The sequence below is a fragment of the Peromyscus maniculatus genome, chromosome 10 (genome assembly GCF_049852395.1).
Source record: "Peromyscus maniculatus bairdii isolate BWxNUB_F1_BW_parent chromosome 10, HU_Pman_BW_mat_3.1, whole genome shotgun sequence".
In the NCBI taxonomy this organism is placed as follows: domain Eukaryota; kingdom Metazoa; phylum Chordata; class Mammalia; order Rodentia; family Cricetidae; genus Peromyscus; species Peromyscus maniculatus.
The window spans coordinates 32,717,718-33,006,075 of NC_134861.1; the positions used below are offsets into that span (position 1 = coordinate 32,717,718).

The 288,358-nt window shown below is 39.9% G+C and overlaps 2 protein-coding genes and 2 pseudogenes across 2 annotated transcripts; 3 read left to right on the forward strand and 1 right to left on the reverse strand.

The window, feature by feature from the left end:
* Window positions 1–41,409: 41,409 nt before the first annotated feature.
* Window positions 41,410–218,440, reverse strand: Acyp2 (acylphosphatase 2). The gene is made up of 4 exons (XM_076546162.1): window positions 218,260–218,440; window positions 191,957–191,973; window positions 190,433–190,542; window positions 41,410–41,754 (listed from the first exon to the last, which is right to left on the reverse strand). Exons 1-4 carry the CDS (start codon window positions 218,309–218,311, stop codon window positions 41,640–41,642), a joined length of 294 nt encoding a protein of 97 aa, XP_076402277.1. The 5' UTR covers window positions 218,312–218,440; the 3' UTR covers window positions 41,410–41,639.
* Tspyl6 (TSPY like 6) lies at window positions 93,661–94,461 on the forward strand. Its single transcript, XM_015986680.3, is given in 3 exon segments — window positions 93,661–93,919; window positions 93,922–94,028; window positions 94,030–94,461. Coding segments are annotated over 3 exon segments (684 nt in total). The 5' UTR covers window positions 93,661–93,774.
* LOC102903662 (astrocytic phosphoprotein PEA-15 pseudogene) lies at window positions 94,890–124,704 on the forward strand (annotated as a pseudogene).
* LOC102928872 (succinate dehydrogenase [ubiquinone] iron-sulfur subunit, mitochondrial pseudogene) lies at window positions 139,003–139,863 on the forward strand (annotated as a pseudogene).
* Window positions 218,441–288,358: the final 69,918 nt, after the last annotated feature.

A 288,358-nucleotide genomic window follows, 5' to 3' on the forward strand; every position in this document is an offset into this window, starting at 1 on the left:
ATTGTAAAATAAAATAAAAAAGAGAGAGAGAGAGAAAAAAAAAAAAAAAACACTAGCACCAAATGAAATGTGTTCCTGGAATGCAAGAATGGTTCAACACTCAAGAATGAGCCAAGGAAATATTAACGGCCTAAATGCAGAAGTAAAATTTAATCACTTTTGATAAATTCCATTCATTGGAAGAAAGTTATTGGATCTAATCTCATTCAAAGGGGGAAAATTACATAATGTCACAAAGACTTGGAGACAGAGGTCATTGGGGACTATTATAAAAGCCAACCGCCTCTATCTGTTGCTTTTGCACTACTATAAACAAATACTTGACAATAAAAATAAGGAAATAAAAAAAAAGAAGTTGTGATATTTCAACACTTTTTAGTCATTCAAGAAATAGCCATGGGGAGCATCGCAGACAGTGTGTCCTTGCTCCTTCTGTGTCAGGGATGGAGGAAGCTTTGTCAGCAGCCACAGTGAGAAACAGTAATTCAGACTGTTAACATTCTGATCCATCCAGTGAAATTCTGACCCTTGGCGCCGCCCTTCCTGTAAAAGGAAAAATTCGGCCCCTTCTTCTCGCTCTTCTGCTTTCCTCCCATGAGGTGGTGCACCCCTTCCCCCTCCTCCTTCTTTCTCTCTCCCCTCTCCCCCCGCTCCCACCAAATAAAACTCTTCACCGAGCACTGTCTGCATGGCATTTCTGTCTCTCACCCGCCATGGGGCACCTTGGCTCTACTTGCCAGGATCTCCCTCATACAATATCATAACATTGGCACCCAGCATTGCCAGGCAATCCCACTGCTTTTGTTGTGCTCAGATCGTGACCCCCAGAGAGACCACTGAGGACGAGCATGCCGGAATGCAAAGCAAGGTTTAATTTGGGATATCCAAAAGCAATACAAGCCTAGGCAGGGACTTCGTCCAACACATCCAACACAGTGGAGGATGGAGGAAGTGCCCACCTCTCTGCAAGCTCAGTTTTTAAAGGCAAAAATCACAAGGTTACATCATTTAGGGGTGCTAGTACGGGTACAATTCTGATTGGCTTGTGTCTAGGAATTCCAGAAATCACAATTCAATTTTCCTTCTAAGGAGGTGGTTGCCTGTCACCATTTCTCATTGACTGCCCCCAGATGGGGGCATCTGGTGATTACACAGTCACTATGGAAACTAGGGTTGGGACATTCTATGGTCAAGCAGTTACCTAGGGAACCAGGGAGAGGACATTCCATAGTCCGGCAGGCATTACCTCCTGACTACCTTGTGACTCTGTACTTTTACACTTCCTGGTTTCTGGAATCTGGACTGACTGGTTTCAGTAACTCCTGGCCTATTCCAGTAACTCATGGCCTGTTTCAGTAACTCATGTACCTAAAAGGAGAAATCTTAGGCCCTAGTTTTAGAGTGAAAGCATTTTGGTCTTATTTTGGTTCCACACTTTCTTCTTTCTGTGGCACTCTGAGGAGCTTTGGGACCCTGTACCACCCACCATTTTTATGGCCAGAGGACCATGGGGAAACTCTTCACCCTATTGGATCTGTAAGATTCTTCCCTTCCCTTTTGGTCATTTTCCCACAACTGAGGATTCTATGATGATGCTGGTATCACTTCTCTTCCGGGCTCTAAGCCCCTCAGGCCTATGCCCTCTATGGCTCATGCCATTGTGGTGATGGTCTGTTAGTTATCTTTTGCTGTTATACCTTGTTGTGCCCGGATTGTGACCCCCAGAGAGACCACCAAAGATGAGCATGCCAGAATGCAAAAGCAAGGTTTAATTTGGTATATCCAAAAGCAATACAAGCTTAGGCAGGGACTTCGTCCAATACATCCAACACAGTGGAGGCTGGAGGAAGTGCCTGCCTGTCTGCAAGCTCAATTTTTAAAGGGAAAAATCACAAGGTTGCATCATTTAGGGGTGCTAGTATGGGTACAATTCTGATTGGCTTGCTTCTAGGGGCTTTCTAGAAATCATGGCTTTATCTTACTTCTAAGGGGGTGGTTGCCCACCACCATTTCTCATTGGCTGCCCTCAGGGACATTTTTATGGTCAGTTACCCTGGAAACCAGGGTTGGAACATTCTATAGTCCGGCAGTCATTACCTCCTGACTACCTTGTGACTCTGTACTTTTATACTTCCTGGCTTCTGGAATCTGGACTGACTTGTTTCGGAAACTATTGGCCTATTCCTAGAAGGAGAAATCTTAGGCCTTAGTTTTTGGGTGAAAGCATTTTGGTCTTATTTCTAACATGGCTCATTTTGGTCTCAAAACCTCATTGTGGAAAAATGCGTCTACAGCCCCCAGCCCTCTCCCTGTCACCCCACCCCATGCTCCTTCAGCCTCTGCTAAGCAATTACATCATTACCCGTAGCCGTGTTCCTTTCTGCAACATGTAAAATTGCCCATCAGGCAAAGCTCGCTGTCTTGGCCTGTCCTTTGCTCCTAATTCCTCTCCTTGTCTGTAATTGTATCACTTAAATCTTTTCTCTCTGTCGCTTCGCCTCTGTCACCTCCTGTTCCACCCACTGGAGTTTGATGTGAGTCCCCCTCCACCATGGCTTGGAGCCCTGCCCCTCCCTCTTCTAGCAGCCTGCCTTCTTGCTGCCCTGAAATGGGGCTCCACTGGCTGCTCCATCACCACGTGGTCATGTGGTCAGGTGCCATATTTGATAGGGACAATCATGTGATCAGGTGGCACCATCCTAAATAAGGGCAACAACATGGTCTAGCCACCATCTGGGCTAAGGCCGAAACAGGCAGGTCATATTACTAAGGGCAGTGTGGGTGGGGGCGCCCAGCACTTGAACCATCTGGGTGGGGTGGAGAGAGGTCCATCCAGTCTTAGTCTGCTCTCTGTTCCTCCATAACCACTTGTGTGGGCAGGGCCTGGAGACATATACACTTCCCTCAGGGGCATCAGCGGAACTACATGTTGGCAATATAGCCAACTTTCCAGCTTACTGGTCTGGTGGTCCTCAGCTGCCCCTCCTATGGGGGGTGGGGACAACATGCTCCTATGCTCCTGTGGGATAGGGTAGCAGCACTAATACATAAGTGCTGTAAGCCACAGGAAAACATAATGGAATTCAGCTACTATCACAAAAGCTACTACTTGGAAAAGTCAAGGACTTCTCCAAAGGTGAAGTCATGGCTTAAGAAGTCTTGGTGATATTTTAGCTTTTAGGAATAATTTGGTTCCTATAATGATTTTCTTGCGTGCTTCCAAGAACTAACAGTATATTTATCTAAAATGCCTATCAAGCATCCAAGACCAAATGAAACAACACCTGTCTCCTAGGTCAGGTGGATAGCTTTATTTCTTGTGCAATTTAGGGTGAGACCCTCCTTTCTTATACAACCTTACTAATAGACCCCTAACTTCTTACCTAACCACTTCTAGGAATGTAGACTGAGCACATAGTTCCCCTTTTTGATATACCAACCGGTCATTTGAACTCAGTTGACCTCCTCTTTTGCCACTCCCATTTTGGATTATAAAAGAAATCCTGGCGGTCACTGCCTGAGGAAAATTCTTACCTGCCTTTATGACCTTGTAAAATTCAAGCCTGGTGACCTTGCTCGACCAGGGGATTGATATTGCTTGAGTATATAACTGGATTCCTGGGAGACTTAGGATGAACGTGGAGAACTTAGAGAGAACAGAGAAGGATAAGGAGGATTTGGACCAGAGAGAATGTGTGGATGAGATGGAAGATGAGGAAGAGTCAGATGGGGAAGTACTAGCTGGGTAAGAACAAGATGAAAAGGATCTAGAGGCAGAATTAAGATGAGAGAATTAAGATAGAACTTAGAGGGAGCAGTAGATAAATATAGAGAGAAACCAGGCAAGAAAGGAGCTAGGCACGAGAGCAGAACTGAAGCTGTGTAAATAGGATGTTATGCCAGAGGAATTAAAGCAAGTGGACTATAGAGCTCGGTGTGCTGAGATTCTATTTCCCAAAAATAGTCCTCACCATTTGTAGTTCTCTATTGATGTAACCAACCGTCTTATTAAATAAGAAACACAGAAACAATGTAAAAGAGAAAGCCGAGAGGTCAGAGCTCAGAGCTAAAATCTCACCCTTCCTCCTGCTGTCCCAGCTTTGTGAAAGAGACCTACTTCCTGTCTGTTCATTTTTTTTATAGTATGTTGTTCTGCCTTCTCATTGGTTGTAAACCCAAACACATGACTGCCTTGTCACTGTCTGAATGTACAGCCCCCTAGGTCTTAAAGGCATATGTCTCCAATGCTGGCTATATCCCTGAACACACAGATATCTATGGGATTAAAGGCGTGTGCCACCACCGCCACACTCTTGCTATGGCTCTAATAGCTCTGACCCCCAGACAACTTTATTTATTAACATACAATCAAAATCATATTTCAGTACAATTAGATTACCACCACAGTTCTCTCTCCTGAGCCTCTGGGATGTGTAATATTAAGGCTGCTCCCGCTAATATATACAAGACATAAGATTTTAAATTTTGGATTTTAACATTAAATTTGGATACTATTTGGGTCACAAGCTCAGAATTTTAAACCTACAGGCATGAGTCTACTGCTGCTTTTCAGATGTCCCATCCCTGCTCCAGTTGAGAAGTCTTTCTCATATGTCTATTCCTGAAGATGGCATTTTTTTTTTCTCTCCTGGTCTCCAATTACCAAAACTATAGGTCTGAAAGCTTCAAATAAATTCATAAAATTTTAACTCTCGTCTCTAGTCTGTATTCCAGCAGGGTGGCAGAAACATTGAAGCAGCAGTTACAGAACATGTAGTGCTTTCTCTGCCATGGATGCCAACAGAGATTTTTGTCTATGTGATGTGGACCATCCCCAGCCAAATGTAATTATTTTCTTCCTCTACTGCTAGATCAGATTATAAATACCCATTGCCTGGGTCCTGAACAGCTGTGCCCCAGTTCAGCTTGTAGCAGCTATGGAGAATATATCATCCTGTGCTCCCTGTTGATATTTATTAATTAAAATGGTTCTGCAATAAGATTCTGCACTTGACCTTCTTTATGTAGAACTTAGGTGACATTTTATGACCTTTAGGAATTATTATGTCTATATAAATCATTCAGAGTTAGGCTTCACCCTGACTCACAAGCCCCTTTTCTCCTCTTCTCATTTGGCCTTGGGATCTTTCCCTGTCACTTGTCTTTGTCTTCTCAGGAGACAACTTAAGAAATAATTATTTCTATATAAGTCATTGAAGATTATAATATGGCTGTACTCAAAGATCAGAACTACAGCTACAGGTTCTGAAAAATGGTAATAGATTCAGATATCACAGCCAACAGCTTAAAGAATGTCTCTCCTCACTCAAGGTTTATTTAGACTTAAGGTTAGCCCCCACCCTGCCCTTGCTAACTTCATTATGCCATAACTAACTGGGAAACCTGTATATTCAGGTTTAAAATATATATATGCACATATGCTCTCAAAGTCATAAATACATCTAACAGATTTTGTTCCCCCAGTCCTCAAACACCTGTAGAGATCTGAGAATATAAAAGCTTTTTAAGGTAAAGAGACATGTCAGCTCCTGGCAGTAGCATCCTGTATCATCTCCAAGAAGATAGATGGCCACTGAACCTTCACCTGAAAGCTTATGGCAAGGCAGCCATGCAGCAAAATGCTGAGATCCTGTCCAGACCATGAATAAAGAGGAGTAACAGATAGATAGTCCTCTTTCCTAAGACAGGTAGGACAACCTCCCCAAATTCCTTCTCCACAAAAAAAAATCTGTCAGATCTTCTGGGCCTATCAGCTGAACAAATGCTTCCTTTGGGGCTTCTGTTCTGCCCCCCCCCAGCAACCACAGAGAGACTTGGGACTGCTGCCTAGGTAGCTGGAAAGCTGTCTCACTTCTTAAATTTATCCTTCTCAGATCTGATGATGTTTGATGACCAGGGTGTATCAGTTTGACAGCTCCAATCCCAAGATCACTGACAGTTCATTAATAACTTTCCTATTAAAATTACAGACAGGTATATCTCATTCACAGACTTCATGGTACAGGATAGATGGTTTTCAGATGTAACTCCAGAGGTTCAAAATTTTAATATTGATAAATGCAGCTTTGATAAATTGATACAACGTTGACTACAGACAGTTCTTAAGAATCCTTAAATTTCTATGGATTTTGAATCCTTTTGCTATGATGTAAATCTTTTCCAGCTGTCTTACAGATATCTACAGGTCCCTGGGAAAAGTTCTGCTACTGTATCAAGAAATCTGGTCTGATGAAACCTAGCAATCTCCAGAGCCCATTTTAACCTCACCCATTTTCGAGCATATCTTGCAGTTTTCCTTCCTTCCCTGGGCCAAGGGGCTCCCCAGATACAGTAGCCCCTGCACCAGCTGGCACCAGCTCTGAGGTTGCCAACCCTCAACCAAAGACACCAACTGAGATGGATGCACCTCTACCTCCAGAGAAATGGCAGATATGATGGCTCCTACAATCCTGAAGAACACATCCTCAGTTCACTGCTGGTACCACCTCTCTGGGCTCGGGTGGGCACCTCCCCAGCAACTGGAATCTGGCTTTCCAAGATGTCCCAATGAAAGACATACATGCTATCATGTCTCACTCATTCATGATAAAATCTATTTTTTTCTCCTAGTACCTGCCCTCTCAGCACATTCAAATGAACAGAGGCCTGAGATTTTTCACAGTGACACAGCTCACTCAGGGAACAGATGCCTGAAATCTCCATGATGACAGCTAACTGGATGCTTCTTTATTCATGCCTCCCACCATGCATGACTGCTGGTTCCCCCCCCTCCACTTCATCCCTTTCCAGCTTGAAGTAGCCTTGAGAATTCAGCAACCCTGTTCCCCTACTTGCTCCCATAACTCACCTCTTTTTTATAGTAATCAAAATGGAGAAATGTTAATATTCTGATCTGCCCCTTGAAATCTTGACCCTTGGTGCCACCCTGCTTGTAAAAGGTAAAACTCCACCCCTTCTTTCTTTTCTGCTTTCCTCTCATGAAGTGTACACCCCTTGCCCTTCTCTCTCTCTGTCTCTCTCTCTCTCCCTCTCTCTCTCTTCCCTCTTTCTCTCTCCCCTTCCACCACCCCCCACCAAATAAAACTCTTCACTGAGCACTGTCTGTATGGCATCTGTCTCTCACCCATCATGGGCACCTTGGTTCTACCCACTAGTACCTCCCCCATACAAAATCGTAACACAGACTGCTTTTCTTGTTTGTTACTCCTGAGACCCCTGGCAAATCTGACTCCTCTGAGCCTCTTTGGCTTTACTGTTCACTGGGTCCATCATTTATCCTGCCTATCTGAGCAGAGTTCAGGAAATAGTTCCATGGGAAAGAGCTTTGTGAAATTGTTGCTAAAATTCCTTTCCTGGAGGAGATGTAAGCAACATCTCCTTCTCCCCAAGGTCCCGAGGACAGACAAACTGAGGTATAATTCTGCCAAATTTCATCCTGGGGGAAACAATGAGTTTATTATACTTACAGATCATGGGTGAGGGGACAGGCTGGAGGAGCTATGCGGAAGGTACCGAGCACAGATGATGATTTCCACATGGCCACCTAATGGAACCATCCTTCCTAGTTCTTTCCAGCCTATGTACTTTGGCCTCTTCCCCAGACCATGTGCAATTAGGGCAGAATTGCATATGTAACTAGTTGGGAAGAGAGAGGCTGAATGTTTCAATTCAGTCCCATGACTCTCTGCACTCCTCATTCTACAACAGAATGTTGATATTCATCAATAGATACTGTGATGACCTTTTATGAACAGGCCCAGCTGAACTCCTAAAGATGGATGCACTTTGCCTAGGAAGATAACACTGCTGAACAGCACCTGTCTTTGCTTAAGTCCATGGTATCATTTTTTTCAGTCTGATGTAGGGTGTGCTGGTGTTCTAACCTCATGCTCCTGGGAAGAGTTTCACAGGGAAGACTCCCCATGGGTGAAATACCATGCTTGTCAATGTGCATTTTGACAGGCAATTGCCTGCAAAATTAGCATTTGCTTATTGTTCTGTATGTTTGCTGAGCTTGCCATTATTTCTCATCCTAAACTAGATATCATCTCTGCAAGAATCTTAGGCTGAGGATAGTCTCCTCCCAATATAATCTACTCCAGACTCATACTTATCTCTTTAAACATGAGCCTCAGTTGTATAGAAGATAGGACAAAATAGCTCATTTTTTTTGTAGCTTGTATCCTAATAGCTCCTTCAGAGGAGGGGGTGAGAAAGTGTGGTATCAATGGTACAGACACTAGGAGTCTGTTGAAGGCAAATAATGAACTCATTTATTCAATAACAGGGAAGGCCTTATATACCTTTCTCCCAGCACCCAGTCTGTGTGGTCATCCCTCATTGGCTGGGCATGATCAGGAACTCTGACAGCGATTGTTGCTAGGCCCTCAAGCAGACTCTAGGTTGGCCCTTAAGGAATATGTTATGTGCATGCCTTGGCCAACTTGGTGCAACTGGTCTAAGCCAATTTCCTTGACCCTATGGACCTGGCCTACTACATATCCACCCTTTTATTTTATTACATGGGTACTTGCCAAGGATAGTTTTAAGAGTCATGCCATATTGCCTGCCTGAGTTAAGTTTCTGTTGTCCAGTATTGAGCCACTAACCAGAAACTTTTGACATGCCTGGACAAGTCCTGAGTTACTAGAAAATAACTTAACATTTCCTTATCTTTCTGCTACAGTGACCATTAGTAACAATGTTTTGTGGTTAGGTTGCTCGGTTGGGTTGCTTGGCAACTCAACAGTCCCTTGATCTTTTCTCAAAGAAAGTTTCCTGGTCTGTTTCTATAAAACCCACCCGAGAAAAATAAAATTTTGCAGCTTGATCAGAATACTGTCTTGCTGTTAATTCTTTGTGTCTCTTGTCCCTTTCATTCACCATTCCCCCTTCTAGGGTCTCTGCTGAAGATCCCACTGGCCGAGACAGGTACTCAGCTGGAGTCGGAGTTCTTTGCTCTGGTCTTATTGAACCCACCTCAGGAGCTCAGCAACTGGACTGTGCCTGTCTTAGGTTGGTTTGACAAACAAGGTCTTACCTGTCTTTGACTACCAGCCCTCAAGAGTGTCCATCCCTGGTGAGTCACCCTGGGTGGGGAGTTTCAGTCTTTTTGAATTTCAGAAAGCCGGGCATGTGTAACCTCCTATGGAGGGCTATGAGTTGGATGTCTAAGAGCCATTAACACCTATAGAGTCACCTTAGTGGCTGCCTGTTGTTGTTGGATGTGCTGTAGGAGACACTTAAAAAGGAGAAATATCAAAAGTACCACCCAGTTAATTAAAATGTAAGTGAAGTCCAGGAAGGATCAAACAGCCTCTTTATATCATGCCAAACCTTTTAAAAAAATAAAGAGTCAAAGGCCAAAACCTGTGATATTGTCTGATTTAATTGGAAAATTTCATGTGTTAGCTGTAATGGATAATATAGAAACTTAGCTGACCATGGGCCCTTAAAATATTTAACTAGCTCCTGGCCTGATAAGGTAATGTTCCTCATCTCAAAAGGTATCATACAAAATGAAGAAAAGCAAGGCTCCACAAGTCTTCAGCCTTTAGAGGGGCAATGAGTGCAAGAAAGTGGAGTATATCCATTACCCATCCTGGGTGATTTTCTCCTTGGTGGAAGCAGGCTGACCTATGACCAAGTGCACATCTCTTGCTGAGACCCATATTGGCATGGTGGCACTTTGAGGAAAAAACACACGCATGCCCTCTCCCACAGGTTAACAGGGGGGCTGGTGGAGGGAGATAGGATCTTTCCATCTCACCAGGGTCAGAGGCATGTTTCTTGGCAGAGATGCCCAGTGCTTGCAGCCTAGGCTGAGCCCCTTGTAGGATGTTGAGGGCCAGGTCTGAGACCTGTTGAAAATAGGCATTCAAACCAATCTGTGCCTGTTGCACAGGATGAACATATTCCCCATGCCCTGTGAGTGTATTATAGGTCACTGGGATGTTAAGCAAGATGTTTGTCCAGGCCTGAGATTTTGCTTGATCATCATAGGCTAATCTCCAACTGAGAAAGAGTGTAGGCTCCAACACAGCTTTAAGCAAATGGTACCAATGGAAATATGTTTGTAACTGCATTGACCAATGGGCCCATATTGAGTGGGAAGGTTTCTATGGGCCTACGGACTAACAGTGGTACAGGGTGTGAGTGTTGTAAGACATCTGGCATTGCAGAAGAGTAGCCACCTCCTGAGGCAGGCTGGTATTAGGGTAGATTGTTCCAAGAATACTGTAGCAGAGGATTAGCTGCCAGGGGTGGTGGTGGAACAGAGTGGGTAGCAGCACATGATTTACTGACAGTTGCCTTCTCTTTGACAGATTTGGCATGACCCAAACTGACAGCTACATTTTCCTTGATAGATTTTGTGGGGCCCAAACTGACAGTTACATTCTTCTTGACAGATTTTGGGGGGCCCACACTAACAACTATGTTTACCTTGTCAGATTTCATGAGACCCAAACTGACAGCTACGTTCTCCATGATAGATTTCACCAGGCACAAACTGACAGATTTCTCAGGGCCCAATCTGAAAGCTGCATTCTCCTCATCCTTGGATATCATAAAGATATCTGACAGGGAAGTGGTGGGGGTGATGAAAAGATTACCCATCTTTTCAACAGGATGAAAATTTGTATCAGACCCTTATGTCCTATGCTTAGTGGGGGACTTTCGTGGTCTTTTAGGACATGACTGTATGCCCACATGGTCTCTGCAGATGAGGGATGGCGATTAGGAGCTGAGACTTGGTTCCACCACTTGAAGGGGTGAACCCTATGTTGAGGTGCTGAGAGAACCGAAACAAAAAAAAATGTGCCTTCCTAATGGGATGGGCAGACAAACATGACAGAGAACACAAAGAAGGAAGGAAGTGGGGGTCCCAATGCTTACCTGCCAAAGGGGTCAAAAGAATGCAACACTGAGGGGCCTTTTCACCGAAATACACCATCTTGGGGGCCCTGTCAGGCACCGTGAGTGAAGAGACAGAGAATATCAGAACCTGTACTGGGAGAAACAAACTAACAGAAGCCCCATGTTCAAGCACCACATGTTGCTGGATCCTAACGGCTTCCTGGGGAAGGGGTTGAGAAGGTGCTGCGTCAATGACACAGATATTAGGAATCTGTTGAAGGCAAATAATGAACAATTATTCAATAACAGGGAAGGCCTTTAATACCCTCTTTCCAACACCCAGTCTGTGTTGTCATCCCTCATTGGCTGGGCACGATCAGGAACTCTGACAGCGACTGTTGCTAGGCCTGAAGGCAGACTCCGGGTTGGCCTTTAAGGAGTGTTTTGTACATCCTTTGGCAGCTGGTCTGAGCTAATTTCCTTGACCCTATGGGCCTATTCTACTACAATTTTAACTTTTGTTTTAACTTCAATATAAGTTTCATTAGTTTGTAGAACCACAGAATAGAGAAATATGATTCTAAGTATACTACTTCTTTAATGAATGCTTGAAGTTACTTGAAATACGGGGAGGGCATATAATTTCATTTTAGGCATAATTCACAGAGTTGTAGTACAAACTTTTTTCTATCACTTTTGTTCATATTTGGTAATTTGAGATTTGTGCTACAATCCATGATTACTGCTCTTTTCAAACATTTTATCTTTACTTTCTCAGAAAAAGTTTATGCTTGTTTTGCTTCAATGCAGTACATTTTTTTTCCTGAACTGAGTACAGACAGAACCCAAACCTTCATCTGTATTTTTAATACTCTTCCTTCCTTCTCATTCAGCATAGTGGTTATAGGCTGGATGATGCTTTGAACAATGTCTTTTAGGTATTTCCTTATCTGCCAATGGATACCAACTGTAGACCTTTCCCAATGGAGTTTTCAGGAGGCCTGGTGGCCCGTGTGCACTACCCAGAAAATAGTAAGGGCTCATTCATCTTTTTCCATGAGCTGCTATCATCCAAATTGGACAGAGAGGAAGGCGGAAGCCATATGTAGCAAATGTAGCAGTGATTCTTTGGAACCAAGATCTGTTACAACAGTGGAATACCCAGATTAAAATATCTACACTCTTAGAAAAGTAATACAGACCAATGCATATTCCTAGGAATAATATCATAACATGCTATAAAAAAAACAGTCACCAACCATTCAGGTGATACAAAACAGAGCACAACTGTTGTTAAACTCTCAGAAGTACCAACAGCCTTACTTTTAAAATGGCTAACTAATAAACCTGTCTGGGTTGAACAATGGCCTTTCACAAAAGAGAAGCTACAAGTTTCAGAACAGCTGGTTCAAGAACAGTTAAATGCTCAACACATTGAAGAATCTACCAGCCCTTGGAATTCTCCTGTATTTGTTATTAAAAAAGTCTGGTAATTGGAGAATGCTGATAGATCTGAGAGCTATTAATAAAGTAACTCAGCCTATGGGCTCCCTACAGACTAGGATGCCCTTGTCCTCTCTGCTACCCAAAGAATGACCTATGATAGTTATTGACTTAAAAGTCTGTTTCTTTACCATACACTTACAAGAAAATGGTAGAGAAAAATTTGCCTTCACAGTACCTACTTATAACAATTCCCAGTCAGTCAAGAGATATCAATGGAAGGTCCTCCCACAGGGAATGTTAAACAGCCCTACCCTGTGCCAATATTTTGTGCAAAAACCATTGGAGATAATTCATGTGAAGTTTCCATAATTCATAATTTATCATTGTATGGAGGACATCTTATTAGCTGATCCAGTTAGGCACATTAGAGAGCATGTTTGAAGTAAAAAAAAGTTTTACCTCACTGGGGACTACAAATTGATCCTGAAAAAATACAAAGAGGAGATTCTATTAATTACTTAGGATATAAGGTAGAGCTATAAATAATTAGACCCCAAAAGGTGCAACTAAGGAGAGATCAACTGCAGACTATTAATGATTTTCAAAAATTGTTAGGAAGCATTTCCAACTTACTAGGTATCATGGGAATACCCAAAGATGGACTAAAAAAATTGCCTAATCCTCTAAAAGGGGACAAAGAATTAAATAGTCCAAGAGAATTATTAGCTGAAGCTGAGAAGGAATTGGCTCTAGTAGAAAAGACAATTTGAGAAGCACATATGGATTGTGTAAACCCAGAAATGCATTCTGGTCACATTCTCCTCCAGACATTCCCCCACAGATATTTTGATGCAGAGGGAAGATATTATATTGGAATGGATATTTCTACCATGTAAACCAAGTAAGAAATTAAAGACATATAGAAAAGATCTCTAATTTGATTCAAAAAGGAAAATTAAGACTTAGCCAGCTGACAGGAATGGACCCAGCAGAAATTGTAGTACCTTTAACTAATGAGGAAATTTCCTCACTATGGAAAGATAATGAATACTGGAAGAGAGCCTGCAGTAACTTTTTGGGAGAGATTAACAACTGTTATCCCAGAAACAAGAGAATAGAATTCGTAAAGATAAGTGAATTGATCCTTCCTCATGTTGTATGACAAAAGCCAATTTCTGGAGTCCTCACATTGTATACTGAAGCAAATAAATCAGGAAAAGCAGGATACAAATCAGGAGACTTAAGTAAAGTGGTTCAGAGTCCAAACAACTTTGTACAAAAAGTAGAACTGTATGTCATTCTTATGGTACAGATGGACTCCATAGAACCCTTCAATATAGTCACTGACTTGCAATATGCAGAGAAAGTTGTTTTACATATTGAAACTACTTAATTTATTCCTGACAATACAGAATTAACTTCATTATTCATATGATTGTAGGAAATCATCAGAAATAGGGAACATCATATATATATATATATATATTCATATACATATATACATATAGATATATCTCAGATAACATATGGGTCTGCCAGGACCTCTAGCACAAAGTAATGATGAGATTGGTCAGTTGCTAATAGGTAACATTCTAGTAGAATTTCATAAGAAACACCATGTAAATAGCAAAGGATTTCTCCATCACTTGGCAACAAGCCAAGGATATTATTTAAAAAAATGTCCTACTTGATGCTTCTGTAACCAAACTCCATTACCTGCAGGGAGTAATCCAAAAGGTACACAAAGAAATAAAATTTGGCAGATGGATATGTTTCATTTTGTGGAATTTGGAAGATTAAAGTATGTACACCATACCATTAACACCTATTCAGGATTTCACTGGACAACTCCTATGAGTTCTGAAAAGGCTGATTCTGTGATTACACACCTATTAGAAGTTGTAGCCATCATGGGAATACTTGTACAAATTAATACTTACTGACAATGCTCCAGCATACGTCTCAAATAAAATGAGACAGTTTTTTGCTTATTACAATATAAAGCATGTTACAGGTGTACCACACAATCCCTCAGACCAAACAGTCATAGAAATATCCAATCAAACTTTAAAGGATATGCTAAATAAACAGCAACAGGTAACAATCACCCTAGAAATGGGCATAATGCTTTATTAACCTAATTTTCTCAATGATCATGAGAAAGGAACAACAGCTGAGGAGAGACATTGGACAACAGACAAAACTTCTGAACTAAATCAACCAGTTTATTTCAAAGATGTGTTGACCTCAGAATGGAAACCAGGATATGTCCTATGTTGGGGTAGGAGTTTTGCTTTTGTTTCTGGAGGAGAAGAAAAGCTACGGATACCAACAAAATTAATAAAAATTCAATTTGAACAGGAGAAACCCCTTGATGAGGAGAAGTAATAGGTCATCATCAATGTGACATCTCTACAAATTGTTAAGAAAAATTTTAACAAACAAGGGTTGGGGTAGGGTTCTGTTGTCTTTACAGGACAGTAGAAATACCCATCTTCCAGAAATCATAAGGCCTTGGATATCCAGATGTCTACAGCAGAAAGAAAGAATCTGTTGGTACCAATCTACACAGGGTAATATCAAACTGCCTACCTTCTATATCTCTTTAAATCTAGAAAAGTTGTGGTTCCGATTCAATTATATACCAAGCTGACTTTGGATTTGGAATTGGCTCACTCTTCCTCTAAACTCAAGCATATTGCTAAAAGAAAAGGTTGAGAGATTCCGTCTTATATTAGAAGAGCTGTCTGGTGTGGGACAGAAGAAAACCAATAAAAAGGGACCATTGTCTTCAAGATTTCAATTCTCTCCATGCTTATTCTTGATTTCTCGGAGTCCTTTTTTACATGTCATGTTATTTTTAAATCCAAACTGCCCATTTTGATATTAATAATGTTCAAGTTTTTCACAGTAAAAAATAAGTTTTCCAACAGCAATCTCTGAAGTCTCCAGAAGGAAGATGGGGTCCCACAACAATGACTCTTCCCAGTCCAGAATGATGCCATGGTATTTACAAAAATTACTCAATGATCAACTTTGGACTGAAAACTCTCCAAGATAATTCCATTTTATGGTGGTTCATCATACTACACATCTAGCCAGAATCTCAGACAACCTTACCCATTACTCTGAGACTGGCTGCAGAATCTATAGTTAGTCCAACTGTGACTTAACTATCTGATCTTTCTTATAGAACCCCACAGAGATACCATCGCCCCCTGAACAGCAGGAAGCAATTTTAAGAAAACAACTCCCCCTTTTCCCAAAGGTTTCATGTTTCTGAGGGTTATGGTTAATGGTTATAGGGTTGGGGGTGGAAGAAAACATTGGATTTCTGTATTTCCCTTAAGAAAAGAAAAAAGGGGAATGGATAGGCATAGGCTATTAAGGTAGATTATTGTATATACTAGTAAACTAATTTAGTAAAATATCAGCCTTAGATAAATTCCACTGTTGTGGACTCTTGTATATTGATACAAATGTAAACTATTTTTATATTTTTATTCCAGGTAATTTATATATTGATACAAATACAGAACCACATTTGTTGTAATGTACCTATATTTCTACTCTTATTTGAAATGTTTGTATATTGATACAAATGTAAAATTATATTTGTCATACTGTATGTATGGTCTACCTCTGTTTAGGATATTTGGTATATTGATACATATTTAGAATTATTGTCATATAGCAAATTGTACTATACATTCCTACCTCTGCTTTAGCTATTTCGTGTATTGGCGCAATTTTGAGGTCATTGTCCTTTTATGGTGCCTTTGTTTATTGACTGTGTACCCTGTTTACATGAAGCCTTAGTCCTTAGGTTATCTATGTAGATAAGAATTACAGATTTATAGTTACCTATGCTTGTCATTTCTATAGTTATGTAAGTTAGGTTCTCCAGACTTACAAAAACATATGTCAGATGGGTAGGTAGTCTTCAAGCACTTCATAGACCTAGGGAATATAACATTTAAATGTTTTGATAACTTGGAATTCTGTTGACATGAGACACAATTGTTCCTGGCAGCACTGATCTGATCCTGAGAGAATGTTGGGCATCTGAGACATTTTTGTTTGGAAGTTTGTCTTCACCTTGGCACAAAATGGCCTACTGGGCAAAGAACTGTCCTTGCCTCGACTGCTGACAGTAAAATGGTCTGACAGATACTTTAGGCCTGTAGCCAATTTGAATGCACTAATGATGCTGAGAAACTTTACGTGACTGTCCAGGCTGCCCACTGTTTCTATATACTTTTCAAGACTCCCAAAAGTTGCTTGCATCCCTCTCCCATTTCTCTGGTACTATTATATTCCTTCTCAGGTCTTTGATGGTATTGAAGACTAACAGTATCATATCTAGAACATATTAAGAATTAGATTTAGGTTCTTTAGGATAATCTCTGGAATGATCTCTGTAACGTGCCATTTACTTATGCTCCAGACATCTTTTAGTATTTTAGTATGTGTCTCTTGTTTGATATTGTTTGTGTTGGTGGTAGTTCCATCTTGTCTAGGTCATTATCTTTTATTCCTCCTGGACAATATTTGATAATCATTCTTATTGTATATAGTTTTGTATTAGGTTAGAACTTTCTTATTTAGATAAAAGGGGGAGATGTAATGGGCAGCTGTTCTAGCTTTGACCTGGAAATACTGCCCCTATTGAAGCTTCTGGTAACTGCCATGCCTACCTGTGACCTGCCCCTGGGGTGGGGCTGAGATGGGATCCCTTAAGACCTGAGATCGGATGTGTTGGCCCTCTTGGTTCCTCATGATCCTGGATGCTGGATGGTAGACCAAGCAGAGTTCTCCAGAGAACCTCTCCCAGATCCTGTAACCAACCCCTTTACTGGCTATAAGTTACCCCAAAATAATACTCCTTTTTAACTACATGGAGTTGCCTTGATAATCACCACAATACTCCTCCTGTATTCAGGCTGGGCAAGGCAATCCAGAATGAGGAATAGGTTCCCAAGAGCCAGTCAATGCACCAGGGACAGCCCTTGCTCCCATTGCCAGGAGTCCTACAAATAGACCAAGCTACACAAATGTCACATATATGCAGAGGGCCTAGGTTGGTCCCATGCAGACTCCCTGGTTGTTGGTTGGTTTAGTTCTCATGAACCAGGAAAACTTGTTTCTGTAGGTTTTCTTGTGATGTCCCTCCCCACCGCCCCCCAGCTTCTACAATCCCTTCTCCCTCTCCTTAGCATAACTTCCCAAGCTTGGACCAATATTTGGCCTTGAGTCTCTGAATCTGCTTCAAACAGTCACCTCCACTTGGATGAAGGCTCTCTGACGACAACCAGGGAAGTCACCAATTGGATCACAGGGGATGACCAGTTCAGGCTATGCATCCACTGCTGCCAGGAGTCTTAGTTGGGGCCATTCTTATAGACTTATGGGAGTTTCCTTTGTATCAGGCTTCTACAGAGCTCCATAAAGCCTCCCTTTCCAGTCAACTCTCAGCACTCTCCCCCCTCCATCCACCTCACAACCCAACTCTCAAGTTCCAATACCCACCTGCCCCCATTCTACTCAGGAGATCTACTTCCCCTTTCCAGGGAGATCCATGTCTCCCCTCTTGGGCCCTTCTTGTTACTTAGCCTCTCTGGGTCTGTGGATTATAGCATGGCTATCCTTTACTTTACAGCTAATATCCACTTATGAGTGAGTATATACAACGTTTATCTTTCTGAGTTTGGGTTACCTCACTCAGGATTTTTTTTTCTAGTTCCATCCATTTGCCTTCAAATTTCCTGATGTCATTGTTTTTAACAGCTGAATAATACTCCATTGTGTAAATGTACTACATTTTCTTTATCCATTCTTGGGTTGACAGACATCTAGGTTGTTCCCAGTTTCTGGTTATCATGAACAAAGCTTCTATAAATATATTGGAGCAAGTTTCCTTGGTATGATTGAACATACTTTGATTATATATGCCCCAGAATGGTATAGCTGGGTCTTGAGGTAGATTGATTCCCCATTTTCTGAGAAACTGACATTGATTTCCAAAGAGGCTGTACAAGTTGGCACTCCCACCAGCAATGGAAGAATGTTCCCTTTGCTCCACATTCTCTCCAGGATAAGCAGTCATTAGTGTTTTTGATCTTAGCCATTCTGACAGGTGTAAGATGGATTTACATTTCCCTGATGGCTAAGGATGATGATGTAACTGGATATTGGTATGTAGAGAATTGAAAATAGATCCATATCTATCACCCTGCACAAACTCAATTCCAAGTGAATCAAAGAACTCAACATAATTCCATGTACATTGAACCTGATAGAAGAGAAAGTAGGAAGTAGCCTTGAATGCTTTGGCACAGGAGACAACTTTGTGACTAGAACTCCAGAGCATAAACACTGAAAGCAACAATTAATAAATGGGACCTCTTGTTACTGAAAAGCTTTTGTAAGGCAAAGGACACTGTCAATAGGACAAAACAACAGCCTACAGAATGGGAAACGATCTTCACCAACCCCACATCTGACAGAGGGCTGATTTCTAAGTGTATAAAGAACTCAGGAAGCAACAACAAACCAAGTAATCCAATTAAAAAATGGGGTAGAAACCTATACCCTGTACTTTCTTAAGGGGCTGTCCCAGCTGGCCTCAAGATCTCAAGTTTTGTCTACTGGTGCCATAGGGAGCTTTATTCAAGCAATTAGAGATCTGGAGGGAGAGGACAGATTCTGTCATCTCCTTTTCATCTGAATCTTTATCCTTGAGCTGACTTCTTGCACAGCTAAAGGAACCAGAGTTTTGTTTGCTATTTGACTGTAATTTCTAGTTTACATAATCCTTTGGCAAAGAATTCTAGAAACAAGACAGAATCCATATGCAAATCCAAATCCCTAGTGCCATTCTCCATTTAGACTAGGCTACCTTGTAACACTTTTTAAGCAGCCTCTATGAATCTTTTCCTTAAACTTCTTACAATATGAAGAAATAAACCCTGATTATAATGGCCTATGTTTCCCTGTTGATGAGTGTGAGATTTCTGCTGTGTAGTTATGCAGATGGCCAAAAATGTCATGTAGGCACTGGGTAGATGAAATTACAGCCACATACACTAGTAGTGGTATGGAAAGGACACTACTTGAGGGTTATGTGTGAGAACCAGATGATCAACCAGAGGCTGTGGAAAGCAGGATTGGGTGTGACTCTAGGTTTCTAATAGAAGGTGTGGTTAGCTTGTTTGAGTGACTCTGCAAGTTGGCAAGGAGCTGAAACCTGCTACTCAGTAAGAAGCAGGAAGCATATCCAGTCCTTTGATAAGGAGGACTGTTTGGCTAGGGGACCTTTTCCATGGGGACAGAATTAGAGGGAAGAGCACTTCAGACCATTCCCCCAGATAGTAAGATTTATGCCACACTTATAGCAGTCTATAGCATCATCTATTTATTGCCTTAGAGTTTTACATGAGATGTGCCTATCAATGTCTTATTTTCTAAACTGTTGGCTACTTAGGGATAGCCAGTATTTAAGTCCCCCAATTAAAAACAATGATCTCTGTGGTTTGCAAAAACACAATTAGCAACAAAATGATCCATTTTGACATTTTCAAGAGATGTTTCAAAAATTATTCATATGAATATCATTTCACATACTGAAGTTTTTTCTTTGCACATGGGTACAAAATGTAGTGACATTGTTAGTTCCAAAGCATGTGTGAGGCAGAATTTAACTTACATTCATAGACTCTTCATGCTTGGATGGCAGTGATGCCCATGAATACCCATACTGAGTTAAGTTCCTATGATGTGCTGTGGATTGACAGCTCAAAACAGAAAGTGTTGCCCAGGTCTGCTCTGCTTACATTTGAGAACAGCACAAATTTCCCCCACTCTGCTTCTAAACTACTGGCGAAACAATAAAATGATGGGAGTGTTGACATTCCTTTTTTAATCAGAGTTAAGCTACAGCCTAAACAGAGTGTGCTGATACCTCAGATGCATTGTGCACACTGAATACTGTAAAGCCCTAATGGGGCACATGAAGAGACTCCTTACTGTTGCTAAACTCAAACAAATTGGTGTGGGGAGAGCTAGTAAGACAGAGGTCAGACAAACCAGAAGTACTATTTGGCCTCTCTGTTTCCTAAAAATCTAATGGTAAATCTTTCATTTTTCAACTTAAATTCATCTGATTATATTTTCTGCTTTAGTGATATATCGAAACTGTATAAAACCACAAAACCAGATCTCTCCTCTTAAAATTAATATAGACAATGAATTGGAAGTTTCAACATTTTTACTTTCTTTTTTCTTCAGAATAATCCATTGTGTCCTTGAGATGAAAGATCATTTCTGATTTATAATTCCATCAGATTAAAATATTATTATGAAGAAACTAATGGACATATGAGATGGCTCAGCAGATAAGGGTGCTTGCCACTAAGCCTGGTGACCTGAGTTTGAAGCCCATGACCCATGATAGAGAGAGCCCTTCACAATGTTGTACTCTGACCTCTACATGTGCACTGTGACACACCTGCACACAGACAGAAACACACACACACACACACACACACACACACACACACACACACACCACATTAAATGTTAAAAAGAACACTTAAAAAAGAAATGACTGATTTCAATAGAACATAACAAAGTCAATTTACTAATTTAAATGAAATGATTGTAAAGGTTTTTGTTAAAGAAACATCTAGAGATAAACACAGCTTTGAAAGATTAAGTCCTAATTGGGTTTATCTTCTGGTAGAGTTTAATTTTTAAAAATTTAGTGAAATCAGCTGGGTAGTGGTGGTGCACGCCTTTAATCCCAGCACTCAGGAGGCAGAGCAGGTGAAGCTTAATGAATTCGAGGCCAGCCTGGTCTGGTCTATAGAGCGAGTTCCAGGACAGGCTCCAAAGCTAAACAGAAAAACTCTGTCTCGAAAAACAAAACAAAACAATGATTTCTAGTGAAATCATTGCTTTCAAATTTGGCGTTAGGGATTTAGTATGCTATAGTGGTATTTTATTTGTACTGAAATGTGATTTGTATGTTAATAAATAAAGTTGCCAAGAGGTCAGAGCAATGGCTCAGAGCTAAAAACCTTACCCTTCACTGTCGCTGTTGTCCTACCTCTCCGAAAGAGACCTACTTCCTGTGTGTCTGTCTTTTTGTAGTGTTTCTGCTCTGCCTTCTCATTAGTTATAAACCCAACCATATGATCTCCTTGTCACTGCCTGTCTGTACAGACTTCCAAGTCTTCAATGGTTGGTATTGAGATTAAAGGCATGTGTCTCCATGCTGGCTGTATCCTTGAACACACAGAGATCCACTTAGTTCTGCCTCCCAAGAGCTGGGATTAAAGGCATGCACCACTACCTCCCAGCTTCTACTATGGCTTGCTATTAGCTCTGACCCCCAGGCAACTTTATTTATTAACATACAAATCACATTTCAGTACAAATAAAATATCACTATAGTATGCAGTTTTCAATAAGTTATTTTATATTCTAAAGGCATAAATGCTTTCCTACAAAACAATCTGGAAGCATTAATGTAAGCAAAGCAAGTATCCTAGTTGGAGGTTATGGTTTAGTGGTTTTTTTCTAAAACTTTCTCATCGACCCATGCTGTATTGTCCAACATGACAACACTAACCATAACTGACTACTTATGTTTACATGAATTAAAATAAAAATTAAGTGCATATTTCAGGGCTCAGTAATCATGCATAGCTAGTAGCTGCACTAGTCCAAACAGAGCACATTTTATCATCACAGACAGTTCATTTGCAGTTCTAGCCACAGGGAACCCCACCCTCTGTGTGCGCGCGCGCGTGCGTGTGCGCGTGTGCATGCGAGCGAGCGCGCACACGTGCGCATGCACGCGTGCATGTGTGTGTGCCTACTTTTATATCAATGACACAAGCTAGAGCCATCTGAGAGAGGGGAACTTCAGTTGAGAAAATGCCTCCATAACATCAGGCTGTGGGTCTATGGAGCATTTTTTAAATTAGTGATTGATGGAGGGAGGGTCTAGGCCATTGTGGGTGGTTTCCCCTGGCTGGTGGTCCTGGGTTCTATAAGAAAGCAGGCTGAGCAACCCATGGGGAGCAAGCCAGTAAACAGCACCCCTCCATGGTCTCTGCATCAGTTCCTGCCCTGCTTGAGTTCCTGTCCTGGTTTCCTTCAGTCATAGACTATGATGTGGAAATGTAAGCCAAATAAACTCTTTCCTCCCCAACTTGCTTTTTGGTCATGGTATTCATTGCAGCAATAGAAACCCTAACTAAGACAAAATATATATACATATGTTGTGTATACACACAACAGTGTATATACAAAAAATATTTATGTACACACAAAAATTTATACAGAGTAAATCTGCTGTGGATATCGCTCTGTATAAATAAAATGCTGATTGGCCAGTAGCCAGGCAGAAAGAATAGGCAGGACAAGGAGAAAGGAGAATTCTCGGAAGTGAAAAAGCTGAGACAGAGTGACGCTGCCAGCCGCCACCATGAAAAGCGAGATGTAAGGTACTGGTAAGCCATGAGCCATGTGGCAACTTATAGACTAATAGATATGGGTTAATTTAAGATGTAAAAACTAGATAACAAGAAGCCTGCTATGGTCATATAGTTTGTAAGCAATATAAGTCTCTGTGTGTTTACTTGGTTGGGTCTAAAGCAGCTGTAGGACTGGCAGGTGAGAGAGATTTGTCCTGACTGTGGGCCAGGCAGGACTGGAGAAAACTCCAGCTACAAAAACCCAAAATACAAAAACATGTATAGTTTTGATGAAAACATTTGTACACAGCTTTGCTTTCTGAATTTTTACCTATAAGTGGATTCATAGTACCAGAATAACTTTTCTGAGACTGTCATTATCCTTTGTCCTCTCACACTTAAAAATTTCTGGTTGATGGTGGTCTCTTCTCTAAAGACTTAAAAACAGCCCCATCACCCTCTGGCTTCCACACTTGCTCCAGCGGTGGCCTATATCTGAGTCACTGTGGAAGATTTTCTGTTTTTTATGCCATCACACCATGTTCACCTGCAAGTGTTTAAAATGCTATTCTGCTTTCTGAGTAGGTCAGAATTGGGGGTTCAGTTTCACAGAATTACCTACCACTGTGACCATTCCTCTTTCATCTTTTTCTTTTTGAGAGATTAATGATAGAATTTAAAGGCTTTGCATTCCATTGATGGTGTTTCTAATCTCATCCAGTCTTTCAACAATTTCCCCAAATCCATTTCTAGCTTACTAGTGTTCTCTTCAATGGCATCTAATCTGTTGTTTGATGTGACACCTACATTTATAACTTTAGCAATTATAATTTTCTTTTTTAATTTTTACTGGGTTCTTTAAAAAAATTCCCAAATGTTAAACCAAGCCAACCAAACCTCATCCAGGCATGCCTCTGATCCGGTGCTAGGAAGCAGAAAGGAGGAGGGCTGGGAGTTCCAGGCCAGCTGGATCTGCATCGTGAGACATTGTCTCTAGTACACTGGATGTGAGATGTATATAAAGTGCACCTGAGGCTATAATTCCTTGAATTTTGACAAATATCCACACACATGCAATTTCTGGCTAAGTTAAGAAATATGCCTGGGTAGTGGTTGTGCACATTTTTAATCCCAGCACTCAGGAGGCAGAGGCAGGTGGATCCCTGAATTCAAGGCTGGCCTGGTCTATGGAGTGAGTTCCAGGACAACAAGGGTACACAAGACAGAGCAATCCTGTCTCATAAAAAAAACAAAATAAAACAAAACAAAAAGCCAAACAAAACCCAAACCAAAAAAAAAAAAAAAATCCCCACAAAACAAAAAAAGAAATGTGACATATAACTAAAAATTTAAATTTGTAAGTGTTTAAAAGTCTAGCATTAGCAAAGCACAAATTTATCATAATCCGAGTTCACATTATATGGTTGTCAGCTTTCCTCTGCTATGACCCTTTAATCTAATTCCTCATGTTACGGTGACCCCCAACCATAAAATTATTTGTTGCTACTTCATAACTGTGATTTTACTACTTTACGAATCATAATGTAAATATCTGATATGCAGGATATTTGACATGGGATCCCCGTGAAAGGGCCGTTTGGGCTCGTGGCCCATAGGTTGAGAACCACTGCTAGTACAGCATGTGCAGCTGGGCGGCGGCTCAGCCCCAGCAGGAGCTCTACTTACTGCATATTGTGTAGCGCTCCAGCGTGCCAGGAGCCCATGGCCGACGGTGCTTTCTTTACCTTTGCTGTCTTCAACGCTTTTTTTTTTTTTTTTTTTTTTTTTAGTTTAATGAGAAAAACACTCATTGACTTACCATTTTTAATGCTTTTCTGGGGGGGGGTTAAAGAGTTTATATTTAGTGTCGTTTGGGGGCTGATAGTTTTCTTACAGCATAGATCTGTTGGAAACTATTTTTCTTTCCAGATTTGGTACATCTGGAAAAATGCTGTTTTTGTCTGTTTGTTTGTTTTTAAATTTTCACTAGATGTAGAATACTAGGCTGACAGTTTCCAGTTTTCACTCCAAATTTCAACGGTGGGTATTCTAAAAGCTAAGGACTGAGAACCTGGCATTTCTTTCCTTCCTTCAGGGTTAGGCTATGTTTGGCAATATGAGTTATCTGTAGATTAGTCGGCTTCTTCCAGTGCTGTTTTTTTGGGGGGGTTTCTTGTAATAGGTCTAGAACAATCCCGGAGCATGATCTACTTCTGGTTTCTTCTTTCTCAGCTCCGTGCCAACATTAGCATTTTCTTCTTCTTACAGTTCCCCCTGTGTCTTTGTGGAAATTCATTCTGCACATGCGTGGCTCAGAGGCATCGAAAACTCCAGGGAATACCTGTGAATATTTCTGAAGCTCCTCCCGCCCCCCCCCCCCCCCGTTCAGCTTTTTTTTTTTTTCCAGGGCTCTGCCCTGCTAGTTCTACCAATCTGAGACTCCCTAGACTCCTTTCTGTCTCTTGCCCTCCGCACAGTTCCAAGTCCCCCTTCCATGATTGGCCGTCTGGAAGTTACCTCTAAGCAGAAACTCCTATTCCCCTTTTCAGGGGATACAAGTGTTTTGTCTATTTTTGTTCAGTTGTTCAGCAAAGGCGAGCTACCCTGGGGTTTGTCATGTTGTGGTTGATAGAGATGTCGTCACTTTATGTCTCTTGTCATCATTGATACAAAAACACAGTTCTCTGCTGAAAAGGGATTTAGAGACAGTTTATTCTGGTGACCAGAGCCCAAGAACATGGACTCATGCTGCCCCAAATAAAATGTTAGCAACCAAAAGTTAGAAATCATACTATTTTTAAAAGATATTTTTGGGAACATCAGGTTGGGCAGTTACACAAAGAAGGGAAATCTCTGCTATAGGCCTCAGAATTCATCTGATGACATTCTTAACTTTTGGTTTGTTGGAAGCTAAGAGGTATTGTTTGTACATTCCAAAAAGAATTTTTACTTAGTAGTCACAAAGATATTAGGTCAAATACAGATCTGGGGGCCAAATGTAAAGCTGGGCAATGAATAGCTACTAAGCAGGCCAAAAATAACCAAAGATAATGTGCCTCAGTGCCCGCAACATTTCAACTGTCCACAATCATGGAAGCACTGTTACGTTAACAAGCCTGTGGAGTTTTTCACACAGGTGAGGTTTTCTCATGGGGACTTCAGCTCACAGTCATCAGTTTAGTCATGTCTTATTGATAGTGATGAGTACATGGTCTCACTTCTATCACCTATGCTAAGTCCTTGGTCTTATATTTAATATTTACTGCTGGGCATTGACAATGGCTACATGCTGTCATAGGTGTTACTGACCCCCAGGGCATAGGCGTGGCCCCTTCATCTTTCTTTGGGCAGGTGAATGGCAATAGATAAGCTCCATGTGGAAAATGAAGGTGTTGATGGGAGACTGAAGAGTGAGTATTTTACAGTCAAATGTGGTGACAGGTAAGGCATATAGATAGAGTGACAGAAGGAAGTAGCTGAGCCATGCCTGTGCTTACTGAAAGCATTTACATGAGAGTGAGTGGTAAGCAGAAAAGCCTGGGATAACTCATTACTAGGAGCCTTCTATGGCCAGAGTGGCACAAACAAGCTGGGGCAGAGCAAACAATGAGTGGAAAGCTAGAAGGGCAGGCTGGATGGTACAGGCCTGCTGAGCACTTGGAATGATTCTTGCATTTACAGAGGGTAAGAAGATGACACCAAGAACGTTCTGAGCTAAGGTATGGCATGATATGGCTTCCGTCCAATCCTGTTCCCCTACCCCACTGTCCCCAAACTTCTGATGATCAGCTGGTTTGGCAGGCACAGCTCCATGTTGGTAACATATTTTGCTGTTGGCTGTAATAATTCCATTATGGACTTTGACTCAAAAGTGTGTATGTTGCCTGTTCCTCAGGTATAATCCTTACATCCCACCTATCTGCCTCTGCAGTGCTGTCACTAAAGGGGAGTGTACCACAGTGCCCCGCCTTCAGCTACTTTTCTTTTTAAATTAATTTTTTAATTTATTTTATATCCCTACCACAGTTTCCTCTCCCTCCTCTCCTCTCATCCCCTCCCCCCATTCCACTCTTCTTCTGTTTCTGTTCAGAAAGGGACAGGTCTCCCATGGGTATCAAAAAGCATGGCATATCAAGTTGCAGTAAGACTAAGCACCTCTACCTCCTCTTATATTCAGCTGGGCAAGACAATCCAATATGAGGAATAGGTTCCCAAGAGCCAGCCAAGGCACCAAGGAATAGGCCCTGCTCCCATTGTTAGGAGTCCCACAAGTAGACCAAGCTACACAACTGTCACATATATGTATTGGGCCTAGGCTGGTCTCATGCAGGCTCTGTTGGTTTAGACTGTGAGTTCCTATGAGCCAGGGTAGTTGTTCCTGTGGGTTTTCTTGTGGAGTCCTTGACCCCTCTGGCTCCTACAATCCTTCCTCTGTCTCTTCCACAGGGTTCAATGAGTTCCACATAACGTTTGGCTGTGGGTCTCTGCATCTGTTTCTATCAGTTACTGGATGAAGGCTCTCTGATGACAAATGGGGTAGTCACCAATAGGAGATGGCTGGTTCAGTCTTCCTATCCACTATTGCTGGGAGTCTTAGTTTGGGTCATCCTTTTAGATTTGTGGGCATTTCCCTTGGATCAGGTTTCTACCTGACCCCCCAATGCACCCCCTTTTCAGTCATCTCTTTCAATACTCTCCCCTTATCCACTCCACAATCCAATTCCTCAAGTTCCCATTCCCATCCACCCCCATTCTACCCAGGAGATGTCTTTTATGTCCCCTTCCCAGGGGGATCCATGTATCCCCTTTGGGCCCTCCTGGTTACCTAGCCTCTCTGGGTTTGTGGATTGTAGCATAATTACCCTTTGCTTTACAGATAATATCCACTTATGAGTGAGTACATACCATGCTTGTCTTTCTGGGTCTGGGTTACCTTACTCAGGATTTTTTCTAGTTCTATCCATTTTGCCTTCAAATTTCCTGATGTCATTGTTTTTAATAGCTGAGTAGTACTCCAAGTAATACTCCATTATGTAAATGTACTACATTTTCTTTATTCATTCTTGGGTTGATGGACATCTAGGTTGTTTCCAGTTTCTGGTTATTATGAATAAAGCTGCTATGAACATAGTTGAGCAAGTGTCCTTGTGATAGGATGGAGCATCCTTTGGGTATATGTGCCCAAGAGTGGTATAGCTGTGTCTTCAGGTAGATCAATTCCCCATTTTCTGAGAAACCACCATATTGATTTCTAAAGTGGCTGTACAAGTTTGCATTCCCATCAGGAGTGGAGGAGTGTTCCCCTTGCTCCACACCCTCTCCAGCATAAGCTGTCATTTGTGCTTTTGATCTCTTACCCATTCTGACAGGTGTAAGGTAGAATCTCAGAGTTGGTTTTGATATGCATTTCCCTGATGGCTAAGGATGTTGAACATTTCTTTAAACATTTCTTGGACATTTGAGATTCCTCTGTTGAGAATTCTGTTTAGATTTGTATCCAATGTTTTAACTGGATTATTTACTTTGTTGCTGTCTAGTTTCTTGAGTTCTTTATATATTTTGGAAATCAGCCCTCTGTCAGATGGGGTGTTGGTGAAGATTTTTTCCCATTCTGCAGGCTGCTGTTTTGTCCTGTTGACAGTGTCCTTTGCCTTATGGAAACTTTTCAGTTTCATGAAGTCCTATTTAATAATTGTCAATCTTAGTGTCTGTGCTATTAGTGTTATATTCAGAAAGTTGTCTCCTGTACCAGTGCTTTCAAGACTATTCCCCACTTTCTCTTCTGTCAGGTTCATTGTAACTGGATGTTGAGTTCTTTGATCTACTTGGACTTGAGTTCTGTGCAGGGCGATAGGTATGGATCTGTTTGCATTCTTCTACATGCCAACATCCAGTTATGCCATTTATTGAAGATGCTTTCTTTTTTCCATTGTATAATTTTGGCTTTTTTTTTTTGTCGAAAATCAGGTGTCCATTGGTGTGTAGATTTACAACTCAGTCTTCAATTTGATTCCATTGACCCACTTGTCTGTTTTTATGCCCATACACAAACTGTTTTTATCACTATAGCTCTGTAGTAGAACTTGAAATCAAGGATAACGATACTTCCAGAAGTTCTTTAATTGTACAGGATTGTTTTGGCTATCCTGGGTTTTTTGTTTTTCTATATGAAGGTCTGTAAAGATTTGTGTTGGAATTTTGATGAGGATTGTGTTGAATCTGTAGATTGCTTTTGGTAGGATGGCCATTTTTACTATGTTAATCCTACTGATCCATGAGAATGAGAGATCTTTCCATCTTCTGATATCTTCTCCAATTTCTTCCTTCATAGACTTGAAGCTCTTATTATATGGGTCTTTCAGTTGCTTTGTTAGTGTTACCCCAAGATGTTATATATTGTTTGTGGTTATTGTGAAGGATGTTGTTCCCCTGATTTCTTTCTCAGCCCATTTATCATTTGTATATAGGGGGACTACTGATTTTTTTCAGTTAATCTTATAGTTAGCCACTTCACTAAAAGTATTTATCAGCTGTTGGAGTTCCCTGGCAGAATTTTTGGGGTCCCTTATGTGTACTTATATACATATATTATGTCATCTGTAAATAGTGATACTTTGACTTTTTTTCCAATCTGTATCTCCTTGATCTCCTTTTGTTGTCTTATTGCTCTAGCTAAAACTTCAAGTACTATATTGAGTAAATATGGAGAGAGTTACAGCCTTGTCTTGTCCTTGATTTTAGTGGAATTGCTTTGAGTTTCTCTCCATTTAATTTGATGTTGGCTATTAGCTTGCTGTATGTTGCTTTTATTATATTTAGGTATGTTCCTTGTATTCCTAATCTCCCCAAGACTTTTATCATGAAAAGGTGTTGGATTTTGTCAAAGGCTTTTTCAGCATCTAATGAGATGATCATGTGTTTTCCTTTCTTTCAGTTTGTTTGTATGGTGGATTACATTGACAGATTTTCATATGTTGAACCATCCCTGTATTTCTGAGATTAAGCCTATTTGATCATGGTGGATGATCTTTTTGATGTGTTCTTGGATTTGGTTTGCCAGTAATTTATTGAGTATTTTGCATCAATGTTCATGAGTGAAATTGGTCTGTAATTTTCTTTATTTGTTGGGTTTTGTGTGTTTGGGGTATCAGGGTGACTGAGACCTCATAAAGAATTTGGCAACATTCCTTCTGTTTCTATTTTGTGGAATAGTTTGAGGAATACAGGTATTAGCTCTTTGAAAGTCTTTTAGAATTCTGCACTAAAATCATCTGGCCCTGGGCTTTTTTTTTTGTGGGGAGATTTTTAATGACTGTTTCTGTTTCCTAAGGGGTTATAGGTCTATTAATATTGTTTATCTGGTCTTGATTTAATTTTGGTATGTGGCACTTATCAAGAAATTTGTCTATTTCTTTTAGATCTTCCAATTTTGTAGAGTACAGGTTTTTGAAGTATGACCTAATGATTCTCTGGATTTCTTCAGAATCTGTTTTTATGGCCCCCTTTTCATTTCTGATTTTTAAAATTTGGATATTCTCTTTCTGCCTTTTGGTTAGTTTGCATAAGAGTTTGTCTATCTATCATTGGTTTTCTCAAAGAACCAACTCTTTGTTTCATTGGTTCTTTGTATTGTTCTCTTTGTGTCTATTTTATTGATTTCAGCTCTCAGTTTGATTATTTTCCACTGTCTACTCTTCTTAGGTGTGTTTGCTTCTTTTTTTCTTAGAGCTTTCAGGTGTGCTGTTAACTTTCTGGTATGAGATTTCTCTAAATTCTTTATGCAGGCATTTAATGCTATAAACTTTCCTCTTAGTACTGCTTTCATTGTGTCCCATAAACTTGGGTATGCTGTGCTTTCATTTTCATTGAATTATAAGAAGTCCTTAATTATCTTCTTTATTTCTTCCTTGATGCAGTGATAATTCAGTTGAGAATTGTTCAGTTTCCATGACTTTGTAGTCTTCCTGTAGTTTGTGTTGTTGTTGAACTCCAGCTTTAAGCCATGGTGATCTGATAAGATACAGGAGATTATTCCAATTTTTTTGTATCTATTAAGACTTGCTTTGTGACTGAGTATGTGGTCAATTTGAAGAAGGTTCCATGAGGTCCTGAGAAGAAGGTATATTTTTCATTGTATGCGTGAAATGTTTTGTAGCTATCTGTTGGGTCAATTTTAGTCATAACATCTGTTAATTTTGTTATTTCTCCACCTAGTTTTTGTCTGGATGACCTGTCTATTAGTGAGAATTGGGTGTTGAAGTCTCCCACTATTCATATGTGGTGTTCTATATGTGATTTAAGTTTTTGTATGTTTTTTTGTTTTGTTTTGTTTTACAAATGTAGGTGCCCTTGTATTTGGGATATAGATGTTCAAAATTGAGACTTCATCTTGATGGATTTTTCCTGTGATGAATATGAAATGTCCTTCTCCATTTCTTTCAACTGATTTTAGCTTGAAGTCTATTTTGTTAGATATTAGGATAGCTACACCAGCTTGCTTCTTAGGTCTGTTTGATTGGAAAATCTTTTTAAAATCCTTTATGCTGAGGTAATGTCTGTCTTTGATATTGTCTTTGATATTTCTTTGACACAGCAGAAGGATGACCCTGTTTTCATATGCATTTTGTTAGCCTATGTCTTTTTATTGGAAAATCGAGTCCATTGATGTTGAGAGATATTAATGACCAGTGATTGTCAATTCCTGTTATTTTGTTGTTGGTGGTGTATGTGTTTCTCTCTTTGGGGTTTTGCTGGTGTGGGATTATCTATGCCTGTGTTTTTGTGGGTATAGCTAACTTCCTTGGGTTGCAGTTTTCCTTCTAATACCTTCTGTAGGGCTGGATCTGTGGATAGATACTGATTGAATTTGATTTTGTCATTGAATATCTTGTTTTCTCCATCTATGGTGATTTAAAGCTCTACTGGGTATATAGTAGTCTGTACTGGCATCCATGGTCTCTTAGAGTTTGCAAGACATCTGTCCAGGATCTTCTGGTTTTTAGTCTCCATTGAGAAGTCAGATGTAATTCTGATAGGTCTGCCTTTATATGTTACCTGGCCTTTTTCCTTTGCAGCTTTTAATATTCTTTCTTTATCCTTTATGCTTAGTGTTTTGATTATTATGTGATGACAGGACCTTTTTTTCTGGTCTAGTCTAGTTGGTGTTCTGTTAGCTTCTTTTTACCTTTATAGGCATGTCTTTCTTTAGATTAGGGAAGTTTTCTTCTATGATTTTGTTGAATATATTTTCTGGGACTTTGATCAGGGATTCTTCTCCATCTTCTATTTCTAATATTGTTAGGTTTGGTCTTTTCATAGTGTCCCAGATTTCTTGGATGTTTTGTGTTAGGAATTTTTTAGATTTAACTTTTTCTTTGACCTATGAATCTATTTCCTGTATCATATTTTCAATGCCTGAGATTCTTTCTTCTATCTCTTGTATTCTGTTGGTGATGCTTGCATCTGTAGTTCCTGTTCATTTACCCAGATTTTCCATTTCCAGAATTCCCTCAGTTTGTATTTTCTTTATTACTTCTATTTCCATATTTAGATCTTGAGCATGTGAAGGCCCACAAAGGTTTTCATTAGATCTGAGCTTGCTTTACTCAGCAGAGCTGCATTAGAGTATTGTTTGACCATGTGCATGATTACCAGGTGATTGGAAAGGGTCTGCACTTGGCTGAGCTAGGGGGAGGTCTTTTGCTCCATCCCCTGGCATTCCTATAAACAGTCCTTTAGAAGAGACAGAAGAGGCTGGTGGATCAGGATCCAGGCCCTCCCAAGGCTATCCTGTGTTTCTATCTGTTTATCTCCCTTCTATCCTTCTAGGTATATCTCTTATCCCTCTCTCCTCAAGAGCACCCTGGGGTAAAATGTGGGAGCTGGTTACCCAGGTGGTCTCCCACATGAGCAGTTTTATATGTTTCCATCAACTGTTTGCTTATTTTTTCTTGGTTTCCTTGACATTCCTTAAGAGATTTATTTATTTCCTCTAATTTTTTGGTTGTCTTGTCTTTTCCTCAACTTCTTTAAAGGATTATTTCATATCCTCTTTAAGGACCTCTATCATCCTCATAAATTTATGTTTTAAGGTCATTTTCTTATGCTTTAGCTGTGTTGGAATATTCTGGTCTTACTGTTGTAGGATAGCTGGGTTCTGGTGGTATGATACTGCCCTTTCTGTTGTTGACTGTGTTCCTACACTGATGTTTAGGCATCTGGGTTTGGGATGGTTATAGGTCTAGGTGTTGATTCCTGTGTTTGTCTTTGTTGGATGGGTGTTTTGTTCCTTGGTTTCTGTTTCCTCTCTCATCTCCAGGTCTAAGTGGCCAAGGGTTTTGGTGACTGGCGAGTCTTCATGTCCAGTAGGATGTCTCCATTGGGGGTTTGGAGGACTTGGATCCCTTGATCTGCTCAGGCCTCAGTTAAGCTGAAGTTTTCTTGGGTCTCTAGACCCAGCTTGGCCTCCAGTAAAGCCTGAATCATCTTCTGGGATACCTAGGACCAGCCTGCCTTCTGGCAGAGCTTCTAGGGCTGTTCTTCCAAGTGATGTGACTCTACATGGGCTTATGGCGTCTGATCTTCCAACTGGTGTGGGCTGTGTCTGGACCTATGGAGTCTGCCAGAGTTCTGGGAAGGGCCGGCCACAGTGAGAATAATGAGATGGGAGGGGTTAAGCAATGGTGTGGGTCTTGGTGGAGCAGAATTCAGGGGGTGGCAGCAGTCCAGCTGGCAGGCAGGTTACTCACCTTCTCATCAACCACTGATGAGGGCTGCACCAGAGCTGTGGAATTCCTCTGAAATCGGGGGCAGGGACCAACAGTGGTGCTGGTGCTGAGATGGGACAGGGCAGGCTGGTGTGGTCTGAACCTTAGTAGTGGAAGTCTGCTGGAGTTGGGGACAGCAGCAGCAGGGCCAGGGACCAGCTAGGATGAAGCTGGCCTGGGGAAGAGTCATGGGGTACAGAATCCAGGGAGGGGTACAGGCAGGTGCTTACTCATTCCAGCTAAGTTTCTCAATCCATCTATTTTATTGTAATTTGTATACATTTTCTCCAAAGGTGCTCTGCTTTTCTTTGGCAGAGGTCAATTCTCATTGTGTGCTACAGAGTGAATCAACAGATGTTTCCTGAAATGTTTCTTCCAACAACAAATCGTTTTCAGAGGTATGCACATCCGCTATTCTAAAAGACAATGCACAATTTACCTTGGGCTGTAGGGCTTTGTGTGACTTGTAAGGCTTGTTTTCATTAGCATTCATATCTCAATGAGGAAAGTTTATTTATATACTGGCCTGTATTTGCCAAAAGAAAAGTCTATTCCTCTTGTGTTCAAAGTCTTAGCATGACTGATCTGCCCTAACCCATACTGTACTGTGGCACTTTTAGTATCATTAGTATTTTTTTTTCTTTCTTTCTCTCTTTCAATTATGGCATGTATAATACATATAAAAAGCAATACAGAATACTTTGTAGATTTTAATTACAAAGTGAGCATTTATGTGTTTACAACTCAAGTGAAGAAATATAAGCTCCGATCTGGCCAGGGGGTGCTTTTTGTGAACTTGTTCTGGCCCACAACCCACTCCCTCTAGCCTGGATTCGACCACTGCCTTTGTTTTGCAGCAAGCACCCCTTGTTTTTCTCTACTTCCATCACTGCTGCTGACATCCTTCAACACTTTATCCTAGATTCTGCCTCTGAGGCTCTTTTCTTTGCTCAAATGCCATGCTTTGACTGAAAGAACAGCCCATTATACCACCACCATGTTTTCCTTGGGTGCTGTGACTTAAGTGGAAGAAAGTGTGGTAATCAGGATCAGTGAAGAAAGAAAGGCTGAGTCTTCTAAACTTCCTTGAAAAATCACCTTTCACATTGTTGAGATTCCTATTCCATATATTTCCCCTTTGACTGATATCCATCCTACATCTCCAAGGTGACGTAGGCAGTACAGTGCAGATTTCCAGATTGAGTTTTGTAGGCATGCTTTTCATCCAGATGAATTTGGTAGAAATTGGACCTTCATACTTGTAGAGTGAAATAATGATGATTTATAATTGGACTTTCTTTGGGCCACCAGATCCCAAATAATGACATGGAGACTTCTTATTAATTATGAAAACTTGGCCTTAGCTTAGGCTTGTTCCCAACTAGCTCTTAAAACATATATTTATATTGATCTATATTCTTCCATGTGGCTTGTTATCTCTCCTCAGCACTATATATCCAACTTCTTCCTTGTCTCACTGGCCAATTCCCCACCTCTTAGATTCTTCCCCAGAGTTCCCCTCTCTGCATGAAAGTCCCACCTATCCTCTCCTGCCTAGCTATTGGCCATTCAGGTCTTTATTAACCCAATCAGAAGGTGCCTTAGGTAGATGAGCTAAAACAAAGACACATCTTCACAGTGTACAAAAAGATTATCCACAACAATAAATTTCACTTTTTAGAGGGCTGAAATAGAAACTCGATCTCTAACACTCTAACATCTCTTTCCCGAGTCTTCTGACTTCCTCCAGACATCATCTAAGATGTATGAAGAATGAAGAGTAAGTGAGGGAGGGAGGGAGGGAGGGAGGGAGGGGGGAAATGGAAGGAATAAAGGGAGAGAGACTATATTTATTGTTACTTTCAGCACTTATCATGAAAAGTGGAAATAAAACTCATAAAATAAAAATGTACTTTGAAGATGAAAAATGCATCTGGAATATCTAACCAGAATGCATACTGATTTTTTTTCCCCTAACAGAGGAGAAAGGATAATCCAGATTCCCTGAAAAGGGGAAAATAAACCACTTCCTGTTGAAAGCCTGCTGATGGGCTCACATAAGAACTAGACTTTTTAATCTTAATTTTAAAAAATCATCAGAACATGGTTTTATTGTCAATCACAAACCATAGCCAGAGGTAGGGCTCAGTGGTAGAGTTTACCTAGCACACATGAGGAATAAAACAAACAAACAAAAAAATCAACATTCCCCAACAGAGACCTGTGAATTAATTAAGAAAAAGCTACCTCCTATCCAAGATCTAAATATTAGGAGTTGCTATGACATTTATAAATTTAAAAAACATTTAAAAATTAACCACTAATTACATATTTGTATTTCTTCTTGCATAATTTCCATCTTTGTTAAGATAAAAACAGAAATAAGAGATAACATAAAAACAAACTTGGAGACATGAATCTTTATGGTGGCTACTGTACGAAGTAAGAATTTGTTTGCTATGGTGCTTTCTGCATAGCATGTATATTCTCAATACAAATGGCTTATGGTTCAGTTTACATACTAGTCAGCCTGACAGAGGCCATCAGGGCAAAACTTAGAAAACTCCCAAGTTACTAAACCTGGGGTCTTGGTTGTTTGGGTTTTGTTTGATTCTCTGGGGTACTGTTTCAGGCCTGCACATGCCGGGCAAGTGCTCTACCTGAGCTGCACCCCAGGCCCAGGATTTGGCTTAGAAAATGTCCAGGGCAATCCTAATACATGGATGGGTTGAGAGGTGGCTCTGCTCTTCCTGGATCAGCACCAGAGGCTAAGAACCAACCCACATCTTTTTCATGGCTTTTTCTGGCTTCCCTTCATCACCCCTGGGTGTCCTCTGGCTCACCTGCATCTGGGAAGGATCTAATTTCTAGACTCTGCAGCTGAGGGCCCCAGGACACTGCTAAGTAGAGGATGGATTGGGCCCAGAATGCAGGCCTCCTGAACCACTCAAAGTCTCTGGTATGCCGTGTTTAGTTGCTCAAGTGAAGTCCTTTTTTTTACAGAAGGGTGAACATTTTCTGATAACTGTATCCACAGTCATGGTAAGACTTAATGTATAAGCCATATTTGTAACACATATATTTCCAAAAAAGTCATAAGATGCTTTATGTAATGTCAATTAATGAAAAAAATGGTCATGAATTTAAAAAAGAGTGGGGGGAGGTACATGCAAGGGTTTAGAGTGAGGAATGGGAAGGGAGAATAAAATTATATTTTTTAAAAAGTCATAATGGTCAGCAGATTCCAACAAAATCATATTAATGGGCATTGTTGCCAGCCTTCACAGCACACCTGCTAGTTTTAGATGAACCCTGGGTTCATGCCCCTCCTGATAGAAACAGCTGAGAGCTTTCTTCTGTTCCTTGGGTATCTCTTGCTACATAAGAGGCATTCTCTACCATACTCCCTCTCCTGTCAACAAGTCCTGCTGAGCTTTCCTTGGTTTATGTATTTGAGTATTTTGTTTACATTGTTTTGCCTGTATGTCCCTGAATTGGAATTACAGACAGTTGTGAGTCACCATATCTGTGCTGAGAATTGAACCTAGATCCTCCAAAGAGTGCAGCAGCCTCTTGACTGAGTTTTTAAAAGGATAGGAACTTTTGTATAAATATGAAAAATGATCTTGTCAGTCATGCTGCTCGGAATTCTGGTTGCTTAAGGGGCAGGCAGAGTGGGTGTGAGGAGCGCTGAGGCACCAGTGACAGTCACTGAATTAAGTATCTTCCCTTTACCTTTTCCAGGTTTTTAAAATGTCTAGTTCTGACATAAACCTTTCTTATTATAACATCTGGAATACTGTATATAAATTAAAAATCCTTGTATAAATTAAATATGAAATTCAACAAATTAAAATTTAAGGTGTGTTATCTGGTTTCTGTAACACATTTGTATATTGCTTTATCCTATTTATCTTGGTTTTTTTAAATTTTTTATTTTACAATACCATTCAGTTCTACATATCAGCCACGGGTTCCCCTATTCTCCCCCCTCCCACACCTTCCCCTTACCCCTAGCCCACCCCCCATTCCCACCTCCTCCAGGGCAAATCCTCCCCCGAGGACTGCAATCAACCTGGTAGACTCAGTCCAGGCAGGTCCAGTCCCTCCCTCCCAGACTGAGCCAAGTGTCCCTGCATAAGCTCCAGGTTTCAAACAGCCAACTCATGCAATGAGCACAGGACTTGGTCCCACTGCCTAGTTGCCTCCCAAACTGATCAAGCCAATCAACTGTCTCACTTATTCAGAGGGCCTGATCCAGCTGGGGGCCCCTCAGCCTTTGGTTCATAGTTCATGTGTTTCCATTCATTTGGCTATTTTTTTCAATAATTGAGTAAAACAGAAATTTATTATAAGCCACAGTCGTCCTAGGGACCTCCATGCTATATATATATATAGCCTCCATGGTTCTATGGGTTGTGGTCTGATTGTTCTTTATCTTTATATCTAGAATCCACTTATGAGTGAGTACATACCATGACTGTCTTTCTGGGTTTGGGTCACCTCACTCAGGATGATTTTTTCTAGTTCCATCCATTTGCCTGCAAATTTCATGCTTTCATTGTTTTTCTCTGCTGAGTAGTACTCCATTGTGTATATGTACCACATTTTTTCCATCCATTCTTCCATTGATGGGCATCTAGGTTGTTTCCATGTTCTGGCTATTACAAATAGTGCTGCTAAGAACATAGCTGAGCATGTATCTTCATGGTATGAATCAGCATTCCTTGGGTGTATGCCCAAGAGTGGGATGGCTGGGTCTTGAGGTAGTTCGATCCCTAATTTTCTGAGAAACCACCATACTGATTTCCACAGTGGTTGTATAAGTTTACATTCCCACCAACAGTGGAGGAGTGTTCTTATCTTGTTTTCTACCCATTCATATACACCTATTTTTCAATCATTACCTATAGCATTTCTACTCACTAGTAGAGGTTATTTATTTATTTATTAATCATTAGTATGATTTACTTTGTGCAGATAGAAGATTGTTTCAGCATGGTGTAATTATTTTAAGAGTTAAGGGAACTACTAAAGGACATAAGTAAAATGTCACATATCATATATACATATTTTTTACACCACTGAGCCTTCATATATACAGAGAAATACAGATCTTTATTCCAAACATGAATGGGGGGACATATTTATCTTCCTCTTTCTACTGCTGTCTGTGAGCTGGGAAGTTAAGTCTGTTTCCATGTCTGTTGCCTTCTTTCTCAGAAGGAACACATAAGAGGCCTTAGATGAGAACGTGTCTCAGGTTGACCTCTCTGGTCTCAATTGTCTGTCATTTACTGTGACTACAACCTAAGCCACTTCAGTGATTGTAGATGCTTTGCAGTACTTTGGGGATAAGAATCTTGAGGGCTGGGAGTGCCTATTGCATCCTACTGATCTCCCAAGAGGGGCTTCTGGAAGAAAGATACAGGTTTTCATGACATGGGAAAAGTGCAGCTTCTTGGCTGTTTCCAAAGTCTGAGATAATCCTTTGCTCACTTAGGTCTTAACATTGCTGCTTCTCTTTTACCCAGTGAAGACCCAGTATGTATCTTTGTCCACACCCAAATTACAATTACAATTACAATTAATAGAGGGATGTGGAGAAGAAGGGGATGCTGAGATGAAGCCATATATACACAGCCAAGAAGAATGGACAGCTGAATTAAAAAACTGTCAACAATTTCCAGAAATTAAAATCCTGAATCATGACAGGACACTAGTGGAATTCAGGTGTTTCTGGTACATGGACTGCTCTCACCCAATGTGAGATTGAACTGTTGACCTTGTGTACATCCTACTTCACAAATGAGTCTGTCAGATACACTAAGCCTATAGGTTGAAGATGATGCCCCAAAACTGCGGAGAAACCTCAGGTGACTGCCCAGGCAGCTGGCTGTTTCTGTCAACTCACAAATTTTTTGGAAGTTGCTTGCATGCACTTCCTGTTTTTTATTTTTGTTAGCTAATATTATTTCCTTCTTGGGTCTCTGAGGGAGTTGAAGATTAGTTAGTTATGATTGAAGATTAGTTACTTATAGTTGAAAAATTAATTAGGATAGAAAGTGCATTAGATACATCTTGGAATTACCAAAATAGGATAGATAATGGAATTATTTTCTCTGATTTGTCAAATACCTGTTTAGGTATTTATTACTTGTATATATTGTATATAGTTATTGTACTTTTGTATATAGTTTTTCTTTTGTTAGTTATAACCTTTTGCTTTTTTTTTCTTTTTATTAAAATAGAAAAGGGGAAATGTGGTGGTAATCTAATTGTACTGAAATATTATTTTGATTGTATGGTAATAAATAAAGTTGCCCGGGGGTCAGAGCTATTAGAGCCATAGCAAGAGTGTGGCGGTGGTGGTACACGCCTTTAATCCCATAGATATCTGTGTGTTCAGGGATATAGCCAGCATTGGAGACATATGCCTTTAAGACCTAGGGGGCTGTGCATTCAGACAGTGACGAGGCAGTCACGTGTTTGGGTTTGCAACCAATGAGAAGGCAGAACAAAATACTTTAAATAGACGAACAGACAGGAAAGAGCTCCTTCATTCGGGAGGCTGGGACACCGCAGGCGGAAGGGTGAGATTTTGGCTCTGAGCTCTGACCTCTCGGCTTTCTCTTTTGCATTGTTTCTGTGTTTCTTGTTTGATAAGAAGGTTGGTTACATCTATAGTTTCCAGCCTGCATTTCCACGGGATTTGAAATAGACCAAAAATCAAGAAAGGAGAGACCAAGCTCAAGGGGCCTCTCCATTCCATTTTAATCACACCAGCTGTGCTAAACAACAACAACAACAAAACACAGCAACAAACTCCTTTTAGTGTTCAATTCTACATAAAGTTCTGTTTTAATGGAGGCTTCCATTATAAAAATGTGAAAATCAGGACCACAGCGATAAAAGCCCATGTTACATGATCCTGACAGCTTAGGACACATGTACAAGGTAGAAGGAGAGAAATGGCTTATGAAAAATTGTCCTCTGACCTCTACACACATCATGGAACAAGCATTTCTGCACTCACACACAAATGCACATGCACACATGCAATAAAAGAAATAAAATTACTGGGTAGTGGTTCACATGCCTTTAATCCTAGTACTTGGGAGGCACAGGCAGGTGGATCTCTGTGAGTTGAGGCCTGGTCTACAGAGCAAGTTCCAGGACAGCCAAAGCAATGCAGAAAAACCCTGTCTTGAAAGACCAATATAGAAATCATTGAAGAACATATGTATTATATACACATTTGAAACAGTATTTTCTGTTAAAGGTCTTTCCTATTCAATATTACAATTCCATGATATAGAAATTAACCCTCATCTTCAAATATCATCATTTGAAGACCTCAACTGATAGTCCAAGCTTAGGTGACTTATTTAGACTCCAGTGTTTTAGTCATAGGACTGCAGCTGGAGGGAGCAGATACAAGTCTTGAAGCTTGCTATACGGAAACAAGCTCTTCTAGTTGCTGTCACCCAGCCTGCCTCTCCACTCTACAGAACAATGAGGACAAACATGCCAAGGAGCTCTAGCTTAGTCCTGACTCAGGCCTGGGTTTACCAGAATTCTGCACAGTAACTCTATTGCTGTTACTTTCTGGCTACAGTGATCATCACACACAGTTATTTTAACCATTTTTAAGACTTCAATGACAATACAAATTACTCAACTCTAATAGTAACTTATTATTCAGAGGACATTAAAATTCACCCTATTAGCCAACAGTACCTAAAGATAATTTTAGATAGCTAACTTTATTTCATGTCTATCCAAATAACATGTTTACTGTAATGTTTTCTGAAATTAATGACTCCATAAGACAATACTTCACTTGAATGATCATATCTGATACGTTACAACATTTTATTTTATAACATTTGGTTTCTTCTTGCTAAAAACATAGGTGGGTAAAAGTTTTTCAGTTTTAGACATTTTAGTAACATATAATTCTGAGATTTCCAGAACAGAAAGTTCCCATTTTTAATCCTATTATTACAAATTTAAGAATGTGTTTTATTTTCTGCAATGTAACTTTACAATTGTTATTTTTCTCCCATTAATATCGAATACTAAAATTAGAATATTCCAGTTTAGAGATGGTTTTTTCATTAGAAAAGTCTGTCCGGTCAATGCGAGAACTAGGACTCCCAACCTTGCTTAGCCAGGCTTTCCTAAAAAGAGAAACAAACAGAAATGAACATGTATAGTAACACAGAGTTACTAAGAGACCCCATAAGAGGTAAGAAAGGGAATTCACACATTTGCAATGCAACTTTTTCATATAATGTCACAATGAAGGACATTATTCTATATAACAAAAATTAACTATGATAAACAAATTGCTTACATTGTTTATGCTGTTCTAAGAATTCTACCAAGTACAATATACGGTTACACATGGACAAAGAAAAGGTAATAATTTAAGTAACTTACTTCATATTAAGATCATTCTTCCTACCCTAAAAGAAACACTTCAAGGTCATTATTACCTAGCTCTTTAAAGTTTCAAACTTTCAAGTTTTTACAAAGTGGTTAGTAGTAAAAGTAATTCGCCATTCTTTTTATTACAAAGTATATGGTAGACTTGTGTGTGTGTGTGTAGGTATATATACATGCTATATATAGGGAGAACATTACTGACAAAGAATAGACACAATTTCCTTAAAACACTAAATAAAACTAGATGACACATTTTCCTATTAAATATAGTTCTTACCATATACATTATTTCATTGCATGAAATAATCTAATTGTTCTGAAAACATTTTTCTGCGTATTTAGAACAGTGGTTATCCTAACTCATTAGCAATGCATATGATTTGATTTATGCATTTGAGACTTAACCGGATCACTCACTGTACAGTTCAGGCCTTTCTCATGTACCATGGAGACCTCAGACAACAGTGTTAAGGATTTTCCAGAGTCCTCTCCTATTATTTGGGATAACTGATTCAGTAGCTGTGATGATTAATATTGTGAACTTGGCAGAATCTAGAAGAGACAGCTTCTGGGCTTGTCTGAGGTATTATCTACATCATGCTGAGGCAGGAAGCCCCACCCTGAATGTGAGTGACGTTATTCCATGGACTAGGACCCCAGAATGCATAGAAAGAAGAAAGCTAGGTGAACGCAAGAATTCATTCTCTGCTTCTTGACTGTTGATGTAGAGTCACTTGCTGTTTCAAGTTCTGCCAGCAAATCTTCTCCACCATGACAGACTGTACCCTCAACTCTGAGCCAAAATGAACCCTATTTAAAGTTGATTTTGTCATAGCAATGAGAAAAGTGATGAATGTAGTGATTCTGTATAGTGATGTGTGTGTGTGTGTGTGTGTGTGTGTGTGTGTGTGTGTGTGTGTACATGTGGGCATGTATGGAGGCTAGAGAACAACCAGTATTGTTCCTCAGGTGCTATATACTTTTGTTTTTTTGAGACAAGGTCTGTAAGAGGCCTGGAACTTGCCAGATAGACTGGGCTGGCCAGTGAGCCCCGGCCTCTGCCTCTCTAGCACTGGGATTACTAGCATGAACACCATGATCAGCATTTTTCTCACATGGGTTCTAGGAATGAAACTCAAGTCCTCATGCCCGCAGGCAAGGACTTTGCCAACTGACACCCATCCCCCACAATAATGAGGCTGCTGTATACAAGTGATGGCATGAGCCCAGCTGTTACAGAGAAACAGTTTCTCACATCACTGAAATTACTCCTTGCTGTGACACACACCTGTATTGTACTGTGCAGTGTAATCTCATACTGAATTAAAGCTTGGATTAAAAAACTATTTTCTGGGCAAAAATGACTCTTAACCAGGGAAAAGAATTCTAATGACTCAAATTGCCATTATGCTTTGAGCTCCCCCCACTCGGCTTTCCTTGTGACTTTTGCTGAATGAGGTGAATTTCCTACCCCACATGGGCTAAGTCATCAATAGTTACAGACTTCTTTTCTTTTACTCATTTAATTAAAATCTTAAAAGTGATAATTTCACATTCTTAGTTTCTTTCCTCTTGCTGTTATTAAACACAATGGCCAAGGTAACTTATAAAAAAGCATTTTAATTTGGAGCTCACTGCTCTAGAGGAGTGGAGTCCAAGATTATCATGATGGGAAGCATCGCAGCAGGCAGATGGTATGGCGCTGGAGCAGCAGTGAGAGCTCACATCTGATCCACAAGCATGAGGTAGAGAGAGCTAACTGGGAATGATTGAACTTTTGAAACCTTGAAGGCCCCCTCCAACAAGACTACATCTAATCCTTTCCAAACAGTTCCACCAACTAGGGGTCAAAAATTCAAGTATATGAGCATATGGGGCCATTCTCATTCAAACCACCCACACTTATTCAATTTTTGTGACAAACAGTTGATGACTTCGATTTTACTTATCAAATCTTTAAATTTTCTTGAAAACAAAGGCCAAAATTGTAGCCAAACATAACATTTAATGAGCACTGACTGTCGACTAAGTTCTTTATATACACTTTTTCTTTATTCTAGATGTGAGCCCTGGAGCTCACAATCTACTACTTCCAAGGAGATAGAAAGCAAGAGAACTCAGTAAGCTGCTCCATGTGGTGGTAGCAGAGGAGAAATGGCCAGGCTCTGAATGCATCTAAAGGACCATAAGTATATTTGCTCACAGAGTGCACACAAGTGTGAGAAAAGGGGAGGTGTGAGGATGACAGCCAGTATTTGGTTTGAGTAACTAGCTGGATGGAGTTGTTACTTACTGACAAGGAGAGGTAGGGACAGAGGCACGTTCTGGGGAAAGATGAGAATTTCAGTTTTGGGATATCAAGCTTAAGATGCTGTTAGCCATTCAGGTGAGATATTGACTTGGGGTGGCATTTACAAGTCTGGCAAGAGGAAACAAAATTCAGAGTCTTTTAGCAAACAGACCAGTATTGAACACTGTAAGACTGGTTGGCACCATCATGAAAATGAAGATAGATAGAAAGAATGGGGGTTCTGTGACTACATTTTGAGGTACACTAATGTGAAGAGCTCAAAAGGTGAGGAAGAATCAGAAGAACCATCCATTGAACTCTGCAGAAAACTAGGAGAGTGTGGTATCCTGAAAGCCCATACAGTCTACAGGGAATAAAAGGATGTCCACAAACCTGCTGGTGGTCAAGGGAAGAGAGAACTTAGGAATGATCATTGCACTTTAGCAATGGTGATGACCATAAGAGAAGCTTTGTGGGATGAAAACCATATTTGAGTAGGTTCCAGATAGAACAAGAGCAGAAAGATTAGAATGCACAAATCCAAGACAAGGACAGGTGGGCAGAGAAATGCAGGAAATCTATCTGTGCTGATAATACAGTGTGTTGAGGTAGCTGCTTTACACTAGCTCCTCACCATCCATCAATACCTTCCTGATTGCTAGTCAGATGGCCAGATAAGGGCATCATGACTGGTTGTTGGAAGGTTTAAAGGCCTTGTTGTTTCAATTGTGGTGAGGATGGCCACATTGTGTCATGGTTCCACACATGCCACTACTGTCACTGAGAACCTCCTTGCCTGAGCTGGCTGTTAAGGAATATCCTGACCACTGTCACAAGCTGTGAAACCTCACTCTCCCTGTGTGGCTCTTGCAGCTGGCGTTTAACATGTAGTTAGGTTCGGAGACTGTTGATCTAAGAGTTCTAGGGAAAAACACAATTGTCATGAAATTTCACATAAATGTATGCTAATTAAAAGGATGCTTACCCTATCCCATACATTCCACATCTACATACATATCCACATATGTATATATGTATGCATATATGCATACCCTTACATTGAAAGAAACCCACATCATCAAATGGCATAGGTGATCAATTCACCAAAGAGGCATTTTGTGCATGGCATATTCTAGGTGCTTGAATGCATACATAGATACTTAAAATGAAATTTGTTATGCTGATATTTTATTTGTACTAAAACGTGATTTGTATGTTAATAAATAAAGTTGCCCGGGGGTTAGAGCTAATAGCAAGCTATTGCAGAAGCTGGGCGGTGGTTGGTGCACACCTTTAATCCCAGCTCTTGGGAGGCAGAGCTAAGCAGATCTCTGTGTGTTCAAGGATACAGTCAGCATGGAGACACACGCCTTTCTCAATACCAACCATAGAAGACCTGGAGGTCTGTACAGACAGGCAGCAACTAGGAGGTCATGTGGTTGGGTTTACAACCAATGAGAAGGCAGAACAGAAACTCTATAAAAAAAGACAGACACAGGAAGTAGGTCTCTTTCAGAGAGGTAGGACAACAGTGACAGTGAAGGGTAAGGTTTTTAGCTCTTAGCTATTGCTCTGACCTCTTGGCTTTCATCTCTGTATTGGCTCTGTGTTTCTTATTTAATAAGATGGTTGGTTACATCCACATATGGTGCCCACGTGGCAAAAATCCATTAAAAACAGCTTAGCTTGGCTTGGCGGCAAGACCGATTTCCTGCCTAGGTGGCCTGGCTCGCCTTGGGCCCAGGTCAGCTTAGGTCTCAGGCCGGACTGACCACAAGTGGTTACTCACAGCTGGAGCTACTTGCTTAAAGCTGGTGCTACAAACAACTCAGGTCTGGCCTGCCGAACAGGGCCCCAGCCTGTAAAGCCAAAACATGAGGTCGGATCTTGAGGAAACCTGAGCCTAGGCTTAACTCAGCTCAAGCAGGAACACGTGGCTGGATTTAAGCTTTTAACCAGAACTTATGGCTACGCTTTCTCTCTCTCTCTCTCTCTCTCTCTCTCTCTCCCCCTCCCCTTTCCCTCTCCCTCTCCCTCTCCTTCTCCCCCCCCCTTTGGATTCACACCTCAGACACTAGGTGGCTGTTTTGAAATTCTCTCAGATTTCTACTGTTCTATGCAGACTTGGTAAGTCAATTAAGATATCAGATATTGTAAAGGAAACTATTTAAAAAAGAAATTTTTTCCACATTTAAAAAAAATGGTTTTTATGTGTATATTGGAAGAAAATTGGGCTTTGTTTGAAATTTTAGGCAGTCTGACAATGGAACAACTATATGAGAAGATTAATGTTGTTCGAATTATGCACTTTATTACTTTTCTTATCCTCATTTTACTATTTAAAAAGATAGTCAATTGAAGTGCCAGGATAAAAGTTTTAGAAAAGCCTGTTAAACCTGTTAAAATGAATTATAGAGAAATTCAGATTCAGACAGAAGAAATTAACAGTGAAGTTGTTTCAAGATTAGATCATAAGAAAGCCTGTTTTTCACACAATCACCCTTAATTTATCCCGTAGCCATACAGCAGCTATCTGGTGAAGAGAATGTACAAAATACTTGGATTCTAGTTGAAATGTTAGACTTACAAAGATTTAAAGAGGCAACAGTATCTTATGTTATGCATTCCCCATATGTAAAGCAAATGTTAAACTCTTGGTCAGCATATAATAGGATTATACCACAGGACTGGTAGGAGCTGGCACAGGCTGTTCTGGAACCCGGGGAACAGCTCCAGTGGCAAATGTGGTTCAAGGAGGAGGCTAAAAATGTAGAAAAAAAAAATGGAGGGATAAAGGAACACAAGACTTCCAGGATCAGCTTATTGGAGAAGGCCAATATGCTTCAGTATAAACACAATGTTTATATGATGTCCAAACCCTAATTCTATGTTGAACAGCAGCCTTGAATGCATGGGACAGAGTTCAGGAACTGGGAAAAAAACTGAGTCCTTTACAAAGGTTATACAGGGCCCAAAAGAATCTTTCACAGATTTCTTACCAAGATTGAATTCAGCAGTACAGAGAATGGTCCCAAATTCAGAAGCTAGTTAGATAATAATCTAATCTTTGGCCTTTTAGAACATGAATTCAGCATGCAAAGAATAATCAGGCCATTAAAGGCAAGATCTGTACCCTTGGAAGATTGGATTAGAGACACGGTTAATGTTGAGGCTCATGACCATGATAATATGTGGGTAGGAGAAGCAACTTCAAAAGGTTTGAGGAATGTTAGATGTTTTGGATGTGGAAAGCAAGGACATTTGAAAAGGGACTGTAAACAGATCATTCATAGAAACAATGTTTCTTCAAGGAACAATGGCAACAGAATGTCCCTTCCTTCTGGAGTATGCAGAAGGTGTGGTAAGAGAAAACACTGGACCAACGAATGTAGATCAACAAGGGGCAGGGAAGGTAATCCTTTGCCTTGGTCTTCGGGGAAACTCCCAGAGGGGTCTTAGGCAGGCCCCCACAGCAAATCCAGTTCAAATCTTTCCTGCAGTTGTAGAGGAAATCCCTACTCAGAACAATTAAATAACCAAATGCCTATTGGAATAAATCATGCTGGTCAGGATGATGAAACAGAGAGAATAGAAAATTCAGGAAAAAACATAAAGAAAAATTTTGGCAAACTTCTATTAACGAACAAAGACCAAAATTAACAATAAAAATAAAGGGTGTTTTGTTGTCTGGTCTGGTAGACACAGGTGCCGGCGTTACAATAATTCACCAGAATTTTGGCATCCAACTTGGCCTCTTCAGGAGGTAAACATTCAACTGTTAGGAATTGGGACATTATCTCAAGTGAAACAGAGTGCAAGATGGCTCAAATGTATAGGTCTAGAAGGACAAAGAGGAAAATTAAAACTATATGTGGCTAACATAGCTATGAACCTGTGGGGTCGAGACCTGTTGTGACAATGGAATACTCAGATTAACATCCCTCTAACCTCAGAAAAAAATCATAAACTAGCACATGTTACTGAGAGAAATATTAGAAGATATTATTCTAATGAGTAGTCAACCAGCCATCCATATTATACAAGAACAGGGCACAACAACTGATGATCTTCCAAAGACACCAACAGCTCTACCATTAAAATGGTTGACAAGCCTGTATGGGTTCAGTAATGGCCTTTAACAACAGAGAAATTCCAGGCTTTAGAAAAGCTGGTAGAAGAAAAGGTAAATGCTCAGCATATTGAAGAATCAACCAGCCCTTGGAATTCTCCTGTATTTGTTATTAAAAAGAAATCTGGTAAATGGAGAATGGTAATAGACCTTAGAGCAATTAACAAAGTAATTTAGCCAATGGGCTCTCTACAATCTGGAATTCCTTTGCCTACTCTGTTACCAAAAGGATGGCCTTTTATAGTTATTGATTTAAAAGACTGTTTCTTTTCAATACCCTTACAAGAAAAAGACAGAGAAAGATTTGCTTTCACAGTGCCTACTTATAATAATTCTCAACCAGTTAAAAGATTTCAATGGAGGGTCCTCCCACAGGGAATGTTAAATAGCCCAACTCTGTGCCAATATTTTGTACAACAGCCATTGGAAGTGCCTCTGGCACAAGGCAATGATGAGATTGATAAACTATTGATAGGAAATGTGCTGGAGGCCTCAGAATTTCATAAAAAACATCATGTCAATAGTAAAGGTTTAAAAAAGGATTTTTCTATAACCTGGCAACAAGCCAAAGAAATAGTAAAGAAATGTCCTACTTGTTCCTTCTACAATCAAATGCCATTACCAGCAGGATGTAACCCAAAGGGTACTCAGAGGAATGAAATCTGGAAGATGGACGTGTTTCACTTTGCAGAATTTGGAAAATTGAAATATGTACACCATACCATCAATACTTATTCAGGATTTCAATGGGCAACTGCTTTGAGTTCTGAAAAATCTGATTTTGTAATCACTCATTTGCTAGAAGTTATGGCCATCATGGGTATACCTGCACAAATCAAAACTGACAATGATCCATTATATGTCTCTGTTAAAATGAAACAGTTTTTTGCTTATTACAATGTAAAGCATATTACAGGTATACCACATAATCCTACAGGTCAAGCAGTTATAGAAAGATCAAACAGAACTCTAAAGGACATGCTAAATAAACAGAAAGTGGTAACAACCCCCCCCAGAAATAGACTGCATAATGCTCTATTGACTTTGAATTTTCTCAATGCCAATGAGAAAGAAACAACAGCTGCAGAGAGACATTGGATAATAGAAAAAACTGCAGAGTTAAATCATACTTTAAGGATGTACTGACCTCAGAATGGAAACCAGGATATGTGTTATGTTGGGGATGAGGTTTTGCTTTTGTTTCTACAGGAGAAGATAAGCTGTGGGTACCATCAAAATTGATAAAGGTTCGATTTGAACAAGAGAGACCTCTTAATTAGAGGAGGTGATAGTTCATCAACTAGCATGAACATCCAATTTAAACTAACTTATACCAGTAACACATGCCTTTTCATTTAATCAGATAATAACTTGCCAAAAAGGAACATCCCCAAAATTAGTCTTGGAGAAAGGTTTTTGTTTTTGTCTTTTAGGAGAATGAAGGTTAAGGAATCTGAAGAACACTGGACAAATGAGACAACTGAAGAAAAGGGACAAATCATCTATCCCAGGAAACAGAGTGAAATGGCGTATGGGTATATCATCTAAAAAATTTTATAAGTCTTCCTAAATGTTTGTTTCTGCTCTTCTCTAAAGAAATTTAACACTATTGGTCTTCTAATAGTCCTAGTTCAATTAAAATTTAAAGCTGACTTTGGAGTTGGAGAATGGCTCTCTCCTTCTTTAAACTCAAGCATGTTGTTAAAAGGAAAATGCAAACTCCCTGAATCATGCCAGAAGAAAAGAGCCATCTTCTGCTATGGGACAGGAGAAAAATTAATTAAGGGACTATTCTATTACTATTCTCAACTCTTTGATTCTATTCTGATTCTTTAAACTTTTTTAAAGTATGAATTTTATATCAAAATTTACAAGATTAATATATATATATATATATATATATATACAGATGTATATATATATTTTAAACTTTGTTAAGATATGAATGGTCATATAGAGTACTATCTAATTCTAGAAAAAAGGGCTTCAATTAGCTGCATATATATGTCTTTGTGTTCAAGTCTCTTATCAGTTTTCTGCAGGAATTCACGGCCAGGCCTAAAATCAACCGAAGTCTCCAGGAAGAAGATGGGCCCCCCAATCAACAACAATTCCATGTGGACAATAATAATATCACTAAGCTGACAAACATCATCTACAGATCAGCTTTGGACTACAAAGTGCTCAGAGCAATTTTGAGAGGGCTAGCTGAGATGATCCAGTTTCAAAGACTACTTGAATAAGGACTTGAGATAAACCCTGAACTTTGGCATTATACACAGACTGGATAATGAAGGATATAGTTACCTTTCCTAGAATTTGACAATTAACCTAAAATTTTTCTTTTCAGGATAAAGATACCTTCACCCATACCCAGCAGGAAGCAATTTTAAGAAGAATACCATGGTCACATTCCCAAAGAGGTGGTGTGGGGTGGGTGGTTTTTTTTTTTTTTAATGGGTTTTGGGTCTGGGATAAATTTCATTGTTTAGGGGGGTTGGTTACAAGTTGTTGTTAAGGGTTAGGAAAAGGGCTAAGCAAAGGAAATTAGATTTAAGGTTCTTGTTTAAAAAAAGACAATTAGTAGTTTTAAATACTTTACATTGGATTGGATTGTTTTATATTATATACCAATTTTATATATATATATATATATATATATATATTGAAATTGATATTATTAAAAAATGCTATATGTGTATTTCTAATTGTACTTATACCGTTCATTTAACAATGTAATGCAATTTTCTGATCCTTGAATATTATTATTACCAACTATTAGGATATAAAGAAATGAATGTTAGTAGTTAAACATTATAATAGAACTTGTATTCATATTAGGTATGTTTTCAAAATTGAGCAGATATATTTTAGATAGACAGGTCATCTTCAAACCCTTCAGAGATCTAAAGAATATGGCATTTAAAATGTTTTAATAACTTAGAAAATTTTTCTTTTTGTTATGACTATGAGACATGTCGACTCCTGGCAGTACCAATCTACCTCAGAGAAAATATGGGCATTCAAGAAACTGCATATGGAGTTAACTTTCATTGTGGCAAAAGTTAGCCACTGGACAACAAAGTATCCTCGAATCAACTCTTGACAAACAGGACAGACAGGACATGAAACAAAGGACTACCGATTCTTGCCAAAACAAGTGTGGTTATGGCTTCATCAAAAGGCATCTTCTGAGGCCATGACAATATGGCACCATCCCTGAAGTGGTCTTTGCAATCTGGAAAAGGTACAGTGCCCTTTTCTTCGAAGGCAGCTGAACAGGCAGTGGGCCGATGGCTTCTGATGTGCAGTGGAATGGCAGCTGAAATAGTTATTCTTGAGGAGTAACTAAACTCACACCTCTCAATAGTAGACTGGCATTTAATAGAAGGATATGGCGATGAACAGGATGCTGAGATGAAGCCACACACACACATAGCCAAGAAGAATGGACAGCTGAATTAAAAAAAAAAAAACATCAACAATTTCCAGAATTTAAAATCCTGAATCATGACAGGACACTAGTGGAATTCAGGTGTTTCTGGTACATGGGATGCTCTCACCCAATGTGAGGTCGAACTATTGACCTTGTGTACATCTTACTTCACAAATGAGTCTGTCAGATACACTAAGCCTATAGGTTGAAGATGATGCCCCAACACTGTGGAGAAATCTCAGGTGACTGTCCAGGCAGCTGGCTGTTTCTATCAACTCACATTGTTTTTTTTTTAGGAGGCTGCTTGCATGCACTTCCTGTTTTTATTTTTTATTAGGTAATATTATTTCCTTCTTGGGTCTCTGAGGGAGTTGAAGATTAGTTAGTTATAGTTGAAGATTAGTTAGTTATAGTTGAAGGGTAGTTAGTTATAGTTGAAGATTAGTTATAGTTGAAGATTAGTTAGGATAGAAAGTGAATTAGGTACATTTTGGACTTACCAAAATAGGATAGATAATGGAATTATTTTCTCTGAATTTGTCAAATACAAATGGACTAGACATTGTTTAGGTGTTTATTACTTGTATATATGGTATATAGTTATTGTACTTTTGTATATAGTTTTTCTTACATTAGCTACAACTTTTTTCTTTTTATTAAAATAGAAAAGGGGAAATATGGTGATACTTTATTTGTACTAAAACATGATTTGTATGTTAATTAATAAAGTTGCCTGGGCATCAGAGCTAATAGCAAGCCATAGCAGAAGCTGGGCGGTGGTGGTGCACGCCTTCAATCCCAGCTCTTGGGAGGCAGAGCTAAGCAGATCTCTTGTGTGTTCAAGGATACAGCCAGCATGGAGACACACGCCTTTAATCTCAATACCAACCATAGAAGACCTGGAGGTCTGTACAGACAGGCAGTGACTATCAGGTCATGGGGTTGGGTTTATAACCAATGAGAAGGCACAACAGAAACACTATAAAAAGACAGACACACAGGAAGTAGGTCTCTTTCGGAGAGGTAGGACAACAGTGACAGTGAAGGGTAAGGTTTTTAGCTCTTAGCTATTGCTCTGATCTCTTGGCTTTCAACTCTGTATTGGCTCTGTGTTTCTTATTTAATAAGACATTTGGTTACATCTACAATTTGTTCTCTTGGGGACTTATGTCAAACAGGGTAGTGTGGAGAATAAAGATGGCTATATGGTAGAATGTAACATGCAAAGTGCTGACCACAAAGGAGGAGACACACCAAAGGCATGTACACTAAGAATGCACTTGGGTAGATCACTGTGAGAGTGATAACATTTCAACTACGTTCTTAAGAAAATGTTAGCAAATATGCAAATCTTAGAAAAGTACGACTGAAACAAAGAGCTGCTAGTTATGTTTATATAAAATTGTTCAGCTTTTGAATGACCAAAAGAAAGACTTAAACAAACAAGTAGCAAAATGGAAAACTTATTTGGAATATACAGACTACTTTAAACCAATATATAAGATGTTAGTGCAATAGAAAAATGGGCAATATACACGAGTACATAAATATAAATAATGCCAATAAATATCTGAAAATGTTCACAGTTTTATGTTAAAAATTCAAAGAAAGAATGAGATAGCATTTATTTTGTGTGTGTGTGTGTGTGTGTGTGAGTGAGAGAGAGAGAGAGAGAGAGAGAGAGAGAGAGAGAGAGAGAGAGAGAGAGAGAGAGAGAGAGAGCATGTGTGGAGATTAGAGGAAAATGTGAATGAGTTGGTTCTCTCTACAATATTGGCACTAGGGATTGAACACAGATCATTAAGCTTGATGGCAGGTACCTTTACCTACCAGGCCATCTCTCCAGCCCTTATAACACTTTCAATAATTTAAATTTTGTTTTATAGAATTTCATCCATGAGAACTCAATGTGCATCATTTTTACCACTTCCCTTCCAATCTCTCCCATGTTCCCATCCCTCCCCCTCAAATTCATGAACTCTCTTTAATTATAAATTTTGTAAATTAAAAAAATCAAGTTTTATAAATTATAATTTATAAATAGAACTGGTAAATCCATTTAGTATTACTTATATGTATATGTGTTTAAGGTAGACCACTTGGGATTGAATGACATTTCACAGGCTTGTCCTTGGAGAAGATGGATTTTCTCAGTCTCAACTGCCATTAATTGCCTATTGCTCTTTATTTGGGGTGGGGCCTTGAGAGATTTCCCCATCCATGTTAACATGTCACCTAGTGTTGATGATGTAGGCCTTGTTTAGGTGGACATATTGTTGAGGTTTTATAGCTACAGCTCCCTGTTATACACAGAAGACACTGTCTCACAGCATTCATTGTCCTCCAGCCTTACAATCTTTCCACCTCTTCTTCTGAGATGTTCCCTGGGCCTGAGGTGTATGGGTTGCATTGTGGATGTATCCCCTGGGAATGGGAACCCCAGCCCAGCTGTCCTCTGTGTTTTGAACACTTGTGTGGATCTCTGTAAGAGTTTCTATCTGCTGCAAAAAGAAGCTTCTTTGATGAGGGGCGAGAGCTCCATTTATCTGTGGGTGTACAGATTTAGAACACAGTAGTTAGGAATTGTACTGGTGTCAGAACTATCAGTAGTAGGTTCTAAAACAAATTCTTCCCAAAATTTACTTAAATGTAAACTTAAATATAAATATCTTATAGTGGCAGTTAAGGTATAGGCAAAGAGACTTTTTTTTTTTCATGAGATTACAGGACTTATTTTTAGAGCAGTTTGGTTCTACCTAACAGATGATGAAATGTCCACATTACCCAGGCATACTATATTGGGAGGATATCCTGGGATACAGATCTGAGACAGAGAATAGCATGTTAATCAAAGCTCTGGTTTAACATCTCCTGGGAGGTAAGAAAACAAGACAGAACTGGATGGCGGTGATGCTGAGCAGCTTATCCAACATGAAGCTCTTGAAGCCAGTAGGACCCTTCAGCATTGTCCAGTATAAGGTGAAAGGGTTGTGTCTTTGTGTCTTTACCTCCTATATTAACCAGACAAATGATGCTGTGCAGAGAAGGGGTGTGGCCTTTACTCAGGAGCCTGCTCTATTGAGGCCATTCCCCAGGAGGGTGATGACAGTGGCCAGTCTTCTAGCAGTACTTCCAGAACCCGGAGGGAAATATAAGTGGCACTTTGCAGCCTCTGTTCATGCCCTCAGCTCAGGTGGATGATTGAGCGGGAAGGACAAAGGGATGGTAACTGGTGGGACAAGGCCCAGGGGAAGTTGGATAAAACAGGATGGGCACATTCATTAGGTTTAATTTCTGTTTTATGCTTATTTATTTGTCCACATTTATATGTGCCATGGCACTGTGCTAGCAGAACTCAGAGCAGAGCCCCGGGAGTCAGTTCTTTCCTCTTACTCCCATCACCAGGCATGGCAGCAAGCACCTGTGCCCACTAAACCATCTTGCCAGCCCACTTTTTAGAAAATAAGGAAGACACATCTTTTCTTTCCAGAAGGGAACACAATACATTATTTAAAAATTGAAGAGCAATTTGGATGTAAAGAGACATTTGCATGAAATAGTCTCCATATTCACAGCAATGTAGGAATTAAGATAATTTATTGTGCATTGACAGCTACACAGTGAACAATGGGAGGCCTTAAGTTTACACTGTGCTTCCTTGGATGCTGGCCCTACTAAGCTGGTCAATGCCAGTGAAGCCAGGGGTCAGTGTCTGGGCCAGTAGTTTCTCAACAGCAACAACTCATCTGAGGGGAGATTTAAAATTTTTAACAGACAGTTTTGTATGAGACTCCCACCTCCTCCAACCTAAAGTGGACTTGTCTACTGGCTTGTCCCTAAGTTCTGCTTCTTTCTGTGTTGAATAGGATGAGCCAAATAAACTGCTTCCATGGTGAGTCTGCTCTCGGTCTTCGAACACCTTTTCTCTTCGATCTATTATATTCTACAGGAAAAACACACCCGGTATTCCTGCCCATAGGGCATAACCTGGCCATGCTGTCCTGGGAGTCTGTGAAGGTTAAAGCCTTGTGCTGGCTGGTTTTACGTCAACTTGACACAAGTTAGAGTGGTTTGGGAAGAAAGAACCTCAGTAAAGAAAACACCCCCCACTCCCATCTCCCCCCGCCCCAGATTGGCCTGCAGGCTAGGCTACTGTGCATTTTCTTGATTTCTTGATTAGTCACTGATGTGAGAGTGCCCAGCTCACTGTGGGTAGGGCCACTACTGGGCAAGTGGTCCTGGGTTGTATAAAGAAGCAGGCTGAGCAAGCTAGTAAGCGGCACTCCTCCATGGCCTCCCATCAGTTCTGCTCCAGGTTTCCGCCCTGATCTCCCTGGATGGTGAACTACAAGTTGTAAGATGGAATAAAACCCTTTCCTCCCCAGTTTGACTTTGGGCAGTGTCTAATCACAGCAACAGAAACCCTGACCAACACAGACTCGGTGCACATTAGATCTTAAGTATCCCCCAGAGGTCCATACAGTAAAGACTTCCCCTGAAGTTGGTGATATCAGGATACAGTGGAGCCTTTGAGAAGGAGCTTACTGGGAGATCTGTAGGTTGTTGGGGGATATCTTGGAAGGGCTTGTGGGACTCTCATCTTTTCCTTGATCACAGGCCACAAATAATGGTGCAAATCAGTCATGGACTGAACCTCCAAACTGTGAGCCAAATAACCTTTATCTTTTATAAGGTGATCATTTCTGATGCTTTGCTATAGTAATGGAAAGCTGAGTAATGCAAGATGTCCACATTCAATGATTCACTTCCACTGAATTTCTTTTTTGGTCCTATATTATCCTCCACTGTGCCCATGGGACCATCTCCAGGGCATAAAGTTTTGACTTCCTCTGGGATCCCCAGCAGCTTGCTAGTAAAGTCTGTAGGATAAGTGCTTACTATTCAAATTTGGAATAAGTCTTATTTTTAGCCCTCCCTTCATGCCTGTGTCCCACTGTCTGAGTCTTGTTGGATTCCCACTGTATTAACTCTGTTACACAGCTTTGCAGCTCAAGTCTACCTCATATTCGCCCCAGTTTTCATGGTTGCTGTAACTTTCTATCCCATTCTTGGACCTTATAGGTGTTTCAAGAAAATCCTTTTTTTCTAGGAAGTGGAGTTTATGTAGGAGTAAAAGTAAATGTCTGTGTTCAAAATGTAATACCTTTAAAATATGGTTTTATCCTTTATATTTATAACTTCAGGGCCAGCAAGATGGCTAAGTAGATAAAGGCACTTCTCTATCAAGCCAGACAACCTAAGTTCAATACCTGAATCCACACATTTGTAAAGGGAGAAAATGACGCCTAAAAATTGTCCTCTAACCACCACATGTGTGCAGTCATGTGTGTCTCACAGCACTCTGAGACTTCCCTGCCTCCCTCTCCTTTACACAATAAAGAATTTTTTTAAAAAAAAGGAACGTCTTTAGCCTTTGTGGAGTTATATAAAATATCTCCTGATTTTTAATAGTTAGACATTTTCTCCAGTACTTTTTACTGAATAGCTTAGTTTTCCCCACATGCTTCAAACAGTGTCTCCAGCACATTCTAAACTGGCACCTGCACCTAATGTTCTCCTAGACATTCTGCTTGGCTGCACTGGAATCTCTCTGCTCTCTAAGCTAGTACCAACATTATAGCTTTACAGCACATTTTAATTCAGTCGTCTCCCTACTTCCTTCAATGACTTTACTTTTGAATATTGTCTTATATAGTTTTCTAGCTCTTAGCAGAATTTTAACCATTTCCGACACATTTTCTGTTCAATATTACACCTGTTGAGAGAAAACTCACATTCTGTATTAGCTACTTGTGACAAAACATTTGATCGAAACAATTTAAAAGAGGGAAGGATTATTTTGGGTCCTGATTGCAGAGGTTTCAGGCCAGGGTTTCTTGGTCTCATACACTTGGGTAGATCATCTTGGTGTCAGAAGCATGTGACTTGGGAGCTTCTTCACCACATTATGGACAAAAAGCAGACAGGATGACAAAAAGGAGCCAAGGACAAGGTGCCCCTGAAGAAGAATCCACCACGAGGATCTACTTCCTCTGGATAGGCTGTAAGTTACTCCTAAAGTTTTCAGAATTTCCCAACATAGGGCCACCAGCTGGAGATCTGGACTTTAAAACATGATCCTGGGGGGCTAGGGGGCATTTCCTATTGAAACTCAGTGAGCTTAACAATCTTATCAAGAGAAAAATGTTCACTACTTTTTTTTCAAATCTTTAAGTGCCTCCACTCAAGTTTGCAGTTTGCTTAGCTTGGGTCCTCTGTACCTCTCAATAAATTTCTACTTAGTTAAGCTTCTACATTTCTTGCTATTTTGAGCAATACTTGAATCTTGCAGGTGGAAATTTTAGTGAGCTCTTAAGCTGTAGTTGGTGTCTTGCTGAGCTTTGCTGGGGGTGTAATGTTTCTTACTTCTTTTCATTGGTTTCCTATGATTTACTTAGAGACTATCTCATGTGATTTTTTTTTTCCTGATTTGTCAGTTTTTTTCACACTGACTGAATAATTTCAAGTTCTCTGTATTTTGGGCTCCTTAGCCACATTTCTCCAATTATTGCATTCTAAAGAACTGCTGCCATAACTATGCAGAGAAAAAAAGGGGCATGGGCAGCATGCACAGCTGAGTGGACATCACAGCCAGCACACATTGCTCTGGTGCCTTCCTATCTTATCCATTTATCCATTAGTGCAGTAGACTCTATAAATGGTGAATGGATCATTGGATGGATAGATGAATTCTATGCACCTGAGAGAGACTGAAGTCAAATACTTCTGTTATAAATCTGAATGTGTTCACACATACATGTGTTTCAGGTATTTCTATTCAAGAAACACTATCCTTTGAAAGGATCTTTAGAAAGTTCAAAAATCCAATATTGAAAAAGATTTGGAAAAAACCTATTGACAGAAGTCATATTACTTGGTAGTCATATGTCTCCTTTCACTGCAATATATTTTAAATGTTTTTTGTTTGTTTGTTTTTTGAGACAGAGTTTCTCTGTGTAGCTTTGGAGCCTGCCCTGAAACTCACTCTGAAAACCAGGATGGCCTTGAACTCACAGAGATCCACCTGCCTTTGCCTCCCAAGTGCTGGGATTAAAGGCGTGTGCCGCCGCCACCGCCGCCGCCGCCACCACCACCACCACCACCTGGTTTAAATGTGTTTTTAAATGTCTTATGTAGAGTTTTAAAAAATGAAACTAGCCGGGCGTTGGTGGCGCACGCCTTTAATCCCAGCACTCGGGAGGCAGAGCCAGGCGGATCTCTGCGAGTTCGAGGCCAGCCTGGGCTACCAAGTGAGCTCCAGGAAAGGCGCAAAGCTACACAGAGAAACCCTGTCTCGAAAAAACCAAAAAAAAAAAAAAAAAAAAAAAAAAAAAAAAAAATGAAACTAATTTTTGTGAGGCTTTTTATTTTTATTTTTTACCAAAATCATGTTGGCTTTAACAATGACACAGTAGCAACTGACAAAGGGGTTTCATTATGAATGTATTTCTTATATATTTGATGGGAATTATACATGTTGTGAAAAGAATTTTTTATGGAAGGAAAAATCACAATGATCTTACATGAATAATTTCTAAGCACCTTCTTTGCATTATGAATAAATAAAACACAGTGCTGGTGCATATCAAATGGCCAAGGAAAGATCTCTTGTCTAATAAATTAGCAGTGCTATGTTTTTATTATCATTATTATTTTAGTGTGTGTGTGTGTGTGTGTGTGTGTGTGTGTGTGTGTGTGTGTGTGTTACCACTCAGGCAGTCATTGACCATCAGGCCCGTTGGAGTTCCACAACATTCTCTATAATTCTTTGTGGCAGATGGTACATTATTTAGCCATCAGATACAGTAAGTGCCATACATTCATGGCCTTGGCAACAGTAAAGCAGCCAGATGTGGCCTTTGAAAATGTGCTTAGGCTACTGATCTTCCAGGGTCAGTATGGAAAGGCCCTGCCTCCACAGTGTGTCATAGCAGTGACATTTGTAAATTGCTATATATGTGTAATTGCTTATGTGTTCTTGATATGCTTCCCTGACACTAGCATGCAAGTTCTAAGACAGAGTCAGTCTTATTATTAAATAATAATGTCAGTACTAGATAATAACATATTGAAAGAATGAGTCTTTGTCACCTGTGTGCTTTCTTCAGGTCTATAGCTCCCACGCCTTCGAGGGTATTCTAGGTCCTATACCATCAACATGCAGAAAGAAACCCTGAGTATGGACTCAACTTTGATTTTATAGCACATGAAAGAAAAACCTTATTTTTGAAATAATCTTTGAAAGAAAAAAAAAAGGTTTGCCCAATTAATGGCTACAGTCATCTTCTCAAAGGGTTTGGGATCTGTCTAATGACTTACACCTAAGCCTGGGAAGCAAGATGATTCATTGCAATTGGTTCATTTATTTTTAACAGCTCCTCCAATTTTCTTATGTTTCTTATAACTGAGTTTATACAGGACAGAAATAAACACAGTGACTGGCTTTGCTTGGAGTCCAGAGTAATTCTTACAGCGTGGCAGGGGGATCAAGTTCATCCTGCATGCCCAGTCATGGACATGCCGCCATCTCCTGTGAATAGTGCATGACTGTTAATGTGGACATATCAGTCCTAGGACATTTTCCTTAGTATCTCAACAGACATACAAACACCCACTCATGTATCTGTTGTATTAATTCAGGATTTTCAAGCCTTTGACAGAAAAGATCTCTTTTTCCAACATTTTAAATGAAAGCTTCATATTCTTTGGCACAGTGCTTTTCTCTGACACAAGAGAATGGCGTGTGTGTGTGTGTGTGTGTGTGTGTGTGTGTGTGTGTGTGTGTGTGTGTGAGCACTGCCCTCAAGCATTTCAGGAGCATTCCAAGGGCTATGAGAAACTCAGTGTGAAAACTGCCCCCATTAACGTATCATTCAGCAAAGCCATAGAGTAGACTGTAAAGAGAATTCATCATCTCTGGAAACAGAAACCAGCAGCACTGTCTCCTCTCTAACTCAAGTCAATATTGCCTGTAGAAAGTGGGCAAGTGAGCTCTTAGGATGATAGAAAAAAATGCCATCTAATATCCTTGACTGAAACAAAGAAGTGAAATTAAAGAACTAGAAGGCCAACACTATCAATAATTCATAGCAGTTCTATTTCCTGGGACTAAAGTGAGGTGGAAGTATCCTTTCAGATATCTCTGCAGCACTGGTATAAAACTCGACTGAAGTGAGGAAGCAGACAGTAGGAAAAGATAGTGTATGAATTAAGCTAATGTAGTACTTGCCAATCTCAAGCTTTTAAGCCAGCATTAATAATGGAAAGACCGTGTATAACATTTTTGCTATTCTCTTTTTCTCAAACTGCTTTCTTTATTCAGGTATATGCAGACAAATAATACTATATTATAAAAATAAATGTTTAAATGGTACTTTAATAGCATGCCTAAAAACTTGCTAGCTGATTATCCAGAAAACCCCAGGCCCTGCATAATTAACCAGAGATGAGATTCCTCTATTACTGTCATCACAGAGCTCCTGAAAGGACTGAAGAGGATGGTTGCTTGCAAATCACCTCATGGACCATCTAGATCACATAGTAGGCTCTTAATAACTGTTATTGCAGTATAACTGTTCTCTGCCTTTGCACATTTGGTAATCTCTGGGATTCCCATAGTCACATACTTCCAGGGAAATTCTACTCATAAGGCCTTTCAGTCTTGGCAGAAGTGCTTCTCAGCTGTGGTGTCAAGTGTCACATCACCCCACCTCTTCAGATGAGTACGTCTGGGAAAGTATCCCAGGCATGCGCTGTGACCAGAATTCTGAGAAAGCCACCAATCCAAGGGCCTAGGAATGGAGAAGGTAGAACAAGTGAGGCCATAACTATAACCTCCAGCTCCTTTGGCAAAGTGACAGACATGCTCTAACTTTTGTCTTATTCAGAGGTAAGAAGGTGCTAGCATCGTAGCAATGGAAATAGACTTCGGGATCCTCATGCTTGGTTGTAGGGCATGTAGGAATTACTAGAACTTTCCCGAAACATATCTTATATGGAGCGAAGAGGCTGCCACTGAAATAATTCACAGACATATGGGCATAGCAGAAAGCCCTACCAGAGCTGTTATCTCCAGAGCCATGAATATCTCAGCATTGCTGTCCCTGGCCCACATAACACAAGTCAAAGTTCAATTTTCACATACATATCACTGAGTGCAAAAGCATAAAGCACATTTGAAATCTTGACTTTGAGGCAAGTCATGGAAATGTAGCTTCTAACTCTGTTGGGTCTTAAATAAAAGACAGCAGGAGGAGTTTGGACTAGAAGTTGATCAGGATAACATAGCACATCTATCTCCACTACTGTTGTTCAGTTAACAAGAACTACATAAAATCTTATGCTGTGGACTTCAGAAGTAGCAGGTGTCTTCTGTTTGTTGCTAGTGTACAGTTTTAGTATATGATATTGTTGGACCCATTTCCTCATATCTAAAGGAACACCAGCATTGAAGGATCAACAGAAGAGAAGCAGAAACACACAGGTGAAGGAGCAGAGAAGAGGACCCACCAAAGTGTAGCGCTAGGAAAACCAAGAGCACAGAGAAATTTATGGGGACAGTAGTCAACTTTCAAATGCTGCTGGGGCCAAGTAAAATATAAGCTGAAAAGTGGTTTGTAACCTTAGCAAGACAGCATCAGTGATGTGGTTGAAGTAGAGGAGGTTAGAACAGTTTTAAGGGTGAGGATGGAGCAAGAAATGGAGACAGCAGGAACAGAAAAAGCTGTTGCGTTGTCTGTGAAAAGAAGAGGTAGAACAGCTTCATGGAATTCTGCTGATGACCAGTCCAGCCAGCCTAGATTTGGAACTCAGTGCCTTTGGGTATTCATGGACATCCTGTGTCAGAAGTGTACCGAGAAAGGCTGTATTAAGGACACATAGTTCAGCATGTTCTCTGTTCCAAATATGTTAAGATCTATTCCTACAGGAAGCCAAATGAAAAATGAGTTGGCCAGACATTCTTGTATTTTCACCCTTTACCCTGACTTTTCCATTTCCCTTAAAAATGCTCCTAGGCAAATAGAGGCTAATGCCATTAGCAGATGGAGGGCTACTTGACAGTTTAGAGCCAAACTCCAACCCACCCACAGCAGTGGTCTTATTGTATTTTTATGACCTTCTTCCTGACTCTATCTTATGCCCCCACCCTTAATTTCATTGTTAAATGTCCACTCTCTTGTTAGCAGTTTAATATGTTCTTATAGCTCATTTTAAATTATGTAGGGATCTAAGTAAGTTATAACAAATATTATGAAGCTGTGATCTTTTCTCCTTCCTTGATATTAACTATGTTACTTTCTCAATGGGAACTACAGGATAGGGTTACCTATAGACTTGTGTTCTATGATTGGCTTTGCTAGAGATCCTTTTCCATTAATGCAAGGAACACAATCTTCTTCCATCATAAAAACATATATCTTAAGGGCAGTGGGCTCTGCAACTGCAGTCCTGTTGATGGCCAAGAATTTCAGGACTGAGAGCTGGTTTCCCCAGATCTAGCAAGGGTGGAGTAAGACTGGATTGACTCTCTGAGGTGATGTTCCTGTGTGCAAATGCACGCATCCCCTTGGCAATCACTTTGAAAATAGTATGCAGAAAAATGCATCAGAAGAATAGTTCAAATGCCTTTGTGTGAAAAGCTATCTCACTGTCCCTTTACTTAGAATCTTATGTCCTAACAGATAGTTTATATATAATCATTATTTGAATACATTTAATCTTTTAATTTCAATAATTTACTCAGCTCCAAATATGTCATATATCAGGCCAAATGTCATATTCTGTCCCAAATGTGTGTCATATTCAGCTCTAAATGTATAAAATACTAAAAACACAATTTAAGTCCAATTTTGAGACAAAAGTACTTGATCAACATATGCTTCATTTCCAGGGAAACCGGAGTCTTCTGGGTAATAAATTAAAACACTAAAAATGCATAGCAAGATAATTTTAGCTCCTTTGTAGAGGACATTGGATGTAAATCAGTAAACACATAAATGAAAGCCATAAAAAGGAAGTTTGCTTGCCTCTGTTATAACTCATTTATTCTAAATAAGAAAATAATTTACTTGTAGGGCTTAATTACTACTTTTATAACTGTTGTTCAGATTCATTTCAGTGAGTCTATGTGGTGGAAAAGTGCAGACCATGGTGAAGCATTTTCCTCAATCATGTTGGCTTTTCCCTCAAAATCTCCCTGGCTTTCTCACTAGGCACTGTAACTCTCATTCGTAAAACTGTGGTTCTATTTTTTTTTTTAATTTTACCCCATAGTACTGGAGTCTAGAATTAACCCACACATCACAAAAACTGAGCACCAGGGCTTCTCCAAACTCTTTATGACTGCTGCTACATGATGTCTTGGCTGTTCCAGTTCCCAGATAAGTTTTGTCTAGCCTCCACTACCACTCATCTTCACATGTCTTGGGTATTGTACATGCTAATCATGTACATCTCATAGCCTATTCATTCAGATATTATTTTGCCCCAACACATATCAACAGGGCATCTCAGGTGGTGGAGGTAGAGGCAGGCAGATCTCTGAGTTCAAGGACAGCCTGGTCTACAGAGTGAGTTCCAGGACAGCCAAGGCTACAAAGAACGAAAGAAAAAAGAAGAAGAAGCAATGCATCTGTGCATATGTGCTGTGGTACCACCACTGATATACTTTACATATGCTACTTAATTTGATAAATTGAGTTCATAGAGGTAAGAAGCCTTCTGGCACCTGAAGAATGAGATTTTAGGAAATTGACATTGAACCTTTCCTTCAAAGCTGAGACAGCAAGGTTAATTATAACTGGACTCTGGCACCTGGTGATCCTTCTTAGTGGGAATTCTTATTCTGCTGAGACCCTTTGGTGGTCTTAGGCTTAATTCCGTCTCCATCTTTACTCTCTGAATGATTTAGCATGAAAGTTTCAGATACAGCGTGTGCACTTGATTTTTCAGCTCTTATACCTCTACCTGGCTCCATGCCTCTGCCCACTCACACCCCTTATCCATGTGTTCTCCTGCATTCTGGAGCCTGACAGAATCTTGGTGGTTATAGGCTGTTAGCCATCTTGCATAGCCAATCAACTTTGATTTGAATTTTTTTTCATTTCCCTCTTCTTTTCTATCCTTATTACCTCTTACTTACATCAGACTTTTATCTGCTTGCTAGAAATACAAATTAAACTTGCTTCTGAGACTTGGGGCAACTGCAGCAGATGCTATGAAAAAATTTGAGATTTATATCTTTCCTAACAGTGTTTGGTTCTGGACATCTTTTATTGCTGGATCTCAGTGGATTGGACTGGAGTCTCAGAAATGAAGGGAAAACTATAAATCACAATTTGTATATCATCTTCATTGCAGTTAAAATTTATCTTAAAACAATCACAGAAGATGATAAGTCAAATGCAAACTACTTAATAACAGTTATTAAATGTCTATTCCGTACTCTGTGCTAGTGTGCTAGGCATACAAAGACAAACAGGAAGGCTGCCTGTCCCCAGTGAACTCTGTTGGGAGTGACAAGTGATTACAGTTCGGCAAGACAAACACAATGACATATGTGAGCCCTGAGGAACCTCTACCCAGGTGCTCATCTTCACTGCAGTAAGTTACATTGGCAAACTTGTATTTGGGGATGAAAACTTAGGGTTCCTGTAGAGGATAAATGAGACATTTGAAGACAAGGAGTATATCTGGGACATTTATGTTTGTAACCTCTTTAAAGGAATTTATCCACACAAGGATGAAAAAGAAGGACTTATAAGTCATTGAAATTTCAGTTTCATCTTTTTCTTACAGAAAAGATGTATGCTGTATAAATGTAAATATAAGACGTATATATACATTTATATGCAATATGGCAATTGTTTTATGGACTTCTATAATATGTCAAGCTAAGGATATGCTTAATGTTACATTTTATTGGCTAAGTGTTAATTAATTAGTGTGTTGGCTTCTATCACCTCTGTGCTTAGTGTTCCTTAGGAAGGAGAATGTTCATTCCCAAACCCACCCATGCTTTGGCAGCTACCAGACTTCCTGGCAGCAGAGCCCTAAGTGTGCTGAAATAAAGTACAGAATTTGCCACTCTAAAACTATTCCACAATTTTAGGGAAAATTAACAAAATTATTGACCTAATACTGGAACCTAGAAACAGTCCCACTGTTACCTTTTCAAAGTTAACAGCTGTTGAGGCTTATCCATGTCAATTTCTACTGCTCTGGGGAAAATGTGTTTGCATTACAGTTAACAGTAGTCTGGTTCTTTTGTTTGTTGTTTGGTCTGTTTTTGAGACAAGTTCTCATTTAACCAAGGATGGCCTCAAACTTACTATGAAGATGAGGACAACTTAAATTTCTGATTCTCCTACTTGAGCTCCTCTTGAGCACTGGAGTTACAAGTATGCATCACTAGGCCTGCAATGTAGGGATTGACAAAAAGTCTAACTTGAGTAAATACAGGAAGAGTAGTCACATTACAGTCATCCAGTAGAGCTGGATCATTTCAAATCAAGGTCAAAAGCACATTTGATTAGAGCACTTAGTAAAATCAACATTATTTAGGTCAGGTGGTTCTCTTTTCTTTTTCACGTCCTATCTTACAGAGAGCTTTAAATTAATATTAGGAACTTTTAATATGGTTTAGAGAATTCTGGACCTGAACCATCAGTTCGGGTTGCCATGGTATTATTATTGTTTTTAAATAGCCAAGCCCTGTAATTTCTTTGACATCATAAACTAACATTGAAAATATAAAACTGGTACACATTATAAATACATTATTATTCAGATTTAATTAATATGTTTTCCTTTTCCTATTCTTAGACAAGAATGTTTAACCCATTAGAATGTAGTGAACAAATATTTGCAAGCAAAGCCTGAAGGGTTCTCTAACAGGCCCCAAGCATGGCAAACATGGCATGGACAGGTTTTGCCATTTTGCCTTTTCTCCCCTTTCTTCTCCCTTGCTAAAAAACCATTAGATCATATTCCTAAAGCTAGCTCCCAAGATCCATCCCTTATTTGGCCACTGACTCATTCCTAAGACAAACACCAAGGTCCAACAATCAAAATTCATTATTTGTCTAACATGCCCAATCAGGATTTACTAGCTCACCCTAGCACAGACTCTCCCTTTTCTCCTTAAAAACCCATTCCTGCCAAAACACCTGCTTGTTGTTACTGTTTGCTATCTGCCTTTGCGGCCCACACCCTGCTTGCTGCTAGGGGTAATAAATTTCCTTTGTGCTAAGAATTTGGTGTCTGGGTGTCTCCTGACTCCTGGGCAGGGGCACTCTCCCTAACAAAGCCAATTTTTTTTCCCATTGCCAGTTGCTCTGAATGTTTCAGTTTGATCCATGATACTGAAAGCTCCATCCCTGTGGAAGCACAGACCTGTGCCTCCTCTTTTGTGTCTCTTAGATGCTGCTCCTGGCCTATGTAATGTTTTATTTTCCCACATATACAGTGGCTTATACCTTGAGTCTTTATTGCTCTACCCACTATCCATCCTTTTATTCAGGAACTCAGTAGAAAAAAAAAATTGATATCCTAAGGTTAAGTCATTTTTCAACAAGAAACATTTAAATCCTCTGGAGTTTTCTTTTAGTTTAGAGAACAATAATTTTTATGGTCTTAGTATGATGCTGATCTTTATAAAGCTCAAGAGACAAAACCAAACACTTTTGCATGTTGCAAATTCTTGTTTTTAATTCCTAAAATAACAGATGTAACTACTGGTGATACAGGTCTTCCTTCCTTGTTTCCATTGGCTAGGGATGAAGCAGAGGAGTGTTCAGGCATAGAGATTTAGAAATATCAACAAATGATGGGTGAGATAAATTGTCTCCTAGGGACTGTGTACGTTCCTTTTGGATTTTTTTTTTTAACATAACAGAATAACATTGTAGGATCACAGGAAATGGCAATAGGAACAACTCAAGATAAGGGAAGTATGGTTGTTGTAAAGCAATTTGCAATCTTTAAGATGATTAGAATATACATTTAGCAATAGGACCAGTCTGTGGAAATTGAATTATTTTATTTAACTCTTTATATGCAAACTAGGAAAGATGAAGTAACCCAGGTAAACCATGTCACAGACATGAAAACCAGAGTGCAGACATCATTGGGTATTCAGAGCAACTCATTTCTTCATTATTTAACTTTTAGATAATTTTGGACAAATTGCTGAGATCTTAAAGGGCTGATACTGTTTGAAGGCAAGGACAGGGAGAATGCAGTCTGCCCTCAGGACTGTCTTCTCTTAATTTACTGAGATCAAGAAAGGAAGTGACAGGTGAGCATAAAATAAGAATTTGGGAGAGCTGGTCCAGCTCCTAGATCATTTCCTAGCTCCTAACAGACTGGAAAATTCAAGGTCAATCCAGTTTCCAGGAAATAAGAAGTCTACCAGGCCACAGACTTCCATACACAGGCCAACACAGAGAGATATTATAGTATTCTATTTCTTATTGCTTCATCAGGCCTATCATGGATAGGCTGATCCGCTGGATACCTCCAGCTCATACTCCTGCTTGATTGGAAAGCCCCATTTCTCTCTCTCTCTCCAAACCCTGCCCTCTCATAAAATCTCCAACAAAGAAAAGGTGCCAAAAGCCCAGTTCTGCATTTTTAGGGGCTTTTGGCAGCCCCTCCCCTGAAGTTGCCAGCCGCCTAAGACCCGGCCTAAAGTGTTCAGCTTTTAACCATACTTGGGCACAAATTCAGCTTGTGGAGGAGACATCATCACCCCTTGCCTACAGGATATATAAATTCCCTGCTTTATTTTGCCCATGTGACTTCTTGGGCCCTGATCTCTGGGGCTGGAGGGCTAACCCAGGAGTTGCTTTGCTCAAATATACTTGTTCTTTTATTTTTTCAATTTTGCTTGATCTGGCTTACCTGCGTTGGTAGAGAAACCTGTTATCATGCTACAGAAAACCTGTTATCTTGGTGTCAATAACCTGGGAGAAGTTGAGCCTTCCTGCCGGGTGGACTAGGTTCGCCAGCCACGTGGGGTGTGTGTGTGTGGGGGGCACTCCTCTCCCTTCGTCTTCCTCTCCACCAGACATGATCAACTTTTGACTTAGAGTAAGTCACCCATTTCCCAGACACCACCTAAAAGAAGTACTGGGTACCTTTCCCGGGTCAAAGACCCCCGGGGTCCCCTGCCAAGCCACTGCCATGCCAGGGCAAGTCCAACCATTTCAGGAGCAGATGGGTCATTGCTCCTGGGGACCTTTGCGGAGGAGAGACATCCTTCCCAAAGGCTACCTCTACCCCCACTACTCCACCCCAAGCTATCCTGGGGGAATGTCTTATATCTCTGGCACAGGCTTGGAGATGGGCAACCATGGGTCTAAACCCAATCCTCAGTCACCCAAGGGATGTCTGCTCCAAAATTTACCCAAATTGGGGCCGTCTCACACCATATAACAAATGGCTGGGCTCCCTTATCCAGGGTTTGTGAGCTCTGCACTCTTGCCCCTCCCTCTGTAGCCAGTGTTCAGTGGCCCAGGTTTTGTTGGTCAAAGTTGTGGCTCCAGGGGCCACCCAGAAATTGCCGCTTAGCCCTGCTACCTGACTAGGCTGCCTGAGTCACTGGCTCCCCCACACCTCACTTCTTCCTTTTGTCTCTTCCCTGCTCTCTTTGTCTGTCTACCTGCCTCTCTGATGTCTCTACTCCAAGGTGGCCTTTACTCTCCCCATTCCCCAATAGACCTCTTGCATTAACTCTGTTGTTCATAGTGGATCCCTTGGAAGGGCATGCCAAAAGGTACTCACTTTGCCTTTTTTTATTCACTAGGCTTTCCTGCCATTTGGTCTGAACTATGCTGGGATTCTACCAGCCCGCTCCACCTGCAACAGATTCTATCTCCCGGTTTGTTTCTGTCTGCTCTTTCACACCACCATGCTGGAATCCTACCCCATACTCTACTGGCATTGATCCAGCCTCCCCAGCAGGAGCCATGGTCCTGGCTACCCATTTCATTTCACAGCCATTGCTAGATATTGGAAAAAACCTAAGAAGGCTGAGGACATTCCCTAAGCCTCTGTACAGGAATTGGTGAAAATGGCTTTTAAGGTTTTTAACACTGGAGAAGAGGCAGCTGAGTCTTCCTGGCACGCTCAGATGCAACAGAAGGCTACGCTCCATGCTCATGCCTTGGCAGCTGACAAGAGGCCATCGGAACCCCTGAAGAGGGAGCAAGGGAAGTCCACAAGGCTCCATCCCACTGGGACCCAGCCAAAATCAACTTCGCCAGGGGCTTGCTCCAAATGGGGCTAGTAAGGCCGCTGGTCCCAATGCTGCCCCAACCCTTAGCTGCCAACAAGGCCATGCCCTGTCTGTTGGCAGCCTGGTCACTGAAGTTGGAATGTGCTTATGCGGGCTCATCCTCTATGCCACGCCATGGAGGTCCAGCTCCACCAACACAGGCATCTGAGACTCTTCCAGCCTTCAAGCTCTCCAGCCTGGTGGAGGACTGACAGTACCCAGACGCTGAGACTCCCATCACCCTCGCAGAGCCGAGGGTGACACTCCAGGTAGCGGATAAATCCATCACCTTCCTGGTGGACATGGGAGCTACCTTTTTAATCTTGACCTCTCACTCGGGTCCCAGAGTTCCCTTGCCAATTTCTGTCATGGGAGTGGATGGGACCCCCTCCTTTCAGCCTGAGACCCTGCCTCTTCCCTGAATTTTTGCAGGGCTATTTTTCCACACTCTTTTCTAGTCATAGAAAGGGTACCCGTTTGTCTGGTACCTTCGCTGGCTGTGATACCCTCAGTTGCTTTGGGGCCACCCTCACCTTGGCCCTACACTGTCTTCTGACGTCTATCTTCTTTTTTCTTTAATTGCCTCACAGGACCCTGCAACCATCCTCTCGGCCCCTTCCTCATCTGATACCTCCTCCCACTCCTGCCCAGAAGCTGTGGGAGAGAGATTTATGCTGACCCCAGCCTGGTCTCCTACACCAACCCCTCACAGACCCCAAACTCATCCTCTTTGTTGATGGAAGCTCTCTTATAGACAGATCAGGAAACCGCCAGGAGGCTTGTGCAGTGATCACTTCCATTGAACCAACCTGCCTGCCATTGGGGATCTCTTCACAAAATGCTGAATTAATTGCCTTGACTAGAGCACTCCAAATATCTAAGGGTCAACAGGCAGGCTAACATCTACACTGACTTTAAATATGCCTTTTAAAATAGCCCATACCCATTCTGGCTTTTTGAGGAAAGGGGCTTTCTCATTACCAAGAGCATTCCCATTGTCAATGGACTCCTTATAGCCAAGCTCTTGGAGGCCCTCCATTTCCCTGCAGTGGTAACCATAATCCACTGCTGGGGATATCAGTCCTCCAGGGTCCCAGTGGCCTTAGGCAATGCCGGGGCTGACTCAGTAGCCTGGGGACTGGCCTCCAGCTCCTCTGGATCTATAGGACATATTTTGTTTTTGACACCTTCCTGTCAGCCTTGTTACCAACCAGAGGAGAGGAACAAACTCCTGAATAAAGGGGTCACATGGACAAAAGATGGAAGGTTCATCACCCCTTGCCTACAGGGTATATAAGCTCCCTGCTTTAGTTTGGCCATGTGACTTCTCCAGCCCCAATCTCTGGCACTGGAGGGCTCACCTGGGAGTTGCTTTGCTCAAATATACCTGTGCTTTTACTTGTTCAATTTTGCTTGATCTGGCTTACTGCATTGGTGGAGAAACCTATTATTGGGTTATAAAAGACCTATTACAGGCTACCCCTGTTCATTTCTGTCTCCTCAACTGTGATATTTAATTATTTCAATACAATAGCAATACCACAAATCATTTATCATACATCATTACGACAGATACAATAAAAATTTCAGATATAACAATAATTTCAAAAACTGAAGCATTTTGAGAATTACCAAAATGTTTCACTGGGGCTGTTGAGGTGTTTCAGCAGATGAGGACACTTGCCACCACCAACCCTGATGACTGAGGCTCAATCCTCAAGATACACATGGTTGTAAGAGAGAACCCACTCTTATAAGTTGTCCTCTGACCTCCACATATACACTGTGGCATGTACACATATGTGCACACACACACACACACACACACACACACACACACACACACAAAATAGATATAAATGTAAAACAAATTCCAAATGTCACACCAAGACACAAACACACTACACACAATACACATCATTGGAGAAAAGGTATCAGTCTTATTTGAGGCAAGGTTGTCACAAACCTCCACTCTGTAAAAGCGTAACAAAAATGGGGCGTATCTATGTACTTCTAGGCTTGCTCTAGGTCCTGATCCTGATGGCTTACATGGAGTGCCAAGTGTGGCACCTGATCCACAGGCTAAGAAAAGGTGCTTCACAGGTAACCTCCTCAGATGAGGAACTGACAGGGAGATGCAGCCCTTTCTGACTCTCTTTCCAGAACACACAAGGAACACATTCATTCATCAGGTATTCACTCTTTGCCAATGGAAAGAGGCAATAAATAGATAAAACATGATTATCTGAAGTCTTCTATGACCATAAATCCTTTGTCATCTATTACATTTACTAGCTTACTAGGAATTTGTGAAAGTGATTGCATTTATAGTGAATTTAACATAATTAGGATCTTTATCATAATTAACCACCAGCTAAGTAATACAATAAAAGGCTAAGAACAAATTCTTTTTAAATTAGAAAACTAGGGAGGGGCTGGAGAGATGGCTCAGTGGTGAAGAACACTTGTTGCTCTTACAAAGGACTCAGGTTTGTTTCACAGCACCCACATGGTTCAGAATCCTCTACAACTCCTGTTCCAGGGGATCTACCACTCTCTTCTGACCTCTGCATACATCAGGCATGTATCTGGTACATATATGTACATGTAGGAAAAACATTCATACACATGAAATTTTAAAAAATCAATCTAAATAGGGAGATAATATTAAATATCTACATATGGCATTTATAAAATATTGTTTTAAAAATTTATGTGCCATATGTAAGTAAGATTGCAGTTTTATTGGAATATCTAAAACACAATGAACAAATTGAGGTATATCACATTAATAATAGAAAATCCATTTTCACCAGGTTTTTTTTTTGGTTTTTCGAGACAGGGTTTCTCTGTGTAGCTTTGCGCCTTTCCTGGGACTCGCTTTGTAGCCCAGGCTGGCCTTGAACTCACAGAGATCCACCTGGCTCTGCCTCCCGAGTGCTGGGACTAAAGGCGTGCGCCACCACCGCCCGGCGTTCACCAGGTTTTTACTATTTGTTTAATAATACAACTTCATATTAATAAAAAGGCAATGAGTTAATGTTGGTCTAGTCCTCTGAAAATTCTGATATAAAGCATACTAATTTTTCAGTAATTAATAAATAAGGCAGGACCAAGGAGGGCTCAGAGGTAGAATGCTTGCCTAGGCATATATGAAACTCTTGGGAGAGCAGTATGTTACATATTGAAATAAATTTAGTACATGATCTGTAGTCATATTAGGGAAAATACTTCCTTAGAAATTACCTAATGACACAAAGGAAGAGGCATAGGGAAGCCATTCCCCACTGTAGTGCGTAGCCATTCCAGCTTTGGTCTGGAAGTTCAAACTACCACTCACTGTGTATATTAGGCACATAGGAAACAACAAAAATGAAATTCACTATTTATATTTTTCAGACAAATTATAGTAGAACTTTACATATTTTTACTGTATTTAATATATTTAGATTTTATTGTATTTTTCAACATATAAAGGAGAACAAGAAGAAAAACAAAAGAAATGAGGACCATGGTATCCAAAGGTAAGCAGCTTTCTAGTGCTCTTTTACCACACCAGAGCCCTCTGGGGGCTCCTGATGCTACATGTGGAGCTCAGTTCCAGATGTCAGTGCCATATGTTACTTCCTCTTCCTCCTTAGTGTGAAGAGGTGAATCCCTGATTCATGTTCTTGAGGACATCTTAGGTTCTTTATGGAGTCCCATGTAAACAATAGGTGAAGTTTCATTCCTTACAGCACCTGAGTCAAGGATATCACTAGAATTGGAATGACGTACCCAATCCTGGCTTTATGACTTTAACAGTTTAATGGCTTCACTGCAACTAAGAAAGCTGTGGAATAGTCAAAACCAAGATGCAGAACTGTTTGGTGGAATTTATACTTAAACTTTTGAATATGAAAATTAATCTCAGTTGAAAAGTTCAGGTAAGTAGGAGGGAACACTTTTAAAGAAATTCAATGTTGTGGCTCATGTTCAAATTAACCATGGACAGCAGAAACCCAAGGAATTCCATTTGCTATCTTGGGCTATGACTAACTGTGGTACAGGTTTTGTGAGTGTTTTTTAGACTTGAAATCAATGAGTATAATATAAGCTTTACTTGGACTTTATCTGAATTTCAACAGGTACTGATAGATGCTCTTAGAATGAATAGGTCCCAATTCCCAAACAGCACAGCATTTCAAAGCTATTTTTGATTCTGAAATGAGAAGCAAATTCCAGGAAGACAGTCCTGAGCCTTTTTCCCAGCTACAAAAATAGCTCCTCTTGTGGCTCCTCTGACCCACACAAAGGAAGCTGGTTGAGAAGATGTACTTTTATCCACAGTCCTATGACTAGTGTAGCCCACAAGTGGAAAAGTAGGCTGTTAGGTCATCTCCAGAGAACTTACTCTCATATTTCCTGGAACCAGGTATACATACAAAGCCACAGAGTTCTCAATTCCTCTTCTTTTCTGAAATGATCTTAATGTTTTGTTACCTTGGGAGACTCTTTTACAGAGTGAATTGGGGGGGGGGGGTATTGGTCAGTGGATAGTCACTGTTAACCTTCTACCAAATAATGCAATTCTTCTAGAAAAGTTTTGGCAACTCCAGCCTCAACTGGGCCCTTGTTTTACTGGTTGTAATTCCCACCAGCCTGAACCACATTTTGCCTTTCCATGACTTCCCAATCCTTACTTGGGATGTTCAAGGCTTTCTCATTCAAAAGTAAAAGACTTTCGCTGAATTATCCTCCAGGATCACCCCACCTTATTTGTCCTTCACATCCAAGCTTCCAGAGCTGATGAATTTGACTTAGCTTTCAGGCATAGTGACAATTGTGAAGGCAATACAGACTCCATCTTAGGGTAGGGCCACCATCTTATACCACCTGCTGTATTCAGTTCCAGAAAGGACCTCAGGAGTGTGCCATGAGAACTCAAACAGAGCAGTATGTTCCTGCAGACATTCTGTCTTTGGTTTATGGCCCTTGAAGATATCTAGATAATCCTGCTGAGCAATCCAGATAATCCTGTTGAGCGGGTTGTGGTTTCCCACCAAAAGTGGAATCCAATAGTTTCAAATGTGGCCTCATGCCGAAAGTCTACACCAATAGTTTCAAAAATCACCTTGCCCCAAATCCTTTCTACCCACTCCCAAGCATGTAATTCCCAACTTGTGGTTTTCCCTATAAAAACTTTCACACCTGGGCTCATGGCCACTGCCACATTTCCTTCCATCTGCCATGTGTTGGCCCAGGTTGAACCTGACAATAAAAGGACCCTTATGTGCTAGCATCAGAAAACCAGCTCTGTGGTGGTCTCTGGGGGTTTCTCAGGTACAACAGCAATGACTTTATAGGACACCTTTCTAAACCAGGGATTCTTTTTTATTTTATAATTTGATTTAATTTTACATATCAGCCACGAATTCCCCTGTCCTCCCTCCTCCCACCCACTGCCTGCCCTTCCCCCAGCCCACCCCCCATTCCCATCTCCTCCAGGGCAAGGACTCCCCTGGGAATTCAGCTCAACCTGGTAGTTTCAGTCCAGGCAGGTCCAGTTCCCTCCTCCCAGGCTGAGCAAAGCGTCCCTGCATAGGCCCAGGTTCCAAATAGCCAGCTCATGTACTGAGCACAGGACCCGGTCCCACTGCCTGGGTGCCTCCCACACAGTTCAAGCTAATCAACTGTCTCACTTATCCAGAGGGCCTGATCCAGTTGGAGGCTCCTCAGCTATTGTAAACCAGAGATTCTTATAGGAATTTGTTAAACATTTTTTGATTAAAAATATACAAAGATCATCACCTGCTGCATCAGTGACCACCAGAGCCACAGTCCCACCTGCACCCGATTGGTGGAAGAAGTGAGGGTCTCAGTGATGGCTGGACACCCCTGACCTCTAGGCCTTAGCCCCCCTTGGGGTACATCCCAGGTCCTTCTCCCATCTACCTTCATCTCAGAAACTCAGGAGCAACATCATCTCCCCCAACCATTCCCTACTGCATCAGCGACCTCCAGAGCCACAGTCCCTATCTGAACCCGATTGGTGGAAGAGGTGAGTCTCTGAGTGCCGGGCTGGACACCTACACCCCCACCTCAAGTGCCTCCAGCCCCTCTAGATCCTAGCTTCTGGTAGGCACATCCTGCACCTCTCCCCCACCTGCCTCAGTCCCAGTGACATGGCAGCATCCCCCTCAAACCATCCGCAGCCTCTTCAGAGACCACTGCCACATTAGCAACCACAGAGCTACAGTCCCCACCTGCACCCAATTGGTGGAAGAGGTGAGTGTCTGAGAGCCCAGCTGGACAGCCCTGCTCTCTAGGTCCTAGCTCCAAGGGACATATCCTGTCCCCCTCCCCCACTCACCTCAGTCTTAGATTGATAGAGGAGTGACCATTGGAGCTGTAGACCCCACCTACACCCATTAGAGGAAGAGCCCCTAGTGACAGGGCAATAACATCCTCCTCCCAACCATCCCCTGAAGCCTCAGCAACCCCCAGAGACACAGACCCAACTTGTACTGATTGGAGAAGAGGTAATCCCTGGAGCCACAGGCTCCACCTGCACTAATTGGAGGAAGAGATGGGTAGATGGCAGTGTAAGAATACATTCAACAACATAAAGAGCAATGTGGCACCAACCAGAAACTAGTGGTTCTAAAACAGCAGGACCTGTACATCACAATGCTGATGAAGCAGATGAAAATGACCTTAAAAATAACTTTATGAAGATGACAGTGACTTTTAAAGACAAAATGAAAAATTCCCTTAAAGAAATGGGGGAAAAGACAAAGAATTGGAAGAAATCCCTTAAAGAAAACCAAGAAAAAACAAACAGGTAAAAGAAACAGTTCAACAGTTCAAGACTTGAAAACTGAGATAGAGGCAATAAAGAAAACACAAGCTGAGGGAATTCTGGAAATGGAAAACCTGGGTAAATGAACAGGAAGTACAGATGCAAGCATCACCAACAAAATACAAGAGATAGAAAAGAGAATCTCAGACACTGAAGAGATGATAGATGAAATAGATTCATTGGTCAAAGAAAATGTTAAATCCAACAAAGTATTAACACAAAACATCCAGAAAATCTGAGACTCATAAAAAGACCAAACCTAAGAATAATGATAGAGGAAGGAGAAGAATTCCAGCTCAAAGGCACAGAAAATATATTTAACAAAATCATAGAAGAAAACTTTCCCAACCTAAAGAAGGTCATGCCAATGAAGGTACAAGAAGTTTACAGAACACCAAATAGACTGGACCAAAAAAAAAATTCCCCTTGCCACAAAATTATCAAACCACTAAACATACAGAATAAAGAAAGAATATTAAGAGCTGCAAAGGAAAAAGGCCAAGTAACATATAAAGGCAGACCCATAAGAATAACACCAGACTTCTCAATGGAGACTCTAAAAGCCAGAAGGTCCTAGACAGATGTTTTGCAGACACTAAGTGACCATGGATGCCAGCCCAGGTTACCATACCCAGCAAAACTTTTAATAACCATAGATGGAGAAAACAGATATTCCATGACAAAACCAGATTTAAACAATACCTATCCACAAATCCAGCTCTGAAGAAAGTACTAGAAGGAAAACTCCAATCCAAGGAAGTTAGTTGCACCCATGAAAACATAGCCAATATATAACCACACACCAGCAAATCCCAAAGAAGAGAAACACACACACACACACACACACACACACACACACACACACTACCACATCCACTAACAAAATCAAACAAAACAGGAATTAATGGTCACTGGTCATTAGTAACTCTCAATATTAATGGTCTCAATTTGCCTATAAAAAGATACAGGCTAACAGAATGGGTAGGATAACAGGACCCATCCTTCTACTGCACACAAGAAACACACCTCAACCTCAAAGACAGATATTACCTCAGAGTAAAGCGTTGTGAAAAGCTTTTCCAATCAAATGGACCTGAGATACAAGCTGGTATAGCTATCCTAATATTCAACAAAATAGACTTTAAACTAAAATCAATCAAAAGAGATGGAGAAGGACATTTCATATTCATTACAGGAAAAATCCATCAAGATGAAGTCTCAATTCTGAACATCTATGTCCCAAAATACAAGGGAACCCACATTTGTAAAAGAAACATTACTAAAGATTAAAGCACATATCAAACCCCACATACTAATCGTGGGAAACTTCAACACCCCACTCTTACCAATGGACAGGTCTCCCAGACAGAAACTTGACAGAGAAATAAGGGAACTAACAGATGTTATGACTCAAATGGACTTAACAGACATCTATAGAACATTTCACCCAAACACAAAAGAATATACCTTCTTTTCAGCATCTCATAGAACCTTCTCTAAAATTGACCACATACTAAGTTACAAAGCAAACCTCAACAGATACAAAAAATTGGAATATCACCCTATATCTTATCCAAAAACCATGGTTAGAATTGAACAACAACACAAACTGTTGGAAGCCTACAAACTCATGGAAAATGAACAACACTCAAACTGAATTACCACTGAGTCAAGGAAGAAATAAGAAAGAAATGAAAGGCTTCATAGAATTCAATGAAAATGAATGCACAACATATCCAAACTTATGGGACACTATGAAAGTAGTGATAAAAAAAAAGTTCAAAGCACTAAGTGCCTACATAAAGAATTTGGAGAAATCTCACACTAGTAACTTAACAAAACACCCGAAAGCTCTAAAACAACATCAACAACAACAAAACTCATCCAGGAGGAGTAGATGTAATTGAAAGTTTCTTGGTCTGCCTGGCCCCCTGGCAGAACTGGTCATTTGGGCAAGAAACTGTTCTTGCCTGGACTACTTGACATTATGTTATATAAAATGGACATAGAAAAATGACCACTAAAAGTAGATGGCAGGAAATAATCAAATTGAGGGCTGAAGTCAATAAAACAGAAACAAAGAGAACAATACAAAGAATCAATGAAACAAAGAGTTGGTTGTTTGAAAAAAACCAACAAGATAGACAAACCCTTATCCAAACTACCCAAAAGGCAGAGGGAGAACACCCAAATTAACAAAATCAGGAATGAAAAGGGGGATAAAACAACAGATACTGATAAAATTATTAGGTCATACTTCATAAATCTCTACTCCACAAAATTGGAAAATATAAAAGAAATGGACAATTTTCTGGATAGGTACCAAATACCAAAATTAAATAAAGACCAGATAAATAATTTAAATAGTCCTATAACCCCTAAGGAAATAGAAGCAGTCACCAAAAGTCTCCCAACCAAAACAAAACAAAATCAAATCAAATCAAATCAAATCAAAACAAAATGCCCAGGGCCAGATTGTTTCAGTGCAGAATTCTACCAAAATTTCAAAGAAGAGCTAATACCAATATTCCTCAAATTGTACCACATAATAGAAACATAATGAACATTTCCAAACTCTTTTTTATGAGGCTACAGTTACCCTGATACACAAACCACACAAAGATGTAACTAAGAAAGAGAATTACAGATCAATCTCCCTCATGAACATTGATGCAAAAATACTCAATAAAATACTGGCAAACTGAATCCAAGAACACATAAAAAAAATCATCCATCATGATCAAGTAGGCTTCATCCCAGAGATGCAGAGATGGCTCAACATACAAAAATCAGTCAATGTAATTCACCATATAACAAACTGAAAGAGAAAAAAAACCCCACATGATCATCTCATTAGGTGCTGAAAAAGCCTTTGACAAAATCTAACATCCCTTCATGATAAAGGTCTTGGAGAGATCAGGAATACAAAGGACATATCTAAACATAATAAAGGCAATTTACAGAAAGCCAGTAGCCAACATCAAACTAAATAGAGAGAACCTCAAAGTAATTCCACTAAAATCAGGAACAAGACAAGGCTGTCCATTCTATCCATATCTATTCAACATAGTACTCAAAGTTCTAGCTAGAGCAATAAGTCAACAAAACGAGGTCGAGGGGATACAAATTGTAAAGGAAAAAGTCAAACTTTTATTATTTGCAGATGATATGATAGTATACATGAGTGACCCCTAAAATTCTACCAGGGAACTCCTACCACTGATAAACACCCTCAATAATGTGTATCCCTCCTATAATAATAATAATCAGTATCCCTCCTATATGTACATGATAAATGATCTGAGAAAGAAATCAGAGAAACAACACCTTTTATAACAGCCACCAATAATATAAAATATCTTCGGAGTAACTCTAACCAAACAAGTGAAAGATCTTCATAACAATAATTTTAAGTCTTTAAAGAAAGAAATTGAAGAAGATATCAGAAAATGGGAAGATCTCCCATGCTCTTGGATAGGATCAACATAGTATAAATGGCCATTTTACCAAAAGCAATCTACAGATTCAATGCAATCCTCATCAAAATTCCAACACAATTCTTCACAGACCTCAAAGAACAATACTCAACTTCATGGAAAAACAAAAATCCCAGTATAGCCAAAACAATCCTGTACAATAAAGGAACTTCTGGAGGCATCACCATCCCTGACTTCAAGTTCTATTACAGAGTGGCAGTACTAAAAACAGATTGGTATTGGCATAAAAACAGACGCTTGAATCAATGGAATCAAATGGAAGACCCTGATATTAATCCACACACCTATGGACACCTGATTTTTCACAAAGAAGCCAAAATTGTATAATGGAAAAAAGAAAGCATCTTCAACAAATGGTGCTGGCAGAACTGGATGTCAACATGTAGAAGGTTGCAAATAGATCCATATCTATTGCCATGTACAAAATTCAAGTTCAAGTAGATCAAAGAACTCAACATAAACCCAGTTACACTGAACCTGATAGAAGAGAAAGTGGGAAGTACCCTTGAGTGCATTGGCACCAGAGATCTCTTCCTAAATATAGCACCAGTAGCACAGATATTGAGAGAAACAATTAATAAATGTGACCTCTTGAAACTGAGAAGCTTCTGTAAGGCAAAGAACATGGTAAATAAAACAAAACGATAGCTTACAGAATGGGAAAAGATCTTCACCAACCCCACATCTGACAGAGGGCTGATCTCCAATATATACAAATAACTCAAGAAACCAGACCTCAAAATACCAAATAATCCAATTAAAAATGAGGTACAGATCTAAATAGAAAATTCTCAAAAGAAGAATCTCAAATGGCTGAAAGACATTTAAGGAATTGCTCAACATCCTTACCCATCAGGGAAATGCAAACCAAAGTGACACTGAGATACCATCTTAAACCTGTCAGAATGGCTAAGAGAAAAAAACACTGATGACAGCTTACGTTGGAGAGGATGTGGAGTAAGGGGAATACTCCTCCACTGGTGGTGGGAGTGTAAACTTGTATAGCCATTTTGGAAATTAATATGGCAGTTTCTCAGAAAATTGGGAATCAACCTACCTCAAGATCCAGCAATACCACTTTTGGGCATATACCAAAGAGACGCTCAATCATACCACAAGGACACATGCTCAACTATGTTCATAGCAGTATTATTCATAATAGCTGAAACCTGGGACAACCTAGATGCCCTTCAACTAAAGAATGGGTAAAGAAAATGTGGTGCATTTACACAATGGAGTATTACTCAGCAATAAAAAACAGTGACATCATGAAACTTGTAGGCAAGTGGATGGAACTAGAAAATACCACCCCGAGTGAGTTAATCCAGACCCAGAAAAACAAACATAGTATGTACTCACTCATAAGTGGATATTAGATGCAAAGCAAAGGATAACTAGGATACAATCCACAATCCCAGAGAAGCTAGGTAAAAAGGAGGACCCTAAGAGGGACATACATGGAGGGCCCCAGGAAGGGGAAATAGTTAAGATCTCCTGGGTAAACTGGGAGAGGGGATAGAAGGGAAGGGATGGAGACAGGGAACATGAGGGATTGAGGTGGCCAAGTTGGGAGAGGGACAGAGAGAAAGAACAATGAAAGAGACATCTTGACAGAGGGAACCATTATGGTTAAAGGAGAAAGCTGTTGCTTGGGAAATTCCTAGGATTACACAAGGATGGCCCCAGGTAAGACTCCTAGCAACAGTGGAGAGGGTGCCTGAACTGGCCTTCCCCTGTAATCAGATTAGTGATTACCTTAATTGTCATCATAGAACCTACATCCAGTGACTGATGGAAGGAGATGCAGTGATCCATAGCCAAGCACTGGGCTGAGCTCCTGGAGAGCAGTTGAAGAGGGGGAGGAAGGATCATATGAGCAAGGGGGGGGGGGTCAAGATCATGATGGGGCAAACCACAGAGACAGCTGACCCAAACTAATGAGAGCTCATGAACTCTGGACTGACAGATGGGGAACCTGCATGGGACCGAACTAGGCTCTCTGAATGTGGGTGACAGTTGTGAGGCTTGATCTGCTTGTGGGTCCCCTGGCAATGAGACCAGGACTTATCCCGGGTACAGGAACTGGCTTTTTTGAGCCCATTCCCTAGGGTAGGATACCTTGCTCAGCTTTGATGCGGGTGGTGGGGTGGTGGTGGTGGCTAGGCCCTGCCTCAACTTGGCATGCCAGATTTTGTTGACTACCCATAGGAGTCCTTACTCCCTCTGAGGAGTAGATGAGGGGTTGGGAGAGAAGGGGAGGGAAGGGTAACTGGGGATGGTATGTAAAATGAAAAAGTTTAATAAAAAATTTTTTTGAAATTAAAAAAAGAATATACAAAGATAAGGACTGTGACAAGTCAAACAACACAGAAGCAGATAAAGACAGCATCAAAGCCTCCTACCCAGCTCTTGTTATATCTACATCACATACACGCACGCGCTGGTGTGTGTGTGTGTGCTCCATTATGTACTCCTGGCTTGCCTAGCACTTACAGAGATCTACCTGTTCCTGCCTCTCAGTGCTAGGATTAGAGAGGTGTACCACTATTACCCAGAAAAAAATGAATTTTTGATCCTGTGAGATGGCACAGCAGGTAAACAGGCATTTGTCATGCCAACTGTTGACATGATTCCCCAGAACTCACACAAAAGTGCAAAGGAGGAACCAACTCTATGAAACTGTCTTTGGACTTGCATACCTGTGTCCTCGCACAAAAGTGTGTGGCTACTGCTCTTAATTACTACATCTTCCTGTAGCTTGCTGATGTATATTAAGATCAACTGCATTGCTGTTTTATAGGTGATTGATATTGTTACTTTATTTTTTCACATTCTGTCATGTAGTAAGAGAGATAAAATCACATTCTGCTTTGACATGAATTGCTAAACAGTCTTATTAATATTAAAAAAAAAACCTGGAGCCAGATATTGGGGTGAAAGCTGAAAGATCAGAGAAACAGAACAAGCCAGCCATCTTCTTATCTCCATGGAATCCTCAGCCTCATGAGAGACACTTCCTGTTTACTCATGTCTTATATACCTTTCTGTGCCCTGCATCTTACTTTCTTCCTAGTGCTGGGATTAAAGGTGTGTGCCACCATGCCTGGCTCTGTTGCCAGTGTGGCCTTGAACTCACAGTGGTCTGGATGGATCTCTGTCTCCTGAATGCCAGGATTAAAGGAGTGTGCTACTACTGCCTGACCTCTATGTTTAATATAGTGGCTGACTTTGTCCTCTGATCCCCAGGCAAGCTTTATTGGGGTACACAATATATCACCACATTCTGCAATTGAGTTTCTACCCTTGTGTTTTCTGCAAGTTTTGCATTAGTGTGTGTTTTTTTCTTTTTAATACTCCCTTCTGTGGAAAATTCATTCTGTAATTGTAGCAGCCTCTTTAAGGGACTCTTCTTGTTTGGATATATGGTTATAACGTTAATATTTTCCTCAGTCTTTCTCCACGATAGTGTCTGGGTATGTGGAGGGGAATGGTTTAGTGATCTCCTGGCTCCAAGGGAGAAGAAACTTGCATGGTTCTCATTTCCTCTGAGCTCCATGGCCAGGCCCTGTGTGTATCTGGATCTTTGGAGCCTTGCTGGCCTTGATACTTAAATCCTTGGCTGATAAAGGTCAGAGGTCCTTCCCAGTTGATTCTGTACAGTTCAAGGAAGCTCTTGGGTTCCGATAGTCAGCAACTGTCATTACTTACCAGCCAGGGAATGCTTTATAACTACATTCTCCCTCCCTGAACTAGCTTCCTAGCCAGCCTCTGAGTTATGGTTGCTGCATCTGTGAGAATCTGTGAGAATCAAGGGCAGTTCAGAGTGTGACCTCAGGCTCCCTCTGTTCACCAGACTGCAGCTGCTCTGTCCCCGCTCTGCTAGTTCTCACAAGTGGGAGCACAGGTCTCCAGATGGAAATGCATGCACATTCCTGTGCTCTTGGCTTGCTTTCTTTAGTCCATCCTCAGGTCACCTCTATGGAGTCTGACTCAGAAAATGAAAGTCAGCAGGTAAGTGCCTCAGTTCTGGCTTCCATCTTCTTCACATAGTCCCTTTGGCTAGAAGGAAGGAGGCATCCTACTGTATCTTCTCTGCTTCCTTAGCATGTGGGTGGGTGTGTCATAGCACACATGTGCTCAGGATACAACTTACAGGAGTCAGTTCTTTCCTTCCACCATGTAAGGTTGGGTAATTGAATTCAGGCTGTCAGACTTGGCAACAATCCCCTTTACCCACCGAGCCACATCATAGGTTCAAGTTTTTTCAGCTTTTACGTATAGGTGAATTGCCCCAGCACCTTGTTAAGATGCAGGCTCCAATTTAGAGAATTCAGGGAAGTCTTGAAATTGTGTTTATCCAACAAACTCCAGGTGAGGGCAATGCTGCTAATTTTTGGACTATACTTTTAGTGAGAAATCACTACTACTATGCCCCTTCTTTTGAGAGGCATCCTTCCTCTCTTTCTCTGTGGCTTTAATGGCAGAATGGCTCTGGGACAAGGAATAAATACAGCCAGATAACATAATCTATGCAATGTATGTCATCATTTTAATCATCATATCACCCCTTGCAGACAGCATGTATAAAAGAGAAGAAGAAGAAAATTTGGAATCAAACATGCTAAGTATTTGCCCAAGTCCAGCAGATTATATCTGTGTTCTTCCCCTTTTCCTTACTGCTCTTCATCATCTCCCTCATCCAGCTTTTTTCAAAATTATGGTGTTTATGGGGCTAGGAAAGTGCACTTGCCTAGCATGATTGAGGCCCTGGGTTCAATCCCTAGGACCACCCAAAACCAAAATAACAAAACAATTTCTTTGGGTCAGTGAGATGGCTTAGTTGGTAATGGTGCTTTGTGCACAAGACTAAAAAGAGAATGGTGATTATATGTTGACACTCATTCTAACACAATTTTTATACATGTACCAAAACACAGAAGGAACAGTAAGACTAAATGACTCTGTATGTTTTGTGTGTGAATGCATTCATGCACGCATGCATGCGTGTGTGTGTGTGTGTGTGTGTGTGTGTGTGTGTGTGTGTGTGTGTGTTGCCAGTTAACATTTACTGTATTTTTTCCTTACCTCCACCCCTCCATTCATATAATTTGATTAAAAATCTAACATTCACTGGGGTTGGAGAAATGGCTTAGCAGTTGAGAGCACTTACTGCTCTTGCAGAAGACTTGGCATACACATGGCAGCTCACAACCATCTGTAACTCCAGTTCCAGGGGCACTCACACACATATATTAAATAAGTATTTTTAAAAATCTAATATTCAATCAAAACTCACATTTCCCCCCATTGCACTCAGTGTTTTTTATAGCTTTCCGGCCTCCTGTCTTGAACCAAAATTATAGATCATTTTAGAACTATTTGCCATCTAAATGTCCACTTACTTTTTGTTATATTTTAAAAGCATTCATTGTTTAGTTTATTTAGTTACACTTTTGTGAATTCTGAGAAATTCTAAAACAACAACTGGTATAAAGGCTGATGTTTGGGCACTATGTAGTATGAACACTATACCACTAGTATTTTGCTACTCTACTGCATTCATAAGGGGAGGCACTTGGCACTGGTTAGGACCCAGGTCCAGTCAGGGGCCTGTGGCTCTGCCTACCCCTGACTGTGTTGGGCTAGCCCTGCCAACTGTCTCTGCTACCTTGGGGCCAGTCAGCTGGGCCAGGACTTCACAGACCTTCAGTATCTTGCATCTTCAGGAGGCGGTTGCCTGTATTGCTGCTTGAGCATATTCGAAAACAGTTAATCATAATTATTAACTTATCTAAGATAAATCAGTATCTAAATACTAGCAACATTTCCCCCTACTGTCTACATTTACATGATCTCTATGATCTTTCTAAGAGGCAGGAGCCTCTGGCACAGCTATAAAGCCATTCAGGAAACCACTTAAGGATTCTATGTAACCATGCCCTTTACAAAAAGCTTAATTTACTTTCTAAGGGAAACAGGAGATTAACAATATCTTTCTTCTATGGCCTACCAACATGCTTTTCATTTCTTAGTTTCCTATACTGGGTGGCCTAGTCCAATGAACAATAGTTCTGAACAAACAAGGCTGTTTAAATAAGTCAAATGGCTTGTGAGGTATCCCTTTCAAAACAAATTGGAACTGAGTAACAATATTTGAGGAGTCAAAGGATAACATGGCTGTAATTCACAGGCTCTCTTCTTTCATCTTACATTCACTTTACCTTTGTAAAGTCATGCTTTTTCTGTTTCTCAGAGATTTTAAATATGCCAGCAATTCTGCAAGCAGATAGATGTGTAACTCAACTGAAATCTCCCCAAGAAGCCCCCTTTTTCTTCCCTTAGCTCCATTCTCTTCTCTTTTGACTGCGTTTTGGAAATTCTGTATTAGTTCTATTTGCTAATTCTAAAAACAACACAACAGAAACAACAGTAAGATGCAAGCAGAATGTGTTTCCCTGGGGTTGCAACTGTTCTCTTCAGTGGTTTCTGGCTCCTCTCTATGATACTAGCAGAATGGAACATCATAAGGGAACAACATTTCACACTGAACTCAAAGACTACCATCAGCATTCACATTTAATTTTTAAAAAGGATATATGGTTCCTGTTTTTGATTGCCTATTTTATAAGTGGTATTTTAGGTTCTTAAAAGAAAATAAAATAGCATATAACAGGGTCTGCGATGTTAGAAATATGAAATTCTTGAGTATCTGCTTTCCTGATAGTGAAAGTTTACCCAGAAGTGGTGACTCTGTACCTTAGCTCTACAATACAGACACAGCTTTGAATGTCCTGATGAGTCAGACCACTTTGCATTATTGCTATACATATCATTCCCCACATTTATCGAGAATGTTGGTTCTGGGCTCATTTCTGCTTCTTTCTGGTCTTCAATTTCAATGATTTCAATATGCACACAGGGGATCCTTCAAACCCTGGCCTCATAGTTCACTCACTTGCAACCGGCAATGACCTTGACTTCAACTGGCCCCATGATAGCCCCACATGGACAGAAAAGTGGGATTCTGACAGATCCTCTGTAGTCCACTATCTCTCACACTTCTAGCTTCCCTTTGTAACCCTTCAGTATCCAGGCTCTTGCCCCACAGTCAGACCACCTTTTCACTGGCCCTCTCCTCTGTGCATCTCTGTCCTTACAGCTGGAATTCTAAGACCAATTACTGTAATCATACTCTTGCTATTCTTGCTTCAGCTCTGACTAAATACAACTGTTTTCTCACACTGCACCTGGAGACTGCTTGGGGCTGGAGGAAGATTCACAACCATGGTAATGTGCTAAGTTTCAAATTCACAACTCTAATGCTGTTTGAACATCACCCCACAGTCCAGTCACTCATATATTCTCATGGTAACCCTACCACACTTTCTTCTCTCTCCTCAGATTCCCACAGGCTCTTGTCATGTCCTTATGCTTACTCCACAATCTTGCTTTCTACTTTTCTGAGAATGCTGAAGCATTCAGAAGACAATTCCACGAATCTAGTTATCCTTTCTGCCACCTGTGTACCCATCCTCACACTCTGCCCTCCTGCCAGTTATCAGAGGTAAAATTGTCATGTCAGGCATGGGCTCTATCTCATCTATCAAGGCGTGTGTTTGATAACTCTCCTCCCATCTCCTACACCATTAGTCTTTGCTCTCTATTAGATCATCCACAGAATCATATACACATGCATCTTTTTCTCAAATTTAATTTTTAAAATGTATTATTGTATGTATGATGAATGCATATGATGTATAAGTATGAGAGTATGTGCCATGAAAGTCAGAGTGAGACAGATAAATAGAGGAGACAGTTTATCAGTAACCCAGGAGCTCCATTTGGTTTTGGGTTATGCATCTTTCATTCTTGTAATAGTACACTTGGTATCCCAATTCCTTCACATGCACTGTGTCCTCTAGTAATCTTTAAGGAAGCATTCCCTGTTAACTATCTTATGCCTATGAATAATATGGGTTTGCATATGATTATGGGAAAGGGCATGTGCTGCAAGAAAAATAAATGTATGACCTAATCTATCAATCAAAATAGAGAGCCATTCTAACTATACCCCTTAGTAACCAAACTCCTCCTTCTCTCCAACCTCACTAAAGAAAGCACCCAATAATTGGACCCTTGAGTGTTCTCATTTGGGGGCCTCCATCAGTCCTGAGTGTCTCCCTCTATAACTTTAACCATCACTCTGCCCCAAACAAAGTTGTCTTGCTTCTTTTTATAACTCTTTATAAACCCCACATTTCCAGTTCTTCATGTTAAAGACCAAGAATCTGGAAATACCCAGCCCAAATCTCAACCATCAGTAGCAAGAGGAGAACTTTCCTGAGTTGGTTTCCTTCTGTACCCAAGGGTTCCAAGGACTAAGCATGAACCAGTTAGGCTTCTGTAGGAAGTGCTTTTATCAAGTGAGCCATTTCACCAGCCTTTTTTTCTATCACTTAAAAAGAAAACAGCACTTTCTTTGGCCCACATTTCTATCAACCATCATCTCATTTCTTCAAAGAAAAAAATAAACCTTCAAAAGAATTGGTTATATTTTCTCTTTTAATTTTTCCATTCCTATTTTCTCCAAACTGTCACCTCCACTGAGACTGTTCTTGTCATGACCCCATTTCTTTGTTTCCATTTGGAACAGAATTATTCAAAAGAACAGCCAATGTACACTGTTGCCAATTTCTTTCCTTCTGTTCTTTTAAGACCTATTCTATTTCCTAGCAAGCCACTGAAAGTACTCTTGACTCATGGGTGGTTTAAATGAGAATGGGCCCCACAGGCTCATGTATTTGAATGCTTGGTCCCCAATTGGTGGGACTGCTTGGGAAGAATTAGGAGGTGTGGCCTTGTTGGAGAAGGTGTGTCAATGGGGTTGGTTTTGAGGTTTCAAAAGCCCACATCATTCCCAGTTGTCCTGCCACCTCTGCTTCTTGTTTGTGGATCAGGATGAAGCTCTCAGCTATTGCTTCATCAGTACGCCTACCTGCCTGCTGCCATGCTCCTCACCACAATGGTTATGGACTCATCTCCTGAAACTGTAAGCTCCACAATAAAACCTTTCTTCTAGTTGCTTTGGTCAAAGAGTCTTATCACAGCAATTGAAAAGTAACTAAGACTCTCTCACCAATGACCCTTCTGCTCTAAATTCCAGCTGTGACTTCTCATTGACCTAACTTCAGCCCACACTGAGCACTTCCATTTCTGTCTTTGGTTTCCAATACACCACCCTCTCCTGGCTTCCCTCCCACCCATCCCCAATCACTCCTCAGTCTCTGTTAGTTTTGCTGCTTCCTTTTCTCAACCTCATAACTTGAGCCTGCAAGCCTTTTATGACCACATACATCCATTATCTCTGACATGAATGTCCTCAGTTCTAACCTCCAAACTCATGATGCATACTGGCATCAGAACTCTACTGCCCAAGTCACCTCCAGCTTAGTATGTCCAAAGCACACACTTTTCCTGCAAAGATCACTCCATCTCAACTTCTCCCATCTTTTCTTCTTCCAACTCAGTTGTACTAGCTGTTCTGGTCCGAATCTTAGGGAGCTATTCTTGACTTCTTTTTATACCCCACTATCCAGTTAATATAAAAATCATTCTAATTGTACCCCTATATCATATCTATCCACTGCTACTGCTACCACCTGATAAGAGAAACATGCTTCATCTTGACAACTGGAATCATATCCTAAAAGACTTCCCTAAAATGTATCATTGCTTCCACACAGTCTACTCCTTACCTACAAGCCAGAGTGATCTATATAAAACATAAAGCAGATTTTGAGTCCTCCATTCAAAATCCTGTAGTGATTTCCCAGTTCACTAAGAATAAAATCCAAAATGATTTCAAAAGGATATAAGCCCTGTGTTAGCCACTTTTCCTGTTGCTGTGACAAATATCTGACAAAAGTGACTAAGAGAAGGAAAGACCAAAACAGCCATTGAAACAGCAGGATACCAGGACCTGTCACGTCACGTCAAGAGTCAGGGAGCACAGGGAGATGAGTGCTAGTGTATGGCTTACTTTCTCCTTTTCATTCAGACTGGGACTCTGGCCTGCGGGTTGGTGCTGCCCACATTCAGGATGGGTCAGTTAAATCTTTCTAGAAACACTGACAGTGAAGATAAACCATCACAGAGCCCTATCAACTTAGCCTTCCACATTGACTCTACTTCCATGCTCTTTGAATAGCCCAGGCTATCTCCTATCTTCTGCTACCTTCTTCTCTCCTAGAATGCTCTTTTCCAAGATAAACATGTAAGTAACAATGAGGCTTCGCCTTTGACCCCAGTTACATAGTAGTCTGTTTACTACTCCCAGAACACTCTCCCCTTTTAGTCTATTTTTATTGTTTCTTCCACAAGGTTTGTAACTTTCTAATGTGCTGCTTTTTTCCTCCCTTGCTAAAATATAAACTGTAAGAGGGAAAATGTTCATGGATTTTGAAGAATGGCAGGCACACAGTAGGTGTACAACAAACACTTATTGGATGTTTAATGAATACAAAAATGCATGATGTGTTCCTTAAAGGGTTGATAGTATTTGTCATGAAATCATTTGAACCTCTTGTTATTTTTGTGATTTTTGTGGACTTTATCCCAAACTTCTGATTTATTTATTGCTTCTAGGTCTATGTAGGTTTTTGATTGTATGCCTGGTTGTCAGTGTTAATGAGTTATGTATTTCCATCAAGTTACATACTTCATTTAAGTCTGAAAATATACTGGCACAAAGCTGCCCCAATGTTCTCTTAATTTCTGTAAAGCACCACTGTGACTGTTTTTAATTCAAAGCACTGCTTATGCACTCTCTCTTGCTTTTTTTAGTATCAGTTATTGCTGATGCTCTGCATTATCTTTCATACATTTCTCCTGTTACTGTCTTTGGCCAAACTCTGTTGGTCTTTTACACATTACCCAAGTTATACTCTGTGAAGGGTCAATGTCCTCACCATACTCTTCCTGTTATCATCTCACTCAATGCAGTTGGGGCACAGGGGGTGAGGGTAAGGGGTGGGGACTTTACCTCCCTGACTCCTTAAAGTTAGGCCAGGTCATTTGATCAATGGTTAAAGCCATATATCCCTTTAGATGAAAATATTTTTAAAAAATTTATGTATAGGAAAGAAAGTGTCTTTCCAGTAAACATGGACTGGGTCAATTAGATATTCATATGCATAAAATAAATCAAGATCCTTATCACACCATTTACAAAAATCTCCAGATGGGTGGCAGATATAAATTTGAACAATCTTGGACAGGCAGTTTAAAAAAACAAAACAAAACAAAAAACAGGGCAACAACAACAAAACAAGACAAAAACAAAAAACCTCTAAAGAGGAATGAAAAATAGTGAAAAAATTGGGTGTTGTAGCACACAACTATGGTGATATTTTATTTGTATGTTAATAAATAAAGTTGCCTGGGGGTCAGAGCTAATAGCAAGCCAAGTAGAAGCTGGGCAGTGGTGGCACATGCCTTTAATCTCAGCATTTGGGAGGCAAAGCTAGGCAGATTTCTGTGTGTTCAAGGATACAGCCAGCATGGAGACACACGCCTTTAATCTCAATACCAACCACAGAAGACCTGGAGGTCTGTATAGACAGGCAGTAACTAGGAGGTCATGTGGTTGGGTTTACAACCAATGAGAAGGCAGAACAGAAAGTCAATAAAAGGACAGGCACACAGGAAGTAGGCCTCTCTTATCTGAGGGGAAGGACGACAGTGGCAGCTAAGGGTAAGAAAGGCAGTTTTAAGTCTCAGCTCTCAGCTACTGCTCTGACCTCTTGGGCTTTTAACTCTGCAATTGGCTCTGTGTTTCTTATTTAATAAGACTGTTCATATACACGCAATTGTTAATTTTAGCACTTAGGAAGCTGGAGAAGGAGGATTGTTGTGAGTTAAAGACTAGTCTAGGCTAAAGAAAGAGACAATAACTTGGCGGTGGTGGTGCATGCCTTTAATCCCAGCACTTGGGAGGCAGAGACAGGCAGACTTCTATGAGTTCCAGGTCAGCCTGGCCCACAGAGTGAATGAATTCCAGGGTAGCCAGGGTGAAGCCCTGTCTTGAAAATACACACACACACACACACACACACACACACACACACACACACACAAAAGTGTGACACTATTTCTTACACATACACACACACACCCCACATAAGACCAAACAACAAACAGAGTGGGAGATTTACAATGCACACATCTGAAATTGACTAAGCATCTAACACGCATAAAAGATTCTTAAAAAATATGAAGGGCTAGGGACATAGCTGAATAGACAGATAACTTGCCTAGCATGCATGAGGGCCTGACTTAAATCCTCTCCCCCAGTCAATATGAAAAAGAGAATACTTAGTTGAAAAAACTGGGGGTGGGGGTGGTCAATGCTTAAGAGAAGTGGCCAGGCGTGGCGCTAATCCCAGCACCCTGTAGCCTCAGCCTGGCAGAATTAGACTGGCCTAGGCTACAGACCCAACTACAGAATACCTATGCTGTTCTCAATCCATTGGATAAAAACATATTTACATTATCCTGCAGTGCCATTGCAAGCTTCTGTGAAAACTGTGGGACAGGCGAGGGACGGGTTCGTGTGGATCTCATGAGACTCGAACGCATACCGGTGAGCAGCCCAGCGCAGGGCACCACAGCCCCACTGCCCAGTGTCCAACCACCACACCAAAGGTCGGCGGCCGGGCCTGTGAGGAAGACGACCGTTCTGCCCAGTCTGGCTGCTCCGACATGAGCTCCCTCGGTGGGACAGAGCCGAGCCCTGCCCTCCACACCTTCAGTCTCACAACCCCTGACTGTGGTGCCTGGCAGGGCCTCGGATGGGGCGATGCAGGCCACCGGGGCAGGTGAGCACAGCATGGCACCCCGGCCTGCAGAGGAACATGGAGCCTCCTAGGAGCCTGCTGCAAGGAGACTCCCCAGAACCGAGCCTGCGGGAATCCTGGCCACACCTTCGCAGTGGGCATCGACGGGGTGGGGCAAGAGGTGGCCTCACCACCCCGAAGGCCTGGAGGCCACCCCTGACGACAGCCTCACGAGAGGCCTGCCAGGTCCAGGCGGGGCAAAGGCCCCAGAAAGCTGCAGCACAGTGAGGCCTGCCCCCCTCTCCCCTCTTTGCATGGCTAAGGCAAGGCCAAGGTCTAGAAGACCGACAAGAGCGCAGGGGAGGAAGGGGCTGAGAAGCCAGTAGACAATGGATGTGGAGGCAAACAGTGGGGCGGAGGAGTCAGGGCCAAGCCTCCTGAATGTGGTTCTGCAGATGAGGTCCTTGGAGGCTGTCCAGCTGGATCTGAACACCGTGAATACCCAGGCCGACCGCGCCCTTCAGCAGCTGGAGCATGGGCAATCCATCAGTACTATCTGGAGCACAGCAACTACGGCATCCAGAGCATCCCAGGCTTCTGGGTCACCGCCCTTCAAAACTACCCACAGCTGTTCAAAATGATTACGGGGCCAAGATGTGGAAATGTTAAGATACATAACCAACCTGGAAGTGAAGGAGTCCAGTCTCTCTAGGGCAAGCTGCCGGTTCAAGTTCTTTTTAAGAAACCCCTTCTTCAGAAACACTCTGATCGTCAATGACTACGAGGTCAGACCCACTGGCCAAGTGGTATCACTCTCCACTCCAATCATATGGTGCCCTGGCCATGAGCCTCAGCCCTTCATTCATGGGAACCAGGATGCCACGTGTAGTTTCTTCACCTAGCTTTCAGACCACAGCCATCCAGAGCGTGACAGGATCACACAGATTATCAAAGAGGACCTCTGGCCAAACCCACTGCAATACTATCTCTTACACACAGGGGCCCCTAGGGCTAGACATCGCCAGATAAGAGAACCTGTGGAGATCCCTAGGCCCTTTGGGTTCCAATCTGGTTAACCATTGCCCATGTGATTACTCCCATACAGGTCCTCTACAACTTACTGCTGGACCAACAGACACGGGTATGCCTTTTATTGTGTTGACATTTCTGTACCCTCCTTCTTCTAAACTTTTGTTTTTAAACTTTTTCAGCTACAAGACTGAAACTTCATGATTCTGTTGCCTCGTTTCCATATGGTCTTTATGTGTTTTTGCATTTGTATCACATAATGCCTAGTTCACCTATTCTAAACCAAGCAAATGATGCTGTACATTTCACCCTCTTTATCTACACTGTTTGGACACTATTTGTTTTCCAGGGCCTGTGGTCTACCACCTAGATTTCAAGCTATCCCTGGAAACCTGCTTTTCCCTTCTCTGCATTTGTCAGTATAGACATATTGCCTGTGAACAACCGCTAAAGACTGATGACACTGAGAGCATTAATGGGCCGTTTGGTCTGTGCAACCTTACATGGTTCCTTCCATATTGTTGCTGCTACAGGATTTCCACACTTGAGTTGCTGCCAGTGGATGAACAAAGACCAGACCATTGACTATTATCAGCTACCATTTTCTGTTGTCTGGTAAACAAGGATCTCCAGAACTAGTAAGGGAACAAGGCTTTCTGCCAGAGTATGATTCTTTCCTCCTTAAGGGACTTTCCCCCTGCTTTTCCTAACCACCACCACCACCACCACCACCTCCACCTCCACCACCACCACCACCACCACCACCACCACCACCACCACCACTTCCACCACCACCACCACCACCACCACCACCACCACCACCACCACCACTACCACCACCACCACCACCACCTCCACCACCTCCACCACCACTACCCATCTTCATCATCCAGAAATGCTGTTGACTATAAAGTAAGTGGCTGGGGTGACAGGGTAAACATTATTTTCAAGGAACAAACTTTCTCAACCCCAACCAGTGAATTAATACCAAATCTAGGCACTTTTATTTGCTTCCCTTCCTCAGCCTGAAAATAAATGTTTCCAGGGTGGTGGTGATATAATTCATCTTCAATCTCTGTATCTCTTCTGGCTATTTAAAGAAGTTGGTGGCCCCAAAGCATCTATGAAAATGGGCTTTTGGGCAGTGGTGGCACATGCCTTTAATTCCAGTACTCAGGAGGCAGAGCCAGGTGGATTTCTGTGAGTTTGAGGCCAGCCTGGTCTACAGAGTGAGGTCCAGGACAGGTACCAAAGCTACACAGAGAAACTCTGTCTTGAAAAAACAAAACACAAAACAAAAAAAAAAGTTTCTTTCAAAGGGTAATCAGGTGACAATCCACAACTCTTGATAAGCTAACTAACAGGGAAGACCCAAAGAGGGACTCATGGACCACCCTGGGAAAGGGAAGTAGATAAGATCTCTATGAGTAAATTGGGCATGAGGGGTGGGTAATGGAGGGTGGGGGAGAGGGGATGAGAGCATAAGGGAATGGGATGGTTGAACTGGAACAGGTAGCGAGGGGGAATGCAGTGAAAGAGACACCATGATAGAGAGAGACATCATGGGGATAGAGAGAAACCCAGTGCTAAGGAAGTTGCCAGGAATCCCCAAGGATGACCCCAGCCTGGGCTACTAGCAATAGTGGAGAGGGTGCCTGAACTGAACTGACTTACCCCAGAGATCAGACTGGTGACTACACTAACTGTCATCACGGAACTTTTCTCTAGTGACTGATGGAAACAGATGCAGAGATCTACAGCCAATCAGTAGACAGAGCTCCAGGAGTCCAGTCAAAGAGAGAGAAGAGGGATTCTATGAGCAAGTGCATCAGGATCATGATGGGGAAACATGCAGGGATGACCAAACCAAACTAGAGGGAACTCATGAAAGTTGGATCAATGGCTGTGGAGCCTGCCTGGGACTGGACTAGGCCCTCTGTATGGCGAGACAGTTGTGTAGCTTGATCTGCTTGGGGGGCCCCCTGGCTGTAGGATCAGAATCCATCTCTGGTACTTGAGCAGACTTTTTGGAGCTCACTACCTATGATGGGACACCTCACACAGCCTTGAAGCAGGGGAAAGTGCTTAGACTTGCCTCTACTGAATGTGCCTCCTCCTGGAAGGCCTTGCCTTCTTGTGGGTGGGAGTGGGGAGTGGGTTAGGATGGGGAGGTTGGGGGGGTGGGAAGAGGGGGATCTTTGATTCATGTGAAAATGAATGAAAAAATTTCTTGATGAAAAAAAGGGGGAAAAGTGGGCTTTTTAGTTTAACTTTAAGCTTTCATTTACAGAGGCAGAGAGGCTTGTAGACTTCCAACATCTTGTCCTCCCTTTAACAATGCCACATATACTTTAAGGTTTGAGGAATATAGATTTAGATAGGAAATAAAGGTAATTCCTAGCTTATTGAGGCTAGAACAAAGTTGTATGTGTGCATCCTAAGCAAAGAAAATCGAACCAGAGACCAGAGGTGAAGCAGAAATGAGGTAGGGAAAGATTAGAAGACTAAACTGACAGCTTGTGACAAAGAAGTTTTTACTGTTAGGGTGATAGGAAGAGAAATACATTTCCTGGGGCTGGAAGAGTAGCTAAATGATAAGAGCACTAGCATTCTCCAGGCCTTTGTGTTCCATCCCTAGCACTGAAAAAAGAAAAAAAAGGTAGAAATACATTTCTCAGGACTGAGATGGGAAAATGAAGATGGCTGGAGTTCTCAATGTGCTACCTAGAGAAGGGTTCTTTGAAGGAACCATGTGTTCATTGGGGTTTTCTGATTTCATATGGTGAGAGATTATAAACTATCACAAGTCCTTAGTAAACTTCTATTATCTGTTTCTGTTTACTGGGAAGACAAGCATGTAGATTTTCTTTTGCTTTTAGTTGGGGACAGTTAGGGAAAAATCATTTTTATGTAATGTAAAGATGTAAATATAACAGTTTTCATTCTGTTTTGATTTCTGTTAAAATTATATCCTTAATTTTAATAGCTTGATTCGTCAGACCTTGAAAATTGGATTTTATTATTTTCATGGAAAAATAATTTACAAAAAAAATTTGTTGCTCTAATTGTCTTATTCAATAATTTGTCTTGTAAGAGGTTATTAACTGATGTGTTTCCTTCCTAAACAGCATGGATAGTTGTGAGATTGTAAAACTGGAAGTATACCATTGCCATGTTTGTCTTTCCTTCATGATGATAAAAGAATGCCATTCCTTGGATAAATAAATTGTGGCACATATACACAATGGAATACTACTCAGCAGAGAAAAACAATGACATCATGAGGTTTGCAGGCAAATGGATGGATCTAGAAAAAATCATCCTGAGTGAGGTAACCCAGACTCAGAAAGACAAATATGGTATGTGCTCACTCATAGGAGGATGCTAGATGTGGAACAAGGATGACTGGACTGCTACTCACATCACCAGTGAGGCTACCTGGAAAACAGGACCCCAAGAAAGACATGAAGAAATGGATGAGATCTACATGAACAGCCTGGACATGAGTGGGAGCAATGAAGGGTGAGAGTCGAGGGAAAGAGAGTGGGAGATCCTAGCTGGATCAAGAAAAGAGAGGGAGAACAAGGAATAGGGGACCACGGTAAATGAAGACCACATGAGAAAAGGAAGAAACAAAGAGCTAAAGAGGCCCACAGAAATCCACAAAGATACCCCCACAAAAGACTGCTAGCAATGGTCAAGAGACAGCCGGGACTGACCTACTCTGGTGATGGGATGGCCAAACACCCTAATAGTTGGGTCAGAAACCCCATTCAAGGACTGAGGAATTATTGGTGAAATTATAAAGGCCACTCCACGTAGTTAAAAGGAAGATTTATTTAGTGGGTGACTTACAAATGAAGGAATAGATAGACTGGGGGGGTGTGTCTGGGGAAGGTGTATCGCAGTCCAGCAGTGTTCTCTGGAGCTCTGCTCAGTCAACCTCCACCATCTAGGCTCCAGGAACAGAGAGCACACTTGCCCATCCAGGTCTCGGATCTCCAGACGCCTCCTTTGGCCCCGCCTCGTAGGCGTGACAGTTGCCAGAGTCTCAATGGGGGTTGGAACTTTCAGATCCAAGCTGGAATAGCTACCCACTACAAGGAATCTGGATGCAGACATCCATGGCTAGGCCCCAGGTAGAGCGCTGGGAGTCTAATTAGTGAGAAAGAGGAGGGGTTATATGAACGAGAATTGTTGAAACCAAGGTTGGATAAAGCACAGGGACAAATAACCAAACGAATGGAAACACATGAACTATGAACCAAAGGCTGAGGGGCCCCCAACTGGATCAGGCCCTCTGAATAGGTAAGACAGTCGATTGGCTTGATCTGTTTGGGAGGCATCTAGGCAGTGGGACCAAGTCCTGTGCTCGTTGCATGAGTTAGCCGTTTGAAACCTGGGACTTATGCAGGGACGCTTGGCTCAATCTGGGAGGAGGGGACTGGCCCTGCCTGGACTGAGTCTATCAGGTCGATCTCAATTCTGGGGGAAGGCTTTGCCCTGGAGGAGGTGGGAATGGGGGGGGGTGTGCTGGGGAGAAGGGGAGGGGGGCAGGAAGGGAGAGAACAAGGGAATCTGTGGCTATTATGTAGAACTGAATAGTATTGTAAAATAAAAAAAAAAGAATGCCATTCTTTTAAAAAAAAAAAAAAAAAGACCCACTCAGGGCTTATTTGAGAGCAGTCTAATACAAATTCTTCAGAAAGCTGAGTGTCTTTGCACACACACACATCCTCTAATTCTGGGAACATATGCATTCCAATTCTGAGTTTGATTCCTGGGACCTACACAGTACAATTCCTGAAAGTTGTCCTCTGACTTCCACACCCACAGTGGCACACCTCGGCTACCCACTCTCCAACACACACAAATTATTTTTTATATGTATGGATGTTTTGCCTGCATGTATGTCTATATACCATATACATGCAGTACCCTTGGAAGCCAGAAAAGTGTGTTTGATTCCCTGGGACTGGAGTTACAGTGAGGCACCATGTGGGTGCTGGAAATTGGACCTAAATCCTTTGGAAAAGCAGCCAGTGCTCATAACTGCTGGGCCATCTCTCCAGGCTCAATAATCACAGAATTTTAATAGTAAATACTGGGAGTGACTTCAATGTCCACCAATAGGAGAAAAAAAAGCGTGTGTGTGTGTGTGTGTGTGTGTGTGTGTGTGTGTGTGTGTGTGTGTGTGGTATAAGTATATGTGGTATAAGCACATGGATGAGGGTGAACCTAGAAACCATAAAAGAATATTAGGTGTCATGCTCTGTGGTGATATATTGTGTACCCTAATAAAATTTATCTGAAAATCAGAGAACAGAACAAGCCACTAGATTAAACATAGAGTACAGGCAGTGGTGGCACACACCTTTAATCCTAGCACTCAGGAGCAGAAATTGTCTGGATCTTTGTGAGTTCAAGGCCCCACTGGAAGCAGATCCAGACAGTGGTGGCACACACCTTTAATCCCAGTACTGGGAAGCACACACACCTTTAATCCCAAGAAATGACATCAGGGCAGAGAAAGATACATAAGGTGTGAGGAAATAGGAACACTTGCTCTTTAGGCTGAGGATTTTGTAGAGGTAAGAATTTGACTGGCTTGTTCTATTTCTCTGATCCTTCAGCTTTCACCCCAATACCTGGCTCCAGGTTTTCTATTAAGACCATTTAGTAATTCATATTATATATACCTTTAGCCCTTAAGGATTTAGAGAAACACCAATTGACATGACTTCTAAAATAATTCCTGAAGAAAGCAGAACCAGCATGGAGAACTCTTCTAAATTCTAAGAAATGTTAGTTCTAATTCATTGAGGAGGCTATGCAGCTAAATGAACTGCTTTGTAGTTATAGGCTCAAATTGAGTCAAGCCATTACATTTTAACCTCACATGAATACACATGAATAAATTAAAGGAAACCAACAGGCTTTCTTAAAGCTCTTAACAATCACCTAGAATAATATCTATTACTTATTGAGCCTTCTGTGGTGCAAGGTATTGTGCTGAAGACTTCATGTGCATTATTTTCTTAGTTCTCATGTAATTTCATGAAGTAATATTGACTCCAGTTTGCAGATCAGCAAAGAGACTCAGATTGCATATAACTTGGGTCTAGTTACCAGGCCTAGAAGTGGAAAGCTCCAATTCAAACCCAGGTCTATCTGAACTCAGAGTGTGACAGCTACATATGGACAGAGATGCTGTCTTCTGTTTTGCAGTAGAAAATTAATCATAATAATTGGTTTAGATTTTCCCAAGTTGCCTTAGTTTCCTAGTAATTTTCTTGGTTACTTTTCAACTTTGAAAAAAACAAAACACCACGATCAAAGTAACTTATAAAATAAAGCATTTAATTTGGGGCTTATGTTTGGTTTTAGAGGGTTAGCATTCATGACCATCATGGTGGGGAGCATGACAGCAGGCAGGCAAGAAGAAGGCACACAGGGAGAGCTAACTGGGAGTGGTGTGAGCCTTTGGGACCTCAAAGCATGCCCCAGTGACATACCTCCTCCAACAAGGCCACAACTCCAAATCCATCCCAAATAGTTCCATCCCTCTAACTAGGACCAAGTATTCAAACATACAGATATATGGAGGCCATTCTCATTCAAACCACCATACAATTTTCTTAATATGAATGATTTAACTATTTTGATATTCTGTAATAATGAAGTTAAGACAGTGGATTACTGTAAAATCAGAAGTTAGGACTAGTCATATGTAATCATTGCTTTTGTTTTGGAGGTAGCTATCATTTTTTGTTTGTTTTATAGGGTTTCACTATGTATCCTTGGCTGGCCAGAGACTGATCTTCAGCCTCTCACTCTCAAGGACTGGGATTATGTGCAATATCCCACCATTCCCCGCTTCTTAAAATAAAAGCTTAAATATTACAATGTATTATCAAATTTCTCCTTGATATCTGGATGCTACCCACAAACAAATGTTAGACACAGCAGCACTTATAACACATATACTGTTTACTGAAACGACTTCGCTAAAGGAACCATCAGAGCTTAAGCAGGTTTTCAGACATTCAGTGGCTCATTTGAGACTTCTACTTTTGTTCCAGATAAACCAACAGCATTTGGAAGACAGCGCACTTTATCCAGGAAAATGAATAACAAAGAAGTCCTTTTGGGTGGGATAGGGATTATGTCACTGTCTAGAAATCCCCTTCAGTAGACTTGGCTCCTCAGCAATGGCAGGCTGTGCAGGAAGAATGCACACTCAAAGAGCCCAAGTGAGATTAAACAATGCAAGTAATAAGAGGTATAAAATCTAGTTAGATGGGCTTTTGTAGGCAGGATTCAGAGAAATGGGAATATACTCAAATTATACTGAATCTAGGATTGTTGAAGGCGCTTTTCACAAAAGTATGAATGCCATGTAATTAAGAATGTGGTATGTGGTACGATGAACCTGGGGAGATTCTGACTTCAGCGGATTGTGAAAGCTAATTTAGCAGAAGCTGTGGCCTACCTATACCCAAAGGAAGCAGGGTGGCCACCCCTTCAGGGCATCAGAGTGGTAACCAGGATAATAGATGTTCTAATTTCTGGTTAGTAATAAAAGTAAATGGCTGCTTTCCTTCTGGTTCCTTGAATCAGTTTAAGCAATCAGAAGCCAGAGGCTGTGGGAGCCTGACCGGAAAAGCCTGCTTTCCTGGTCACGGAGTTGAGAGGGAAAATAGTGGATCTACCTGGTAAGTAGGAGCCTTTAGTACTGGGCTGAAAGAGCCAGCTCCAGTATGAGGTCTTTGAAAATCATTGCATGATATTTTAAAAGTGTCAAGATCTTAGCTCTGTTCTTCCAGCTTCCTGCAAAAGCCACTCACTGAAAGACCTCATGAAATGCATGAAGTTGGACTGTGTGGTTTCTTCCCTCATCAGACTGTAGTATATCAACAGTAGCTGAAAAGAAGGGAACTTTAACTCATAGGCCCCAGCTGTACAGTCTTGATTATTCTACTTATAATAGTTTAAGTGTGGCAACAGTTCCAACTTAGTATATGATTCAGCTTAAATTGTTCAAATTTATATTGGTGTGTGAAAATGGTATTCTGCATGTTAGCTTTTTTATCAATTTGGCATAAGCTAGAGTCATCTGGGAAGAGAGACCTTCAATTGAAGGATTCCATATATCAGATTGGCCCCTAGAGCATGTCTGTGGGGCATTGTCTTGACTATTAATTCACTAAGAGAGTTTATGGTGGGAGACACCATTCCTTGGACAGGTGTTCATGACTATGAGTGAGCCAGCAAGCATCATTCTTCTATGGGCCCTGTGCTGGGATCCTGCTTAACTTCCTGTCCTGCCTTCCCTCAGTGGTAGACTGCGACCTGGAAGTGTAAGCCAAACAATTTCTTCCCTCCACAAGTTGCTGTCCATCAGAGTGTTTTATCACAGCAATAGAAACCAAGCTAGAATAAATACAGGAGAAACCACACTTGAAATTTGAAATTTTCTTCATTATGTAGAATTGGACTTTTCCCTCCTTCTTAGGAGTCACACTGCCAGGTGTCATTCCCCTGTGTCACCATCCCTCCCTCTAATGTTCCAGGCATTCTGGCCTTCTTTATTCCTGGTTCAAACCTTGAGTCACACTTTTGCTCTTTCTAGAATGCTCCTTCCATGCTAGCTTCCTCATGTTCTTTAGTCCTCAGCTCTGTCATTGGAGCATCCTTCCCTGATCAGCTTCTCTAGTGCATCCTCCCTGTACCATCCATTAGTTTGTTTCTCATCACTCACGATAGAATTTAATTCTCTATGAAGTTAAATCTGTTGATTAGTGTATTTTGTGTCCCTTAGTTCACTAGCTCCTCTTTTAGGCTGTAAAACCCTTCAGGGCCTAGAAATTTGTCACATTCTTAGCCCCGTTTCTCTACCTTGGCACATACTTCTGGAGATTTATAGGACAGCTTGGGCTGGGGCTTCCTGAGAAAAAGCCTGCAGCAGTCTCCAGTTCCCAAGGAGGATTCAAGAGGATCCATAGCCTCTTAAGCCTCAGAGGCAGTCACTCAGCTACCTGAAGATAGAACAGAGTTCCAGAATGACGAATTCGTATCTTTTCTATGCTGTACCATCCTCTCTTCAGTTAGTGTTGTGACCAGAAATGTCAAAGAACCCATTATTATCATATTACATTCAACACATCACATGAGATATTCAACACTTGATAGGTAACTTTCCCAACTGAAGGTAGTGAAAGTATGCTGAGCATATTTAAGACAGGCCAGGCTAAGTGCTGATATTTGGCAGATGAGATATACTAAACACATTTTCAATCTAACAGTACTTCTAGCTGGTAAGGACATAGACTCAATGTAACCGGAAGACCATCTTTTCTTGTTATTTAAATATTAGTGAAATGGTGGACAGAGAAGGTCAATCTCAGGAGATCCTTTTGTGGGCTGCATGCAAACATTTTTTATAAGACATCTGCCATAGTAGAGTGGATGAGCAATTAACAGTGGTGTTTTGAATTTATAAAAATTGTTAGAAGTATAAGAGTTTAAAGAAGGAAATACAACTATTATAATTTATGCTTCATATGGAAAACCTAAGGTATTAAGCTAAAAACACTATAAACAATAACATTTAGTAAGGTAGTCAGATACATAATTACTATGCAGCTATCAGTAAACTTCAGATGTGTGAAACAGCAAGTTAGAAGATGAAGTGGGGGAAGAATCCATTGACCATGGCAGCAGGAAAAGATGGAATCTCTGGAAAAACACCCAAGACATGTGCTATATTTATGAATATTTCAAAAGCATTCCTGAAAGGCATGAAGACTTGCACAAAGAGAAAGGCCTGCTTTTAGGAAGATTCAACATCATGAAGCTCTCAGTCTTTCCTAAGAAAACCTGGATATTTATTATAATCACCATAAGAAGATGGAATATAGGGGGAAAGGTAGGAGTCAAATAAAATAAAATAAACTACAGTATACATTAAAAATAAGACAAGAATTTCAAGCAATGTTCCAAAAAATGATGAGGGAAAAGGATATTTCTAACACTTAATACAAGATAATAAAAAACTTATAAAATAATTAAGACAAGAATTGACACATGAATGAATAGGATAGAACAGGGAGTCTAAAAATAGACCCATGTGTACCGAATTTGGCATTAGAAAAGCATGGTACCTCATTTCAAGAGGAAACTCTTTTGAGAAAACCATGTTTTCCAAAGCATGCTGTATCTATGCCATTCCTATACCCTAATCAAAGCAGAAGAACTTAAATTTAAAGGCTGAAAATAATAAAAATGTTTAATGAAAACAAAGAAGGGCAGTCTCCATTGGCAGGCCAGCAGGTGGGAGACCTGCAGGTAGGGCACACCACCACCTCCACCATGCACTGGACTCTGTAACCTCCTAGACCCACTCGACTGCCCAAACCCACTGACCGCATCATCCTCCCCTTGGCCAACCATCCACCACAAAGTCAGCAGTCTCTTAGGCTCAAGCACCACCTACACCAACTGGAAGAACAAGCAGAAGAACAGGCACAGACACAACCCACAACAGTTGGAAGAACAGATTCCATAGGCACAAGTAAAGCACGCACCAGCCAGAAGAACTAAAAGATATGTTGGATTTAGGCACCCAACCCCCCACAAACTTCAACTGAGACAACCTTACTTGATCTGACAACCAGCCAATCACCAGAATCCTTGGCCATTCAGGCCAAAAGACAATAAAGGAAATAGATAACAATGGCACAAAAGATCCATCCAACAAAGGCATTACAAGAATCAACACCTGTACCTATGATTATCCCAAACCCAGATGGGTAAATGGCAGTGTAAGAATACAATCAACAACATAAAGAGCAACATGGCACCAGCCATGGCACCTAGTGGTCCTACAGCAGCAAGACTTGAACATCCTAATGCAGATGAAACAGAAGAAAACAACTATAAAAGTAACTTTATGAAGATGATAGAGGCAATGAAAAATTCCCTTAAAGAAAGCCAAGAAAAAAGCAATCAAACAGGTAAAGGAAACAGTTAAAGACTTAACAAATTGAAATAGAGGCAATAAAGAAAACACAAGCTGTTTTCTTGTGGGAATTCTGGAAACGGAAAACCTGGGTAAATGAACAGGAAGTACAGATGCAAGCATCACCAACAAAATACAAGAGATGGAAAAGAGAATCTCAGACACTGAAGAGATGATAGATGAAATAGATTCATTGGTCAAAGAAAATGTTAAATCCAACAAAGTATTAACACAAAACATCCAGAAAATCTGAGACCCATAAAAAAACCAAACCTAAGAATAATAGGGATAGATGAAGGAGAAGAATTCCAGCTCAAAGGCACAGAAAATATATTTAACAAAATCATAGAAGAAAACTTTCCCAACCTAAAGAAGGTCATGCCAATGAAGGTACAAGAAGTTTACAGAACACCAAATAGACTGGACCAAAAAAAAATTCCCCTTGCCACATAATTATCAAACCACTAAACATACAGAATAAAGAAAGAATATTAAGAGCTGCAAAGGAAAAAGGCCAAGTAACATATAAAGGCAGACCCATAAGAATAACACCAGACTTCTCAATGGAGACTATGAAAGCTAGAAGGTCCTAGACAGATGTTATGACAAAACCAGATTTAAACAATACCTATCCACAAATCCAGCCCTGAAGAAAGTATTAGAAGGAAATCTCCAACCCAAGGAAGTTAGCCGCAACCATGACAACACAAACAATAGATAATCTCATACCAAGCCATCTCCTCAGCTTGTTTTCATCCTTTTTGATACTGTGTAGAAAACGAAACTGTAACTTCTGTGGGCCATGGTTACTATTCTGTGAAAATGATATCTATAATGATGTGCATGGGCTTGAACAGATTAACCAAAATATTATGAACACAGCAACCCTGCCCTTACTTTTTCCATGCATACAATAGTTATGCACATTTATTATGCATATGGTAAGTACACAGCTCATTTCTTTTCCTGTGCTATGTAAAACAATTGCATAGTCTTAACTGCAACGTATTTGATGAAAAGATTTGATACTGGTTTATTCTTTAAAACTTGGATTATTCAAAAAAAGAATGTGGGGGCTGGAAAGATGGTTCAATGGTTAAAGCATGCACTGCTCTTGCAGAGAACTTAAATTTGGTGGTTCAAAATCAGCTGCAACTTCAGCTTTAGGGGATCTGGCACTTCTGCATTCACATGCATATATCTGTACATGTACATATAATTTTTTTAAAAAAATTAAATCTTTTTAAAAAAGACTATGACTACTCTGCTCCTGAAATACAAGAAGGAAAAGAGGTAAAAACGTATCAGAACTATTTCTTATACTCCTGTTCACTGTTTGATGTTAGAGGAACAACGTGATAGCTAAGGTCTTAAGGAAGTCTAAGACAGTCTGAGGGACCAAGGTGTTGCGAATCTTTCTCAAGTGTACTTCCTGAGCACCTGAGTACATACTTTAATACGTTTTATCAGTAGAGGATATTTTTAAGGTCAATGTTTCACTTAAAAAAGGCAGTAATTTTAGAACAGTCTAAGAACGCACTGCATTAGATGATTGTTGGTTCCATGGAAATTTGGATGAGGTTCAGCTGGCATCTATTATTGTTTGTCAAGATATGACTAAATTAGAGATTAATTAATTTATAATTGAATTGGCTTAGTTAAAAATGCTTTTCCATTACTTTTCAATCACAAGCATTTGAGAGGTGGGCAGGGTGTCTGAGGACAATTTGCAGGAGTAGGTTCTCTCCTTCCACCATGTGGGTCCTAGGGATTGAACTCAGGTTGTCAGGCTTGGCAGCAAGTGCCATTCTGGTATTTCTTACTCAAAAGCTGAAAGAAACATATTCCTTAGACAATGTCAATGATACTTGCTCTCCAGTTAGCCCAAAGAAGAAGGGAGGAAAAAACAAAACAACTCCCCACCACACATACACAAATGACTTCTGAATTAAAGTGAAAAAAAAAAAAAGAAAGAAAGAAAATGGACAAATTTCTTTACCCAAATAAGAACAGATTTATCCACTCAGCCTAAGCACCTGTATAAACTCCTAAAAGAACATAAAGTCCCAGGCAGCTCCCACATCAAATGTGAAAGTGACCTTATTTTGCAGTTTAAGCCACTGAAGCTGGGGTGGTGGGTGGGGATTGGAGGGTGGAGGATGGAGGAATGGGGGAGGGAGTGGGTGGGTGGCAGCCAGTGCTGACTGTTAGGTAACAGAAGGCCCAGTGTTTCTAATTTCAATGTCACTGTGCTCCTCTCCATCCACTGAAAGCCTCTCATCACACCAAACAGTTTTTTTCCTAACTGTATCCTTGTGCAGTTGGAAATTTTAACTCATCAACCATATGATGAAGCAGGGGATGTATTTGTTCTGAAGACCAGTAGAAATGGAAGAACTCAATGCTGGGAAATGAGAATGCACAGTTGGTTAGATAAGGCACAGGAGTCAGAGTGGAGAGTGAGTTCTTCAGGGTCTAAGAGTCTGACAAGCTGCTTTTGGGAGACAACCAATTTTCTTTTTTGAGTCTCTTCTTGCCAAGATGGCTAACTACACTTGTGGATGGGTTCCTGTGTGAGATCCACTCTAAAATGATAAGCTATTATTCTCTTCTTAGTTGGGTGATTGTGACCTAAATTTCATTTCTAAAATGCACCACTGAGATCACAGTGTCAACCTTCCCAAGCCACACTCCCTGTGAGCACGCTCATTCCACTTCCCTTTATCAAAGGAACACCTAGCATTTACTGACCACACAGAGAACACCACACTTGAACTTCATTATGGAGAGAAAGTCCCACCTTATGACAAAACTCCAGGTCCCTGGACTACTTGAGTCACACTTTCTTCAGAGGATCACTCTAATTTTAAATGATGCTCATAAATGCAATTTTTGTCCTAAATATTTTAGATTGAGAAATTTTAAGAAATTATTTCTCAGGAGAAATTAAAAAATACATTCACAGACAACCTATCATATATAAATTCTTCATTCTGTCATGAAAATAGCACATTTGGCTTTTTGATTGTGACCATGAGAGTTCATCTGCCATGACACCTGCCCATGTCACCATGGGTGGTAAAGTATGAATTATATTAAATATTAGATTGGCTGTGGTGACACCCTGCACTTTATAACCTAACTCCCTCTTTTTCATTATGAGCTCAGTATTTCTAACAGGGAAACAGCACATCCTTGAATACACCCCTCTAACTCACGTCAGACACTAACAATCCAGTTTCAGAGATGGAGAATAGGAGATTTAGTGTATTGGTAGATGGTTTTCTCCTTAAACTTTCTAGGAAGTATTTATCATTAGATTCATTCTAGACTAGAAAATAAATGGGCGGTGGTGGGTGAGGCTTTTGGTTGATGACTTCATCTGCTCCATTTCTGTTTTTAAACAGGGCATTTGTTTGAAGCTGGATAAAAGAACAAGACAGGGATCATTATTGTTCTCTTTATAAGCAGCAAACTGTCACAGTATGGCATCTTTCCTTTCAAGCAGGATCCCTTTGAGACATTCCTGAAAAAGCAGCATAACCCACAAAGATCAGCAAGGCAGCTGACCTCTGGAAATCTTACAGAGTACCAGTGAGGTCAGAAACATTCTTAGCAGATGTTTGTCAGGAAGTTTTGACAGCAGATTCCCTTTGAGGAGAGTGGCAGAGTATTATGTGTAGAACTAGGCTCTATAGGTGAATTTATAATTTAGGGAAGGAAATTTACAAAGACGTTTTGGGAGATCAGAGAAGGTTTTCTTTTTGCCCATAAAAAATGACAGTCATATGAGTCTCTAAATATATACACATAAATAGATAGCCCCATAAGCCATAAAAGAAATAGGCTGGACAGGTACTGCTAGTTTTAGCTTTTGTACTTTTAAGTACTCAAAATATTCTAACAAAATTGTTTAACACATTTTACATGCAACCAGAATAAGAGAAGCCAAAGGAAGATGGAAGGATAACTTCAAAGTTGTTAACACACACACACACACACACACACACACACACACACACACACACACACACACACTTCCCCACATTTTCCATCTTATGTAGATAAGTTTTATCAACATTATATAAAGGAGAATACTCCACTCTCAAGTGGAAGAAGCTAAGACACAAGAAGGAATAAAGAACAATGAAAAGGGCATATGCGGATATATTTAACTGAGTTTAAGTGACTATTATAATTGCTATAATATTAGGAGATTTTAAGTATATATTAGATGAAAATATGTCAATACAATATAAGGCTTATCTATAGTAGTCAAAGGTGACAAATAAGGAAAAAACATAATTAGAAATAGGTATATTTAAAAATTATAAACATTGAGTTCTGGCCCAGCAAGAAAACTTAGCAGATAAGAGCATTTTCCTGAAAGCCGGTTGAAAGTTCAATCTCTAAATGCCCCATGGAAGGAGAGAACAGACTCTTCATAGTTGTCCTCTGACCAAGTATGTGCTTCAGCACACACATACCCACTTTTATGTACATATCATGCACACTTGAGCTTCTGCACACCCCAAACACTAATAATAAATAAAATTAAATTTAAAAATTGAGCTCTATAGTAACCAATAGTAATTCTTCTTTTTAATGTACCTAATAACATGATCTAAAGTTATATATTAAATGATATTGATGAAGTAAAACAGAAGTGAAAAATCATAGTGAGAAACTGGAATGTAATATCTTTATACATTAGACAAAGTGATTTATAGGATGAATAAGATTTGGACACATAACCCAATAGTCAGATGTATCATACTCTAAAGTTGCAGAATGCATACTTTGATTTTGAATAGGCATAGATCATTATTTTTTTAAAATATCAACCATATGTGAAAGTGGTTATTGCATACATCTGAACAAGTGCAAGTATTGTGTAGAGACAAATGGGGAGGCGGGGTTTATATATGCAGTTGGATCAAGGAGACAGGGTTAGTTCATCCCTGCAGGAGCACTCTCTATAAGGGAGCAGTCTTCAGTTCATAAACATCTGGAGGAGAAAGCTATGGTGGACATTTTCTGTATACACTATCAACATCCATGTGGTCCAGAGGAAGGCTTTGTCATTTCCCTGAGCCTGGGGGTGGGGTAGGGAGAAAGCTTAGCTATTTCCCTCTGAGTCTCAGGTGGGGCAAGGGGTGGGGGAAGGGGCTTTGTCATTTCCCTTTGGGTCTGAGGCTAGGGTCCTTGACAGGGTCATGTCCATATCAACAACATAGCCATTCAGAATCTCAAGGTTTCCTTGTTTTCTACAGGATGCCCTGCAACTGGAGTTACAGGTGGTTGTGAGCTGCCATGAGAGTGCTAGGAGCAAAACCCAGGTCATCTGCAAGAGCAGCAAGTACTTTTAACTGCTCAGGCATCTCTCTAGCCCTCAAATCCATGCAAAATAAAACCTTCAATTGCAAAAGAATTAGACTAAAAATCAATACCAAGAGATACTTAGAAAACTATAATAAACCAATCAATATAGTTACTAATAACATATGGGTCAAATAAAAAGGTCACAGAGGCAGCTCTACATTGTCACCTTCAGCAGCTTAAGGGGATTCGATTAATAAGTTAGAGACCTTGATGCAGGAAAACCCAAGAGTCATGGCTTCAATACAGAAAAGAACTTGAAGACTTGCCAGTATTATGAAGAAAAGTTAGAGTTTATTAAAGATACTTTAGTAGAGATCTTAGGTAGGAAAGTTAAGAGAAACAGAGACACCTAGGAAGAGTAAGGTACACCCTAAATCTGAGTATGGACTTCTCAAAGAGCCCCAGTTTTCTTACTGTCTTTACAATTTGTTGTTTTAAAGTAATTATCTTCAGAGGGCTGTCCTTTAGATCATTCCTGATTACAATTGATAAGGTAAAGCTGTGGAGCACAAGATTAAGAAGGGCAGGTTATCTGTATCATAAAGTTAATAGTCTTGCTTGAGATTCTCAGAAAATAGGGGTTGGAAGGAAGAACAAGATGTACCAAGGACATACACATTTAGTCATTAAACCTGTTTCATTGCTATTTGACGCAAAATATCTACATATGAAATCTACAGTCAGTATTATGCAACATATAGTTTAAAAACTAAGGGACTAACAACTTAAACTGGGCCATAACATATATGTGAAACAAGCCTATCAAAGTAGGTACATACGAAAATTAATCTTTCTACTCCATAGCCCTTGGGCATCTAATGTCACCACTACTTGATGCCATGCTCTTCAGAAGCAGAAGCTGTCGTGGTGAAAAAACAATCTTAGTAAAATTACTCTTTTGTCTGGAACTCTAACCCAGTTTGGCCATTCTCTAATGGCCTACCTGGCCTGGTGCCCTTCCTTCTCCTGAGTGGACTCTATTATATTAACATATTAACCCTGATTTACAGCTGTGCATCTGACCAGAGCCAGCCAAAGCAGGAGAGATAATATAAACCCCCTATCAAGAGCACCTTGCCCCTGCCCTGAACTACTGTTCCTCGGATTTTATTCCAGTCTACAAGGAAAACAATGACAGTTTTCCTTGCCTTGTACCTCAGTTTTCTATTTATTTTTTTGTTTGTTCTTTCTTTCAATTTTAGAACTCCTTGAATGTTGGGGCCACTTACTAAACAATTTAGGATGTAAGACTCAAGACTTGATGTCACTAGCTCCTCTAACTAAATTATAAATCTATTTTTAAATTCTTAAAGGCAGCATAGCATCCTGGTTAAGAGTGGCTTTTGCATACAGGTCCCGAGTCTGAAAGCTGGCATGTGTGTGTATGACCTTGTAAACATTCTTACAGACTTTGACTTTTTATCTTCAAAATGAGGGTAATGGCAGGTCTCACATCATACACAAGTACACAGATAATCTTCAATGCCCTATTAAACAGACAATATTCAATAAATGTCAGCTGCTACCTTAACATGGCTCTTCTTTACTCTGTTTTAATAGCCTACACTACTGTCACTTATCTCAGCAATGAAGATCTCCTGTCCTCTATGTCTGTTCCTTTCAGATATACTTCAAAGATGCAAGTCTATTCTTTGTAATGAGGTTATAGTAAATGGGATTATTTTCTAAAGAAAGAAGGCAGTTTGTTGCTTGAGCTATCTTCTGTTTTCGTTCTAAAGAAGTAGGCTATAGTCAACTATCTGAACTTGTACGCACTGCTCTGTATTTAAAATGCTACTCTTTTTTGGCTTCTTTGTCAAAATTCAGGTGTTCACAAGTGTGTGGATTGATGTCAGGGTCTTCAATTTTATTGCACTGGTCCGCATATCTGTTTTTATGCCAACACCAAGCTGTTTTTATTACTATAGCTCTATAGTAGAGCTTGAAGTCAGGGATGGTGATGCCCAAGAAGTTGCTTTATTGTAAAGGATTGTTTTAGTTATCCTGAGTTTTTTGTTTTTCCATAAGAAGTTGAGTATTGTTCTTTCCATATATGTGAAGAATTGTGTTGAGATTTTGATGGGAGTTGCACTGAATCTGTAAATTGCTTTTGGTAAGATTGCCATTTTTATTATGTTGGTTCTACCTATCCATGAGCTTCAGAGATAGTTTCATTTTCTAATATCTTCTTCACGTTCTTTCTTCAAGGACTTAAATGGTGCTGGAATAACTGGATGTCAACATATAAAAGATTGCAAATAGATCCATATCTGTTGCCATGCATAAAACTAAAGTCCAAGTGGATCAAAGACCTCAACATAAATCCAGCTACACTGAACCTGATAGAAAAGAGAGTAGGGAGTAGCCTAGAATGAATTGGCACAGGAGACCACTTCATAAATATAACATCAGTAGGATAGACACTGAGAGCAACAATTAATAAATGGGACCACTTGAAACTTAGAAGCTTCTGTAAGGCAAAGGATACAGTCAATAAGACAAAACAGCAGCCTACAGAATAGGAAAAGATCTTAACCAACCCCACGTCTGACAGAAGGCTGATCTCCAAAACATATAAATAACTCAAGAAACAAGACCTCAAAATACCAAATAATACAATTTTAAAAATGTGGTACAGATCTAAACAGGTAATTCTTAACAGAAGAACCTCAAATTGCCAAAAGACATTTAAGGAATTGCTCAATATCCTTAGTCATTAGGGAAATGCAAATCAAAATGACTCTGAGATTCTATCTTACACCTGTCAGAATGGCTATGATCAAAAACACTGATGACAGCTTATGTTGGAGAGGATATGGAGCAAGGGGAACAGTCTTCCACTGTTGGTGAGAGTGCAAACTTATACAGCCACTTTGAAAATCAGTATGGTGACTTCTCAGAAAATTGGGAATCAATCTACCTCAAGAAAAAGCTATACCACTCTTGGGCATATACCCAAGGGGTGCTCAAACATACCACAAAGATACTTGCTCAACTATGTTCATAGCAGCATTATTCATAGCTAGAACCTAGAAACAATCTAGCTGCCCCTAAACCAAAGAATGGATAAAGAAAATGTGGTACATATACACAATGGAGTACTACTCAGTGGTCAAAAACAAAGACATCATAAAATTTTCAGGTAAATGAATGGAACTAGAAAATATCCTGAGTGAGGTAACCCAGACTCAGAAAGACAACCATGGTATGTACTCAACTCATAAGTGGATACTAGATATAAAGCAAAGAATAATCAGACTATAACCCACAGCTCCAGAGAAGCTTGGTAAAAAGGAGGACCTTAAGAGGGACACATGGATTGTTTTGAGAAGGGAAAACAGATGAGATCTCCATGAGTAAACTGGTAATGAGGGTGGGCAATAGAGGGGAGGGACTAAGGGATGAGAACATGAGGTAATGGGATGGTAGAGCTGGGAGAGGGACAGAGTGGGAGAACAATGAAAGAGATAGCTTGATAGAGCGAGACATTGTGGAGTAAGGGAGAAACCTTACTAGGTTTCTAGTAGGTGCTAGGGAAATTCCCAGGAATCTACATGGATGACCCCAGATTGGAATACTAGCAGTAGTAGGTAGACGTGAACTGATCTACTCCCGTAATCAGATTGGTGAATACCCTGTCATCATAGAGCCTTCATCCAGTAACTGATGGAAGCAGATGCAGAGATCCACAGCCAAGCACCAGGCTAAGCTCCTGGATTCCAGTCGAGTAGAGGGAAGAGGGATTATGTGAGCAAGGGTGGGAGGATTCAAAATCATGATGGGGAAATCTATAGAGACAACTGAACCAAGCTCTTAGGAACTCACAAACTTTAGACCAACAGCTGTGGAACCTGCATGGGACCGGGTGGACTAGGCCCTCTGCATACCAGAAACAGTTATGTAACTTGCTCTATTCGAGGAGTCCCTGGCAGTATGATCAGGTTCTATCCCTGACGCATGAGCAGACCTTTCTGGAGCCCATTACCTATGGTCGGATGCCTTGCTCACCCTTGATGTGGTGGGGAGGGTCTTGGTCCTACCTCAACTGAATGTACCAGGCTTTGTTGACTCCCCATGGGAGGCCTTACCCTTTTGGAGGAGGGGATGAGGGTATTAGGGAAGGAGGCTTGCGGGGAGCAGGAGGAGGGATGAGAGAGGATCTGTGGTTGCTATGTAAAATAAATTTTAAAAAATTTAAAAATATAAAAGATGTTATTTTCATAGGCAGCCTGTCATCTTGGCTTATCTTAAAGGACAGCTAGGGTTTCATTTTCAGAGAGTATGATTTTAACATTATGCAAAATCAGAGAAATCATTTTATATATATATATATATATATATATATATACATATATATATATATATATATATATATATATGATTATTATAGTACTGGCCCCGTCCATTCCTACATGGTCTCAATCCTGGAACTTTTAAGCTGTAACTAAGAGACTGAATCTAAAAAAGACACCTATAAACCTTAGCATGTGGATACTTACCAAATATGAATGAATACATGTTAAAAATATGAATATGTATGAAGATAAAATGCTTAACAATAGTCATTTTCATGATTCTACTCTATGCAATGTCTCCACCATTATTTACACAGAGAACTGTACTGCAGTTTGACAAAGCCTTAGATACATCACTTCCCTCTGATATTTTAAGGTTTTATCACAGAACATTATATATGTGAGTGGAGTCCCATTGGAAACAAGGGGGTCAAAATTAATGTATATGTTTTGAAAGTGGAATAAGAAAGATGAGAGATAAAGTGACTTAATTGCAAATTCATATGAAAGAACTGAACATGAATCCAGGTTCTGAACATGAGTCCAGGTTCTCAACTTTTTGCTTCACTAACTGCCTTTGGGAAAATAAGAATGTGCAGATCATTCTTTGAATAAAAATACTCACCCAGCAGTGGTGGTACAAGCCTTTAATCCTAGCACTTGAGAGGCAGAGGCAGGTAGATCTCTGTGAGTTCAAGGACAGCTTGGTCTACAAAGTGAGTTCCAGGACAGCCAAGGCTACACAGAGAAATTTTTCTCAAGAAAGAAAATGGAAAAAAGATACTCTGTATGCATAGGACTTAAAGTTACATATACTCCAACACTAATTGCCCAACTTAAACCCTGAGTCAAGTACTCAACTTTCTAATTTAACTCAATACTAGATAATTGCAGAATTCCCCAGAAAATATGCATAATAAAATAAAAATAAATACAATAAAATATTATGCTGTCAAACAATTCTATAAGCTCAAGCAGTTTTATCAGTATATCAGCCAAATGTTGATGAAATTTTAAAACCAGATTACACACACACACACACACACACACACACACACACACACACACACACACACACACCTCTAAGCATCAAAATGAATGTACTGGGTTCAGCTGGATACCAGTAATGATTCACGATTTTCAATACTATTTCCCAAGCTCTGATTTGGGAGTAATTCTGACCCATGCTGCTCTCAAGAGTACTGGTAAGTGTTGTCTCACAGTATGGTGGTGGGGGCATGAGGACTTGAAGGGGAAGTAGCCACCGCCCAATCTACACCTGGGGTAGGACACTGAATTGTAAAGGACTCTGTGTTCCATTCCAGGGCTGACCTCGGTCACCTCCTCCAGCATTTCCTTTTCTCTTTGGTTTCACTTAGGGATTGGTTACTAGCACTAATCTTGTGACTCACAGCCCATGAATTACTCTACTGTTATTGTGCAGGAGTCATCACAGAAAGTACATTCACAGCTGCTTAAAATTAACACTTGTTTCTTATCAGAAATGGCTCTTCTCTTTTCCTGACATCAACACATTATTGAAAGTTCAGTACTGTAAATCCTTTGTCCTCCCCAACTCTGCCCTTTCAAGCCGGCAGCCAGAAATAACAAGGGACTATCAGAAAAAGCCATGTTCTCCCAAATACATAAAAACTCCCATGCTCAGCCTCTTCAAAGATGGGTCCAGACTTATCTTGAAGTTTTGGATCCTGAATGTGGGGTTCAGGATTCAAAGCAGCTCATACATGATACGAATTTATAGTCACACAGTGAGAACTTGAGCCACTCATGTTCCAATGTGGGATTTCTGTAGCAAAGAAAAACAATGAAGATCAGCATCCTAATATAAGACTTCATTTTCCCACAAACTTGCCCATGTGCTCTCTAAATCTTTAGCTGACAATAGGCACCAAAGTAGCGTCTTTAACCAGATACAGTAAGTTGGTGCCTCTTGTGACTTGGCATCTTTCAGAATGTCTTCTTCCCAATTCCCACACACTCCATATACACGAGAAAAGTGATACTTTATCTTATAATTTGTCCAGGAAAGAAATAAGTCAGAAAGCCATCCTTAGGGCATTCTAGAGTAAAAAATGATTACCACTAGTTGGGAGAAATTCTTGTTTTTAAGTTCTCTAAGTATCAATACTATAATGCCTATATATTCCCTGTAAAACCCATCAGATAACACGCAGGATGTGACTCAATGTGCACTAAACTATGGGTTTGATCCTCATATTGCATAAACATGTGTGTAACCCCCACCATCCAGAGGTGGAGATGGGAGAACCAGAAGTTCAAGGTTATCCATAGCAAGTTAGCGGCCATCTTTGGCTACATGAGACTCTGACTCAACAAACAAAACATCCCATCAAAGATAAGTATCAGTAGCAATTAAAGAAATTTGATACAAAATATGAAGTTAAAAATTATGCCCAAAGAGTTATCACTGCAAAACTACAACAAAAACAAATAAGTAGAATTTTGTTGTGACAATAATGTCCATGAAAAGTGAAAAGATCATATTAAAAATTCAAATATGACAAAGTCTAAGGAATATGCTGATCCTGTTACTCATTTATTGTTTAAAAAGTTATAGAATTTAATTTGCAACATTTAAAAAATATTTATATGTATGTGTGTCCTGAGCACACATGGGCCCCATTTGTGTGCAGTGACAGTGTAGGTCAGAATAGGGCATTGGATTCACTATATTCCCTGGAACTGAAGTTACCCAGGTCCTCTGGAACAGCTCGCGCGCGTGTGTGCGCGCACGCGCGCGCGCGCGCGCACACACACACACACACACACACACACACACACACAAGCAGTTCTTTTGTGAGGGTTAAAGTTATGTTTTAAGTTTTAATTACTGTGCCTAAGAGATCTATAAAACAAAAATGCCTCTAACTTATAAGCCCTACTTGCCCAAGGAAAGATAACTTCCTGGAATGGTGGGGGCTGTTGTTCACGTAAGATAACAAGCCACATGTTTTCACTTCTGTAAACAAAGTTAGTTGCCCCAACTGCACAGGATATGCTTGATCACATGTAGGTGGGAGATATATAGGCAAGAATTATATAGGATTTTATATTCTCACAAACTTGCCCATGTGCTCTCTAAATCTTTAACTGACAGTAGACACATCAAAATGTATGATTGCCCCTGATTGGACAAAGGAAGGAAGTATGTAGCCTTGTGGGTTTTGCCTTTATAAGACCTGGGCTAACGTGATTTGTAGCCATTCTCTGTTATGGACCTGGTTAATGTCCATTGTCCTGGCCAGTATTTTATAAAATTTGCTACAAATTTGTCTAAAAAACTGTGGTAGTGATCTTATTCTCGCTTGGTGGGAGTAACACTTTCTCTGTCTCCAAACACAGTCTATCCTGTACCGAACCTATGGGTCCATGGCCAGACGAAGACTTGCTTTAAGGCCAAGCTCAGAATCTTGTCATTCTGTGTCTCAGTGACAAAAAGAGGGTGCCGAGCACACTGCAGACTGAGAAATCACCCACACCGTAGAAACCTGTGTGCACGAGGGCCAGTTAACCACTACTGTGCCAGGCTGGTGGCTTCTGCCACGCCATCTTTAAAGGTTTATTTATTTCAATTTATTTTTATATCTATATTATTGTATGCCTGTATGTACATACGTATGTATGTATGTATGTATGTATGTATGTATGTATGTATGTATTGTATCACCTGCTTTCTTGGTGCCTGTGGGGGACAGATGAGGGTGTCAGATCCCCTAGAACTAGAGCTACAGGTAGTTGTGATCTTACATAGGGGTACTGGGAACCAGAACCCAGGTCCTCTGTGAGACAGCAAGTGCTCTTAACCACAGAACCATCTCTACAGTCTCTGAACCATCTTTTAACCATTTAGGATTTGAGAACTATGGACTTCCAGCCTGCAGAATGGCTATCAGAATGACCTTTCTTTTCCACCGTGATCACTCACATTAACCAACACTTGTAAATTATTTTATTTTTCTTACATTTTATGTGTTTATTTTATGTGTGTGCACTGTGTGTCTGTGTGTGTACACACAGATATGTGTGCATGTACCTTCCATGAAGCATGTGTCTGAGGGCAACGTACAGAAGTTGGTTCTCTCCTTCCTCCATGTGAATCCTGGGGATTGAACTTCAGTCATCAGGTGCCTTTACCAGCTAAACTGTCTCACCAGCTCCTTTAACAACACTTTTTAAAGGAAGTAGAGCAACACACTTTTCATTTAACATGTACAGAATGAGAAGTGAGTAGGTTACAGAATTTGGTCAAGTTTCACATAAGAGAAAGCACTTTGTGTACAATCTTAGTATTGACTCAACTAAAGGGCTTCCCTGCAGTGTTCCACATAGAATCTTAAAATACACACCTTCAAATGCATCTCACATGCAGGATCCACGTCATCTTTCATTCACTGCTTTTTATTATTGTTTATAAATTCAAATATCCCAAAATGCATTGCTTTGTTTAATAAAAAGAATAATGTTTGCTCAATCAGAAAACCCAGGCCTCTATGATCATGGAATGTGAGAAAAAAAATGAGTTCTTCAAAAATCCACTAAAGTAGTACCTTAGGTAAGAAACTAATGCCTGCCAAATTACCAGGCAAACTGCTCTGTAAATTAAAGATGAATAAATTAAGATTATATTAGATAAAAGAGATAATTCAAGTTCTTTTGGTCAGTTGGTATTCAGCTTTTTCTCATTAAAAATAATCCTGACAGAAATTAAAATTTCAGACTGGACCTGCCTGGACTGAGTCTACCAGGTTGATTGCAGTCCTCGGGGGAGGCTTTGCCCTGGAGGAGGTGGGAATGGGGGGTGGGCTGGGGGTAAGGGGAGGGAGTGGGAGGGGGGAGAATAGGGGAACCTGTGGCTGATATATAGAACTGAATGGTATTGTAAAATAAAATACATAAAATTTAAAAAAAAAAAAAAAAGAATCGAACCTAGGCAAAAAAAAAAAAAAAATTAAAATTTCAGTAGCAAATGATATGATATAAGACACTGGGCCTGGCTTGTCCAGGGGTAGACAGCAATCTTCAGCTACTTCCCGATGTTGTAGAACAATGTGCTTTAGACTATCTAAAATTGTGTCAGTGTCTAAATTCTCGTCTTACAAACAAATCCAGTTCTCAAACTCCTTAAATTCACTCTGAATTCCTAATGGGGAATGTGGTCTGGAAAAAGCTACAGAAAATGCTGACATCCAAACTGATTTGGTAAATTTTGTAAATCACATTTTTAGAAAAAAGGTGGGAAGCCAGCATATTCTAAAGAAGGTTTTTTCTTTAGTTATGTAAAATCAAGTATCATTTCTAGTCTAAGAACAGAGTAGTGCTTTCTTATATTAGACTACTTTACTTCTCACTATTTAAAATTAATTGAACACAATAGTTAATGTTGAAAATTCAATGCAATCCAATTTTAAAATTAAAATCAAGCATAGAGGAGACTGTCAGATTAATGGACTAATTCCAACTCATGCTCTTTCCTAAGAGTCTCACTATTTTTGCTGTTAATGAGATACAGAGAATGCACATACATACTGACATACTGATACTCCAGCTGGGGATGTCACTCTTGAATTTGGGTTCTAGACTAGCAAGGCTTCAAAGGAAGTTTCTCTGGGAAACAGAAGAGGAAAGTACACTGGCTCCCATGGGCAAAGTGTGGAAGATCATATGTAAGGGGACTCTTAGCAAAACTAAAACGTCTGCAGGTGTGGTCAGGAAAGACCAGAAAGGGTGGAGCTCCATGCCTGTATTACAGCCCAAATTCGGGCAGCTTCCTGAGAAGGAACACTAGAGAATAAGTCCTGGGAATCAGTTGGAATGGATGGAGAGCCTTCAAGGCTAGAGAAGGGATTAGGCATTACACTAAGCACATGTAGAGTTCTGATCTTTTCAGTGAGACACACCCCGTAGGATCCTAAGACTGTAATTCCCTAGCCATGAAATTTGAACCTGTCTCTTCTGTCTCCTGACCCGATTTCTCAGTCCAACAAAAAATGGGGTAACACACACTTTGCAACCCCTGGCAAATAGCAAGTGCTCAGTAAATATATGCTGATTGCCTGGTGTGTGGGAAGGTAGGCAAAGGCTTCTAAGCCACTTCATTTTATAATGACTTGTCCTGAAGAATGGGATTAGTTAAGAAACAAACAAGGTGGTGGTGGCGCACACCTTTAATCCCAGCACTTGGGAGGCAGAGGCAGGTGGATCTCTGTGAGTTCGAGGCCAGCCTGGTCTCTAAAGCAAGTTCCAGGAAAGGTGCAAAGCTACACAGAGAAACCCTGTCTCGAAAAACAAACAAACAAAAAAAGAAACAAACAAAAACAACAAGCAAACAAAAACAACAAGCAAACAAAAACAAGGAAACCATGCCTTGTTTCAGGCATTTTACTCAATAAAATTTATAGTTATCACCAGCCAAAAGAAGCTCTCAATTAGTGTTACATACTATTATTTTTTAATTAAGCAGTGATTTTCTTTTTCTTAAAGAATATATGCATGTTCTTCAGGGTAATAACTTTTTGTCAGCTACTGCCACAAGTTATCCTGTATAACAAAACTTCTTGAATTCAGGGACTTATAATACCAACCATTATCTCCATGGTCATAGGTCTGTATACTGACCATAGATCATCCAGTATATGCTGGAATTAAATGAGGAAGTATCATTCAAATGTAGGCTGGGCTGTAGTATTCTACACCTGTGCTGATATTGGTACCCAACCTGATCATCAACTACCAAACAGAAAGCCCTCCTCATTACTAATTACCAGTGTGTGAAACCCAAGATGAAGAATGCAAGCTTATTTAGACTTCATGTTACATTCACTAATATAGTCTAGTCACAAAGCAAGTGGGGATTGGGCCAGGAGAGATGGCTTAACAAGAGCACCTACTACTGTAAGGCTAGAGAAGGGATTAGGCATTACACTAAGCACATGTAGAGTTCTGAATGCTGAGGTGATTCTTGGTGTCATCTGAATCATGTGGGAAGTGAGCTGGAATCACACTCTCAAATGCTACATGTATTACTTTAAACACTCCATTTCCCCTTAGTTCTACCAAGCTGAACATGAAGAATACAATTATAATAATGGGGTGATCTTTTCAGTGAGACACACCCTGTCAGATCCTAAGACTGTAATTCCCTAGCCATGAAATTTGAACCTGTCTCTTCTGTCTCCTGACCCGATTTCTCAGTCCAGCAAAAAATGGGGTAACACACACTTTGCAACCCCTGGCAAATAGCAAGTGCTCAGTAAATATATGCTGATTGCCTGGTGTGTCTACTACTTACAGAAGATCTACCTTTCAGCTCACAACCATCTATAACTCCAGTTCCAGAGGATCAGACACCCTCTTCTGGCCTCCACAGGCACCAGGCACACACCTGGTACACATACATATATGCAGGCAAAGCATTCATTCACATAAAAATAAAACAAAAACAAACCCATTAAATAAACCCCAGGTGCTATGCTTGAGACAGCAGGTGCCTGAGACCCAAAAAGCAGGCTCCAGAGGCAGCTTAGGAACCAGGGACCAGGAATGCCCATGCTCTGAGCTCTCAGCTCCAGAGGTGGCAAGGCAGAGTACAGGATTCTCCTTCAGGTTATGACCAACATCATACATGAAGATGTAGCTGGAAGTTTTCCTGTGTCCTGCAGCCACTCGATCCCAAGTCAACACACAGAGACTTATATTAATTGCAAACTGTTTAGTCTATGGCTCAGGCTTTTTGTTAGCTAGCTCTTTCATCTTAAATTAACCCATTTCTATAAAGTGATGTGTTGCCATGTGGCCACGGTGTTACCGGTCTGCTGGCATCTTGTTGCTCCTTGGGCAGCATGCTGATATCTGCCTCTACTCCACCCTTCTTTCTCCCTATATTCAGTTCAACTTTCCCACCTGGCACTATCCTGCCTTGTCATAGGCCAAAGCAGCTTCTTTATTAATCCATGGTAGTAAGACATATTCACAGTATACAGAAAGACCATCCCACAGCACTTCCCCTTTTCTGTCTAATCAAAAAGGAAGGTTTTAACTTTAACATAGTAAAATTACATATAACTAAACAGTTATCAAGCAAGAATTACAGTTATAATATCTAGTCCATTTGTATCATAACTAAGGAAAACTATATAATTATCTAGTCTTTAACTACATCAAAGACCTCAGAAATATATAATACTATTTGAGTAGACAGGAAGTGCATTGTAAGCAACTTCCAAAATTCTAGAAACAACAGAGACATCTGGCTGCCTGGGCAGTTACCCAAAGTTCCTCTGCAATGTTAGGGCATCCATCTTTAGCCTATAGATCTAGAATCTCTGGCATATTTTTTGGTGAAGCATGAAATTTGAAGGGCTGTTCCACCTAATGGCAAAGTTCATCAGTCACTTTCCTCTGTGTCCTGCAGAATGTCTGGTAGTTTCTTCTGTGAAGCAGGAACCTAAAGGACTATCTTGCCTTGTTTTGGCAAAGTTCAGCGGTTACCTTCCTACAGGTCCTGCATGTCCAGTTTAATCAAGCAGTCCAGGCAAGAGCAGTTTCTTGCCCAAATGGTAATGTTAGCCTTTTCCACATTGTAAGCAAACTCCATAAAGAGTTTCTTCAATGCCCATCATCTTCTTCAAGTAATTGGTGCTGCCAGGAACAGACATGTCTCATTGTCCAGAAAAGTCTAAGTTCTTAAAATATTTTAAATGCCATATTCTGTAGGTCTTTGAAATGTTTGAAGATTTCCTATCTATTTGAAATATATCTTTGTTTATCTAGAAAACCTAATTAATATGATTATAAGTTTAATTATTATAGATGACTATTAATCCATATATTTTAATTATATATTACAGTGCCAAATGAGCTGTATAAACATAATACCCCAAGCAAGAGTAGAAATATACATATAGTATAACAAAATTAACTTTAAATTTGTATCAAGAAAACCAAAATCCATACCAATGTAAAGTATTTTAAGATTAACAGTTGTTTTTCAGATTAAAGTAGATCCAATAATCTACCACAGTTTAGGAACTGGGGACCAGGAGTGCCCATGCCCTGAGCTCTCAGCTCTAGATGCAGCAAGGCACAGTACGGGACTCTCCTTCAGGATATGACCAAATTCATCCTTGAAGATCTGAAACAGCTCAAGTCTTTCTGCAAGAAGGATATCCCCAACAAGAAGAGTGAGGAGATCACCACATGCAGTGCTTGGCTTAACTTCCTGGAAAGCCACAGCTGGGCAAAGACAACCTTTCCTTCATTGAGCACATCTTTGAGATATCCAGCTGTCCTGACTTACTTACTATGGTGGTTGAGTACAGAACCTGTGTGCGTAGTCTGAGGAGGATGAGCTGGACACCAAGCTAACCCATATCCCCAGTGCCAAGAAGTACAAAGGCACTAACAGGCAGCCCTCTGAGAATGAAATCATCAAATTGGCTCTCCCACCTCAGCAAGGGGTAGGAAAAGGAGAAAATTTGGATCTTTATCATACCACTCCCTTTACCATCTTCAATGGGATGGCTAGTGTAACCCCTGCCCAAACTTCATCCTAACCTCCTTATTATGAGCATGTGTGTTTGTGTGCTGGAGCCCTGTCTGTCTAGCTCATCTAGTTCTTCCTCCTCATGAGGGGACTGAAGTCAAGGGAGGTGGGGGCTTAATTTCCCCACTACAGGGAGAAATAGAGGCTATTTCTATGTAAACAGAAATTGGCACACTCCCTGTCCTTCCCTTTCCTCCTCTCTTCCCTCACATCTTTAAAGGATGGAAGCACAAAGGACTTGCATTTTCCTACATTAAGGAGCTAAGATGAAGATGGGAGAGATGATTAGAACTCAAGAAAAACAGTGGTGAAGAAAGACAAAGAAACTACTTAACCTCCACCTGGAAGGTCAAAGAAGAGCCATTGTTCAGTGTTTGTACTCTATGCTGGGATGGCTAGAACCCAGTTTCCTGCTATTCCTTATGTTAAAGGCCTGTGTGCCAGGAGGCCCTCCTTTATGCCCTTGTCATAGGCCTGGGATGGGTATAAGCCAGAAATCTTAATAAGAAGATCACTAGATCTTTTCCTGGCCCCAAGGATCAAACCCCACGGAGAATCCAGCAGTTGCTGTACTGTCCCTAACTTCTGCTCTGGAGAGACTATGCTGAGACCACACACTATTGATCCTGAGGTGGAGATGCAGGGGGAGAAAGGCCCACTTTCTACCCCTCTATTCCTGAGCACAGACTGTTGGATATACTGACCTTGAGCCTTGGGAGGTTGGGAAGTGAGATCCGTAAGTTTTGACCTCAACCTGCCCACACCTACAGGGTCCCAGTACGAATATTGTAGGCAACCCTCCCATTTTACAGTTTAGAATACCCCAAGCAAGAAAGCAGTTAGTGACAGTGGTTTCCTTTGTACTGATTACCACCACAATTCAATCCAGGAAGAGACTTGATAACCTTTCTCATTTGGGTTTAGGGATGTCTCACAGCCAAATCATTAGAGCACAGTGAGTGAACCCAGCTTCCTACCTGTCCCCAAATGCTCTTCCCCATCTCGACCATGCTAACTATGTGTGTGTGTGTGTGTGTGTGTGTGTGTGTGTGTGTGTGTGTGTGTATGTGTGTGTTTTCTACATATACATATATTAAACCGGCACTGCCATGTCTGCCCTTTTTTATGGTTTTGAGCATTAACTTATTGTCTAATCCAGGACAGGAGTGGGAGGGATGCCACAGTGAAGGGAGTGGCAGAGCCACATTGTTACATAGTCCAAACAGAAAAGAAAGCATTTAAACCAACCACAGCAAACATTAAATTTACATTCTAGCTCAGAGACAATGTAGAGGAAGTTGAAGGTAGGAGCTTCTAGGATGTGGGAGCAAAGCCTTATAGGGAGGGGAGGACCAGTGTCAGTAGAGGAAAGAAGCCAGAGTGCATACAGCACCTTCAAGTCCTAGCCCAGTCTGGTCTGTCCATCCCCTCCTGCCACTGCTGCAGACCCCTGTCTTAACACACAAACCTCGAAGCCTCCAGTTTTGCCTTAAAGGTCCTTCCTTAGTCTCCCTAGTCCTGTCTGCCTTCTTTATGAAAAGACATATTTGTACAATTGGGAGAAAGGAAATAAGCATAAATCATCCTTTTGTCTGGGATGATATATGAGAGCAAGAGTGAGATGGAGCTTTCCTTATGGAAGAAATGGGAGAAAAGAGAGGGTGCTTTTAAAGCAGTTTCTCCATAAGGCAAAAACCCCTACAGACCTTAAATAAACTAACCTGCCCCGAGAGACTGACCCACCCTGTTACCCCTGAGCTGCTGTCAGGTTGTCCCCAGCCTGTGTTCTGTTTGCAGCATGCATAGCCCTGTTCTAACCCTGGAATAAAGGTCATTGACTGTAAATACAACAACAACAACAACAAAAAGCAAAGTTCCACAGATGAATCCAGCCTCAGGGCAATGGGGTTGAATAGTAACTCCCAACAATGAGCATTAACATTTCAAGAAGCTTGGAGAAACACAGTAAATATTTGTGTAATCTGTGTTCTTACTTGAAGTTAAATTTTTATTGGTGAAACTCTGGTAGGAAGGTCCTATGGTAATTAAAGAGAAGAATTTGGAAAGATGAGACATTTGGTATTTTGAAAGGAAATTCTGTGATATTCTAGTTGCTAAAGAAATGAAAGTCAGGCTTCAGTTGTTCATTTATAAAGTAATTTAAAGCAAATTTTATGTGTTTTTAAATTGTCTTATTGATGCCATTATTAAAGTAGTACATGACAAATCTTAGTATTTTATGTGATTTCTAGTTGAAGCAATTTCTGTTATTTTTAAAATTCATAAGTACATTAGGGGAAAGATCTAACGTACCTCACTTATTTAAAAGGACCTACAAAATGTATAAAGGTTGATTTTAAAAGGAAAATGAAGTTGGGTATGGTGGCATATGCTTGTAATCCTAGCACTCAGGAGGCTGAGGCAGGAGAACCACAATTTCATAGAGTCTGAACTACACAATAAGACCATGTCTCAAAAAAAAAAAAAAGAAAAAAGAAAGAAAGAAAGAGAGAAACATCCAACAAATAAATAAATAGGAAACCATTAAGTTAACATGTGTGCTGTGAAGTTTAAACATCTTCAATAAACATAACTTTAGACTGATAAGTGATAGCTAACAAAGCATACTTAGTCAAAACTGCACCAATATGTTTACAATCATAAATTATTCAGTGCAAACTTGGAGAAATGAGTTTAATTAAGAAAGATTATACTTGGTTATTAATATGAGAAAACAGACTGACAATATTTTAAATATTTGTCAGAATGATAATAGAAACAAAGAATTGCTTGGCAATGGTGAAGTTCAAGTTTCGCAGGAGTCTATTTCCAGGACTTCACTGTTTTGTAACAGAACAGTGAACAGTCTCAAGCATCTATATGGGGTATTGGGAGCATGATAACCAACTACTTTGGTAAAAACCTGTCATGAATTTCACTACTGGGTAGAAAGATCCTTGGGTATTAATTATAATGAATGAATCTGCAATATTCTTTTAGACTCTAACACAGTATCTGTATTCTATCTCTTTTTACTTTATCTCTCTTTCTAGAACTTGACAATGGTTCTGGTGATATAAGTAACTTCAGATTGCAAATGCATGGTGCCATCCAAACCTTCTATCGTGTTATCTCAACTTATCTCTTCCATCCAATACTCTTGTGTGTATACATGTGTGTTGACTTGTTTGTATGGGTGTGCATAGCATGCAGAGCCCAGGGGAGGACCTTGAATGTCATGTATTCTCTGCCTTATTCCCTTGAGAGATCTCTCACTGAACCTGGAGCTCACTGTTTTGGTTAGACTGGCTGGCCAGAGTCTGCATGAGACCCTGTCTGAAGAAAAAACATTACTACTTGATCTGACACAGTGTCTTGCAGCTACTGATGTACATATTTGTCCTAGGGTCTGCTTGTCCGTGACCTCCAGGGTTGGGGTTACAAGCATGCAAGTCCATGCCTGTCTTTTCTATGTGGGTGCTGGGGACTCTAAGTCAGACCCTCATGCTTGCCTAGCAAGTCTTTATCCCCTGTGCCATCTCCAGCCCTAACCATCTGGTTTTTCTATTCCTTCACAGTATAAGTACACTATTCTTGTTAAACTAATCTACTGCTTTAAAAGTATGTCTTCACTCTATTTATTTATATTGTCAAAAATAATCAAAAATGCCTCTGTTTAATTATTGATCCATCTTATATGGGTCTATTCAAATTCTACCTTTAAGCTAAAGATTTTCTAGTGGACTCCATCTTTAAAGCAGTTTGTCTACCTCTAATATTTGGTAACATCTGTATGTGCACATGAAATTTACCACACAACCATCTTGAGTTGTTGTCTACATGTGTCTTGTCATCTCATAGATTATAATGTCTGTTTTTATTTTGTTTATTATTTGCATTTTTTGAGATAGAGTCTTATGTAACCTAGGCTGGCCTTGAACTTGATATGTAGTTGAAATGACTTTGAACTTCCAGTCCTTTTGCCTCCTCACCTGCTGAGATTATAAGCATGGGCCACCATACTCAACTAGTCCTAAGATCTTTAAGCATAACTTTTATATCTGTGACATATATTCCAGGGTGTCCATCCAAGACTTATTTCTCTTTCTTTCTTATAAAAGGAAGGAATACCAATTCCTTTTATATGGAAAGCACCCAGCTAAAACTACTCACTTTCCAAAATTCCCCAGTAAATAGTGATGCCCATATGACCCTAAGTTCTGACTAAAGAGATGAGCAGAAATCTGTTTGTTGAGACCTTCTTTGGAAGGAAACAAAATATGAATGTTATGCCTAAAGGAAGAAGAGCCTTGTGTGATACCAAGGACAAAACTACATAAACAAGAGCTTAGGACATTGGTGAAAATGGACAGTAGACAATGAGATAATTCAAACATTGGACAATGTACTCACAATGGACAAATATGTACATCAGTAGCTGCAAGACACTGTGTTAGATCAAGTAGTAATGTTTTTTCTTCAGACAGGGTCTCATGCAGCCACAACTGGCCTCGAACTCAGTGTTTATTTAAGTAGAGGATAATCCTGAACTTATTGTCTGCTATCTCCACCTCTTGAGTGCTAGGATTACAGGCATGCACCACCATGCCCAGTTCATACATGCTGAATGTAAAATCCGAGGCTTTGTGCATGCTGGACAACTTAACTATACCTCCAACATCCAAATTGTAATTTTTATTTATTTGGGTTTTTTTTCACATGGTAAATTTAAAGGACACAAATTAAGTACTACTCTCAATAGAGAGAAAACTACTTTTAATTCAGGAGATCAAGAATAAGTTCTTTTGTGGAGGAAATACATTTCTGAAGGTCTTTAAAGAATTTGTAAGGTAGGAATTGGGGAGACAGGTTAGGAGAAAAGGTGTCTGGAAATTAGGAGACAAAGAAAGAGAAACTGAAAAAAGTAAAAACAAGGTTTGGGGTAGGAAACTGGCAGTAATATTAACAACACAAAACAAGAAAGACACTGCAAAGTTAGTTAACTAATACGCAATACTACAGCAAATAAATGATAAAAAGAATAAAAAAAACAGCAACAAAAAGAAACAGTGTATATTGGGAAAACAGATAAAGGGTCAAACTTTATCCACACTTAGTCTTAATAACCAAGCGAACAGGTGAAAACAAGACTCCTTTGAACTCATCTCACTCCAGCTGCCATTCGACTTCTTTGACACCTCGCTTATGGCACATAGATGACAACTGTGCAAGGAACAATCTCACTTTCACCCATCATCATGTGAAATCATATTTGAAATAGTCAACATAATTGACAAAGAAGACCTAGAGTGTGCTGCCAAAGCATAGAACCTGAGTCCATTAAGTTAAAACAAAATGAAAATTCAGTTTTTCTGTCTCATCGGTCACATTCCACATGCTCAGTAGACATATGTACTGGACAATGGAAAAACAACCCCTAACTACAGAAAGTTCTAGCAAACAGTCTGCCCTAGAGGAGGTCTCTTTGAAATCAGGGATAAGGCAAAATTGGCTATAGCCAATTCTTCAGTACTTTTATGGACTGGGTTTGAACCCATGCAGTGTGTTAGTTAAGAAAGGGAAACAAAGCTGAAGTAATGGAAAAGAATGGTTATTCCCTTGGAAAACCCAGAAAACAAAAATCTGTTACAAAACTGAATGACTAGGAAATAGAATATAAAACAATGAATCAAATCTATATATGTTTGCACAGCAATCTTTATAAAACAAATGGGTGGCTTTTACTGACAGCAGCAATGAAGGCGTGGACAAACCTTGAAATATGCTTAACGAGGAACACAGCAGTTATATACTACAGCTGAAACAAAGTCTTTAGGAGGCAAACCCCAAAAGGTGAACATGGATATACATGTCTACATGTATATGTGTGTATATATATGTGTATGCATATATATGTGTGTGTGTGTGTATGCCAATCTCCCTCTAAATCTTTATATTTCAAATAATCCCAAAAGTTCAAGTTATAAAATATCTTCAATTTGACTAATTATTATCAAACTTATCTGAAAAATTATCAACTTTTAGACTAGCTAAATTCTTTGAAAAAAGAAGGGTCACCGCTCAATGGGACATCAATCGAAATATATTTAAAGCACTCGACAGTTGGATATTATCAATAAAAATAACTGAAATTTAGATGTCTAGGAATAAAACCAGTATTTTATAATGGTTATTTATGACAAATTGATACATTAAATTGGCAGAGAGAATTAAGTCAGATTCTTGCCTCATAATATGGAAGAAAACAAATTCTACATTGGTTTAAACTTTCAGGGTTAAAAAAACAGAGCTAAATAATTTTAAAATATTTGTGTTGGGAAGGGATTCCCAGACATGATTCTAAAGCAAAATCATAAAAACAAAAAAGATTAGACTCACAGAAACATGTAAGTGTTCACTGTTATAAGACCAACAATAAATAAGTATGAAAAGTAATTTTATAATTTAATTTTTATTATTTGAGCATTATTAAATGAGTTTTTATTTCATCCATTAATATACTGAAATACCTTATAGCCATTAGTGATGATAACAGGAATATATGCTTACTGACATGTAAAGACATTCATGAAAAAAATTAAATCTTTTTCATAAAACATTATACACCTCTGTAGAGACCCACAGATGTTTCCTAGTGAGAACTTACTCAGGGTCCAAGAATCTGAGCTTGCTTTACCCAGCAGGACTGCATAATGGGATGACTTGACCAGAGGCGTGGTTACCAGATGTTTGGAAGGGTCTACACTTGGCTATGTGGTGTACTTTGATCTAGCAAGGGTGAGGTCTTTTGCCCTGCCCCTTGACATTGTTACAAAAAGTCCTTTTGAAGAGGCAGAAGGGGCCATTGGATTTTGATCCATGTCTTCCCGAAGCTATCCTATGTTTCTGTATGTCTCCTCTCTGCTATCTTTCTATCTAAAAGTTTCTTATCCCTCTCTCTTTCTCATAGGAACCATTTAAAAGGTGGGAGCTGGCCTCCTACACGTCTCTTTATAAATTTATATAATTTTCTGTGAAATTACAAACAAGGTAGAATGTTTGCCAAATTTTTAATTGCAGCCATCTCTAGATGGAATTCTAATGGGCTGTTTTCTTATTATTTAATCTATAGCTCCTCATTTGTCTAAAAGTAAGTATGTTTTTTTCTTGATAGTAAGTAAAAAGGATTTTTGAGCTTTTGTGATTAAGAACAGGTAAGATATTTTTGAAGAAAAAAATAAAAGTAATTGCTAGCTTCTATTAATGAATTTATTTTTATGGTCAGGTTATAAGCAATTAATTTTTTTTTTTTTTTTTACTTTTGGGGATTACTTCTGTACAGGAATACTTTCTCTCTTTTTTGTCAAAGTGAAAAGATAACTTTTCAACTGTGTTTGGGCTATGCAGCTACAAATCACACAACTGCTTTATAAAACAGAATTTGCTGTCCAGTGAGTACAGTTGATTGGTACACAGAGATCCATATCCTTGCTGTTTGATCACAGTCAATGACCTATGTAGACTAGGGAAGAAGGCCATTTTCTTTCTATTCTTCAAGTGGTTATCACTCTTGATGCCAGTGGCACAGCCTATGAAGTGATCACTTCAGTCCTAGGAAAGGACAGGTTAATTCTCAGTCATCTGTGCAGGGCAAAGCAGAACACACTGGAGATGTCAGGGTGACAGATAAACTTAAGCTATAACCAAAAGCAAAACAAAATGAAAGAAAGTCTGTATGTAATTTGATATACAATCTACAAGGACTGTTTCCTGTAATGTGAAAAGCAGTCCTTCAGTGAGGCTTCCAGACAACATGCTCTTCAGAGGCGGATTAGTCAAAGGAATTAACATTTCCAAGCGATTCTTGCATCTCCCCCAGATAATGAGTGGAGGCAAAGACCTGTATACAAGTCTTCAGCTTCAACTGGAAAACCCAAATTTGATTTTACTAAAAACAAACACTCCCCCACACACAAAATTACCATGACTAGTAACTGAAATCCATTACTTCTTCGTTTGTGTATTTCTTAATTTGCCTGTAACGAATACTGACTGTGTGCCAAGAACAATGGAGAAAATTACAGTCTATCTGGTGCATTGTTATGCCCCCACTTTTAAACTCTGTCCCCAACAATGTTGCAAATATTTATTAGGAGTGAAGAAAAAGAGGAAGAGCTGTAAGAAAAAGAGACAGGAGAAGGCTGAAGGAGAGGAACATGGACTTCTTGGTACCACGATGCAGATTTGCTCTACTTGAATTTTCAAGTGCTATTTCCTACACTGCCAGGCATAAGAATAGCTGAGTGCTGGACCAGAAGTCTGTAATCCTTGCTCTTGGAAGGCAGAGGCAGAAGGATCAGGAGTTCAAGGTGTGTGCTGCCACACCTGATTCTCACACGAGTGCTGGTCATCAGAGCTCAACTCCCACGCTCATTGCAAATACTTGATCCACAAAACTGTATCTACAAAACTCAATTCCTGTGTGTGTGTGTGCACACATGTATATGACTAAAAGCCAAAAAATTAACTTAAGCCAGGCGGTGGTGGTACATGTCTTTAATCCCAGCACTCAGGAGGCAGAGCCAGGTGGATCTCTGTGAGTTCGAGGCCAACCTGGTCTACAGAGCGAGATCCAGGACAGGCACCAAAACTATACAGAGAAACCCTGTCTCGAAAAACCAAAAAAAGAAAAAAAAATTAACTTAAAGTGAACTGTCAGAAATAAGTCATGTTTATTAAAGTGTTAGGATAAGTTCAATCTTCAGTATCACCAGCAAAAATTAGAACACATGATGTCTAAATTTTGTCATCATTTGGGAAGATAACTCTTGATCTCCTGGTCTCCCTGATCCCCCTAATCCTCCAGATACCTCTGATCCCACTGATCCTCCTGGTCTCTCTGGACCCAGTCTCCCATTCTCCCTGGCTTTCATGGGGCAGGGGGAGGGAAATCGTTTGTCAGAAGCTGAGACTGAGTCTATTCACCATAATTAGACTACTGCTCAGTGCTTGATCTGACTTTTAAGTTATGGGATATTTACAAGAGGAAACAAATTCAATAAAAATCACTCATGATAATGATTATAAACATTTTAGTCACTATTAACATTTTAGTCATACTATTTAGATTAATCATCCTTGATTCAAAGTTTAAAATAAAAAATGCACCAAACTCCAAAAATTTGAGCTTTAATATGGAAATTTCCACACCTGACCTTCTGTAATAAGTTACAGCCAACACATGGGCACTGAAATACTGTATAATATAATACTAAGTGTGTAAGGTAATATGAGCCATAAATGAATTTTATGGTTAGACTTGGGTACTTTCTCCCAAGATATCTCACTATATAATGCAAGTATTATAAAATTGGAAAAAAACTAAAGTATATATCCAAACATATGAACTATACAGTATATACTATATGTTATTCAGGTTTCCTTATTTAGGTTTCCTTGCACTGATTTACTCACATACAAAATGAAAGTGACCGTAATATATTTTATAAATGTGATGAGATTAAAGATCAAAATGATTGTAAAAAAATATATATGTAATTTTACTTAACATAAATGAATGAATGTGACCATACCTGTGGTGGTTTGAATAGGCATAGCCCCCATCAGATGGGTTTGAATGCTTGGCCCAAAGGGAGTGGCACTATTAGAAAGTGTGGCTTTGTTGGAGTGGGTACTGCCTTGTTGGAGGAAGTGTGTCACTGTGGGGGTGGACTTTGAGGTCTCAGATGCTTAAGCCCAGGTTAAGTGGCACACAGCTCTTTTCCTGCTACCTACAGATCAAGATGTAGAACTCTCAGCTACTACTTCAGAACCATGTCTGCCTGCATGCTGCCATGCTTCCTGCCATGATAATCATGGACTAACTTCTGAAACTGTAAGCCAGCCCCAATTAAATGTTTCCCTTTTGGAGTTGTCATGGTCATGGTTTCTCTTCAGAACAACAAAAATTCTAACTAAGACAATGGCATTAAAATGTCTTATAGCAGATGAGGAAGTCTATTCTTTAAGATTTTTTTATGTGTATATATGGATGACTGTGTGATATCTGCATGTGAGTGCAGGTGAATGAAGAGGCCAGAAAAGTGTATCAGATTCCTTGGAGCTGGAGTTACAGGCAACTGTGAATCATCAGGCATGGGTGCTGGGAACCCCATTTATACCACATCTGTGCTTCTGCTGTACCAGCTCTCCTGCCTCCAAAAGATGTCTATTTTATCATGCACCCCAATTTATACAGTAATCTTACTGTAAAATCTTAATCACAAAAACCTACAATTCAAATCCCAATAGTTTTCCAAGTGGTTATAATTTAAACATCATTTCATCTCTCTCAGCTACAATTGTAAAAGGAAGGAGGAAATTGGAATGTTGGTACTACTTTCTTTTGCTAATATAAATGGAATAATTAATGAAATCAATATAATTTTAAGGGTTGGGTAATTCAACATAAAAATCTTAAGATTTAAAGATAGTCCATATGTTTCAGATGACCACATGCAATTGGTGTCTACTGTACCGAGAATTTTTGCAGGCATCTGCATGCACAGCTGAGTTTATGTTCACTGACATCATGGACAAGTCAATCCTATGGTCAAGATAAACAAAGAGCGGGGAGCCCGGGGCATTTCTGTCTACACCATCGTGAATCAGTTTGTTGAAATGAAGCATAACTACAAAGAGGCAAAAAAATAATTTTTCTTGATTCCAGTGGCAGCTGTGTTTTTTTAATAATACCTTTTTAAGGAAGTTGTCAGTTAGGTTAATTTACCTTCAAATGATGACATTTTAGAGAATAACACACCTGCATGTTCTAAGACTGGCAGAAGTTTGCTGGAAAGGCCTTGGTACTCTAACTTCTGATCAAAAACTTAAATGTACAAAGATTGTATTGAATTACATGTTATGAAAACTGGCACTTATTGGCTAGTTATTATAAAAATCCAAATGCAAAAGCAGTTGAGGCACAGAAATAGACAGCTAGCAACACCTTTCCACTGAACCTAACCCCTACAGTCATCAACCACAGTGCTCTTCCTGGTAAATCAATGTTGATCTGAACTGAATTACAGTACTGAATTACGTTTGAATTATTATGGGTTTGTAGTACCATTTATATTTAATCTGTAACTTTAGTAATTGTATTCTGTTCAGATTTATAAGCATTATGTTATATGTAGTTTTATCTGCACACATAAGTAATACAATGGTAAAAATAACTTCAGTCAATACTAGAAGTCCACGGGAATTTTATTATTACTCAAGAGTGTGGGCTGTAAACTTCCAATCCTCAGCTTAGGGACCACTGTAACATGGCACACATTAGCTCCATCCAGGATTTAACAACAAATGGCACCCATTAATTCCATCCAGGATTTAACGGCTACCTGGCACACATTAGCTCCATCAGGGAGTTAAAAGAAAAAACGTACATGGGATAGAATGGTGGCTCAATAGTGAAGAGTACTTGCTGCTCCTCCAGGGATCCAAGTTTCTCAGCACCCACATTGGGTGGCTCATAGTTGCCTACAACTCCAGCTGCAGAAGAACTTCTGGCCTCACCAATCACATACACACACAGAAATAATGTTAAAAATAAATCATTTTTAAAAGGAGAGAGAAAAACAGGAAAGAAGCAATGTACCATGTTGGTTTAAATTCCATTTCTTCACTTCAAAGCAAATTTCTTTGTCCTTGCTTCTGATTTACTCCCCAATTTCAAAGTTCAATACAGCACAGGACATTGGAAGGACACAACCAGGGAAAAGACCCCCTCCTGCAGCAGTTATGATACTGGACTGCTTGAAGTTTTTCCTGTCGGTTTCTAAGGAAATAGGCCAGTGGCAACGCTTGTTACAACTGGGAAGCCAACCAAAGTATTTGTCAAATGAAGGAAACAACTAGCTCTTTCTACTCACATTACTCTAGCATAATTTAAAGAAATGCATTGGAGCTACCATTTTAACTGTTTAAGAGATGTTCTATAAGAAGTACAATGCTGTCTAGTCAAACCATAAGTCCCAGTGAATCCTAAGAATCAACAGCCCTTGAGAGACTCTTTAAATAAGGACAATTGTAAGATGGTATGAACAGCATATTAAAATTTTCCAGGGAAAAATTAACCATAAACCACTTTTATCTTCTTTCCATGTAAATTATTAACTATAGAACAACAAACACATCAGTCCAAAAATGAGTCAAAAGCCTATTGAGAATTATGTATACACTATGAAACAGTGTTACTTTGCTTGAAATACTTAAATATTACTTAAACATTTAAAATGTATTATATAAAAGTTTTAAACTTAACAGTTCACAAAAATGAAAAGATTTTGTACTTCCCCACCACAAAATACCATATTTTAAGAAAACAGTTTTTTTTTTTTTTTCAGTTGCTGGGTGGCACAAACCTAGAAGCCAGCAAACATTCCTGGCTTCATTCTTAAGAATGATTAAATACATCTGCAAAAACAAACAGTTTGAAAGCCAAGCTTGCCAAAATATTTTTTGAAGCAGCAGGAAAAATATAAAAATTCTTTTTCTCATTTCCTCAATACTCTTCTAGAGAAATCAAAGTGAAAGCTAGTAAACTTTTCTTTTATGGAGAATAGCTTCAGCGAACATATATTCATTTATACACACAATCACAGAGTGAGGTGTGAGGACACAATTTGACAAATAACTAGTAAAGCTGATTTATGGTGCAGTACATTACTCAACACCTTAGACAAGTAACAATGATCCTTCTGTTTTCCCTTTTAATGGGAATCTACACTGAGCCCCCAAAACCCGAAAATATGAAAATATCTTTTCTTCTAAAGTCTAAACATTATTTCTTATGAGGAGGCTATCTAATGAGTTAAGTCAATCACTGGGCCATTAATTCAATTTGGTCTTTAGCAGAAGAAGTCTTCAAAGCTAAGAAAGTAATTTCTGTTGTATCTTGCTATTCTGAACAAAATCTAATTTCCTGGTCAAGCATAGAACTCATATAATGCCAAATCCAGCAATTAAAAAGAAACACATACAATAAACTACCATTCTGCATTCTAAGTATCTAAAAAGCAAGCAACAATAACCTTTAAATACAAAAATATGATGAGGGCTGCCATGTAAAATGAAAATAAGAAATATAAGACAGAGAATGGCTTTTTATCAATGCCAGGATCATAACTAAGCAAATAAGACATTTGAAAAAAAGAGAATGGGAGGCGGCATGCTAGGGCTGCAGAAGAAGATGATTAAAAGGAATTTTTAAAACGTGAGTCAAATTACAGAAGACAATAATGTGGAGACAAAAACAAGGGTAAAGAGTGAGCATACCTCAAAGAACCCTAACTAGATGGTGAGGGTTAGAGGAAAGTGGCCACAGTGTTTCCCTGGGCTGAAGGCAGACACGAACCACACAAGGAACACACCCCAGGAAATGAGTGGATCTGTGTGAGGTCCTGGAACATTCTGTGCTGTCCCAACTTTTGCATTGCAGAAATCATGCAGGCCAGCTGATTAATCTTCTCTCTCTAATCTACATTGTATGTACATGAAATTGGCCAACACAGAATTGTGCAAAGAACCTGAAACCCAAGTTTCAAAGAACAAAATATCACACCATTATTGAAGAATGATGAATAAACTAATAAGAATTATGGTTCATGTTTTTTTTGTGTGTGTTTTTTTTTTTTGTTTTGTTTTGTTTCATATCCTGGTCATTCAATTTTAGAGTACCAAGGTCTAATTTGAGATCTTTTTTTTTTTTTTTTTTTTTGGTTTTTCGAGACAGGGTTTCTCTATGTAGTTTTGCGCCTTTCCTGGAAGTAGCCCAGGCTGGCCTCGAACTCACAGAGATCTGCCTGCCTCTGCCTCCCAAGTGCTGGGATTAAAGGTGTGCTAATTTGAGATCTTTATTACTGTAGTTCTGTATAGACTATTGAATCCAAGTTAGCAAAAATTCTAGCTACCAAGAGCTTTAATTTGGTCACTGCCACATTCACAACAATGCATATTAGATGCTTGTGATTGTAAATTTTGTCAACTTGGCTAGATTAAGGTACTCAATTGCTTAGTGAAAGTCTACGCTGGGTCTTGCTGTAGAAGCACTTTTGGATGTGACTAATATTTGCAAGCAGTTAATATCATAAAAAAAAACAACAAATCTACACAATGTGAAGGGAGTTCATTCAATAGGTGAAGAAATCAAAAGGAAAGACAGTTTTCTGAGACCAAGAATTCTGCCTCCAGATTGTGGCATTAAAACATGAGTGTAGGGGTGGGGCTAACGTCAGGAGCCAAGATGGCAGCTGTGGTCCGTGTCTCCATGAAGCATGGCTTCCCGGCTACCGCTCTCGTCAGGGTCAGCCTGCAGTTTCAGGCCTGCCAAGGGGCACAGACAGCTGCTGCTGCAGCTCCCCGAATGAAAAAAATTGCCATTTACCGATGGGACCCGGACAAGACTGGAGATAAACCTCAAATGCAGACTTAAGAAGTTGATCTGAATAAGTGTGGACCTGTGGTGTTGGATGCTTTAATCAAGATTAAGAATGAAATTGATTCTACTTTGACCTTCCGAAGATCATGCTGAGAAGGGATCTATGGCTCTTGTGTCATGAACATCAATGGAGGCAACACTCCGGTGTGCACTCGTAGGATTGACATGAACCTCAGCAAAGTCTCAAAAATTTACCCTCTTCCACATATGTATGTGATCAAGGATCTAGTCCCTGATCTGAGTAACTTCTACGCACAGTACAAATCCATTGAGCCCTATCTGAAGAAGAAGGATGAGTCCCAGGAGGACAAGCAGCAGTATCTGCAGTACATCGAGGACCGGGAGAAACTGGATGGATTGTATGAATGCATCCTGTGTACCTGCTGCTGCACCAGCTGCCCCAGCTACTGGTGGAATGGAGACAAGGTCCTGGGTCCGGCACTTCTCATGCGACCATCATGGCTGGATGATCGACTCCAGAGATGACTTCACAGAGGAGCGCCTGGCCAAGCTGCAGGACCCCTTCTCTGTCTACTGCTGCCACACCATCATGAACTGTACACAGACATGCCCCAAGGGTCTGAATCCAGAGAAAGCATTGCTGAAATCAAGAAGATGATGGCCACCTACAAGAAGAGGGCCCTGACTTAACCCTCTCCATGCTGGATGTGTTTGTCGGCTCCAACTTGAATCCCTTTGAGCACCGGATTCTCCAGGAAAGCAGCATGTATAATAAACATCTTATGAAAAACAACAACAACAACAACAACAACAACAACAACAACAAAAAAGCTTGAGTGTACATGGGGCACGGTGGTGCATTCCTTTAATCCCAGCACTTGGGAGGCAGAGGTAGGGGGATCTCTGTGAGTCTGAGGATAGCCTAGTCTATAAAACTAGTTTTAGGACAGACAGGGTTATACAGTGAAACCCTGTCTTCAGAGTTTTGGCTCCAAAAGCCAAAAGCCAAAAAACTTTTTTTCTTGAGTGTATAGTCTTCAGTTTTAACATACAACAATAAATTGTATCTTAACTTGCCAACTCCCACAAATATACAAGCCATTTCCTTAAACTCATTCTTCATACATATGTATATATTCATATATATATATATGTATACATTCATATATATATTCATATATATGGTGCATACAATGACAATCAGGGTCTGGGGACATGTTCAACCAGTAAATTGCTTACTGTGCGTATGCCTGAGGACCTGAGTTCCAGTCCTCAGTGTCCACTTAAATCTGTCTAGCTGGTTTAGCTAAATTGGTGAGATCTAGGTTCAGTGAGAGACCTTGTCTTAAATATATATATATGAAAGAAAGAGGGAAGAAGAAGAGAGGGAGGTGAAAAGCAATTGAGGAAGGAAGACACCTAACATCAATCTGGCCTCCATACATTCACACACACATATGCACACCACATACACTGTATATACAAAAAATAAAACAAAATTACATATTTACATCTTTCTGCACATACACATACATACACAATTATATATTAAATAGAGAAAGAAACAGACAACTACATAATATACATGTAGATATAGATATATAGACTTGTTTTATGTCTCTGGAGAACACCAATTAATATAATATATAAAATTATGACAAAAACAAAATTTATTAGACTTGGCAGAGTGTCGCATTCCTACAATCTCTGTATTTGGGAGGTAGAGACAGGGAGATCACAAATCCTAAGCCAGTCTGGGCTATATCGTAAGTTTAAGACTGCCTTGGTCTATCAGTGACATTCTATCTCAAAAGATTATTGTATTTCATCTTATACTATAAAGTAAAACTTCCAGTGCCAGGAGGGTTACATTTTGTTGAGTCATTGGCCAAAGGGACTCCTTGGAAACTCCCAAGCATAATAGGCCACTGCCAAGGCTATTGGTTACTCTACACAACCTGATAGTTAGGCCTATTGCTAAAAACAACACATATATGTCACTGAACATAGAGAGGTTGAGCTGATGCCTAACTGGAAGCTTCACTCTAGTGACTACTTTTCATGGTACTAAAAGAAACTCAGCATACTACTGAAGGAGAAAGGCGAACATCAGTCTCTCCCAGCTACAAAGCCTGAGACCTGTAACAGTGACCTTCCTGTAAGTATGCTGATGCAAGAGTGGCACAGATGTTATGGGAGTGACCAATCACTTTCTAAACTTGTGTTTAAGGCTCAGATGGAATCCATATATGACATTGCTAAAGTGATCAAGAACCTAAAACTAGATAGGACATAGAACTAGGAAGAAATATAATACTACCATCTTCTAAAGAAGGTAAAAATAAATAATTCTTGATGACATACTGCTGTATCAGTGGCTCGCTCAGTCCTCATCAGAGAAGCTTTTTGCAGTAGATGAGAACTAACACAGAGACCCACAACTGGACAATGTGCAAAGACTGAGAGACTTTGGAGCAATCAGTCCTAAATGTCTTCATCAAAGCCTTCCCTTCAAGGCTCAGGGCTCTATGTGGAGGAGGAGGCAGAGAGATTTTAAGAGTCAGAAGTAATGGGTAACTCCAAGGAAACAGTGTCTTCCAGACATACCAGGAACAATGTACAGGCCTGCACAGGTTCAAGTTAGATGGGGTTCCAGCAATAACAGGGAAAAGTAGACATGGACTCCCACCCCTAACCAAGAAGCTATCTGTGTTGGCAAAGGAAAGTTTCATTTTTTCTAATCAAGTTTCATTGGGTATATTAGCAATACCTGAGGGTAGCCCTCATTATCAGGAGTAGTCGGCCAACACAAAATAAATTCAATGGTATTTCATAGAATTTTGGACTCATTTTATTCTGTTGGGGTATTTTTGTCTTATTGGTATTTTTCTAATTTATATTGATTTCTGTTTTGTGAGGGGTGGTTTTGTTGTTCTGATTTTGTGTTTGTTTGTTTGTTTGAAAGAAAGAGAAAAAACATAAAGTTGGATGGGTAGAGAAATGGGAAGGATCTGGGAGGAATTGGGGTAGAAGAAAAACATATATGAAGAAAATTTTTAATAAGATTGCTTTTAAAATAATGTCTTTACCTCAAAAGTAAATAGATTTACAATTCGAGGAAAAATGATTACAATGAAATGTACAGTTTTTCAATCACTTAAAGAACTTATATTAAACAACATGGATAGATCCTCCTACAGTCCCTTGCACGGTTTATAGCCTTCATTGCATATATTTAGTGTTTAAAGCAGGCTGCATCCTCTGCAAGGGAACACTTACCTAAATTACATTTTGAATCAAATAATGAATTTTATTTACAATTATGAAAAATATCACAAAGATGATTAGACAGAACTAAATGAAAGTAGGACAACACACCTATGTCAAGGGAACAAAAAAGAAGGCACCAAAACCATGAAGGATTATAAATGCTAGTGAGCACTTAGTAAATATAACAGCTGTCACCTGTAAAAACTGTGGCATATGTCTGTCAAAGAAAACAAGAAGTTTATCTTGATTTGGAGGTGCCTTTTTAGTTAACCTCAAAAGAAGTATAATTTACTAATTATACATTTAACAAAGTGACAGGCACCTTAATTAAACAAAAACATAGTAACATAATTTTAGAAACAGCATAGGATTTGAGAAAAACTTAATTGGATAGAAAATAATACAAAGTGGCTTCTAAGTATGTCCAATGCCAGTAAAGAACAGATCTGCATTGCAATCCACAACATTTGCTCCAATTTATGTCATTCATTTACTCAAGAAAACTATTTACAAACAAATAAATTGCAATAATATCTTGAGCACAAGATACTAATTGTCTTTAAGGGCATGGAAGTTAATTTAACAAATTAGGAAATTTCAAGTATAAGAAGAGGCAAGCAGGTCTCCATTCTTGCCACCTCAAGAGGAAAACTTACATTAAACAGTGCAAGGAAAATTCAATAATGCAACAGCTCATGAACAACTGCCAGCTGTGATCTTTGAGTAGGAGGCATAAATTAGAAAGAAAATAAATTGCTAAAGTGATTATACACATGCATATGAAACATGCAACTCTAAAACTGACTTTTTATTTAATAAGTATATTACTCACAATTGCTATTATATATTGAACCTTAAAAAAGCCTGTATCACATGAAAAATACAAAATTAACAGCAGGAAAGTATCCTTGTTTCAATTACATGGGACACTGGTAAATCTGAAAATACTGAAAGCTCTAAGAAGGGAATTAAACTTCAGAGAAGGGAAAAAGAGGAGCAATTCTAGAAAAGGGATTTGTAAAAGAATGAAACTATTTTTGTGGCATTACTAAGAAGGTCACACCTGGACAGGTGACCCTAAATGAATTTAGAAAGAATGTGGTGAAGTTGGGTGCCCAGTATCTAACTGTGTGGAGGAGATCTGTCTGGGAAGAGAAGTCAGCTCAAGACACCTCAAGAAGGGAATGGAGGGGAGTGTGTGTTTGTGTGAGTGAGTGTGTGTATGTTAGTGTGTGAGTATGTATGTGTGTGAGTGAGTGGATATTCAAGTGTGAGTATACATGTATGAATGTGTTTGTGTATGATGAGCAGATGAGAGGAGAGACATATAAGTAGTATAAAGTACATAATAGGATATGTAAAGGTTTTGTGAGAAATGGACAATAACAGAAAACTATGGATGCCCCTGTCAAGACTCAAACATCTTCTCCCTGTTAGATGGTTTACCTATTTCTCTGTGGCTGATCTCTGCTCACTTTCTCTAGTTGTTCACCATGCCTGGGACCAAAATGGTTTTTGGTTCATGGACGCTCATGTAGTCGAAAGGTTTCTCCAGTCCCACCCAGCCCCCAGCCCCTTGAACCCAAGTAAACACACAGAGGCTTATATTACTTACAAACTATATGGCCTAATGGCTCAGGCTTCTCACTAGTTAGTTCTTATAACTTAACCCACTTCAGTTAATCTATAAGTTGCCACATGGCAATGGCTTACCAGTATTTTCACATCTTGCTTCTCCTGGCAGTAGGCTGGCGTCTCTCTCCTCTGCTTTCTTCTCCCCATATATCTGCCTGGGTTTCCCACCTGCCTCTAAGTTGCCTTGTCATAGGCCAATGCAGCTTTATTTATCAACCAATCAGAGCAACACATATTCACAGCATACAGAAGGACATCCCACAGCACTCTCACATTTTTTTTAAGACAAGGTCTCACTATATAGTCCCGGCAGGCCTGGTACCCATTATGTAGACAGGGCTGGCCTCAAAGTCACAGAGAACTGCCTGCTTCTGCCTCCTGAGTGCTGAGAATAAAGCCATGTCTTGATAGTCTTACAGTTTTTTGATACAAGGTCTTATTTGTATTTTATTTGTCCTGGAGCTCACTGTGTAGTTCAGGCTAGCTTTCCATCTTGAACTCCTGCCTTAGCCTCTTGAGTACAAGGATCAAAGATTTACACTATCATGCCCAGCTTGTTCACAAGTTTTTAGTTCTGGTTCTATAGCTTATTAGTAATAATCAGCACAGCTCTTCAGACTTTATTTACTGTACCTGTCCAAATGTTTGAATGTGGATGTTCTCTGACCTACAAAAGTAAGGAAACTTCAGAGACACACTTGGAAGTCCAAAGTCAGAAAGCCAGAGTAAACAGAACAAGCGATTTCTACCAAGAGCAAATGAAATCAATAAAACAGAAAGAATAAGAATGCTTAATGGGATGAATGCAGAAAAAAACTATTAATACAAAAATCTCAACAGAGGAAGTGAAAGGAATGGCAAGTATTGAAATCAAATCATAACACTGAGAGATGAAGTGAAAACACCACTATGTCATGAAATAAAAACTACAAAGGAGGCTAGGTGTAGTGCTATATGTCTTTAGTCTCGGCACTCTGAAAAGAAAGGCTGGAGAGTCTTTGTGAGTTCAAGGACAAGCAGGTCTACTTAGCGAGTTCTGGCCTGGTCAGAGCTACATAGTAAAAATCTCTCTCTCTCTCTCTCTCTCTCTCTCTCTCTCTCTCTCTCTCTCTCTCTCTCTCTCTCTCTCTCTCTCTCTCTCACACACACACACACACACACACACACACACAGAGTTTCAGTCACTGTTGAAAACAGACAAGGCACAGAAGACACATCCCAAACCCAAACATCAGGATGCTTAGAAAGAATGCAATGATCAAACAGCAAACTATGAAGTAAAGAAAAAAAATATGAGTGTTCAGATCAGAGGAGCTCACCAAACACCAGGCAGGTATAATGAGGAGAAAAACAAGATCAAACACATTTGACATACTGTGAATTATATAGAAGCTATAGGTGTTAAGTTAAAGACTTAAGAAAGCAGAAAAGATAATTTACATATACAATTAAAGGCATACATTTGCATTAAAACTAGCACTGTACAATACATAGATGAAACAAAGTTCATGCTAATAATGTTAAACTTAATTATGTACACTTGGAATAACATCAACAAATTAAAACAAATAAACAAAATGTCTATGGAGAGTTGACAGGAAGGCTTTAAGAAGCTCTTGTTCACTACTTTTAATGGCAGAATTTTTCCTGCCTTCTTTTTCACTGCATTATTTTTGGGGGGTGTTTTGGTTTGTTTTTCCCCCTTTATCCAGTATGATTCCAGTTAAATTTAGGGTCTCAGGAATGTTCTTCCAGTTTTTGGAACAAAATGGTCCAGAGTTTCATTTTTCACTTGAATACATGAGGCCCTGACTCACGGAAAAGACTTGAATTTGAAACTCAAGCAAAATCCCTGTGTTCTCTTCCTCTGATAGTGTAGGATTGCAAAACCATATCTTAGTTACAGGGTTTTGTTTTGTTTTTTGTTTTTTCTTTTTAGTGATCATCTTTTTATTAAATAAATGAATGTTGTAATTTAACTATTTCTTTATGATTGAACACTAATTACAATTTGTACTACTGAAAACAATGTCCTGGGAGCTGGAGTAATGATTTGTTTGGTGAAGTTCTTACTGTACAAACATGAGGATCTGAGTTTGGATGCCCAGCATCCTGTTAAAAGCTTGGCATTGCTGTACCTGTAAGTCCAACCTGAAGGTGGTGGAGACAGAAGGATTCTGGGAGCTTGTTGCCTAGTCTACCTAGACAATTGAGGAGCTCCAGGCTCAGTGAGACACTATCTCTAAAGATAGTGAAGAGTACTGAGGGAGATACCCTGTGTCTATTTCTGGCCTCCTCAAGAGCAATCATGGGCATGTACACCTATACACCACATACCATGAGTGTCCTCACAGACACAGATACACACACATACACACACACACACACACACACACACACACACACACACACACACACACACACATCCTCAGAGCTGTAAGAAAATATCAAACAGCATATGTATGTTTAAATCCACGCATATATGATTATTATAAGTTATGGTCCTTTAAAAAGTGTAGTTACAGAACAAAAGAAAAGAATTTGTATGCTCTCAAGCGTTTACATAGGTAGTCTCGCAAAATGTTCATGTCAATGTACAACACAAATGAAAATGTCTGAGGGCAGCATTTTCTCCATACACTCCAAATACCAGCTTCTCTCTCTGTTTGTCTCTCTCTCTCTGTCTGTCTCTAGCTCATGTTTGACTAAGGTAATTTCACAAGACAAAATGGACTTTAACATTAAATAGAATGATTTACTCAGCTGCATGTGTGTAGTATGCATGTGTATATGTGAATGCATGCATGCCAAGATGGGTTTGGGGGATCGAATCAGACACTGTGGCAGCACCTTTACCTGCTGAGTCCTTTTGCCTGCTTTTAGTCCAGTATTTTTAAAATTTTTTGTAGCCACAGAATTAGACAGCTTGGATTCGACCAAGAGGAACTCACTGAGAGACAGAATCTGCCAGCTCTGATTGGACCAAGAGTTCTGATAAGACCAAGAGCGGCTCCCTGAGACACAGAATTAGCCAACTTGGATTGGACCATGAGGAGCTCCCTGAGACACAGAATCCCCCAGCTCCAATTAGACCAAGAGCTAAGATTGGACCCAGGGGGGCCCCCTGAGACACAGACACAGAAAGCACAGACTGGACCAATAGCAGCTCGCAGACACAGGCACCCTTTGCACCTATTGGAGGAAGAGATGGGAAGACGCCAGTGCAAAAATACAAACAACATAAAGAGGAATATGGCATCACCAGAATGTAATGGTTCTACAACAGCAAGCCTACATATCACAATGTAGAGGAAGCAAAAGAAAGTGACCTTAAAAATAACTTTATGAAGATGATAGAGGCCTTTAAAGAGGAAATAAAAAAAAACTCTCAAAGAAATGGAGGGAAAAAACAAACAAAAATTGGAAAAAAATCAATAAATCCCTTTAAGAAAACCATGAAAACACAATTAAACATGTGGGGGAAAAAAAAAACAGTTCAAGCTGGGCGGTGGTGGCGCACGCCTTTAATCCCAGCACTTGGGAGGCAGAGCCAGGCGGATCTCTGTGAGTTTGAGGCCAGCCTGGGCTACCATGTGAGTTCCAGGAAAAGGCGCAAAGCTACACAGAGAAACCCTGTCTCGAAAAACCCAAAAAAAAAAAAAAAAAACAAAAACAAAAACAAAAAACAGTTCAAGACCTGAAAATTGAAATAGAAACAATAAAGAAGATACAAACCAAGGGAAAGCTGGAAATAGAAAATCTGAGTAAACAAACAGGAACTACAGATGTAAGCATAACCAACAGAATACAAGAGATGAAAGAAAGAATCTCTGGCACAGAGGATACAATAGAGAAAACAGATTCATCAGTGAAAGAAAAAACCAAAGCCAAAAAGTCATAACATAAAATATTCAGGAAATCTGGGACACCATGAGAAGGCCAAACTTAAGAATAATAGGGATAGAAGAAGGAGAAGGAGAATATCAACTCAAAGGCACAGATAATATATTCAACAAAGTCGTGGAAGAAAACTTCCCCAACTTAAAGAAGGAAATACCAATGAAGATAAAAGAACCTATAGAACACCTGTAGCTGGAGTTACCTCCAGTTCTGCCTGGGCCATAGCCACTCAGACTCAGATAAACACACAAACGCTTATATTATTTAAACTGTCTGGCCTAGTGGCTCAGGCTTCTTGTTATCTATATCTTACATCTTAAATTAACTCATTTCTATAAATCTATACCTTGCCACATGGCTCATGGCTTACCAGTACTGTACATCCTGCTCCTCGTGGCAGCAGCTGGCAGCGTCTCCTGACTCAGCCTTCTTCCACCCAGCCTTCTCCTCTCTCCTTGTCCCACCTACACTATCCTTCCTGCCTGGCTCCTGGCCAATCAGCACTTTATTTATCGATCAATCATAGCAACAAACACCAAATAGACTATACCCCCAAACAACTCCCCTTGCCACATAATAATTAAACCACTAAAAATACAGAATAAAGAAAGAATATTAAGAGCAGCAAAGGAAAAAGGCAAAGTGACTTATAAAGGCAGACCCATAAGAATAACACCTGAATTCTCAATGGAGACTCTGAAAGTCAGAAAGTCCTGGACAGATGTAATGAAGACACTAAGAGACCACAGATGCCAGCCTAGAATAATATACACAGCAAAACTTTCAAAAATTATAGACAGAATGAACAAGACATTCCAATATAAAACCAGATTTAAACAATACCTATCCACAAATCCAGCCCTACAGAAAGCACTAGAAGGAAAACTCTAAGCTAAGGAAGTCAGATGTACCCATGAAAACATAGGGAATAGATAACCACACAGCAGTAAATCCCAAAGAAGGGAAATACACACACACTACCACCAAAAGATAACAGAAATTAACAATCACTGGTCAATAATATCCCTTAATATCAATGGATTCAATTAGCCTATAAAAAGACACAGGCTAACAGAATGGATAAGAAAACAGGACCCATCTATCTGGTACATACAAGAAACATACCTCAACTTCAAAGACAGACACTACTTCAGAGTAAAAGGCTGGGAAAAGATTTTCCAATAAAATGAACTTAAGATACAAGCTGATGTAGCTATCTTAATATCTAACAAAATAGACTTCAAATTAAAATCAATCAAAAGATATCAGGAAGGACATTACATATTCATCACTGGAAAGATCCACCAAGATGAAGTCTCAATTCTGAACATTTATGACCCAAATACAAGGACACCCACATATGTAAAAGAAACATTACTAAAGCTTAAAGCACACATTAAACCCCACACATTAATAGAGACTTCAACACCCCACTATCATCCATGGACAGATCTGCCAGACTGAAACTTAACAGAGAAATAAGAGACCTAACAGATGTTATGACTCAAATGAACTTAATAGATATCTACAAAACATTCCACCCTAACAAAAAAGAATATACCTTCTTCTCAGCACCCCATGGAACCTTCTCTAAAATAGACCACATACTCAATCCCTAAGCAAATCTCAACAGATACAAAAAAAATTGGAATAACCTCCTGTATTTTATCAGACCACCATGGCTTAAAGTTAGATTTCAACAACAAAATTTACAGAAAGCCTACAATTGCATGGAAACTGAATAAGACTCAACTGAATCACCAATGGGTCAAGGAAAAAATAAAGAAAGAAATTAAAGACTTCCTAGAATTCAGTGAAAACAAATGTACTACATACTCAAACGTATAGGACACTATCAAAGCAGTACCAAGAGGAAAATTCATAGCACTAAATACCCACACCCACATAAAGAAGTTGGAGAAATCTCACACTAGTGACTTAACAACACACCTAAAAGCTCTAAAAAAAAAAAAAAAAAAGAAGCAAACTCACCCAGGAGGAATAGTTGCCAGGAAATAATAAAATTGAGAGCTGAAATCAATAAAATAGGAACAAAGAGAACAGTACAAAGAATCAATGAAACAAAGAGTTGGTTCTTTGAGAAAATCAACAAGATAGACAAGCTGTTATCCAAACTAACCAAAAAGCAAAGACAGAGCATCCAAATTAACAAAATCAGAAACAAAAAGGGAGACATAACAACAGACAATGAGGAAATCCAGAGAAACATACCAACACTCTTTAAACTGTTCCACAAAATAGAAACAGAAGAAACATTACCAAACTCCTTTTATGAGGCTACAGTTACTCTGATACCCAAACCACACAAAGATGCTGCAAATAAAGAGAATTATAGACCAATCTCCCTCATGAACACTGAGGCAAAAATACTCAATAAAATATTGGCAAACTGAATCCAAGAACACATCAAAAAACTTATCCACTATGACCAAGTAGGCTTCATCCCAGAGATGCAAGGATGGTTCAACATACAAAAATCTGTCAATTTAATACATGATAAAAACAAACTGAAAGAAAAAAAATGATCATCTCATTAGATGCTGAAAAGGCTTTTGACAAAATTCAACACCCCTTCATGATAAAGGTCTTGGAGAGATCATGAATACAAGGAACATACCTAAACATAATAAAGGTAATATACAGCAAGCTGACAGCCAACATCAAATTAAATGGGGAGAAACTCAAAGCAATTGCATTAAAATCAGAAACAAGACAAGGCTGTCCCTCCCCGTATTTTTTCAATATAGTACTTGAAGTTCTATCTAGAGCAGTAAGACAACAAAAGGAGATCAAGGTGATAGAAACTGGAAAAGAAGAAGTCAAACTTTCACTATTTGCAGATGATATGGATAGTCTATATATGTGACTCCAAAAATTATTGTGGTGATATTTTATTTGTACTGAAATGTGATTTTAATTTTATGTTAATAAATAAAGTTGCCCTGGGGTCAGAGCTATTAGAGCCATAGCAAGAGCATGGTGGTTAGAAGAGCTAGGTAGATTTCTGTGTGTTTAGGGATACAGCCAGTATTGGAGACATACGCCTTTAAGACCTGGAGGGCGGTACTTACAGGCAGTGATGAGGCAGTCATGTGGTTGGGTTTACAACCAATGAGAAGGCAGAACAGAAAGATTATTTAAACAGAGACACAGGAAGTACCTCCCTCTCTCGGGGAAGCTAGGAGCACTGCAGGAGGTAAGATTTTATCTCTGAGCTCTGACCTCTCGGCTTTCTCTTTTACATTGGCTCTGTGTTTCTTATTTTAATAATACGATTGGTTACATCTACATCTGGCGCCCAACGTGACAAGAATCCATTAAAAACTGCTTGGGGCCGGCTCCCTAGCCGGAGCAGCCGGCTCCCTAGCCCCGACCCAGGTCTGGGCTCAGGCTGGACTGTGAGCTGCTACCAACTATTAGGATATAAAAAAATGAAAGTTAGTAGTTAGACATTACAATAGAAATTGTAGTCATATTAGATATGTTTTAAAAATTGAGCAGATATATTTTAGACAGGTCATCTTCAAACCCTTCAGAGATCTACAAAATATGGCATTTAAAATGTTTTAATAACTTAGAAATTTTTCTTTTTTGAGACATGTCGGCTCCTGGCAGTACCAATCTACTTCAGAAAAAATATGGGCATTAAAGAAACTACATATGGAGTTAATTTTCATTGTGGCAAAAGTTAGCCACTGGACAACAAAGTATCCTCAAATCAACAGAAAAAATGGACAGACAGAACACGAAACAAAGGACTACCGATTCCTGCCAAAACAAGTGTGGTTATGGCTTTATCAGACGGCATCTTCTGAGGCCAGGACAATATGACACCATCCCTGAAGTGGCCTTCACAATCTGGAAAAGGTACAGTGCCCTTTTCTTTGAAGGCAGCTGAACAGGCAGTGGGCCGATGGCTTCTGTTGTACAATGAAACAACAACTGAAAGCTCACGCCTCTCAATAGTAGACTGGCATTTAATAGAGGGATGTGGAGAAGGACATGCTTAGATAAAGCCATATATACACAGCCAAGAAGAATGGACAGCTGAATTCAAAAACCATCAACAATTTCCAGAATTTAAAATCCTAAATCATGACATGACACTAGTGGAATTCAGGTGTTTCTGGTACATGGACTGCTCTCACCCAAATGGAGGTTGAACTGTTGACCTTGTGTACAACCTACTTCACAAATGAGTCTGTCAGATACCATAAGCCTATAGGCTAAAGATGATGCCCCAACACTGTGAAGAAACCTCAGGTGACTGTCCAGGCAGCTGGCTGTTTCTGTCAACTCACAAAATTTTTGGAAGTTGCTTTTGTGCACTTCCTGTTTTTATTTTTGTTAGCTAATATTATTTCCTTCTTGGGTCTCTGAGGGAGTTGAAGATTAGTTAGTTATAGTTAAAGATTAATTAAGATAAAAAGTAAATTAGATACATTTTAAACTTACTAAAATAGGATAGATAAGACAATTATTTTCTCTGATTTGTCAAATACAAATGGACTAGACATCGTTTAGGTATTTGTTACTTGTATATATTGTATATAGTTATTGTACTTTTGTATATAGTTTTTCTTTTGTTAGTTATAACCTTTTGCCTTTTTTCTTTTTATTTAAATAGAAAAGGGGAAATGTGGTGATATTTTATTTGTACTGAAATGTGATTTTAATTTTATGTTAATAAATAAAGTTGCCCTGGGGTCAGAGCTATTAGAGCCATAGCAAGAGCATGGTGGTTAGAAGAGCTAGGTAGATTTCTGTGTGTTCAGGGATACAGCCAGTATTGGAGACATACGCCTTTAAGACCTGGAGGGCGGTACTTACAGGCAGTGATGAGGCAGTCATGTGGTTGGGTTTACAACCAATGAGAAGGCAGAACAGAAAGATTATTTAAACAGAGACACAGGAAGTACCTCCCTCTCTCGGGGAAGCTAGGAGCACTGCAGGAGGTAAGATTTTATCTCTGAGCTCTGACCTCTCGGCTTTCTCTTTTACATTGGCTCTGTGTTTCTTATTTTAATAATACGATTGGTTACATCTACAAATTATACCAGGGAACTCCTACAGCTGATAAATACCTTCGTAATGTGGCAGGATACAAGATTAACTCAAAAAAAAAAATCAGTAGCCCTTCTATATACAAATGACAAATGGGCTGAGAAAGAAATAAGGGAAACATCACCCTTTACAATAGCCACAAACAATATAAAATACCTTGAGGTAACTCTGTCTAAACAAGTGAAGGACCTGTATAACAAGAACTTTAAGTCTCTGAAGAAAGAAATTGAAGAACATATGAGAAAATGGAAGGATCTCCCATGCTCATGGATAGGTAGGATTAACATAGTAAAGTGGCAACCTTACCAAAAGCAATCTACAGATTCAATGCAATCCCCATCAAAATTCCAACACAATTCTTCACAGACCTGGAAAGAACAATACTCAACTTCATATGAAAAAACAAAAAAACCCAGGGATAGGCATCACCATTCCTACCTCAAGCTCTACTATAGAGCTATAGTAATAAAAACAGCTTGATATTGGTATAAAAACCAATAACATGGACCAGTGCAATTGAATTGAAGACCCTGACATTACACTACACACCTATGAATACTTAATTTTTGACAAAGAAGCCAAATTTGTACAATGGAAAAAAGAAAGCATCTTCAATAAATGGTACTGGCATGACTGGATGTCAACATATAGAAGATAGCAAATAGATCCATATCTATCACCATGCACAAAACTCAAGTTGAAGTGGATCAAAGACCTCAATATAAAACCAGTTACACTGAACTTGATTGAAGAGAAAGTAGAAATAGTAGTCTTGAATGCATGACAGCCTACAGAATGGGAAAAGATCTTCACCAACCCCACATCTGATGTGAGGCATACATGGGCCAAAGAGGGTGGGGAGAGAGAAATTTATACAAATAGAGCTTAAGCTTTAAGCTGTTTATGAACAGAGTAGATACAAAGGATGATGTGGAGAGGAAGTTAGCTTGAGCTGTTTATGTAGAGAGTAGATACAAAGGATGGCTGAGAGGAAGCTAGCTTGGGTTGTTTGTATGGAGATTAGATACAAATGGTGAGGAAGGAAGTTAGCTCAAGTTATTTAGATGATGTCAGGGCATAAACAACTTGTAAATAGGGTGACCTTTAAAATGGTTGGTTGGTTCCTTCACCCTCTCCTAGGGTTTGGAGGTTTTCTGGCATAAAAGAAGCTTACTGCCTATCAATAAATGAGTTCTTGCTTGACTTGACTCCCTGCTGCGTCTGATTGTCTCCAGGTAAGAGGGAGACTGGGGAATGGGGTGAGCGGTGCACACTTGCCTTTCCTCGGTTCCAGGCCACCTCTTCACAGGTGACCTAAGTAACCAGTGGGGCAGGTCCCCACAATCTGACAGAGGGTTCATCTCCAAAATACACAAAGAATTCAAGAAACTAGACATCAAAATAATGAACAATTCAATTAAAAAATGGCTACAGATCTAAACAGATAATCCTCAACAGAAGAATCTGAAATGGCTGAAAGATATTTAAGGAATTGCTCAACATCCATAGTCATCACAGAAATGCAAATTAAAACAACTCTGAGATACCATCTTACACCTGTCAGAATGGCTAAGTTCAAAAACACTGAAGACAGCTTATGTTGAAGAGGATGTGGAGCAAGGGGAATAGTCCTCCACTGCTGGAATCCAGTATGGACGTTACTCAGATAATTGGGAATCCGTCTTTCTCAAGACCCAGCTATACAACCCTTAGGCATATACTCAAGGAATGCTCAATCATACCACAAGAACACATGTTCAACTATGTTCATAGCAGCATTATTCGTAATAGCCAGAACCTGGAAACATCCTAGATGCCCCTCAACCGAAGAATGGATTAAGAAAATGTGGTACATTTGCACAATGGAGTACTTCTCAGCAGTGAAAAACAATGACATCATGAAATTTGCAGGCAAATGGATGGAACTAGAAAATATCATCCTGAGTGAGGTAACCCAGACTCAGAAGGACAAACATGGTATGTACTCACTCGTAAGTGGATACTAGATGTAAAGTAGAGGATAACCAGACTACAACCCACAGCTCCAGAGAAGCTAGGTAAAAAGGAGGACCCAAAAAGGGACACATGGATCGCCCTGGGAAGGGGAAATAGATGAGATCTACAAGGGCAAACTGGGGGTGCGGGGGGGGGGTAGTGGAGGGTAAGAGGTAGGGGATAGGAACTTAAGGGAACAGGAAGTTTGATCTGGAACAGGAACAGAGTAGGAGAGCAATGAAAGAGATATCATGATAGAAGGAGACATCATGGGGATAGGGAGAAACCAGGTGCTCGGGAAATTCCTAGGAATCCTCAAGGATGACCCCAGCTTAGACTACTAGCAATAGTGGAGAGGGTGCCTGGGCTTACCCCAGTAATCAGATTAGTGAATACACCAACTGTCATCATAGAGCCTTCATCCAGTAAGTGATAGAAGCAGATGCAGAGATCACAGCCAAACACCAGACCAAGCTCCAGGAGTCCAGCCAAAGAGAGAGAAGAAGGATTCTGTGAGCAAGGGCATCAAGATCATGACGGGGAAACCTACAGAGACAACCAAACCAAATTAGTGGGAACTCATGAAATTTAGATCAAAAGCTGTGGAGTCTGCATGGGACTGGACTAGCCCTTATGTATATCAAGACAGTTGTGTAGCTTGATCTACTTAAGGAGCCCCTGTAAGTAGGATCAGAACCCATCACTGGTGTATGAGCTGGCTTCTTGGAGTCCACTACTTATGATGAGACACCTTGCACAGCCTTGAGGCTGAGAGAGGGACTTTGACCTGCCTCTACTAAATATACCTCCCCATGGGAGGCCTTACCTTCTTGTAGAAAGTAATGGGGGCGTTGGGAGGGAGAGGCTGGAATGACGGGGAAAGGGAAGAGGGGGATCTTTGATTTGTATGTAAAATGAATAAAAAAATTTCTTAATAAAAAATTAATTCAATAAAAATTTTTGTAGCTTACAGTCATTCAGAAACTGTAACTTATTTATATTTTCAGTTTCGTTTTAGTAGAAGGCTTATTTGCTAAAGTGGGGCTATAGGACATGTTTCATTTAAGAGTTAGTTTGTTTAAAAGTAAACATTTGGAGCCAGCAAAGTGGTTCAGGAAGTGAAGACACTTGCCATTGAACCTGACTGCCTAAATTTAATCCCTCCGTGGTGGAAGGAGAGAATAATACCCTAAAGGAGTTTAATCCCTCTACCGATAGCACAACATGTGTGCACCTACACACATACCCCCTAAATCCATAAATGTAACACATAAATAAACAAAGGTAAACATTTGGCAAGTGTTGTGGTACACACCAGTAATCTAGTATTCGGGAAGTGGAAACAGAAAGGTCAGAAATTCAAGGTCATCTTTAGCTGCATAGAGAGTTCAAGAGCAACCTAGGCTACATGAGATTTCTGCCATCCCCTCCTCCTATGACAGAAAGCCAATATTTACATGTAGGTCATTTTTGTGGGCCTCTGCTAATACACTTACCCAGACTCTACAATTTTTAGGAAGAGCTCTGATTCTGGGTTATATTCATTTAGCAGTAGGATCTAAGAACGTATGTCAGGGTGGAGTGGTGGCTGACAGTCCAATCATATCCAATCCTAGCAGCCACAGCAGAATGCTGTGTTCATTAGTTTCTTATTAGTCTGGCCTAGGCACATCATTCTCATCAGACCATGGAACCTAGAGCCAGGGCCGGAAGAACAACTTAGTGTGGTAGCAATTAAAATGAAAGCCATCACATTGACCCTAAGGCAGCTACTGAATTGCCCAAGTTTCTATGGATTCTTATTAGTTCTAATAGTTTTTCAGTTAGTTTTGTGAGCGTTCTAGATAGATGATGCTATAAAATGCCAACAGTGACATCCTGTCTCCCACTTGATAACATTTACTACGTCTGTTGCATTTTATTACCCTTGAATCTCCAACCCCAGCTAAATGGTACTGACAGGTGTCCACCTTGTTCCTAGCCTGAGTTGGACTTCCCTTCAGCAGCTCATTACTAAATACTATGTATATTCCTCATCATTTCCTCATGGAGTCTTTCCAAAGCCCTGGTGAATATGGGCATGGGCACTGCCAAATAAACAAACAATAATCCAAGGAAACACAAGACCAGAAAGCTTCCATTTTGTTAAACTTTAGAACAGGGTCAGTGCCAATTACAACTATGTGACCAAATTCCTGCTCTGTTCTTGTAAGCAAGAGACAACCCAGGAGAGGTGGGACTGTCGGACAATGTATGTCAGCCAAGAATTTTGTCTTATGTTTTTATGTTTTTGTTATTTCTAGGGGAATGGCAGTACTTTATAGTGAGCAAAGAGAGGACAATGAGGGGGGATGAATATTATCAAAAATATTATATATACTTATTCAATTGTCAAAGAACAAATTTTTAATTAAAGAACATATAGTAATAATATAAATAAGCATTTAGACTTTTGTTAGAGAATGACTGAGACTTTAAGAACTTGACTAATGTTTTAATCTATTTTGCATGTTTAATATATTGCATAGTTGGACATGGTGGCACATACCTGTAGACTCAGCCCTCAAGTCTGGGCTACACAGTGAGGCCAGTATAGACTACATAGCAAAACCCTGTCTCAAAGAAAACAATTTATTTCACAGTTCTAAGAAACATTTAACATATTATGTGCCTCTTAATGGGGTGACCAACTATCAGTACTGCTCAGGGGAAAGATGGCCAGGGATGAAAGATAGCTTTGTGAGTCACCACCAAGTAAGATCAATAAGTAGATAGTGTCTACTTTATTCACCATTACATTACCAGAGACCAGCATATGGTAAGTGCTCAATGAATATTTCATGAATTAATGATTCAAAAATGTATAGGATACTTCCCTGAAATCAGGTCACCAGGGAATGGTTAATATAGAATTCAGATTTAAAGTTATATAATGACATTAGGAAGGATTAATAGAAAGCTACTATTTATTTGGGGCCTGGCAGAAAATAATGATTATAATGCTTGGATTTTTCTATAATTTAATTCTATAACTATTAATAATAGAGACTATTAATTATTATATTCTCATTGTCTCTTTGTTAGCCTGTCATGGTATTCAGAGACACTGGGAACTTGCACAAAGTCATGAAGTTGGACTTTAAATCTAGTCCTCTTTCAGCCCACTAGAGCATGGTATCTTCTAAAACATTTACTTCTTTCATCCAGAGTGCCTGCTCCATTTATTCTTGTTCATCATTCTATTTATTTATTTATTTATTTTAGGGATCATGACATGACTCCTTTGAGAGATTCTGTTGCTAAGAGATTAGTGATTTTTCTAGTTTTCTACAGCCATATCCTGGTTCTTTGAGCATGGTAAGTTTTCAAACAGTGAATGAATGAATGAATGAATGAATGAATGAATGAATGAATGAATCTATTCAAGTCCCTCAGTAATACTAAAGGAAAGTTGACTTTAGAAAGAGGTTGCTACTGTCTAAGCACTTGTCCTATGTCCATGTCTCTGTTGTATCTCCACCTTTACCCCACAATCAGATTTCTATATTGAAAGCTTGTCTCCAGTGTGAAGGTACTTACAAGTGAGATCTTTGAGATGTGATTAAGACAGGAAGACAGCACCGTTAAGAATGGAATTGGTAGCCTTACAGAGCAGGTCCCAGGAAGCTCCCTCACCAACAAGAAGAGTTGTCCATAAAGGGAAGCAGGTTTCTTACTAGACTAGGAATTTGCTGAAACCTTGATCCTGGGAATTTTAGCTTACAGAATTATAAGAAACAAATTTCTGTTGTTTACAAACCACCCAGTCTATGGTAGTTTGTTCTGCTAGCCCACACAGATTAAGACAAGATTTTATAAAGAGTCACAGAGTAACGAAGAGAGCGTGCAGGCTAGGGTTTACAAGTTCATGGTTACTTTGCTCCAGTCTCCTGTTTCCTCAGAAACCTGTTCTTCAGTGTTTTTAACTGTGGTGCTGTTCTTAGGGAAGATGAATGACAAGCCAACTGTATTGTCTTTCAAAGCTTTTCCACTACACGCTTCCTACTTTTCTAGAATGACAAAATACAGGCATATAAAAGGGTCATATTCAAGCAAAGCACTGCCCAGAAAACACATTGGATTCAAGTTTTTTGTTGTTATTTTTTTGTTTGTTTGTTTGGTTGGTTGGTTTTTCAAGACAGGGTTTCTCTGTGTAGTTTTGGTTCCTGTCCTGAATCTCGCTCTGTAGACCAGGCTGGCCTCGAACTCACAGAAATTCGTCTGGCTCTGCCTGCTGAGGTCTGGGATTAAAGGCGCCACCACTGCCTAGCTTCAAGTTTTTTTTTTAAGTGTATTTACATCAGGACCCTAAGTGGTGGGCTTAGGGGAGTGTATGGGTATGTGGGTGGGGGGGAGGTTGGTCAGCTTTGCTTTATTCTGTGGTACTCTCAAAATAAAATAAGTCAACTGTTTTAAAATGTTTATGCTGCACAAAAGAAATTAGATGGAACCAAACAAACCTCCTGTCACTATTGAATAAACAATCTGAGGTACATGATCCACCCATAAGTCATGCTTTCAGAAGGTATTTATTGAGTTTTAATGGCATAATAAGTGTTTTGATATATTACGATAACAATCAGAACAAAATTATGTATACAAGCCAAACTTGGTGGCACATTTCTGTAATCTCATCACTTGGAATGTGTTGGAATATGGTTCAAAAATGGAGTTGTACAGAAGGGAATTCTGAATGCTTGTTAAAAAAAAAAAAACTCCAAGAAAACAAGACAAGAATCTTGTGACCTCTGTTTCTTCAAAAGCACAGCATTACTCTTAGAATATGCTTTTCTGCCTCTCCCAAGTATAGAAGATAGGAATACATTTACATTTGCTATTGTTATTTATTTATATGCCTCTATGGAGAAACATGTTTTTGCCACATGCAGCTTGCCTACAACATGTGGCTTATTCTCGTGTTTGGATATCTTACTCCTAGGACTCTTAACCCTCAGAGTATAAATAGTCTGGTGCCCTGAATAAAGTTGGCTATTGCATGAAACTTTAGTCTGCCTCATTTTTAGACTCCACTCTCTCAAGTTGACATCATCAATTAGAGTGGTAAACAGAGAAGGAAAGGCAGAAAAATCAAGAGTTCAAGTCCAAGGCCAGAGTGGCTACACTGTAAGTTTGAAGTCAACCTGGGTTACATGAGAACTTTTTTTTAAGTGTATAATTCAATAATACAACCAGGTGTAGTGAGTGTAGACTAGTAATGCCAGAATTAACTCAGGAGGCTGATGCAGGAAGATTGAGAGTTTGAAGCCATCCTGAGTCATGGCCATATAAACTGAATCTCATAAAATGTTTACAAAATGGGAGCTACTTTCTATACATCTTTAAGTTAGTCATAGTTCTGTCAGGGACAGATGACACATCCAATCCAAGTGACAGAAGAGTAAGCTACTTGCAAAACTGTGAGCAGGCATAAAGGAAGGCAAGAAGAAGTATCCAGGTCTCAAAACAATGGGGACTAATTACCATTCCTGGGCCTGAAAGAGGAACTAATGAAATGAAATACTAACCAAATAAAATACTCTAATACTGTGGCTATAGCAGAGGGTCTCCTGTCATGTGCTATAGATTTGGAAGTACAGCCTGGAAAGGAAGGCACTGGAAACAAGTAACTCTGTCTTTCTATTCTCTCATCATCTGAGCAGGCAGAGAAGGGAAATCCACTGACACAGTCCAAGGAGGTCAGCCTTCTACCACAGAGCTAGTGGGAAGGAGGGTGGACAGGGAGGACAATTAGAGAACACACAGCACAGAATTTAGGGGAAAAGCAGTATTATAATTATAAAATGTAAATATATACATAGCATAGGTCAAGTTCAGAGATTTTAGTTTCATTTTAGAGGGGTTCTGACCACAATGATCTTTCTCCTACAATATCAGCTCTGTTTTTAGTAAGTTTTACATACAAGATGAATGCTATTATTTGAAATTGTCCCCTCCAACATTCAGGTGTTACAACTTACTGGCTCATGTGATGGATGGCATCAAATAGTCTGGAAACTAAGAAGCAATTAAGCTCCTCCCTCATAACATAGAAGAGACTATGTGAAGGATTTAGTGCTCTTGGCTTTTACCCTTACCCTGTGAGGACATAGTGAACCCATCCTCCAAAGGACACAGCAACAAAGCACCACATTGGAAGCCAAGAGCAAGCCTATCAGATAACAGCCTGTCAGAACTTGCTCTTGCACTTCACATCATCCAGAATGATGAGAAAATACACTCAAATGACTCCATTGTGGATATTTTATGCAGCAGCAGCAGCACAAATAGAGTCCAGCAATGAATCAAACCACTTAAAATAACAGAGCATTGGCCACAGTTTGAATGAACTGCTTTGAGCCACATGCTAATCAAAGTTTGACTGATAAATGCCTGTATGTGTGACTGAATTTTGAAAGGAACTTCATTAACTTTTCATGAAGGATATCTACCACAAAATAAGTCAAGAGATAGCCTAATTTTCTTACATTCTGGTGGGAGAAATTGAAAACAATAATCAATGGCAACAACTGCTTGTAATGAAAATAAAAGTGAAGTGATGGGAAATGACACCAGTAAGATTCTTTCTAGAGAAGCACAAATCTGAACTAAGACCTTAATGACAGAGATAGCTGTGTGAAGATGGGTTGAGAGGGTTCCAGGGACTTCCCAAACATGGAGTGTTATGGCACAAGATATCACACACACGCACGCACACGCGCGCGCGCGTATCTATATATTCCTCAAACCCCCACAGATTACTAGGGTCAATCAGAACTATTTTGAAAACTGGTGGTAGCAGTTGAAGACCCATTAATAACCACTTGGCCAATGCAAACAGTAGCATCAGAAGGGAAGAAGGCTGAGACAGAAAGATTCCCCTTGGTTTATATCCCATAAAGAAGCAATGACCACTTAGCAAATCTTTCCCAAGTTTTCATCTTTTTATGTATGTGTGTTTGTGTGTGTTTATGTTATATTTGCATCTGTGTGCATGTGCCCATACATACACTTGTGTGTACATACATGTGACACTGGGTGTCTTCCTTGGCCACTCTTTATTTTATTTTTGAGACAGGATCTCCCACTGACCCTCAAGCCTGACAATTCAACTACACTGGGTGCCCAGCAAGCTCCTGGGATCCTTCTGTCTTTGCTTCCCAAGGACTAGGTCTGCAGGTGTGTCTGACTGCACCCAGCTTTTTAATGTAAGTCACGGGATCCAAACTCAGTCCTCAGGCTTGTATGGTAAGAACTTTCCAAACATAACAATTTCTCTAACCCTGAGCTTTCCTCACTAAAATACCCCAGTAATACATTTCCACATGTAACTGTGTGGAAATCCATTAGGATAAGATATAAAGCTGCCAATATGCAAAGCCCATGAGCTACAAACTTCCAGTACAACATAAGAGATTAATGAAGTCCAGATCCTCTTCTCCTCTTTCTACTCAGTGGCATCCTGTTCCCTTCTCTAGGTGGGAATCAGGTTTGTCTCCACACCCCTTCTCTGCAGGGGTTACACATGCCCTTGTGTAACATTAATCAGTACGGCCAATGATTTGAAGAGAAGGAATTTCAACCTGGAGTGTCACTTCAGTTGCTAAAAATGTACTCACAAATAAAGCTCATCATCACAGTAAACAACTCCAGCCATAAGAGCTTTGCCTAAAGCATCTAACTTCTGTGTGTCAGCCCTTTGAAAATGTTTATATATAGATTTTTAATGATCATGCTTGGAAGGGATATGAATTTTTAAAACCAATATTCCAATTAGCATAAGAAAAAACTGGTATCTTTTTTAAAAAAGAAAACAAGCCTTCAAAGGAGGAGAAAGAAGTGTAATTAGAAATGCATCAAGGACTAAAAGCTGCTTTTAACTTGTTTCCTAAGGAACCAAAAATAGAACTGGCAAGTACTTCCAGAAAGCTTAGATCTACTTACTCTATTATTAAATTTTCTAGTTTAAAATTTTTAGACTCACTTATTTAAGGAGGGGGGATCATTCCTTGGTTAATTTTGTTTGCAATGCTTCTACTCATGAAAGCTGATCTTTATAAGCAAGTAGAATGTCAGGTTGTCCTTAAATAGGTGAACAGCACACTAATCTGTGACATCTGGCTAATGTCACTGTGATAACAAATAATAGACTTCAGAACATAATAGTTCTTGGCAAGCAAATTACTTGACAGAGGGTATATGCTCTTGGTCATTAGGAATCAAAGGTCTCACTAGAGTTCCACTTAACTCAGGTTTTGATACCATTCCCTAATTCCGCTCTATATATTTTGTGCAGAGAGGAAATGTATGGCTGCAAACTGAGCTTATGTGCCTCTTTAGTTTTAGAATCCTTTGGGGAATTTTATGATTTTGAAAGAGTTTGTATTTGGAGATGGATGGAGCAGATGTGGAGGGAGGTTTGTGTGAACTTTTGGGAATATGCAATCAGTCTCTGGGCCTCACAATGGCCCTTAAGCAGGCACACCATTCGTCCACTGATAAACTATAGACAGAAGGGCAATGTGAAATTAACCAAAACAGATACTTCCTCTCAGTTACTATAGCCCTTGGCTTGCAACATACAGGGCACCAAACAGCTTAAAACCTGTCCTTCACAGAACCCTGCACGTGTTCTTTTCTACCCTGAGAAAGCCAGCTGCACCAGTGAACCCTGGTGTTTTCCTCCCATGGGATTGAGGAGCATCTCACAGCTGTGGCAAAGTGGTGACTGTGTCAGGAAGTGAAAAAATACTGAGACCTACAGCAGATTCTGCAGGATAAAGGCTATTAGAAAATCCCCCCCTCCCCACCTTTCACTACATTCCAGGAGTCCCCAGGCTCAGTAAGGTAAAGAAACCAGAATATAAAGCATATCATTCCTTCCTATGCCCACCCCAATCTTAATCATTCCTTCCCAACTGCATATATAGATATATGTTTGTATGGAATAGGAATAGACAGAGTTGTTATGAAGATCAAGACAGCCTCAAATTTTTAATGATCCTTCTGCCTCAGTTTCCCAAGTGATAGAATTAGAGAGATGTGTGCATGTCACCATGCCTACCTTCAACTCCCTATTCCTTGTAGAACCATGACATATTCCTGACCCTGGAGACTTTACAGTCTAGTTTGAGATATAAACAAGTTTCTAACACCTGAGATTATTGTTATTGTGGGATGGATGGTGCTTAGTAAGTACTTTTGTGACAGAGTTTGGAGATAAAGTTTTTCCTATGACTTATAATTGGCAAACATCCATCATTAAGTACTAGTGAATTCTCAAGGGAAAACTGAACAATCTTAGCCAGTGACATGTTATCCTAGTGACATGTTAGAGGGATAATGAACCACTATATCTCTTCCTAGGCTTTAAAGAAACAAGAAGAACTCACTTGAAGGAAGACTTGAAAGTATCACGTTCTTGGAGAATATGAAGTCTCATTAAGTAATTAACACATAATTCTACAACTATAAAAACCTGGGGCTGGGGATGTGGTTCAGGTAGTAAGTGCTTTCCATGCAAGCCTGAGGACCTGAGTTCATATCTCCAGTGCTGATATAAAAAGTCAGGAATAACAGCATGTGTCTATAAACCCAAGATTTGAGGGGTCTTAAAGCAAATTACTGAAGTTTGATGGACAACCATCAGCACTAGCAGCACTACTGAGCTCCAGGTTCAATGATACTGTATCTCAAAAAATATAGTAGAGAGCAACTGAGAAAAATACCCAATGTTGACTTTTGGCCTCAACATACATATGCACATATGTTGCAGAGTATTTGTTTAACTATGCAAAGATGTGTTGCATTTGTTTAATTATGTAAAGAAGTGTTGCTGTTTCACCTTGCCTGCCTAAGGCACCTGATTGGTCTAATAAAAAGCTGAATGGCCAAAAGCAAGGGAAGAGGTATAGGAAGGACTTCTGGGCAGGGAGAGTAAATAGAAGGAATTTAGGCTCAAGAAAAGAAAGAAAAAGAGATGCAAGGAAGATGCCAGGGGCCATCCAGACAGACATGGAGGAAGCAGGAAAGTAGGACATACAGAAATAAAGAAGAGTAAAATGCCCTGAGATGTATAGAAACAGGTTAAATTAAGTTAAAAGAGCTAGTAGGACAAGCCTAAGCTAATGCCACATTTATAATTAATAATAAGTCTCTGTGTCTTTATTTGGGAGCTGGTTGGTGGCCCAAAGAAAATGCCAACTACACACACACACACACACACACACACACACACACACACACGGATATATACACATGTACAATGCACACAAATAAAATATGATGAAATAAAAATTTAAAAGATAATTCTTTTACATTTATGCATTTATTTGTGAGTTTTTTGTGTCTGTGTCTACATACAAGTATTCACCCATGCCCACATCCATGTGTACACACCATAGTACACATGTAGAAGTCAGAAGACAACCTGTGGACATTGGTTCTCTCCTCCCACCGTGTGGTATCTGGGGATCAAACTCAGGTTGTCAGGCTTAGTGGCAATGCCTCCCAGCTGAGCCATCTCATCAGCCTGACTGGCTCATTTAACAGAAAGTCATGAAATGGTGGAAAAAAGCAATGGAAGTTTATTCTATCATCATCTATCATAAGAGAAAGTCACTATAAAATATTTATGGTTAATAATTTATCCATTACAAGTCATTTTTAAATTAGGAGCAACACCCAAAGGAATCATTAAAATAACTGTTGAGAAGTAGAACTGACAGGTTAAGGAGGAATGGATGCTGGGTTTTCCGGGAGGGATTCATTACTGTTGTTGTTGTTGTAAAGCATTATTTGCTATTTTAAACATGTCCAGCTAATAATTTTGTTAAGAATAAAATTTTGTAGGTCACGGCTAGTCTTAAATTCCTAAAGTCTGTGGGCTGCTTATCAAGTACTCTCAAGTAGGAGCCAAAGAAAGGTGAGTATGTGTGCATTGATTTCAGTAATGTCTACAGAAGTAGAAGTCAAGGAAGTGTATGGAAAGGGCTCTCATGAGAGTGCTCCAGATGTCAAAGAAACAGATAAAACTACATGGGCAGATGCACTCTGGACAAAGCACTGGCTATTTGGTGTTATCACAAATGGCATTGTGTACATCAACTGGCCCTAGAGCCACTCACTGCAGACTGGAGCCATGGAGATGGGGGTGAGAGTGGCTGACCTTTGCTAAATAACTTTCATATTGGAAGGGGTCAGTACAGAAAGAGTAAAACACTTTCCAAATATATCTTCTAAAATGGCACACACAGAAAAATCCTGTAACATTCCTGAGTAGTTCTGCTGGTAGGAAAGTCAAACAATGAATTCTGAATTTAAAGTACTGGAAACTGGTCCCAAAATGAAACTGGTTCATCTCACCAATGTTTCTCCTTCACTGCCCATTTTCACATCACTTAAAGCATACACCAGAAATTGTGCATTTGCCATCCTCAGCTGTTCAAAAATAGCGGTTATAAGTCCACAATCATCCACCGAATACTTCCCCTATGGCACCAGAATTTCATTATCCACTCTACATTTTCCTAAGGGATAATTACATTGTCTCAGCTCTTCCTTTTTGTTGCATTCATTGGGTCTCTTTGTTTGATACAACAATTAACATCAATGTATTTTAAAAATAACTAAGCAGCCATGAGAACTGACTATACATAATATATATATATATTCTATACATAAATACTATACATAAATTATACCCTAGAAATACATTTAAATTGTATTAATAAAGCTTCCCTTGGTGATAACTAGTGATCTTTCCATGGCTCCTATTCATTACTCATGCTTTTGTTTTTTGTTGGACATTCTGACGTAGCAGATTTGACAGTGATTTTTGGCTCAGGGATATTTTGATGGAGCCAATAGCAAAGAGGACATTTTGACAAACTGTTTCTAGAAGTCTGCATCAAGATATATAAATAACTTTTATTTTAAAGTATAACAACAATTAGGGTGGAGAATGTGATGAAGTAAAGTTCAGGGATGGCATGGGAGCCCAGAAAAGATGACATACTCTGTTTTATATATTACATGACAATTATTCTTTAGAATCTATCAAAATATTTTAGACTCAGCATTTTCTGACAAATTATCATGTATTCATTTTATCTGTTCCTTAAATACTTCCCACCTAACTATCTTCCCATTGGACTTTTATGATTGTCTGAAATATTTTAAATTAAAATTGTGGACGCTATCACATCATACTCAACACTTCAGGGGAAAGTTGTAAAAAGTAAAGCTATTTGTTCCCATATAATGATGATACTATTAGCACATCTATCAAATTTAATGCTAAGTCCTTAATGTTCTTTAATACCCTGGCTATATTCAAATATCTCCAATAGTCCTCCCATGTCTCTTACAGTCAGTTTATTCAAATCAGAGGGGAGGAAATAAGTGTCTTTATTTGTGAGATAAATGTAGATAAACATTACAACTGTAAAAAGGAGATGTGAGCCATTCAGCATATTATGCACTCAATTTCTATGTATTTGAAATCATAAAATACAATCTCCAAAATATTATGTCATTACATGTTTCTAAGTGTGTATATATGTGTAATAAGAGGAGGCTATATCTAGGGTGTGCCATGTGTTCTTGAATCGGAATCAATTATTTCAAGAATAATATAAAAATGATGCTTATTGGACTTTTTAGTTGAGGACCTAGGAGGAATGGATTATATGCCTGAATGATGATCCAGACACTGGTAAAGAAATTTAAGGTGAGATATATATATATATATATATATATATATATATATATATATATATATGGTAATATATATACATACTTCCATTAAAATCTGGAAACAAAAGTCATGAGGGTCCTAAGGATTACCATGTAGCATTTAATTGATGACTCAAATGAAATTGTGTAAATCATTAGGAACAAAACCCCAAAATGCCTTAGCAAAAGGGGCTTGTCCTCTCAGCTTTTGAGCTGCATGTGTGAGCCTCATTGGGCAACTGTTTGACTATGAACAAGAGAGAGGTGGGATCCATGGGAAGGGGACAAATGCTAAATTGCTATAAAATTTTAGTATGCATTTTCATTGTAAAGGAAAACTTCAAAGCAAACCACAAAGTAGCCCTACCACCTTGCAGTGAGAGCATAACTAATATTTCATGCATCCAATTCCTGCATTTGGTCTCCACAATCAGAGATCACTTAGCCCTGTGTCTGACAGAATGACATAAACATCACCAATACCAGACATGCAAATGTGATATGAGCCAATGTAAAATGTCACAGTACTAGAATTAAGGTCACTTGGCATTGATAAGGGATCCTGGATGATGTTTGTTTCAAAGAAGAGTAAAGTACTTTACACAGCTCCCAAGGTCCTCTGGCTCAAAACCTCTGTATTATCGTGGACTCACATTCTTTGTCTAGCCAGCCAGTCTACAAGGGCAAAAACTATGTTCCTTATCTTTACATCTATGTTTCTTAATACTGTCTGACCCATAGTAGATACTTTACACTTGTAGAATTAATGAATGCATGTTCATCAGTTCACACTTTATCAGAGACTTGACAAAGTCCAAGTCACTACCATGCACATTTTGATCTAATTGGATAAGATGACCAATAAATATCAAGGAGTCAATGGTTATGACTGTTCTCAATCATTCACAACTAGTCAAAGAGCAAAGAATAAGTGTCTGTTATCTTTAGAGTGTTCAGCCATAAATGGGACTCTACACCATATCTTCTCCTCTCAAGACTAAGGGAACATTGTGGAAGAGATAACAGAAAGACTGAAAGAGCTAGGGGTTTGGGAGGACCAGACTAAGACAGTGTCTTCTGGACATGACAGGGCTAGTATTATCATCAACTCATAGTAGCTGTAGTTGTCTGCACAAGAACAGCAAAATATAAAATGAGTCAACATTCTAGGAGGGAGGGTGTGGTGGTTTGAAAAAAAATGGTCCCCCTAGGTCCATAAGGAATGGCACTACTAGGAGTTGTGGCCCTGTTGGAGTAGGTATGACTTTGTTGGAGGAAGTGTGTCACTAGGGGTGGGCTTTGAGGTCTCAGAAGTTCAAGCCAGGCTTATTGGCTTATTGTCTCTTCCTGCTGACTGCAAAACCAGATGTAGAATTCTCGGCTACCTCTCTAGCACCATGTCTGCCCACATGCCATCATGTTTCCTGCCATGATGATGATGAACTAAACCTCTGAACTGTGAGTCAGTCCCAATGAAATATTTTTCTTTAGAGTAGTTTCCATGGTCACAGGAATAAAACAATAAAACACAGCAATAAAACCCAAACTAAGGCAGAGGAATAGCTTAGTTACTGGTCTATTACTATGAGGAGACACTATTACCAAGGCAACTCTTATTTTAAAAAAAAAAAGAAGCATTTAATTGGGAGCTTGCTTACAGTTTCAGAGGGTTACTTCATTATTATCATGGGGGTAAGCAGACAGGCATGGTGCTGGAGAAGTAACTAAGAGCTTTACTTCCTTGATCCACAGGTAGAAGGTAAAAAGAGACACTGGGCCTGGTGTGGGCTTTTGAAACTCCAAAGCTCACCCCCAGTGACACACTTCCTCCAACAAGGACACATCTCCTCCAACAAGGACACATCTCCTAATCCTTCCCAAATAGTCAATTAACTTATGACTAAGCATTCAAGCCTATGAGCCTACAGAGGCCATTCTCATTGAAACTACCACAAGAGCTTGAGCCTGAGCCCCTGAGCCCCACCTGATTATCTATTGACATTTGATAGCTTCTGGATAATCATTTTCTCTATAGGTTTTGCCTCTGGTAGGTTGATAATGCTCCAGTGATAGCCCCACACCCATGAGTATATGAGCAACACAAATGGGACTCGGTTTACACAAAAAAGAGGACATAAACTGGGGAAAAGTGGAGGAGATGGGATGGATCTAAGAGGAGTTAGAGCAAGGAGTCAGGGAGGCTATGAACAAAATATATTGTATGCATGTGTAAATTTATCAAAAGATTAATAAAAATACATTAAAATATAATTAAAAAAATTTAAAGACTGCCCTTGGGAAATGTACATGGACGGTGGCAGCACTGGAGCGTCAGACAGCAAGGAAGAAACAGAGTGTCAAGTCAGGTTCACTGGCTCTTCCTCAATACTTCAATGTGGATTTGAAGTAATTTCAGAGAGATAATATCAAAAATGGCTAGCAATTATTGATAAAGAGTTACCTTCCCACGTAGTGGTGATGCACGCCTTTAATTCCAGCATTCAGGAGGCAGAGGCAGGCAGACCTCTGTGAGTTCAAGGACAGCCTTCTCTATGGAGTGAGTTCCAGGAAGGCAGGGCTAGATAGAGACAATCTATCTTGAAAAACAAAATAAAACAAACAAACAAACAAACAAACAAACAAAAACGGAGCAGGCAGGGGGGTTGTACATGGATTTTCTGCCTGAAGATTCCTTAATCTAGGGTCCAGGGCATACTGGATTTCCCTTAGGGTGGAAAAGACTCATGGGAAGACCAGTTCAAAGTGCCCTGCTGTCCCTTGGTTAACTGCATATTTGCTGCCACCTTCACTCATTCTGTATGCACAATCCAGTGGCCACCATCAGTGTTTCTGCCCCCATTTTATCACTTCAACTCATCCTTGTTCTTAAAAGGAATGATTGTTCTTAAAAGGAAACCAAGTTGATCACCTTCCTCCAGCTAAAAGCTTTCTTTAATGAATCTTTACAGAATCTAGAACTAAGTTAAAATTCCTAAGTCTAGAAGTTAGTCTTCACTTTTATTATCTCTCACAGACAAGTCAAATTCTATATAGTATGATTCTACTTCCCATATGCATGCATGATTCATTCCTGGATGCCACCTGCTGGCTACCTCATCTTTCCTGAAACATACTCCTCTTTCTCTGTCCTTGAATATCCAAATTCTATCAATATTGTAAAGCCTGAGCCAGATTCCACATCTTGAACCTTTTCAACCATTAGCTAATCTTTGGTCCATGGAGGTTCTACCATGATTCTTTACCATTTGACAAAATGATCCTATAGTGTTCATTAGCTTTTACAGTCAAGGACACTTAACTGGACACAGGTTGTCTAGTTAAGGACACTGTAACCTCCTCAAAGTTAAGGATTTTGTCATTTTTTAAATAATACTTTAAGTGGCAAGTGCTCAATAAATAATTAAAAATCAATGAATGATTCCAAACATTTATGAAACTCTTTTTGCCTGAAAATATCCCTTTAAACCTCAGGATCTTCTCTATAGTTCATAATGGTATGAATTGTTGAAGTCTCAGTTTTAAAAGATTGTGATCTTTATGTGCTCAGTGCTGGTAATAACAGAGAGCCCTCAACACAGATTCTCACAAACAATATCTTGTTATAGCATTCAGTAAGGGTGAGTCAGTTTAAACTAGGCAAGTGAGCATTATATTCCAAAAAGTGTCTTGTCTTATTGAGACCTTCCTGATAAAAGACTACATTTCCCAGCTTCCTCTGAAACCAGGCAAGGCCGAGGAAAGGTGCCAAGGATGGAAATGCCAGCTATGGGCTAAAGCAGCAAACATTTACACTCCTTTTTCTACCCCCTATAAAGGTTTGCAGCCAAGTTTTTTTCAGTGGCAGACGGCTAGGGTATATGCCCCCTTTTCATGTGCACCAATAAACATGATACTGTCCATGAAAGGTCAAATGCCTCTTTTTCTGTCTTCTGGAGCACCTGGAACCTGAGCCCGGCCCCCAGTAGGCAGCTCCAAACCCACCTTCTGGGACCATTTAACTACCTACTATCCTTGCCTACCTACACTTGGGACCTGTTCTCTCAGGAGCAGAGACTGGCTAAGCTCACTAAATACGTTCAACAGTCAACTGTGGTGATATTTTATTTGTGCTGAAATGTGGTGATACTTTATTTGTGCTTTAATAAATAAAGCTTGCCTGGAGATCAGAGGAAAAAGCAAGCCAGTTTAAGTAAACGAAGAAGTGAGGCAATGGCAGCACACGCCCTTAATCCTATCACACGGCAGGCAGGGATCTGTCTGGATCTATGTGAGTTCAAGGCCACACTGGAAACAAAGCCAGGTATGGTGGCACACATCTTAAATTCCAACACTAGTTAACCATGGAGGTCTGTAGGTCTGTACAGACAGACAGGAAGTGACAGAGCTGGTCAGGAAGAGGAAGTGATGTAGCTGGACAGAGAGAGCAAATCAGATGGCAGAACAGCAAGGCACATAGGTGTGAGTAGACAGGAAGTTGAGCACATTTGGAAACTGCCAAGTTGGTGAGGTAAGGTTAGTTGTGGCTATTTCCCTGATCTCTCCCAGGCTTTCACACCTATATCTGGCTCCGTGTTTTTTTCTATTTAATAAGACCATTTAGAAATTCATCTACAGTCAACAATCTTCCTGGGACCTCTGGCTTTTGTGGCCTCTACCTGTGTGAATGGTGCAATTCACAAAGATGGAGCCTCTAGCTTGGTGGAGTTTACTGGTGTTCTATGTAAACCCAGTCTTGAACCTGAGTAGGTCTAGTAGGGTCATTGGTCTCTCCCAGGCAACCATTTCTTTTCACTCTGCATCTCTGCCCTTCTTTCTCTCACTTTCCTTTGTTTCTAACACAGTCTGGCCTTCTAGGGAGGAGGCCATGTTCCATTCAAAAAGGCCACACATGCAACATAGCCAAAATGCAGGACAAGAAATTCGTGGGACCTAACTTGGAGGTCTCCACAGTTAGATCTCAAGGGCTCACAGGAAACCCTTCCTCTTATCTTGTCCTGAAACTCACTTGGTTTTGCAAGCACCTGGAACTTTCCACTGTCAATGAGAACTTTGGTCAAGAATTCTATGAATTCTTTGTCCAGTATGACAAAGCTTCCCATTTCACTGCAGTCTCTGAATCTTACTTTCCAGGCATATTTTGGTCAGTCCAACACTTGGTGGATGCTTCAAGTGGTTGGATTCTGAGGCCTGTTTTACCTTGGTCCTGAACCCAGAATATGTTCCAAATTGTTCCATTCAAAGGATACATCCTTATCTTGGCTGAAGTCTAATCCAAAGAGCTCCATTTGGAAGACCTCATACCAAGTTCACTATGTTTGGCTCCAAGTCTATATGTGGCCTCAATAAATATCGGACAAATGACCACTGTTGGCTCAACTTAAGAACTTTTTATTTTAATGTCTAATTGACTTAGAGAACTTTATAAGATGGAAGGGTAGTATGAACTGAGCTCTCCTTCCAATACAATGCTCAGCTCAACTCAACCTTTCTCTTCCCTGCCACTCAGCTCCAGCTTGCAACTGCACCATGCAGTAAGAAATCTAGCAGAGTCACTGTACCTAGAGTAAACATTAGAATGATATAGTTGTCTTTCACTGTACCTGGGGTAAACATCAGAATGAATACTTGTTTCTAAGTACTTAGACCTTGAAGAAATCATTATGGAAAACAGTGATTGTTTTCTGTTATCTATAGTGTTTTTCTGAAGGAGCTTTATGGTGTTTGCATGACTTTGGTCACAAGATGGTCCTGGCACACCTGGAGCATATTGGGTTATGGGGTACTGCAAACACTACACAATAAGGACGAAGGCTGCAGGGGTGTGATGTTTTCCTCCAAAAAACATATAAAATAGATCAGGGGCTTTGGTATGAAGAACTTGTTTTACCCCCCCCAAAAAATAACTTTTATATAACAATCAATAAATATACCTTTGCATGGCTGTTCAGGGTTCAGTTCATAGAAACTACTCCTCCTTGCTGCCAGACAGCCTGAATTGCATCTTGGAGTAAACCTTTCTTTGACCAACGCAAGCAACACAGAACACCTGACAGCACCCACAGCCAGAATGCTTGCCATTTCTACTGGGTCTCCAAGCCTACATAACCATGGTTTTCTGTACAATTCCTAAAATACCTGTAGACACACACTAACTGGTTATGGACACACAGATTGCTGAGTTCAGTCTTACAAAGATTCAAATGTCTATTGGATAATGTCAGAAACTGTCACATGATGTTTTACTAAATTGGAAAGATGGTTCTGGATATGGGACATGGGCCTGCCCACTTTAGACCTAAGAAAATTTGTCTAAAAGTTTCTTCTAAAGCCACTATCCTGATCTTGACAGGGAGAAGGAAAATAACAGAGCAGCCTAGGAAAAAGAAATTACATACTTGGGAACAGCTAAGAGGTAAACTATTTTCAATAAAGGCTAAGAAAGTGTGTGTGTGTGTGTGTGTGTGTGTGTGTGTGTGTGTGTGTGTGTGAATGTATATAAATAGGTAAGTGTAGTCACAAATGTTTAACTCTCTGACTACTCCCTCTTCTTATTTTTGTTTCAGAAAAATGTCCTCCCATTCAAGGTCATGAATATCTTTGAAGCTTCTGCTGAAATGTAAACTTTCTTTATTTCAGGATCTTCAGAGGACCATTGGGGTATGGTTTTAAAAGGCTATAAAATTTCAAGCAGAAAAAAAGTTAGCTTAAACTTGTAATAAATAGGGTTAATAATTAAATGTCTATGTATTGATAATCTTAATTTGCTACAACATATCATATATGTAACTTGAATTCAAATCTCGGCAGCAGTCATGTGACTTGGCCACCGTCTTTAATAGATGGTGACATTTTATTGGATCTGACATTATCCAATAGACATTTGAATCTTTGTAAGACTGAACTCAGCAATCTGCGTGTCCATAACCAGTTAGTGTGTGTCTACAGGTATTTTAGGAATTGTACAGAAAACCACGGTTATGTAGGCTTGGAGACACAGGAGAAATGGCAAGCATTCTGGCTGTGGGTGCTGTCAGGTGTTCTGTGTTGCTTGCGTTGGTTTATAACATTATATATTTAGAAGAAAAATGCCATGTAACTTAACCATCATCTTGGTTAATGACCACATGGTATAAAAAACTATGGCAGCACCCATAGAACTAGTTCTACTGAGCCCACTGGTTATCATTATATCTCTTTTTAAACTAGACTAAGGAGGTAACATCAAGCCTCCAAGATATTTTAACTAAGGATGAATTTTGATGATTTTGTCCTGAGAATAAAAAATAAGGACAAAACCATGAACAAGGTTCATGGTAAAAGAAGAAACAGCATATTTTTGATGATTAAGTTTTATAAATTCGTAAATCATCTGTTCAGTCTACCAGAAACTGACTTAAAAATGTATGTCTAACCACTTATGTCTTTGCTAACTTTGATAAGTTTCAATTATTTGGAGAAAATTAGTAATATTAAAAACTGATATTTGTAAAAGTACATGATAAAAGGATGAGGAAAATGAAGTTCAAGTCTCTCATGAACTGTATTTGTGGTCTAAAATTTATCTTAATACTAAAGGGTCTCTACAATTATAAATTTTAAGGCTCAAACTTAACAGGCATAAAATTATGAAATTCTAATCTTACAAATTTTATAAATTTTAAAAAGCTAGTAACATATTATAAACTGTTGAAGATAATTAAGATATAAAAGTAATGGTCAGTTACTTTGTAAATGATCAAATTCTTTAACGTACTGAGAACTATGTTTGCAATCATGGTAAATACAAATGTAATTAATTTATAGAGCCAAGCTTGGAAGGAAAGACCAATTTATATCTCCTAGGATATAGTCTTCTGTATATGTTTTCAATATTAAGCCTAAAGCAAGTAACTCAAAACAAATTTAAAGTAAACTTAAAGTTTGCTTAATGTAAAATAATATTCAAAATCAGGTATATTTAAAAACTGGTTGAGACAAATTGAATGCTTGAGTAAAATGGATTAAATTTATAATACATTTGCATGGCAGGATGTCCCCAGGCTCAAGTAGTTCCCTTGAGCACAATCCCACCATAGTAAGTTGCACACTACCTTAGTTACAAGATGAGTGTAGCTGAGGAGTTTCCTCTCCGGGTCCCGCCAAGCCCTGGCAGTCTGACAGCCCACTTATAAAATAAACACACAGACGCTTATATTATTTAAACTGTTTGGCCTAATGGCTCAGGCTTCTAGCTATCTAGTTCTTACATCTTAAATTAATCCATTTCTATAAATCTATACCTTGCCACGTGGCTCATGGCTTACCAGCATCTTCACATGTTGCTTGTCATGGCGGCGGCTGGCAGTGTCTCCCTCCGCCTTCCTGTTCTCTCAATTCTCCTCTCTGTCAGTCCTGCCTATACTTCCTGCCTGGCTACTGGCCCATCAGTGTTTTATTTTTTGACCAATCAGAACAACACATTTGATATACAGAACATCCCACAGCAGATAAGCATGTATGGAAAATAAGACCTACCAGAAGTCTGCTTCTTCTTCCAATGCATAGTTCCAATCAGTATGGCTATTTAGGCCAAAACAGAAAAAACTCCTCCTTATGTGTAGGAAAGATGAATTACTCCTGACGTCTCATGTGACAGGGGAATGAATTCTCTCCCATAGTGAAGGGTCTTAGAGTCTGCACCTACATCCTAAATGTCTCAAATAACAGAGAGACAAATAGTAGTTACTCTGTCCTCAATGTCTCCTGAACTGATATATGAGGATGCTATGAACATGGGACCCTTGTACCTAAACCTACCACCTGCCATGGAATATTAGTTGAATATGAGACTCAAATGCTAATTCAATTAGCCATACCCTTCACCCTGGCATTCAATTCTTTATCTCAGCAAAGGTCTATACTATAGCCACCCACGTTCCCTGATTTAAAGAGGCTGTTAGATACTCTGTCATCAAACTCAGAGCTTTGGAAAGTTATTCAGACAATCCACGTTGTATCTTTGGAACTTTTCTAGACAATCCTATAAAAATGACTCAAATAGTCCCCTATTCCTCTTTTAAATTGCCAATTAGACGCAGAATTTAACTGACTCTTTTACAAAGCTTCCAAAACTTTGTCTCTTAATGTTCCCCACAAAGTTGTACAGCTATTACCTCCTGGCTTATGTTCTGGATCTTTGCCATCTATTTCAATTTGTTGTTGCCCCTAGGATGGACCCTCTTCTAAGGCACTATAGCTTCTACCCCTTCTACATTGCCCATTTGTCAGTTTGAAGCAGTTACAGTTACACTCAAGTCACCCCTCTCTTTACTACTCTGGGCATTGTTTTTGGGACTCAGAACTAAAGCAGATGGAATGAAGCCTTCTTTGCATCAACTAACCCTTTTGTCTCACCAACTCTCAAAAAAACCTTAGAGAAATTTCAGATCAGCCAAACATCCTTCAAAACCAACTCCATGTTTTTGGCTGCTGCAGTACTCCAAGACTAGATCTAACTACCATTAAGGATAGGATTGCACTTTCCTCCACGAATGATGCTTCTTCCACACCAACAAATCCTAACTGGTTTGAAATGGCGTCTAAAGACATTGGGACCAGACAAAAATTAAACCACAAACCTCCTCCTAATATATGGGCTTCTGGTCCCCTCCTGCTTGGTTGCTCCCTCTGGTTACTTCATTCTGCCTAACTATTCTCATACTTATGTTCCTTCACTACCTTTGAAATCTTTTACTTACTTAGCTTCCCCTATACCCAATGGCTGTCACTCTACAATATACCCATTTATTCCATTTTTTCCTCATACATCTACAAAAAGACCTTTTAGATGCTTTTGAGAAACTGGGTACAAAGGAACTTCATGCCCTTCACCCCAGGCCAAATACAATTCTTTACATTAGTCTTCTATTTTCTCATGTCCCCTTCATTCAATGCTCTGCAGCTCCCTGCAGCTACTGATAACTCATTTTTGTACAATGTCCCTGAGTGGGACCTGTCATTGTCACTCAGAATCAACTCTACACCCACTTCCTCTTGCTGGCTCACTCTGTCTCTCCTGCCTCTACTCCTCCTTTCCCTCCACTTTCCTGGGCAATCTCTGTTTTACTTGGTAAACAAATCATCTGCTTATAGCCCTCTAATAATTACTTTTCAAAACTCTCTAAGAATACAGGACAGCAATTGCATGATTCACCGCAGCAGAACAAGTTAAAACTCTTCTTCTGATAAGTGACCAGAGGCCCCCTGTGGGTGCTAAAGTTATGTTTTAAGTTTTTTGTTTTGTTTTTGTTTTGTTTGTTTTTTCGAGACAGAGTTTCTCTGATGTTTTAAGTTTTAATTGCTGTGCTTAAGAGATTTATAAAACAAAATGCCTTTAACCTATAAGCCCCACTGCCCCACAGATAATCCTGGAATGCTTGGGCTGTTCATGTAAAATAGCAAGCCACGATGTGGTTTTACTTCAGTAAACAAGGTTGGTTGTCCCAATTGCACAGGATGTGCTTGATCACAGGTAGGCGGGAGATATGTAGACAGCAAGTATATCAGGATGTATGTTTGCCACTGATTGGACAAAGGTGGGAGGTATGTAACCTTGTGGGTTGTGCCTTCATAAGCGCCTGACTAATGTAGTTTGGCCCCATTTTCTGGGAATTCTGGTTATGGACCTGGCCGGTGTCCATCATCTTGGCCAGTATTAAATAAAGCTTGCTTCAAATTTGGTTCAAAAATTGTAGTAATGGTCTTATTCTTGCCTGGTGGGATTAACATTTTCTGGAAACCCCAGTGAGATCAGACCACCTACTCAAATCCTAAAACCAGACCTTCACTTTGGGCCTCTGGGGCTGAAGGGCCACTTCAAGAGGTGGACACCTTGAGACGCCCCAAGGCTCTGAAGTATGACTTTGGTTTCACCGACTATTGGAATGAACTGCCATGCTGAGAAAAGCAGCAAGCATCTACAGAGGCTTCCCCTGGTAAGTCATAGCTTGTTCTGTTCTGTGGGATCCTGATCTAGGGCATGTATGGGTTCAATGGTACCCAAATACTCTCCCATCGAGGTCAAGAAGAGAGATATCACCCCTGCTTGCCTGGTTCTGGTTATTTAAAAGTCTGTCTGTGGTTTTTGTGTATGGATGTGTCTGTGTTTTCTAGTAAGTCTGTACGTTCTGTTGTAAACATGGGAGCCACTGCACGTTTTGTTTCTGAATAATCTCCTTTAAGTGTGAGATTTGTTTTATTTTTCATAACTCTATTGTTGCCAGCTACTAGCCACGACAGCTTTCATTGCTTGCCATAACTGCTTTTATGGCCGGGGCTCAGAATTTATCTCTGAGCTTTCTGGTCACTGGATTCAGGTTAGCAGGGATTCAAATGTCTTTTGGGTGGGGGTAACATTAAAGTTGTTTTATGCTACTCTACTTTATTGAAAAGCTGGCTCTAGAGTTTGGGTATGGCTCTGCCTTCTCTAGACCCAAGCATATTTTAAAGTTTCCTCTATGTCCTGTGTCAGGTGATCCCCCTAACTATGACAGGGAAAAGAAGCAAAGCAGAACAGCTAAAAAAAATTATACTATTGGCGGGCAGCGGCAGCGGCGGTGGCGTAAACGCCTTTAATCCCAGCACTCGGGAGGCAGAGGCAGGTGGATGTCTGTGAGTTTGAGGCCAGCCTGGGCTACAGAGTGAGTTCTAGGAAAGGCACAAAGCTACACAGAGAAACCCTGTCTCAAAAAACCAAAAAAAAAAAAAATTGCACTATTGGTTTCATTTAACTGGCTAAAACTTTTGCTAAGATATAAAACTTACCTCAAGATTTGTAGGACTATTGAATGAAATTTCTGTACCTCAGAATTTATAAGTTATTGGGTATGGTTACAAATCAGTAATATCTGTAACAGAAAAGTTGGCTTAAAAGTTCTAAAACAAGAGCTGATAGTTAAAAGTCTATACATAGGTAATCTTAAAGAAACCATGTGTCCTGACACCATCTTAGCTTCTTATCATATGTGTGTGTGTGTGAGAGAGAGAGAGAGAGATAAGAGATTTTTTTAGTTCAATGAGAAGCACCTTTACGTCTATACTTAGAAAACAAATTTGAAATCTTGAGCTTGTGATTAATAATAGTAGTCAGTGCTTTACAAGATTATAAGAACTCCATTGATCAATCTTAAAACGCTGAACTTTTGAGATTTTAGTGTAACAACAGTATAGAGAAGGGGAAAATCTGAAACTTTTTTTATTACCTTAAATGGCTTTCTTATACCTTTTCAACTTGCATTTACATAACTTAAAACACTTTCTTAGACCCATTGTTGTGATTCTCAACGTTTTGTTTCAAATAACATCAAACCTCAAAAAACAACACTAGAAGTCATAACATGACATATTCAGAATTCTAAGCAGATGATTCATTCACAGTGTGGACTCCAGAGATCAAACCCAGGACATCACACTTCTCGATGGTGCCTTTACCCTGAGCCAACTTGTCAGCCTGCAGAATTTTTTGACTCTCTCAGTCAGTCAAGCATAGGGACAAGTGCTCATATAATGTGATCACTTTCTGTCTCTTGTGTGTCTTTCCTTGAAAGAATTCTTTTCACATATGGAGAATTATATTTCTGCAAAACAAGGAGCTAAAACAACAAAGACAAAAATTCAAGATTAAGAACAGCTGCTCCTCAGACAGGGGCAAGACCCAGAGCCACCACTGTCCAACCGACCTTGACCCAAACAGACAGGCGTCTGGGGCTCCATGACGGACAGGTCATGTGCTGTACTCCGGCACTGCAAGGCAGATCTGCTATGGGGCTTAGACTGTGTATTAATGGGTAAGCAGATTTTCCATTAGAGAAACACAATAAAAAATTAAATGGAACAATATGAAATTGTTCTATAAATTTAAATTTATCAGATATTGCCAGTTTTGCATCAATCACTGACATTTACAGGTAGATAATATGATGGTATAAATTTGTCATAAATACTCTGAGGTCATTTGAATGTAATTGGCTCCCATAATCTCATAGGGAGTGGCACTTAGGAGGTGTGGCTTTGTTGGAAAAAGTGCGGCACTGTCGGGGCAGGCTTTCAGGTTCCCTATGTTCAGGACACTGCCCAGTGTCTCAGTCGGCTTCCTGGTGCCTGCAAGATGTAGGACTTCAGCACCATGTCTGTCTGCATGCCATCATGCATTTGAACCCTAGAACATGGTAGAAGGAGAGAACAGACTTCCACAAGATAACCTCCACACACATACATACACACACACAAATAAATAAACAAACAAACAAACAAATAAATAAATGGAAAGCAACACAAAATATAAATATAGGGAAATGTGTTGTGGAATAACTTTTTTTGCACACTGTGAAGATGTGTTACTCTGGTTTAATAAAAAGCTGAATAGCCAATAGCTAGACAGGATTTCCAGACAGAGAGGACTCTGGGAAGAAGAAAGCGGAGATGCAAGAAGAGGCAGAGCAAGCAGGATGAGCAATACAGAGAAATGGGTTAATTTAAGTTTGAGCTAGTTAGAAACAAGCCTAAGCTATTAGTTGAGCATTCATAATTAATAATAAGTCTCTGTCATTATTGGGGAGCCAATGATCCCAGCAAAAAAAAAAAGTCCCAACTACAGAAATGTCATAATAAAAGCCATTATTTGGTATATATATTCTAATAAAAGACAGAGAAAGTAAAACAATTGCTTAATTATAAATTGTGAATTTAGTATTTAAGGTGTTCTACAAAGTATTCTACTGTTAAGATCCTATCTTTGTTTAATTTCTGTTACTGTGATAAAATTCCCTGACAAAAAGCAACTTGAGGAGAAAGGGTTTATTTAAGGTCAAATTCCAGGTTATAGTCCATTACCGTGGGGAAGTCAATGTGGCAGAAAACTAAACCAGCTCATCACGCCATACCCACAGTTAAGGACAGAGAGAAAAGAGTGAATGCGTGCTGGATGGTGCTCAGCTTCCTCTCTACACATGTACAGTCCAGGATCCCATGCATAGGAAATGGTGGTACTCACATGGGCCGTGTTTTCCCACATCAATTCCAGACAAGTTCACAGGCCAACCTGATCCAGATCCCTCATCTAGTCTCTCTTTCCACACAACTCTGTATCATGTCAAGTTGACAAGGGGTGGGCTTGCGATGGATAATCTTAATCATGGTTGTCAAATTGCCTGAATCTGGGATCAACTAAAAGGAAAGCTGTTTGGAATTCTTGTGAAGATTTTTGTTGTTGTTTTGGTTTTTTGAGACACTTTCTCTGTGTAGTCATGGCACTAGCTCTGTAGACCAGGCTGGCCTTGAACTCACAGAGAAGAGATCCACCAGCCTCTGCCTCCTGAGTGCTGGGTGGCAGTCAGTGTGCCACCACTGACTACCTGTCTTGGAGGGATTTTTTTTGATCAGATGATTTTAAGTGGGAATACCCACTCTAAATGTGGGCTGCTCCCTCTAGTGGCAGCCCAGAGAAAAGACAGAATTTGCCTAATGGCGTTTTACTCTTGCTGGTAAACTCATTTATCTTGTTGTTGCTGCTACTGCTGCTACATTTCTCACTGAACTTGGGACCCATATTTAGCCTTCCAACATGGACTGAATATGAGCAATTCTCCAGGAAACTTCCAGGTTTTCAGAGCCAAATGAGAGCAGCTATCAGGTTCTTAGCCTATCTGGTAAGACAGCTATTGTTGAACACTCCATACCAAATTATGCAAACAAAACCAATAATTCCCTTTTAGTATATATTCATTATATCAGTTCTGTTTCTTCAGGGAACCCTAATACAGTTCCTGACATTAATGGTGTAGCTTTGAAATCAGAAACAATCAGAGCTCAATGTGATAAAGTATATTTACCCTGAACAAAGAACAAACATCCCCAAGTAGCCTAGACTGGTTGGCCAGCAAGCCCCAGGGATCCACCTATTTCTACTACCCAGTATTGGGATTAGAAGCATGTGCCACTATGCCTAGTTTTTTTATGTGGGTTCTGAGGGTTGAACTGGGATCCTCATGCTTGCCTAGCAAGTACTTTACTAATTAAGCCATCTACTCAGCCCCTAAAATGTGTCAATATTAATTAATTAACATCTATATCATATCAACAAAAATTGTCAGTAGAAAACTAGGTAAGGAACATATGTAAATTATATTATCTTCATAATTTTTCTAAAACTCTTCTAAAAATAGTGCTTACATAAAAAGCACATGGTGGTAGTGCATGCCTTTAGTCCCAGCTTTTGGGAGGTGGAGGCAGGCAAATCTCTATGAGTTTGAGGCCAGTCTGGACTACAAAGCAAGTTCCAGACAGCCAGGACTATGACTATTACACAGAGAAACCTTGCCTCAAACAATAAATAAATAAATAGAAGAAGAAGAAGAAGAAGAAGAAGAAGAAGAAGAAGAAGAAGAAGAAGAAGAAGAAGAAGAAGAAGAAGCAGCAGCAGCAGCAGCATACACATGAGACAGAAATTCTTTAAAAAGTAAAGATAACAGAATTCCAGATAAGTGGATAAGAATTTATTAAACTTCAGAATTAATAATGCATAAGGAAGTAGGTTTTTCAGGCCACAACTGTGTCCCAGGCCCCAACTCAGGCAGACACCCCCAGCTCAGCCATAGGCACTCCTGCCAGAAGATCAGGTAAACTGCCCACAGACCTTGCCCACTCTGCCTGTTACCCCAGACCCAGTTCTCAGGGTTGCCCCAAGTGCAGCAACAGAACAATAGCTGCAGCCCCTCCCCCATCCGTGCCTCCTGTGGATAGCACAGACATCCCAGACATAAATCCACACACCTAAGGACACCTCATTTTTTATAAAGAATCCAGAAATACACACTAGATAAAAGAAAGCAACTTCAACAAATTGTGCTTGTCAAATTGGATGTTGGCATGTAGAAGAATGCAAATAGATCCATGTTTATCACCAAAGTGAATTAAATATGTCAACATAAAGCCTGATACACTGAATCTGATAGAAGAGAAAGGGGTAGACCTGAATGTATTGGTACAGGAGAAGACTTCCTGAATAGAACACCTTTAGTGCAGGCACTAAAATCAATAATTAATAAATGGGATGTCATTAAACCAAAAAGCTTCTGTAAAGCAAAGAAAACCATCAATTGTACAAAGAGGCAGCCTACAGAATGGGAAAAGATTTTTACCAACTCTACACCTGATAGAGGTCTAATATCCAAAATATATAAAGATCTCAAGAAACTAGATATTAAAAACCAAATAATCCAATTAAAAATGGTGTACAGATCTAAACAGAATTCTCAATAGAGGAATCTCAAATGGCTGAGAAATGTTCATTATCCTTACCCATCAGGGAACTGCAAATCAAAACTACTTTGAGATTCCATTTTACATGTGTCAGAATGTCTAAGATCAATAACGTAAGTGACAGTTCATGCTGGAGAGGATGTAGAGCAAGGGGAACACTCCTCCATTGCTAGTGGGAGAGCAAACAGCCACTATGGAAATCAATATAGTGGTTCCTCAGAAAATTTGGAATTAATCTTCCTCAAGACCTAGCTACACCACTCTTGAACATATACCCAAAAGACACTCCATCTTACCACAAAGACACTTGCTTAACTATGTACATTGTGGCTTTATTTATAATAGTCAGAAACTGGAAGCAAACTAGATGTCCCTCAAATAAAGAATGGATAAAGAAAATGTGGTACATTTACACAATGTAGTATTACTCAGCAGTTCAAAAAAAATGACATTATGAATTTTGCAGGCAAATGGATGCAACCAGAGAAAATCATCCTGAGTGAGGCAACACAGACCCATAAAGACAATATGGTATGTGTTCACTTATAAGTGGGTATTAGCTGTTAAATAAATAATAATCAAGCTACAAGCCACAGACACAGAGAGGTTAAGTAAAGAGGACCTCCCTGGGAAGGAGACATAGAATTGATTCTGCAGGTGGACTAGGGGCAGGTAGGCATGGGAGTGGGAAGGATCAGCTGGAGGAAGAGAGATGGAGGCAAAGAATATAGGTAGAGATAGCTGGAATTGGGGGACATTTGGAGGGCAGTAGGGAAATCTAGTGCAGTGGAATCTTTCTGGAACCTATGAGGGTGACCCTAGAACCTAGGAATAGAGCATACAGAGTCTAAACTGGCCATCTTTTGTATCTAGGCAAAACTTCCAGTGGTGGGACTGGACTACATTAGGTTGAGCTGTTGGTCAAAGAGGTTCCATGGAGATCCCTAAGCAACCCACACTGATGCTAAGACAGAAGGTCACTCTCTGAAAACTGAAAGTGGGGCCCCATTGCTGAGGAAAAGATCCACACAACTCATTGAACTTAGGTTCAGCTGATGAAGGCATGGAGCCTTCACCCCTACATTCCAATCTCTTTGGTTTGGGAAGGTACTCTGCAGATAAGAGAAACCTATAAACCAATGCAGCCACAAAACCTCCCAGGTACAATCTTTCCTGCCTGCAAGATGTGCTGCAGAACTTGTGGGAATAGCCAACCAATGTTTGGTTTAACTTGAAGCCCAAGTCATGAGAGGGAGCCCATTTCCTACACTGCCTGGATGGCCAGGAACCAGAAACTGCAGAGCCGAGACCTAGTGTAGAATCAAACATGACTGGCAAAAAAAAAAAAAAATCAATGAAATGATTCCTGATGATATTCTGCTATACTTATAGATCAGTGCCCTGCCCAGTTGTCATAAGAAAAGCTTCCTCCAGCAGCAGATGTGAGTGAGTGCAAAGACCCATAGGCAGACATTATGCATGCAGAGAGAGTCTAAATTGGAGGTCTCCATCAGATTCCTTCCCTTGGAGACCTGAAAAGCCCAGTGGGAGAAGGGAAAGAAAGATTGTAGGAGTCAGAGGGAATGAAAGACACCAGGAGAACATGGCCCACTGAATCAACTAAGCAGGGGTCACATGAACTCACAGACTCAAGCAGCAATCATGGAGCCTGCATGGGACTGCAACCGGTTCTCTGCTTGTATGTCATGGCTGTTAGCCTGGTGGCTTTGGGGATTTCTAACAGCAGGAGTGTGTGTGTCTCTGAATTTTTTGCCTGCCCTTCAGACACTTTCCTCCTTTTGGGTTGCCCTGTCCAGCCTCAATAAGAGGAATTTGCTTTGTCTTATTGTATCTTGTTTTGTCCTGTTTGGCTGTTATCTCTTGGAGGCCTGCTTTTTTCTGAAGAATAAATAGAGAGGGAAGTGATCTGGGAGAGAGGGGAGGTGGGGTGCACTGAGAGGAGTGGAGGGAGAGGAAACTATGGTCAGAATGTATTATATGAGAGAAGAATCTATTTTCAATAAAAAGAAAAAAGAATTAAATATCAAAAAAGCAAAAGAAAGGAAAAAAAGAAAGTAGGTTTAAAAAACAAAAACAAAAACTGGGAACTGGAGTGACATTTGAGCAGGTAAGACTACTAGCTGCTCTTGGGAAGGACCTAGGTTGGGTTCCCAAAATCCACATGGCAACTCATAACAGTGAGAAACTCCAGTTCCAGGGGATCCACCACCCTCTTCTGGCCCCTAAGGGCACCACATGCACATGTTACATGGAGACAAAAAAAAAAAAAAAAAAAAAAAAAAGGTAACTGGCACACACGTTTAGCTGGACAGTGGTGGCACACACCTTTAATCCCAGCACTCAGGAGGCAGAGGCAGGCGGATCTCTGTGAGTTTGAGGCCAGCCTGGTCTACAGAGTGAGTTCCAGGAAAGGCACCAAAACTACACAGAGAAACCCTGTCTCAAAAAAAAAAAAAAAAAAAAAAAAAAAGAATAGTGAAAAGAAAAATGCTACAACGTGACTGAAATTGGATCAATAATGACTTGGTATGGATATAAATGGATCAGTGGGGTAGAACAGACTCCAAAGCTAAAATCTAGTTGATATTACATTCTAATATATGACAAAAATATATCTCAATTGAATGGCATAAAGCACAAATTAGTAAGTGATGCTGGCACAACTGGCTACCCATCTGGTAGAACATGGTTCATTCTCTAAAATTACAAATAAAAAGGAATTCCAGATGGAGTAAATGCTTAAATATAATAAATAAAGCAACAAAAATTAGAGGGGGAAACCCAGGACACAGCATAATATACTATTTAACCGGGAAAAAAAACATATTTGAGTTTATAAAACCATTTATGTTGCAAAAACTATTACAGACAAAGCTAATGGGCAGACACTATGGGCTTGGAGCCTTTACCAGTCTACAAAAAGCACCTCAATATTGGTAAGAGACAAGCATCACAATGGGAAGACAGGGGACAGATAGGAAAATGGAATTTGTGAGGACAAACCTGTGCAGCCATAGGGATGATACTGCTTGAACTAATTACTAATTAGAGAAATGTAATTAATGTAAACAATAACTATTAGTATTCAGGCATTTATACCAGCCTGCCCTTGGGGACCAAGTGACATCAGGACATGACAACAGGACATGTCAGCAGCAGGGGCCAAGATGTGACACTGTGGCTTCTGCCTGGAGAAGCAGTGCACTCTCCCTACGTGCATGCACTATACCCCCTATAAAAAGCTAGCACCTTCTCTTCCAGCTCTCTCTTCCTTCCACCCTCATTCAGAGGCTGATCTGCGCCCCCCCATAAGCCTCTCAAGTGGGATCTGTTACATAATGTGACTTTGTGGTACTCCTTGGCTCCAACCTGCCAAAATACCTTTCTCCATTAAATCATTAAAATAACCACTCCATAGCTAATTAGATAAAAGAAAAATAAAACAATAGCAATTGCTAACAGAATGAGGAGGGGGAAATGCGTATTTCTACATCTAATTTTGAAAGCAGTCCACTGTGCTTTGAATGAGGAATGTCCCCCATAGGCTCATGTGATTGAACAGTTAGTCCTCAGCTGATGGCTATGTTTAGGAAGGTTATGGGCTCTTAGGAAGTGGATCTTTGATGGGGGACATACATCACCAGGGGTAGGCATTGAGGTCATATAGCTTGGCCCACTTCCCATTCTATGTCTACTTCTGACTACTGATATGTGTAGTCAGGCTCCTGCAGCCATGCATTCCCCAGCATGTGGTCTGTCCACCCTCTGGAGCTGTAAGCCCTGTTTCCTGTAAACTGCTTTTGTCAGCATTTTATCACAACAGAAATGAAACTAATACAGAGTCTGGTGAATATTTTACACGAAATACACCTCAACAAATCACACTTCTGGGAATCCATCCCATAAAAACAAGATAAAAGGACCAATCAAAGGCTTATGGCAGCATCCTCCTACTAAAGAGCAAGTAACAACAACAAGCATTCAAAGCAATGAGATAACAAATAATGGCACACATTATTATTATTATTATTAAAGCATACATTAAGAAGAATATACATCAGAAGAATTTTCTTAGAAGCATCTTAAGTGACAAAATGTGATATAGGAAACTATGGCTTTATTTTTAAAAACCAAATTTTGTGCAAAAATTGTTGATGTTTATATGCCAAAGTATGTCTGTCTTTGTCCTTCTCTCTGTCTGTGTGGTTGTAAGGAACAGAGACAAAGAAAGAAAGAGAGAATGTGACCAGGACACAGCACAGAAGGTTACTAACCAGCTTGCTAGCACTCAGTACTTACAAGGTTGAGAAGAAAGGAGACAGTGACATGACTCCATTTATGTCAAGTAACATCCAATCCATGCTTACCTGAGGACTAGGAATGCAACATGAGTGGCTGGAGCTTCAGTCCTCTCACAGTCTCCACCCTTAAACCACTTCACAATCATCTGCATTTTCCTATCCTTATAACTACCAGTTTTGTACAATGTCTCCCATATTTTCTGCATTTATGAGAATCCTATTGTTACTTAATGGTTAATTGTTAACTCATGTTTTATGTAAGATCACTTTTAGACATGACTTTTCAAGTTGGTGGCTAGGAGGTTTTAGTTTAAATGAGAAAGGTCCCTATAGGCTCATGGATTTGCATGTTTAGTCCTCAGTGGAACAAAGAAGGATTAGAACGTACAGATGGTGTGGTCTTGAAGGAGGAAGAATGTCACTAGGGGTGGACTTTGAGGTTCAAAAGCCCATGCCAGGTGAGTGGCTTTCTACCTGCTGCCTGTAGATCAGGATATCAATCTTAGCTACTTCTCCAGCACCATGTCTTTCTCCCTGCTTCCATGCTACCCATGTGATGATAATAGGCTAAACCTCTGAAACTGTAAGCATGCCCTCAATTAAATGCTTCCATCTATATGAGTTACCTTGGACATGGTGTTTTCTCACAGCAATAGAACACCAAGAGGGGGTGCACAATTTTACATATAAATGCAAATACATAGCTATATACAAATAAATTCGAAAACTAAGAATTCAGTCATTATAAACTAACTGACTATAAAATGCATATCAAATGAAAACATGTTGTTGAAAATATATCAGAGTTCCAGCAATAAATAACTGAGATATTAATTACAAATATATACTTTAAGGAGACTAGAGAGATGGCTCAGTGGTTAAGAACACTGGCCACTCTTCCAGAAGAATCAGATTCAATTCCTAGAATCTGCTTGGAGGTTCACAACCATGCTTAACTCCATCCAGTTTCAGGAGATTCAACTCCCTCTTCTGCCATCCTTGGACACCATTAATACACATGGTATATAGACATACATTCCTACAAAACACCCATATACATAAAATCCAATAAATTTTACTGTACACCAATGTTTTTAAGAAAAGAGGCAGCTGTTGAAGGTATTCTCAAGGCCACTGGGACAGGTTCCATTTAGAAGGAAATAGGAAAGAGTGGTAACCAGCTTTGCTGTCATATCTCTACATTCTGTTATCATGCTTATTACAACAATTTTACAAAGAAATATTACTTTTGAAGCATGAAAACATTAAAAAAATAACTTATAAATAAACTATGATTTAGTATCTAATTCATAGGCCCTGTTGAAAAGACTATATATAATAATTCATGCAAAGTGTTTAGCTCATTCCCAACATGTTGTAAATGCTCAATAAAAGTTAACTATTTTATTTTTAAAAAATTGTGAAGCTGAAAATCCAAAGCCTTTGAAAATGGTATTACATAGACTTGACACAGTCACCCTCACTCTGAATCTGCTCTCCTTTAGACTGTAAGGGCTTGTACTATGGTAATAATAGTATTCATTAAACGATTCTATTATCAGAAAAATAAAACTACAATTAGGTAAATACATTATTATACAATAAAACGGAAATGGCAATTTTTTGCCTTGAGGACTACATTAAGAACTTTAAGAACCATCTTTATTTAGGCATTGTGCTCTGTCCTAACATTTGAAATGATAAATACTTGGGTCCTGGATATGGACTCCATGTTGGGGGAGACTTGAGATGACATATTAGGAAGCAGTACAATAGTTCTTCTTGAACTCTGCCCAAGAGAGAAGTTTATTCCCAACAAAGAAACGCCACTTTGACTGTGGCCTACCTACAAACACTCCATCCTAGTTATAAACCATGAGAACTAAATCTGGCCATTGGTGCCACTATTATCCAAAAAAAAAATCAAAATATCAAAACAGCTTCACAAATGTTGTAGACATGCTGGTCTTACTACTCACATGGAATCCACCTTTTCTTCGGGACCTTGCACTTGACCTGTCACAGTCCCTTTGCTAGTATTCTTCACCCAGCCAACCACTCCTCTCTTCTTAGCTTCTCCTTCTGTGTACTGATTTCAGGAAAGAAAACAAGAGAGGTCAAGTCCATCGTTAGAAGTCTATACTTATAAAACAACTCTAGTTGAAAATGTATCAGAGTTCCAGTAATAAATAAATGAGATATTAATTACAAATATATACTTTAAGGAGAGTAGAGAGATGGTTCAGTGGTTAAGAAACTGCTAACTTGACATTATTTTTTTTCTAAAATATAGTCTGTGGGACTGGAGAGATAGCTCCATAGTTAAAAGGACCTGCTGCTCTTGCAGAGGACAGGGTTCAATTCCCAGCACCCACATGGTTGCTCATAACCATCTGTAACTTCAGTTCCAGGAGATCCAATGTCCTATCTGGCCTCTGTGGGCACTAAGTATGCAAGTGGTACATAGACATACATGCAGGCAAAACATGGAATACACTCTATGTGCTTGCGTAGCTGACCTGCAGTCTCGCCACTATTTATAAGATCAGTGCAATTAGAGAAAAACAGACCAATAGTGAGATCTGTTTCAATAGTTTCTAGTACATAAAATTCAATTGTGTTTTCCTCACATCCATTAATGATGAGTTATATTGTTAATCTGGGTTTCAAAGACTGATGAACCCAGGATTCTCAATCACTGATTTAAAACTATCAGTTTGTGATCAACATAAAATACATACAGGCAGAAATAGATACTGGATCCATTTTGAAAATTCAAAAAAAAAAATAGATACAATTTTAATAATAAAATCAAACGAGCAAGAACATAGGCCTACACACAGTGATCTAGAGGCTAGTGTACAGTTAGATGGTTCTGATAGAGTTGGTTATGAACAAATGCAGGAGCTAGTCTGAAAATCAAGAAAATAATGAAAATCGGGGCAATGAACACTAAAGGACAGAGTTATCCTGAAATAAGAGGAGCTTGACTGATGGGGACGTGGTGGGACTCTTGGGGTCAGCAACCAGACACCTAAAATAGTGATACCCAGATCAGAGAGTAGGTGAAAATACAAACTACAGTTAAGTTTGAGGGAAGGGGCATTTTTAAAGACAAAACCAAAAGCAGGGGTGGAAGTGGGTCTTACTGCTAAAATGTGCTATACAGTGTGAGATGTGCCCCTGGCTCAGGAGGGTGTGCACCTAAAACATGAGAGAGAACCCATAATTTGTATCTAGTATACTTAGCCAAATGCTTAATTAGAATCACATGCCAGAATACTTTTGAAATTCATAGAAAACTCTAAAACCTAGGAAAGCTATAATAAAACTTTAAAGATAGTTCTAATAGAACTCACAAACAGTAAATTTTAAGAAAAATATCATCAGTTGTCAAGAATAGGATATAATCAGTAGGTTAGAAAATGGGTCGAAAATGCCTCTATGATTAAAATCAATAGTAAGAAAAAAAGGCATAAAAATAAGAGACAGGTTTCACTTACCATTCTGAAGCAAACACCTGAATGAAAGAAGAACAAAAAGAAATGTCAGCTTGTCTGACTTTTGCAAACTATGCATTTTCTGCCAAAACTTGCATCTATTAAAGAGTGAGTAACAAAATGAATGAAACTCTCAAATCTGAATGTACTCAAGTGGTCTTCTTAAAAATTATTTTCTTTTAAAATGAAGACTTTGGCAGGACAAAATATATAATATTTGAAATAAAAGTATATAATAAAATGCTGAATTACACTTTAATCATATTTTAAAATGTTTATTAAACACACAGTTGATCTGGTAGTACAGTCCCATAATCCTGGCTACTTGAGAGGCTGAGGTAGAGAAATGACAAGTTTAAGTCCAGTCTAGGCTACATAGAAAATTCAAGACCAACCTGGGCAACTTTACCTTAAAATAATAAGAACAGGGAGGAGGCCATCTATGCATGCAGCTCAATGGTACATTTGCCTACCATGTATGAAGCCCTAGACAGTCCCCAATTCCACAAAAACTGAATGAATGAACAGTTGAGAGTAGTTGATATAAAATGTACCTATCCCCAATTTTTAGAATTTATTTTATAATGCAAGAATGAAATTCCAGTTTAAATAGTTTATATTGTTTCTAGATATAGCCAGAACCAATGAAGCAAAGCCAATATCAGGAAATGATATGTGCTTGACCACTGCTGGGCTTCCAGGGCCTCATCATTAATGGAAATCAATGCCAATGAAATGATCCCTGGAGACTTTCTTGTGTAGCTGACATTATGTGCATACTTTGGATCATATATGTTGGGTAGTATTGTTCATGTTGGTTATGTTTCTCTCTCTAGACTGTGGCATACCAAGCTTTCCTATATTAATCACTACCAAGCAGTCACATACTTCAGTTATCCAACTTCGAGCTGTAGGAGCTTCATCCCAGACAAAAGTCAAGAATGCCAGGGTTTGGGGATGGCTCAATGGTAATGCACTTGTGTAGCATGCATGAGGCCCTTGGTTTGGTCTTCAGTACACATAGGTACACTTGTATATAAATACACACACACACACACACACACACACACACACACACACACACACACACACATACACACACACACACAGCGCACCACCAACACCAACACCATTTCCACGACCAACACCACCACCATGATAGGTCCACACAATGGAATACTACTCAACAGTAAAAAAGAACATACACACACCCATAGGAACTACATATATGCATAAAATGCAGTATTCTAAGCAAAACACACATTATATATAATGACATTCTAGAAAGGAAAGGCCACAGAGACTGAAAATAGATTGTCTGCTGCCAAGGTCTGGGAGGGATGTGAGTGCTCGCGGGAGGCTCAAGGGAACTTTCTGGGGTGATGGGCACTCTCTAAACTGTGCTGGTGATTCCATGACCCCACACATGCCAAAAAAAAAAATGAGTATAGAACAGCAGAAGTGTTATCAGTTGTAAATTATACATTGATGGAAAACAATCAGGAAAATATTCATTGAGAAGTCACAGAAAACAGACCAAACCAACCTCCAAGGAAGTCAAAAGATACTGCTTGCACACAGCAGCTGTTCCTGGGTAGGAGCATATGAACATTCCACAGTTAGGGTACTTTATAACTTTGCAGTGTTTCCTGATGGCAGTATACCATAGAATCAAATAAATAGGAACAAAAAGACCAGTAAGGGAATGAAGACAGTGTAATTTTATAAAACTATGGAAATATTTTTTAAATAGATTTGAGTGTGGAGGAATGGTGAGTGGGAAGAACGAATGAGAAGGAGAGCCAGAAAGCAATCTGTTATCCATGGAGGTAAAGATACCAGCCTGTGGTTAGAAAAGGAAACAGCAGAAAGCCACACATGTGGCTTCTACCACACAGCAGGGGGCTCAGAACACAGTAAGTACTGACCAAGCACACAGCCTGACAGTTCCAGGCTGGACATACTTCCTCTGGGCTTCTCAACCTCAACAACTCTATGTACAAGCACTGTGAAAGGAAAGGCCATGGGCAACTGAAGTAAAAAGAAATTGGGGGACTGGAGTGTAGCTCAGGGACAGAGCACTGGCTTAGCATGCACAGGGCCCCAGGTTCAAGCCTCAGAATCACAAAAGGGAGAATAAAAAGGATGACACAATCTCTTTCTTACTTGGATGAGAGTCTACAAAGCACCAGTCACTGGGAGTTTTCTTAAAATTCAAACCCTAAGACTTTATCTCAGACTTACAGAAACTGTGCCTAGAGTCTAGGGAATCTGCTGTTAGGCAGTAAAATCAGTGGCTGGAAGGGAGGTCAAGGGGAACATTATAACACTTTTCTAGCATGAACAAGGCCCTGGGTTCAAGCCCTAGTGATGGCTTCCCACTGGTGTGGTTCAGTTGGTGTGGATGAGAAGTCATATGGTCACTTATCAAGTCTGCCTTGCTAGTTTACAAGTCAGTAGTACACAAGAAAGCTTGGATGGCAACGAAAATCCTAACCTGCAACCTAACATGGCCTGGTATTAGAGTTGTCCAGGCAGCCTGGCAGCTTAGGTTGCTCACTCCATCCTTACCACTTCCTGCCCCAGAAAGGGAAGTCCACATCAACCCAGTAGCAGCAAAGAGCAACATTGTTTCATTATTCATGAACCCCAAGGAGAAATGAAGGCTTATAACTCAAACAGGGACTGAGGAGTTTCAGTTGGTAAAATGTTTGCTACAGAAGCAAGAGGACCTGAGTTCAGATCCTCAGCACCCATGTAAAGCCTAGCATCCCATGCACACCTGTAACCCCAGCTCCAAGAGGAGCAAGACAGGTGGATCACTAGAGCTCGCAAGCCCTGGGTTTAGGAAAAATTCTGCCTCAAAGGACAGATGGTGACAGAAAAGGAAACAAATACCTTCTTTGGGCCTCCACGTGTGCACAAAAACACATGTGCAATAAACTCACACATATACTCTCTTTGGGCCTCTGTGTGTGCATAAACACACATGTGCAATGTACTCATACATATAAATAAATAAACACTTTCAAAACATAAGATAAAAAACGTAATAGAGGAAAACACCTGACATCAACCTCTTCCTTCACATGCACATGCTCAGGTGAACATACCTATATATATACACCACATAAACACACATAGATACATGGATGGATGGGTGGATAGATAGGCGATAGATGATAGACAGACAGACAGACAGATATATGCTCATAACTTAAAGCAAAGGAGTTTGAGGAGTTTATTTGGTTGTTGGTTTTTTGTTTTGTTTTGTTTTGTTTTTTGAGAGAAGTTCTCACCATGTAGCCCAGGCTGGTCTCATATTCACTGTATAGCCCACACTGGCTTTGAACTTGCAGTCTCTTCTCAGTAAAGAACTCAAAAGTAGTATCAAACAACAAAGACATAGCCAACTATAGGAATAAGAAAATGACATATATAATCTATTAATGGATTGTTTCAGATAAAATCTAACAATTAGACAACTCAAATATATCTAACAAGTATAAATTATTCATGCAACAAAAGATTAGTCTAATTCAAAGTACAAAGGATGAGTTGAGTATACAAGACACAGTTGTCTCTGCATCTAGTAGCTTACAATCTAGTAAGTAAAGCAGAACACTACACAGAGAGAAACAGACCAATAAACAGAGTGTGCTGCTGCTAGAATCTCAGACCTGCAAGGCATCCTCAACAATTTTGAGGCCAGCCTGGGCTACATGAGATTCTGTTTCAAAAAGGTCAATATAAATAAATATTTACAGCTAGACTAGGCAAAGTAATGTAAACCTGTAATCTTAGTAATTGGGAGGTAGAGGCAGGAGAATTGCTTCAAGTTCTAGGAAGGTCATCTTGGTCTATACAGTGAGTTCTAGGATAGGTAGGAATGAAACCCTGTTTAAGAAGGAAAAGCAGGGCAAGCAAAATGGCTCAGTGGGTAAGAGCACTTGCTGCCAAGCCTGACAACCCGAGTGTGACCCTTAGAACCCACATGGCGGAAGGAGAGGACCAACGCCCACAAGTTACCCTCTGAGCATCACACCCCTAACACACAAAAATAAATAAGCAAATGAGAAAAAAGAAAAACAATTTTAGCAATAATATCCATAAACCTGGATACCAATGAGAATTTACTGGACAGACAAACCAATATTGGTGACTTTTGGACACACTCATTGAAAAACAGGTTTTCAAAATGAAACATGTATGAAAATGTCATAAGAAAACTATTATTTTGTAAGTTAGTTTTTAAAATAAACTAATAACTTTTAAATGAGTTTTTGAAAGTTCAGACTTGATTTATGAGCAACAGTTAGCATGGTAAGAGCAATGTTACATGATGGATGGAAAATATGCTGAGGCCCAAAGCTAAGATTATCACATAGTTAAAAATGTAAAGCCATGCATGGCCTTGGAAAATTATATCCCACTCTAAACTGTACTGCAGACTTACTAAAAGACAGCTGAGCTGTGCTTCAGCTGTTTCTAGAAGAAATCGTGTTTCAAACCCAAAGCTTCTAGTCTCTCAACTTACCTACCGAAAGCACCTCCCCACCTCCCTGTGTCCACTTCTGCCTTCCACTTATTCGTCACAAACCAGGAAAGATGGTTTTCTTTCCTGAAGTAAAATAAAATCACTTCCTTCCTAAGCTTTAAAATTTTTAATGACTCCTCATGATACTGAAAATAAAATGAATTCTGATCACCACATTCTCTATGACCTTCCCAACACTTTACCTCTCAGTCTGCCATTCCTCTCTGGTTGACTTGGAGAAAAAAAAATGCACCCCCCCCCCAATAGACTCATATTGAGACTTGGTTCCTGATTGGTGGTACTCTTTGGGGAGGTTATGGAACCCTTAGGAGTAGAGCCTTACAGGAGGATGTATGTCACTGGGGGTGGGATTTGAGGATTTATACCCTCACTCCACTTCCAGTTCACTTATTCTGTTTACTGCACATGGTTGAAGATGTGATCTCTCAGCTTCTGCCCCAGCTACCTGCTGCTAGGCTTCCCCACCATGATGGACTGTCCCTCTGGAACTATAAGCCCAAATAAACTCTTCCTTTTATAAGCTGCCTTTGGTCACAGTATTTTATCACTGTTACAGAAAAGTAACTGATTCTATTTACTCTATTGTTATCAAACTTGCCTCCTTAAATATTCCAAGTGCAGTGGATCCCCATTTCCTTTGCACATATTCCTTCTGTGTAAATGATCCCTTGTCTTCTCATATCTGGCTTTTGTTTTTCCTATCTCTGCACATATGTCACCCTGAGACAAGTACTCACTAACTTATCTCAAATATCACTGCATATTTGATATCTCAAATATCACTGAATATCAAATATTCCACAGTTCCTGTATAAGCATGCCACACTGACTACCACATGCCATTTCTATAACTTAGCAATTCACTTTTTATTTCCCATCTTCCTAGTAAACTACAAGTTCCACAAGGGCAATATCTTCTGCTAGACCAGAGCTGTACACACAGGTGTTGCATAAATGAAAAAAGAAAAGCTAGTTGAAGAATACTCTGTAATAATTCATTATTAACATTATAAGTATACATATACACATATCAATTAGAATTTAAGTTTACTTTCAATATAAGGATGCTACATGTATTGCATTCAAAGTTCTGGAATGAATCTCAAGAATTCTATACTGATTCTAGAAGAACTCTACATAAGTAATAATATAGTGACTGAATATATAATATATGTATCCATGCCTATACTTACATGTATGAATGTACATATCTGTATACAAACATAATTGCATGTATACAATATAAAAGGTAGCTGAAAGTTACTAAATAATGCCAAAGTTGACATTAGGCAGGTACAGAACACTAAGAATGCACACACACACACACACACACACACACACACACATACACACACACACAAAATCTTTAAGTTGGGAGTCTTTTATAGAACATAGAGTACTTGGGGTGGGAAACTGAACAAGATATGCTGGCTACTGATTTCCACTGGCTCTTTGACATTGATTTGTTGCAAATCCAAGCACATATCTTAGTTTGATTTAAAATCCTAAGGTCTTAAATTTAAAAGTATTTGTAACTATAAATGGTAAGGTCACACACACACACACACATACACACACACAAAAAAAAATCTTAAAATAACTACAGGATCTATTTAAGAGACAGACATAGTTTCAGGCCAGTTTCATACTGCTTAAGCAACTGTCTAAGCCATGTCACTGTTGAGGGAGTGATATTTGGGAAAAACCAAAAACCAAAAACCAGATGACTCCTGTATGAATGACATGTTAAGTACTTAATAGAAATTTAGGTTGTCTTGATTGCATATCTAATGTTTCGAGGTTAAAACCACATGGTTGTTCTGTAAAGTCCTTAAATGTTAGTTGTGTGTTAATTTATTTATTATATGAGTGCTTGTGACAGATGCTGCTAGCTGCATATACAAAAATCCATCTCCCTTTCTTCTTAACAGAACTCTAATTTTCACCTAATAGTAGAAAATGACCTACATTTCCAAGCCTTTTTATCATAATGGTGGACAGTAAGACATAAGTGAAGACACTAGTCACATCTTAGGAAAGCTCTCCCACAGGGACTGACTCAGAATATAAGACTAAAGCAACTCACAGCCACTTTGAAACCATGAGGCCTTAGATGTGACTTGTTAAGAGCTTTAATATGCCAGGAAACAGAGAAAAAAGTAGGGGATGCAATGTGAGTCAGGAATGAGAAGTTGTCTTTAAGCAGGGGTGGAGTAGGGAAGTTATAGAAATATTCTGGAACTAGATAACAGTAACAGTTGTGAAATACTAAATATATTAAGAAAAACACTGTATACACCACATAATATGAATATATATCAATTTCTAAAAATTCTATAGAAACAGAAGGAGAAAGTGAACATGGGGCTGCGGTATAGGCCTCCATACCTCTACCTGAAGAGCAAGGTAACCATTTGCCAATTTTTGCTCACTACACCTTCCTCACTTCTCCTATGGCTCCATAGGAAAAAATTCCACAGTGCAGATCACCTTGAAGTACTGTAAGCAGAACTCAGTGGTTGTGATTTCTCAGGCTTTTACAATTTGTTGCTGGAGAAGAAAACCTCTTGCACTCTAGCAGTATTACTTCCATGGGGAACATTCACTACAGTGATGGTCCTGACTGCTCTATCTTGTCTGTGTCTTCAACAGGGATGTGCAGTGACTCATCTCATGAATTCAGGAGACACATGTAGTACCAGTAAGGTTTATGCCTTGCTTTCATGCCCAAGAGGGTGCATACATTTAATCTATAATACAGATTATTATAAAGCCCCTTATGTGCACATACATGTCACTTCCCTGTCAATAATTCAGAGAATGCAAGAGGATATTGATTATTGGACCCTTTATTTTAAATCCTTAGGAGTATGTCAAGTGGATCTCCAGTCCATTAACTTTCTGAAGCATCAAGCCATATAGAAATCGATAAAGTTCCCAGCCCACTTGACATCTTCTAGAATCTTTCCAAGAGGCCTGGCCCTTAGTTTGATGTGTACTGTGTAGTGGGAAGCCATCTAAACAGGCAAATGTGCAGTTTATCAGCTGTGACTGGAGCAGAACATGCCAGGTTAGGGCCTCTGTTGAAGAACAGGCTTCTGTGGTCTGTCAAGTTCTCTGCTCCCATCCTGCTTTCACTTCACTTAATAAAGAAATAAGGAACTATTATGACACAACTGCTCTGGAAACTGGGACAGACATAGGCTCCTTCAGCCATGAAATACTCAAGTGCAATGTGCTGCTCAGTCAGGCTCAATCAGCAGCAACCTGTTCCTTATTGGATGGAAAGAGAGTCAGAGAAAACTGAGTATTTGCAAAAGAAATATACCTTAAATCTACAAGGAAACACTGACAGCCAAAGAAACCATATGACGAATTTAAATGTCTGAATCTATTGTTTGTATCATATTTATATACTGTAAATATACTTAGGATCTGAATGCAGGAAGTGAGCTACATATCAGCCTTTAATGATTTCAAAATAGTGTTCACTAATTAAATAAAATGTGTTTGCTTACATGGTTTCACATTGTATGATATACTCTGGACATTTCAAAACCTTCATTGTCTTTCTTGTCTCCTCCACTTGTCTCTTCCCACTGGTCAGCTTCCCTTAATGATTTTTAACAACTTTAATTACCAAAACAGATTTCCTTTTAAGGAGTAAAATTCTGCTTAACCTTTCTTCATGGTCAAGGGGCTATTCCTTGGAGCTATATGTCATGTTAGCATCTTTCAAACAGTCCCATGCTACTCTTCTCAGAGCTAACTATCACTGCACTGCATTTAGTTTAAAGCAATTTGAAGTCCCCACCAGAGGCACAAGCCCTGTGGGGGACAATATAACAAGCCCTCAGCCTGACCTTCAAAATATTACCCTTCCTGAGATAGTGAGAGATGCAGACCTGGTTACACAAATAATTGCAGGGGGAAAATAGCATAAATGAAAGGAAATGAAAGCAGAGAATGTAACAGAACTATCAAGAAAATGGAATAATAACACAAATGTGAGGAGCTAGAGTCAGCATAATTACACTCCTTGACTCTAATGTACTTAAATTTCTAACTTCTAAAATGCAGGTTTTCTATTTATCTGTCTATACAAGGGAAGATATGTATGTGTAAATCATGGGACAAGGCCATTGATAATTCGTCATGGTTTATATTTGAAGTAATATTTCTTTCCCTTTTTCTTTCTCTTCCCTCCTCCAACCTCCTTCCCCCTATCTTTCTTTCCTTTGAGGCAAGATGTCACTATGTAGCCCAGCTATGTAACTGGCCTTAACTTTGTGATCCTCCTGCCTCAGTTTCCCGAGTGTTGGAATTATAGATATGTACCACTATACCCAGCTTAAACAAACTTAGAGAAAACTATTTATATCATATTCCAATAAGTTTGTCCTATTCTAAAACCTAGTTACTACTGTCCAAAACAAACTCCTAGCCTTCTAAAGCACATGGAAACTAGCACATGGCCAGGATGCATTTCTAAGAGTGTTAGTATTCACCAGAAAGCTGATAAAAACCAGATCATCTATACAGTTAACCAGTTTTCAATTCTCCCTCCCCTTTTTTGAGATAAGGTTTCACCATCTAACAAACCTGGCTGTAGACTACAAACTCACTTTGTAGACCAGGCCAGTTCTGTGAGTCATCAAGTCTCAGAAATATTGGGTCTAAGCTTTTATCAAAGCAGCATGTAGCCCAGAAACCTTTTTTTTTTTTTTTTAATACTAGTAAAGACTAAATCTACCACACAGCGTAATGTGCCGCTGGCAGACACCTCATTACCACCATACTGCTGGTCAAATGTAAACGCCAGGAACCCGCCAGTAGTTCAAATCTGCATTTTGTGGTGTCTAGCTGCTCATATGAGACATGAAGCAGGAACCTGGTTTTGGCTCTGTTTAGAATTGGTTATTAAATATTCTCAGGTTTAAGGTGGAAACTCGAGCCGTTGGGCACCATTTGTTGCTGGAGAGCTTCTTTCCAGGTTCCACCAAGCCCTGCAGTCCCACAATCCACGTATAAAATAATCACTCAGACGCTTATATTACTTATAAACTGTATGGCCGTGGCAGGCTTCTTGCTAACTGTTCTTATATCTTAAATTAACCCATTTCTATAAATCTATACCTTGCCACGTGGCTGGTGGCTTACCAGCGTCTTTACATGTTGCTTGTCCTGGCAGTGGCTGCAGTGTCTCTCTCCTTCTTCCTGTTCCCCCAATTCTCCTCTCTCCTTGTCCCGCCTATACTTCCTGCCTGGTAACTGGCCATCAGTGTTTTATTTATATATAGAGATATCCACAGCACAAGATGGCCTCAAAAAGGTTACTAAAGAAAAGAATGAAATTTTGACTGATAAGTTAAAAGTCTTAGAAAAGCTCACTAAAACAGATAAAAGAGATATTCAGACCCAGACAGAGGAATTTAAAGGAGAACCAACCTTACCATTACATTATAAAACTAGAGAGGAACAGTCCAAAGTTATCAAACAACCAACCTTAATTTATCCAGTCACATTATGGGAACAACTGCCAAATGACAGGTATCCCAAGGCTATGCAAGAGCTGCTGTGGGATAATGCTTTTGTACACTGGTTTAATAAAACACTGATTGGCCAGTAGGCAGGCAGGAAGTATAGGCAGGATAAGCAGAGAAGAGAATTCTGGGAACAGGAAGGCTGAGTCAGGAGACACTGCCAGCTGCCGCCATGACAAGCAACATGTAAAGATACCGGTAAGCCACAAGCCATGTGGCAACTTAGAGATTAATAGAAATGGGTTAATTTAAGATATAGGAACTAGATAGCAAGAAGCCTGCCACAGCCATACAGTTTGTAAGCAATATAAGTCTCTGTGTGTTTACTAGGTTGAGTCTGAGCCGCTGTGGGACTAGCGGGTGATAGGGATTTGTCCTGAACAAGGGCCAGGAAAACTCTAGCAACAACAAATGGTGCTAAAACATGGGGCAAGAGTTTCTAAACAAATTTCTAAGTTGTTTTATTAAATAAAAAAAAATTAAAAAAAAAAAAACAGAGCCAGAAATAGGGGTGAAAATCTGACGGAGATCAGAGGAATCAGAACAGCACCAGCTAACCTTAACTTACCACACCGCAGCTTCCAAAGTGAGCTACTTCCTGTCTACCTAGGCCTTTATTACCTTGCTGTTCAGCCTTCTCATTGGCTATATTAGCCTAGCTACCTCACCTCCTTGCCACTGCCTGTCTGTACAGACCTTCAGGTCTCTATGGTTGGTACTTGGATTAAAGGTGTGTGTCACCACACTTGGCTCTGTTTCCTAGCATAGCCTTGAACACACAGAGATCCAGACAGATTAAGGGCATGTGCTAACATTGCACGACTTCAGTTTTTACTAATAGTGGCTGACCTTTATCCTCTGATCCTCAGATAAATTTTATTGGGGACACAGATAAATTATCACCACAAGAGTTTCCACCTAAAGCCCGAGAAAGCTTTAAAAAATAAGATTCTAAAATGGAGCTAAAAACAGCTTCCTAGTTGTGTCTGTCAGGCAAGCCATGAGCTACAGTATGGTGGGTTCACAACAGCATGTGGGCTTGACTTGCAGCATGGCTGATTCCTACCACAGTACACAGAGGCGTCTCCAAGCCACACATTACACTGTGGTGGATTTAGCCTTTGCTAGTACAGACCAAAAAAAAAAAAAAAGAAAGAAAGAAAGACCCACTGCCTCCCAGAGTCAGTGGACAGCATGGCTCCCAGAGCTGGCAGTAAATTACTGCCACCATATTGAAACGCTGAGGTGGGCAGAGTCAACAGCCAAGGCTGCTGCTTCAGTACTAGCCACTGCAGTTTAAGGCAATAGATTTGCTATAAGACAGATTCAGGTGGGATACACCCTAAACAGTTTACATTGTGTGTAAAAATGTACATAGGCTTGCAAGAGAGAGGAGAAGAAATATAGACAGTTATATAAAAAATAGAAAGTTTTAAAAAATAAAATCTTTAAAGAGAAAGTAAAAGTAATATAAAAAATAAGCCACATAAAGATGGAAATCACACAGGGAGTCTGGATTATGTTGTCTTTGGGATTTTTAACTGCAGAAAAACATTTGACTGAAAAGGCTACTCAGTTAAACCAATATGTATATTTTAAAGGTATCTTGACTTCAAAACTTGGATCTAAGGTTATATTGCTTTAGAAAGGAGGTTCTGCTTTTGTTTCCACAGAAGATGAGAACCTATGGATTGCTTCCAGGCTCATATGGTTTGATCAGCCAAGATCCCCTGAGAGGCCCAGATGATCCAACATCCAAAATCAGCTTCAAGGCAACTGGCTCAGACAGTGCAGCATTACAGACCACACCAGTCAGGACTTGACCATAATTCTTAATTTTCTCAGGATCCCCATTAGATTGCCAGTGCCCTCATCCAGCAGGAAGTAGTATAAGAAGCTATGTCCAAATTCCCGAAATATTGTTTATGAATGTTTATTTTTATTTAAAGCAGGTTGGTTATAAATGCCATCTCTTTCTAAAGAAGAAAAGGGGATAGTATAGATATGATAGGATAAAAGGGTAGATTAATGAACATACTTTTAAAGAGCAACTTGTTTAAAAATGTTTTATATTGCTATGGATTTTAGTTTATTGATACAACTTTAGAGTTGATTTTGTATATATATATATATATATATATATATATATAAACAAATATATATATATATTTCTACTCTTCATTTAAGGTATTATGTTTATGTAACTCATTTAAATTGTAAAGGATGATTAAGAAATACAGATTAATAATTAGTCTTCTATGATAGTCAAACTTATAGTCATCGTAAGTTTTCTAGGTATACATAAATATAATTCAATTAGGTAGGTAGTCTTTAAACACTTCAAAGACCTACAGAATATGGCATTTAAAATGTTTTAAAAACTTAGAATTTCTGGACAATGAGACACATCTGCTGCTGGTAGCACTGATTTACTTCAAAGAGAAAGATGGGCATTGAAGATACTCCATGTGGAGTTTATCTTCTTCTTGACAAAAATAGCCATTTGGGCAAGAAACTGTTCTTGCCTGGACTGCTTGACAAAATGTTGTATTGACTGGACATGCAGGACCCATAGAAAGGTGACCACTGAACTTTGCAAGGTCAGATGGCCCTTCAAGTTCCTGCTTCACAGAGGAGACTGCCAGACTTTCTACAGGACACAGAGAGAAGCATCTGAGAGACTCTAGGCCTGTAAGCTGAAGAATGGATGCCCCAAGATTACAGAAGAACTTTGGATGGCTGTCCAGGCAGCCAGCTGTCTCTGTCATTCTGGACTTTTGGAAGTTGCTTACAATGCTCTTCCTGTTTACTAAAGTAATATTGTATCCTTCTGAGGTCTTTGATGTAGTGAAGACTAGAAGTTATAATTTTGGTTTTCCTTGGTTATGATAAGAGATAAGGTAGATATGAAACTTTAGACTCACAAATATAAAATAAATAGAATATTTTCTTTGAATTTGCCAAATATAAATAGAGTAGATACTGTAACTGTTAATTCTTGCTTGATAACTGTTTTGTTTTGTATAATTTTACTATGTTAAAGTTAAAACTTTCCTTTTTAATTAAACAGAAAAGAAAAAATGCTGTGGGATAATGTTTTTGTACACTGGTTTAATAAAACACTTGTTGGACAGTAGCCAGGCAGGATAAGCAGACAAAGAGAATTCTGGGAAGAGGAAGGCTGAGTCAGGAGATGTGAGCCTGCCGTCCAGGGAGCAGCATGTAAAGACACACAGGTAAAGCCATGGAACACATGTCAACATATAGATTAACAGAAATGGGCTGAGTTTAAGTGTAAGAGCTAGTCAGTGGCACTACTGAGCTAATGGCTGAGCAGTTTTAATTAATATAAGTTTCTGAGTGACTATTTTATAAGCAGGCCACAGGACTCTGTGGGAGCTTGGTGGGGACCAGAGAAGGCTTCCAACTACAAAGAGCTGACTGGATTCCCATGCAAATGTTAGATTTAGGAGATTTAAAGAAGTGATAGTCTCATATTGTATGTATTCACCTTTTGTGAGGCAGATGTTAAATTCATGGTCAACTAGTAATAGAATTGTCCAATAACACTGGAAAGACTTGGTTACAACAGTATTGGAATCTGTTCCTCAATTACAGTGGAGGACCTGGTAGAAAAATGAAGCTAAGACCATTGAACAACAAAGTAGGACTAGAGGTATGAAAATTTCCCAAGACCAACTTCTTGGAGAGGGCAATTATGCTGATGTACAAAGATGTCTGTATATGCTGACCACACCCTGGCTCTATGCCATGCAGCAGATTTGTATGCTTGGGGCAGAACTGAAGAAATAAGAAAGAGAACTAAGTCATTTACTAAAGTTAGTCAGGGCCTCAAAGATATATTCATTTTTTTTTTTTACAAAGATTGACTTCAACTATAAATAGAATAACAAATCCAGAAGCTAGGCAAATAATAATTGAATTTTTTGGCTTTTGAAATTGCTAATTCACAATGCAAAAGGGCAATTAGGGCTTTAAAGACAAGATCAGCACCCATACAGGAATGGATCTGAGATACAGTCAATACTGAATCTCATAACCATGATGATATTTGGATAGAAGAGGTGATTTGCAAAGGCTTGAAGAAAAATCAAAATGTCAGATGTTTTAATTGTGGTAAACAAGGTCACCTAAAAAGGGATTGTAGGTAGAGCATTCCTAGAAACAATGATTTTTCTAGGAATAATCCAAACAGAAGGCCCATGTCTTCTGAAGTATGCAGAAGGTATGGCAAAGGCCAACATGGGACCAAAGAATGTAGATCAACAAGGGACAGACAAGGTGACCCTTTGCCATTGGGAAATACCTTGGGGGGCCTCTCACAAGTTCCCATGTCAAACTTGGTTCAATCAATCCCTGTCACCATGCAGGAAACTCCTCCCCAGAGCAATTAAAGAAACTAATGCCTATTGTAAAAAAAAAAAAAAAAAAAAAAAAAAAAAAAAAAAAATACTGATCTGAATGATAGGACAGCTTTAGAAGATAAAACAAAAATTTCAGGAGAAACTATAAAGCAAATATTTTGTCAAACTATTTATAAATGATCAAAGACCAAAGTTTGAAACATGAATAAATGACATTATAATTGAAGGTCTTGTAATAGGGGCAAATGTAACAATAATTACACCAGAATCTAGTTATCCAAATTGGCCTCTTCTGGAGGTAAATGTTCAGGTTTTAGGGATTGGAACTTTATCTAAGGTAAAACAAAGCACAAGATGGATCACACGTACAGGGTCAGAAAGGACAGAGAGGAAAATTAAAGCAATATGTGGCTAACATAGCAATGAATTTATGGGGATGTGATTTATTACAACAACGGAATACCCAGATTAACATTCCTCCAATCTCAGAAACCAACCATAAACTCAGATATGTTTCTAGGAAAAATATTAAAAAGATACTATAAAGAACAGTCACCAAACATTCAGGTTGTACATAAACAGGGCTCACAGCTGCTGATCTTTCAAAGGAACCAACAACCCTACCTTTAAAATGGTTAACTGACATCTGGGTGGAACAATGGCCTTTGCCATCAAAAAAAAAAAAAAAATACAGGCCTGAGAACAGTTGGTATAGGAGCAGCTAAATGCTCAACATATTGAGGAATTGACCATTCCTTGGAATTCTCCTGTATTTGCTATTAAAAAGAAATCTGAAAAATGGAGAATGTTAAGAGATATGAGAGCCATAAAGAAAGTAATTCATCCAATGGGCTCTTTACAGCCTGGAATTCCCCTGCCTTCTCTGTTACCTAAAGGATGGTCTATTATAGTAATTGATTTAAAAGACTGATTTAAAATACCTTTGCAAGAACAGGATAGAGAAAGATTTGCCTTCTTTGTGCTTACTTATAATAATTCTCAGCCCATTAAAAAATATCAGTGTAACGTTCCCCCACCAAGGATGTTAAATAGCTCCACTTTGTGCCAATATTTTGTTCAATGGCTATTATAAATAATTTGTAATCAGTTTCCTCAATCTATAATTTACCATTATATGGATGATATCTTACTAGCTGGTTCAAATGAAAATACTTTAGAGAAAATTTTGAAGTAAATGAAATTTTGCCTTGTTGGGGATTACAAATTGCTCCTGAAAAAATACAAAGAGGAGAGTCTAGTAATTACTTAGGATATACTACAAAAATTCAACTCCAAAAGGTACAAATCAAAAGAGATCAATTTTGGACTCTTAATAAGACTTTTAAAATTGCTGTGAGACATTAACAGACTATGACCAACAACTGGATTAACAACTCAAGAACTGAGTAATTTATTTCAAATCTTACTAGGTGACAAGGACTTAAATAGTCCAAGAAAAGTATCAGCTAAAGTTGAAAGAGAATTGGCTGTGGTAGAAAAGAAATTATGGGATGCATATGAATCCAGAGCTTGATTATACTCTGGTTATTTTACCTTCTACATATTCCCCTACCAGAATTTTAATGCAGAGAGAAAATAATATTTTAGAATGGATATTTTTAACCACACAGAGAAAGAACTTAAAGACCTATGTAGAAAACATTTCTGAGTTGATTCTAAAAGGAAAATTGAGGCTTCATCAATTAGTGGGAACAGACACAGCAGAAATTATGGTACCTTTTACTAATGCTAAAATTTCCTCTTTATGGGCAAAACTGAACATTGGCAAACAGTTAGCAATAAATTTTGGGTTGAGTTTAACAAAAAATATCCCAAAAGCAAAAGAATTTAGTTTATAAAGAAAATTAGTTGGATTCTTCCACATATTATACAGGGAACATCAATATCTGGAGCCCCTACATTCTATACTGATGCAAACAAATCAGGAAAGGCAGGTTATAAATCATGACATTTAAGTAAAGTCACTGAAAGCCCTTATGATTCTGCTCAAAATTCAGAATTATATGCTATTCTCATGGTATTATTAGATTTCCCAGAACCTTGTAATATAGTTACTGACTCTCAATATTCAGAAAGAGTTGTTTTACATATTGAAAGTGCCAATGGTCCCTTCAGCACGTAAGCATTGGGGCCCCTTCCTTTCCTTCTTCTGTGTTGTCTGTCATGTATGTCTGCCCATCCAGTTAGGAAGGCAGATTTTTTTCTTGTTTCAGTTTGCCTGGCACCTCCACATAAGAGCTGACCCCCCAGGAAGCAGAATCAAGCCTCGGCTCCTGAATGCTGTCCCTCATCTTGAGACACCATGTGGGCATATGGCTGGGCCTAAAAAAAAAAAAACCACAGAAGTCCCCCACTAAGCATAAAACATAAAGTTCCAACACAACTTTCCACCTCTGTTGACTGCCATCTTCTCTCTTACTGTTGCTTGTCTGCTGTCTCCCTCTACAAAATGAGAAACCTCTACATCACCTCAACCCCTTCCATGTCATGGCATCTAATGAGGAGGAGGTAGACAGACCCTTGAAACTTGCTGAGGAGAGTGCAGCCACAGTTGAGACCATATGTGCCGCTTTCCCATCAGCCCCACTCCCACTACAGGAGGTTACACCTCCACCACGGTACCCTTGGAGTGAAGTGATTTAATGTTCACCTGTCACTGAAGGTGGAAATTCCTTCACACTTCAGTATGCCCCCAAGCTGCTGCAGCCCCCCCCCACACACACACACACACTCAACCCCATCTCAGGCTCAAAGGCTGGTGGAAGTATTTCTGTTCAACCTGGGACAAAATGCCACTAACCAGCCATGGATTCCCATCCCCACTAGCTGAACTCTCCCTTATCTGGAAGGCAGTTAAAGAGTCAGGCCCTGATTCACCTTACTTCGAACAGGTCTTCACTCAATGAACAATACAACTACAGAATTACTTTGATTGGTATAGTCTGCTCAAAGCTGTGCTGGAGTCAGCCTCCTTTCTTAGCTGGAAATTGGCTTATGATGATCAAGCAGAAGCTCAAGCACCAATGAACTGATTAATTAATGTTCCAGTGACCCTTGACATGCTCACTAGATGAGGTAACTTTGTCCATTCTGTCTATCAGGCACAGATTGGCCATCAAGCCTACGACTAATAGGTTGCTGACCTGGCCTTCAAGGCTCTTAAGGCATGCACCCCTCAAGACCCTTCAACTTACTTCCACAATCTTATTCAACAGCCAGGGGAACTTTTTACTGATTTTCTCACAGCTGTCAATGAGGCAGTGGAGTGGAGAATAGACCCAGGCCCCACTAGGGAAATGTTAATCAAACAATTGGTTTGGGAAGGGCTTAATGCCTCCACCCAAAATGCAGTCGCAGTGGTCCACAATGAGGACATTCACAAGTGGGTACTGGCCACAAGAGGTCTTGACCCCAGTAATGGTCCCATTGTTGCCCTCACCACTTCCCTGGATGCCTTCCTTGCAGACAGGCAGTGCACCAATGATACACCCAAGGGCCCCAAGTAGATTCTGCTGAGGATGTGGCAAACCAGGCCATTTGCGGTGTGACCACCTCTGAGCAAAGAATAGGACCCAATGCCCCAGATGCAATAAGGGATTTCACTGGGCAAAGGATTGCAGATCACAGCCTGCCAAAGCATTAGCCCCTTTAAACTCCAGGTTGGGCACTCCTTAGCCCCACCAGTAAGAGGAGGCTCTAATCCAAAAGTCTACTAGATACTTCACATTTTTCCACACTCCCCAAAGCTGACTGTCTATCTTATTGGACAAGGTGTTAAAAGCTTGGTGGAAATGAGTGCAGACATCACCATATTAACAGAAATGGAGGTGTTCCACTTCCCTGCTGGAAATTTAGACCTGCCTCCCCCAAACAGTGGAGTAGTAAGCAAACAAGATTCAAAAATTACCACTTGTCCAGTCTATTAGAAAGACCTTCATGGTAACAAGGAAGCCATTCGCCCTACAGTGTCTACAATACCAAGAAACCTCTGGGGCAGAGACATCCTGGAGGGCATGGCTGCTGTTCTAACTACTGACAATAGAGCTTTCTTGGATGACCTTCAGGTCCATGAGAAGAGAGGTTTGGCAAATCATGATCCTACACGAGTCACACCCCCAATTCTAAGGGCCACTGTCCACCTCAATCAAGCCTCCTAGCCCCATTCCATTGACATATCTCTCAAATCAAGATATCCGGTTTGAAAAGGGGGCTATAATTGAACTCAAGTTGTCAATCCTAAAGAAATAAGTTGCAGAACAGCTAAAGATGGAGCACATAGAACCAACCACAAGTAAACATAATAACCCTATTTGTTATTCTCAAGAGATCAGGATGCTACTGCCTCCTGTAGGATCTTTGTGCAGTTAATGATCAAATGGAAAAAATGGGTCCACATAACCAGGCCTCCCCTACCCTAGCATTATACCTCTGTCTTATTATATTTTAGTTATGGATATTAAGGATTGCCTTTTTCAAATTCCTCTGGCATCATGGGATTGTGACCACTTTACCTTTATAGTATGGGAACCTAATATGCATAGGCCAGCCAAGAGGTATCAATGGACTGTTTTATTCCAAGGAATGAAGAATATCCCCACAGTTCACCAGTTATATGTTTCTCAGGCCTTGGTAAATATTTCCAAGGATGTCCTCTTAATCCATCACATGGATGATCTCCTTCGGGCACATCCAGACTGCCAAAAGAGTGTTAAAAGATCTTGAGTCGTTATATCTGATGGTGGCACCAGGTTCAAATGGTACCCCCTTTGCATTTTTAGGCTTTTCCATTGCTAAGCAGATCTACCCCCTTCCTTTAAAGTGGAAATTAAGGAACTGTACTCATTCTCAGAATTTAAACAATTATGTAGCACAGTTAATTAGCCTAAACCTTTTCTGCCCATCCTTGACCAAGAGATGAGACACCTCTTTTCATTGTTGAAGGGCCCCACCTGTCCTTCCACTAAGGTTAGGCTTACCCAAGAAGCTATAGATATGCTACAAAAGGTTTTGGCCATTCTAGCCCCCTCCAGTCTGCAACACCATTGTCCCCTGTAGCAGGAATCTTAAAAGTTCTTATTAATAAAATCAAACCTGAGCCAGGTATTGGGGTGAACTGGAAGATCAGAGAACCAGAACAAGCCACAGCTACCTCACTTCATGGGATCCTCAGCTGGTATTGTTTCCTCAGACTGGAGGCCTCTGAGTCCTCATCCAGGATGGGTCTCAGAGAACTGCTGCTCAAAAGCCTGAATGCTTAACCAGGCCAAATGCTTAACCAGGCCAAATGCTTAACCAGGCCAAATGCCTCTAGTTCCTGGTCCTCACCCCTTATATATCTTTCTGCCTTCTACCACCACTCTCTAGGATTAAAGGCTCACTTTCTGGGATTAAAGGCGTGAGTCACCATGCTTGGCTGTATCCTTGAACACATGGATTTCTGCCTAGCTCTGCCTCCCAAGTGCTGGGATTAAAGGCGTGTGCTACCACTGCCTATTCTCTATGTTTAATATTGTGGCTGTTCTGTCTCTGACCACAGATGAGTTTACTAGGGTGCACAATATTTCAGGGAACACAATACCACCACAGTCCCCAAAGGCCCTTATTGGCAATGGTCCTCTGGACACCCATGGGGTTTGAGGGAGTGTTATGGCAATCTGGGCACCTTCTATGGATATACAAAGCACATTCTGACCTGCACAAGGTCATCTCTAAGTTTGACAAGTCCTTCCAACTTGGCCTTAAGGCATGAATATTGGCATGGAGAACATATGGATGAGAGCCAGATAAGCTTGTCTTCCCCTTTTCTCTAAAGAATACCCAGTCCCTCTGGGTGGATTCTATCTCATTCCAGGAAATGGTTGCAGGATTCACAGGAATTACTGACAATCATTTGAAAAAAAAAAAAAAAAAAAAACCCACAAGATCTTAGCAGAGCTCCACACATCCAATATAGATACAGCCCCTTGCAGTCCCCTCCTCCACTCCCAACCCTCATTCCACCCTGGCCTTTTCAGATTCCAATAAAAACAGATGCAGTGTTCTTATCCAGTGCCCTGGTTCCTAAGATGTTACATATGTTATCCCTAACCCTAGTTCCATTCAATTGGGTGAGCTATTGGCCCTCCTCAAGATTCTAGTGGAGTGCAAGACTGAGCCCATTACTATTTTTTTCTGACAGCCAATATGTTATACAGGAAGTTTGTGTGCTGGGCTTTTCTCAAGTCAAAGACTCACTGACCCTCATTACCAGCACTATGCTACTCATACAAGATATCTTAAATCAGAGAACTGAGCCCTGGTACCTATCACATATTAGATCCCACTCCAAATTGCCAGGAATATTGGCCCAAGGAAATGAGGTTATAGATACCATCATATTAACAGCTGTATAGACCTCTTAGAACAAGCCAGGGCTCTTCACTGGCAGTTTCACCTGTCTCCACAGAACCTGCATAAACTTCTCACTGAGCTACCAATTTTCCAGTGCAAGCATTTGTTTCAGTCATGTGCCTCCTGTGCCCCTCTTGTCCCTTTGGGGCTACTTCAACATGCAGGGGTCAACCCCTGTGGCTTATTGCCCAATGCCATTTGGCAAATGGATGTTACACATTATGCTCCTTTTAGCAATCTTAGATATGTACACATAACAGTGGATACATGCTCCTCCTTTGTGTATGCCCTTGCACTTTCTGGGGAAAAGACTGTTAATGCTATTAAAGCCCTTAAATTGGCCATGTTGGTCATAGATAGGGGTGCCTTGGGCAATAAAGACTGACAATGGCCCTGCCTATGCCTCTCAACAGTTTAATAACTTCCTAGGATCCTGGAAGATCTCTCTTACCACTGGCATCCCCTATAATTCTCAGGGAAAGCCATCATGGAAAGAGCCAACAGAACTCTTCAAGAACTGTTGGCCAAGACCGTCTCACCAGAGGCAAAAAGGGATCTCCATTTAGCCCTAACTAAAGTCCTTTTCCATATAAATTTTCTCAGCTTTGATGAGGCGGGACTCAGTCCAGCATATAAACATTGGGTGTTTCTGTCCCGGGGCACACATCTACCCTTAGTAAGATAGAAAGGCCCATCTTCCTCCAATGGCAGACACAAACCCCCGTGCTGACACATGATTGTGTTTTTCCTTAGAGTGCAACTATACCAACATGGGTCCCAACAAGATATGTGTATCTCACCATGGACCAGCTCACCTCCACCAAAGAACTGGCCATGGATGGGTAATGTACATACTCACTACCATTGCCCCTTTTATTTCCCCCAAAGCAGAAGATCTATGGACTCTGGTTCCCTTGCTTCCCATTCTGTTGCCAATGGCAATTAACTCCCCTGCTTTCCCTGTGATATTTACCACCAACTCTTCCCTAGCCTGCCCTTTATAGACCTGGTGCTGACCACCAAAATATTGGAGGGCACCTGGTCTGTGGAAAAAAGCCCTTTTTCCACACCCCCCCTTTTTTTTTTCTTTCTCTTGTCAATGCCTAAGAAATAGAATTAGTAAGAGACATGCCCCTACTGGCCTGCAATTCACGCTTCCATGCAATTTGCCTCACCCCTCAATTACTCCATTCTACTCTGGGAACAAATATCCCATCTCAATATGACCAGGGTCCCGGTGATGTCATTGGAGAAAGTTTTTTTTTTTTTTTAACTAAGGTCTGTGACAACTTTAAAAGGACATTTGATCCCTCCTGGGTGATCACATATGCTTTGATTGGTGGGGTGATACTGTTAATCCTTATTTTCTTTATATGCCTCCTGCAGCACATCCAACAGCAGCAGACACTGACTAAGGCAACTCTTCAGATTTTAATGGCTCTTAGACATCCTGCTCATTGCCCTCCACAGGAGGTTATGCATGCCTGGTTCTCTGAAATTCAAAAGACTACTGCCTAATAACACAGTTCATTTAAAAAAATAATGTATAATTAAGAAATGCAGATTAATAGTCATCTATAATAATCAAACTTATAGTCAGGTATGTTTTCAAGGTAATACACAGATATATTTAAATTGATGGGTGGTCTTCAAACACTTCAAAGACCTACAGAATATGGCATTTAAGATGTTTAGTAACCTAAGGCTTTTCTTGACAGTGAGACATGCCTGCTCCTGGCAGCACCCATCTACTTCAGAGAAGATAATGGGCACCGAAGAAACTGCATATGGAATTTACTTTCTTTGTGGCAAAAGTTAGCCACTGGGTAAGAGACTGTCCTTGCCTTGACTGTTGACAGTATGCTATCCAAATTGGACAAGCAGGACACAAAAGAAGGTGACTATAGAACTTTATCAAGACAAGGCAGGACAGTCCTTCAAAAATCCTGCTTCACAAGAAAGTCTGTCAGATATTCTAGGCCTGTAGGATAAAGATAGATGGCCCAACATTACAGAGGAACTTTGGGTGACTGTCTAGGCAGCCAGCTGTCTCTGTCATTTGTTAATTTTGGAAGCTGTTTGCTCTGCACTTCCTGTTTACTCAGGTAATATTATATCCTTCTCAGGTCTCTGATGGAGTTGAAGACCAGATAGTTATAGTTTTCCTTGTCACCAAATTCAGAAAAGAAACTCAAAAAAGTGGTGTAAAGAGTATAAGGCTGAGAGACATAAAAAATAATTTTGTGTTGATAATACAAGTTAGCATAGAAAGTGAATTAGGTACAACCCTTTGGACTCACCAAGGTAGGATTGATAATAGAGTATTTTCTCTGAATTTGTCAAATTCAAATGGAGTGGACATTGTTAATATATTTCTTGCCTTTATATATTTGTATATAGTTATTGTACTTATTGTATTTAGTTTTACTATGATAGTTAAAATCTTCACTTTTTATTTAGACAAAAAGGGGGGAATGTCGTATGATATTTTGATTGTGTTCTGACAAATAAATCTTGTCTGGAGTTAGCCACTAGTCAAGCTAGCCACTAGTTCACCATAGAGATTAGGAAGACTAAGGATAGATAGTATACAGGAAGTAATAAAATGGGGTGGAGAGCGGCCCTTTCGGTCAGAGGAAAGAGGTAGGAAGCAACTGTGGCTGCTCCCCTGGATCTTTCAGGCTTTTAACTTGATATCTAACTCCTGATTTTTTCATTGATAAGATTAATTAGATTAACACTTCACTTATTTTTCCACAAACTTAGAAGTTTTACCTACTGAGTCACCAAATCCTTTTCCACTTACAAAAAATTGGTGAATTGGGATAATCAAATGTATTTATCTCTTTAAGTTTGTAAAACAGTGCATACCATGGGCTTTTAGTGCTCTCCAAGCTCCCAGGAGAGACTTTCATAACTAGAGATGTTTTGGTAACTGTATGTGTTGGCAAATTGGAAAGCCTATTCCTTATACTTCTATTGTTCTAGAACCACTTCTGGTGCCAAAATCTGTATTAGTCATGGTTCTCTAGAGTAACAGAACTTATAAAGTGAATCTGTGTATATAGAAAAGGAGTTCATTCCAGGCGGTGGTAGCACACGCCTTTAATCCCAGCACTCAGGAGGCAGAGCCAGGTGGATCTCTATGAGTTCGAGGCCAGCCTGGGCTACCAAGGGAGTTCCAGGAAAGGCACAAAGCTGCACAGAGAATCCCTGTCTTGAAAAACAAAAAAAAAAAGAAAGAAAGAAAGAAAGAAAGAAAGAAAGGAAGGAAGGAAGGAAGGAAGGAAGGAAGGAAGGAAGGAAGGAAGGAAGGAAGGAAGGAAGGAAGAAAGAAAGGAAGAAAGAAAGAAAGAAAAGAAAGGGAAGTTACTAGAATGACTTATAGGCTGTGGTCCTGCTAATCCAAAAATGCCTGGCTATGAACAGAAAGTCCAATATCTAATAGTTGCTCAGTCCATAAGGCTGGATGTCTCAGCTGGTCTTCAGTATATGCCAGAATCCTGAAGAAATAGACCCTAATGCTAATGAAGGAATGGACTTGCTAGCAAGGTGAGGACAAGCAGGCAAAGATCAAAAGCTTCCTTCTCCCATGTCCTTCTATAGGCCTCCAGAAAGTGTGGCCCAGATTAGAGGTTGGTCTTTATACCTCAAAGATATGGATTAGAAGTGGATCTTCCCACTTCAAATTAAACAAAAATGCCTCTCAAAAGTGCCCTCCATTTTTGAGTTTTAGTTAACTCTAGATGTAGTCAAGTTACCACAGTATCAAAAGTACTAACCAGGCCCAATACTGCTCAGCTTCTGGATCAGACAGGATCAGATGAGTACTATGGCCATGATTCCTGATGCACTTTCTAAAGGTACAAACCCAAGAATTGTAAGGGAATCACTTTTCAGACTTTCAGCTTCCTTGCACATTGTTTCCTAAACCTGACCTCAGACTTGTCTGCCATGAATTTCCTTCCCTATGTCCCTTTTCATAATGACTCTGTGAAGCAAAGGTGCCTTATAAGGACAAACAACAATAAAACACTTCCATCCATTTTTTAACCTTACCCTGAATACACCGCCCCAAAGTGTAAAATATCTATAAAGTAACAAAATGGACAAAAATAATAACAAAAGGATAATATTCCTCTCTTTTTAAAAGAAAGTTCTATTTAAAAAAATCCCCTTTCCTGCTTAGAAATAAATTCCCAATACAAACTCACCTTTTAAATCTATGAACAGTTACCATTAAAGCTTATTGCTATTGGTGGTTAATAAAAGCATCCCATATCCTGTTTTTATTATACACGTAGACAGCACATCTGGGGTGGGAGTGGGGTGCGGATGGGGTGAGCAGTAAGAAACTCTCCTCAATAGTGGGATAAAAGCATGAGGAGGTAGAATGGAAATTCAGACTCAAGCAGGAAGTTATATCATTGTAAAAGAGTCTTGTTTTTATTTTGGAGACAGGGTCTCATGGAGCCTCGACTGGCTTCGACTTGATACCTGGCCACCTCCCAAGTGCCAGCTGGATTATAGGTTTATGCCACCACACCACATTGGTGAGGCACAGAGTATTCAATCCAGAGCCAGGTGAAAATTAGGCAAGCATTCTACCAACTGAGCTATACTCCCAGTCTCAAAAACCTTTCTTCTTTTAAAGGAATAATAGTATATATTAAATCTTTACAGTACTTACATTTCATTAGATTTCATTTTCTCTGTGTGTAGCCTACACTGGTCTCGAACTCAAAGAGATCCACTTGCTTTTGCCTTAACGAGAAGGCGTGGGCCACCATATCCATGTCAAGCCCCATTAGGTAAGTTTCAAAGAATGTTTTAACATTTTAAATTACAAATATAAAGATTATACAATAAGTCAGACATTATGTTCTGTGCAACTATTTAAGCTTATAATGAAACAAAAATTAGAAAACTTCATTTAAATTGCCTGAGAGTGTCGTGCAGTGGTATAGTGTACAAACGCAAAAATATGTATAAATATGTAAAGGCTCAAACTCCAAAATCCAAGGAAGGAAAAATTGCTAGTTAGCTGGAGAGGGACGACAACCTCTGACGAAGTAAACCATCCAGTATCATTAAGATATCCTTGCTAAACCCAAGCCTGACAACGCTTTGTGACCAATCACCTCTGCTTTTCCGACCCACTTCAGCGTTTTCCAGTGAGTGGCAGCCCGCCCCTGGGACACCCTGGGTGATCTCCCTCCACACCCCGGCGCCTCCCTCCCGCAGCTCTCCCGCGCACGCGCAATGCCACCCTTCCCACGCGCGGCTGCTGTGTCATGGCTGAGCGGAAGTCCGTGCCTCAGAAGGAAGAGGCCGCCCTAGGGCGCAGGGCACTAGCTTCCTCCCGGCCCTCCCACAGCCCCGTCCCGGCCTCCCGGGGTCGGGATGTACCCTGCACTCTCCCGAACACTTCGTAGTCCACAGACTTGAGCGGCTCCGCCATGGCGGCCAGCCTTCTCGCGAGCAAGCGGAGCGGGGTGTGCGGCGCGGGGGCGGCGGCGGCGCGGAGGAGGCTCCTGGGCGCGGGGGCGGCGGCGGCGCGGGTCCCCGGCGGCGGCGGCGCGGAGGAGGCTCCTGGGCGCTGGCGCGGGTCCCCGGCGGCGGCGGCCGGGACGCCAGCGCCGGGTCACGCGTCGGAAGCCGCACAGGACGGCGGCCCGCAGTGAGGCTCGCAGGCAGGCTGCGCCCCGCACGGTCCCCAGGACCCGGTTCTCTAGGTTGCCCAAGGTCGGGCCTGCGAGGGGATTAAACCAAACTAACATATTCATCTACCCACTGACGTTTATTTGACACACAAAACAGGTTTTTTTGTTGTTTTTTTTCTTTTGTTAAGGATGAAACTAAGAGGGGACTTGTTGGGAGGAGGAAGGGGTAGAGCCAGAGTGGGCAGGGGGAGAGAGGGTAGATAACAGGAGATAAAAATTACCAAAATTCATTATATACAAGAATAAAATGTCAAAGAATTTTTCTAAGTTTTAGGTGTTTTTGTATAGGTATACTGTAAAGAGATTAATTCAAGTTAATTAACATTCATCTCACATCTGATTTCATTTAAGATCTCAACAATTTCAAATATGTATTTGTCAATCTTAAGTATGCTCTGTAAATGTGTTCTCCACTTGATATGAACCAGTTTTGTGCCCTTGAAACAATATCCCCATTTCCAGCCCCTCAATGACTCCCGGGACTTGCATTTGAAATGAAGGCCCTGCGTAAGCCTAGTGGCACAGGGTATTAGGTCAGAGGATTAATTCCGAAATGTTTTGGCAACTGCCGAATCCACGGTGATTATGAACTAAACTATAAGTTAAGGTTGAGCTTTATAGTCAATCTGCTGATTAAAAAAAGCTTGTACCTGAATCCCTATTCTACATAGATGTCTAGAAGGAGAAATTTTAATAATTTTGTCTCATGCTAATAGGAACAAACGCTTACAGACATCTTGTCTGTTGTCATACAGTTTTATATGTTTTGTAGTTTTGTTTTCATGGTCTTGATTACTGGTCAGTGACATTTCAGTTGCCTAGGGCATTTTAGACAGTTTATATTTAGAAAATTATATTTCTGGTGAGGTATTTAAGGTCTTACCTTATACTAGCCCATCACTCCAAAAAATCAGGATAAAACTTTTGATAACCTGATTTCTAAACTTCAAATTCTTTTATATGTGATAATTTCCATGTCTCAGTTTATTTGTTGGCCTCGATACCTTTACACATTTTTTTTTTCATCTTTCCGAAAAAAAGACTCTACTACAACTTGATTAAATACTGTGTGCTAATTCTGTCTGGGAACCCACACACAAAACTCAGGGCCAGGTGTGGTGGCATACTCCTTTAATCCCAATACTGGAGAGGTAGAGGCTGGCTGATCTCTTGTGAGTATGAGATCAGCCTGGTTCCAGGCCAGCTAAGACTATGTGGTGAGACTCTATAACAAAGTAAGTACTCTGAAACTTGGGCAGAGTGTGATCAAATCAGTAAGACATGTTCTAGAAGTGCTAGTCTGGATCAATTTACCTAATGAAGGTAATTATTCTTGGTATTGCAGATTTAACTCCTTCCTCTTATCTCCCAAGTCACTTCTTGATCTCTGGAACCTACTTGACCTGGGATACCTCCAGGCACCCCACATCTTGTAAGATTGTGTCCTCCCCATCAATGCATCCTCCCCATAGTTCTGTGTCTTAAAAATCTTTGACTGGGAAGGCTGACATTTTCCTTTTCCTAGTCAACCCTTGACTTTTCTCCACATTTACCCAGGAATACCTCCGCCAGTTATTAGGTAGCTCCGTTTTAACTTTAGAAGTGTTATAGCAGCAATTGACATTTGCTTTGCTAAAAATGTATTGTGTCTGCCAACAGCTGAACATTAGTAAATGGAAATGTTTATGTACCAATTCAGCATGGATTGCTAATAAAATGTGGCTCTAAGACTTTAGAATTGTAAACAAGTGTTTTTAATATTAAGTAATTTTAAATAGAGATCTAGAAAAATTTAGAAAATTTTAAAAAATCAATCACCCATAATCTTAACACAATTGATATTATTTTTACTGTTTTCTCTCTTTCCCTCTCTATATATAGATATGTGTGTGCATATATGTATGTGTGTATACATATGTATGTATGTGTGTTCATGTATATATATATTTAAATACAGCATATATTCAACTACAACATTAATATAAAATATACATGCTTTAAGTATGAATTAAATTTTTGTTGTCTTTTCCAAGTCATAGTATTTCTAATAAATATTTTAATTCATTATATTATATGTATATTATATAATATTTTAATTTAATCTGTTATTGCACATTCAGGCTGCTTCTTATTTTTCACCATCATAAAAAATATAGTAAAGGAAATATGTATATGGCTTCCCTCATTTTTATAAGGTAGTCAGAAGACAGGTCTCATTGTGTAGCCACCAAAGGATCATCAATCAGTTCCCTAGATGACCCAGTTCTACAGTGAAGGTTGACTTGGCATGTCTGCAGTGGGTTCCAGAACTTCATTTCAGATGCTTGTGGCATGAATAAAGCTTAGACTGGGAGGAAGTGACCTAGAGCCTCTCTCCTTAGCCCCTTCAACAACTCCATTAGCCACTTAATACTAAATGCTAAAATGCTAAATCATTTCTTCTGAGTACCTCTTTTCCCCCCTGTAATTTAAACTCTGACCAGTACAATGCTTGGGAGCAAAAACAAAAACATTACAATAGGAGTAGATCTAAAATTAAAAAGAACGGAAATTCAAATATTAAGCATTAAGGATTTTAGTACTTATAAAGAGGTAAAATATAGACTATGGGGAAAAAAATCTAAAAGCTAGGCATGGTGGCACATGCCTATAATCCCAGCACTCTGAAGAAAGAAAATCAGGAGTTTGAGGCCAACCTGGGTTTTGTAGCCAGACCTTGAGATGGAGATTAGAGAGGAGAGAAAATAATAATAAAACTAACCCTCAACCTTTTGATAATTTGTTGAAATATTATGAGACAAGGGCTTATGTAGCCCATGTTCTGTTAATTAGCTGCATCCTGCTTATTTGTATTTATTGTCTACCCGATTTGCAGATATCCTGTTTTATTTTTATAAATTAATGAAACAATAACATTAAAAAGAACCCTCTGGCTGGGTGTGGTTGTACATGCCTATAACCCCTGAATTAGGGAGCGTGAGGCAGGAATAACACTGCAAGTTTGAGGATAGTCTGTATTAAATGAATTCCTGTCTGAAAACCTAAAACCAAAGAAACCGAAGAATTTTTCCAGAGTGCTGCTTAGTTATAAAGCATTATTTCTGGTCTCTTGCTGCCACCTACCAACTGCTCAAGGCCAGGCAGGCTATGAGCATAGGATGACTGCTTCAGAAATGCTAGCAGGACCTACATTGACTCTCATTTCAAAGTCAATCTTCTGAACTAGATGTACCCATACTAAACCCTTAAATGAGAAACACGTTTAAATACTGTTAGGATTTTTCACTCAATAAGTGGCTTAAATATAAGAGAAACTTGACCATGAATTATTATTAGATATGGGCATTATAGAAAAAAAAAGTTAAGGAAATTCATTTAGTAAATTCTGGTTGACTCCCACTATATGAGACATTATACTGAAAATATATTTATACTATACCCTTTAAGATGTTTTTAATTGGGCCGGAGAGACGGTTCAGAGGCTAAGAACACTGGCTGTTCTTCCAGAGGTCCTGAGTTCAATACCCAGCATCCACATGGTGACTCATGACCATCCAAAATGAGATCTGGTGCCCTCTTATGGCATGCAGTCATACATGCAGGCAGAACATTGTATACATAATAAATATTTTTTTTTTTTTTTTTGAGACAGGGTTTCTCTGTGTAGTTTTAGTGCCTGTCCTGGATCTCGCTCTGTAGATCAGGCTGGCCTCAGACTCACAAAGATCCACCTGGCTCTGCCTCCCGAGTACTGGGGTTAAAGGCGTGCACCACCGCCACCTGGCATAAATAAATAAATCTTTAAAAGACAAAAAGAAGATATTTTTAATTACATTTATTTATTTATTTGGGAGGTATACACATTCTACAATGTTCCTGTAGAAATCAAAGCACAAATTTTGGTCATTGGTTATCTCCTACCATGTGGGTCCCAGGGACTGAAATAGTCATCAGATTTGGTGGCAACTGAGTTTATCTGATGAGCCATATAAAGATATTGTAGCCATTAAAATTAGTCTTTGTGAAAGCAATGTGTTTCAGGGGCATTTGTTATATAAGTAAGAGTTAACTTGAGCATGGGAAACATTTTGCAAAATTTCATCTGTAACTATTTACCTTTCAGTTATAAAACCTTATGTCAGGAAGATTGGCAGTGACAACAATGAGGTATTGCATCAATCATGTAGAACTTTGTCAGGTCCCAAAGAAACCTGGGACAAGTCTTACCTGTGGCTTCTCCCAGCACTTCCCATCCTGCCTCCTGCTCTGAACATCTCCAGCCCAGGGACTAGGCTATGCTTCCCTTCCCCTAGGCTTCTCTTTCATATATAATCCAGCCATTTCAGCCTATGCACTCTCTTCGCCTCTTGGTTCTTCTGTCTTTCTGGGTTTCTTGGTCCTTTGCTCTTTGCTCCTGGTCCCCTGTATCTTCTCTTCCTCTCTCATTCACCCCATGTCTCTCAGGCCCTGCTCAGTCTGGACCCTTTCAGATGCCTCTGGCTGTTGTTTTCTCCCTCATATCTACAATAAAACCCTTCCCTCTCAATCATACCTTGCAGTAGTCATGTCCTCATTTTCATTCAAACTTAAGGCATAGTTTTCTCCCATTTAATCTGTTTTACAGAAACTATATTGACTAAGTAAGGCAAGCACTACTTATTCTAGATCACCAGAAACAAAATCTTACCCAGAACCTGACCTTTTGAGGCAAAACTCACCTTCAAATGGTCTTTCCTTCACTTGTTAGCAAGTATTTATGGTAAGATGAATGTGTGCCATTAAGTGGGTGCTGGGGAGAAGGTAATGTCCTATTTAGAGATTGGAGGTATGTTAGGGTGAGTGTTGAGCAAGTCTGAGAACATAATCTCTACAGGATGGATAAAAGTAAATCAAAGCCAGGCAATGGTGGCACATACCTCTAATCCAGCAGGTGGATCTCTGTGAGTTTGAAGTTAGCCTGGTCTACAAAGTGAGATCCAGGACAGCCTGAGCCTTTACACAGAGAAATCCTGACTCCAAAAACCAAAAAAGCGGGGGTGGGGGCAGGGGAGTTGGAGGGTGTAAATCAGATTAGAAGGTGGGAAGATTGAATCCAGGCAAAGGGAACAGTAAGGAGAAACCCCAAGTTTCTTTAGTATCAGGGCCTAATAAATTCCTTTCCCCAAAGTCTAGCATTTAGACAAATGCCAGTATTCCCTCAGGGGCTGGAAGATTGCTCCTTCTGGCTAAAAAGAATCATTCTCCTTATCACTGGCAAAAGAACATGTGGTTCTCCTATTAACATATGACTGTGGTGCCTATTAGCATGTCAAAATCAATCCTAGTCCCTAGGCTCCCTCAGTCCCTACTCACAAGCCTGCAACCTAGCTCACAGGCTCCCTTCCTCCCAGGTACCTGATCCCATATAACCCTAGAGATCACATCAACACACGTGCGCGCGCGCGCGCGCGCGCACACACACACACACACACACACACACGCACACGCACACGCACACGCACACGCACACGCACACACACAGCATCACCTCTCCCTGCTTTCTTGAGAGACAACCTTGGCAGTTTGGAATAAACTTTTCCATTTTTCCTCATGGAGCAGCTATTTTGGCTTCTTTGCTGTGCCCTTTTTCATTCATTCTGGTGCTAGAAACCCGGGAGGGATATACATATGAGCTCCTCTTCCAAAAGGAAGGGCATCCTGGAGGTCGGGACCAAGAAACACCACAAAGTCACGGTAAGCATAGCAGCTTACAACTCTGCTCCAGGGAAAGGGTTCCCCAATGCAAGTGTAACAACTCTGCTCAAACGGGGGGGGGGGGGGGGGGGGGTTCCCCAGTGAAGTTGTTACAGCTCTGCTCTTTAAGGGAAAGCTTCCCCGGGGAAAGTATTACAGCTCTGCTCAGCTGTGGTCCCCTGGAATGTATCAACTTTGCTCCACTAGGATAAAGTTTCACCAGCAAAAGTGTTGCAGTTCTGCTCTACTCAGCTCCACTGTGGCTCTGGAGAAAGTTGTTACAGCTGGGCTCAGCTCCAGTGAAAATGTCACACCACACAACAAACCATACTCAAGATATTTATTGAGAAGGAAGAATTTAGGATGGTGGCTGCCTTGGGTGAGAAACACAGCAAACTGAACAGGGTACAGATCTATATAGGATTTCTTGGAGGATGGGGGTGGAGCTTTCCAGGATGGCTTGGTATTGGTGGATTTTGTGGCCTGATTTTGAGGCAAGCTCAGGGATTGGTGGGATTCTGAGTACAGGGATTGGTAAAATTCTGTAGTCTGACTCTGGGGCAAAGTCAGAGATCGGTGGGATTTCAACACGTGGTCCTGGGGTCAAGTCAGGGGCACAGTGTTTTTTCCTTGTCCCTTTTCTACCCTACAGATATAGTGCATGCACATGCAGAGAGTATGAGACTCATGGTGGCAACATCAACATCTGGCTGAAGACATGTGCTACTGTCACTCAGTCCCTTTGGTTCATTATAAAAGATGAGAAAATAGGAATGAGGATGGTGAGCCAGGAATAGGGGGCATTGTACTCTTTTAGACTGCTTCCTGTTGTCTGGGGGCATAGACATCTTTGGAGAACTGTTAGTCCATATCATCAGGGCATAATTGTTTGTCATGTACCTCCAGCTTTGTGGTAATGCTGTACAACAGGTCATTGATTAGACATTTTTTTGAATTTGTCATTGGAGGAAGTAGAGAAGAAATTGATAAAGCAGAGGGTACTATTAGTAGAAACAGGAAAAATGATAAGGAGAGGGGTCAGAAAGGAAAGTATTCACTTCCATATGGGATTCTTAAGGGCCCAGGGGCTGGAGGCATCAAGTTGTTCCTCACATTTTTGGAGATCTGTTTAAAGTTGTTGGGTTTTATCTTTTACTGTACCAGTTTGGTTGACTTAGAAGCCTCTTCTACTTCCCTTATCTTTAGGCATTGAGTAATCAGGTCATACTTTCTCAGATCTTGTCTTTTATTGTACCTGACTGCTTGACATAGAAGCAACATTCCTCCCTGAAGAAGAGACCCAGACCACCTCTTTCTGTTGTTAGTGTATCTAATGCTTGCAATTTTATAGCACTTAGGACAACCAGTGAGTCTCTTTGGTCCTGGAAGATAAGGATGGTCTGAGCCACCTGCTGGAGATCCTAGATGAACTGAGGAGAAATCAACAGTAAATATCTTGGGAATCAGCCAGTCCCACCATTCCAGTAGTGAAGCCAGAAGTTATACCCAGGACTTGTAGAAGTAACCATCTTATTAAATAAGAAACACAGAGCCAATACAGAGATGAAAGCCAAGAGGTCAGAGCTAAAAACCTTATTCTTCACTGTCGCTGTACCTCTCCGAAAGAGACCTACTTCCTGTGTTTATATACTTCCTCTGTATATTGACTTTCTGTTCTGCCTTCTCATTGGTTATAAACCCAACCACATGTCCACCTCGTCACTGCCTGTCTGTACAGACCTCCAGGTCTTCTATGGTTGGTATTGAGATTAAAGGCGTGTGTCTCCAATGCTGGCTGTATTCTTGAACACACAGAGATCTACTTAGCTCTGCCTACCAAGTGCTGGGATTAAAGGCATGCACCACCAACACCCAGCTTTCGCTATGGCTCTAATAGCTCTGACCCCAGGGGAACTTTATTAACATACAAATAAAATCACATTTCAGTACAAATAAAATATCACCATAAGGACTGCTAGAAAGGGTATGACCTAAAGCACTCTTGTCATTTCACATTGCTAGAAACCCTGTGATGAAAATTGTCAGGGGCTCTTCACCAGATAGCACCCCTAGTTTTGAAAAAAAGGGACACCAGGGCCCAAGTCCCAAACCACCCAACAGGTCACCAGTGATAACTTTGAGTGCTACACAGAATTGAAGCATTGTGAATGTTTGGGCACAGGGGCTGGGTGATAGTACCAAGGGTTATAGTATTATTGTAGTCTGCAGAACCAAGAGGGCCCACAAAGTGTTTTCCTGAGGAGTTAAAGCAGTCGGTGACACCAAAGAGAGAGAGAGATGTTGGAGAGATAATGGGTGGTAGTGACATTTGGCTCAGAGCAATTAACAAAAAGTAAGGTGAGAGAACCTAATAAGACAATGGACAAGGCCACAAATGGTGGTCATGACTTTGACCCAGGAGGAACACATAGCCAGCATTCTCCAAAGCAGTCGGGCAAAGCGTTATTCAATGGCTGGCATGCAAAGGCTAAGGTCTGAAACGAGATGGTGTGACGAGGAGGTGGGATTAATATCATCTAAAAGGGCTGACATTAGGGATGGATGGACTTTTGTGGAGCTTTAGACCACTTCTTCTACCATATCAATACCTAGGGGTTGAGAGAGTGGGATTTGTATCCTCTGTATTTTGATTGTGCCTGATGGGTGGCTGTGAAAAATGCTATAGTAAAGTTTACCAGGGACCCCTGTCTTCCATCTGGAATGCCATGGATCATTAATTAGAATATAAAATATTGGTTATTTTGTATAAAAGGTAGAATGCCTTCCTGAATGTCTCCTACATGACCAATACGGGCAGTCTCCATCAGTCTCTGGTCAATGTAAACAGTAATCCCTAGTTTGATCATCGAGAAAGCAAGCATAGGGGACAGGTGTTTTAGACATTAATTTAGGTGTTATAGGAAGAAGTATCTCCTTTTTGAAACCTGCTGATGAGCAGTCCCCAGACCCCACAATGTGAGTGGTCTGATACAACCATTAAATATAGGTTTACTGAACCTTTGAAATCTTAATGTAGTAATAGCATAGAGGGAGAAAGAAATCTGAAACCTTTTTCATTACTTACATCACTTTCTTATACCTTCAGAACTTTCATTTACATGCCTTAGAAAAAACTTTCTTAGAGCCTCAGAACTTTCTTAAGCTTTCACATTCTCAGACCTTCATAACACTTTCTTATACTCCTATTGCAACTAGACTGTGTTTTCACTAATAGTCTCTCCTGGGCTCTCTTTAGGAACTTCAGTCCTTCCACACAGTGCCAAGTGTCAGTTTCTTTTCATGACCCCTTCATGACTTTTTAAAACTAATACGACCTACGTGACTTTATTACGAAGTTTGGCTACCAATATGAGGTACATTCTTGTATGAGTACATGGAGGCACAGCTTTAATACATTATTAAACAACCATTGTTTTTCTTAAATCTTATCATAAACCATGTTTTTGTGATTTCTGTTTTCAGGACAGGAATTATACAAAAATAGAGAAAACAGGCATGGGGGTAGCCCCAGTGAGGGAGAGATGGATAAGGAAGTTATAAGAAACTGAATTGGCCTTTGAGAGCCTGGTATAGAGTAATTTCCCTACTCTATTAGGACTGGCTATTGGTTAGCAGTGGAGGGGTCTTCATATGTGAGAGCTACTCCGGGCAGGTACACTTAGGAAGAAATAGAGAAGAAGAGAGAGAGTTTAACTATAAAAGATTTTCAGATCATTTGTTTATGCAGTGGCAGAAGTTGCCACCATTGAAAATTGAGCATGCCAATTTAGGCCATCAAAATGTACTGAGGCCAAGCTCTTTGTAGTAACAGAGTGAGACTTTAATAAAATCCAAGTCATTGGAGGAAGAGAGGAAGGGTCAAAAAATAAATTCCACTGAAGGGAGTTTCTATAAACTCCATGTGGGAGCTGAGAGGCAAGAAAGAAGTCAAGGAGGGCATGGAGAAGCTGTGAGACTTCCAGAATAGAGCTGAGAGCCAGGAGGGGCAAGGTCACAGAGGCCCAGAAGAGCTTAAGGAATCTTCAGGACTTAGCAGGCAGCTCCTCTCGGGAGTCAAGGAAAGTCACAGCATATGAGCCCAAGAGGGCACTAGGAGAGATGGAACAGGTAGCTCTAAGGGGAAGGGACCAAGGAAAGGTTTTAGAACCTGGAGCATGTAGGTAGCTCCTAGGGGGAGGTAAGGAAGTTCTGGGTGAAACTGAGAGGAACCATGAGGGAACAGAGGGGTAAGTGTCAGGGTAACAAGAATTTCAACCTGGGATGTCCTCAAGTAGACTGAGAGACTTGTCAGAGATAAACGTCCCAAATTACAGAGGAGAGGCATCCCTTTCCATATTGTGGGGGACCAGTGAGAGGAAGCTTCTTGGCACAATGGTGTGGCTTTTGTAGTAAAACTAAACAAACCAGGCAGCTCCAAAGTGACACTTACCCAGTAGAAGGGGAAAGACAAGTGGTCAGAGCAGGTAGAGGAGAAAATAGCCGGAGAGGTGCAAGTATCTTAGTAAATAGAATTGCCCATGTGGTGGGGCACTGAAAGGCATTTCAGGGAGTATGAGAACATGATGGACAGCCCAAAGGGCACGTAAGGGAGATACCCATGTAGTGGGTGGCCCAAAGGGATATGCCCATGTTGTGGGTAGCCAAAAAGGGCATAGCTAGGAGAGAGGACACTTACTGAGTAGGTGAAAAGAGACGGATGGGTTAGTTAAGGAAGAGAAAAGCAGCTGAAGAGGCAGATTCTAGAATCAAATTTGGTGAGTGGCAAAAGCCAGTAGAAGCAAATGATCTACAAATACCTTAGGAAAGTCAGATCAGTGGTTTGAGTCAGTTTGAAATGTTGAGATGTGAGTGTGACTGAAAGGTAAGTGTAGCATCTTCTCCCAAACCTACGTGAAGAAAGAGAACTTTAGAAGGGGAGCAGTGTTTGGAGACCCTTGTATGTTAGGAGATGGGATAGGTGGTGAAAAGAGAAGACAGTAGTGGGTGACTCAAAGGTTAACCTTTGTTTATATGAGTACAAGAGGCTCAGCTGGAGCTGGAGGACACAGGCAAGGTGCCCATTTGTGGGCCGTACGCTCTATTTTTTTTTGTAAGTATGCAATAGGCACTAGAGAGGGTCCCAGTTAGTGATCGAGGGATCTGAGGGCATATTTCTCCTTTTCTGAAACCTGGAGAGAGAAGAGGTGAGTTGAGTCCAGAAGACAGGGCTGGGGCCTGGAGGAGGGCCTGTTGAAGTTTACAAAATGGCTCAGTATTGGGTACAGGAAGGGTCCAAGGGCTGCTTCATATAGGGGACAGTTGAGAAAAGATAAAGAATGAATCTAAGAGCATAAGAAGCAGGCCATTCCTAGGAAGGATAGAGTATTATCTTTGGTGGTGGAGATTGTGAGTGATTGAATTAAGTGTTTTCTATCTAGGGCCTTGTGAATAGCTAATTAGAGAAATAGCTAATCCCAGATAAATAACCTGAGAAGTGGACAACTGAACCTTAGAGGGTGAGACTCTATATTCCTTGCTGGACAGAAAGTTTAATAAGGTAGAGGTGTCAGCCTGGCTAATTTGGGATGGACCACAAAGGAGAATATCGTCTACATATTGTATTAGCTTGGATTTAGGAAGAGACAAAGAGAATAAGTCAGAGGCTAGAACTTGGACAAATAGATGTGAAATGTCTCATAACCCCTGGGGTATGACAGTCCAGGAGAGTTAGGTGGAAATTTGAGTATCTGGGTGTCTTAGCTAGGGTTTCCTATTGCTATGAAGAGACACCATTGTTAGTTTTCTGCCTGCGTTGTGTTCTTACCCCTTGCAAGGAAACGTCATGAAACACAACAGAATCCGCTTATAGAGTTTATTAGAAAACAAAGGACAGAAAGTGCAGGCCTGTGGGAGAGACACGTGCGTGGAGAAGAGAGTGGGGAATATCGCGCCGGACTTTTAAAACCGGCTGGGGGCGTGGCCAGGTCACGTCACTACTCTACGCGTGTGCGTAGATCACATGGTCATGTTGCGCGCTTACATCACCATGCAATGCCACGGACTCTTGATCACTCGAGACCCCTTGGCCCGGAACTTCCTGGGCGGAGATATCCGGGCCCATCAGGTATCCTAGCTACAAAAGACGCTTTTTGATGCGGAAATGGCTAGGCGGAAGTGTCCGCCCAGTAAATGTAACCGCGTTGTGAACCCTTCATTCCCGACTCTTTTACTTTTAAAAAAGAAAAATTGTGGTTGACTGGGTGCGGGGGCGACGTTTCTCTCAAAGACTGCTTCCAGCTGAATAGTGGGCGTCGGTTGGCTCTTGGGGGGGGGAGTGAAGGGTATCTTGTGAAGTCCGGGAATGATGATGGGGGTCCTGGAACGACGTTCTGTCTTCTCCTGGTTCCGCGGCTGTCCATCCGTACTGGTGCTGGGGCCTCCCATTTAACAAGATACTGTTGACATAGAGAGAGCTTAGAGAGAAAGAATCATTATTATTTTGTTTGGAGTTGGCATTTGTCTGAGGTAGATTTGGCCTGCCCAGATAGAGGCATGTGTAGATGTATCCAATCGTATTATTAAAATAAGAAACACAGAGCCAATGTAAAAGAGAAAGCCGAGAGGTCAGAGCTCAGAGATAAAATCTTACCTCCTGCAGTGCTCCTAGCTTCCCCGAGAGAGGGAGGTACTTCCTGTGTCCCTGTTTAAATAATCTTTCTGTTCTGCCTTCTCATTGGTTGTAAACCCAACCACATGACTGCCTCATCACTGCCTGTAAGTACCGCCCTCCAGGTCTTAAAGGCGTATGTCTCCAATACTGGCTGTATCCCTGAACACACAGAAATCTACCTAGCTCTTCTAACCACCACGCTCTTACTATGGCTCTAATAGCTCTGACCCCAGGGCAACTTTATTTATTAACATAAAATTAAAATAACATTTCAGTACAAATAAAATATCACCACATTTCCCCTTTTCTATTTTAATAAAAAGAAAAAAGGCAAAAGGTTATAACTAACAAAAGAAAAACTATATACAAAAGTACAATAACTATATACAATATATACAAGTAACAAATACTTAAACGATGTCTAGTCCATTTGTATTTGACAAATCAGAGAAAATAATTCCCTTATCTATCCTATTTTAGTAAGTCCAAAATGTATCTAATTCACTTTCTATCCTAATTAATCTTCAACTATAACTAACTAATCTTCAACTCCCTCAGAGACCCAAGAAGGAAATAATATTAGCTAACAAAAATAAAAACAGGAAGTGCACAAAAGCAACTTCCAAAAATTTTGTGAGTTGACAGAAACAGCCAGCTGCCTGGACAGTCACCTGAGGTTTCTCCACAGTGTTGGGGCATCATCTTCAGCCTATAGGCTTATGGTATCTGACAGACTCATTTGTGAAGTAGGTTGTACACAAGGTCAACAGTTCAACCTCACATAGGGTGAGAGCAGTCCATGTACCAGAAACACCTGAATTCCACTAGTGTCATGTCATGATTCAGGATTTTAAATTCTGGAAATTGTTGATGGTTTTTGAATTCAGCTGTCCATTCTTCTTGGCTGTGTATATATGGCTTCATCTCAGCATCCCCTTCTTCTCCACATCCCTCTATTAAATGCCAGTCTACTATTGAGAGGCGTGAGCTTTCAGTTGCTGTTCCATTGCACAACAGAAGCCATCGGCCCACTGCCTGTTCAGCTGCCTTCAAAGAAAAGGGCACTGTACCTTTTCCAGATTGTGAAGGCCACTTCAGGGATGGTGCCATATTGTCCTGGCCTCAGAAGATGCCGTCTGATAAAGCCATAACCACACTTGTTTTGGCAGGAATCGGTAGTCCTTTGTTTCGTGTTCTGTCTGTCCATTTTTTCTGTTGATTTGAGGATACTTTGTTGTCCAGTGGCTAACTTTTGCCACAATGAAAATTAACTCCATATGCAGTTTCTTCAATGCCCATATTTTCTCTGAAGTAGATTGGTACTGCCAGGAGCCGACATGTCTCAAAAAAGAAAAATTTCTAAGTTATTAAAACATTTTAAATGCCATATTCTGTAGATCTCTGAAGGGTTTGAAGATGACCTGTCTAAAATACATCTGCTCAATTTTTAAAACATATCTAATATGACTACAATTTCTATTGTAATGTCTAACTACTAACTTTCATTTCTTTATATCCTAATAGTTGGTAATAATGTAAAGTATTTAAAACTAGGAATTGTCTTTTTCTTTTCTTTTCTTTCTTTCTTTTTTCTTTTTTTTTTTTTTAAAAACAAGAACCTTAAATCTAATCTCCTTTGCTTAGCCTTTTTCCTAACCCTTGACAACTTGTAACCAACCCCCCTAAACAATGAAAATTATCCCAGACCCAAAACCCATTAAAAGAACCAAAAAACCACCCGCCCCACACCACTTCTTTGGCAATGTGGGTGTCATATTCTTAAAATTGCTTCCTGCTGGGTATGGGCGAAGTTATCTTTATCCTGAAAGAAAATTTTAGGTTAATTGTCAAATTTTAGGAAAGGTAACTATATCCTTCATTATTATCCAGTCTGTGTATAATGCCAAAGTTCAGGGTTTATCTCAAGTCCTTATTCAAGTAGTCTTTGAGACTGGATCATCTCAGCTAGTCATCTCAAAATTTCTCTGAGCACCTTGTAGTTCAAAGCTGATCTGTAGATGATGTTTGTCAGTTTAGTGATATTATTATTGTCCACGTGGAATTGTTGTTGTTGTTGTTGTTGTGGGGCCCCATCTTCTTCCTGGAGATTTCAGTTGATGTTAGGCCTGGCCATGATTTCCTGCAGAAAACTGATAAGAGACTCGAACACAAAGACATATATATGCAGCTAATTGAAGCCTTTTTTCTAGAATTAGATAGTACTCTATATGACCATTCATATCTTAACAAAGTTTAAAATGTATATATATATATTAATCTTGTAAATTTTGATATAAAATTTATACTTTAAGAAAAGTTTAAAGAATCAGAATAGAATCAAAGAGTTGAGATTAGTAATAGAATAGTCCCTTAATTAATTTGGCTTTTGTCCTGTCCCATAGCAGAAAATGGCTCTTTCTGGCATGATACAGGGAGTTTGCATTTTCCTTTTAACAACATGCTTGAGTTTGAAGAAGGAGAGAGCCATTCTCCAACTCCAAAGTCAGCTTTAAATTTTAATTGAACTGGGACTATTAGAAAACCAATAGTGTTAAATCTTTAGAGAAAAGCAGAAACAAACATTTAAGAAGACATAAAATTTTTTAGATAATATATACCCATATGCCATATACTCCCATATACTCTGTTTCCTGGGATAGATGATTTGTCCCTTTTCTTCAGTTGTCTCATTTGTCTTGTGTCCTTCAGATTCCTTAACCTTCATTCTCCTAAAAGACAAAAACAAAAACCTTCCCCCAAGACTAATTTTGGGGATGTTCCTTTTTGGCAAGTTATTATCTGATTAAATGAAAAGACATGTGTTACAGGTACAAGTTAGTTTAAATTGGATGTTCATGCTGATTGATGAACTATCACCTCCTCTAATTAAGAGGTTTTTCTTGTTCAAATCGAACCTTTATCAATTTTGATGGTATCCACAGCTTATCTTCTCCTGTAGAAACAAAAGCAAAACCTCGTCCCCAATGTAATACATACCCTGGTTTCCATTCTGAGGTCAGCACATCCTTAAAGTATATAGGCTGATTTAATTCTGTAGTTTTTTCTATTACCCAATGTCTCTCTGCAGCTGTTGTTCCTTTCTCATTGGCATTCAGAAAATTCAAAGTTAATAGAGCATTATGCAGTCTATTTCTGGGGGTTTTTGTTACTCCTTTCTGTTTATTTAGCATATCCTTTAGAGTTCTGTTTGACCTTTCTATAACTGCTTGACCTGTAGGATTATGTGGTATGCCTGTAATATGCTTTATATTGTAATAAGCAAAAAACTGTTTCATTTTAACAGAGACATATGATGGAGCATTGTCAGTTTTGATTTGTGAAGGTATACCCATGATGGCCATAACTTCTAGCAAATGAGTGATTACAGAATCAGCTTTTTCAGAACTCAAAGCAGTTGCCCATTGAAATCCTGAATAAGTATCAATGGTGTGGTGTACATATTTCAATTTTCCAAATTCTGCAAAGTGAAACACGTCCATCTGCCAGATTTCATTCCTCTGAGTACCCTTTGGGTTACATCCTGCTGGTAATGGTGTTTGATTATAGAAAGAACAAGTAGGACATTTCTTTACTATTTCTTTGGCTTGTTGCCAGGTTATGGAAAAATCCTTTTTTAAACCTTTACTATTGACGTGATGTTTTTTATGAAAGTCTGAGGCCTCCAGCACATTTCCTATCAATAATTTATCAATCTCATCATTGCCTTGTGCTAGAGGGCCTGGCAGACCAGTATGAGATCGGATATGAGTTATATATAAAGGATGACTCCTTTTCCTGATTGTATCTTGTAATTGAATAAATAGTGAAGTTAATTCTGAAGCATCAGGGATAAATTCTGCAGTCTCAATATGTAACACCACTCTTTCAGCATACTGAGAGTCAGTTACTATGTTGAGAGGTTCTGAAAAATCCATTAATACCAACAGAATAGCATACAATTCTGATTTTTGCACTGAATTATAAGGACTTTGTACCACTTTACTTAAATTTTCTGATTTGTAACCTGCCTTTCCTTGTTTATTGGCATCTGTATAAAATGTACAAACTCCAGATATGGGTTTTTGCCGTACAATTCGAGGCAAGATCCAATCAGCTCTCTTTATAAAATCAATTCTGTTGCTTTTGGGATATTTGCTGTTAATTTCTCCCAAAAAATTACTGCAAGCTCTTTGCCAAGGTTCACTTTCTGTCCATAATTTTTCAATGTCCTCCTTAGTTAAAGGTACGACAATTTCTGCTGGGTCTATTCCTGCTAATTGACGAAGTCTCAATTTTCCTTTCCAAATCAAGTCAGAGATGTTTTCCCCATAAGTTTTTAATTTTTTATTTGGTTTATTTGGTAAAAATATCCATTCCAATATAATATCTTCCCTCTGCATTAATATTCCAGTAGGGGAATGCCTAGAAGGTAAAATAACCAAAATGCAATCCAGCTTTGGATCAATACGATCCACGTGCCCTTCATGTACTTTCTTTTCTACCAAGGCCAATTCTTTCTCAGCTTCAGGTGATAATTCTCTTGGACTATTTAAGTCCTTGTCACCTTCTAAGGTTTTGAACAAATTAGTCAGTTCATCATTTTTTACCCCAACAATAGTTCGTAGATGAGAAATATCTCCAAATAATCTTTGAAAGTCATTAAGAGTCTGTAGTCTATCTCTCCTAATTTGCACCTTTTGGGGTCTAATTTTTTGTAGCTCTATTTTATATCCTAAATAATTAATAGAATCTCCTCTTTGTATCTTTTCAGGAGCAATTTGTAATCCCCAGCAAGGCAAAATTTTCTTTACTTCTTCAAACATTCTTTCTAAAGTATCTGCATTTGAGTCAGCTAGTAAAATATCATCCATATAATGATAAATTATAGATTTAGGAAATTTTTTACGTATCACTTCCAATGGCTGTTGTACAAAATATTGACACAGAGTTGGGCTATTTAACATTCCCTGTGGGAGGACCCTCCATTGAAATCTTTTAACCGGTTGAGAATTATTATAAGTAGGCACTGTGAAAGCAAATCTTTCTTTGTCTTTTTCTTGTAAGGGTATTGAAAAGAAACAGTCTTTTAAATCAATAACTATGAGAGGCCATCCTTTTGGTAACAGAGTAGGCAAAGGAATTCCAGATTGTAGAGAGCCCATCGGCTGAATTACTTTGTTAATTGCTCTAAGGTCTGTTACCATTCTCCATTTACCAGATTTCTTTTTAATAACAAATACAGGAGAATTCCAAGGGCTGGTTGACTGTTCAATATGCTGAGCATTTAACTGTTCTTCTACCAGATCTTCTAAAGCCTGGAGTTTCTCTGTTGTTAAAGGCCATTGCTGAACCCATACAGGCTTGTCTGTTAACCATTTTTAAGGTAGAGCTGTTGGTATTTTTGGAAGATTATCAGTTGTTGTGCCCTGTTCTTGTATAATATGGATGGCTGGTGACCACTCAAAATAATGCCTTCTAATATTTCTCTCAGCAACATGTGCTAGTTTATGATTTGTTTCTGAGATTGGAGGGATTTTAATCTGAGTATTCCATTGTTGCAACAAGTCTCGACCCCACAGGTTCATAGCTATGTTAGCGACATATGGTTTTAATTTTCCTCTCTATCCTTCTGGACCTATACATTCCAGCCATCTTGCACTCTGTTTCACTCCAGATAATGTCCCAATTCCTAACAGTTGAACGTTTACCTCTTGAAGAGGCCAAGCTGGATGCCAAAATTCTGGTGCAATTATGGTAATGTCCGCACCTGTGTCTACCAGACCAGACAACAAAACACCATTTATTTTTATCGTTAATTTTGGTCTCTGTTCATTAATAGAAGTTTGCCAAAAAATTTTCTTTATGTTTTCTCCTGAATTTTCTATTCTCTCTGTTTCATCATCCTGACCAGCATGATTTATTCCAATAGTCATTTGGTTATTTAATCGCTCAGAGCAGGGATTTCCTCTACAGCTGCAGGAAAGGTTTGAACTGGTTTTGCTATGGGGGCCTGCATGAGGCCCCTCCGGGAGTTTCCCGAAAACTGAGGCAAAGGATTACCCTGTCTGTCCTTTGTTGATCTACATTTGTTGGTCCAGTGTTTTCCCTTACCACACCTTCTGCATACTCCAGAAGGAAGGGGCATTCTGTTGCCATTGTTCCTTGAAGAAACATTGCTTCTAGGAATGACCTGTTTACAGTCCCTTTTAAAATGTCCTTGCTTTCCACACCCAAAACATCTAACACTCCTCAAACCTTTTGAAATTACTTCTCCTATCCACGTATCATCATGCTCATCAGCCTCAACATTAATTGTTTCTCTAATCCAATCTTCCAAAGGTGCAGATCTTGCCCTTAACGGCCTGATTATTCTTTTGCATGCTGCATTCGCATTCTCAAATGCCAAAGCTTCAATTATTGCCTTACTAGCTTCTGATCCTGAGACCATTCTGTTTACTGCTGAAGCCAGTCTTTCTAAAAAATCTGTGAAAGATTCTTTTGGGCCTTGCATAACCTTTGTGAATGACTCAGGTTTTTTTCCTGGTTCATCAACTCTGTCCCATGCATTCAAGGCTGCCATTCGACATAAAATTAGGGTTTGAACATCATATAAACATTGTGTTTGTATTGAAGCATATTGGCCTTCTCCAATAAGCTGATCCTGACAAACTTGTATTCCTTTATCCCTCCATTGTGTTTCTACGTTTCTAGCTTCCTCCTTAAACCACGTTAGAAATTGAAGTCTCTGGCCTGGTTCCAGAACAGCTTGTGCAAGGTCCCGCCAGTCCTGTGGTATAATCCTATTATATGTTGACCAAGAGTTTAACATTTGCTTTACATATGGGGAATGCATGCCATAAGATACTATTGCCTCCTTAAACCTTTTAAAATCCATCAGTTCAATTGGAGCCCAGATATTTTGTGTAGCCATTTGATCAGGCATCTGCTGTACGGTTACAGGATAAATTAAGGATGACTGTGTGAAAACAGGCTTTCTTTCTGTAACCTTATGATCCAAACTTGAACCAACTTCACTGTTAAAATTAACAGGTTTTTCTAAAGCTGTTATCCTGGCACTTAAATCGACTATCTTTTTAAATAGTAAAATGAGAATAAGCATGGTGATAAACTGCATAATTCCCATAATACTAATCTTTTCATATAGTTGTTCCATTGTCAGACTGCCTAAAATTTCAAACAAAACCCAATTTTCTTCCAATGTACACAGGAAACCCATTTTTTTAAATGTGGAAAAAATTTGTCTTTTAAATAGTTTCCTTTATGACTTACCAAATCTGCGTAGAACAGTAGAAATCTGAGCGAATTTCAAAACAGCCACCTAGAGTCCTAGGTGTAAATCCAGAGAGAGAGAGAGAGAGAGAGAGAGAGAGAGAGAGAGAGAGAGAGAGACAGAAACAGAGAGACAGAGAGAAAGCAAGAGAGAAAGCAAAAGCGAAAGCGAAAGTGAAAGTGAAAGTGAGAGCGAAGGGGTAGCCGGCTAAAGCTTAAAGCCAGCCTCTTGTTCCCTCTTGAGCCGAGTCAAGGCTTGGCTTTACAGGCAGGGGCCCTGTTTAGCAGGGCAGGCCTGAGTTGTTTGTAGCACTGGCTTTAAGCAAGCAGCTCACAGTCCGGCCTGAGCCCAAGCAGACCTGGGCCGGGGCTAGGGAGCCGGCTGCTCCGGCTAGGGAGCCGGCCCCAAGCAGTTTTTAATGGATTCTTGTCACGTTGGGCACCAGATGTAGATGTATCCAATCGTATTATTAAAATAAGAAACACAGAGCCAATGTAAAAGAAAAGCCGAGAGGTCAGAGCTCAGAGATAAAATCTTACCTCCTGCAGTGCTCCTAGCTTCCCCGAGAGAGGGAGGTACTTCCTGTGTCCCTGTTTAAATAATCTTTCTGTTCTGCCTTCTCATTGGTTGTAAACCCAACCACATGACTGCCTCATCACTGCCTGTAAGTACCGCCCTCCAGGTCTTAAAGGCGTATGTCTCCAATACTGGCTGTATCCCTGAACACACAGAAATCTACCTAGCTCTTCTAACCACCACGCTCTTACTATGGCTCTAATAGCTCTGACCCCAGGGCAACTTTATTTATTAACATAAAATTAAAATAACATTTCAGTACAAATAAAATATCACCACAGGCATGTGACATTTACCTGAGGTAGATCTGGTCTTAGTACTCTGCTTAATTTCTATCTGAGACAAGCCTCATTAGAGGTAGTTTACTTAAGACACCTGTTCTCCTTATTAGGTTAACACTTGGGAAACACAGGTGATCAGTTGCTGAGTATTGAACAATGATAAATTATTTCAGTCTCTCCGTTTGAACTAATGTATGGAAGGCCAGTTCTAACACCAGGTCTTTTTTCCAAGCCTCCAGCTGTTCCAGACAGTCTGTTAACCCCTCTTTTATGTCATCTAAGGTCTATTCTATGGAGCTATGCGGACTGTTAACTGCCTCAGCCATGTGACAATCCTTGCCCATCTCCAATACACATTGGGGATCCGGTTCTTCTTTCCCCTCCGGGTCAGCGTCCTTCACCCCTTTCCCCTAAGTGGCAGGGACCCTTCAAAGTAATTCTTGTAACCCCTACAGCTGCTAAACTCGAGGGCTTTCCTCACTGGGTCCACCTGTCTCACCTAAAACCTTTTATCTCACCTCCATCCCAGAAGAACCTCTCTTCATATACAGTGAAACAAACAGGGCCTCTCACTCTCAAGCTCCAGAGGACATCAGGATCCCCCGCTTTGCCGCCAATTCCAGAGGAATAAGGTACCACCCCTTCCTTTTCCAACCAGGGCCACACAGAGCCGGAGGCAAAAAGGACCATCAAAAATATCCAGGCGGTAAGGAATAATGTAATACAATAATTTATCATTGTTCAATACTCAGCAACTGATCACCTGTGTTTCCCAAGTGTTAACCTAATAAGGAGAACAGGTGTCTTAAGTAAACTACCTCTAATGAGGCTTGTCTCAGATAGAAATTAAGCAGAGTACTAAGACCAGATCTACCTCAGGTAAATGTCACATGCCTCTATCTGGGCAGGCCAAATCTACCTCAGACAAATGCCAACTCCAAACAAAATAATAATGATTCTTTCTCTCTAAGCTCTCTTTATGTCAACAGTATCTTGTTAAATGGGAGGTCCCAGCACCAGTACGGATGGACAGCCGTGGAACCAGGAGAAGACAGAACGTCGTTCCTTGACCCCCATCATCATTCCCGGACTTCACAAGATACCCTTCACTCCCCCCCCCCAAGAGCCAACCGACGCCCACTATTCAGCTGGAAGCAGTCTTTGAGAGAAACGTCGCCCCCGCACCCAGTCAACCACAATTTTTCTTTTTTAAAAGTAAAAGAGTCGGGAATGAAGGGTTCACAACGCGGTTACATTTACTGGGCGGACACTTCCGCCTAGCCATTTCCGCATCAAAAAGCGTCTTTCGTAGCTAGGATACCTGATGGGCCCGGATATCTCTGCCCAGCAAGTTCCGGGCCAAGGGGTCTCGCGTGATCAAGAATCCGTGGCATTGCATGGTGATGTAAGCGCGCAACATGACCATGTGATCTACGCACACGCGTAGAGTAGTGACGTGACCTGGCCACGCCCCCAGCCGGTTTTAAAAGTCCGGCGCGATATTCCCCACTCTCTTCTCCACGCACGTGTCTCTCCCACAGGCCTGCACTTTCTGTCCTTTGTTTTCTAATAAACTCTATAAGCGGATTCTGTTGTGTTTCGTGACGTTTCCTTGCAAGGGGTAAGAACACAACGCAGGCAGAAAACTAACAACCATGACCATGGCTACTCTTATAAAGAAAACATTTAATTGAGGGTGGCTCACTTACAGTTTCAGAAGTTCAGTCCATTATGATCATGAAGGGGAGCATGGCAGCATATAGGCAGACATGGCACTGAAGCTGAGAATGCTACATCTTGCAGGCAACAAGAAGTTGACTGACTGTCAAACTGAAGGAAGCTTGAGAAAAAGAGACCTCAAAGCCCGCCCCCACAGTGACATACTTCCCCCACGAAGGCCATATCTCCCAATAGTGCCACTCCCTTTGGGGGCCTTGTTCTTTCAAACCATCACACCGGGTCAGTCTAAGTCAAAGCAAAGTTATCTTGTAACTAGAGATGAAGAGATATTGAAAAGAAGACATCCTTAAAGTGTAGAACAGAGAAATGAGGGGCCTCTGAGGGGATGGTGGAGAGTAGAGTATAGAGGTTGGGTACTATGGAGTTAAGGAGAACTATTGCAGAGTTGATAAGTTGGAGATCCTGAACCAAGAAATAGGTTCCATTGGGTTTTTAAACTGAGAGTATAGGGTAAGGATAACGGAATTTTCCCAAGTTCCTGCCCTGAGAAAATTCCTCACCAAGTCCTGGGAAAAACACTACGTATGGCGTGGAGTATCTGAGGGAAAGGAATCTACATACACTACACTCTTTTGTCCATTAACTTTATTCCTCTATGACAAAATTCTGTGTATAAAGCTTCAGCTCTGTCCTCACATTCAGCTCCTCTCTGTACCCAGTTTTCCTGTCCTCATAGTTTTAGTAAGCTCCTATGCTTTTGACCTGATCTTCATCCTCTGTTCCTTTGTCCTCCATCTATCCTTCCTTCCTGGGATCTTACCTTGGCCCTGATAAAACTCTACAAGAAGCCGGGCAGTGGTGGCGCACGCCTTTAATCCCAGCACTCGGGAGGCAGAGGCAGGCGGATCTCTGTGAGTTCGAGGCCAGCCTGGTCTACCAAGTGAGTTCCAGGAAAGGCGCAAAGCTACACAAAGAAACCCTGTCTCGAAAAACCAAAAAAAAAAAAAAAAAAAAAAAAAAAAAAAAAAAAAAACTCTACAAGAGATCTGCTTTACCTTCTACAGAATTTCTGTCTTCCTCTCCTCTCTCTGGCCATGCAGTTCTGTGTCTGGAATCCTGCTCCAGTCCTTACTGCACCTGGTTAAAAAGCCCTATTGTCCTCAGTCAATCTCTCTGCCATGCCCCTAGGCCTAAAGGAAGGGGATGGTCTGAGCTTCATTTGCACAAGAAGCAAAGCTATGCGGCTCATTGGGGGAGTTAGTTACCTAGAGGTTCTGCAGATCTGAGGAGCTGACTTGTTTGCCAAAGGGTCTGGGAGTATTTGGGCATGCAAGAATTTCATAGCATACGACAGCTGAAATATTAAGGCTGTATAACACCAAATGATAAATGGCTTCCCATTTGCCAGATCCTTGGTCAGTGTAAGTATAGCTTTAATACGCAGCTGAACTCTATAATATATTTTTGCAGCCCACAAGATAGAGGTATTAAAGGGCGGGGGGGGGGAGTGGAGTGCAGAAGATTATTTCTTAAGAGGTCAGAGATAAGCTTCTTAAGTCCCATGGGGCTGTGGAGAGAGTGTGGGTATTGAGCCTGGTTGATATATTTGGTAGGGTTTGGTGAGGCTGGTAAGTCTGTCTCCCTACTCTGACAATAGAGGAATGAGAAAGAGAGGTAGGTCCCTAAAACTCCATCAGGACTAAGTAGGTAGACCCAGTGTGCAGAAGGAGAGAGATAGATCACCTTGATACTGTCTACCTGAGGCTTCTCGTCAGAGATGGCAGTGGTCAGGCCAAAGGAACCAGGCCCTCCAGTTGTGCCCAGATCGTGACCCCCAGAGAGACCACCTAACGACGAGTATGCCGGAATGCAAAAGCAAGGTTTAATTCTGGATATCCAAAAGCAATACAAGCCTAGGCAGGGACTTCGTCCAATACATCCAACACAGTGGAGGCTGGAGGAAGTGCCCACCTGTCTGCAAGCTCAGTTTTTAAAGGGAAAAGTCACAAGGTTACATCATTTAGGGGTGCTAGTATGAATACAATTCTGATTGGCTCACTTCTAGGGACTTCTAGAAATTACTTCTAAGGGAGTGGTTGCCTGCCACCATTTCTCATTGGCTGCCCTCAGGTGGGGGCATTTCTGTGACCAGTTACCCTGGAAATCAGGGAAAGGACATTCCATAGTCCGGCAGGCATTACCTTGTGACTATCTTGTGACTCTGTACTTTTACACTTCCTGGTTTCTGGAATCTGAACTGACTGGTTTCAGTAACTAATGGCCTATTCCCAAAAGGAGAAATCTTAGGCCTTAGTTTTTGGGTGAAAGCATTTCTAAGATGGCTCATTTTGGTCTTAGACTCCCAACCATCCATGGTCAGATCTCAGTCAGTTAAAGGGCCATCTAGGCTTGATGTTACCATGTCACAAGGAACGTGGGGGAATACTGTGGGATGGTCTGTATGTCAAATTGCTCTAATTGGTCAATAAATAAAACACTGATTGGCCAGTGGCCAGGCAGGAAGTAGGTGGGACAAGGAGAGAGGAGAATTCTGGGAAGCGGAAGGCTGAGGCAGAGGGACACTGCCAGTCGCCGCCATGACCAGCAGCATGTGAAGATGCCAGTAAGCCACCAGCCACGTGGCAGGGTATAGATTTATGGAAATGGATTAATTTAAGATATAAGAACAGTTAGCAAGAAGCCTGCCATGGCCATACAGTTTGTAAGCAATATAAGTCTCTGTGTTTACTTGGTTGGGTCTGAGCAGCTGTGGGACTGGCGGGTGACAAAGATTTGTCCTGACTGTGGACAAGGCATGAAAACTCTAGCTACAGGGGAAGTCAACACCCCAATGCCCTTTTTGATGGCACCTTGGACACGATTCAAATCATTTACAAGAGTTCAGATAGGATCCCAGGCTTAGGGATCCTCCTAACTGCATTTGAAACAGGCATGTAGAGGTTCTCAGGGTTTGTGTGTCCAGAGAGCCTGGGCTTCTGCATTGGCAGGCTGAGAGACTTTCCTTAGCATCAAGTATTTCTGTTTTCAGGCTTTTTCATCTTTCCCATGGAATGCCTTAAACTTACCAGTGAAACTTCTGCCTGTGGAGTCAGGGGTCATTTATCTGGACATTTAAGTTTGGCTATAATATCAGGGAAATTCTAGGAGAAGAAGTAGGTCATAAAAAGTTGCTTTCCATCTGGGGTCTTGGGATTCAGATTGCTACACTGTAAGTGAGTCTTTGTGAAGTGGTCTAGGAATTGAGTCTGGTTTTCATCTTTGTCCTAGATGACTTCTTGGAGATTTTCATAATTTACCACCTTAAGTGTGGCCTTGTGAAGATCAGCCAGGAAGCAAGTTGCAAATACAATCCCCTGGGAGTATTGTAATTCCATTCAGGGTCCTGCCTCAGCCCTTCCTGGGTGGGCAGCCTGTCATTGAGGAGGGAGAAATGGAAACCAGTGTGGCTGGAGAGGAAGATAAGGGATTGTGGGTTGAGGCCAATAAGGTTAATGTGATTGAAAATAGTGGAAGAATCGTTTGATTTGGCTCTCATAGCCAGGAGGAGCTGATTTTTCCTTGGTTTGCTTATGCTATGTGGATACTTTAAATCAAGACTGGAGTGAGGTCATATAGCAAAGTCCTATCCAACCCTAGCAATGATGGCTGTCAGTCATGTGGCTGCCTCCATCCCAATGGGAAAACAGCAGCTAAGATGGCAGCAAGCTACATGTTTTCTTTAAGTTTATCTATGTATATATTTTTAACTATCAATCCTGGTGTTATGAATTTTAAATTAACCATTTTCTTATAGATTTTACAGGGCTTTAATCATACCCAACATGCTTACAAACCACAAGGTACAGAAAATTTACACAATAGTTTTACAAATCTTGAGATAAGATTTATACCTTATCAGAAGTTTTAGAGAGTTAAACCAAAACCATAGGAGTATGAGATAAGTAGCACTAGTCTCTATTGGGAATATTCTATCCCTTTGTTCTGTTTTGCTCTCCTTTATCTGTCACACAGCAGGTGGTTCACATGATATGGGACACAGATTTTGGAAAATAAAAAACTTTAAACAAGCATGCTTGTGTCTAGAGAAGGGAGAGCCATACCCTCACTCTAGAGCCAGATTTTAATTGAAGTGGGACAGCATAAAACAACAGTCTAATGTTACTCATACCTAAAAGACACCTGAATCCTTGTAAAAATAAATCTAGAAAGCTTAGAATAAAGAAGGCTTAGAGATAGGACATTTTTGAGTCCTGACTATAGACAGAGGATTCTGCAGGAGGAAGCTGAGAGGTGCACCAGCCAGAGAAGTGTGTGTACAGGGTGTGTGCATGTTGAAGCTGGCCTACTCCTTTGCTTTCTTTCTCTCCTGCTAGGTCTCACTCCTGGCTCCCACTTTGTAACAAACTTATAGATCCATCATCTGGTAACTTAAAAGACAGGACATTTATATAGTGTATCTGTGTGTGTGTGTGTGGGCGGGGGGAGATTAGACAAAAACAAACAAGGCTTGGAGTGGAGAAAAGAGAAACAGGGAATGGGGAATCTCTTTCCATTTTTCTGATCACTCACAGTACTTTTAAGGGTCCTAAGTAATATTAGGATCTAAGTTGCCATTAGGTATCCCTTTGGATTGATTATCTAAGGGTTATTGAAGCCAAATTTTATTGCAAAATCAAATAAATTTAGGGCTCTTCAAGTTAGGTGTCAGGTGGGGAGGCTGGAGGTTTTCTCTTTTTCTCATGTGTGTCAGTGAGTGACAGTGGGGGATGTCAGTTATAGTGCAAGAATGCCCTGTGGTGGGTGAGATGGGACTGGGCCTCCAAGGGCCACAGCTCTAGCTACCTCATCAGCTCAGTTATTTCTCTTAGAGATCATGGAGTTGTCAGTCTGGTGGGACTGGCAGTGGACAGTTCCTATAGCCATGGGGAGATGGGAGGCTTTTAGCATGGCCATAATTTGCTCTGAGTTGGTTATCGAGCCTCCTTTTGTGGTAAGTATTCTATTCTCTTTCCAGATGGCAGTGTGGGACAGGAGGATATGAAAGTCATATTTGAAGTCTGTAGATAGTTAAGGATCACCTTGCGCCAATTGGGAGGCATACATAAGAGCTATTAGTTCAACCTATTGATTAATGGTGTGGGCAGAAAATGCATGTGCCTTAACTACCTCAGTATCTGACACTATGGCATAATCTGCTTTGGGGGCACCCTTATTTAAAGAGGAGCTGTCATCTGTGTACCAGGTATAGATGATCGAGGGCAATGTGCTGTCCTTTATGAGGGAGGGATAGGGCAGTAGTAATTCCTCTAAGATTTCCATGCAAGAATGAGTCAGGGAAGGGAAGTGGTTGGCCAGGGAAGAAGATCTGAGATACTATGGGGTGGATATGACTGGAAAATAAGTGTGGCATCTTCTACTAGTGCCACCTGGAGAGAAAGAACCCAGAAAGGAGTAGAGTTTGTAAGCTTTTATATGTTAAGAGTGGGACTGATTATGAGAGGAAAAGATAGCCATAGGTGATCCAAAAGGTAGTTGTTTATTTATGTATTTATTTATGTATTTATTTATTTGATTCTTAAATGAGGAGCTCTGCAGCTGCTAAAGTAAATATGCTGGGTGCCCATCTCTGGGTGAGGGGAAGGGGGGCAGGGCCTAACAGATTTCTCCCTTACTAAAAAGAAAAATGAGCTTTTGTCTTAGGTTATATGGGATGTCAACATATCACCTTACTCATCATGGAGACACCTGCCCCAGCCATGCAGGCTCTCTGTCTTAGGTCAGAGTGCCCCCTAGTTATTACCCATCACTGAATACTCATTATCATACAGGCTCAACCATGTGTGAGCTGCAGAGTTAACTGCTGCCAAAGATCTCAAAGTGGCACTGGGCTTGCAATCTGTGCATTCGACACAGAAAAGATCAACAGAAGTCCTAACCCACCCATAGCCAGTAGGCTAAGGGCAATTGAACCATTCCCTTCCTTAAGAAACCTTAGAGCAAATTGGAATCCTCATAAGATGGTATCCCAAAAGTAAGTGGAACTTGAGTTTTATAAATTTCATAACTTCCAAAGCCAATCGAAATGTATATTACTGCTGAATTAAATTTATCATAATTAACTGTGGTAGCTAATTTTGCTGCCAGGGTCTCCACTGCACCAGCTGTAGTAACCAACTGTGAAATAGCAATCCCTGAAACAGTAGCAACATGCCTGCTACCACTGTAGTAGCAACAACAGCTGCAGTGAAGTCAAATTCTCTTCTGGAGCATGTGAGCACCACCTGTGTCTTACTGCCATGGTCCACTGGCAGGGATACAAATCCAGGAACATGAACCACCATTTTTCTTGATCCCAGCACAACTTAAGCTGGCAGTTCTGTAAAGAATAATTAAGAACCACAAAGAAAAACAAAAATAGCACACAAGGAGCAGAACTAATGGTCTCCTAATGGCTACATTTGAGGCTCACAAATTTAAAGGTATCTTCAAAAGGGGCTAGATGAATTTCAGGAGGCCATAAATGTTACACAGAGCCATTCCTGAAAAGGTAGGCACTATACCAGCTTGAAGAGGATTGCAAACATGAAAAGGCTTAGCTGACATGGTACTGTTAAAAAATGGAGGTCAGTGACCATACTACCAAATGTCAGGGTTACCCTCTAATCTCCAAGGTGCCTGGGTGACATGTTCTCAAACATACTTGAAAAAGCAGTTACCATACATTACCTTCGGAAAAATACAACTGTATGGCTACAGTATCTAAGCTTGCATTAATGCTTGCCAAGGCTGGCCATATTGGGCTCTCAATCCCCACTGGCATTAGAAGGGGAGAGTTTTTCACGAAGGCCCAATAGGTCTCTGCTATGTTGGGATTCAGCAGTAGCCATAGGGCACACACGGCACTCAGGAACCCAAAGAGGGACCTCATTTTCCTGTGGAAAGACACAAGCAGAACCCTGGGCCTACACTAACACCAGATTGGGTCCCCTCCAAGTGCCAGTAGAAAGATCCTTCCATTGCACCAGAGGATAATTTACAACAGGAGCCCTCCAGTGCTTATCTGCAGTGGCTATTCCAGCAGAATCCACCAATAAAAAAATTTAAAATATATAAAACAAGGGAAAGAACAGAATGTGGAGAGGAAAGATGAGCCCCTAGATCCCCCTTTTTACTTAAGCAAAATATGTTCTTAAGGTATGAAGAAAGACCAGCTAAGACCCCCTGAAAGGTCTCCAATGACACCATGGCCCAGATGATCCAACACCCAGAATGGTTTCAAGGCAACTGGCTCAGACAACACACCCTCATGGACTACACCATAATCCTAAAATTTTCTTTGTGTCCCCCTAAGATACAGCGCCCCCATCCAGCAGGAAGTAGTATAAGAAGCTATGCCCAAATTCCCAAATACACCAAACTGGCTTTGGAGATGAAATTGGCTCACTCCTTCTCTAAACCCAAGTATATTGCAAAAAAAAAAAAAAAAGGTTGAAAGATTCTTGTGTCCCATGTCAGAAGAGCCCTCTGGTGTGGGACAGAGAAAAACCAATATTTTTATTTAAAACAGGTTGATTATAAATACAATCTCTTTCTAAAGAACAAAAGGGGACAGTATAGATAATAATAAGATAAAGGGGTAGATTATTGAACCTACTTTTCAAGAGCAACTTGTTTAAAAATGTTTTACATTGCTATGGATTTTAGTTTATTGATACAAATTTAAAGTTAATTTTATTATACTGTATGTTTATTTTTACTCTTCTTTAAGGTATTATGTTTATACAACTCATTTAAATTGTAATGGAACAATTAGTCTTCTATGATAGTCAAATGTATAGTCATCATAAGTTTTCTAGGTATACATAGATATATTTCAGATAGATAAGAAATCTTCAAATACTTCAAAGACCTACAGAATATGGGATTTAAAATGTTTTAAAAAATTTAGACTTCCTGGATAATGAGACATTTCTGCTCCTGGCAGCACCAATTTATTTCGGAGAGGAGGATGGGCATTGAAGACACTCTATATGGTATTTTTCTTCTTCTTGGCAAAAATAGCCATTTAGGCAAGAAACTGTTCTTGCCTAGACTGCTTGATCAACTGGACATGCAGGACCCATAGGATGGTGACCACTGAACTTTGTTTGGTAAAATGGTCCTTCAGGTTCCTGCTTCACAGAGGAGACTGCCAGACATTCTACAGAACACAGAGAGAAGTAACTGAGAGACTCTAGGCCTGTGGACTGAAGACAGATGCCCCAACTTTACAAAGGAACTTTGGATGACTGTCCAGGCGGCCAGCTGTCTCTGTCTACTCTTGCAAGACTCCCGAAAGTTGTTTGCACCCTTCTCCCATTTCTCAGGTAATATTATATCCTTCTGAGGTCTTTGATGTGGTTGAAAACTAGATAGTTATAATTTTCCTTAGTTATGATAAAAGATAAGTTAGATATGAAACCTTAGACTCACAAATATAGGATAGATAGGATATCTTCTTTAATTTTGCCAAATATAAATAGACTAGATAGTGTAACTGTAATTCTTGCTTAATAATTGTTTTTGTTATATGTAATTTTACTATGTGAAAGTTAAAACCTTCCTTTTTGGAAAAAAAAAAGGGGGAAGTAATGTGGATATTGCTCTGTATAAATAAAATGCTGATTGGCCATTAGCCAAGCAGGAAGTATAGGCAGGACAAACAGAAGAGAATTCTGGGAACAGGAAGGCAGAGTCAGGAGACGCTGCCAACCACCACCATGAGTATCAACATGTAAGATACTGGTAAGCCATGAGCCATGTGGCAGGATATAGATTTATAGAAATGAGTTAATTTAAGATGTAAGAACTAGATAGCTAGAAGCCCAAGCCATTGGGCCAAACAGTTTAAATAATATAAGAGTCTGTGTGTTTATTTTATAAGTGGGCTGCGGGACTTCCGGGGATTGGCAGGAGCTGGAGAGAAACTCTCCAACTACAAACAGTCCCTAGAGAACCGGGCAGAAAAATGATGGCAGACACAGAACCACATGGCCAGAGAAAAGAGAGGAAGACAGACATTCTGTAGAGGGTAAGCATATCTCTGGTAGAGTTTTCTGAGAGCCAGGAGTAAGGAGCTAGGAAGAAGAGATGGAAGATAAAGGAACAGGGGATAAAGATCAGGTCAAAGGCATAGGAGTTTGCTAAAACTATGAGGACAGGAAAAGTGGTCACAGAGAAGAGCTGAATGTGAGGATGGAGTTGAAGCTGTGTAGATAGAATCTTGTCATAGAGGAATAAAGTAAATGGACAAAAGAGCATGGTGTATGTAGACTCCTTTCCCTCAGATAACCCCACACTGGATGTAACATCTTTCCCAGGACTCTGGGAGGAATTTTCTCAGGGATGGCCTTGGAAAATTCCATTGGGGTAATGGTTAGTTCCAAGTAGGTGACCTGAGGGGAGGACAGCTGTACCTTAGATGAGACTCTATAGCCCTGGCTGGACAAGAAATTTAGAAAAGCAGAGGTATCAGTTTGACTAATTTGTAGGGATGAACTGCAGAAGAGAAGGTCATCTACATACTGTATGAGTTTAGATTTGGGGAGAGACAAAGAGACCAGAGGCCAGGGCCTGGGCAATAGGTGTCCCAGCACCCCTGGGGTAGGACAGTCCAGGTGAGTTGGGTAGAGAGGTGGATGTCAGGGTCAATCCCAGTGCAAGTAAAGATATATTGTGACTGGGTTTTGAGGGGGATAGAGAAGAAGGCATCCTTTAGGTCCAGAGCTGAGAAATACTGAGGGGATAGTGGAAAGGAGTGTATAAGGGTTGGCTACAACAGGGTGGAGGGGACCACAGTAGAATTGAGGAGTTGGAGGTCTCCAACCAGGCAGTAGGTCCCACTGGGCTTTTTAACTGCAAGTACAGGGTGTTGGAGGGGGAAGATGTGGGATAAAGTAGGTTTTTCCTTAGGAGGTCAGAGATGATAGGATTAAGTCCCCTGAAGCTCTGGAGCAAGATTGGGTACTGGACTTGGATGATGTACTGGGTAGGCTCCTGTAATTTAATGATGATGGGGGAATGGTGTTTGGCAACAAAGGAGTTTGGGGTATCCCAGACTTGGGGGTCCACATGTGAGGCTGGCAAAGGAAATAGAGTGTTAGAACCAGTAGGTTGAGTGGCAAGGAGAAGGAAGAGAGGGCTGCTGGACAGCTTGGGGTCAAGTGAATGGGAGGGAACAAAGGAAATAGAGGCTCTCAAATTTGCTAGAAGATCTCTTCCCAATAAGGGGATAGAACAGGTTGACACCACCAGGAAGGAATCAGTGAGAGGAACACCCCTGAAAATGCAATTGAGTGATGGGATCTGGCAAGGTTAGTAAGGCTGTCCTGACAATAGGGAAATAATAATAAGAGGTGGGTCCCCAAAACTCCATCAGGACTGAGTAAGTGGCCCCAGTATCCAGGAGGAAGGAGAATGAAACCCCCTTATACCATAATGACTACCTGTGGCTCACTGTCAGAGAAGACAGAGCTCAAGCTAAGGGATCCCAGGCCCCTTCAGTTGTCCCCATGGGTGATCTGAATCTGATATCCCTGCACTGCAAGGGACAAGGGGGGAGTCAACAGTCCAATGTCCCTCTTGATGGCACTTTGGGCATGACCAGTATGGCTTGCAGGGGTTAGGGTAGGCCCAGGGCCCATAACCCTCCTGACCACATTTGAATCAGGGACACAGTGGTCCTTGAGCTTTGGGAGGCAAGGGAGTCCAGGCAGTCACCAAAGCTGGTTGAATGGCCTTGGCCAGCATTTGGTATTGTTTACAGGCTTTTTCATTGCTCCCATGGTACACTTTAAAAGCCAGTGCTAAGACTTTTGCTTGTGGTATTAGGGGTCCTCTCTCCAGATGCTTAAGCTTGGCCTTAATGTTGGGGAATTGCTGGGAACAGTTTGTGAGGAGTTGTTTACCCTCTGGATTTTCATCATCTAGATTGGTATACTATAAGTGGGCCTTTGTGAGGCATTCTAAGAACTGAGGTAGGTTTTTCTGTTTGTCCAGGATGGCCTCTTGGAGTTTCTTATAGTTTGCTGGTTTAAGGGCAGCCTTGCAGAGACCAGCCAAGAGGCAAGTTGTAAATAGATCTCTAGCTAGAATGCCCCCTGGGATATTGTAGTCCTATTGGGGATCCTGGTCTGGAACTGGCTGAGTGTGCTATGGTAGTTTGGTAGATTTCATCTGCACGTCCTATAGTCTGTTTTCAAACTCACCTGTGCTCTTTAAGAACTAGGTTGTTAGTTAGAATCATATATATGTTGTGGGAGGTGAGACAATAGGATTGGGTAATACATTGGGATTCTTTAACGACAGTAGAGGAGTTAGACATATAAGACCCCGTGTATTTTTCTACTTGAGAGAATTCACTTAATGAAAAGGGGACATGTACTTTGACCAGGTCATCCACTCCAGAAATCTTCCACAACGGAAAAACTGAGGCCAGGTTAGGCCAGGTGGGGAGAATTAGAGGGATCTTACTGCAGACCACGAGCAAGTAGTAGGGGACTGAAGGCTGCTGGTAGAAGGGATTGAAAGTAGGTGTCAGAGTAGGGAAGTTAGGGCAGCCTGTTGCTGGAGAGGGAAAAGAGGAGAACAAAGGAGCCAAAGGAGGAGCTGCACATTGTTGCCAAGAATGTGGGGGCTTGTTAGCAGGGTCAAGAGAGTTCCCTCTGGTTCAGATTTCATAGCTAGAAGGTGTCGAATGGGGGAACAGGAAGAACAAAGGGGAAGCTTGGAGTGACATAGGGGACCCCCTTTCATTTACCTGACTGCTGGCAGACGTTGTAAAAGTCCTGTGTAATATCAGGATCTAGGATGCCAGAAAGTAGTCATTTGGATAAATTATGGGGTACTTGGGTCAGACTTGACTGCAAAGGCAGGTAAGTTTAGAAGCTCATAAGCTGGGTGCTAGGTGTAGAGGTCAGAGGTTCTCCAAATAACATCTCAGTGGGGAGCTTGAAGGAATGGTAGAGGATGCAGTTCCCATGGGTGAAGTAGGGCAAAGGGTTCAAAGCCTGAAAGTCCAAGGCATCTCAGGGATTCAGAGAAGACCTGACTAAGTGCACACAAACTGTCCACTGAGTCATCACACACTGGGCAGGGCCAATGGCTAGAAGCCAGATGAGATGCCTTCACCTGGTACCAGGGCTTGTGAATGAAGCCAGAGGGTAAAGACCACACTCAAAAGACTAAGCGTCACTAATGGGAAGTGGCCAGAGGTGGGTGTTGGCAAAGTGACTGGGGGTTCCTCCACCTCCAAGAATACCAGAGGGATGACAGACACTTGATGGTCACTCCCGCAGATCCAGAAAAGCATTTACACCGACAGGGAGAGGGGAGACTTACCAATGGTAGGTCCTGGATGAAGTACCCAGCAATCAATTAGCTGGAAAGTGAGCCTGTTGCAGGTGGGCTGGGTACAGGATCCCGGTGTACCTCAGACTGCTAGTGAGATGGAGGAGAGCCATCAGAAGAGTGTACCAGAGTTGTGGGACCAATGTAATTATTTAAAGATATCTTGGTGGCTTCCTAGCCCCTGAACTCTGCCTCCTTGTCTACTCAAGTCTCTGCCCACCCTCAGACTTAGTGATATCATTCAGCCTCTCTGCCTCATTTTTTATGGCAGCATGGCCTGGCTCAATGACCAAAGAATGGCACATTTGTGCCCCGGCCAGCAGGGCTTCAACGGGTACTCGACCACCCTAAAGACGGAATGTAGGGACAGGAGACACAAAGGAAATACACCAAGTCAAGATTCTGATCAAGGTGCAACTATATTTTTCTCCAGGAGGGTTTATATAGTTCCTACAGGGTGGAGGGAGCAAGAAGATGTTATCTGTATAAGGTGGGGCAAGCTAACAGGATGTTTATGTAGGATGTTTACAGGGTAAAAGGGTCAAGGGCTCTGACTCAATGTCCTGTTGCTAGGCAACCTGACTGTAAGATGATCTAGTTCCCTGTCTTATCAAGGGTCTGTATTTTTCCACTAACTAGAGATTCTGTTCTTGTCCCTGACACATTTGACTACCAAATCCTCACTAATCTTGATAAATACTGCCAGTGCATGGGAAAGTAGACTGAATCTGCCTATGCACAAGCTTTCTTTAATTTCCATTCTCACCCTTCCCTCTGTACCATGTCATAGTTACCAGGTTCTGTCAAAAAGCCAAATCTCCTCCTGTAGCTGACCAGGAACCAGATCCCTCTGTTCCCACCCATTTCAACTTAGATATAAAGGGTATACCCCAACCCTGGGTACCTTCACAGCCTAGCCCTCTTTCTCAGTCTCAACTAATGTGAGAAATCCATGGAATCGGCCTAAAGGGTAAAGGGATTTATTAGGAAGGAAGACTCACTACAGTACAGGAGATTTATCATAGGGATGTGGAAGGCCAAGGCACAGTCCCACACTGTTCTTCTGCCTGAGTCCATCCCAGCATCCAAGCCCACAAGGGAGAGAAGAGTGCTGTGTCTCCATGCATCTCAAGTCTTAAGGATAGCCCCAGGTCCATGCCCCAGGGGCAGGTACTTCAAGGTCATACGTAGGTAGGACAGTTACCTGCTACATCTCTAGTGGTGGTGCTTCAAGGTCATAGACAGAACAGATATCCACTACATCTCCCTGTTTTGTCTAAATAAGAAATTTCTAACCTAATACAAAACTATATACAATAGGAACAATTATCAAGTATTGTCCAGGAGAGGGGTAAGGTAATAACAAAAACAAAAATAGAAATACAACCATCAAGAACAACATCAAACAAGAGACACATACTAAAATCCAGAAATGTCCAGATCATAGGTAAATCACATTACAGACATTACTCCAATAGCTGTCTTAGCTAAAGAACCTAACTTTACTATCTGAAATGCTCTTAGCTAAGATATGAGAGGATTATAACTGTAAGTATCTAGTCTTCAACCCCATCAAAGACCTGAGAGGGAAAATGATATTACCTAAGAAAACAGGAAGTACAAACAAGCAATTTCTGAAAATTGTGAGAATAGACAGAGACAGCTAGCAGCCTAGACAGTCACCTAAAGATTCTTAGCACCACTGGGGCATCCATTTTGGCTACAGGCCTAGAATATTTGACAGACCATTTTCAGAAGCAGGAATTTTGAAAGATCATCTTACCCTGTCTTGGCAAGGTTCAGTAGTTGCTTTTCCTTGTGTCTTGCTTGTCCAAAATGCACAGTGTTCATACTGTCAGCAGTTGAGGCAAGAGCAGTTCTTTGTCCAGCAGGCCATTTTGTGCCAAGAAGACAAATTTCCAAGCAGAGTGTCTTAGAAGCCCAACATTCTCTCCAGAGTAGATTAGTGCTGCCAGAAGCAACCGTATCTCACATCAACAGAATTCTAAGTTATCAAAACATTTAAATGCCATATTCTCTAGGCCTATGAAGTGTTTTAAGATTACTTATCCATCTGACATATGTTTTTGTAAAATCTGGAAAACCTAACTAACATAACTATGGATATGACAAGCATGGGTAACTATTAATCTGTAAGTCTTATTTACCTAAATAACTTAAGGACTAAGGCTTCACATTAACAAGACAAGCAATCTGTAAACAGATGTACAGTATAAAGACAATGACAAATTATGACAATACACAAAATACCTTAAATGGAGGTAGAAATGTATAGTGCAATATGACTACAAGATCCTCAATATGTATCAATATACAAAATATCCTAAATAGAGATAGAATATACATACAGTATGATGGCTATAATCCTACATTTGTATCAGTATACAAAATATTTCAAATAGGAGTAGGAACATGTGTACAATATGACAATTATAGTTTTGAATTTTTGGTATCAATATACATATTAACTAGGAATATAAAAATAGTTTACATTTGTATCAATATACAAGAATCCATATCAGCAGAAATTATCTAAGGCTGATAGTTTGCTAAATTAGTTTACTAGTAGATACAATAATCTACCTTAATGTCTTATACCTATCTATTCCCCTATTTCCATTCCAAAAAATAATCTTGAGTCTAAATTTTTTACATCTTGAAACTGCTGAATTCATTCTTGATAATACAGAATTGACTTCACTATTTATACAATTACAGAAAATCACCAGAAACAGGGAACTACCTATATATATAACACACATCAGATCCCATATGGGTGTGCCGGGTCCTCTAGCACAAGATAATGATGAGATTGGTCCTAATTTTCAAGAGTGCATGCTTGTCTTCAATTGTCATTTCTTCTCCCAGTCCACTCCTGTTATTAGAACAAAACTTAAAAGGCTGAATAAGGCCCTCAAACTCCCTCAAGAGATTTGTTCAATATGACATTTAAGGTGTTTAAAGAAAGGGAAAAATGGGAAAAGATAGAAAAAGGAACATATGGCTCTCCTATTAACATATAGCTGTGGTGTCTATTAGCATGTCCAGGTTAATGAGAGTCTCTAGGGTCACTCAGTCCCTACTCACAAGCCTGCAAACCCAGCTCACAGGCTCCCTTCCTCCCAGGGATCTGATCCCATGTAACCCTGGAGACTACACACACACACACACACACACACACACACACACACACACACACACACACACACACTGTTCTCTACTTTCTTGAAAGACAACCTTGGCAGTTTGAAATAAACTTTTCCATTTTTCAACCACAGAGTGGCTATTGTTGTGCCCTGGGTGCGAGACCCCCAAAGAGACCACCAGACACACAAACTCAGCAAAATGCAAACAAGGTTTATTGTTGCAGTTCAAGTAGCACAGCAGGGACCTCATCAAGCACCCAAATGCAGCAGAGGCTGGAGGAGGTACACACCCCTCTGCAAGCTCAGTTTTTAAAGGCAAAAATCACAAGGTTACATCAGTTAGGGGTGCTGGTCTGGGTACAATTCAGATTGGCTCAAATCTTAGGGGCTTTCCAAAATTTCTGTGTTATCTTGCTTTGCAGTTTTGACTGGTTGTTTGTCAAACTTTATAGACCATCTCTGGCATTGGGGCATTCTGTGGTTAATCAATTGTTACCAGGTAGTCCTTCAAACACCCTGACTTTGTACTTTTGAGTTCCTGGGACCTATGTTAGCAGCTCTGAGAATTTCTAAACTTAGGCCTATTTCAAGCTGGGGTGAGGTCCTTGCTTGAAATGAGGGTGTTTTCGTTCTTCAGCTATTTTGTTTTGTTTTGTTTTTTGTTGCACTCACTTCATTCATCAGTAGGAAAAATTAGAATAAAGTAGCTAAGGTATAAAAATGGAGAGGGTGACATTAAATATGACTGTAACATGAATCTTAAAAGTTCTTACTAATGCCGGGCGGTGGTGGCGCACGCCTTTAATCCCAGCACTCGGGAGGCAGAGCCAGGCGGATCTCTGTGAGTTCGAGGCCAGCCTGGGCTACCAAGTGAGCTCCAGGAAAGGCGCAAAGCTACGCAGAGAAACCCTGTCTCGAAAAACCAAAAAAAAAAAAAAAAAAAAAAAAAAAAAAAGTTCTTACTAATAAAAACAAACCCAGAGCCAGGTACTGGGGTGAATACTGAAAGATCAGAGGAAGAGAACCAGCCACAACTAACCTCACCTTCCCAATTCCTTAGCTGATCTTGTTTCCTCAAACTGGAAGCCTCTGTGTCCTCATCCAAATGGATCTCAGCTTAACTGCTGCTCAAAAGCCTAAAAGCTTAAAAGCCTAAAAGCTTAACAGAACTCTAGTTCCTGGTCCTCAGTCCTTATATACCTTTCTGCTTCCTGCCATCACTTCCTGGAATTAAAGGCATGTGTCACCATGCCTGTCTGTTTCCAGTATGGCTTTGAACTCACAGAGATCTGGATGGATCTCTGCCTGTAGAATGCTAGGATTAAAGGTGTGTGTGCTACCATTTTCTGGCTTCTATGTCTACCTAGTGGCTGTTCTGTTCTCTGACTCCAGATAAGTTTATTAAGGTACACAATATATTGGGGAACACAATATCACTACATATGACTGCCAGTTCAAACAAGAAACACCATAATACCCCTGGCTTGCCATCTGGCTTCTGTCCTGAGAACAGTAGGTGAAGAGTCCTCAGGATCTGTAGAGCAGACCAGAAATCCACCCCCTCCCCAGGTGAAGGGGAGGAGTGTGTGTCTTGTGCATTTAATTTGTCTTTCAGATCTCAGAATGTGAATTTTTGAGTCTGTTGGTTCATTTCTAATGCCTTCAAACATCTGGAGTTCTCTGTTTTGTTTTCAAAAAAACTGTATCCAGTTTTTGATAGTTATCATCAGATGGTGGTGGATGGTCAGACACAAGCTGACCTGAACTGAAAGTTGTTCTATTTCCTCTAAAAGCCATTTAAATCACCTCAAGTCTTTCAGCATTCTTTTTTTTTTAAAGTTTTTTTTTCTTTCAGCATTCTTTATTGTCCTTTAGTCTAAGCTGATGACCTTGACCCCAGTAGGAAATAAACTCCAGAGCTGTCCCTGGGCCAGGGAAACAAAAAATTGTAGTCTAAGGAAGTAAATGCAGCCAGGATTTGAGGGCTGGCTTTTGATTTTATGAAATTTATCAAGTTTTAAATTGTGCAATGATGGAAAGATAAGAAACCAAGCAGAAGTTATGTTTTTGGCAATTTCACAGCACCCAGTAGAGGAAACAAAAGTGCAGTTCCTGGCACATCAGAAAGAGGGGCTGTTGATGATACAGAAAACACTTCAGGAACAAGGGCAGATCAGGAGTAGACAGACTCTTACAAAGCCTGGAATAATGTAGGATAATTATAATGCCCAACAGTGTCAAAATGAAAAGATGGATAAACTGAAGAAGCTGTCATTTACATTTTTAACCAGATCATTTACATTTTTCTCTTGGAATTAAAAGTAAATTGAAATGCAGGTGTGGTGGTATATACCTATAATCCTAGCATTTGTGGGGTAGAGTTGTGTATGAGGCCAGCCTGGTCTATGTAGCTAGGTTCAAATGGGCCAGGACATGTATAGAGAGCACCTGAATAAATGAATGAGTGAATGAATGAATGAATAGATAGATAGATAGATATAAGGCAGGTTATGCCAGGCCAAGGACCAAAAATTAGAAAGCCCAGAAGAAAAATAGACAATAGAAATAGACCCCCAAGCAGCCCAGACATAGCAATTATCAGACATGTACTCTTAAAAGAAATAGCAATATGAGCTTTTGAGAAAATGTGGTGAAGTTGATGGTTATATTAAGTGTTTGTTTGAAGCTGAAATTATAAATTTATTTTGAAATTTAGCTATTTATTTGTGTTAGAGACTATACTCACATATACCATGTGAACTTAAGTTATTTAAAAAGGCTACATCTATGTTGGCAATTGTGCAGACGATTGGCAGATTATATTTTTGTTTTAAGCTACTTCCTGATATCCTAATGTATTTAGTAAATGCATTAGTGTTTTCTTTCTTTTCTTCTGAAACTATTAAAGTTCATGGAATCTCTTCCATACTATAACTCTGTGATATTTTGTTTGTATTCTGACAAAGCTTGTCTGAAGATCAGAGTATGGAGCTAGCCACTAGTTAACAATAGAGGCCTGGAGGTTGTATAGACAGGAGACAGGAAGTGATATGGCTGCATGGAGAGAGGAAGTGATAAGGCAATGTGGAGACAGGAGATTGGCCCCTTTATGGTTTGAGGAGTCAGAGATGACTGTTTCTTCTCGTTTGCTTCTCTGATCTTTCAGCTTTTACTCCAATATCTGACACCATGTTTTTATTATTAAAACTAATTAGGATTGCACGTTATCGGGCATCCAACTTTTGGAGCACAAATTCACACACAAAAAAGTTGCTTGTCTGTGGTTTGTAGCTACCAGCACAGGCTGGAGCTGCATATGGGGGCACCCTTAAGAGTCACTGCCTTGCCAGCTAGATTTTCCTTCTTTTCTCCCTCAGCCCTCTGGGTGAGTCTGGGATTTTTCTATTGTAGCCTCTTTGCAGCAAACTTCACAGGTACTTGGGCTCCAGATGCTGCTAAATTAAGCCCCTCACCACCAGCCAGCTCTGCCTTTAGGCAGCTACCACTGAATATGCTTCTTTCCCATGATCCCCTGTGTGCATTTTTTAGACAGTGTGCTTCCTCTCGCTGTGGGTTGTATGTTTTCCCTGAATCCCCTCCTCAGGCTGCTGCCAAACTAGGTATCTGCCTTGAAAACCTGCTCAGGCTTCTACAGTTCTATGCAGAAGCACTCATCATCATCAGATTTGGTGAGACAATTGGGAATTCTTAAAAGCAGTAATTAGTTAAAAAAAAGATAAAGAGAGAGTTTTTTTCCCATGTTAAAAAATGGGAAACACTATTACAATGGAGGGAGTTATATCTCTGTATGCTTACACAATAGATGGTTTAAAAGTGGAGCAATTAAATGAGAGGATAATTAACTTAGTTGGGATTTATGTGATGTCAATTATAAACATTATCAGTTTGATCATTCTTATTTTATCCATAAAAAAGTTGGTTAATTGCCATGGACTGGCCCACTGGGAGTACCACGACTGTAGGAGAATCAGGGCTTGGGTAGTCAGGAAGGCAAGGATTCAGCAACTGACAGACAGACAACACACTCAAAAGTGGTTTGAATCTGCTGCAATTTTACTTCTGCAAATCAGTAGTTTATATACAGAAAAGAAAACTATCAAGTCATATAAGGAACAACACGAGCTTGGCAATAATTCAATTACATCATCTTTAAAAACAGTAAGCATATAATTATTAATCAGCGCTAGACAGATCCCTTCACTCACAAGAACTTTATGATCCAAAGAGCAGTCTGTGTTTTTTAAACTTAGTACAGTTCCTAGACTTGTGTAGGCTTCTTGCAGCTGTGTCTTTCATCTTTATCTCAGCCATTCACTAGTTTATTATTTATTTTTACTTTTCTGGTTCTCATGACCCATTTAGCCAATTTGGATGCTGCAGATCCTCCCTAAGTCTTTCTTCAGTTCTTTACCATATATCTCTTTTAATATAAAACCTTTTTACCTGCTGGAATATGGACTCTTGTACTTTTATACCTGTAAGGGGAAGGAGTTCTGCTGTAGTCCTTAAGTTTTCCATGCTGAACTTCCTCAACAGAGGGGCCCACCATCTGCCTCCTATGAGATAATGTTTTCTGACATAAATCACTTTAGTTGGGATTCCTAAAGGATTCCTAGTGGGTGAGTGTTCATTCCCTAGAAGTGCCTGAACTATTATACTTTCTATTATCTAGCAGCTTGAGGCTTGAGGTCTTTAAGGAATAGTTCATTCTGCTATATCTAAATAAGGTCCATGTCCAGCTTCCCCTTTCCTCCATAGTTCACAACCAAAGCATTCATTAATTTTGGCTGTGTTTTATAGATTAATTAGAACATTATCAGAAAAGCAGTTATACAGAACCCATAGCCCAGAGAGCTCATGATCTGTGAAGCACGTCTCCTTCAAGAAGGAGGCATAACACGGGCACTCTGCCAGGGAGCTTAGTCCTGTGGGACACGTATCTCCCATCCGCTATTATTGACATAATTGTTCATGTCACACGGACGACACTGGAGTTGGTGTGGCAGTTAATATGAGTGCCAAGATACAAGTTTTAGAAAAACTTATTAAAACAGGCCATAAAGATATTCATACCCAGACAGGGGAATTTAAAGGAAAATCAACTTCAGCATTGCATTATAAGGTTTGAGAGGAACAGCCCAAGCTTTTCAAAAAAACAGCCTTAATTTATCCAGTCACCTTATGGAAACAACTGCCAAATGACAGGTATCCCCAAGGCTATGCAAGAAATGAATGGACACCTGTGGAAACATTAGATTCCAAAAGATTTAAGGGAGCTTTTAGTCTCATATGGTATGCATTCACCTTTTATTAGGCAGATGTTAAATACATGGCCATCTAGCAAAAGAATTGTCTGACAAAACTGGAAAGCCTTAGTTACATTGGAACCTGGTGTTCAATTACAGTGGAGGACTTGGTGGAAATATAAGGCTAAGATGATTGAACAATGAAGTAGGGCTAGAGTTATTGAAATCTCCCAAGACCAAACTCTTGGAGAGGGTGATTATGCTGATGTACAAAGACAGTTTCTATATGATGACCATACCTTGGCTGTATGACAGGCAGCAGCTTTGAATTCTTGGGACAGAATTAAAACAGTTGGGAAGAGAAGAGAGTTGTCTACTAACGTTATACAGGGCCCAAAAGAAACATTCACTGACTTTTAAAAAGATTGACTTTAGCAGTAAATAGAATGATAACAAATTCAAAAGCTAGATAAATAATAAATGAATTCCTGGATTTTGAAAATGCTATTTCACAATGCACCTTTTGGGTAATTGGGCATTTAAAGCCAAGATCAGCACACATAGAAGAATGGATATTGTCAATATTGAATCTCATAACCATGATGATGCTTGGATAGGAGAGGTGATTTCCAGAGGGTTAAAGAAAAATTGAAATGTCAGGTGTTTTAATTACTGCAAACAAGGTCACCTAAAAAGGAACTGTAGGCAGGGCATTCCTAGAAATAATTTTTTTTTCTAAGAATAATCTAAACATAAGGCCCCTGCTTTCTGGAGTATGCAGAAGGTGTGGCAAAGGCTGAAATTGGACCGATGACTGTAGGTCAAGAGGGGACAGTCAAGGTAACCTATTGCCATTGAGAAATTCCTTGAGGATCCCCTTGCAGGCCCCCAGGTCAAATTTGGTTCAGTAATTTCCTGTCTTCATGGAGGAATCTCCTTCCCAGAGCAATTTAAGAACCTAATACCTATTATAAGAAACCATACTGCTCTAGATGATAGAATAGCCATAGAAGAGAGAACAAAAAATTCAAGAGAAACCATAAAGTGAATATTTTGATAAACTTCTATAAATGAACAAAGACAAAAAGTAAAAATACAAATAAATGATGTTGTCTTTGAAAGTCTTGTATTCACAAGTGCGGATGTAACAATAATTGCACCAGAATCTTGACATCCAAATTGGCCTCTTCAGGAGGTAAATGTTCAGCTGTTAGGGATTGAAATGTTATCTCAGGTAAAACAGAGTATAAGATGGGTCAAATTTATAGGACCAGAAGGACAGAGAGGAAAATTAAGGCCATATGTGACTAACATAGCAATGAAATTATGGGGATATGATTTGTTACAGCAATGGAATACCCAGATTAACATTCCTCAAATCTCAGAAAAAAAACATAAATTAACATATGTTTCTAAGGAAAAATCAGGGTATACAAGAACAGGGCAAAACAGCTGCTGATCTTTCAAAGGTACCAACAGCCCTACCTTTAAAGTGGTTAACAGATAAAATTGTATGAGTCAAGCAAAAGCCTTTAACATCAGAGAAATTACAGGCCTTAGAATAGCTGTAGAGGAGCAGCTAAATGCTCAGCATATTGAGGAATCAACCAGCCCTTGGAGTCCTCCTGCATTTGTTATTAAAAAGAAATCTAGAAAATGGAGAATGGTAACAGATATAAGAGCTATTGATAAGGTGATTGAGCCAATGGGCTCTCTACAATCTGGAATTCCTTTGCTTTCTCCATTACCTAAAGAATGGCCTCTTATAGTTATTGATTTAAAAGACTTTCTTCACTATACCTTTACAAGGAAAGATAGAGAAAAAATTACTTTCATGGTGCATACTTTTAATAATTCTCAGCCTGTTAAGAGATATCAATGGAAGTTTCTCCCACAGGGAAGGTTAAAATAGCCCCACCCTGTACAAATATTTTGCAAGTTAGGCATTGGAAATTATACCTAAGCAGTTTCCTCAATCTATATTTTACCATTATATGGATGATATTTTACTAACTGTTTCAAATATAGATACCTTAGATAAAATGATTGAAGAAGTAAGGAATATTTTGCCTTGTTGGGGATTACAAATTGCTCCTGAAAAAATACTAAAGAGAAATTCTATTAATTACTTAGGATATAAAAATAGGTCTACAAAAAAGTCAACTGAAAAGGTACAAATCAGGAGAGATCAATTGTGGACTTTCAATGACTTTCAAAAATTGCTGGGAGGCATTACCTTTCTATATCCCACACTTGGAGTAAAAACACAAGAACTGAGTAATTTGTTTCAAACCTTGAAAGTTGACAAGGATTTAAATAGTCCAAGAAACTTATCAACTGAAGCAGACAGAGAATTGGCCTTGGTGGAAAAGAAATTACAGGATGTACATGTGAATCATTTGGATTCAGAGCTTGATTGTATTCTGGCTATTTTACCCTCTGTGCATTCCCCTATAGAGATATTAATGCAGAGAAAAGATATTATCTTAGAATGGATATTTTTACCATATAAACATAGTGTAAAATTAAAAACTTTTGTGGAAAAGGTTTCTGAGTTGATTCTAAAAGGAAAATTAAGACTTCATCAATTAGCAAATATAGACCCAGCAGAAATTATAGTACATTTTACTAATGCTGAAATTTCCTCTTTAGAGGACAGAAAATGAACATTGGTAAAGTGCAGTAATTTTTTGAGTGAGATTAACAACAAATATCCAAAAAGCAAGGGAATTTAATTTATAAAGAGAACTGACTGGATCCTTCCTCACATTGTATGGGGAAAACCAATTTCTAGAACCCCTACATTATATACTGATGCAAACAAATCAGGAAAGGCAGACTATAAAAATCACGAAATCTGACTAAAGTTGCTCAAAGTCCTTATGATCTGTTCAAAAGTCAGAATCATATGTTATTCTCATGATATTATTAGATTTTTCAGAACCTCTTAATGTAGTTGGAAGTTTTCCTGTGTCCCATCCAGTTCAACAGCTGCTTGGACCCAAATAAACACACAGGCTTATATTACTTACAAACTGTATGGCCTAATGGCTCAGGCTTCTTGTTAGCTAGCTCTTACAACTTAACTCAGGCCATTTCTATTAATCTATGCATTACCATGTGGCCTCGTGGGTTACCAGTACTTTCACATCTTGTTTCTCCTGGCGGCAGCTCACAGCATCTGCCCTACTCTCCTTTTCTCTCTCTCCACTTTGAATGTACTACTTAACCTTATTCTGCCTCACCATTGGCCAAACAGCTTTATTTATCAACGAATCAGAGCAACACATATTCACAGTGTACAGAAAGACACCCCACAGCATTTTAATATAGTTACTGACTCTCAATATGCACAAAAAGTTGTTTTACACATTAAAACTGCTGATTTATACCAGATAGCACAGTATTAACTTTATTATTTATTCAGTTACAAGAAATAATCAGAAATAGAAATGAGCCCATATATATAACACACATCAGACCCCATACAGGTCTGCCAGGCCCTCTAGCACAAGGTAATGATAAAATTGATCAACTATTCATAGGAAATATGCTGGAGGCCTCAGAATTTCACAAAAGACACCATGTCAATAGCAAAGGTTTGAAAAACGATTTTTCCAACACTTGGCAACAAGCCAAGGAAATTATAAGGAAATGTCCTACTTGTTTTTTATACAACCAAACTCCACTACCTGCAGGAAGTAACACAAAGGGCACTCAAAGAAACAAGATTTGGCAGATGGGTGTGTTTCATTTTGCAGAATTTAGAAAATTAAGATATGTACACCATACCATAGATACATATTCAGGATTTCAATGGTCAACTGCTTTGAGTTCTGAAAAGGCTGTTTCTGTAATCACATATTTGTTAGAAGTTATGGCCTTCATGGGGATACCTGTGTAACATGAATCTTAAAATGTTTTATTAATAAAAAACCTGAAAAAAAAGCCTGGAGCCAGATATTGGGGTGAAAGCTAAAAGAGAGCAGAGCAATCTGGCCAGTAATTCTTACCTCTATGAAATCCTCAGTCTAAAGAGCATGACTTCCCATTTACTCATACATTATATAACCTTTTGTGTCCTGCTGTCTTACTTCCTTTCTAGTGCTAGGATTGAAGGCATGTATACTTCCCAAATACTTGATAGCAAAGGCATGAGATCTCAAGTGCTGGGATTAAAGGCATGTGCCACCAGGCCTGGCTCTGTTTACAATTATGCTTAATAAACAAGAAGGGTAATGAACACCCCAGAAATAGATTGCCTAATGCATTATTAACTTTTAATTTTCTAAATGCTAATGAGAAAGGAATGACAGCTGCAGAGAGGCATTGGATAATAGAAAAAAAAACTACAGAATTAAATTAGCCTACATACTTTAAAGATGTGTTGACCTCAGAATGGAGACCAGCACATGTGTTATGTTGGGGAAGGAGTTTTGCTTGTGTTTCCACAGGAGAAAAAAAGTATGGATACTATCAAAATTAATAAAGATTAGGTTTGAACAAGAGAGACTTCTTGATTAGAAGAGATTTTAGTTCACCAAACAGTGTAGTCATTCAATCTAAACTAAACTACAAAACTGACAAATGCCTTTCATTTGATGAGATGTAACTTGCTATAACAGAACCTCCTCAAAATTAGAGTTGGGTGAGGGGTTTGTTTCTGTCTTTTCAGGAGAATGCAGTCATCCAGCTAAGGAATCTGAAGACCACTGAACAAATGAGACATGTGAATAAAGGGACAAATCATCCAGAGAAAATGTCCCAAGAAAAAGAGTAAATTGGTCTACTAATATATCACATCTACAACAGGATGAGATTTCATAAATCTTCCCAAATGTTTGTTTCTGCTTTTCTTTTAGCCACATAATGCAAATGGTCTTTTTGTAGTCCTAGTTCAATTAAAAATTAAAAGCTGGCATTGGAGTTGTGGGTGGCTCTCTCCTTCTCTAAATCCAAGCATGCTTGTTAAAGTAAAATACAAAATCTCTGTCTCATGTCAGAAAAGCCACCTGATATGGGACAGAAAAACCAAAATTAAGGGACTATTTTATTGACACTAATATCATGATCCGTTGGTTTTATTTTGACTCCTTAAAACTTTTCTTAAAGTATAAATAGTATATAAAATTTATGATATTAATATATATGTCTATATTTTAAACTTCTTGTCATGATGTTAATGGTCATACAGAGTACTGGCTAATTCTAGAAAAAGGCTTCATTTGTCTTCCTGTACATGATTTCTGGTTTGAGTCTCTATCAGTTAATTAAGAATTAAGTTTTTCACTCTGAATGTACATGACAAATTATGGTCCTTTAACCTCTTTGAGATCTGCTGCACATGACATTTAAAATGTTTAAGTTTTCTAAAGTGAACCATGACCACACCTAACAATGACTTTTGAAGTCTCCAAAAGGAGGATGGGGTTGCTCAATGACAATTCCACCAAGACTATAACAACACCAACAACCTGACAAATACCACCCAAAGATTGGCTTTGAACTTGAAACTGCTCAGGACAATTTTAAGGTGGCTAGCTGAGATTGTCCAGCCTCATGTCTACTCTAGCCATGACTTGAAAGAAGCCCTGTATTTTCCCATTACACAGAGTCCGGATAAAAAATGATATACTTACCTCTCCCAGGACTTGATAATCATCCTAATTGTTTTCAGGTTTCCCTAAAACTGCCACCACCCCCAGACAACAGGAAGTAATTTTAAGAACATGAAACCCACATTCCTAATAGGTGGGGTGGGCAGTTTTTGGTCATTCAGTTGGTTATGGATATTTGTCATTGTTTAGGGTAGTTGGTTACAAGTTACAAATGGTCAGGAAAAAAGCTGAACAAAGGAGATTAGATTCAAGGTTTTTGTTTTGAAAAGAAAAAGAGGGATATAGAAATGATAGGATAAAAGGGTAGATTATTGAATCTATTCTGAAAAGAAAAAGGGGGGATACAGATATGATAGGATAAAAGGGTAGATTATTGAATCTACTTTTAAACCAAAAGATCAACTACTAGTTTTAAATATTTTACATTGGCTTGGATTTTTGTATATTGATACAAATTTGAGGTTATTTTTGTTAGAACATACTGTACATACATTTCAACTATTGTTCAAGTTATTGTACCTATACATTTTATTTAACAATTTAATGCAAATTTCTAGACCTTGAAAGTTATTATTACAAACTATTTAGGATAATAAAGAAATGCAGGTTAATGGTAACCTATTACAATCAAACTTGTAGTCATGTTAGGTATGTTTTCAAGGTCAAACAGATATATTTTAGGTAGACAAGTGGTCTTCAAACATGGCATTTAAGATGTTTTAATAACATAGGGTATTTTTTTATGACAGTGAGACATCTGCTTCTGGCAGCACCAATCTACCTCAGATAAGATGATGGGTATCAAAGAAACTCCTTATGGAGTTTACTTACTTTGTGGCAAAAGTTAGCCACTGGGCAAGAAAGTGCCCTTGCCTCAACTGTTGACAGTATGCTTTCCAAATTGGACAAAAAGGACACCAAAGAAAATTACTGCCAAACTTTGCCAAGACAAGGTAGGACAGCCCTTCAGAATATCCTGCTTCACAGAAAAGTCTGTCAGATATCCTAGGCCTGTAGGCCAAAGATGAATACCCCAACATTACAGAGGAACATTGGGTGACTATCCAGGCAGTCAGTTATTTCTATCACTTCTCACATTTTTTTGGAAGCCACTTGCTTGTACTTCCTGCTTACTCGGGTAATATTATTTCCTTCTAGGGTCTCTGATCGAGTTGAAGAGTAGATAGTTATAGCTTTCCTTGTTAACAAATTCAGAAAAGAAACACACTAAAGAGGTGTAACGTGTATAGAGTTGAGAGATTTCAAAAGATAGTTTTTGGTTGGTAATGCAAATTAATATAGAAGGTGAATTATGTAAAACCCTTTGGACTCACCAAGATAGGATAAATAATGGAATATTTTCTTTGAATTTATCAAATGTTAATGGACTAGATATTTTTGACATAATTATTGCCTTTATATATTTATATATATTTATTGCACCTACCGTATATAGTGTTTTTATGTTAGTTATAATCTTTTATTCTTATTTTAGACAAAAGAGGGCAATGTTGTGATATTTTGTGTTCTGACAAAGCTTGATGGATGATCGGAGGGTGGAGCTAGCCACTAGTTAACCATAGAGGGCTGGAGGTCTGTACAGACAGGAGACAGGAAATGATATGGCTGGGTGAAGACAAGAGCTTGGCCCCTTTTCAGTCTGAGGAGTCAGAGAGGTAAGAGGTGATTGTGGCTGCTCCTTTGCTTCCCTAATCTTTTAGCTTTTACCCCTATATCTGAGTCCAGGTTTTTATTATTAACACTAATTATGTTGACACTTCATAACGTGTCATTGAAGGCTTTGGTTCTAAATAAATTATGTCTTATTCTCTTTTGAGAATTGGTTCTCAACCTGTGGGTTGAGACCCCTTTAGGGGTCGGATGACCCTTTCCTAGGGGCTGCATATTAGATATCCTGCATATCAGATATTTACATTACAATTCTTAATAGTAGCAAAATTACAGTTAGGAAGTAGCAACAAAATAATATTATTGTTTAGGGAAATGAATTAAAGGATCATAGTATCAGGAAGGTTGAGAACCACTGCTTTAGAGAAACATTTGTGTTTTGCATTAATATCAGCAATGCTGTTTTATCTTCTCTAATGTGTCATAGCTGACCTCAAACACTCAGGATTTCTAGCTTCATGATTGAGAACTCTTTAACTCAGAACTATGAAGAACTCAATACTGCCTGGATTCACAGAAGACTAAAGATGCTTCAAAAATTATCTCCCTAAAACTGACATATAATGATCAAAATAAAACATTTAGAAATGTATCTGCTGAAGCTGGAGAGATGGCTCAGCAATCTGGCTTCCAGTACCTACATTAAACAGCTCACAATTACCTGCAACTCAAATCTCAGGAGTAACTGAGCCTCTGGCACTCATGAGCACCCATGTATATGGGCACATACCTACTCATAAGCAGACACACACACAGCAGGAATCTTAAAAGTTCTGGCCAACTTTTCAGATGGTCTTGTTTCCTCAGACTGGAAGCCTCTGTGTCCTCATATCCTAATGGGTCTCAGCTGAATTGCTGCTCAAAAGCCTGAATGCTTAACCAGCCAAATGCTTAACAAGGCCAAATGCTTAACGAGCCAAATGCTTCTAGTTTCTGGCCCTCATGCCTTATATACCTTTTTGCTTTCTACCACCACTCCCTGGGATTAAAGGCATGAGTAACCCTGCTTGGCTGTATCCTTGAACACATGGATTTCTGCCTCTGGAATGCTAGGATTAAAGGCGTGTGCTACCACTGCCTATCCTTTATGTTTAATATTGTGGCTATTCTGTCTCTGACCCCAGATAAGTTTATTAGCATGCACAGTATTTGGGGGAATACAATACCACACACATACACAAATAAAAAATAGTTTAAAAGTAATGCCAAAAAGATGGCCCAGTAGTTAAGAGCACTTTGCTGCTTTTCCAAAGGACACATGTTTGGTTCCAAGCACTTATATTACTTAGCTCACAACTGCCCATTACCCCAGTTCCAGGGGATACAATGCCCTCTTCTGTCCTTCATGAATATTGCACATATGGCATGTGTATATATACATTCAGGTATAGATACACACACACACACACACACACACACACACACACACACACACACAAGACCATAAAAATAAACTTCATATAATTTTGGCTAATAAAGTCTTTCTGTTGGCTTAAATCTATGTCTGAGCAGTCTTTTTATTAGAATTATTAGGTAGCTAGAATTTAGATACTAGTTTCTACAAGGTGCACACATGAAGAAATATGTCTAATTTGCCAGTTAAGTATGATTACATGTGAGACAAACATAAATGTTATAAATTTAACATTGCCAAATTTGGGGGAGGGTAATTATAAAATGTATAAAATATCCAATGAAAACTATAATTTCCTCCACTTATAAAACAATCCTTCTTTATCTTCACTGCTGATTTAGGGCACCCCAATACTTTCAAATTAATAGATAGTCTAAAACAAAAAGAAAACTCAGAATATTGTTTGACAAAATAACATTTATAAAACTCCACATATTTCCAAAGAGAAATTTCTTCCAGAAACAAGTAAAAAATATGCCAAAAATGATATAGACTCGGAAGGGGCTATTTACATTTTTTACCATATCTCCAGTTGGCATGGTCTATGCAAGTATACTGACTAGACTTCACTTATGTGCAATGCTCAAAAAGTTCTTGATGGACATTATGACCATTTTGAGAGTTTTGTTTTTACCTGCAAAATGCTAACTTAACTAATGTGGGTTTGTGCCAGATGTCAATACATTTAAAAACACAAGCAAAGAGAGACAGAAGAGATGGCTCAGTGGTGAAAAACACTTGGCCCTCCTTCAGAGGACCGAGATTTAATTCCTAGCACCCACATGGCTATTCTCAACTCTCCATAACTCTAGTTCCATGGGATCTTAAGCCCTCTCCTGTACTCTGTGGATACCAGGCACACACATAATGCACATACATACACAAAGGCCAAATACCCACATGTAGATGTAACCAACCATCTTATTAAATAAAAAACACAGAACCAATGTAAAAGAGAAAGCCAAGAGGTCAGAGCTCAGAGCTAAAACCTTACCCTTCCTCTTGTGGTGGTCCTACCTCTCCGAAAGAGAGCTACTTCCTGTGTGTTTGCCTTCATATAGTCTTTCTGTTCTGCCTTCTCATTGGTTGCAAACCCAAACACATGACTGCCTCATCACTGCCTGTAAGTACAGCCCTCCAGGTCTTAAAGGCATGTGTCTCCAATGCTGGCTGCATCCCTGAACACACAGAGCCTTACCTAGCTCTGCCTACCAAGTGCTGGGATTATAAGGGTACGCCATCACCGCTCTGCTTTCCTATGGCTTGCTAATAGCTCTGACCCCCGGGCAACTTTATTTATTAACATACAATTAAAATCACATTTCAGTACAAATAAAATACCACCATACCCACACACATAACACATAAACAAAAATAAATCTTATGGTGATATTTTATTTGTACTAAAATGCGATTTTAATTTTATGTTAATAAATAAAGTTGCCATGGGGTCAGAGCTATTAGAGCCATAGCAAGAGCGTGATGGTTAGAAGAGCTAGGTAGATTTCTGTGTGTTCAGGGATACAGCCAGTATTGGAGACATATGCCTTTAAGACCTGGAGGGCGGTACTTACAGGCAGTGATGAGGCAGTCATGTGGTTGGGTTTACAACCAATGAGAAGGCAGAACAGAAAGACTATTTAAACACAGACAAACAGGAAGTAGCTCTCTCGCGGGGAAGTTAGGAGCACTGCAGGAGGTAAGATTTTATCTCTGAGCTCTGACCTCTCAGCTTTCTCTTTTACATTGGCTCTGTGTTTCTTATTTTAATAAGACGATTGGTTACATCTACATCTGGCGCCCAACGTGACAAGAATCCATTAAAAACTGCTTGGGGCCGGCTCCCTAGCCGGAGCAGCCGGCTCCCTAGCCCCGGCCCAGGTCTGCTTGGGCTCAGGCCGGACTGTGAGCTGCTTGCTTAAAGCCAGTGCTACAAACAACTCAGGCCTGCCCTGCTAAACAGGGCCCCTGCCTGTAAAGCCAAGCCTTGACTCGGCTCAAGAGGGAACAAGTGGCTGGATTTAAGCTTTAGCCAGCTACACTTTCACTTTCACTTTCGCTTTCGCTTTCGCTTTCTCTCTTGCTTTCTCTCTGTCTCTCTGTTTCTGTCTCTCTCTCTCTCTCTCTCTCTCTCTCTGGATTCACACCTAGGACACTAGGTGGCTCTTTTGAAATTCGCTGGGATTTCTACTGTTCTACGCAGATTTGGTAAGTCATAAAGGAAACTATTTAAAAGACAATTTTTTTCCACATTAAAAAAAAATGGGTTTCCTGTGTACATTGGAAGAATGGGTTTTGTTTGAAATTTTAGGCAGTCTGACAATGGAACAACTATATGAAAAGATTAGTATTATGGGAATTATGCAGTTTATCACCATGCTTATTCTCATTTTACTATTTAAAAAGATAGTCGATTTAAGTGCCAGGATAATAGCTTTAGAAAAACCTGTTAAACCTGTAAAAATTCAGACAGGAGAAATTAACAGTGAAGTTGGTTCAAGTTTGGATCATAAGGTTACAGAAAGAAAGCCTGTTTTCACACAGTCACCCTTAATTTATCCTGTAACCGTACAGCAGATGCCTGATCAAGTGGCTACACAAAATATTTGGGCTCCAATTGAACTGATGGATTTTAAAAGGTTTAAGGAGGCAATAGTATCTTATGGCATGCATTCCCCATATGTAAAGCAAATGTTAAACTCTTGGTCAACATATAATAGGATTATACCACAGGACTGGCGGGACCTTGCACAAGCTGTTCTGGAACCCAGCCAGAGACTTCAATTTCTAACGTGGTTTAAGGAAGAAGCTAAAAACGTAGAAAAACAATGGAGGGATAAAGGAATACAAGTTTGTCAGGATCAGCTTATTGGAGAAGGCCAATATGCTTCAACACAAACACAATGTTTATATGATGTTCAAACCCTAATTTTATGTCGAATGGCAGCCTTGAATGCATGGGACAGAGTTGATGAACCAGGAAAAAAACCTGAGTCATTCACAAAGGTTATGCAAGGCCCAAAAGAATCTTTCACAGATTTTTTTAGAAAGACTGGCTTCAGCAGTAAACAGAATGGTCTCAGGATCAGAAGCTAGTAAGGCAATAATTGAAGCTTTGGCATTTGAGAATGCGAATGCAGCATGTAAAAGAATAATCAGGCCGTTAAAGGCAAGATCTGCACCTTTGGAAGATTGGATTAGAGAAACAATTAATGTTGAGGTTGATGAGCATGATGATACGTGGGTAGGAGAAGTAATTTCAAAAGGTTTGAGGAGTGTTAGATGTTTTGGGTGTGGAAAGCAAGGACATTTTAAAAGGGACTGTAAACAGGTCATTCCTAGAAGCAATATTTCTTCAAGGAACAATGGCAAAAGAATGCCCCTTCCTTCTGGAGTATGCAGAAGGTGCGGTAAGGGAAAACACTGGACCAATGAATGTAGATCAACAAAGGACAGACAGGGTAATCCTTTGCCTCAGTTTTCGGGAAACTCCCGGAGGGGCCTCATGCAGGCCCCCATAGCAAAACCAGTTCAAACCTTTCCTGCAGCTGTAGAGGAAATCCCTGCTCTGAGCGATTAAATAACCAAATGACTATTGGAATAAATCATGCTGGTCAGGATGATGAAACAGAGAGAATAGAAAATTCAGGAGAAAACATAAAGAAATTTTTTTGGCAAACTTCTATTAATGAACAGAGACCAAAATTAACGATAAAAATAAATGGTGTTTTGTTGTCTGGTCTGGTAGACACAGGTGCGGACATTACCATAATTGCACCAGAATTTTGGCATCCAACTTGGCCTCTTCAGGAGGTAAACGTTCAACTGTTAGGAATTGGGACATTATCTGGAGTGAAACAGAGTGCAAGATGGCTGGAATGTATAGGTCCAGAAGGACAGAGAGGAAAATTAAAACCATATGTCCCTAACATAGCTATGAACCTGTGGGGTCGAGACTTGTTGCAACAATGGAATACTCAGATTAAAATCCCTCCAATCTCAGAAACAAATCATAAACTAGCACATGTTGCTGAGAGAAATATTAGAAGGCATTATTTTGAGTGGTCACCAGCCATCCATATTATACAGGAACAGGGCACAACAACTGATAATCTTCCAAAAATACCAACAGCTCTACCTTTAAAATGGTTAACAGACAAGCCTGTATGGGTTCAGCAATGGCCTTTAACAACAGAGAAACTCCAGGCTTTAGAAGAGCTGGTAGAAGAACAGTTAAATGCTCAGCATATTGAACAGTCAACCAGCCCTTGGAATTCTCCTGTATTTGTTATTAAAAAGAAATCTGGTAAATGGAGAATGGTAACAGACCTTAGAGCAATTAACAAAGTAATTCAGCCAATGGGCTCTCTACAATCTGGAATTCCTTTGTCTACTCTGTTACCAAAAGGATGGCCTCTCATAGTTATTGAATTAAAAGACTGTTTCTTTTCAATACCCTTACAAGAAAAAGACAAAGAAAGATTTGCTTTCACAGTGCCTACTTATAATAATTCTCAACCGGTTAAAAGATTTCAATGGAGGGTCCTCCCACAGGGAATGTTAAATAGCCCAACTCTGTGCCAATATTTTGTACAACAGCCATTGGAAGTGATACGTAAAAAATTTCCTAAATCTATAATTTATCATTATATGGATGATATTTTACTAGCTGACTCAAATGCAGATACTTTAGAAAGAATGTTTGAAGAAGTAAAGAAAATTTTGCCTTGCTGGGGATTACAGATTGCTCCTGAAAAAATACAAAGAGGGGATTCTATTAATTATTTAGGATATAAAATAGAGCTACAAAAAATTAGACCCGAAAAGGTGCAAATTAGGAGAGATAGACTACAGACTCTTAATGACTTTCAAAGATTATTTGGAGATATTTCTCATCTACGAACTATTGTTGGGGTAAAAAATGATGAACTGACTAATTTGTTCAAAACCTTAGAAGATGACAAGGACTTAAATAGTCCAAGAGAATTATCACCTGAAGCTGAGAAAGAATTGGCCTTGGTAGAAAAGAAAGTACATGAAGGGCACGTGGATCGTGTTGATCCAAAGCTGGATTGCATTTTGGTTATTTTACCTTCTAGGCATTCTGCTACTGGAATATTAATGCGGAGGTAAGATATTATATTGGAATGGATATTCTTACCAAATAAACCAAATAAAAAATTAAAAACTTATGGGGAAAAAATCTCTGACTTGACTTGGAAAGGAAAATTGAGACTTCGTCAATTAGCAGGAATAGACCCAGCAGAAATTGTCGTACCTTTAACTAAGGAGGACATTGAAAAATTATGGACAGAAAGTGAACCTTGGCAAAGAGCTTGCAGTAATTTTTTGGGAGAAATTAACAGCAAATATCCCAAAAGCAACAGAATTGATTTTATAAAGAGAGCTGACTGGATCTTGCCTCGAATTGTATGGCAAAAACCCATATCTGGAGTTCATACATTTTATACAGATGCCAATAAACAAGGAAAGGCAGGATACAAATCAGAAAATTTAAGTAAAGTGGTTCAAAGTCCTTATAATTCAGTGCAAAAATCAGAATTGTATGCTATTCTGTTGGTATTAATGGATTTTTCAGAACCTCTCAACATAGTAACTGACTCTCAGTATGCTGAAAGAGTGGTATTACATATTGAGACTGCAGAATTTATCCCTGATGCTTCAGAATTAACTTCACTATTTATTTAATTACAAGATACAATCAGGAAAAGGAGTCATCCTTTATATATAACTCATATCCGATCTCATACTGGTCTGCCAGGCCCTTTAGCACAAGGCAATGATGAGATTGATAAATTATTGATAGGAAATGTGCTGGAGGCCTCAGAATTTCATAAAAATCATCATGTCAATAGTAAAGGTTTAAAAAAGGATTTTTCCATAACCTGGCAACAAGCCAAAGAAATAGTAAAGAAATGTCCTACTTGTTCCTTCTATAATCAAACGCCATTACCAGCAGGATGTAACCCAAAGGGTACTCAGAGGAATGAAATCTGGCAGATGCACATGTTTCACTTTGCAGAATTTGGAAAATTGAAATATGTACACCACACCATTGATACTTATTCAGGATTTCAATGGGCAACTGCTTTGAGTTCTGAAAAAGCTGATTCTGTAATCACTCATTTGCTAGAAGTTATGGCCATCATGGGTATACCTGCACAAATCAAAACTGACAATGCTCCATCATATGTCTCTGTTAAAATGAAACAGTTTTTTGATTATTACAAAATAAAGCATATTACAGGTATACCACATAATCCTACAGGTCAAGCAGTTATAGAAAGATCAAACAGAACTCTAAAGGATATGCTAAATAAACAGAAAGGAGTAACAAAAAACCCCAGAAATAGACTATATAATGTTCTATTAACTTTGAATTTTCTGAATGCCAATGAGAAAGGAACAACAGCTGCAGAGAGACATTGGGTAATAGATAAAACTACAGAATTAAATCAGCCTATATACTTTAAGGATGTGCTGACCTCAGAATGGAAACCAGGGTATGTATTACATTGGGGACGAGGTTTTGCTTTTGTTTCTACAGGAGAAGATAAGCTGTGGGTACCATCAAAATTGATAAAGGTTTGATTTGAACAAGAGAAACCTCTTAATTAGAGGAGGTGATAGTTCATCAACCAGCATGAACATCCAATTTAAACTAACTTGTACCTGTAACACATGCCTTTTCATTTAATCAGATAATAACTTGCCAAAAAGGAACATCCCCAAAATTAGTCTTGGGGAAAGGTTTTTGTTTTTGTCTTTTAGGAGGATGAAGGTTAAGGAATCTGAAGAACACAAGACAAATGAGACAACTGAAGAAAAGGGACAAATCATCTATCCCAGGAAACAGAGTGAAACGGCGTATGAGTATATATTATCTAAAAAATTTTATGTCTTCTTAAATGTTTGTTTCTGCTTTTCTCTAAAGATTTAACACTATTGGTTTTCTAATAGTCCCAGTTCAATTAAAATTTAAAGCTGACTTTGGAGTTGGAGAATGGCTCTCTCCTTCTTTAAACTCAAGCATGTTGTTAAAATGAAAATACAAACTCCCTGTATCATGCCAGAATAAAAGAGCCATTTTCTGCTATGGGACAGGACAAAAGCCAAATTAATTAATGGACTATTCTATTACTAATCTCAACTCTTTGATTCTATTCTGATTCTTTAAACTTTTCTTAAAGTATAAATTTTATATCAAAATTTACAAGATTAATATATACATATACATTTTAAACTTTGTTAAGATATGAATGGTCATATAGAGTACTAACTAATTCTAGAAAAAAGGCTTCAATTAGCTGCATATATATATGTCTTTGTGTTCGAGTCTCTTATCAGTTTTCTGCAGGAAATCATGGCCAGGCCAAACATCAACTGAAGTCTCCAGGAAGAAGATGGGGCCCCACAACAACAACAATTCCACGTGGACAATAATAATATCACTGAACTGACAAACATCATCTACAGATCAGCTTTGAACTACAAGGTGCTCAGAGCAATTTTGAGATGACTAGCTGAGATGATCCAGTCTCAAAGACTACTTGAATAAGGACTTGAGATAAACCCTGAACTTTGGCTTTATACACAGACTGGATAATAATGAAGGATATAGTTACCTTTCCTAGAATTTGACAATTAACCTAAATTTTTCTTTCAGGATAAAGATAACTTCGCCCATACCCAGCAGGAAGGAATTTTAAGAATATGACACCCACATTGCCAAAGAAGTGGTGTGGGGCAGGTGGTTTTTTGGTTCTTTTAATGGGTTTTGGGTCTGGGATAATTTTCATTGTTTAGGGGGGTTGGTTACAAGTTGTTGTCAAGGGTTAGGAAAAAGGCTAAGCAAAGGAGATTAGATTTAAGGTTCTTGTTTTAAAAAAAAAAGAAAGAAAGAAAAGAAAAGAAAAAGATAATTACTAGTTTTAAATACTTTACATTATTACCAACTATTAGGATATAAAGAAATGAAAGTTAGTAGTTATAGACATTACAATAGAAATTGTAGTCATATTAGATACATTTTAAAAACTGAGCAGATATGTTTTAGACAGGTCATCTTCAAACCCTTCAGAGATCTACAGAATATGGCATTTAAAATGTTTTAATAACTTAGAAATTTTTCTTTTTTGAGACATGTCGGCTCCTGGCAGTACCAATCTACTTCAGAGAAAATATGGGCATTGAAGAAACTGCATATGGAGTTAATTTTCATTGTGGCAAAAGTTAGCCACTGGACAACAAAGTATCCTCAAATCAACAGGACAAAATGGACAGACAGAACATGAAACAAAGGACTACCGATTCCTGCCAAAACAAGTGTGGTTATGGCTTTATCAGAAGGCATCTTCTGAGGCCAGGACAATATGGCACCATCCCTGAAGTGGCCTTCACAATCTGGAAAAGGTACAGTACCCTTTTCTTAGAAGGCAGCTGAACAGGCAGTGGGCCGATGGCTTCTGTTGTGCAATGGAACAGCAACTGAAAGCTCACGCCTCTCAATAGTAGACTGGCATTTAATAGAGGGATGTGGAGAAGAAGGGGATGCTGAGATGAAGCCATATACACACAGCCAAGAAGAATGGACAGCTGAATTCAAAAACCATCAACAATTTCCAGAATTTAAAATCCTGAATCATGACATGACACTAGTGGAATTCAGGTGTTTCTGGTACATGGACTGCTCTCACCCAATGTGAGGTTGAACTGTTGACCTTGTGTACAACCTACTTCACAAATGAGTCTGTCAGATACGCTAAGCCTATAGGCTGAAGATGATGCCCCAACACTGCAGAGAAACCTCAGGTGACTGTCCAGGCAGCTGGCTGTTTCTGTCAACTCACAAAATTTTTGGAAGTTGCTTTTGTGCACTTCCTGTTTTTATTTTTGTTAGCTAATATTATTTCCTTCTTGGGTCTCTGAGGGAGTTGAAGATTAGTTAGTTATAGTTGAAGATTAATTAGGATAGAAAGTGAATTAGATACATTTTGGACTTACTAAAATAGGATAGATAATGGAATTATTTTCTCTGATTTGTCAAACACAAATGGACTAGACATCGTTTAGGTATTTGTTACTTGTATATATTGTATATAGTTATTGTACTTTTGTATATAGTTTTTCTTTTGTTAGTTATAACCTTTTGCCTTTTTTCTTTCATTGAAATAGAAAAGGGGAAATATGGTGATATTTTATTTGTACTGAAATGCGATTTTAATTTTATGTTAATAAATAAAGTTGCCATGGGGTCAGAGCTATTAGAGCCATAGCAAGAGCGTGATGGTTAGAAGAGCTAGGTAGATTTCTGTGTGTTCAGGGATACAGCCAGTATTGGAGACATATGCCTTTAAGACCTGGAGGGCGGTACTTACAGGCAGTGATGAGGCAGTCATGTGGTTGGGTTTAGAACCAATGAGAAGGCAGAACAGAAAGACTATTTAAACACAGACAAACAGGAAGTAGCTCTCTCGCGGGGAAGTTAGGAGCACTGCAGGAGGTAAGATTTTATCTCTGAGCTCTGACCTCTTGGCTTTCTCTTTTACATTGGCTCTGTGTTTCTTATTTTAATAAGACGATTGGTTACATCTACAAAATCTACACACACACACACACACACACACACACACACACACACAAACACACACACACAGATACACACATGAAATGACTAAGTGGATAAAGGCATTTGCTACCAAGTCTGACAACTTCCAGGGTAAATAAAACGTTTTTAAAGTAGAAACAAAACCTGTCAAAATATTAAGGGTTGAGAATTATTAAACCTAATACATTTTCTGGAATACTTTTTCAAGTGGATTTCTTTCTTTTTAAATAATGTTTTTTGTATTATTTTTATTTATGTGTGTGTATGCCTCCTTTTATATGCACCACATGCATGCAGGAGTCCACAGAGGCTGAAGAGCCTTGGATCCCCTGGGAATGGAGTTACATGTGATTATGACCACCATGAGGGTGATGGGAAATGAATCCAGGTTCATTGCAAGAGCAGCAAGTGCTTTTAACCACTGAGCCATCTCTCTGGCCCTCTTCAGCGTGATTTCTATAAAGAGTCATCCACGAAAACTAAAATAAAATAAAAAAAAAATGGCTAAGATAATCATTCACTTGGTTTGCTGCAAACTGCAGCAAAATGTAATGGAATTCAGCTACTATCACAAAAGCTGCTACTTGGAAAAGTTAAGGACTTTTCCAAAGGTCAAGCCATGGCTATAGAAGTCTTGGTGATATTTAAGCTTTTGTATGTATATTAGCTGTTTCCTACAGTGATTTTCTTGTAATGCTATGTGTACTTCCAAGAACTCCTAACAGTGTATTTATCTAAAATACCTATCAAGCATCCAAGGCCAAATGAAACTACACCTGTCTCCGAGGTTAGGAGTATATCTTTATTTCTTGTGTTATTTCGGGTGCAACCCTCCTTCCTTATAGCCTTACTAATAGACTCCTAATTTTTTACCTAACCACTTCTAGGAATGTATGTAGATTGAGTGCATAAATCCACTTCTTGACTAACCAATCATTAGCACTCATTTGGGTTGTAAAAGAAAGCCTGTCAGGTACTGCCTGAGGAAAATTCTTACTGCCTTTATGACCCCATAAGAATTCCAGCCTGGCAACCTTACTCTGCCAGAGGATCGCTATGGCTTGGGTTTATAACTAAACACCTCAGAGACAGGGGACTGAGGTATAAGGAGAATGAAAAGAGGATATTGAGAATTTTGGCTGGAGAAAAGTTTTGACTAGAGAACTGGAGGTCAGGATGGAAGATGAGGAAGAGCCAGACGGGAAAGTACTATATGAGTAAGAACGAGATGAGAAAGACCTAGATGAGGCAGAACTAAGATGAGAGAATTAAGATAGAACTTAGAGGGGACAATAGATAAAGGTAGAGACAAATCAGGCAAGAAAGGAGGTAGGCATGGGAGCAGAATAGAAGCTGTGTAGAGAGAGAACTGACATAGAATAATAAAGTGTATGGACTAAGGAGTTTCGTGTACCTAGATTCATTTCTTTTCATCAAAGATTAAATTATCAGCTGGTTGTAAATCCTTCCTGGACACTGGGAGGGGACTATTGAGGGGCCAGACACCCATTGTCCCCATTATTGGTTTACCATTTAGTCCCTGTGGTGGTCTGAAAGAAAGGGAGTGGCACTGTTATGAGGTGTGGCTTTGCTGGAGGAAGTATGTCCCTACAGGAATGGGATTTGAGGTCTCTTTTGCTCAAGCTTCCCTCAATGTGACTGTTCAGTCAACTTCCTGTTGCCTGCAACATGTAGTACTTTCAGCTACCAACATGTTTGACTGCACACTGCCATGCTTTCCATCCTATTGATAATAACTTAACCACTGAAACTATAATTGAGTCACCCCAATTAAATGTTTTCTTTATAAAAATTGCTGTAGTCATGGTGTATCTTCACAGTAATAATATTCCTAAGACAGAAGTTGGTACAAAAAACTGGGTTATTACTGTGATAAGGCTCACCATATTTTTGTTTGAAGGAATTTGGACTTGGGTACTTTGGGTTATGAAAGCAGTAGAATGCTTTAAGCACTGCTTAGTAGGGCACACTAGTAGGAGCATGGAAGACAAGTGGTAAGAGATATTTGAACTTTCACAGGCTCACTTAAGAGGTTTCAGAGGAGAGGAATTTTAGTATATTGTCTAGAGATGATTCTTGTGATATTTTGGTGAAGAAAGTAGATGCCTTTTGGCCCTTGTCCAAAGAGTCTGCCTAAGGCTGAAGTGAAGAATTTTGGATTAATTACATTGGCAGAGGAAATCTCAAAACATCCTAACATAGACTCTGTTTTGTGGTTACTAGTGTTAACTCTAATGAAGATTTATAATGAAAAGGACCTAGCTGAGCAGGGTAAATTATAAAATGTAAGATCTAAAGAGAAAAGGAACACTAAAAAGTAGAATGGAACTAAGTCATATGTTCAAGTAGATAAACAGATTAAGTAAGAAATGAAATAAAGGAAGTGGTTATTTCAGGACAAGCTCCCACCCAGCCAAATTTCCAACTTTTGAAAAGGAATTAAAGAGCCCAGAATAGTGCTGCACACCTTTAGTTCCAACACTCAGAAGGCAGAGGCTGACATATCTCTGAGTTTGAGGCCATCCTGGTCTACAGAGTAAGTCAGGACAGCAGGCTGGTGAAGACATAACTGAATGAGGGGGCATCTTCTAGTCCTAGCAAGCAGCAGAACATAGCAGGTTCGGCTACATGGTCTGACTTTAGAATTAAGGATGGAAGAAATAGGCTATGGAATTTGCCTCCATGCCTAAAGAAAGCCACCAAGACCAAGCTTGTGTCAGGGGTGTTTCTGAATGGACGTCTACTGGAGAGGCCATTGAGTAAAGCTATGAAGTTGAAGCCTGGATTGCTTTGGAAAACCCAAGATGTTAGAGATGCCAGAGCTGTGGGATACCTGCCAAAGAGAACTACTAATGGGGAGTGAAACAAGCCCTAGAGAAAGAAGTGTATTGCAGCCAACAAAACTGAACAGAGTTGGAGATTTGAAAAGTGTTTTGACATCATACACAAAGATGCAGAATTTGGAGTTTGCCCATTTGGTTTTCACTCTTTCTTTGGAAATGGTAATATATATCCTGTACCATTTTATGTTGGAAATATGTGATCTGCTTTTTTATTTTGATTTTTTTATAGGGGAATTACACTTAAGAGATTGTTCATGTATCTCAGACGAGACTTTGGACTTTGAAACAAGTTTGAGACTGTTATAGACTATGGGGACTTTTGAAGCTGGACTTAATGTATTTTTTTTTGCATTATAATATGTCTATAAACTTTAGGGGACCAGTGAGTGTAATGTGATGGCTTCAAAGAAAATGGCTCCCGAAGGGAGTGGCACTATTATGATTTCTGGCCTTGTTGGAGGAAGTTTGTTACTATGAGGGTGTGCTTTGAGGTCTCTTTTGCTCAAGCTTCCCCCAGTGTGACCATTCAGTTGATTCCTGTTGCCTGAAAGATGTAGGACTCTCAGCTACCAGCACCATGTCTGCTTGCACACCTCCATGCTTCCCACCATGATGATAATGGACTGAACCTTTTAAACTACAAGTGAGCCACCCCAATTAAATATTTTCTTTAAAAGAGTTGCCATAGTCATGGTGGCTCTTTAGAGCAACAAAAACCCTAAGACAGCCCCAGATTCTTTCATCTATTAACAATAAATTAGATAAGTCCTTTTAATTATTTTAGATGTATTTATTTTATTTCATGTGTATGTATGAATGTGCACCACATATGTGCTTGTTGCCCATGGAGGTCAGAAGAGGGCATCATATGCCCTGGGACTGGAGTTACATAAGTTTGTGAACCACCATGTGGGTGCTAGGAACCAAACCCAGAAGTGGCACCAGATCCCTCTGGAACTTGAGTTACATGGTGCTGTGAGCTGTTATATGTAGGTGTTGAAAATCCAACTTGAGTCCTCTCCAACAATGGTACTGTTGAGTCACCTCTCTGGCCCCATGGAAAAAAATGATAAAAGGACTTGTAGAGTGTGACTATAAACTAACCTCTTAATGATATAATATATATACATATATATATATATATATTATTAATTTAGAAATAAATATATGTGAAAACTTCCCAGGGAAATGGGAGGGGATGTGAAAATAATTTCCAGTTTTTTTCTTGTGGAGGAATTTATAAATTCTTTGATCATTGTAAACAAATGAATCATTTCTTATTTTATCTCATCTTAATTCTTTTCTCAAAGGCAGCTGAACTTCATCTATACTAGACTATCTGATGCTACATTTTGTATTAGAATCTAAATTCCATGTGCGGGGAATTATTTTTGCTTTGTTAAGTTTCAGTGCAGAGAATTAAAGCTTTACATTTCTTAGACAAAAGCTCTATTTCTAAACTAGATAACCCGTTTCTAGAATGTTCTTAATCTATGTCTTTGAAAATGCTAAAAGTTTGTGTGTTTATGTGAGTGTAAGAGTGTTATGTATGCATGTGCATGTGGGTGTGCTTGTATATTGAAAGGTGGTGCATCAAGTATCCTCCCCTGTGACTCTCTCATATTTTTGAGGCAGGGTTTCCCTCTGAACCTGGAGCTCTTGTTTTTTTCAGTTAAGCTGGCAGCCAGCAAGACCAGTTGATTCTCCTGCCTCCACACACTACAGTGCTGGGGTTACAGTCATGAGACTGTGTCTCACTTATTACATGGTTGGGACATCTGAAATCAGGTCCGGGGGTTGTGTTGCAAGCACTTTTAACCTCCAAGCCATCTCTGCAGCTCCTCAGAGTTCATTGTAAGGGCTACATTTTTAACCACAAGAAGGCTACTCCTTCACATGAACTCAGGAGAGTGCCAGCCCCCCACTTTCTTGTTAAGCCTGGTCTATTTGCCTTAGTTTCTTATGACTCTTCTTCAGGCTCTGACCAGCATCTGAGTTTTCTTCACTGCTATGAACTTGTCTTCCTGCTGCTGGCCTTGGCTGGCTGGAACAAGGGAGGAGGGGCTCCTTCTGCTCTATTTGGCAGAAAGAATGTAAACTACAAATGAATTGCTCATGGTGTTTGCTATGGGATACCACTGAACACCCTCTGGCAGCAAGAGCTTAGAGCATCACTTCAAGCACTATCTTGAAGCCTATACTTTGAAATAAATTGACCTAATTTCATCTTCATAAACATGTTTAAAGAACAGGAAGAAAAGTTACCACTCATTTTAACAAATGAAGAAACTGGACCATGGAAGTTAAATCAGAGTAACCAATTCATAAAATTACTTCATGTCAGAATGAATAAAAGCATGGGTCTATGTGAAATTTAAGATTATATTACTGAAACATAGCAAAATTAAGAAGCAACTGATGGGAAAACCATTCCTAGCATGCCAACTGAAAAGGGTTAACAAGATCAGTATAAATTACTAAACTACTGTCTTCCCAGGAAATTGGGCAGGTAACTCTTTAAAGAGCCCACACAATGGCTAACACACATTATACAAATTAAAGCAAGAATTTAGTGGACATCTGTTGCTTTGATCTTGGCATTATTCCTTCTCATCTTTTTTTGTATGGAAAAGTCTTCCTCTCACCTTGTAAACATGTGTGGAAATTTGCTGGGACTGTTGTTTATTCTTTTTTTTTCCCCAATCACTCCAACTTTATTCTTGAATTCTAACATTTTTTGTAAATGTTTTCAATTATAAAAGCAATATGCCTTTAAATTTAGAAAACTTATAAAATGAAGAAAAATATACAAAATAAGATAATTAAATGTAATGGCACTGATTGGACAGATTGCTTATTCATGAGTAAAATACTGATTTACACACTAGAATAATATTCTGTTCATCATTTTGATCCTACTTTGCAAGATAATTATTTCAAGAATGTTTTCATGTCATTTGGAATTTTATTATTTTATTTTACGACATAATTTAATTCTACCTATCAGACACGGATTCCCTTGTTCGCTCCCCCTCCCCCCCAGCCCACCCCCCATTCCCACCTCCTCCAGGGCAAAGACTCCCCCGAGGATTGAGATCAACCTGGTAGACTCAGTCCAGGCAGGTCCAGTCCCTTTACTATCCTGTTTGTTGTTGTTTCCCCTGGTCCTTGTGATTTTGTTAGGGCTAATCCCTAAATAAAAACCTTACAATCACAGATACCATTCCTGACATGGATAAAAAATTAAATAAAGAAAAATAAAATAGAATGCAACATGATTCTGAGCAATTAAAGAAGTATGAAAAAGAAAGATTTGGGACTGTAGAGGTAGCTCAGTAGTTAAGAGATCTTACAGAGTGCCCAAGTTCTGTTCCTAGTATACATGTCAGGTGACTCACAGCTGCCTGTGACTCCAGCTCTAGGGGACTCAGCACTCTCTTCTGGCCTCTATAAGCACTGTGTCATATACACATGAACAAACCCACACACATGTAAATACATAACTTAAAATAAAAATAAATCTTTAAGGGGCTGGAGAGATGGCTTAGTGGTTAAGAGCACTGACTGCTCTTCCAGAGGAACTGGGTTCAAGTACCACACCCACATGGCAACTTCTGACACCCTCACAAGAGATAACTATACAGGCAAAACATCAATGAACATAAAATAAAAATAAACTATATATTTAAAAATAAATAAATAAATCTTTAAAAGGAAAAAATGGAAGAGAGATTGATTGACTGGTTTGGGCTGAGAGTGGTGCCCCACATTTGTAACCCAGCACTCAGGAGGCTAACAGAAGAGGATTTCTGGCCTTTAGAGTACACCCTTCTCAGAGAGAGAGAGAGAGACCTTCCTACCTCAGTTTACAGGCTTGTTTCATTGTTATACCCATTTTATGAAACCCCCAGAGACCACCAAGGAGTCGCTTTCTGATGCAAGCACATAAGGGTTTATTGTCAGATTCAACCTGGGCCACCACACAGCAGATGGAGGGAAATGTGGCAGTGGTGGCAAGACTAGGTGTAGAGCATTTTTATAGGGAAAAACCATAAGCTGGGGATCACATACTTCGGCAACTGGAATTGGGTAGAAGGGATATGGGGCAAAGTGATTTTTTTGAAAGTATTGGTCTAGGCTCTGGAAGTGAAACCACATTTGAAACCATTGGGTTGTACTTTTGGCAGGGAACTGTTCTAATAAAATATCTCATATTGCTGCCCCATATTGAATTGGGTTGTTTGTCTCTGTCAGGTCCCAAAGAAACTCAGGAAAATGGCTAACTGAAGTGCCTCTTAGCATTACTAAAGCATATGCTGGCTTCTATGCTCACTCAGTACCTGTGGTTTCTCTCTGCTCTTCTCACATACACACACTCTCCCTAGCCTAAGTTCTGGCTGAACTTTCCCTCATATTTACAATAAAAACCTGCTCCTCAACCATACCTTACTATGTCCTCATTCCATTCCTTTGGTGCCAAAACCCAGGAGGAACATATATGAGCCTCCTTCCAAGGGATTCAGCTTCTCTCCTAACCAAACCAAGCTTCTGATTGACTCTCCTAAGGTATAATCATTTTTTCCTTCTAGCTTCTGCCCACCCACCATATTTGACTCCAGTTCTAGAGTCTGCCTCTGCAGCAGCTTTACCTTTACCAACAGCTCTACCTTTAAAATGGTTAACAGGCAAGCCTGTATGGGTTCAGCAATGGCCCTTAACAACAGAAAAACTCCAGGCTTTAGAAGAGCTGGTAGAAGAACAGTTAAATGCTCAGCATATTGAAGAATCAACCAGCCCCTGAAATTCTCCTGTATTTGTTATTAAAGAGAAATCTGGTAAATGGAGAATGGTAACAGATCTTAGAGCAATTAACAAAGTAATTCAGCCAATGGGCTCTCTACAATCTGGAATTCCTTGGCCTACTCTGTTACCAAAAGGATGGCCTCTCATAGTTATTGATTTAAAAGGCTGTTTCTTTTCAATACCCTTACAAGGAAAAGACAGAGAAAGGTTTGCTTTCACAGTGCCTACTTATAATAATTCTCAACCGGTTAAAAGATTTCAATGGAGGGTCCTCCCACAGGGAATGCTGAACAGCCCAACTCTGTGCCAATATTTTGTACAACAGCCATTAGGAGTGGTATGTAAAAAAATTCCTAAATCTATAATTTATCATTATATGGATGATATTTTACTAGCTGACTCAAATACAGATACTTTAGAAAAATGTTTTCTTTCTAAATTTTCTAAAAATTTTGCCTTGCTAGGGATTACAAATTGCTCCTGAAAAGATACAAAGAGGAGATTCTATTAATTATTTAAGATATAAAATAGAGCTACAAAAATTAGACCCCAAAAGGTGCAAATTAGGAGAGATAGACTACAGACTCTTAATTACTTTCAAAGATTATTTGGAGATATTTCTCATCTACGAACTATTGTTGGGGTAAAAAATGATGAATAATTTGTTCAAACCCTTAGAAGGTGACAAGAACTTAA

Bases quoted from the DNA above. Each gene is read 5' to 3' on its own strand.
- Acyp2 (XM_076546162.1), bottom strand. From the start codon at position 218,311: ATGGCGGAGCCGCTCAAGTCTGTGGACTACGAAGTGTTCGGGAGAGTG. The intron at 41,755-190,432 runs GTGAGTAGTAAG...TTCTCTTTTTAG, and splicing joins GAAGAAAAGGTGGATTCCAT to GAAAGCCTGGCTAAGCAAGG.